This window comes from Triturus cristatus, chromosome 3_1 (assembly GCF_964204655.1).
Source record: "Triturus cristatus chromosome 3_1, aTriCri1.1, whole genome shotgun sequence".
Lineage (NCBI taxonomy): Eukaryota > Metazoa > Chordata > Amphibia > Caudata > Salamandridae > Triturus > Triturus cristatus.
In genome coordinates, this window is record NC_140583.1 from 95,012,976 (window position 1) to 95,301,333 (window position 288,358).

Genomic DNA, 288,358 nt, shown 5'->3' on the forward strand with positions numbered 1-288,358 from the left:
TGTCTTGTCCCACTGGTCCTGGTTGGTGCATACAGACCCTCATAGCCCTCCTTGTCGTTATATTCCAGGGTCTCCTGTTCCTTCTACGTCTGGCCTTTCTGTTCCTTCGGCCCTTGTCCACTGGGTCCAGATACCCCTGTTCCACATCCTCCTTGCTCTCCTGATCTTTCTCGCCCTCATACTAGTAGCCTGATTATGGCAACGGAGGAAATTCGTAGACAAGTGGATGGAGGGGGCAGAGACATCCTCATTCTCTTTGATCTCTCAGCAGCATTCAATACTGTGAATCACACAGTGTTAGTAAGACGACTGAGGGCAGTGGGGATTGGGGAATTGGCTCTGTACCTTCTTTCTTCATTTCTGGCCTCTAGGCAGCAAAGTATACATTGGGAAAATCTACAATCTGAATCATTCTGCATACCGTGTGGAGTGCCGCAGGGTTCTGCACTGTCACCCACACTGCTCAATGTATACGTTGCTTCACTTGCTTCACTAATCAGAGAGTATGGTTTTTCGTTGGTTTCTTATGCAGGTGACTCACAGATTGTCATCGCTGTATCCAAACAGTCTGAGGCCACCGCTGTCAATTTCCATACCTGCCTGACTCATATCATGAGCTGGATGAGTCTTAACTATTTCAAGATTAATACTGATAAGACCGAGGTGATGGAGTTTGGCAATGGGCCATCCATATGGAACCCTACATGGTGCCTCTGCAGGTCAATGTCCTGTTCTGTCTCATAAAGTTAAGAACCTTGGGGTTATCTTTGATGACCAGCTTAACTTTGCGGGCCAGATTAACAGTGTAACTTCCTCCTGCTTCTTCGTACTGAAGCTTCTTAGGAAGATATTTCCTTTTATCCCCCAAGATCTAAAGAAATCAGTAGTGGTTGCCCTTATCATCTCGCGGCTGGATTATTGCAATGCTCTTTTTATAGGCATTGATAAAGCCCAGAGGTTAAAACTACAATCGATACAAAACGCTGCTGCTCAGCTTTTGTTAAACATTCCTAGAGGACATTCCACTTCTGCTGCTATTAGGTCATTGCATTGGCTCCCGATCCAGCAAAGGATGGAGTTCAAAGCCCTATGCTTGGTCCAAGAAGGCACTATTTGGCAGAGGGGCTGCCGATTTTCAGAATCTTTTCTCCTGGTATATCCCCCCTAGAAACCTTAGATCTACTGACGCTGGTATCGTTTATATTCCTAAAATCTGTAAAGACAGATGGGGTGGCAGGAGTTTGTCATATTGTGCAGCCAAATTGTGGAATCAGCTGCCTAGCTCCTTGAGACTACTGTCTAATAGGCTACTTTTCAGGAAGGCACTAAAAACATAGCTGTTTCCATCTCTCTAAAAATTAGCCTTAGCCGCTATGATCCCCCTATCTCACTTCTTAGCACCAAGATGCCTTGGCATTAGAGCGCTCTACAAAACTATATCTTATCTTATCCTATCCTATCCTACTCAAGTGCTGTTTTTCATTGCCATGCTCCTCATTGTCTAATTGTACCTGGCCCCCTCTGGCACTGGTAACCATAGCCCTCCTAGATTAGGTCCTCCTGGGCCTGGTTCTTCAAGTCCTGGTGCTCGTGGCTCCCATTTATTGGTTCGCCTCTTGGCCCTTATTGTTCTACACTTCATCCTCCTCTTCCTCCTAATTCCTTCCCTACCCCCCCTCCACAATGGCTTTAGTCAAGTACAGCCTCCAAGCCTTTCACACAGATTCCAGATTTCTTTTCCTGATAACAGCACTGTCAAGTACAGACGTGAGGGTCCAGTAGAGACAGAGGGGCAGATTTACAAGGAACTGACACTTCTGCATAGATGCGTCAGTTTCCTTGTGTCAGTGCCAAATGTCTTTGAGCCACCAAGGATGCGCTGTATTTACAATACAGTGCAGAAACAACTGATGGGCAGAATGCAGAACAATGTCATACATTCACCCCAGTACAGAGATCTGGGCCTAAACCCATCATTTTTTCCTCCCCATGCCATTCCAGTTTAAACCCAGCTATATGCAAATCAGTCTTGACCCTGCACCCAATGGGAATAGTCCAGCACTAACTGCCAGGCCAGGTCTCTCCCTGGACATGGAAACAAGCATCCTAGGACCGGATTCGGGGTTTCACCCCTCATCACCCAGGACAGCTTGACTCCAGTGGCATGGAGAGCACAGGACCCACATCTAAACTGGGGTGGCATGGTGAGCAAAAGAATTATGGAATTAACCCAGATCTCTTGATTCGAGGTGGAATGTTTTGATTTGATCTGCATTCCGTCGATCAACTGTGTGTCTCTTGCTTTCTCGATCTAAGTGTGCCGGGTATGCCCAGACGTGGGTACTGGGCTCACTGTGCCACTGGATTCAGGCTATCCTGAAAGAGAGATCATTGCAAAATCTGGCCAAACTGATATATGTATCAAGAGCCTGAACAACGGATCATGCCAATTTAGTAGCAGACACCTTTACCAACATGGCCATGCAAAGCTATTTGAGCCTTTTATTGGCAAAGACTACAAAAATAACCTTTTAGGGACTATACTGTGGGCAGGTCCATGTGGGCGAAACCAAGAAATACATAACATTCAACCAGGTATGCCTGTTCTTCACTTACCGTAAAGAAATGCTAGGTCATGTCGTCTATGTACTTCTGGCCTTTGTTACGGAAAGAAAACAGTTCTGCTTCTGAACTTTCATGAAGCAAAAACGACAACATGCTCTAATGCCATCTTGTGTTTGTGCAGCAACGACAGCTTGCTTATTAGCAGATTAACAGAATTTATTAACAAAATGCATTGAAAATTACAGAACACTGGGCAATGAATAGAAACATATAATTGAGAATGTGCGCTTTCCTTCATATGGGACATTTTAACAGAACTTTTTAATCACAACCAATTATCTGCAGACCTGTAATCTTATATTGAATAGCTTTAATTGACCTGCAATTTTATATTGAATAATTTTAATTATCAATAAAAGCATTTTTTTTCTTTTAATCTGGAGCTCAAACCTTCATTGATTACACATTATGGTGGCATCTCTTACTTTGTATACACATTGAGCTGGTCATGTGTGCCTGGGTTCAGCTTTGGGTGAATTCAATGATTTGATTCTAGTGTTGAGTTTGCCTGTCATCTACAAAACTGGGCAATTAAGAAAATGCTACAGAAAATTAGGTGCGTCCGTTTTCAGGATGCTCATAAACTACCAGCTCCCATTTATTATTTTCAGTTTCTAAGAAGCATGTTATAAGTCTTTTAATTCATTTTACTGCCTGGTAAATGTGATTTTAGTATTATTTTCAAGAATATGTACTGTTCAAAACCCATGTTTACTTAAAAGGAAGCCTTGTTGTAGTCAGTAAAAGGATGTAGAAGAATTTTCTAATCATTGCCAGGAGATATTCACTGTACTTATTCCTCAATTGTCACTCCTGGGGCAAACACTGAGCTGAATATCCAATAATAAAAGAATGTTTTAATCCTATCAGTAGCGGAGCATCTTTTTCTGTTCTATGCACCAAATGAACTTCATCTCCCTTGTGGAAATCTGAGGCAGCAGTAAAGGGTGTATAACTTGGCAAAACTCAAAAATGTTAGTGTAATATTAGTGTAAATACATCCTGAATCTAATAGCTCAATTGGTATTTTGTTTCAGTTAAAAATTAAGAAAAGATGGTTTATAAAATACTTTTACTGTTAAAAACAGTTCACATTGCTACTTATAAGCTCAAAAATATTTTTACTCTGTACTTAACCAATTTTAAGATTAAAATGTTATCAACTTTTAAAATGGGATTGCGATTCTATACCGAGTCATTCTTTGGAAGGTGTATGTTGCAGCTTTAATTCCAAATAGGAAATTAGTAGGTGATGTATCACTGTTTGTGGTCGAAAAACATTAAAAACTTATGAACTTGGAGTTGGGGTTGTAAGCCATTCTTAATAGGTAAAGTGATCACAGAAATGTACTGAAATGAAAGAAAGAGAAAGGATACTGGGTCACTTTAAGACTGGCAAGAGACATCAGTGCAAAGTGTCTATTCACTAAACACTGCACCACATGAACTAAAGAAAGTCAGTTCTAAGGTAAAAAAATATTAAAGCAAAACATTTGAAAGTGGAAAGGTATTTATATTTTTCATTTTGTTTTTATATAAAAAAAAGTCCATATTCTTGTAAACAATGAAAGAGAATCATGTTGAAGAAACCAGCTAAACCTTCCAATATGTGTTTGTGACATTCAAAATAGTCAGGGCAGAAGTGTTTCTATAAAAACAGTCTTAAGATCAATGAAGTATGAGCAGACAGGTGAAAATAAGTTTAGGAGAAATAAGAAAAATGGAGAAAAAAGAAACAATTTAACCAAATAGATCAAGTTATGTTTTATATCAGTCACATTTTATGATAAATACATGATCACATTCTTAAATTTGCAACACCACTACCCTGCTGGACAACCTCGCCAACCTCGGACTCAAGCAACTGGTGAACACCCCCACCCACTACGCCGGCCACACACTTGACCCAGTCTTCTCCTCCAGCAACCACATCGCCTTCAGCCACTCCACCGGACTTCACTGGACTGACCACAGCTGCGTCCACTTCAGCTTCAGAAGGACCACGACCCACCACCACCCGCAACAGGCTCCTCGCAGGAGCTGGAACAAGATCACCACCGACCAGCTCACTACCTCCCTCAGCCAGAACCCGCCCGCCAGCACAACGGACCCCAACGAAGCAGCCAGCAACCTCACACAGTGGATCACCAACTGCGCAGACGACCTCGCACCACTGAAGACTCTTCACAGCAGACCCGGCAGCAGGAAAGCCTCCTGGTTCACCGACGAACTTACGAACTCCAAGAAGAACTGCCGCACCCTCGAGAAAGCCTGACGCATCAACCAGACCACAGACAACATGACAGCCCTGAAGCACGCCACCCGCAAACACCACCAGCTGATCCGCACCACCAAGAAGACAGCATTCAAAGAACGACTGGACAACAACGCCCACAACAGCAAGGAACTCTTCGGCATCGTCAAAGAGCTCTCCAACCCCAGCGCCGGGAACAACGACATCACTCCCTTGCAAGACCTCTGCGACTCACTTGCCTCGTTCTTCCACTGCAAGATCGCCGAGATACACAACAGTTTCGGCGCACCAACCACGCACCCAACCACTGAACCATCGCCCCCCACCACCACCCTCTGCGCCTGGACTCCAGTCAGCACCGAAGACACCACCCGCACGATGAACACCATCCACTCCGGATCCCCAACCGACCCCTGCCCCCACCACGTCTTCAACAAGGCCGACTCCATCATCGCACCCCAACTCCGGGACATCATCAACGCCTCCTTCAACACTGCCACCTTCCCGGAAAGCTGGAAGCACGCCGAGATCAGCGCCCTCCTGAAGAAACCCACAGCGGATCCCACCGACCTCAAGAACTTCCGCCCCATCTCGCTCCTCCCTTTTCCTGCCAAAGTCATCGAGAAGACCGTCAACAGACAGCTGGCCGCCTTCCTCGAGACAAATGGATCCCTTGACCACTCGCAGTCCGGCTTCCGAGCCAACCACAGCACCGAGACCGCCCTCATCGCAGCCACTGACGACATCAGATCCCTGCTCGACAACGGGGAAACAGCGGCCCTCATCCTCCTGGATCTCTCCGCAGCGTTCGACACTGTCTGCCACCGCACCCTAGTGCAGCGCTTCAGCAACATCGGAATCCAAGAGAAGGCACTGGAGTGGATCATCTCGTTCCTCGCCGGAAGAACCCAGAGAGTCCGCCTCCCCCTGTTCAGATCCAAGGCCACAGAAGTCATCTGCGGCGTACCACAGGGATCATCACTCAGCCCCACCCTCTTCAACGTCTACATGAGCCCCCTAGCAGCCATCGCACGCCAACACAACCTCAACATCATCACCTACGCTGACGACACCCAGCTGATCCTCTCCCTCACCAACGACCCAGCCACCGCCAGAACCAGCCTACACGAAGGGATGAGAGACGTCGCCGAGTGGATGAAGAACAGCCGCCTGAAACTGAACTCAGACAAGACGGAAGTCCTCATCCTGGGATCATCGCCCTCCACCTGGGACGACTCCTGGTGGCCTCCGGCCCTGGGCACCGCACCCAAGCCAACGGACCATGCACGCAACCTGGGCTTCATCCTAGACTCCTCCCTCATGATGAGCAGACAAGTCAACGCCGTCTCATCATCGTGCTTCAACACCCTGCGCATGCTCCGAAAGATCTTCCGATGGATCCCTACCGAAACCAGGAAGACGGTCACCCAGGCACTCGTCACCAGCCGACTGGACTACGGCAACTCCCTCTACGCCGGAACCACAGCCAAACTCCAGAAAAGACTCCAACACATCCAGAACGCCTCCGCACGACTCATCCTGGACATCCCCCGACACAACCACATCTCCGGCCACCTAAGAGACCTGCACTGGCTCCCCGTCAGCAAGAGGATCACGTTCAGACTCCTCCCCCACGCACACAAGGCCCCCCACGACCAAGACCCCAAGTACCTCAACAACCGCCTGACTTTCTACATGCCCACCCGCCAGCTGCAGTCGACCAGCCACGCCCTCGCCGCCGTCCCACGCATCCGCAGAGCCACCGCCAGAGGAAGATCCTTCTCGTACCTGGCAGCCACGACTTGGAACTCCCTCCCCATCCACCTTCGGCGAACCCAGGACCATCTCTCCTTCAGGAGGCTACTCAAGACCTGGCTTTTCGAGCAGTAGCGGACCCCTTCCCCCAGCGCCTTGAGACCCTACCGGGTGAGTAGCGCGCTATACAAATGTCATGATTGATTGATTGATATTACAATAACTCACAATTCATAAAAACATCACATGATATCACCATTATAAGCATTCGAAAAGTATGAAAAATTACACTATAAAAGACAAAATGGAATCACATTTAAATGTCAAAAACATAAACCTATCACAAATTATTCAATTTTGTTCTGTAGCAAATATTTTATATTTGGCACATGTTTCATACTTAGGGGCCGATTACAATGTCATGTAGAAACTTTTCGCCCAACTCCTCGTCAGATTCGGTTACGGCCGACTCGCAAACGTTGGTTCCGCACGACGGATTACGAGGCTTCCAAACACCGTTCGGAAGGACTCCCATTGACTTCTATGGGAGCCTGTGTTCTGACTGACAACACAGGCTCCTATGGGGAAAAGGGGTGTCTGTGGAAAACCTTGCCCCCTGTCGCGGGCACCCCATGGTGTTTGCCACACAGTGCATGGTTTTACAGGGGGGTCCCTTGGGTAACCCTTCAGCCCCCAACTGGAGATCCCAGGATGAAGGATGGCCTGCTAGGGGCTCCCAAAGTCAGTTTACGCCAGCCTTTTGTGTCAGACAGACCAAGTCGGAAAGGCTGTCAGAATCCGACATCGTAATCGGTCGGTCGGAAACGCTGTTCGTAGAGCTGTACAAATCAGCTCCGACTGGCTCGGATTCTCCGATTGCTGGTCAGAACCCATTCGGAATGACCGAATACTTCCCCTTCTGACCGCGAGCATCGTTGTCGGTAGGTTGGAATTGTGTCCGACCGAGTCGGGCGGATGGGTTCTGACACGGTCTAGGAGAACCCAGCTGTCAGTCAGAGGCTTTCCACACGACAGCATAATAGCCTCCTTAGTCGAGTTATTTGGAATTAATTTACAATGATAATCTAAGGGGATTTCATTTAAAAAGCAGAAGTTATCGAGACTAATATTTTAGCCTATAATATGCCATAAGTAATAGCAATGATGGTCTACTACTCTGTGTCTGATCTATAGGTCATACAATTAATTGTCATGAATACTTGATAATATATAGGGAAGAGAACATTAAAAAAGTGATTGACATTGCCATTTCTATAGGAAATGTGCCCATTTTTCAGGGTCCCCTTCTATTGTTCGCCATTTGCTGGACCCTATATTTTTGCTGGCTGTACAACTCTGTGTAGTTTACCCCTGCTAACCAATAATAAAGTACCTGTACTACCCCTTTCAATATGGTGAAATTGGCATGCCCCTAATTGGCATGTTTAACTGAACTATAAGTACCTACTATATGGTACATAGTGTAGCCAGGCCCTGTAAGTTCAATGTCACTAGTGGACTGCAGCATCCATTGTGCCACCCACTACAATGACAGTGCAAACATGACTGTAGCCTACCATTTTTAGCCTGGCTGTTGCAGTTTTAAACTGTAAATTCGATCTGTCAAAATAATCCCTTTCGACAGGTCAAAACCATCCTTTTAAATATTTATAAGTCACAGCTATGTAAGCCTGACAGCCCACAAGCATGGTATTTAAAAGTAGTGCATGTAAATGTTAAATGTTAAACATGTCTTTTCAGTGGAAAATCTCTAAAAGCTATTTTCACTGTTACATTTATTATTGGTGTCTCCAGCTATGAAAGTGCTACAAATTTAATTCTTGAGCTTTTTGAAATATGTATTAAAAGCCCAATCCATTGGTGAGGTCAGATTTCTAATAAAGATTTTGGAAAAGGTACTCTTATAAAGTTACCTTTTTAGGTCTCGCCTAGCGCTGCAGTGCGAAATCACTGCCATTGCTTTGCGAGGCATGCAGTATGCACTATAGTGGGGGAATCTCTGTTTAAGCTCCACCCACTATCCGCCTATCTTTTGGATTGGCTTAGATTGTAAATGCTGCCTTCTGATTGGTTTTTAGCTTGTTAGTCCCTCCTCCTGACGGTCATGTTCTGATTTGTATCCTTTCAGGGCTATCAGCCCCTTTACTTTAAAAACAATTTTGTTTCTGTGGCTCACCCCCTTCCCTTTTGCAGTCCATGACTTTTGGGGCCAGCCCCACCCACCCCCGCACTCCCGTTCATGCCTTTTTGCCCACCTGCACTCCCGTTTTAAATGCAATAGGACTCACGTAAATGCGAGTTCTATTGCATTGCAAATGCTTGTTTTTAAAGTAGTCCCTAGGTCTAACACCCTCCAAATGTCAGCAGCAGTTGCCTGTTTGTGGGCGGCAGCACGCGTCACTTCCGCCCCGCACGTGCCTCCCTGGAGCCCACACCTTTGTTTAAATATACATTTTACAGCAGCTGCCCGGCAGCATTGAAAGCGAAAACAGGCACAGCGTGCTCAATATAAACACAACACTTCCTGTTTGTCTAGACTTTTAACGCGCATGCGTACGGCATCGCGCAAATGATGAACATACTTGTTTTATATCTGACTTGCTTTTTTTTATGTGCAACGTGCTTTGTATACATTTGGCGCACTTTGCACACTTTCACTTTCAATGCAGCTGTGACACTTGCGACCGCTTGTTTCCTCTCACTATTGCGCACCCGCTGTCTCCTTGACAGACACACACACAGATTCTGTTGCACTCTCTCTCCCCCTCGCTCTCTGCGCCTTTCGCCCTGCGTCACTTTTGCTGCTACCTGTGGTTACATGCTCAGCTGGTCTGTGACCAAGCACGAGGACACACTGTAGCGCACAGCCTACCCCTCGAGGGTTGCACAGTGCATTCAGTGCAATATACTGGATAAATAGCTGAATCATGCTGTTGGGGCAGCATGTGTTGTGCAGTCCCGGCCGTGGCCCGTGCATTGCTGGTTGTGTAACAGAATGTGCTGCTGGTGCCTCTTAGCTGTCAGTTGGCATTCTGTGACTCCTCTCAGGGCAGCCCCTCTCAGGGGCTCCTCTCAGAGCAGACCCTCTCATGCTCTCTGCTCAGGGAGGCCCCTCTCAGCGGCCATTGTCCGGGGAGTCCCAGGCACTTACACTGCTCTGTCTGTGACGGGGCCGCAGGGACAGGCAGGGTCTTTGCTGGTCACACACGCCGTTCGGTATATGCATGAGGACAGAAAACTCAAATGATCAATAGGAAATTATATCAGATGATTTCACTGCTACTGATATGGAGAAACTATTTCGTGGGGTTCTGCGAGAATGGAAAAACACAGGAGCTGGGCACCTGTTAGTTTCTTTTGCTAATAACACGTATTCGTTATCTGAGGGGCTCAGATGGAAGCACATTGATGGGCACGATTCAGACAATAGAAAATAGCTGTTGTAAATGACAGTGAGAGACACAGACACATGCCGGAGGAATCTCAGTTTTGCAGTTGGTTTCCAAGTATGCGTTTCTCTTTAATCACAACTGTAGCACCATCCCCTCTCATTCTTTTCTTTCTTCCCCCTCTTTCTTGTTGTATTCTCTAGCTATTTCCATGTCTCACTCTTGTTTTCTCTCTCACGTCGTTATTTCTCATTCGATGTTTCCCTTGCTGCTTTTCGCTCTCTTATCTCTTTCGCACTCTCTTTCTCTCTCACTCGTGGTTCTGTTTACTATCCGCCTATTTAAGTCTTGCGCCCTCTCTCTTTCTCGCTTATTTCTGTCTCTCTTCCAGTCCTGCTGTTCTCTCTCTCTTGCTGTTCTCGCTCTCTCTTGCTCCCCTCTCTTCCATTCTCAATCTTTTCCCTCTTTCATTCTCACTCTTCTCTCTCTCTTTTATTCTTGCTTTTCTCTCTTTCATTCTTGCTCTCTTGCTCGTTTCTCTCCCTCTCATTTCTCTCTCTCTCTCTCTCTCTCTCTCTCTTTCAGTCTCCTGGCACTCACTTGATCTCTTTCACACACAGATGAGCGCCGTCACTAGCCCATGCCTTTGGCGGGCGAGTGAGGGGAGGGCCGTGCCCCAGCAGGCTGTAACCAGCAGTGACTCCACCGAGGGGCACCTCCTCTTTAGTAGCTGATATCGTCCAAGGCAGATTATTAGATTAATTATCTTGCAACAATGCAGTTTGTGTTTACTCTCATAAGTATTGCATAGTTATCGACATTGCCGCGCAGACCTTATTATGTTGCGTTTTATTCCTGAATTTAGGGAGGGGGGCTGCATATGAGTGATATGTAGCTATCATTGGGTCTAGATGCCCCACTCATAACTCGTTTGTGGAAACGATTAGTGCCCGCCACACTCCAGGTCACTGAAGACACTGCTTCCAGTCCAAGGCTTTTCTTTCACCTGCAGAGAACTGTCTGTTGAAAGTATGTTGGTCTAATTAAGCCAATGGGCGCTAACCGAGACTGCAGCCAGTCTGTCGCAATGAATGCTTTGGAGCACACCAACCTCAGCATTGTGACATGCACACCCTCAGTGCCGTGTTTACAATAATATCAACATCTCTTCATCTGGTGTCTCTCCCCGCCCTTTCCTCTCTACCCTTTTCTAGTTCCCGTATTAGATTTTATTATTGCACATTTTTTCACACTGGTGATGCATTTAATCAAGCACACCCTTAACAACCACACCTTGGGACACCCTACACGCAGGGGCGTAGCTACCATTGGTGTAGAAGGTGCAGTGGCACCAGGGTTCAGAGCCCTGAGGGGCTCACTGAACACAGATAATTGCTGTATGTTACTACCCCATCAGCAGTCAAAGGGACCATTGTCCTTGCTTGCGTCAGGGCCAATGGCAACCTCGATACGCTACTGCCTCCACGGAGGTTGGGTACATTCTTCACGTGCTGTAGGAGTGGCCTTAGCAGAGGTGGTACACTGCACCTTTAAGAAACATCTCTTCTCTTTCCCCTTCTTTTGAAGAAGCAGCCATCCCAACAGAACTTCGGACGCTTCTTCAATTCTCCCTTATTCTTGGAGGAAAATGAACACTACATCTCATTGGCAGAGAATGTCTCCCTGGGAGGAAGCAGTATTAAATATTTTTTAATTTTTTGTGTTTTGGATGTAGTCAGTGCATAGTTTGTAACATAAAAAATGCCCAAGGGGAGTGGCCACAGCTATTGTTAGGAACCTGATGCCTGTACTGCTGAATGTTGGAGTTGCTGAACGCCAAGGCTGCCTAGTTTTCGTACCACCTTATGACTCACCACCCTCACTGCATGTCTCTTCTCTCACTCTTGCCAGTTCATTTTCATCCCTGCTTTTTTCCCTCTGTCACTGTTGTGTTTTCTTTTATCGTTCTGCCTTTCTTTCACTGGGCCAGATTCTGATTAGGAAAAATATTGCAAGTCCATAAAATGACTGCGAGTGGGCTCCACTTACAACTACTGGCTCAAATTAAACACTGATGCAGACTTGCCTGTGAGCCTTGCTTTCAAGAGGTGAGGCGGTCCTTGAGTATGGTAACTGATTTGTATGGATGTCCCTTGGGGTATGATGAGTTTAGACACAGGAAGAACCACAATGTGACCTAGTCCTATTTTTTAGGTCGAGCATTCGAGACCTCTTGTATATACGTTTTGTATATATTTGTATGTGTATGCACTCTGTGGGCTCTGGAGACGAGCCCTAGGACTTGTCTGCTTCCGCTTAGGGACTTTTTTTTCTGTTCAACTGACTCTATTTAACTGTGTTGATAGAAAACGACCAGTAGAGGTCAGTAAAATACCAGAATCACTTTAGCATTCTCTAGATTCCAGTCCATAGAAATTGTCTTCCACGAGCACCCGTAGACAATAATATTTTTTTCAAATCTTGTATTTTCAGTGATATGACCACCGAAGGCCCTGATTTTTATATTAAAAACCGAGCTTTGGACTATATCATTTCCCGCTGAAAGGCAACATTTGTCTCCATGTGTTCCCATACCTGGTGTGTCACCAGTTTGGTGTTTACTTTCCCTTCATGTTAAAGAACAGTAGATGTATCAGCACCCAGGCTAATGTGCTGCATAGCTAAATACATATAAGGTCCCAAAGGCGAGACCGATTGCATTGCAAATGCTTGTTTACCTGGCTAGAGCCTCTGGAGGCATGAGTTCCAATTGCCAACTGGCAGCTGATTAGCCTCCTTGAGTAGGACAAAGGCTTGGGTACAGGGAGGGTGGTGTTTTTGTTCCTCTGGCTTGATGACCATCTGGACTGCGACAAGGAACACCATAAACTTCAAAGAAGCCTACCATGTCATAGACTTAAACACAAGCAGGGCTTTTCCTTGTTCCCTCAGTCAGGCAGGCATTGATTACAGTGGGAGAGCAGCTGTCACCAGAACTGGTTTTGAGTGACCATAGAGAAAAGTTTCTCATTTTCTTGGCCACACATCTGGCCCCAAGGCTCTGCACTATGAGAGAAGGATTTCACCATTATGGACAAAGGCAGAGATGGGCACTGTGGGATTGGGTACAGTAGGACACAAAGGAAGTGGTGCCACTTAGGGTAGGGTTGTCCCTGGGACTTTTATCCTGAAACTCAACCCAACCAAGACAGAATTCCTGTTACTTGCCAAGAACAACAAATAAGAAACAGTACAAACCTGTCTCAGTACATTGAACCTTGACAGCTTCAAACCCAAACTTCCACTGAATACCAACCTCACCCTCACGGAACACATTGCCAAAAAACAAAGATAGTCTGGTACCAGCTCTCTCGTCTAAAGAAAGTGAAACCATTTCTTCCAGAAATCAATTTCAGAAATGCTGCTCAAAGCCTGGTACTCTTGCATCTTCATATCCTTTCAGACTTCATACTGCCATCCCTTAGGGACATTCTGCACTCCGCAACATGTCTCATCCAGGTCCAGAAGAAATATGATTACATCACCCCCAGTCTGATGGAAATCCATTTCCTCACCTTGCCAGCCCACACCATCTTCAATACCAGCTGCATAACTTACAAAACATTTATGCCCAGCAACCCCAATTATTTTGCAGAAAAGCTCTCCTTCTCCGGTGATTCTCAGCACATCTGTAGCCAGGACACCATTAGACTGTAGTTGAGAAGTGTAAGGAAAAAAAATAAGGCTGCAGGCATTTTTCATCTTTGTAACCAGGAACTGGAACAACATCACCGTATCCATCAGAACTGCCCCAAAGCAGCTCCCATTTCAGAAAGAGTTGAAGATTCACCTCTACATCACAATGCCTAAATCGTCGATAACCCACCTACCGTTGTTATCACTCGATGAACGTATTCAATTCTTTGGCCCTGTGCAATGCTATGTTGCCTTTTGGCAGGGTTTGAATGATAGAAATTCCATACACATACATTTTGTATCTAATTGTGTAAGACATTCTCTATTATTTTACCATGTCTAATTACAAGATTTCATTCTTATTTTACTGCACACGTGCGTTAGTCAACCATTTTCCCCTACTGAAGACTAAATATCTCTCCTGCAAACAGTCTGAACTCATGTAAAATGAAGTGCATTTTGCAGTCTCACCCCAAATGTATTTCCACATCGCCAATCTCCTTCCTCACATGACCTTTGCCAGCACTTTGTGTCCCCCTCTTGTCTTGTTCCTGCTTTGCCCTCCTATTTAAATGACATATAATACCAGGGATTCTGTAATCCCTGTATCAGCTCCTGTCTCTAATTTCTTAATAATCGGCGACTTGTGCAAACCCATTTGATGATTATAAAGAAAAGACATCAGAACTTAACTGTAATAAGATATTGCAGTCAAGTTCTGGTGTCACAATGCCTGCTGCCAGAGCCAGCACCTGACAGAGCAGCTGGTTAAATATTTAAAGCAATGAAAATTAAAAGCTACTTTTCTTTCTTCTTCTCTATTTTTCCCACTTGCAGTGACTAGGAGAAAAACATGTTTATTTTTGGCATTTCATATATAATTATAGAAAAGTCAGAATCTCTCTGAATGTTTCTACACTTTTATTTTAAACTGATTCATATTGAATTGTTTCTAATATATTTTTCCAACAAATATCTAACAGGTTATTGATTTGTTTAATTTTCCATTAGAGGTTCTATTTTTATTCATCATGTTTGCATACATGTTCTGTTTTTCAAATGAGAGAACTATACACCAATGGTGTAAGTGTTTGTGGGAAAGAGGATAGTGTGAACCATGTACTATATCGGATACATTTCGGCTTTGGCTTAATTCCTCTATATGGTTATGGAACTCCTTGGTGACTTGCAATATCCATAAATGTATGGCAGGGAGAACTTTATCCCTTGTATAATCACATATTCATCAGACTTCATTAGTAATCATCTTTTAGTTATTTACAACATAAAACCCCTACACAAACCCATATGTTTCAACCACAGAAGGGCTTAACCCTTTCACTTAACTACCTTATGAAGGCCATTGACAGGCCTGTGCCCGTTCTGCATTACTGCACTTTACTCTTGCTGGGGGAACCAGGCATGCCATACTTTCATCTTGTTGGGGGCCACCACACACACCGCAATCTCTGTAGGGGACTGCGGCCGCCAGAAGGCTTCACATCAGGAGGCGCCACCATAATTTTCTCGCACCCGGGGTGCATAAAAACTGCCCAGGGCTGCCACGGCGTTGGTGCCCATTCTGTACGCCTGCACTTTACTCTTGCTGGGGAAACCAGGCATGCTGCACTTTCCACCCGCTGGGGGCCACCACGCACGCCGCACTTTCTGGAGGGCACTACAGCCCCCAGAAGACGGCGTGCCGAAGCACTTCGAGTAGACTGCTGAAAACACTTTACCCCAGTTGTCACAATCAGCTACCTCTGGGACTAAGTCTTTCTGCAAAACTAATGGTGAGGATCCTGTGTTTTTCCACAGGAGTAGAATTCGGAAATACCGCTTCCAGCTGGTCAAATTTCTCAGCAAGCCAATAAGGCATATCGTCCTTATTCTGGGGGCGCTTGCTCTTTACCGAATTAACAATGATGGGAATAATAGTAATCCCGGCCGGGCCAGCTGGCTGTGCCGCAACCCCAAGTGCCCCCACCTGGACATTGCGTGAGACGTATTGCACTAAAGCCCTAAGTACCGTAATCAAGGCGGTATGGAGCTGACGTAAGTCATCCGGTGGGGCTTGCAAATAACGTAGATGTGGTGTAAACCCGGCCAAGACTGGTAAAGTGGCCCCTGGAAAGGACAAGGGACCCAAACAAACTGGTGTAACCGTGTGGGGGAAGGCGCCATTGAACCAAATATGATGCTGCCAAGCAGAAATGGGAATTTCCTGCGTCCTATATGGCGTGTAATTAGCCGGGACTGCCGTAGGAGTGTATGTGTGAAACGTATTATCATCCGCATTCACCTCCTACAAAGTAACCCAAGAGTAAAATAGCTCATAGGGATGTGATGCATCGGCACTCACTACAAAGATAATAGACATCCCATCGTCAGGCACCCCGAACTGCGACTGGAGAGGTGCGCGACTATGCGCTGCAATAGCGACTTCAGCCATAAGGACACAGAGAAGAAAAACAATCTATATAAACAGTAGCACAAAAAGGGTATAAGATAAAATGAAACCTTTTTAATTGTCAAGCTTGAGAGAACCTTTACATTAACTATTTAGGTAGGTTTCAACCGTCACTTCCGTCAACCGGAAACAAGAGTGAGGGTATTGTGGACTAATATAAGCACTACTAAGGTGTCTCAATCATAAGACCAAAACGTTGGGTGCGCCATGTTGCGGGGATTCTGCTCATGCACCGAACTATGCACAGAAAACCAGGACCTCAGTGAATTCTGGTGTACCAAAAAACTCACCTCAGTACCCAGAACCCCTATCCGAATAGCATCAGTGTCTCATTCGCTCTACGTATCATTTCGAAGCTACCAATGATTAGACAACCCAAAACAAGCGACTTAGAGTACTCTCAGGAATGGTGGGGATCAGAAACACCTTTTCGTTATTATTCTCATATCAGTCCACAACAAGAGTAATCAGAGACACGGTAAAGTTTAAAATGTTTATTTTCAACTACGTGCTCTAAGGTGCAGTACTTTGGCTAATATAAGCAGACAAATGATTAAAAACAAAACCATCAGCATTGTTACAATACCATGGAAAATGAAGGGAGAAATCATATTACAAATGATAGTGGAAAACAAGTCCTATAGTACTTTGTGAACCACCCTCCCTTCGCTAGTAAACTAGTTTTATAAACTAATAGAAGGTCTCTAGGCTTGAATGGGGAACCCCAAACCTCAAAGCTCAGCTTAGGAGAATCACATCACAGGATCAGCTCTGCTCTCTGTGTCTGGAAAGGTTTTCTCCAAGTGTCTGAATCATGCATGCAAATGCCATATTAAAGGCACCCGAGTTTCAGATATTTGCAGCTGTGTGCGTGTTGTGTCTAGAGCATGGGCCGATCATCCTGAATTTAACAGCATACATTGTTATTTGACCTTGACGGCTTCTGCACACAGTGTTCAGACTAAGGTCATGATGCACGTCTAGGGATGTGAACAACAGACCGTTCTCATGTGAAGAAAAAGCAAGCAAGTAGTTTTACCTGTAATAACAGCTACCTGCAGTGTAGCGTTCAAAAGCAGCAAAGTAGCAAGATGGCGTTTTACATCTAAAGCGCTTATGCTAACATAGCAATGTGTGCCCATAGAACCCCGTCCTCACTACAGCTTAGCGCCAGGAGGTGCCACCATGATTTTCTCACGCCCGGAGTCGCATAAAAACAGCCCAGGGCTCCCACGGTGCGGGACACGCTGGCATGCCCGGGCCGTGCTCGGGCGAAACCCGGGCCAAGGGCGGGCCCGTCCGAGCCCGTCAGAGACCGAAGGCGGACGGGCTGGGCCACACTATTGACATTGCTTGATTTTGGGATTACCGCTACTGTTCTCATCTTAAGGTACTGTGAACTTAATTCAGCCGAATTAGAGTTTTCATAGCAGTTGGCCCAAAATTAGTAGACTTAAATCTGTAACAGGGCAGGGAGTTGTAGGGACACTGGCTGCTTTCTTATTGAGGGCTGAGTCGGCACTCATAAATGAGATAGAACTCACTGAGCGCAGACTATCCCTAGAGCCCCAAAGTTCCCAAAATCGATCAGTATCTACTGCCACTGTGCTACATACTATTACCGCAGATATTTCTCCTAATTTAAACATGCCGCACTCCATTGCCTCGGATCTTGAAATTACTAATGTTTCTAAAGGTATTGATAAGCCATCTAGGCCAAATGTAACCACCAGGGGCCAATAAGTAAAGATGAGTCATGGGAACAGTCTTGCACCACCATCCAAGAAAAGGAAGGGGCAGGGTACTCACAAACAAAGCCATCTTCCACAAAAGTCACTAGGATGCAAAATTATTTCAGCTGACAATGAGTCTAACCAGGGGCTGAATTCGGAATTAAAGGAGGGAACATTAACAGGAATACTTCAACTCAGGAGAAAGAAGTCTTTCTGTAAAAGCTAGAGTCAAGGTTATCAGACATCCTAGACCCCATAATGGAAAAGTTAATTCAATTTGAAGCCAGGTTAATCAATCTCGAAAAGCCTGTGACCAGCACCTCCTTATTTTCTTCCGACACGTGTCGATGCAGGGCTGAAGTTACATCCATTAATAATCAAGCTGAGAGCAATGAAGCAAATAGGGGCGTGTTTTTCTCTAAACCCCACTTAAGACCTCGTCATACTACACCTGAAACCAGTAACTTGACTAAGGATGACTTTCCATCCACTTCATCACTTAACATCAAAACCCCACTCGTGTCAGGTGGCGCGAGCCCTGACCTCACATGCTTCAAACGAGGCCCTCATCGTTAGGGATAACCACACTCAACCCGAGAGACCCCAGCCTAGAAGTACTCTGAGGGGTCAGTCCCTTGATCATAGGGTTTCTCCAAGCCCAAACAGTAATTTATATCTACCTCCAGAAGTAACCCTGTACATTGTACTGCTGGCAAATGTTCCTACTGTGTAGCCTAGTAATAAAGAGCACTGGTCAACTTTAATGAACAAATCCCTACATTTCCTAAGTGCAAGGACTCGGATAACTAATATGTTGGTTTTTTCAGAATTCAAGATAGCTAGTCGGATTGGCTGGGTTGGAAAGTCTAAAAAGTCACTACCTGAGGATTGCATTGTGCTATCATTGAGGTCAACAGATTTGGTACAGTCAATTGACCCATAAGGCCAAATGAGATAACTATTTTACCCCTGGGATTTTTCTACCAACCATATAGTCACTCATTGTATACTGCAGAGGAAGAGAGATTTATCCGAGCTAACCAGTTAACTTACGCTGTTCCAATCAGTAATCATTTTGACATTCTGAACACTTTAGAAAATATTGATTGATTGACTGTCCTCTCAGAGCTACTGCTTAAGATCTGCTGATGGGCGACAGGGGTACTCTGAGGATAAGGTGTTAAGGCAGGATAATAAAGTTCATCCTATTATAGTGCAGGAAAATTCTCTGTCATTTTTATCCTCGACCGAGGAGGAAGTCCAAGTAACCAACTTTACTCCCCAAGACCAAGCTATTCCCCTCAAATCATTTAATCCCCAGACTTTGGACCATGCACAGGCTTGTAAGGGTGAATGTGATCCCCATAATCTGATGGTAGCCAGACTCCCATGTACCTCTGTGAGTTCTAGCTTTAGCCCTATCGCCGGTAATATATCAGGCCTACGTTCTAAGATTAACAATCCTCGATGGTCTGACTTTATACTAAAGCATGATATTCTGTGCTTCCAGGAAACGTGGTCGAAGGAACCAATACATAATAATGGTTTTAAAACGTATAATACCCAAGCGGAGGGAGGTTTAAATTGCAGAGCCCGAGACTTACCTAGAAGCATTGTATTATCAACTAATTACATTGCATTTTAGCACTACCCATTGTATTGTACTGGCTAATCTATAGAACAACATTCCATCAGACAGACTTTTCAATGTGGTTAAGAAACTGGGTAATGATTTGAAATGACTGTGTAATGATAATGCTAAAGATAATATGCTAATACTAGTCGGTGATTTCAACTGTACTTTGTGCTCCTATGAGGATGGTAAAATATGTGGTTTTAATGTTGAAGAAGGGGCAACTAAAACTCATTTCTGCCACTCCAGTGCAGGGGAGCTGTTTAATGAATTGGTCTTTACTTTGGACCAAGGGTTTGCAAATGATCTAGGTGCTAGAGCCGCTCCTATACCCTAGAGGTTTAATGGCAGAGGCCTATGTTCAACAATAGACTATATATTATTGTCAAACACCCACGCACCTAGGTTGCACTCTTTTACAGCTGATGATAATTCCTTGAGTGACCACTTTCCCCTCTGTATATCGGTCGTTCTTCCAACTTGTAACCCAGCAAGGACTGAACAGGTCGACCAGGCACTAGCTAATGTAAAAATTGATAAAGTTAACGGATACACCCTACGTTGGGCCATGGTGGACCCCGATGTGGTTACAAAACAATTGATAACCAAAAGCAGAATGGCCTTTAACACTTGTCTGAGTGAGTCAGCTAATCCTGATAGTGTTTTATCTTCCTTCCAAGTAATAGCAGGTGTGGTGAGGGAAGTGCTATGTACACAAAATAGAAAAAAGATTGGCCCCCGACAGTGGTTCGACAAGAAGTGCACACAAGCCCATTCTATCTAGAAGCAAGAATTGCACATTTTTCCGAGAAATACTACGCACATTAGGCAGGCTAGAAGGGTCTATCAATTGGCCCTCATAGAAAGAAAAGATGCCTTGAGGAAAGAGGCGTGGGAAGCCCTTAACACAGCCTCACAGATGAAAGACAGGGCTGGGCTGCTTTCTGGAAAGCAGTATAAACACAATTTCTGTCAACGGGAGGGGGTCCCTCATTAGAAATTGCCATACCCAAGGAACAATGGATTGTACATTTTTCCTCGATGTACAACGGGCAGGAAATTGCTAACACTCAACATAGCAATACACAAGAAGACACTCCTATTACCCTAGACCTTTATTTCTCCCTAGAGGAAGTAAAAAAAGCACTGCTAGCAAGCTTAGGTGGCAAGGCTCCTGGGCCAGATGGGGTTTAAGTTCAATATTAATCTCTGGGGCCCAATTATCACACAAGTAATAAATGCAAGCTGTCAGGCCTCATTTCCATCAACCTGGGTGGAATCCATTATCGTTCCTATCGTTCCTATCTTTAAAACAGGGGACCGTCAGGATCCCTCTTGCTATAGGCCAATCTCGTTATTGGATTCTTTGGCCAAAGTTGTTGGGCGAATCATTTTGGAACGCCTACAGGATTGGGCAGAGGAAAACCAGATTCTATCTGATATCCAATACAGATTTCGTGAAGGATTAGGGACAATAGAGCAGAGCTTAAATGTAGCCATCTTTGTGGGGAAGTACACTAGGGTGAAGAAGAGCAGATTGTTTTTAGCCTTTGTTGACCTCACCGCGGCCTTCGACTCTGTGAGACATGGGAAACTTTGGGAGATTCTTGAAATTTTGGGGGTGGACTCTAATATCATCTTTTTTCTTATGCAGCTCTATAGTGGAGCGAAGTCACAAGTGCGATTTGGCCTGGGTGGAGAGCGTACTGCCCCCTTCCCCATTATGAGGGGGGTTAGGCAAGGCTGGGTCCTAGTCCCCTTCCTTTTAAACCTTTATATTAATGGCTTAGGGCAGGTGCTCCTCAAGGATGGTCGAGACTTCCTCTAAATAGATGGTCGCCCTATACCTGCTCTCCTCTATGCGGATGATGCAGTACTGATGTCCCGTAGGCAGATTGGTCCTAAATAGTTTTTCTAAATTTAGGAAGGACCTTGGTCTCAGTATTAATTTGACAAAGACTTTTATAATGAGATGTGGATGAGGAAATCAGAGGTCCAGGGACATGATTTTGGGTGGGCACTTAATAGCCCCCACCAAGAGTTTTTCTTACCTGGGTATTTTATTTAATCAGAATGATTCTTGGACCCAAGCTGACTCTACAAAAAACCTGGCGTTTATTAGAACAACAACAGCCTTGGCCACCTTTTCAAGAAAACTGGGCAGGAAACTGCCAGGAGAGCTTTTACAAATTTATAAAGCAAAATGCATTGTGACCGCAATGTGCGGAGCAGGGGTTTGGGGCTTTGCTGATACACACCTGATACAATTAGTGGGAAACAATTTTTTAAGGTATATACTGTCAGTCTCCACCAGTACCTCCACATACATTTGTCATGATGAGCTGGGTCTCCCATACATCCCCAACCTCATCAAACTGGAACCTTTTCTCCTTAGGCGTAGGATCTGGTCAAAAGATCAGACCAAGTTAAATAGGGAGATCTTACAAGACAGATTTGGAAGGGGCCCTAAAGATTCCATGGATTAAGTTTGTGAAAGAATTTATGAATGATCTAGGTCACCCAGAATTTTTCTCCAATCCTAGCTCAATCCAATTGATCACAAGAAAGAACTTAAGAAAGGAGGGTCTCCAACTTTTGGACATGTTAAGACTATCTGGGGAAATTTTGAAGCCAAGTGTTCAGCAGCATCAGATGGTTCTTACTACTTTTAGCTTGCAGCCATATTTAGTATTTGTTCCTGGCGGATACAATAGGCTGCTTTTAACCAGGTTTAGACTGGTGATTGTCTACAGATTCGCTTTCTTTCCAAAAATGAATAAATGGGGGCGTGAGTTACAATTATGTCCTTGTGATAACTGCTCGGTCCAAACTACCATTCACCTAGTTTTATTCTGTAAATACTATAAGGAGTTAAGAAAGGTGTGGTTAATTCCTCTTTTAAAAGCTTAGGGGCTGAGGCAATGTCGCCCGGCACTAATTAAGCTCCAGTTTTTAGAAAATTAGCATATAGCTTGGAGGATATCTATGTTCCTGAAAAAAGTGCTTTGTCACAGGAAGAGTTTAGTGATATAAGGAGGGAGATCGATGAAATGCTTTGTTATTTTAATATTTTCTGCTCCAAATAATTTAAACACACATTACATTTTAAGACATTTTTAACGATTAATGTATTTTTATTACTGTGCAATTTTTATGGATGTAAAAGCTTTGTATGTTTTATGTGCTTTTATGATTGCTAAAAAAGCAATCGAAATAAAGCTTTGCTTGACTTGACTTGACTTGGGCTGTGCCTCAGCCTCTAATGTTGGACTATTTAAATTAGACTTAACGCAAGAAGGGCTGGGTTTCTGGTGCCTCCCACAGTCTCATGGAGCAGGAGAAACAATGCCCAATTGTGAGGTTTGCAAATCACATTCTGGTACAAACTGTGCACCAACAAAATTCCATACTCCGCACAAACGGTAATTGGTGGATGTGCAATTCACACCCGCAGGTCGCACACCACTTGTAATTGTCCTTGAGTAATTTAGAGAGGTCATCCAGTGTAGAGAATTGTTTTATTTAATCCTGCCTCTCTAAAAATCCACAACAATAGGGTTGCCAGAATGTTCTTTTATATGATGACGTCTACTTAGGTTTTTGGACTTCAGTCCCTGGCTGGCCCCTTGCAGACCTCACTCAGGCTGCCCTAGTGATTTCACTGAGAAGGTTCTGCTGTAGGTTACTGACTCACTACAGGAGCTCAGATTACAAGCTGTATTTTCATCCTTTGCATTTCCTCTAGCCGCCCAGCAGAAGGTGGGACAACTGGTCAAACCTTTGATGTCACTTCAGTTTCCATGGCAGCGTAGCACTTCCTAACCTTGTTTGGGTCCAGGAGCCTGTAGCTTATCTCTAGGGCAGCAGAGAACACATCTTGTGTTTGTAAGAGCAGGGAAACTAGTAATGAGATGGCAAGATAACAAACAGGTTTGGGGTGGGATGAGGTGAGTTGGGGCATAGCCAAAAGTGTGGACGGGGCCGAGTTGAGGGCACACACACACGCACGCACTTACGCACACACACACGTGTCTTTAAAGGAGCTGCTCTTTTGTATAGGCCCCCACCCACCCGTCCGTGTGAGGAAGCTGGAAGTGAAATTTCATAGTCAAACACACGTTCCCCGCGGAGAGAATAGAGGCGCATGTTGACAATCTATAAATTGATCATTAAGGGCACATTTAAGCGGTCTTCGTAAACAGAATATTGAATACTCCTGCGACACTTTCATTCCTCCCAGCTCCGTGTTGATTAGAGCTTAAAGTGCAAAGGACTGATGCTTCTCATTGCACGAGGACGTCACAGCAGATACATCCAGCCCTCAGCAGTGCTCAACAAAGGTAAACAGTGCAATGAGACTTTAACAGAAGAAATGCGCCCGCAGGAAAGAGTCATTACAGACCCAATTCATTATTAGCTGTTCTTTTGTCGTGCTCAATGCACTGGGGGGACTGGGGTCCCCAAGGTGACGGAAAAAAGGTTCAAGGTGAGGTGGTGGGACGCAGCTCCCGCCCTTCGCGCAATACGCTCGATTAAAGGGCGTGAATAATGCTGCTTTCAGAAGAAAACACCAAATGTTCCTGATGCTGTTAACCAACACATCTGAGAGAGGGGAGTGCAAGAAATCTAATAAGAAGACTGAAAAAGGCGCATCTGTTTTGGACAGAACATTTTCCATCCTCTCAGATGCTCTAACATTAAAATAACTTGACTGTAACAACACAAAATGTTGTGTTGTCGTACTTTAATCTCTGTGACCGCGTAGGGAACAGGGCCCTACCCCTGTCTATCCTGGTATTGGCAAACCGCAAATGGTTAATGCGGTATGTAGGAGTGCTTTATATATCGTTCTAGCTATGAATGCACTGTGTACACGTTATTCTGCTTCACTACGCGGGTTCCATTTTGGAAGCAGTGGCCATCTTGTCATTGCCCTCACATAGGCTATAATGGAGCAAATACGGGCCTCACAGTACATGGGCTTTTCCTCTGACTTCTCTGTGACCTGGGCAGCTGGCTCTGCTGCCCCGGGTCAAACTGGTCTCACGAGCTCCCCTTCCTCCGTCCACCTGTGATTAGCATCAGGGCTTGACCCGTCATAAAACCCTTTCATTCTACACAAGCCCCTGGCTAATCTCTTTCACACCTGGCTGTTCCTGCTTTATGACTTGTTTCCCAAAACAGGAGATGCTCATGTTTATTGGGGGGTCTATTGATATCCGATGTGGGATCTGAACCTTGCTGTGTAAATCATTGTGGGCTGGCCGAACTGGAATGTGGGATGGCCATCATGACTCTGCCTTTTTCTTTGTAATGTACACTTGTTTATTACCGTATCATAAAACCTAGGAATGTATGCTTGAGGCAGGAAAAAGTGTATTTAAGATGAAGTCCGTTCCTATGATTTTCAGCAGTCTCCTGAGAACATACACGCTGTTGTACTTCTAGGATACCTGTAATTGGTCTGCAGCCAATAAAGATTCTTTGACTTCACCCAGAAGACTCTGTGTTTCTGTAGGTCTGGAACAGGGTGAACCCAGAAGTCATAGGGTGTGTCTAAAATACCCAGTACTTCAGTTTGGCGCCCAACGTGGGGCGATTTCAGCGGTACCAGTCCAAGCCAGAGGTTCGTGAGGAGCTTCGTGTGGAAATTCCGGAGGAAGGCCGCCACTTCATCGACCCCTGCATGTCGACGTGGTCCGAAAGTCTTTTCTGCGAGGTTCTCCGCGTCCCGACGGCTACGAAGGACTGCTGCCCTGATTAATCGACCTGTTTTGGACCCTTGACGAGTTTGAGAGAGCGAAACAATCGAGAGAGTCTTCTGGTGACGCCATTGATCAGCAATATTCAGTTAAGTATAAGTGGAGCGTCTCCCATTTGTTTTGGTATCCCTCGGGATCGTTTGAATTGGTAATTTGGAGTTTGCAAACGCCAAAGCCAGAGGACTCGTGTATTCACGAGACTATCGTAATCGATAATCCTTTGACGTTTGGATCTAGACTAGTGAGCGAAGATGCCTGGTTCTGGACTATTTGGTAGATTATTCTGTTTGGGTTGTGGAAAAGATTTCCAGCTGGAGGAATCATGCCCGGTTCCTCCGGTTGGAACTCCAACTTATGAGCTCTATGTAAAACATGGCGTAGGCCCCATTGCATATAATGAAGTATGGATCCACTACACTAGAAAAGACGGTGTTTTAAAATGGCCCCAAAATGGTAGTTTCGATACCGATATTTTAGATAATTTGGAAATTAAATTGTTTAAAAAGAAAGCCCGGCCGGCGATGTTTGACTCTTTCCGCTTATGGCGAAAGGAAGCCAAACAGAAGGAAATTAAGCTAGCGAAGAAGAATAAAAGAGAGAGAGGTATGACAGTAATGCAAGCAGCTGTACAATTCAAAGACAATGAGGAGGAGCAGATGAATGAGCAATTGCACAGGCAGCGTAAGTTAGGGATTGACAAATGTTACCCAGCCTTACCACACTCTAAGCAGAATGAGTTAGAAGAAAAGGAGAAAGATCCCCTGATGTCGCATTTGCTGAGTTCGCCACCCCCGTATGCTCAAAATGCCACGGTGCCTCCCCAGCTTGTGAATATGCCACCTCCAGTTAATATACTGCAAGCCTTGCCGCAACCGCCAGCTGCTTTGCAGCCGGCTCTTATCCATATAGCGCAGCCCTCTCAAGGGCCGCCAGTTGTGCTTCCAACTGCCCCCGCACTTCCTGCAACTTTGCCTAATTCAGCAGCTGCCTCCCCTGACACTCTTCTTTGCACCACTCCAGTACCTGTTTCTACATCCTCTTTTCTTCCCTCTGTTTTTCCCCCTGTTTTCGCCTCAGCTTCTCCTTCGGCGCGACAGCGCTTAGCTAATGTGGTTACTACATTAATGTCGCCTCTCTTTGAGTCATCTGGTACGACTCCTGGTTTACAGCGTAAGCAATTGCGTAGCCAATTGCCTAACCCTGATGAGAAAAAGGTAATAGATAGCATGGCGCGTAGGTGGATTGTTTTCCCTTCACTGTATGATGTGGAATCAGTTGTCAACGTTTTTCATCAGTGGGATGCCCCAAAACAGAGATATGTGTTTGAGAAAATGTGCGAGATTCTCTGTGAAGAATTGGAAGATAGTGGTAAAGACCCGAGCCCGCAGGAATTGTGTAGAGTGAGGTTTGATTTTGGAACTGGTATAATTGTGGACCGCGAGGTAGATAAAGCAGTTGCGGTTGTATTGTCCTTCAGGAATGATGATTGTCAACAGTCATTGTTTGAACAAGATGTCCTTGTGGGGAAAAAGGTAAAAGCGCGACAATACCCCATGAGAGAAGTTCCCCCGGTATGGAAGGAAGCAGTTGCAGCTGATGCCGGTGCCGGTATCGCTGCTGTGCCAGCGCATTTCCAGCGTGTTTGGGTACATGTTCCATGGAAGCGTTCTGAGGTGTTAGCGCTTAAGCAGACATTGCCTGATCCCCGTAAAAACCCTGCAGGATATTATAAAGAGTTGTCACAGACGGCAGGGTCATGCGTTATGAATCTGGCCGACATAGACATGTTGTTTGGTAATGTTGTTCCACAGCCCCTATGGGGATCAATTCGTAATGCAGTTCACGATGCAGAACTAGGTGCTACATGGGCTGACATCATTGCCGCTGACGCTAGACAGACTGGTGGCGCGAAACCTGAGCCTTTAATAGCAGAACTCCCTGGTAGAATCATCACATATATGAAGACAATAATGCCTGCGATGCGCGTAAATTGGGACAAGCTATCTGCATGTAAGCAGAAGAAAGATGAGACAGTGTCAGACTTCTTTACTAGGTTTGAAGAAACGTTTATTGACCACAGTGGGCAGGATATGAGTACTGAGGGTGGCCAACGGTTATTTGTGGATAAGTTTGTGCAGAATCTACTTCCTGACCTGTGTAAAAAGTTAAAAGATTCAGAAAGTTCTTGGGCTGTTTCTTCTTCAGCGCAAATACTGGCTACTGCACAGTATTATGAAAACAGAGATAAAGACGAGAAAGATAGAACAGAAAAGAAAACGAAGGAATTAAAGACAAAGGTCCTTTTACAGCAGGCCTATCCGCCACGTGGAGGTCAGAATAATTATAGGCAAACCCAAGGTGTCTATCACCAACCCCAACAATTTCAGAACAATCAGCAAATGAACGGGTATTATCAACTACGTGTCCCTGTAGGTCCCAACCAATGTTCATACTGCAAAGAGGAAGGTCATTTTAAATATAGTTGCCCTAAATTAATGCAGCGGAACGGTAATGCGTATGGCGCAAGAGGTAGGGGTGGTCAGCAAGCTCCTAGAGGCAGAGGGCGTGGCAGTGTTCCCCAGAACACGCGTCCTCTTCCGCCCCAAAGCGCCATTAATAGCTTTGATCAGCAAGCTAACGCGACTAGTAATACAGCCCAGTATTACAATAATGATTATTATGTAGAGGACGGCGATGCAGAAAATAATGATTACTAGGACAGCCGTAGACAGAGAGAGGGAGTTGTTTCAGTGCCAGTGGATCAGAGCGGACCGTATGTTGAGGTGACTACAGCAAATGTAACGGAGCCTTTTCTGCTAGACACTGGTGCTGCAAAGAGTTCGATCATGCATTCAAAACTCCCTGGCGCACCTTTGTCTGGCGATATAAATGTTTCAGTAGGTTTTTCTGGCGCCCCAGTTAGGAACCCGATTTCTAGTCCCATGTCACTTTCTATTGGACCTTGCGAGCTGAAAGCACCCCTGATCCTAACAACAGGTTGTGGTGAGAATTTGCTGGGATTAGATTTGTTGAAAAGATTGCACGCTACACTGTATTGTTCTCCTTCAGGAGTACAACTTACATTAGGCAAGAAAGTGATTTCCCCGATGCACTTGTCTAAAAATACAATGCCACCTGAATTGTCATCCCTTCCGGATGCCCTTTGGGCTACTGGTCCCAATGATGTGGGCCTCTTGGAGATACCGCCATACGTGGTGACTTTAAAGGCTAATGTCAGACTGCCACGTATTCCCCAGTACAAAATCTCTAATGAAGGCCAGAAAGCATTGTTAGACATTGTCAGCGACTTGATTAATAAGGGTGTGATTGAAGAGACAAGAGGCAACGTTTGCAATAGTCCGATTTTACCTGTCTTAAAACGAACGGACCCTTCACAGCCACCCGTTTACAGATTTGTGATTGATCTTAGAGAGGTCAATAAGATTGTTGTGCCACAGTTTCCGGTTGTCCCTGATATAACTGCCTTGTTAACGATGATTCCAGCTTCTGCTGCATGGTTCTCAGTGATCGATTTAAAGAATGCTTTCTTTAGCATCCCAATTGCAAAGGAGAGCAGAGACATTTTTGGCTTTAGTCTGGGAGGCCGAAGCTTCCGCTTCAAACGCGCTCCCCAGGGCTACTGTGAGAGTCCATCCATATACAGTCCAGCTTTGAAAGCACAGCTTGATGCACTTGTTTTACCTAGTGGCGCTATTCTGATTCAGTACGTGGACGATTTACTAATCGCCGCGGATACTGAAAAGATCTGTAAAGAAGCCACATTGTCATTGTTGCGCCATTTATCTGCTTTCCATCACAAAGTGTCTCTCTCTAAGCTGCAATATTGTCGACAAGAAGTGACCTACTTAGGTCATCTCTTATCGAAGGAGGGAAGGAAACTGACCCCAGAAAGAATTCAAGCCATTGCACAGTTGAGTGTGCCAAGAACGCAGAGAGAATTGCGTGCTTTCTTGGGCATTACCTCATACTGTAGGCACTGGATTCCTAGTTTTTCTTTGTTGGCAAAACCTTTGGTAGCATTAACATGCAAAGACACACCGAATCCTATCCCATGGTCTGAAGAGTGCCAGAAAAGTTTTGTGGAATTGCGCAATGCATTGTGTTCAGCACCTGTGTTGGGCACTCCTGACTATAGCAAGCCTTTTACATTGTATGTTCACGAGAAAGATGGATGTGCGTTGTCAGTGTTAACACAGCCTTTTGGCGACAGACCGCGCCCATGCGCATATTTTTCATCAACCTTGGACCCTGTAGCGAGGGCATTGCCAAGCTGTCTGAGAGCGACAGCTGCTGCAGCAATGTCTATCCGACAATCTGCTGGTTTGGTAATGGACAACACATTGATTGTTATGGTTCCACATGCTGTAGATACAGTATTAAATAGGACCAAGACACAACACTTGACTAGTGCGCGATTATCAGGCTATGAGCTCACACTGTTAGCAAATCACATACACATAAAGAGATGCAATACGCTGAATCCAGCTACGTTATTACCAATTCCAGGAGACTCAGATGAGATTGAGCAACATGACTGTCTGTTCAGAACAGAAGAAGAGACGAAAGGGAGAGTAGATCTAAAAGATACTCCCCTGACTGAGTGTGATGGTACTTTATGGGTGGATGGTTCGTGTTTTAAGCTCCCCAATGGTGACACGACTGCTGCATATGCTATCACGACTTTACACACGATCGTGGAAAGTGCACGAGTGCCACATAATTCGGCCCAAGCAGCAGAATTAATCGCCCTCACAAGAGCATGCGTGTTGTCTGAAGGAATGAGAGTGAATATATACACAGATAACCAGTACGCCTTTGGCGTGGCTCATAATTTTGGGCGACTGTGGAAAGAGCGTGGGTTCCTGACGTCGCATGGAGCTAAAATTCAGAATGGCAAGTTGGTGAATGATCTCCTTGAGTCACTGACCCTACCGTTGCAAGTTGCGATCATGAAATGCAGTGCGCACAGGAAAGTCACAGATGATGTTGGACGTGGGAATGCGTTTGCTGATGAGACCGCGAAAGAAACAGCACAGAATGTGAAGACTAGAATGTATGTTGCAGGCCCCGCAAGATGGGTTGATGATGTTGGGATGTGTGAGAACACAATAGAGAGTGTGAAGTCCCTTCAAGCTGAAGCCACAGAGAAAGAATTAAGCAAGTGGAGAGAAAGTATGGGTAAGTTGGATGAGAATGGTTGTTGGATTGTTCTGACAGAACATATGCGATGGTTGTTGCCTGACGCATATGTGCTTCCAGTGGTTACTATGGCACATGGAATGGCACATATCAGTACGAAAAGAATTTGTAAGTTGTTGGCTTCAGTATGGCAGAATGCTGGGATTCCCAAGTGTGCAGAGAATGTGGTCAAGAATTGCATGGTATGCTTGAAGTACAACCCTGGTAGGGGAACCCCAACTCCAGCTGGTCACTTTGCACCCCCATCATGTCCATTCGAAGTTTTGCAGCTGGACTTTATTCACATGGAAAGATGCAACAACCTGAAATATGTACTGGTGGTTGTTTGTGCTTTCTCAAAATGGATAGAGGCTTATCCTCTGAAAGATAACACTGCCCTATCCACAGCCAAAGCCCTTGTGAAGGAATTTTTCCCTAGGTTTGGAATGCCAAGAATGGTGTGGTGTGATAATGGGAGTGAGTTCGTGGGTAAAGTGATGAAGAATGTATGTGAAGGGCTAGGGATAAAGCAGAAGTTCCACGCTGCAAATCACCCCCAATCAGCTGGACTAGTAGAGCGCTACAACGGAGCCTTAAAGCTCAAGCTGGCGAAAATTCAGGCGAGCACCGGTCTTAAATGGCCTGACGCTCTGCCTTTAGCACTCCTGTCCACCAGAATGACCGTACACTCACGAGTGGGACTTAGTCCTTACGAAGTGGTTTTTGGTCGCCCGGCCAACGTATGGGGTGTACCGAGGCCTACGAAGTTTAGTGAGATTGAGCATCCAGTACTACTCGATTACCTGTATGATTTGACTGTTAAACTGCGTGTTTTGCACCAACAGGTACATGATACTCTTCCCCAAGCTTCTGAACCTCCTGGACACCCTATCAACCCTGGCTCGTGGGTTCTGATCCGAAATTTCCAGCGCAAGAGCAACGACGAGCCTCGCTGGATCGGCCCTCACCTTGTGCTTTTATCAACAAGATCAGCGGTGCGAGTAAAAGGGAAGAAGCACTGGATCCATGGCACCCACTGCAAAGTAGTCCCCTTGCCTCTGCCATATGACCAGTGGGTCCAGGAGGGTATCGCCGACTCTGAGGCAGACACTGTACCTCGTTTTATACCATTCAGTGACGCACGCATAAGAGGCACAGTTTCAGACCAAGAGAGTGACAATATTTTACAAGAAGCTGTGCCACTGTCAAATCGACTGGACACCATTGAGCCTGAACTTTTGTTCCAAGACCAAACAGCACCTGGCCGTCTCCGCTATAATTTGAGACCAAGGCCCATGGACAAATAAAGATTTCCTTACTATTTCCCTTATTGACATTATAGGCTCTCCCATCTGAAGGACTTTTTTTGATTTTTGTTTTTCGAACCACCATCCGGGTTCTGCCGCAGGGTCGCGGTGCCAAGACTTTGGGGTACAGGCCGAAGACGTTAGGTCAACGGTTCTGGTTGGTCTAGGGCGTTTCCCTGGACTGACAGGCGTACTCCTTAGCAGAAGAAACTCATCCGCCGCGAGCGGCCCGAGTAGAGGATGGAGTTTTTTAAGATGGAGAGACCGATTGAGGAAATGAACTTTAAAACAAGGATGTGTAGAATTGTAAAAAGTAAATGTTTTGTATTTTTGTGCCTATTTACACTGTTTAGTATAATAATGTTCATTGTAGGATTTGTGTTTTTCTCCGCTCAAAAGCCCATTGCACCCACTGAACAGCCTATACCTCTTTCTACCGCCTCCTCTCACTCTTTTCACCCTTTGCCTGAACACGAACAGACCAGACGATCAGAGTTTGTAAATAACTCGTTTATCCAGCTCTTGCACCAGCACCAACTAGTAATGAATACGACCAATTGCTGGGTGTGTGGGTTAATGCCACATACCATTAACAAGGGTATTCCCTATTTGGTGCTGCCATTTAGTTATAATGGATCATCATGGGCATTCCAGACCATGTTCCTCTATGCTCTAGGTGCTTACTCCCCGCGACAACCGCGTTCCATCAGGCCTGGTACAAATAATAAAGCCTTAGTGAGAGGAATTGCCGATATGAGTAGGGATATTGACGCATACTCATCCATTCCCAAAGAAGAGCTAAGACCTTATGTAGGATGGAACGCGACGGGGTATAGTATTAGTCTGGGTGAAAGACAGCGAAAAATCTCATCTCCAATCTGGGTCGTACCCCACATGGGTCGGTTCTGCTTACAGGGTAATGGTCAGAATCCTAGAGCTCAGCTGGGAAGAAGTGACTGTACTGAAACGTACAGTTTCCCGTCACAGTTTTCCCCTGCGTTTTTGACTGCCAAGGGTACATATTTCATCTGTAATGACCGAGCATATACATGGTTGCCCCCTGATTTCTCGGGCACATGTTATATTGCAAATCTGCTACCGCCTACATTTACTGCCGCCTCCGGCTATCACAAGACCAGAGTTGTGAGAGGCGTGATTAGTAAGGAGGACACTGCGGGTCAGGAAGCGGGAGACTTCTTCTTGGGTTTCCTGCCGTTTTGGGGGCCTATGGTCAATAGTAGGAACCTGAGACAGCTGACTCGTGTGGTTGAATCCACTGTCAATGTAACGGCTGGTGCCCTTGGTAATCTGTCAGCTGAGCTCCAAGCGGATCGCCTTATGACTTTGCAGAACCGCATGGTTCTAGACGTTATTCTTGCAGACCGCGGTGGGGTATGTAAGGTCATCCAATCCAGTTGCTGCATTTTCATACCAGATAACGCTCCAACAGTGTATCAGGCCATCTCCAAACTCCATAAAATATCTGAATCCATACACGTGGATAAAGGGGATTGGTCACTGGTGGGGTGGTTCTGGGAATTGATATCTGCCTGGGGTTGGAAAGTTCTGATGGTCATTGGAATGATCTTAGCCATTCTTTTCCTGTTCTGTCTGTGTATACAGTGTGCTCCTGCGATATGTGGCCTCTGTGCTACCTTATGTGTAAGGAAACCTGTATCGAGGGACGAGCTAAGTAATAGGATGATGCTACAGCAACATCTCCATGACTTCGTGAACATTGACCTAGACTCGGATTAAGATGAGTATAGTGATTGCCTATGTAAGGGCAAAAGGAGGGTCTGTCGTACTTTAATCTCTGTGACCGCGTAGGGAACAGGGCCCTACCCCTGTCTATCCTGGTATTGGCAAACCGCAAATGGTTAATGCGGTATGTACGAGTGCTTTATATATCGTTCTAGCTATGAATGCACTGTGTACACGTTATTCTGCTTCACTACGCGGGTTCCATTTTGGAAGCAGTGGCCATCTTGTCATTGCCCTCACATAGGCTATAATGGAGCAAATACGGGCCTCACAGTACATGGGCTTTTCCTCTGACTTCTCTGTGACCTGGGCAGCTGGCTCTGCTGCCCCGGGTCAAACTGGTCTCACGAGCTCCCCTTCCTCCGTCCACCTGTGATTAGCATCAGGGCTTGACCCGTCATAAAACCCTTTCATTCTACACAAGCCCCTGGCTAATCTCTTTCACACCTGGCTGTTCCTGCTTTATGACTTGTTTCCCAAAACAGGAGATGCTCATGTTTATTGGGGGGTCTATTGATATCCGATGTGGGATCTGAACCTTGCTGTGTAAATCTTTGTGGGCTGGCCGAACTGGAATGTGGGATGGCCATCATGACTCTGCCTTTTTCTTTGTAATGTACACTTGTTTATTACCGTATCATAAAACCTAGGAATGTATGCTTGAGGCAGGAAAAAGTGTATTTAAGATGAAGTCCGTTCCTATGATTTTCAGCAGTCTCCTGAGAACATACACGCTGTTGTACTTCTAGGATACCTGTAATTGGTCTGCAGCCAATAAACGATTCTTTGACTTCACCCAGAAGACTCTGTGTTTCTGTAGGTCTGGAACAGGGTGAACCCAGAAGTCATAGGGTGTGTGCCCCTGCACCGCTGGGTCTAAAATACCCAGTACTTCAGTGTATAGTAGTAGAAGGGCAGGCCTTCACAGAAAGCATTGTATTTTTGATTTCTCTAAAAGTTCTGCCATGAGGCATTAGGTAGCAGCAGCCAATGGAATGAGTTGTGCACATATATAGCTGCTTAGTAAACCCCACTGAAGCCCTTGCATTGCGTTGCGCCGCCTTGAATGAACCAATAGCGGTTGAAGACTTTCTCTCTGTTCAATGAATTATCTAATCATGGTTCCTATTAGATAGTGGGATATGTCTGACCCTGTCAATTATCTTTGCTGTGCATTATCCGTATGGATGTGTGGGCTGAAGTCGTTCTTGGGGGCATATTATCAAGGACGGCATTAAAATTATCGCCGGATTAGCGGCAGGAAACTGCTGCTAAAACGGCGATAATGGGCTTGATAATATGCTCTATGGAATTCCAATTGAAGCTCAGGTTAGATGTCCTTCTCATCTAACATGGGCTTCAATTGGAATTCCATAGAGCATATTATCAAGCCCATTATCGCCGTTTTAGCGGCAGTTTTCTTCCGCTAAAGCGGGGATAATTTTATCCCCTGGCTTGATAATATGCCCCTTTGTTTCTACCCAGTTCAACGCTCTGCCCAGCCTGTGGAATCTGTTCTTTTCAAAGGCTCCATTAGACTATTACATGGCGTTCGTGCAATGTTGTGCATGCGAGGCTGTGATATATTCAAGCCAACGTGCTCCGAGTGGTTTAGGAGTGGCAAAACTAAGCGACTTTGCTGCGGTTTCATACACATGTTGCTGCGAGTGAATGTGCCTAATGTGCTCTGTCGGTGCTGAAAGAAGTAGATTTCATCTGCTTTTGATATCTAAGTTGGTATAAGAATATCAACATAACGCTGAGGTGCCATGTTCTTATTTCTATTTGGCTTTGGTGCGGTTTTAGGCACACAATGATGCCACAGACAAAGGTTATCGCTGCTCGCTGTTTCTTAGCTGCGCTTTCTTCATGTCTAGCATTAACTCAGAGAAAGTTTGGGGTATATTTGCTAAAATTTTTTATAAAGCAACAGTGCAGCACACATGCAAAGCTGGAAAAGTTTGGAGAAATTAAACTTTTCTCCTCGATAACACCAATATAAAAATGGGATTGATGCAAAACCCGGTTCACTTTTTTTAAGTACTGTGGGGCATATTATCAAAGAATAGCGATAAACATCGCTAAGCGCACTTAGCGCGTTTCTGTTTATCGCCGTCTATCGCCGGATTACATCGCCGTATTAGCGGTGTATTATCAACGCTTTGCTAACAGGCGATGTATTTCCAGCAATAGAGTGCGTGAAATCCAGCTGCTTGCTGATAACGGAGTGTGGACCTAAACATACAATCCACCTCCCATTATTAGTATAGCTAAGTCAAATAAAAAGCAGACGTTAAATTCCAGCGATAAACACGGTTAGCGCGTATTTTTGTTATCGCTTCGCGGGTCTGCTGCAGGGTTGTAAATAGCGCAAAGCCCTGTCAGCGTGAATTGACATGGAGTTATGGACGGGAACACCTACTTTGCATGTCAATAGCGATATTGATCGCTGACATACAAAGTAGCAAGGAAACACGCGTTTTAGCTTGTTAGCGTGTCCTTGTTGATAGATTGATTAAAAAATTGCCGCTTTTTCGGCGTTATGTGCTGAAAAAGTGGCAAATACACCCTTGATAATATGCCCCTTAGGGTTTTCTATCAAAACCACGCGTGGTTGCATTGGAGCGCCCACATACCACCCTTGGGATGCCCCCTTCATTCTAAATAATGCAAAGTAGCGCTTTGTGGTGTTTTATGTTCCTTTCTGGCAACTTCCAGCAGAAAATAAGGGGCATATCAACAAGGGCTTTATCTCTGCTTTTTTGGCTTTAAAAGCCAAAAAAGGAGAGATAAAACCAGCGCCCTATCAACAACAGGGTGCTAACACGCAAATTTGCATGTTAGCACACTTTTACTCTACGCTTCCCCTTGCATCTCTAATGAGATGCAAAGGGGGCGTTCCAGAGTAAAATAATAGGAGAAATGTCGCTAAGCGACATTTCTCCTATTATCAAGAATGTCGCTAACCCTGTTAGAGACAAAAAAAGCAGCGCTAACCGCGGTTAAAGCTGCTTTTTTACATCTGGTATTTTTCTGACTTAGCCATGATATCCTATGGAAGGAGGATATCATGGCTAAGTTTGCCTGTCCCTATCAACAAGGTAACGTGAGATTATCGCTGGGTTTCCAGCGATAATCGAACGTTAGCCTATTAGCGTGAGGATTTTTATCGCTATTGAGATAAGCGTTGCTAATAGCACGGTATCTCAGCGATAAAAATTCAGTCTAGCCGGCGATAATTATCCTAGCGCTAAGTGCGCTTAGAGATAATTATCACCGGTTGTTGTTGATATGCTCCCAAGTTTTGTGCTGAAAAGTAAATTTTAGATCAACATTTTGCGCCAATTTGCTCGGGCGTAACACAGGCCCCTGCAGCCCTGGAGGCCCCTCACCATTCTGCAAGTGTCCAATTCAGCCCAAGATCAATGAATATCTATGAGACTCAGGGGCACCTCATCACATTCTGCAAGGGGGCCCCATCATTTTGGGTTAAGCCACAGACTCTTGACCTATAATCCTGGCTCTAAGAGCCGCTCACAGATACCAAATCAGGAACACCCATCATCGGCCTGTATGTCAGTACCAGGAAAACACCAATTTAAATATTTAGGTCGGAAATACACTATCTACAGGCTGAAGACTCATTCTGGACAACTACACACCTGGCACCCGGAAGCGATGGGAAATAACACAATTTATACTTCTATATATTTAGCAAGAAATGATTCATTATGATTGTGCTGGGAGCTCGGTCCTTTGATGCCAGTCCAGGAAGGCCAGAGGCAGGGCAACATTTATGGAGAACTGCTTTCCACATTTCTCAAAGAGGCTTTATAAAAGGCGTACAGGTGGAACAAGTAACCCGCGAGCTGGGAAGCTGAACCTTTGGCACAATATTCTTACTTGGGGATTAACTTTCATTTATGGCAAATGAATCGGCTGAGCAGGCACAGCCTACTGATGTGGGCTCTTCCACTGCATGCTAACGAGGGGGGCGGGGCCTCTCTGTGCACGTGGCACGGACATGTCGTTGTGTTACCTACCGGAAGTGACGTATTTAGTGTCACAGAGCATTCGTGCACAGAGAGAGAGAGAGGCTCGGCATGACTTGGCCTCATATGCAGTGGCGGATGGAGTGCAAGGCCACATCCTAAACTGCACTGAACGAGCAAACACAGATGTCACCATGGACCTTCAAGGATGGGTGTTTCAATGGAACTTAGATATGGAGTTAACTAAACATGAGTATATTTTACTAATCGATATCCTGCCTAGGAGATATCTGGAGCACAGTATATTGTGGTTGGCATTCTCACAGGCACCCCTCTCCTTCCTGTCCGCTATGCTCTTGTGTTTCATTCCTCACCCTCCCTCTCACTCTCTTGCTGTCTATATCATATGTGCCACGATAGCTATTTCCATTCCATACCCTCTCCCTCCGTATCCTTTGTTCTCTCCCTATTCTTCATGTCCCACTCTGTTTCCTCTCTCGTCCAGTCTATCATGTAGTCCGACTCTATGCCCTCCCTTCTCTCTCCCATCCTCAGATAAGTTATTGTGTCAGCTTAGCTCTATTATTCAGTAACATTCCTTTATGTATGTATCCATTTCTCCTCATTTATCAGTTTGTTCCTCACTCATTCTCCTGCTTTCCATCACTCTCTCTCTTCCTCTTGCTGCATCTTCCCTCAGTCTCCTCCTGTTCTCTCTACCCTTCTCACTCTCCTGCCCATCGGTTGTCCAGCGCTCGAGGTTGCAAATGACCTTATGTGAGGAGCAATCAGCTCATCCATTCCTATTTACTTTACATTCTGATACTTATCATTTAAATGCGAAACTCCAAGGGGCATACTTATGAGCCACTTGCCCTGCCGTAGCTCCACTTTTTGTACGCTCTGGCGGCGCTAATCACTAAATCATACTTATGAGGCCACATAAACCACAATCCCTGGCTTTGGATGGCCTCATAGCTATGGAGTAAGGCAGGGCAGCGCAGTGCAAATCGCTGCGTTGCCTGCATATGCTTTAGAAAGGCGTTCCATGGTTTTTGATGCTTTTCCTGATTTACAAAACTAAACAAACAAGGGGATGCGCGAAAACCTTACGCCACCCCAGGGGAGGCACAACGAGGATTTTTTTTTTATATCTCATTGTTTTTTTCTCTTTCCATGTGTGTTGCATTCTGGTGCAAATATAAAAAGAGTGAAAGCCTCCCAGAATTGTTTTTAATGCAGGAAGGTGCCCCTTCCTGCTCAAAAACATTCCTGCATGCAACGGAGGCACAGAAGTTGATGCCAGGCTGCCAAAACTGTGCCAGCGCAGGAGTAAAGGACAGGAATGCACCATATTGGATCAATACGATGACTCCCTGCCCTTTATCTTTGACTTAGGGCATCACAGCAAGGTGCCTTGCTGCGCTGCCCTACGCCAAATACCCGTACATGAGGCCCCGTTACCAGAATGTAATGGAAAACCGAATAAATCACCTCGACCATTGACTTGGTATCACTTACCCCTCTGTCCCTCAGATGTCTCAATCTTCCTTTCAGTTCTTTTTCCAGCTCCATTCACCCCAACCTCCACTTATTTCTCTCCTTTCTCATCTTTTACTATCTGTTTCTCTGTCTTATGCATTCATCAGTCTGTCTTTCCTGTTCATTATCAATCACCTGCCTCTCTCACCATGATGCACCTTCTCCGTGATCAGATCTCAGACACAGTGCTGTCTTCACGCATAGGCATGCTGGGCAGTTGCCTGGGGACCCCACGAACATAGGGCCCCATGCAGACCAGAATTTAACACTAATTTTCCATTAAACATTTTAATTCCTGTGAGTTGTTGCGTAGGCGGGGCCCAGCGCACTGCTTTGCCCGGGGACCTATCATGCTGTTAAGACAGCCCTGCTCAGACATAGATTGCAGGGTGGGGGGGCAGCTGAAAACACTGCCTTGCAACAGCCTCACAGTTCCATAAACACATACGTGGCAAATTGGTGGCAACGTGGAAACAGGCAGAGTTGGGTTTAGTAATGTGTTAAAGATCAGACATTCTCGTCTGTCAGATGTATTGATACAAGCATGTCATGTGCAAGTTGAACGGACAGAGACAGCTCGCGCTTGATTTTATAGTTAAATTGTTCTCTTAAAACGTAATGCAAATTGGCTTTGTATGAAGTGATGATAGACACAGAACTGCAATTCATGTATAGTTAAAATGTTTCTTTCATGTTCTTCCTGAACGGTAACAATTCTGCCATATATATTTTATAATTCCCATAACGCTGCCTGGGCACAGTGTCAAAGATGACATTACTTCATCTCAAGGGCAGGTCAGCAGCAGGTCAGGGATGCTGCCAAGTCTATGCCTGACCTTGGGGATGAGAACAATCCCACTGCACCGAGCAGAAGACACGGTACTTGGAGCATCTGTCCATCACCTGCCACTCCAGGCCAGCCCTGCTAAACAGCAGTACTGAAGGACAGGTGATCACTTGCCACAATTACACATAGATGCTGATTCTATTGTGGGATACATCTTTAAAGCTGGAGCATGACCACTGTCTGTTTACAGCATGTCATCTGGCATCTCTCTTGTGCAGTTTAGGTCCCAGGGGCTGCAGAGGGGGCCTTAGGGCCTCCCTTCATTCCTATTGTTATGTGCCCCGGGAGGTGGCGTATATATATATATATATATCTATATATCTATCTATATATATATATATATATATATATATATATATATATATATATATATATATATATATATATATATTTATCACTTTAAAAACCATAGGTTTCACACATGTTATAGTTAGGTGGATATTTCACTCGTAAAAAACCAATGAAATTCCCCCGTTATAGTTAGTTGAGATAACTATAACTCGAGCGCCCGCAATCCTCTGCTCATGACGTCACATATTACATCACTCATGACATGGTCAGTGGCATCACTCATGACTTCACTGATGACATCATCCTTGTGATAGAGTGGCGGTCACGCGAGTTATAGTTATCTCAACTAACTATAACGGGGGAATTTCATTGGTTTTTTACGAGTGAAATATCCACCTAACTATAACATGTGTGAAACCTATGTTTTTTTAAGTGAATTTGCAAGGTTTTTTAAATGCTAATTCCTAACTATAACGTGTGTGAAACCTATGGTTTTTTCAGTGAATTTGTATGGTTTTTTAAATGCTAAGTTATGTATCTATTATCATTTTTTTATATATTTATTTTTCAATAAACTACGTATTAAAATATATATATATTTTTTTATGGATTTTCACCGTGCGCGCACGGTGCGCGCACCCCCGTGATTTTTTTTCAAAAAAATTTAAATGTTTTTTTCTGCCTTCGGGGTCCTTCAGGGACCCCCTGACCAAGGCTAGGGGGTCAGGAACTCTCTACCCTGCCCCCTTTTCACGTTCGCCACCTTCCTTTTCCACTCTCGCACTGAAAACAAACAAAATGGCGGCCGACACTTCCTGATTTCGACCGATTAGAACGTTGACTGACATGTAACAACCAATCAGAATTACGCTCGCGCACGTTAGGGTGGGCGCACGGTGCGCGCACGGTGCGCGGCTATAGCTACGTATGTGCTTTTTACTGCAATTTTCTCTGGAACTACTGAACAGATTGACTCCATATATGCAAAAGGCACATCCCTGACCTGAGGACTACCTCTCTGCCAAATTTCAAGTAATTCTGTTCAGCCATTCGGGCTGTACCTTCGACTAAAGGTCCTATGGGAAAATGCATGGGGAAAACGCGTTTTGGGACCCCCCTTTTTTCTCGGCCCCCACTTGACAAATCACCCCGAGACTTTCAGGGTAGGAGCTGAGCGGAGCGCCCCATTAGTTTTTCAAAGGTATTAAAAATAGAATTTTCAGATTTCCTATGGAAACACGGTCCTAACTATAACTATCTACTGGTGACCGCCAGTAGATAATATATATATATCTATATTTTGTCCACAGATTGACAAAGCAAGAAAGCACGTCAACAAATCTATTTCTGCTTTCCTCAGAGACTATGGTATGGGTTCTATATACCACAACAACTTGCGTTACAACATGCAAGGCATTTATAGAGGAGACGGTGTACATTTCACTGATGAAGGCAACAGAGGCTTCTTTTTGAACTTTAGACTCTGCATCGGTACTTACTTGTAGGTACCACAAAAAAAACACTTCATAAACACAACGGCTCTTTTTAGAGCCCCCTAATATCTAAACACTTAAATTTGATTTTTACTTCTATTTTTGTTATTGTTTTCTTTCTGCCGTGCGTGTACGGTAAGCTTACCGTACGCGCACCCCGCGATTTAAAAAAAAATAAATTAAAATGTATTTTTCATACTTTTGGGACCATCTTGGACCCCCTGACAAACGCTAGGGGGTCTGCAACTCTCTTCGTTGCCCCCTTTTCACGTTCTCCACCTTTGTTTATCAGTGTGAGAAACACAAAATGGCGGCCGACACTTCCTGATTTCGACCGATTCGAATGTTTACAGTCATGTAACCACCAATCAGAATTAAGCTCGTGCACGGCAGCGTGCGCGTACGGTAAGCTTACCGTACGCACTCGGAGCGCGCTTATAGATATATATATTGATTTAAATGCTATTTTCTCAGAAAATACTGAACAGATTTACACCAGGCCTGCAAAAGGCACATCCCTGACCTGAGGACTACCTCTCTGCCAAATTTCAAGTAATTCTGTTCAGCCGTTCGGGCTGTAGCTTGGACTAAATGTCCTATGGAAAAATGCATGGGGAAAACGCGTTTTGGGACCCCCCCTTTTCCTCAGCCCCCGCTTGACGAATCCCCCCGAGACTTTTAGGGAAGGAGCGGAGCGGAGCGCCCCACCTATTTTAAAAATTTCGCGAGGATTCGTCAATCGGCGCCAAAGTTATTCAAAATAGAATGTTGCGGATTTCCTATGGAAACACGGTCCTAACTATAACTATCTACTGGCGACCGCCAGTAGATAATATATATATATATATATGTATATATATATATATATATATATATATATATATTTATATATGTTAACAATCTACCGTGACCAGGAACTACGGTTCGAAACGCGTAGGGAGGGTTACTTTGTGAAGATTAAAATAACATCCTAATCGTTGAGAGGAGTGCCGCGTTATCATTTATTTGTATTTGATATATTTATTACCTACTGGCGGTCGCCAGTAGGTAGTTATAGTTAGGACCACGTTTCCATAGGAAATCCTCAACATTCTATTTTGAATAACTTTGGCGCCGGTCGACGAATCCTCGCGAATTTTTCAAAATAGGTGGGGCGCTACGCTCCGCTCCTACCCTGAAAGTCTCGGGGGGATTCGTCAAGCGGGGGCTGAGATAAAAGGGGGGTCCCAAAACGCGTTTTTCCCATGCATTTTTCCATAGGACCTTTAGACAGGGCTACAGCCCGAACGGCTGAACAGAATTACTAGATATTTGGCAGAGAGGTAGTCCTCAGGTCAAGGAAGTGCCTTTTGTAGGTTTGGTGTAAATCTGTTCTGTAGATTCTGAGAAAATAGCCTTTAAATCAATATATATATCTGAGCCAGCTTACGGTGCGCTTACGGTACGCTTACCGTACGCGTACGGTGGCGTGCACGAGCGCGATTCTGATTTGCTCTTACATCTTAGTAAACATTCGAATCGGCCGAAACCAGGAAGCGGCGGCCGCCATTTTCTCTCTCGCACTGAGAGTTAGGTTGTAAAATAAAGCCAAAAAACATGTAAAGGGGCTGTTTAGACAGCTCCCACACACATAGCCATGTTGAGGGAGTCCCCAAAGACCCCCCAAGGCCAAAAATGCAATTTTTATTTTTTTGGTAATTTCGCCGATTACGCTTACCGTACGCGTACGGTAAAAAAATATAAAAAAACAAAAAACTACCCACACTCTCCCCACCCCGTGTGCAATTGGTGGCCGCAGTCCACCAATTGTGCATGGCTTATACGAGGTGTGATAAACTAAAATATTTTAAACAAAAATAATAAAAGAAAAAATTATCCACACTCTCTCCACCCCGTGTAAAAATGGTGCCCGAAGGGCACCATTTGTGCATGGCTTATAAAAATTACGAAAAATTAAAATATTACCTTTCAAAACGAAGTGCATCATATGTCCTCCATGTGCGCACGGTGCGCGAAGCGCATTGTGCGTACATGGCCCATCTAGCGTAACGTGGGCACGCGGTGCGTGTAGCGCACCGCGTGCCCACCGTGCGTGCACGGCACTAACTGCGTAAAGTGGGCGCGCAGTGCGCGAAGCGCACCGCGTGCTTACTGTGCGCGCACGTTGCGCGAAGCGCACCGTGCGTGCACGGAACGAACTGCGTTAAGTGGGCGCGCACGCCACGAATGGCGTAAAGTAACTTAGCATTTAAAAAACCTTGCAAATTCACTGAAAAAACCATAGGTTTCACACATGTTATAGTTAGCGGAAATTTTACTGATAAAAAACCAGTGAAATTCCCCCGTTATAGTTAGTGCAGGCAACTATAACTCACGCGACCGCAATCTTCTGCTGATGACATATGTGTCTTTATGAAAAAAAAATATTTGTAATATATGTATAGCTAAAAATGTATGGAAGAAGACATGGGCAAATAAGTGTCTAAATACAGTATTAGCATCAGCAGAGGATTGCGGGCGCGTGAGTTATAGTTGCCTGCACTAACTATAACGGGGGAATTTCACTGGTTTTTTATCAGTAAAATTTCCGCTAACTATAACATGTGTGAAACCTATGGTTTTTTCAGTGAATATATATATATATATATATATATATTCACTGAAAAAACCATAGGTTTCACACATGTTATAGTTAGCTGGACATTTCACTCGTAAAAAACCAATGAAATTCCCCCGTTATAGTTAGTGCAGGCAACTATAACTCACGCGACCGCAATCCTCTGCTGATGACGTCAGATCTTACATCACTGTATTTAGACACTTATTTACCCATGTCTTCTTCCATTAATCTTTAGCTATACATATATTACAAATATTTATTTTTCATAAAGACACATATGTCATCAGTGATGTAATATCTGACGTCATCAGCAGAGGATTGCGGTCGCGTGAGTTATAGTTGCCTGCACTAACTATAACGGGGGAATTTCATTGGTTTTTTACGAGTGAAATGTCCAGCTAACCATAACATGTGTGAAACCTATGGTCTTTTAAGTGAATTTGCAAGGTTTTTTAAATGCTAATTCGTAACTATAACCTGTGTGAAACCTATGGTTTTTTCAGTGAATTTGTACGGTTTTTTAAATGCTAAGTTATGTATTATTTTTTTTTTTTCAGGTTTTTCACCGTGCGCGCACAGTGCGCGTGCTGTGGGCGCTCGGTGCGCTTCGCGCTCTGAGCACCCAAGGTTCGCCGTGCGCCCACCCTGCGCGCACCTCGCGATTAAAAAACAAAAAAAAAAAAAATAGTTTTTTTCGCCCTTGGGGGACCTTCTGTGACCCCCTGACCAAGCCTAGGGGGTCAGGAACTGTCCACTCTGCCCGCTTTTCACGTTCTCCACCTTTTTTTGTCACCCACTCAGACTGCGAGAGACAAAATGGCGGCCGACACTTCCTGGTTTCGACCGATTCGAATGTTTACCGACATCTAACAACCAATCAGAATTGCGCTCGCGCACGGCAGGGTGCGCGCACCTTCCGCGCACGGTGCGCGCGTATAGATATTGATATGCTTTTAAATGCTATTTTCTCAGGAAATACTGAACAGATTTACACCAGATCTGCAAAAGGCACTTCCTTGACCTTATGGCTACCTCTCTGCCAAATTTCACGTAATTCTGTTCAGCCTTTCGGGCTGTAGCTGCGACTAAAGGTCCTATGGAAAAATACATGGGGAAAACGCATTTTGGGACCTCCCCTTTTTCTCGGCCCCCGCTTGACGAATCACCCCGAGACTTTCATGGTAGGAGCTGAACGGAGCGCCCCATTAGTTTTGAAAATTTTGCGAGGATTCGTCAACCGGCGCCAAAGTTATTCAAAATAGAATTTTGAGATTTCCTATGGAAACTAGGTTGTAACTATAACTATCTACTGGCGACCGCCAGTAGATAATATATATATATATTCTCAATCAAAAAGTCAATATCGTGCGCTCTCAGTTGCAAAAGACTCCACCAGATCAGATGATTCAAAAGGTGTTTTATTCACAACGCGTTTCGGTTGCAAAGCCTTGATCATGTGAATAATTGTGCATACACTGGTGTCTTGATAAAGCATTCGACTGTGGTCATAGAAAAAGGAGTTCATCAGTAGGCATATTGCAACAAAGGCAGACATCTTGGAACGGTCCAACTATGCATGTTTAGTACATAATCACAATACTTGTTGACCATTTGTTCGCGTGAAAACTTTCACAAAAAATTAAATTGTAAAATCTAATCGGCAACTTAGGTTATGTCTACAAATACAAAGTAATACCGGCAATAATTGTTTAATACGGTTTAAAATTCAATATCACGCATTTGATTGTCCCAGCTTGCCTTGACCGAATATGAGCTCATATTGCGTGGATAGGCATAATCAGCAAAAAACAAAATTGAATGAGCAATGCAATAATAGTGTGATAATATATTATAGGCTAATATTCCGGCACCTCGTGTACCTGCGCCTGGTTATACACGTTTAGTACGTCAACCCTGTACATGTCGATCATTTGTTCGCATGAAAATCTGCACAGCAATTGTTGTAAAATACAATCGGCAAATTTGATTGTGTCAACAAGTGCACAATTGTACCATAGCCAAGATACTACTATCTGAGTACATATCGAAAATACGATGTTCTAAAAGAGTTTGATAACCTCCTATTGTGCATGATACAATGAATGGGCAAGTGGCCAAAAATAATGCCACCCCATCCATCAAAATTGTTGATAGATGAATATCGTCCATTGTCTGTAAATGCAATGCAGTGCCTTAACGGACGTGTTGTCGCAAGTCCAATGTTAGTGCATAAACAATTACTGTTACAAAATGATGAAAAGCATGCCCACTGGGGACATTATTACTTCGCACCACAAAGACCGGAAGGCCATGAGAGGGCCACGCCCACGTCCACTGGGGTGGGTGTTAGACGGCGACCTCAGAGGAGCCCGGAAGGGGGTCCTGACTACCCTGAGTCCCACCCGTGTAGTATCGTAGCCGGGCACTGGCGGGAGATTCCCCAGGGGGAGGAATCTCGCAACTAGGATCGTACTTCTGGCACCACACGACACAGAGTGACCACACTGGGTATTCTCAGAAAACAAGCTTTATCAAATAGGTATCACTGCAAATATGTACAAGGTGAGCACGGGCTCAAGAGTCTCGGACAGGTAGGGGGTAGCGGGACAGTCTCTGGCAACGGTTCAAAGCAGGGACGTATCCGGCGCACAGCTCACAATCCTCGAGCTGGGGGATACGTGGTCGGAGTCGGGGTCCGGCGGGACCGTGAGCGTCTGGGGGAACCGCGAGTCACTCAGCGGGCTCAGGTACAGGTTCGGAGGTCTTACGATCTTCAAGGAGCCGCGAGTCACTCAGCAGGCTTAGGCACAGGTTCGGAGGTTTTACGATCTTCAAGGAGCCGCGAGTCACTCAGTAGGCTTCGGCACAAGTTCGGAGGTCTTACGATCTTCAAGGAGCCGCGAGTCACTCAGCAGGCCCAGGCACAAGTTCGGAGGTCTTACGATCTTCAGGAAGCCGCGAGTCACTCAGCAGGCTTAGGTTGGTTCAGTTCCAGGAGCCACGCACACGTCGGCAGGCTCTCGTTGTTCCAGCGTCGAATCTACCGGACAGTCTCAGAGCACCCCTTGTTATAGGTCGACCCCTCTTTGATGTCCGGAGTCTGTGCAGGCAGGGGTCTTGTCACCTGGGGGCCGCTTGTCGGGGTTTCCTGCTATTGTCTTTTGATCCTTTCAGGGCCGGGTCGGGAGGAGTCCCAGACACCCAGCAGGCACGGAGCCAGCCCGCAGGGAGGCCGGAGGGCCGATCGAAACCCATTGTCCCAGGGGAGTTCAGAGGTGCGATAGAAACTGCTCCTCCCTCTCTCATCCCCTGGAAGCGTGATGTCCTCCAGCCGGAGTGGCGCCTCGAGGCCCGGGTCGCGCTGGGGCCGGGCGGCCATCTTGTTGCATGGAGTGGGCACGCGGGCCCGGGGTGGCCGAAAGGAGAGAGGCCATGGACGGGGATGTCCGGGGTTGGTGCGGGTGTCCTGGTGGGAAGGGTCGGCTGGGCCGTGTGCTTGGGCTGCAGGTACCAGGTTTCGGTGGTGCGGGGGCACGGAGGGCCATTCTACGAGGCCGGGTCCAACACGCGTCCCCCCCAGCTGAAAGCCGGAGAGAACTGCCCATCACCTTGGGGGGTTCTCTTTGCTGAAGCGGAAGAACCGGGAGAGGCCGTCAGCGTTGGCGTGGTCCGTACCAGGGCGGTGTTCTACGGTGAAGTCCATTCCCTGGAGGGAGATTGACCACCGCAGTAGCTTGGGGTTTTCTCCTCGCATCTGCATGAGCCATCACAAGGGCCGATGGTCAGTTTGGACTCTGAAATGTGTGCCGAACAGGTAGGGTCGTAGTTTTTTGAGTGCCCAGACCACGGCAAAGGCTTCGCGCTCTATGGTGCTCCACCTCTGTTCTCGGGGCAGCAGCCGCCGACTGAGGAAGGCGACGGGCTGGTCTAGGCCTTGATCATTCACTTGGGACAGGACGGCCCCAATGCCATGCTCGGAGGCATCGGTCTGGACTATGAACTCCTTGGCGTAGTCGGGAGCCTGGAGGACGGGGGCAGTGCACATGGCCTTTTTTAGAGCATCGAAAGCTTCCTGGCAGGCAGCCGTCCACTGCACCTTCTTTGGCTGTTTTTTAGACGTGAGTTCAGTGAGAGGGCCGACAATGCTGCCATACCCCCGAATGAATCGGCGGTAGTAGCCTGTGAGTCCCAGAAAGGCTCGGACCTCCGTTTGGGTGATGGGTGGTTCCCATGCCAGGATGGCGTTGATCTTTGGCTGTAGAGGGGCGACCTGGCCACTCCCGACTTGGTGCCCCAGGTAGACTACGGATCCTTGCCCGATCTGGCACTTGCTGGCTTTTACTGTGAGGCCTGCCTGGCGCAGGGCGGTTAGCACTCTCCGGAGGTGCTGGAGGTGCTCACTCCACTCTGAACTGAAGACAGCGATGTCGTCCAGATAGGCCGCGCTGAACTGTTCTAGCCCGGCCAGGACCCTATTCACCAGTCTCTGGAAAGTGGCCGGGGCATTTTTCATCCCGAAGGGCATCACGCGGAAGCGGTAGTGCCCATCGGGGGAGGAGAAAGCAGACCGCTCCTTGGCCCCTTCGGTGAACGCAATCTGCCAGTATCCGCAGGTGAGGTCGAAAGTGCTGAGGAACCGGGCGGCCCCTAGTCGGTCAATGAGTTCGTCGGCTCGTGGAATGGGGTGGGCATCGGCTCGGGTAATGTCATTGAGCCCCCGGTAATCCACGCAGAACCGGAGCTCGGGGGCGACACCGGGGGCCGCTGCCTTCGGAACCAGGACCACGGGGCTGGCCCAGGGACTGTCAGAGGGCTCGATCACCCCCAGGGTCAACATCTTCGAGACTTCAGCTTGAATGCAGGACCGGACCCGGTCAGGAACCCGGTAGGCTCGGTGTCTCACCGGCGGGCTGTCCCCGGTGTCCACATCGTGAACACACCAGTTGGTGACCCGGGAGGTCAGGGAGAAGAGGTCGGAAAATTGTCTTAGGAGCTGGCGGCAGTCCGCTTGTTGCTGGGCAGTGAGGGCTGGGGAGAGGTTCACTCCCTCCACGGAGCCATCCTGCTCCTTGACACACAGGAGGTCCGGGAGGGGATCCGACTCATCTTCGGCCCCGTCATCGGTGGCCAGCAGGAGGCTCAGTTCTGTCCGCACGAAGTGAGGCTTGAGGCGGTTCACGTGCAGGACCCGGAGGGGATCCCGAGGCGACTGGACGTCCACCAAGTATGTGACTTGACTCTTCCTCTCAACCACTTTGTAGGGCCCAGTCCATCGGTCCTGGAGGGCGCCAGGCTTCACGGGGGCCATGACCCACACCTGCTGGCCCGGCTGGAACTCGACCAGAGTAGCATTCTGGTCGTACCAGCGCTTCATTTCTTCTTGACTCGCCTCCAGGTTGGCCTCGGCCAGTTCTCGGAACCTCCTGGTCTGGTTCCGGAGGGCCAGGACATATTGGAACACATCTCGGGGGGTGGTCTGGTGTGCTGCCTCCCACCCTTCCTTAACCAAACTGAGGGGACCTCGGACGGGGTGTCCATAGAGTAATTCAAACGGGCTGAACCCTAAGGACTTCTGGGGGACCTCCCGGTAAGCGAACAAGAGGCAGGGGAGCAGGACGTCCCATTTACGCCGGAGGGGCTCTTCTAGGCCAGCGATCATCCCTTTCAAAGTCCTATTAAACCTCTCTACTAGGCCGTTCCCTTGGGGATGGTACGGGGTGGTGAACTTATAGGACACCCCACATTGTTGCCACAGGGACGTCATATACTTTGATATAAAATTAGTGCCGCGATCGCTCACGACCTCGCGGGGGAAACCCACCCTGGAAAAGATCCCCATCAGGGCCCGGCCCACCACGGGCGCCGTAATGGTGCGTAGGGGAATAGCCTCCGGATAGCGGGTGGCGTGGTCTACTAGGACCAATATGAAACGGTGACCTTGGGAGGTGGGGGGGTCCAGTGGCCCCACGATGTCGATTCCGACTCGTTCGAAGGGGGTACTGACGACCGGTAAGGGTTGGAGGGGAGCCTTGCGCTTCCCCCCACTCTTCCCACTGGCCTGGCACGTGGGGCAGGACTTGCAGTGTGCCTCTACCGCTGCTTTCATCTTAGGCCAATAAAAATGGGTCACGAGACGGCTGTAGGTCTTGTCCTGACCCAGGTGGCCGGCGAGGGGGACGTCGTGGGCTAAGCCCAGGAGGAAATCTCGGAAGCGGAGGGGTACCACCAGTACCCGTCCGGATCCCAGCTCCACCGACTTCTGCTCACTATACAGGATGTTATTCTCCCAATAGATTCGGTGCGTTCCGGTCTGGTCACCTGCGGCTTGGCCCTCGGCCTGGCGCCGCAGCCCGACCAGGGAAGGACAAGTGGCTTGCTCCCGGCAAAATTCTTCCCGGGTGGGCCCGCCCTCGTGGCGCCAATGGGCCAACTCGGGTAGATCCCCCAACTCGGGGACCGGGGCGGGGTCGGATGGTGCGGGTTCGTCGCTGGCGACGGACCCTTCTGATGGGGGAACGGGAGGACCCTCGGCGGGGACGGTACTGGTTTCTTCGACCGGGGTGCTCTCGACTTCCCTCCGGGGAGTGAGTCGGGCTGTCATAGATCGGGTGGTGGCACACACCCACTCGGGGAGTCCCATCATTCCGAGGTGGACCTTGCGCTCTACGTGCTTCCAGGGAGAACTCTCCAGGTCGTTCCCTAGGAGGCAGTCGACCGGCTGGGAGGTTCTTACGGCCACCTTGAGTTTACCTATCACCCCTCCCCACTCAAATGGCACCAGGGCTACCTGACACATACTTTCCCTATTGTCTGCGGATATTACGGGGCAAAAGACATTGGGGAGGATCTGCTCCTCGGGGACTAGGTGCCTGAGGACACCGGTGATACTGGCCCCGGTGTCCCGCAGGGCCTCTACCTGGTGGCCATTGATCTTGACGAGCTGCCCATATTTCTGTGTGTTGGAGGGTAGGAGGCTACCAGGGATCATCTCCCTATCTCCCAGGGATACTAGGGCCATCGCTGCGGGTTCCCACTCCTCGGCTTCCTCAACCTCCTCCCCCAGGGCTACGTTGGCTATCTGTCTCGCAGGGGGGACTTGGGTGGCCATGGGACACTCTGGGTCATTGGCGTAGTGCCCGGGTTTCTGGCAACGGAAGCATGTGACGGTCACCCGGTGTCCCCGTCTCCCAGGGGGCCCGGTCATTGGTGGGGGGGCGCCGGGAAAGGTGGAGGTGGTGTCTTCGGGGGGCTAGGCTGGGACTCTCTCGGCCCTCCCTGGTTCCCTCCCCCTCTCTGGCAGGGTGGTCTCTGACTGGTTCGGGGGTACTCTCCTACCATGCCCCGGGAGACCCGGGTGTTGGTCCAGCGGTCGGCCTCCACAGCCAGCTTCCGGGGATCTGTGAGCTTGCTATCCAGCAGATGTTGACGTAGCTCTATGAAGCAGTTCGCAGCCAGATGTTCCCATAACATGAGATCAGTGGGTTCGGCAAGGGTGGTGACTTTGCTGCCCTTGATCCACCCATCGAAGGCCCGACTAAAAAAGTTTACATACTCCACCCAGGTGGTGCCCGGGATCTTCCTGCAGTCCCGGAACCGTTGGCGGTACATTTCTGGGGTGAGGCCGTATCTTGTGAGGAGAGCCTCTTTCATGTGGCTGTAGGAGGTCTGCAGGGAGAGGGGTAGGTCGAGCAGGGTGTCCCTTCCTTCGCTCAAAAACCGCCCCCACAACCCCGCCCCCCAGTCCTTCTGCGGGATCCGATGGGAGGTCATGGCGACCTCGTAGGCCCGAAACCATTGCTGAATGTCATCGTTTTTATAATATTCCTTGACCACATCCTTGGGGATGTGGACCTTCTGTTCCGCTGGGGGGGCCGTCTCTCGGTTTCCCGAGGGCCTCCCGTCCTCGTTTCGGGCCTTGAGCTCGAGTTCCTTTAAGCTGCGTTCGTGCTCCAGTTGGAGCTTCCTTCCTTCGTGCTCCCGTTGGAGCTTCTTTTCTTCCAGTTCGCCTTGTACGCGCATTTGCTCTACCGCTAGCTTTTTCTCCGCTAACTTCAATTCGCCCTCGATTTTGAGTTTGGCTAACTCGAGTTCATGACTGCGGCTTCTCTCTCTGTCCGCGAGTTCTTCCGGAGATAGGCTCCCGTCTGGTACGATGCCTCGCACCTGATTGCCGCTGCTTTCACTTGGGGGGGGTTCGGCTTCGTCGGGGCGCTCCCCCGTGCCTTCCGGGCGGGAGGCCCCGGTCTCCACCCAAGTTTTCAGTGCTTTCTGCAAATCTTCCTTAGTGTTGAGGCCAGTGGTAGCGATTTTAAGTTCTTTGCAAAATTGCTTTAGCTCTTTGTGTGTGTATTCTTCTAGATGCTCCACCTGGAACACTCTGTTGGCGTTGGTTTCTGCGGGGCTCATGGCGCTTTCTTCTGCCATCTTTGTTGGTCGTGCGTCCGATGTTCACTGTACGATCTCTAGGTGATGGGCCCGAATCCCGTCGCTTGCCACCAATGTTAGACGGCGACCTCAGAGGAGCCCGGAAGGGGGTCCTGACTACCCTGAGTCCCACCCGTGTAGTATCGTAGCCGGGCACTGGCGGGAGATTCCCCAGGGGGAGGAATCTCGCAACTAGGATCGTACTTCTGGCACCACACGACACAGAGTGACCACACTGGGTATTCTCAGAAAACAAGCTTTATCAAATAGGTATCACTGCAAATATGTACAAGGTGAGCACGGGCTCAAGAGTCTCGGACAGGTAGGGGGTAGCGGGACAGTCTCTGGCAACGGTTCAAAGCAGGGACGTATCCGGCGCACAGCTCACAATCCTCGAGCTGGGGGATACGTGGTCGGAGTCGGGGTCCGGTGGGACCGTGAGCGTCTGGGGGAACCGCGAGTCACTCAGCGGGCTCAGGTACAGGTTCGGAGGTCTTACGATCTTCAAGGAGCCGCGAGTCACTCAGCAGGCTTAGGCACAGGTTCGGAGGTTTTACGATCTTCAAGGAGCCGCGAGTCACTCAGCAGGCTTCGGCACAAGTTCGGAGGTCTTACGATCTTCAAGGAGCCGCGAGTCACTCAGCAGGCCCAGGCACAAGTTCGGAGGTCTTACGATCTTCAGGAAGCCGCGAGTCACTCAGCAGGCTTAGGTTGGTTCAGTTCCAGGAGCCACGCACACGTCGGCAGGCTCTCGTTGTTGCAGCGTCGAATCTACCGGACAGTCTCAGAGCACCCCTTGTTATAGGTCGACCCCTCTTTGATGTCCGGAGTCTGTGCAGGCAGGGGTCTTGTCACCTGGGGGCCGCTTGTCGGGGTTTCCTGCTATTGTCTTTTGATCCTTTCAGGGCCGGGTCGGGAGGAGTCCCAGACACCCAGCAGGCACGGAGCCAGCCCGCAGGGAGGCCGGAGGGCCGATCGAAACCCATTGTCCCAGGGGAGTTCAGAGGTGCGATAGAAACTGCTCCTCCCTCTCTCATCCCCTGGAAGCGTGATGTCCTCCAGCCGGAGTGGCGCCTCGAGGCCCGGGTCGCGCTGGGGCCGGGCGGCCATCTTGTTGCATGGAGTGGGCACGCGGGCCCGGGGTGGCCGAAAGGAGAGAGGCCATGGACGGGGATGTCCGGGGTTGGTGCGGGTGTCCTGGTGGGAAGGGTCGGCTGGGCCGTGTGCTTGGGCTGCAGGTACCAGGTTTCGGTGGTGCGGGGGCACGGAGGGCCATTCTACGAGGCCGGGTCCAACAGTGGGTATTTTAATAGACAGGTGTGCGATGAACTTTGCTTTCATTCATGAATACACACCACAGAGGAAGGGATAAAGGACTCCTGAAATGCGTCTGCCGTTGGATTGACATTGATGCCTGTTTTTTGATAGCTGCCTGCTTGCAAGTCACCATTAAATATGTGAGTTAACACGTGTCTGAGGCCACATTCCTTTGGGGCTACCTGTGTTTGTGGATATATCTATATCTATATATATATTGCACTCACTCACCATTACAGCGCTATGTGATCAAGGCCGCATGTCTGGCGGCCGAAACACGTCATTTGGACATTTGATGCTGGAATAAATCATCACTATCAACTTTGCCTACGGAGTCTGTTTCCTGTTGTTACGCCGTTCATGTGGATGGTTGCAGCTCTGGGATCCTTTTGTGATATATATATATATATATATATATATATATATATATATATATATATATATATATATATATATATATATATATATATATATATATATATATATATATATATATATATATATATATAATATATTATGTATTCTATTGAGTACACTGAGGACCTATACGATGATATTTCATTTAAAATATATATATATATTTTTTGTCACAATCTAATTAGTTTCATGATGATGACAGTGTTGTTTTGTTGTTCATATTTATGGCCCACTTGGGCTTAATCTGCTTTGGTTCTCTTTAACATGAAGATTAATCACTGCCTTGATTAGATACATTTCTATTGAAATTTTACTGTTCTAAGATGGCCACCACTGAACTGTAAAGACATGAGCTTTAAACTTTTTGTCCTTTTTCATTGTTTATTACACTTAATAAAATAGATGCTGTTTCTGCGTTAGCCACAGCGTGAGCAAGGCGAAAGCTGAAACGCGTTGCTGGTGCAGTCGGTATCATTCACTGCATTTCCAAAGTGTCCTGGCGTTCTTTATAGCTTGAAGAATTGTGGATCTTTATATATATATATATATATATATATATATATATATATATATATATATATATATAATGTCCATGTAACCTTTGGGTGTTTAAGTGAATATATCTATATATCTATGTATATACATACATAGATATATAGATATATTCACTTAAACACCCAAAGGTTACATGGACATTATAGAAATAGAATTAAAATTCATATTGTGAATATTTAAGTGAGTTTTATGATTTTTAATACATCATTTATTTTTCTATAGTGTTGTTACTAATTCAGAATTTTCTATTGTGTTATTGGGTTTATAGGGTACTAGGATGGGCAGGTATTTCAATTATTTATTAAAAATATAAATATATATATCTATATATATATATCCCAGTATGTGACCTTCCTTTCTCCCACTGTCAAGAAATGAGGCGCACACTGGCAAGTAAGTTTGAAAATGTAATAGTCACACGTATACTTTTGGCTGCATGCCTTCCTCAATGTCACATTACAATTCCAAACAATTTCATTTTTAAAACATAGACTACATCATAGAAAACCAGAGAGGACTTGCAGTTCATTAACATAAAAAGGGCCAAATCTAGTTAATCTTTCAGTTCCTATGACGGCCATGATGGAATGCCTCAATTCATTCATTCTCATGGACTTGAACACAGTGCAAATAAAGATAACATGTCGTTAATTCCTCATTCTACTGTGAAAAATATGTTATTGGTTGAGCGTTAATATACATGCATGCAATGCTCTACCAAGCGTGTCAATTAATTATAATTTCATTAATCAATTTCACTCCGGTTAAATATATGTCAGAACACCAATCCTGCCCTGTATGGGCTTTTTGCCAAATCTTGGCCTTAACGCTCATTTCAATCTCAATCTCAATCCAAGGAACAATTCTTTCAAACAATTCTGCCCTGAATGGGCTATCACAATTCATTGCTACCCTTTGCCAGAAAGGTTTTAATATACTTGTTTTATAATCTTGTTATTCTATATGGACCCAGAGTTCTTCCTCATTATTCAGTCCCTGTGGGGGCCTTTGTTTGCAACTCAATAATGTAGCGCGATTCAAGTTTCCTCAATTCTCTAGTTCTATCTCCCCCTCTTTCATTTTTGGAGACCTGGTCTAGACAGAAAAATGTCAACAGATTTGCATTCGAGTTGTGTTTCTCATCGAAATGCCATGCAACTGGATATGCTGCATCGTGGTTCTTGATTGCACGCATGTGCTCAAGAACTCTCTTTTTAGTGGGATGAATGGTGCTTCCCACATATCTTCTGTAGCATGGACACACCAAACAGTAAACTGTGTAATCAGAAATGCAATTCATCAGTTTACGTATGTTGCGCATCGTCTTCCTCCCTGGTATTGTGAATTCCTTGACCTTTTTCTATTCCTACACGCCTTACAGCTCATGCAGGGATAAATCCTGTGATCAAATCTTTTTTCTTTGAGGTCTTCGAAAAATAGCTCCTTACCAACTGATCTTTGAGTGCTGGACCTCTCCTATAAGTGATTAGGGGACTTTGTGAATGAGAGATCCTATAATGTGATCTGGTTTCAAAATCTTCCAATTAAGTCTAAATGTTTGAAAAATTTTGGTGGATCCTGTTGTGTACTCTGTTATCATTCTCACTCGCCCCTGGAGCAGAGACTTCTTTTTCCTCAGTATCTAATAGGAGATTCTGCCTTTCTACCTGCTTCATCTTATTGCTGGCATTAGTTAGGGTTTCTTTTCTGTATACTCTCTTGAAAAATCTACTATGTGCCTTCCTGCTTTCTTCCTGAAAATCCTCATCTGAAGAGCAGTTACACCTCAGCCTTATTAATTCCCCATAAGGGACTCCATTGATAACGCTTTTAGGATGGAAACTATTCGCGTGTAATACGCTGTTTCCCACTTTCGGCTTCCTATATAGTGTTGTTTAAATTTTATTGTTTCTCACATATACCATTAAGTCTAGGTTGGGCACTCTGGTCTTACTCATATATTCAGTGAATCTTAAATTTATATCACTGTAATTGAGCTCTTCTACATATGATTTGGCCTCATTTCAAGCCAGATTTCATTTTTCCCTGCCCAGGCCACGTGCTTCTCCCACCAGCCAACGAACAAATTTGCATAGCTGGGGGCCAAGCACGTGCCCATCGCAGTCCCCTGCTGTTGATGAAACAGTTCTCCTGCAAACAAATAAATGTTGTTGTGGAGGCAACATGTAATTAATTCCATTAACATGACATTATGTTGAAAATATTTCAAAAGTCTCTTTTTCAAAAAGAAATCTATTGCTTCCAGTCCTTTCTGATGTTGTATACTCAAGTACAGACTGGTTATATCCAAAGTCAGCAGCAACATATCAGGTTCCCATTCAATGTCGGCAATTATTCTCAGGAAGTCCTTCGTGTCTTTCACATAGGAGCTAAGATTCACTACTAATGGTTTCAAAAACCAATCAATATAAACTGTGTTCTCTAATAAGCTGATTTTATTTGAGCACATAAAAGGCCTGCCAGGTGGATTTATTGCACTTTTATGAACTTTGGGGAGATGATAAAATGTTGGTAACTCTGGTGTCTCACAGTAAATAAATTTAAAATCTTCTTCACCCAATATTCCTTTTTCCCTCCATTTATTGGCAAGTTCCTGAAAGTCTCATATGCTCTTTTCATAGTTTGAACGTGTTGTCACTGTGAAACAAGTTGTGTCCGAGAGTTGTCTTCTGGCTTCATTAAGGTAAGTTAACTTATCCATTATTACGATATTTCCTCGCTTGTCAGAGGAGTTTATTATTAAATTGTCATCCTCACTCAAACCCATTATCAATTTTCTTTGATGTGCTGTTAGGTTCTCTTTTGTCAAGTTAGGACCTCTTGTCTGTAATCTCTTCAGGTCCTCTATTACCAGGTCATGGAATGTATCTATTGTATCATGTGCCATCTGTGGGATGAACCGTGATTTCTTTCTGAGAGTACTTGCTGCTCCCTTTTGTGTGATTCCCATCTCTTCTAGGAAATCCACTATCTCAATCTGATCGCCCTGGCTGCTGCTCAGTTCAAGTTCCAATTCTCTCATTGCACGCACGGCATTCAATTCCATTTCTGTTAGTGAGTCATCCTGTTCTGAGGCATTGATATTCTCACTGTTTTTTGGGGTGTAGTGTATGTATCTTTAAGAGCTTTAATTTGCGTATAAACTTATATAGGTCTATACGTACGTTGGTATAGTCGAATTGTGTTTTAGGATAAAAAGTAAGGCCCAACTCCAAGACTTTGATTTCTTCCGGTGTGATGGGTCTGCTAGAAAGGTTGATCACTGTTTTGTTTTCTGGAGTTTGATCTAATTCCGTTTCGCCCCTCGTTTGCTCCTTGTTCTCCGTCCAACAGGTGAGGTGTCTTTTCCCCTTCCTTCCCCGTCCGGTTTTCCTTCCTTTTCACTATTTGTTCCCCTTCAGATGCTTCCACTTTCGATTCGGATGTTTCACGTGATGATGCCTCGCTTGTTTTCTGTTGCATCAATTGCTTCCTAGGGGCATCGTACTTTTTAGCAAAAGTTAGAATCCTTACGGACTCATAATCTGCTTCATCTTTTAAAAATTTGGTTTGCTTCCGATGTCTTATCACGCTCTCATAGTCTATTAGTCGTTTTTTCATTCGCTGTTGCAAAAAAATATATATATATATATTTTCCATTTCATCCAGCATTAATATTTATTCAAATGCTTGCATATTCCCTACAGCACGTCTACACGTTTCAGCTCAACACAAGCCTTGTTCACGACGTTGAACGAGAGTGTATGCAGCCATTTTAACAAACAAATCCTTTAAGTAAACCGAAAAGACAGGCCACTTTTCAATGTGTCAAATTCTAGAAACAAACGTGGCAGCCATCTTGTAACATGGTTTTCAATGGTTCCAATGTTCAGATAATCATAAAATCTTTAAATCAAATCAATTACAATCCCTTGATCGTAGCTCATTATCCACTAATCATAAATACAATTTAAACAATAAATAAATCAATTCACAAAAAATTAGTTATTTATAAATGATTCCACCGAGTTGTCTAAATGCAAAATGCACGATAATAATACGATCAGTAGACAGTAAATATCTAATTTAATGTACATTGGAAAAATGAATTATAGGGGCTACCATGTATTGTTGTATATACCGCATACATAAATATATATATATATATATATATATTAGATCCAATCCTGGTTTCCTGTGATCTGAAGCAGGCGCTGACACCGTGGGTTTTCAAGGAAAAAGATTTATTTCACAACAATGTAGCCCAGACGCGTTTCGGCGGAGCGAGTCCGCCTTGCTCGCTGTGTCCGACCCAGTTTTCGTAAGTCATTTATACAGTCTCTACACCTGACATTAATTAAGTGGTTGCTTAGAAACGGTGTAAACAATGATTAACATAGAGAAAACCACAACGGAAGAGAAGTCTTTCTTCCAAATAGCAATGTATATACAACCTCGCAAAATAAACGGTATAATTTGTTGACACCTTCATAATTAATAACACAATGCTTGACATAATCAGAATACATCAGAAATAATTTCTCATCGTTCATTTTGAGAAAACATGTAATGAATAAAAGAATGAGTGTTTGTAAAGAAAATAAAGCCCCAGTGGGCATACTTCTCCTGTATTCTGCTTTTTTATGACCCGATCTCTGTGCGAATGGTGATGCTAAATCTAAAGAATTTATACTTACTAATAGTACCTATGCTACAAAATACTTTTAAGTGATATTCCCCTAAATCAAGTGTTTTGAAATACAAATGAAGAAGAATGACTAACTAGGTCAGCACTTAAAGGATTGATCCTGGAATTTTTGAAGAGGCAGTTACTATCTTAAAGATGGACATTTAATGCTTCATCAGCATTAAGGCCATTTGGAATCTTGCTGTCCAACAAGATAATATATCTGGACTCAAGTCTCCTAAGTGCCAGTTGTCTGTTCCCACCCCTAATGTTTTTCTTAACACTGTCAACAACAAAGTATGTCAGATCTTCTGCTTTACCACTATGTGTGTTATTGATGTGACGGGCCACAGGGTAAGCTGGATCATTATTGTTGACTGCCCTGAGGTGTTGTAGAATTCTAATATGCACGGGGTGAATGGTACTACCCACATACATTTTGTTACAGGTACAACGTAGCACATATACTGCAAATTCTGTTTTGCAAGTATAATGCTCCCTGATCTCCAATGGGGTTTTCCATAAGGGAGTGGAGATTGAACTGGTGTTAACTCCATGCTTACAAGCTTTGCACTTCGTGCATTTGAAAAATCCATTTTGACACTTTAACCAACCAGTGCCCTTGGTTTGTGCAGGAGCATTACAGACTAGTTCATTTTTCATGGATTTAGCCCTCCTAAAAGTCAGTTGGGGGAGCTTGATACATGATGGTCCTATGACGGGGTCACAACTTACTATTGGCCAGTGCCTATATAGGATTTGTCTCAATTTCTGATGATATATATTATACCCTGTAATGAGCCTTGGCGTTTGTGACATAATTGGCCCAGACATTGATCGTTTTACTTCATTTTTAAATAGCAGCTCTTGTCTAGTAACTTTTGCACATTTTTGCTCCGCAGCTCGCAGAGTTTTTTCTTTATACCCTCTGTTGCTGAGTCTTTCAAACAAATTATTCGTCGAGACTACTAGACTCACTGTTGTACTGCAATTTCTTTTCATGCGCAAACACTCTGCATAAGGGATACTCTCAATCAATTTAACGGGATGAAAACTTTGTGCATGAAGGATGGCATTTCCTGATGTTATTTTTCTATGTGTACATGAATGTACTTTGTTGTTCATGGGGTATAGTTCTAGATCCAAATATACAATAGATTGCTTACTCATCGTGCCTGTAAATTTTAAATTTAACTCGTTGTCATTAATGGCAGTAATAAAATCATTAGCACTTTGTTCACTACCCCTCCACAGGATGAAAATATCATCGATGTATCGCTGATACAACATAACATTGTTAGTCATTTGAACATTATATGACCTCCTGAGTACCTGCTCCTCCCACCAGCCCATATGCAAATTCGCATAGCTGGGGGCGAAGCAGGTACCCATGGCTGTACCCTGTGTCTGTTTGTACAGCAATTTATCGAACATGAAAATATTGTTCTCTAAACACCATTCCATCATTTGCATTATCATGACAGTATGTTCATGAAACCTTATGTCCCTCGTGCTTAAATAGTGTTTGGCAGCTCTTAGACCATCCGAATGTCTTATGCTCGTGTACAAACTCTGTACATCCAGTGTAACCAATAAATAGTCTTCATGCCAGTTGCAGTCAAAAATCTTAGTTAAAAAATCTCCGGTGTCTCTGGTATATGCTGGCAAAGACTGTACGAAAGGCTGAAGAAAGAAATCAATGAATTTACTAGTGTTTTCAAATAGGCTTCCTATGGCGGATATGATTGGCCGCCCAGGCGGACATTCTGCATTCTTATGAATCTTAGGTAACAAGTAAAGTTGTGGTGTTACAGGGTAATCATTTTTCAGGTAATCCAACTCATTCCTTGTTATTAGCCCATTCCTTCTCCAATCGTACAGACTTGCATGGTATTTTTCTTTGATGCTAATGATGTTGGTAGCACTGATCCTTGTGTAGCAATTTTTGTCCGATAATTGGGTTAGCGCTTCTTTGTTGTACATTTCTAAGGGCCAGAGTACAATATTGCCCCCTTTGTCTGACCATCTTACGACAATATCGGAACGTTCCTTTATTTTGCACATTACCCCTGAATATTCTTTCGGTTATTTGTGCCTCCTTTTGTTGAAGGTATTGCTACTCTCAAGTGCCAGAGATTTGAGGTCCTTGATCATTCTCTCAGCAAAGATATCGATATATATATATATATTTTCTACAAGACGACCCACTCGAGAAATCATTGGGCGCTCTGAGGCGGTGCGTTCAAGAGACGGCAGGGTCAGGCCGTAATCAATTGTTGTAAAGTCTGTGCAATCGCCCAAAACACCAAGGAAGTACTGATGGCTAACAAACGTATGTGGAAAATCCAACAGCTAATCAATTGTAAGAGCCAATTTGTGATCTATATAATTGAATGCCCCTGCTCAATGAAATATGTGGGAAGTACAAAATGCGAATTGAAAAAGCGCATTTTGGAACATGTAAGGGCCACAATAAACACCGACAGGAGTAATGCGGTGGCCAAACACATGGAAAAGGAACACAAGGGAAATTGGAAAGATCTAAAATTCTATGCCATTGAAGCGGTGGGAACACACCCCAGAGGAGGAGACCGAGAAAAAGTGTTGAGGCAAAAGGAATCGAAACATATTTTGAACTTCAGAACCTTGACCCCGGATGGTCTAAATCAAGACGAAGAACTCCATTATCACCTATAAAACTGCTCAATAACATACTACCTACTTCAAGTTTAGTGCAATGAGTGACATTTTCCTTGACTGTCAATAATTTGTGTTTTTATATACGTTAATCTATTTTTGGGTGGAATTAGGGGCACTTTGGGAACAGTAAAAATCTATCTATATATATTTACACAGGACTGGTTCCATGTTTTGGACCCCTGGCGCTTCTATTATCCGGTGCGGAACCCAGCAGAGCCAAAGCCGTCATGAATTCGTCATCCAATTCCCTCCTGGAAATAATTGGCACGCACTCACGGGTTCTGAAATTAATATCCCAATTTGCTTTATTCAGCCTTAAGCATCCAAAACTTGAGGGACAACCAACGCGTTTCGCTATCAGCCGATAGCTTGGTGACGGTCAGTTTACCTGGTTCAAACCACCCAATAAAACACAGTGATGCATAGTCATGTGATGCAAGAGGTGATGTCATCATTTCCCATGGACTTACGGTCCTCGTAGTTTACACATACACATTGTTTTTTTTCACCAATTTCCTGTACATTTTCCAAAACACTGTCTTTGTGTCCTCATTTGCTTTGCTATCAAGACCTCTGTATGAACCATTCCCAACAATCAAGTTTTAAAACAACAGAAAGTGTGGCTGACATTCAAAAACAAACATGCATTAATTAGCGAGAATTCCACTCGTCTACAAATATGTATTACTGTCAGTGTTCAAATTCACACAAATGTGTGTTCTAAAACCAGGAAGTCTGTTACCCAGATTAAGTGGGCTGTAAATAATTTCTATTTGTTATTTATGTTCTTTTTCAGAGGTGATAGAGCTGTTATTTATACGCTCGGTGATTATATATTAGTAATGATTCCGCTCCATAAAGGAAGCAGTCGGAGCTCCGATTTTATGTGGCCATTACCTTATATGGTGTTCGGTGATAGTATGATTATACTTACACCGATAGTGAGCACAATTGTAATTATGTTGATACGCCCTCCAGTGGGCTTACCCGCACTTGTGTATTAAGGGACAAATTTTAATTTCAGGCTTAGTATGGCAAATGTGGTGTGTATACTACTGCTATTCATTCTGACATACGGATATCTGCACCCTTCCCACCTTCTGCAATTAGGGCAACTCTATACCACGGACACAGTACTCATATTGAGATCCTACAGATGAACATATAATTCCTCACTTTGATTCAGGCCCCATGGGGTGTAGGTCCTAAAGTTCAGAATTTGTCGTGACTCACGACGTCTCAAGTTTTTTTCGCGATCTCCTCCTCTCTCATGTGCAGAAATTGTCTCTAGAGCATAAAAACAGAGGGGCAGATTTATGTTGCACTTGCGCCTCATTTACGCCGCCGTTGCGTCACTTTTGTGACGCAGCAGCGGCGCAAATCCTGCGCCATGGTGCGGGGTATTTACAAACGTGACGCATCTCCGAGATGCGTCACGTTGTAAAGCCCTGCGCCACATGTAGGCGTTCCAGGGCAGGTGGGGGCGTTCCTGCGCAGGAACACCTCCTAAAAGTGTCTAAGTGAAATCTACAAGATTTCACTCAGTCACTTTTAGGCCCATGCTGCGTCAAAACCCTGCGCCTGCTTGAAGCAGGCGTAAGGATTGACGCAGCATTGTATAGATAGGGCCCCCCAGATCATTGCTGGAGCTGCGTCGCGCTTGCGACGCAACTCCAGCAATGCGCCACTTTTCGGCACAGATGCGTCACGCATCTGTGCCGTTTTTGCCCCATGGTGCACCGCATTATAAATGCGGCGCATCCATGGTGGCGCAGCTGTGGCGCATAATAACTGGCGCATCCCTGCTGATATGCAGGGATGCGCCAGTCGTCATAAATCTGCCCCAGAGTAATTTCCAGTCGCCTCCATGATGACTCTCCATATGTTTGGCAACGGCGTTGCTCCTATCCTTGTTTACCGTCGCTCTAACGTGTTCAAGGATTCTCTTTTTTAGTTCACACTTGGTGCTCCCAATGTACTTCAAAGAACACGGACATTCGATTACATAGACCACGAATTGGCTTTTACAAGTGATGAATTCTTTTATTTGCCATTTTTTATTGTTATCCGGTAGTGAGACCTCTGTCATGTTTTTGGCAATTTGGCAGACCTTAGATGAGGGGCACTTTTTGAATCCCTTCGTTGTAAGCCATTGTGTTCCCTTCTTTTCAGTACTGTTCTGATGGTGACTATGTACTAGTTTGTCTCGTAAGTTCTTGGCGCGACGGAACGTGATATTGGGGTGTTTCCCCATAATATCACTTACCACTGGGTCTAGTTGAAAGATCTTCCAATTTTTTCGTAGTATATACCCTATTTGTCTTGCTTCTTTAGAATGATCCAGAATTAGTCTCACAGGGGTTGATTGATTGGTCTCCGGGTTTTTTCCTTTATAGTTTGGGTCCAGGATGGTGAGTCTCTTCGTATCATTGGCACGCCTCCAGCATCTTTGGATAATACCTTTTTTGTATCCTCGGTGTTTGAATCTCATTGCCGAGTTTTTGCTGTGTTGTTTCCACTCATGCTGTTCCGAGCAAATGCTGCGTAGCCTCAAGAATTCTCCATAAGGAATGTTGTCCTTGACTGATATTTGGTGGAAGCTATTTGCATGTAGGGTTGAGTTAGTGGATGTTTCCTTTCTATGTAGTGTGGTTTCTAATTTGTTGTTAGCAACATAGATCTCTGTGTCAAGGAAAACAATTCTTTCAGTGCTGATATTGTATGTAAATCTGATTTTCGCATCCGTGGAGTTTAAGATTTTGAAATATTCCTCAAACTCTTGTGACGTACCGTCCCACCCTATCAACAAGTCGTCGATATATCTCAGCCACTTCATGATTTTTTCCATGTGTTTTTCATTGTTTGGATGCCACGCTACCTGTTGCTCCCACCATCCCATAGTGAGACAAGCATATCCTGGACTGAAGGGAAAACCCATTGCGCATCCCTTCATATGTAAATAGATTTCTTCTCCAAATAGAAACACATTTTGAGTAAGACACATTTGGATCATATCTATCAGCATCTGATTATGGTGTTTGAATTTGATGTCCCTTTCTTTTAGAAAGTAACTGCAAGCCATCAAACCAATATCATTCTCAATGTTCGTATACAGTGATATTACGTCCATCGTGATTAACATGTACGAAGGTTGCCAAGATAATTCCTGCAGGTGTCTCAGGAGATCGGTTGTGTCCTTCAGATATGAGTTTAGATTAAGCACAAAAGGCATCAAAAAATGGTCAATGTAGCTGGCTACAGGTTCCAACAGTGATCTCTTGGCGGACACTATCGGCCGGCCCGGTGGTTTATGGGGGTTTTTATGCACTTTGGGTAGGAAATATATTGTTGCAGTAATTGGATGTTCAGTGACCAAAAATTTCCTCTCATCCTCGTCAATCAAATTCTGTTTTTGCCATTGATCAATTTTTTTGTCTAGATTTTCTTTAAAAGTTTTTGTTGGATTCCTATCCAATTTGTTATAATATTCCTTATTTTTCAGTTGAGAGTGTGCTTCTGTTACATAGTCTGCGGTGTTTTGGATGACAATATTCCCACCCTTATCTGCCATTTTTATGGTTATTGTTTTGTCTTCCATTGGTGCTTTTAAAGCTATTCTTTCTTCTTTTTTCAAGTTGTCCTTGTATTTAGATCCCCTTATGTTGTACATTTCCTGTACCACTGCCTCCTGGAAGATGTCGATTTTATTGCCAGGTGGTAATTGGGGATAAAAACGTGAGGGTTGCTTTTTCCCACTGAGACCGGCTCCCCATTGTGGGCATGCTGTGGTTTCGCCAACCATGTCTGTTTCTTCCGTCACATCCAGATTAATCAAAGTCAGGAGGGCCGGCATGTCGGTAGTTTTTAAAGACGGTTCTTTTGTGTTTGATTCTATTCTCTTCTTTTGTTTTTCAACAAAGTTTGCCATTTCTTGATTTTCTTTAAAGATTTTTGCAAGTTTGATCTTTCTTTTTTTTTTTTTTTTTTTTTTGTCCTCATTGCTACCATGGTTCCAATGCCAAGCCAGATTAGCTTGCACATGACTGTCTCAGTTCATAAGAACTGGCAGGGATAAGGAAAACGAGATGGAAGGTACACAATATCCCTCAGCCATTGCAGTGTCAATCTTAGAAGGCGAAGAGGCAAGCGATTCCCATTTTATAAACCACCAAGGTGAGCCCGGGCTAGGACCAGGTAGAGACAAATCACATGGTGTAAACGGCAATGGGAGCACCATAATAGGATAATCATGGGACCCGGGGAAAAAAAAGAAAAAAAAAAAAAAAAAAAACCCCGGAAATCAGTGAACCCATGATAACAAATGCCAGAAAGCTCTCTTATTCTGATTGCCAGCTCTAACAAGGTCCATACGTGATGTAGACAAAACGGAGGTCTGCCATTCACTGAAGGAGGGTGGAGTCGGGTCTTTCCACTTCTTGCAGATCTCCCTTCTTGCCAACAGCACCGCGTAGAACACCAATTTTTTGGCTGCAAGTTGTACTCCTTCCAAGACCCCGAAAATCGCTAGAGATAAGTCAATATTAACATGGACCCCCAATGAAATGGTTAGAGTATTACTGATAGCTGCCCAGTATGGCTGTAAAGTGGGGCAGTCAAAAAACATATGGGTGTCCGAAGCAGCCAGAAGACCACACCTTGAGCACGCAATAGAGTTGCCCTCGGAGAATTTAGATAATCTAAGGGGAGAATAATATGCCCGATGCAAAGTAAACAAATGGTTCCTGCGTAGCCAAGATGGCTTCACTATGGTGTATAAAAGGTCGAATGATACTGACCAGAGTTCTTGTGCTTTGGGACCAGAAATTAAAGGGCTCCACAGCAGGTCCGGCAAATTAAAGACGCCATCCGTTTCTTCCAATAATAGTCGATACCACTGTGAAGTCTCTTTCTTACCCAAGGGGTTGTTAACCAGATTATTTATAAGTGGGCTACATCCTCCAAGTAGGAACCTATTTCTTCCGAGGGGTTGAGTTTTATAGGCCTGAGTCCAGCTATGCATTTGAAAGTATTTAAACCTTGAGAGGTTAGGGCCAATCTTAGCCTGCAGCTGTTCCCATGCAAGCAACTCCCCTTCAAAAAAGAGATCTCCCCAGACCTCTAGGCCTGCATCTCTTATAGGTGCCGCTAAGATATCTCCGAGCCACTCAGGGTTTTCAGGTAGCCCCCATAACGGAGTCTTATCACAATAGTAGCCTTGTTTAATAGATCTAGTGACTTCGGCCCACAACTTTGCCAAACCCTGTAATACTTTCAGTTTAATTTTTTTAAAGTACTTGGGGTTGCCAAATTTAAATAAAAAGGCAGATTGGCTAACTTTTTCCCCTTCTAGCATGGCTGAAAACATCCGCCCCACCCCGTAGTCATAAGGTAATTTTAACAACATACGGGAATGAGTTAACTGAAAAGCCCAAGCATATAGTTTCAAGTCAGGGGCAGCCAGGCCCCCTTTGTCCCTTCGCCTCCTAAGCTTTATCCAAGAAATCCTTGCCTGTTTATTATTCCAGATGAAAGATGTTATATCTGACTGTAACTTAACTAAACAAGAGAAATCAAAATGCAGGGGAATGGTAGAAAACAAAAAAGAAACTTTAGGAAGAATCGACATTTTAATTAAGTTAACCCTCCCAATTAGAGATAGTGGAATACAAGACCATGAAAGCAATAACCTGCGACACTCTTTAGCTACTGCTGTTAGGTTAACTTGAGCAATTTTCCCTATGTCCTTCCCAATATGTAAGCCCAAATACCTCATCGAAGAGCCTGCTTGTAGATCCCTAGCTTGCCCGTCATCATTCCAGACAAGCATCTCGGTTTTGGCATCATTTATTTCGTAACCGGAAACCTGGCCAAATAGATGGGCTAACTTTAACACCAAAGGGAGTGCGGTGGCAACATCCGAAGTAAGAATAAGCACATCATCGGCATAAAGGGCTACTTTCCTTTCCCAACCTTTATATGAGAAAGGTTTGATGTTGACCTCCTCCCTCAGTTGTTGCGCAAAGGGTTCGATGTAAAAATCGAACAGTAAGGGGGAAAGTGGGCAGCCCTGCCGAGTCCCCCTAGTAATAGTGACTGGGTCGGATAACTCTCCATTGACCAACAGACGTGCAACTGGGCTATGATATAAAGCTTATAACCCTGCGAAACCCAGCCCCCACGCCAAACTTAGCCAAGGCTTCCGACAGGTATGACCAATTGACTCTGTCAAAAGCCTTGGTCGCGTCCAACGTGAGGGCGGCCAAGGGGAGGGCACGGGCCGATGCTATATCTATGGCACCTATTAAATCGTAGGTTAGCTCATATAGTTGTCGCCCTTTAACAAAGCCCTTTTGGTCAGAGTGGAGGACCGAAGGCGCAATCACAGCCAACCTTGATGCTAAAATAGTGGTAAAGATCTTATAATCCACATTGAGTATTGAAATTGGCCTATAAGATCCACAAGCGGTCTTTGGCTTCCCTGGTTTCAGAATAAGTGTAATAGAGGCATTATCCCATGAGGCTGGGGGGAGCTGCCCTTCCAATAAGATTTGATTGAAAAGAATAGTGAGGAATGGGACTAATTCTATTTCAAGGGCTCTATAGATTTCTGCCGGCAAGCCATCCGGCCCAGCCGCCTTCCCCTTCTTACTGCTTTTAATGGCGGATCTTACCTCTTCCTCAGTGATGGCTTTATCTAAGAGAAGAGATTGATCGGCCGATAGCGAAGGAAGATTAATGTCTTTCAACCAGCCCTCAATAGAATCTATCGAGATCTCCTTATCCTCCTTATAGATCACCTGAAAGTAATCTCTGAAGGCACCCCTAATATCCTCATCAGAGTGTAAGGTATTGTTATCTACCATTATTGCGGCAATGTTATTCCGAACCAGATCCGTTTTGATCTTCCAAGCCAGTAGTTTCCCAGCGCCCTCGCTATATTCAAAGTGGGCCAACTTACTTGCTTCCCATCTTTGTTGAAGTCGAAGATTTAATATCGACCTCAGACTACCCTTCAAGGCTAGTAGTTGACTGTGAAGATTGGACGGATCTGATCCGGGAGCCACATAGTTGGTATCTATGTCTTGTTGTATTTGACATATCTGAGCTTCAATGGAGGTAACTTCTTCTCTATGTAGCTTCCTGCGGTATGAGACTTTCCCCATAATAACCCCTCTCAAGAAGGCTTTAAAGGAATCCCAAATTATTCTAGTCGTGGCTGAACCTCTATTGGAGTTCAAAAAATTCTGGGTTTCAGATTTAAGAAATGCGATATCCTCATGAGATGAAAGAAGAGAGCGGTCAAAAGACCAAGACGTGGAGCACTTCTTAATCGGTCTAGCCAGTTCCATTACTACGGCCGCATGGTCAGACAAATGTAATGGGAGGTAGCTGATAGCCTTTACGGAATCTACCAGTCTCAGACTTATTAGGATGAAATCAATTCTGGACTGGTGGTGGTATTTAAAATTCCGAAAAGAAACCCCTTGTTGTTGTCCCGACCTCATTCTCCAGATATCAACATAACCATATTGTTTCATAGCGCTTTGCAGCAAGGCCCTAGATTTGGAGAAGACGGCAGAACGATTATTAGCCGATTTATCCAGTAAAGGGTCCAATACGATGTTAAAATCGCCTGCCAGAATAATCGGATCAGGGAAGGAAAGCAGATGTGAAAAAATTGACTCAAGAGTAGAGGGGTCATCCTGATTCGGACCATAATATCCTACAATTGTGTTTAGCATACCAGACATAACCACTGACGCTATGGCCCATCTGCCACCTGGGTCAACCGCCTGTGATATCAGCCTAGCTTTGGCTCCCTTTTTAAATATAATTGAGACCCCTCTTGTGTTAGTTGTTTGGGTTGTTGAAACTGCAAAGTCTATCCACCCAAATTTCTTAAGAAAGGCAAGCATTTCGGCATGTGTTAAATGTGTCTCCTGGAGCACAATGACCTGCGTATCCAAGTCCCGTAAATATTGCATAATTCTATTAGCTCTGGGCTTGGTACGGAGGCCATTTACATTCCAAGAGACATACCCCACACTACCCATACTCAAACAAAAAAGCTAAGGAAGGCAAAGATTTCCATTGTTGCATTAATACTTGGCACAATATCTGCCAACCTCCATCTTCCATAATACTACTTCGAACAATGAGGAACATTTTAAAGTTTTGCCAACACCCCCCCCTTCTAACCCCGTGCATCCCCTGAAACCCCCCACCCCCCCCATGGAAAACCCTTGTGTTATCTAACCGGCCCATAGTCCGGAAGATAGCACCCCTTGAAACAAGCTCCCGTCAGAAAAACCCCCACCCATCCCCCAGAAGAAAATACATGCCAGAAAAGTATAAAACATAGAGAGGTGAAGTCCCCACCCAATATACAATAAGAACGAGGTCACCTAGACCTCTTTTAAACAATTAACTAAGCCAACCTAAACCTAGACCAAGAAGAAGAGAGAGATTTTAATCAATATGGATAAGTGGCAATGGCCTAAAGTGAGGTAAGGAGCGTAGATCTATGTATAATAGTGATACAACATCTGGTAGGCAGATTTGGAGGAACCCCCAACACTATCACAGAAAATACGCAATCTAATTGTGTTCTTTCCCTAATGTTATCAAAAGCTCATCAGCTGCCTGTACAGTTCTAATATTATACATCCGATTATTATGCATAACTTTGATGGCTGCCGGAAACGTGAGCTGAGCCGTTGCTCCGACCTTCCTAAAGGCATCCAGACGCCTCCCGAACTCCCACTGTTTTTCCAATGTTATTCTAGAGAGATCAGACCTAACTAAAAAAGTGTAGCCTGCCCCGGCGAGAGACTTTTGTTTTAATGCCAGGTTAAGAATCTGTTCCTTCAGTACATACGTGTGGAAATTAACGAGAATTTTACGCGGCTTTGATCTTTGGGGGTTACGCCGAAAGGGGTCCCTGTGGACTCGCTGTATGTCCATGGCTAACTCCTCCACAGAGTGCTCTAAGCCCAGGGAAACCTTTAACAGGCCCGAGATGAACTGCTTTATGTCTGGGCCCTCGGTTCCTTCTGGAATATTAAGAATTCGTATATTCCCCCGTCTGGCATTGTTTTCTAACGTCTCCAGCCTCTCGCTTAGGCTTTGTTCCTCACTGATAAGCTTCTTTATGTCATCCCTAGCAAGTTTGATCTTTCTAATATATTTATAAATGTCAATTCTAGTCTGTGCTAAATCCATTGATTGTATAGGACAAAAATTGATGCCATGTTTTAACAGGGATATTGTATCATTTGTTAGTCCGTGATTGGATAGATTCATTATTACCAGTTCTTCCCTATCTTCCGGGGTATCTGTCCAATCTATTTCAAGGTTTTCTGTTGCATACTTCTTGTTTTGGTACCTGTCTCCTCGGATCCACTTTTTTCTTTTTCCTCTCCTTGTTGTTTTTTTGCTTCTGATGTTGGTGTCCGCTGTACCCATTTTCGTCCTCTGCCTCTTCCTCTTGGGCCTTGAAATTGGTTTTGATTTTGCTCCCAGAGTCTTTGTTGTAGGACCAGTCTCATGTCCCCTAAAAAGTTTCTCGTGGTTAGTTCCTCACTTGTTTCTCCATCTATATCACTTGCTCCTGTTGACGTCAATGATGTAAGGCTCATGGAGCTTTGTGCTCCCATTTCTCCTTGTCCTTGTTTCTTAAAGATATCACATTTTTTGGCATATGTAAATATGCGTCCCTGCGCATAGTCCTCCTTGTCCCTCTGAAATTTGGACTGTTTTCTAGTTTTTACCACTTCCTCATGTTTGTCAACATACTTATCTAGATCTTCTTTTAATTTGGCCATTTCAGGGTTCATCTCCATTGTTGCCAATTCCTTTTCTAAGGTCGCTAGCTCATCTTTGATTTTCGTTAATGAGATTTCAATGTGTTTTACCAGAATGGCTATCAAGCCCAATGAGGAGTTTAACACGTAATCGCCCCCATTCCTGTAATAATTCATTGCTGGCATCTTGTTGGCTTGGCATTATGGATATTCTAAGTCCTCTTGGGACCCTCCGTACCTCCAAATATTTGTTTAAAGTCGTAAGTTTTCACCATTTATTGATTTCCTTTTTGCTCAACTTTTCCCACATCTTGAGTTTGCTCCGTACATCTGTCTTTTTGTTAGTATCTGAAATTTGTTCCTTTCGATTGGTGCCCTTTGATGATGTATCCTGGTTGAAGAAGGAGGCCAGGTGTTCGTTGCGTTTAGCATCACGTTTTTCCATCTTTTAATTCCCTCAATGAAGTTGGAGCTGTCAAACGTTCTGGCTATACCTATCGACGTCAAAACAATTGTATTGTTAACAGCGGTAGTATTTTTGTTGGGATTTATGAAACCGTCCGTTAGAAAGAAAACCCTGCTCCTGATTTGAAATGTCCTCTATATATATATATATATATATGAATATATATTCGCTTGAACAACCAAAGTTTAAAGGGATGTTATAGTTAGAATTTAAAAACCATAAAATTAACTGAGAAAATCAAAAGTTACAGGGACGTTTTAGTTAGGCTCTGATTTTGCACACACAATACCATAAAAATTCAGCAGTTATAGATACATGAGCTAACTATAACTACTTAAGACCTCATCACTCATAACATAGTCAGTGACATTACTGATGACATCTCAAGTTACATTACTGATGACATCACTGATGACATCATCAAGTGAGTGGATGTGATTTTAAGAGTTTTTGGGTGCTAAACATAAATACTAACCTACTACAAAAGTTAGATTAGTATTCTAGTTGTACTACTAATGAGTAATACTATCTGTAACATGTGTTATCTGAGTAGGTGTGTGACTGCTGCAAAGTCATCCTGTGCCCTGGGCGTCCCCCAACGTTTTGCTGACTAGTACTGGTGGTAACTTACTTTGGCTGACCCTGGGATCTGCCTAACCAGGCCCAGGTTCAGTGCTATTCTGGCTGAAAGAGACACTTAGAATACAGGGAAATTACCTACATACACTAGGGTACACTATGGGTTAGGATACCCTTGTGTTTGGCATGACCTCCCCTATAAGGTCTGAGTACATAATAAGCAGGGGGATTGATCTACCTTTAAGTCTGCAGTAAATAATTAAGCATGGTGGTTTAGAGGCCAGCAGCCCTTTCTGTACTTGCATGTGTGTACTGCTGAAGCCTGAGGACACTTTAAAAGCAGCCATCTGTTGCAGGACTGCTTTTAAATTGCAAATGGAGCCCAATCCCAGCTTTGGAGTTTGAGGCACAAATAAATTGATAAACTACAATGTTTGGGTTTATTAGGTATCATCAGGGTTTCCCCTAGATGCCTGGGGGAGGGTCAGGTATTTATAAGGAGGACCCTTATTAAATGAGTTTTATATGCCCTGGCGTCAGTGAAATTGCACATTTCACACCCTACATTGTGATAAAGTGCTGCACAAAATCAACATTTGTGCTAGGAGCACTGTGGGGTGAGGGTCTGCACTATTGTTACATATTCAGACCTCCTAAGGTCTCCCCTAGGTGTCCAAGGGGTGTGGGTACAGTAGATATAGGCAGGGTCATTATAAAATATGTTATATAGGCCTGGTGTTGGAAAAAGGGCCTAAGTCATTTTTCCCATTGCAAGTCCCCTGCCACATAGGTTGCCATGGAAATAAGTTATTATTAAACAATTCCAGCTGGGAGAATCATAAAAATGCCATTCAAAGACTTCCTAAACTGATATTGATAAACCCAATTTCTCCTAAAATGTACAGACAAGACGTTATAAGACTTTCTTGTCTGTTAGCCAAAATTCAGCCTCCCAGTGGTCTATCCTGATTGACCAGATTTTAAGTGGATTAGCCAGGCTCAATTGATGAGTTAATAAAGAGGCCCAGGGTTTAGCAAGCTCTTCTTAGAGGGCAGGGTTCTGCCCACACAGTAATGCCAGAGCAGGGGGAGGGGTTGTAAACAATATCCTTCAATGGGGGAGATAGGCAGAAGACACCAGTTTAATTTATACCTCTCCTCTTTAACCCATCCAGATGCTAGGTTTAAGGAAGGAATGAACACATGCAAGCAGGAGGGATTAAGGAGATTAGCAATCCTGGAGGTGTGTTTAGTCAGCTCTTCTCTTCCTGCTGGAAAATCAGCCATGATGAATTTTGGAGAAATTGTGCTCTCTGAGAGAAAATAGTGCCACACTTTGGAGGAGGTGGTCATACCCTGGGGTGTTGCCCTGCACCTCGTTGGACACGAGTCCTCTTGCTTGACCCAAAGAACTTGAAATAAGTATCTGAGAGGGGCAGAGCCTCTGTGATCTCAATCAATCAATCAGGGTGTTTAGAGCACGCAACTCACCCGTGAGGGTCTCAAGGTGCTGTGGGGGGTGTCGCTCCAGTTCAGACAGAGAGCCAGGTCTTGAGACTCTTCCTGAAGGTGTGCAGAGTAGGGGAGTGTCTGATCTTGACTGGTAGCTCGTTCCAGGCTCTGGCTGTAGTGTAGGAGAGGTTCTTCCACCCGCTATGGTTCTGCGGATGCGCCGGGTTTCTGCTAGGGCGAAGTCAGTGGACTAGATGTTCCTTTCGGGTACGTGGAAGGAGACTCTTTCATTGAGGTATTTGGGTCCGATTTTGTGGAGATCTGCTGCTTGAAACTTAAGAGAGAAGAAGCCTCCATACTGAGAAGTGTGATTTACAGCAACCAGGCCCAGCATTTGGAAGACTAAACCTATTGCCTAATCCAGAAGTACAGCCCTGTGGACTACCTTGCCTCAAAAGGATGAAAGAGTGGACTCCCTGCAAGCTACAGGTTAACAGAGCTCACCTGTAAAATCACCACCAAGAATCCTCATCCTGGAGTCCTACCAATGAATTTGTATAGGTTTTGTCCTAGTGCTTTGTGGGAACTGAAGTCCCAAACCTTCAAGAACCATCTTGAATCTTCCATAACCTTAGAGTTTTTGGATAATTTGGGACCCCTTGGGGAATTTTAGGAAGAAGGCCTATAGGTTTGGAGTAACCTGGAAAAAAGCTCCATAAGTGGACCGACTCGACCTGGCTAACCAAGCCAGCGGCCCCCAAACGTGAGCAGGCATGTGAACCAGATATAATAAACTGAATAAACAGACTTAAGGATGTTTTTCTACAGGACACCCTTCTGCGCCTGTGAAAGATAGACCTCTGTGATCAGAATGTCCAGCTCCTCCTGGGTGAGCCCCAGCTTCCTCTTCCTTGTACCCTTCTGAGTACCCCATTCTTGAGCTCTCTCTTCAGGCTTGCTATATCTGTAAAGTATTTTTGTTGTTTTGGCTAAATGTTAGTGCAGCTCCTTGAAGTTTTAAAGTTGAAGTTTGAAGTAGAGGGTGTGTTGCATCAATTTCTTTAGAAAATATGACCTCAAACAGGAAAAGGAGACTTGTGAAAAGCATCACTAAAATATTTTCTGGCAAAGCAGAGAAGCATCATCTTTAATAAATGTGTACCTAGGGCCCAGAAAGACATCAACCTTCACATTTATCCCTGAAAGTGGCCTGCAGAAAGTGGGAGGTCTCATCACAATAGGGATCTTAGCATTTGGGTACGTTAGGGTTTAACATCTTTTGGAAATATCATCATCTAACCTGACTAATGAGTTAGCGGCACACAAAAAAAGAAAACACAAGAGATTTGCTTTTTGCTTTTCACTCTTTACTTTCCTACCAGGGAAGAATTTTACTCTTACCCTTAATAGGAGTAAGGGTCTGATTACGACTCAGGTTATGTGGGATTGGACCACCACCCAGCACCACCAAAGCTCCCCGCCGGCTACCCATCAGACTATTTTTGTAGTCTGTCAGGCAGTCCTTTGGCATTCCCATGGCAGTGCCCTTAAAAAAGGCACAGCAATGGGAACGTCAAAGGCCGTTCCTGCACGGCATGGGCTGTTAAGTCCAGGCCATGCAGGAAAAGGGGGTGCATGCACATAGGAGTGCACACCATGTGCCCCCCTGGCCCTGGGGTGCAAGGGGGCCCTGTGCTTCCTACCCACCTCACTTCTCACGGTGGGCTCCTCTTGCAGTACAACCGCCACACTCGCAATGCGGCGGACGGACCACTGTTTTCAGCGGTCTACAACTGCCACCGTTCCTCCACCTCGGGCTCAACTGTCTCATGAACCACTGAACTTGAACTCAGGGCCTATGTTTTGAACCGTAGGCTGGTAGCAATATGCACGTAAGTGTAAGTAAAAAAATAATTTTTGCATTCAGAGTATTTGTGCTTGTATGTCTTACAGTTGCAAAAATCATTGAGACTCAGGCCCATTGCTTTAAAAACATTTAAGGTATAACAATCAGCCCTTCTGAGTTTGAAAATATTGGGATCAATTAATATGAGTGTGAGTCGATACAGGTACTTCTTTCCTTCCTTAATATTGTTAAGAAGTTGTTTTGACAACTGTCAGCTTCCATCCCACATTTAATGGGCCGCAATCAGTGCTTAATTTGAACCAGTGGTTTCCAGTTCTGAGCACCGGCAATGATGACACTCTGTCACATGATGACTCTGTCAGTCTAATTTAGAGATAGGCACAACGGCAATTGTTTAATAATTCAATATACATTAAAATGAATAATACCTGCCACCAAAGCCATTCTTATAGCTTTGGGTCCCTGAATCATCTGAACTGTCACACTTGTAGGAGGGTGATGGTTAGTAGTTGTATTGGAACTGGCACTGCACGCAGGGGCAGCGGAGGTGACCAGGGCCCTTGCACTTATTTTTTTACTGATGATTTGTACCCTTTTTACATTATTTATACTGCTGTAGTGTTTATGAAAAGTATGGTGTTTGTTAACAATAGGTTATCCATGATTGTACCCAGTTCTGAAGAGGTGCCAATTGAGAGTAAATTAGACGGCAAGAAGGAAGGATTTATTGAAATGTTTTCTGGGTGACCTCAGCCGTGGAGAGGTGCTAGCCCCTCAATTGATTTCAGAGATTGTTTTGATTTTGAAAGAGTGTATGGCAAGGCATATGTTGCAAAGGATTGTGGGTCGCACTGCAGCATATCACATCCTGTTGCTGCTGTCCCTACTTACAGAACTAGCAATGCCAGGAAAATGTTTTGTGTGAAACAAATGAGATTCTGTCCAGATGTCAGTGAGGAGGAGGAAGTACCGTAGAGCCTGTTTGACTGTCAATCCGATGCTTCCTTTAATAAGTCACCTACATAGTGTAGAAGGATCACTGACATAATATCGATTACCAAAATATCGAGTACTTAAAATATCGTTGCCAAATTATCGACTACAATATTATCGACTCACCATACTTATTTAAGAAAATACTAAAATATCGAGTACACAATATCGTCTTTACAAATTATCGTATATGATTATATCGAAGTTAAAAATATAGTTAACAACATTATCGTCTACTCTTAAATTACTATGTAAATGTTAAAATTATCGAAAACAAAAATATAGACAACCAAAATATAGTTAATTTCGCTATATCGACTATCTAAAAAAATATTTAGATAATATACTTTAAGCCCAACACATACATTAACATTGTAATACATAATAAAACACCTAAATAACATTAAAATTTTCCTTCTAACATATACATTTAAAAATAAACATTCCATAAACAATATGAATACATTTCACGACATAAATAATTTTATAATTATTATACATCCATTAAACCAAATTTAAAAATATATTTAAAGCATGTAATAATACAAATAAACAATTACTTACTACTAATAAGTTGCTAATTAGCGTTTTCCTTACAAGGAAACAAACAGCCAGTAGATAAAAAAAAATTCACGTGGACCAATGAGATGCTCACATTTCAAATTAAACCAATGAAATGAAGCAACTAATTAATTGCACACTATAAAACCACTACATTTCAACATCTCTTTCACACTACAAACTGAAAAGAAGAAATAAGACGAAACTCTACTCAACTATTTCCTGAAAGAAGAATTACAATCCTAAAGAAAATTTAACAACTACAGAAAGTAAGTTTTACTCTATTTATAAAGCAACGAATCTACAATTCTACAGCTGAAACTATTTCTATTAATGAATGTACTACACTTGATTTAATTACATTCATTTCTCCTCTATAGATACCTCCTAAAATTACCGAAATATTTTGGACACCCCCACAACTCTAATATTAATCAATGTAAGTATTGTTTTACTTTTTCCTACCGACCTACAACTATTAATTACAAAAAATTATTCTAAAAAATATTTTTTCCTTATTTCTCGCCTCTACAGAAAACCACTGAACCATCCAAAACTACCTTCTACGCAATCACCTACTGGACCAAACACATAAGTAAGTATATAAACCTCAATCATTAAACAGCCTAAAATACGCATCCAGAATGTTACTTTCCCCCTTAAAACAGTAGCACATTCAAAATAATGTATCCAACTATTAACAATATTTTTTTTTCTTATCAACAGATAATCTATCTCCAAGATTAAACTGAAAGCTTGAAGTCAGCTAATTAACATCTTTCAACACATCAAATTAAACATTGTAAGTATATTCACTAAAATGTAAATATATTTAAAATATCTATAACATTGTTTATATTTACAAAATATTTTTTCATCTCCCCTAGCATAATACAGAACAACATGACTGAAGGTGCAGAATTTATAACATCTCAAAAAAATAAAATGTTGTTATGTTATATGGGTTATGTATATACACAAGAAAAACAAAGTGGTCTGAAAATGTTTTGGAAATGTAGCAAATACTACTCAAACAAATGCTATGGTAGAGCTATTACAAAAGAAATCACTGTTCTTTCTGTAAAAGAACATAATCACCCCCCCAATATTACAGAGATAGAAGTTAGAAATGCTCTTGAAAACATTAAAGAAGCAAGTACTAGCACTGATAAACCCACCACCCAAATACTCAAAGAACAATTAATTAAAATACCACACCATGCATCAGCACAATTACCCCCAATTGATTGTTTAAAAAGAACTATAGCTAGACAAAAAAAACTAACTACCAAAACTTTACCTACCCCTAAAACATTTGAGACAGTAATTATTCCCCCAGAATTAAGCATAACTCACAGTAATGAACCATTTATTTTTTTTGACAACAAATCTCCTGATAAAAGAATAATTATGTTTGCTACTGCAAACAATTTAGTGAAATTACAACAATGTGACACTTGGATGATGGATGGAACTTTTAAAGTTTGTCCAAAACCATTTTACCAGCTGTACACAGTGCATGGATTGTACCACCATTCTAACATTCCATTCATCTATGCCCTCTTACCAAATAAACAGCAAACAACATACATAGAAATATTAACCAAAATTCAAGAAGAAACCAATAATTATTTCCCACAAAAAATAATTATTGATTTCGAATTAGCCATGATCAATTCAATACTAAAAAATTATCCACACACAGCAATCCAAGGTTGCTATTATCATTTTAACCAGAGTCTATGGAGACATCTGCAAAAGTCCACCCTAAGTGTACAATATGCTACAGATAGTACTTTTGCCTACCAGGTTAAAAAACTAATAGCACTAGCATACGTACCTGTAACAGATGTAGCAGAACACTATAATATTCTCATTGAAAGTCCCTATTACAAAAAGAACGAAGACAAATTAAGCCAACTTCTAGACTACTTTGAGGACACCTGGGTGGGAAGATTACATAGATCAGGACATAGAAGACAACCAAAGTTCCACATTCCTTGGTGGAATGTATACCTGAGTACCTTAAATAAACAATCCAAAACAAACAATAGTGTTGAAGGATGGCATAATGCCTTCCAAGCAACTACAAGCAGAGGGAAACCTACCCTACAAAAACTGCTGGAATCTCTACAAAAGAACAAAGCTACCAAGAATTACGGATGCAACAATCTGTGACTCAAATAGGTCCTAAATTAACAAAACAAACCAAACAAATGTTTGATCTACTACAAAGTCAAGTAAACCTATACCCATCAACAAGTGGACTAGACTACCTATCACTAATAGCCAAAAGCATTTTATAATTAACATACACACAGCTAATAAATGAAATAGGTCAATACAATAAACTATTGCAATCATAAATTAATACTATTTTTTCAGAAATAATATATAATTGTCAGAAACATTTCATTTTCTTAGAAGAAATATATATGTACAATTAAATATTAATTCTGTAAATGTAATATATATAACAATAAACTATAATAACATTTCCCACCCAAATGTTCACAAAATATAACTTACCATTGATGTACCCATACAAGATGAATTCCACCAAGTAAAAAGAAAAAATAAACACATCCAATGTAAATCCATCCTCGGCCAATCCAAAAACGTGAAACATTCAAAAATCCGAAAAAAAGGTCAAAATTGTAACAAACGCTCCAGGAAATCCGGGTTAAAAAAAACAGTGTGATAACTTTATTTGTTCCATTAACTAAAACACACTTTAAAAAAAAAAAAAAAAACGTCTCTCTTTTCATCATAATATCCAAACCCTCAAAAACCCGAAAACAATTTAAAAATCAAAATAAACGCTCCATGAAATCCCGTAAAAACTTAAAAAGTGTGTTAACAATATTAATTAAATCAAGTAACACACGCTTTAAAAAAAAAAAAACGCGTGTTGGTCTTCGAAAAACACATCGATCAACATTTACCTGAAAAACAGAAGAAAACATACCCACCCACACAATCACACCCAAATACATTTAATAAATACAATTACATCATTTAAAAACAACACATATTTAATCACAATATTTACTTCGAAAACTACGTCACTACCAGTAAACAAACAGACGTAACTAAATCATTACTAACACGTCAAAAACACCCAAAACATTTTAAATTATCTATCAATACACTATACACATCCTAACTACCCTAAACATAAGTATTTAATAACACTTAATACTTAAAACACCCCTTACCTTGCTCAACGCGAAGCAGCTTCCAACCGCGAGCTTCCTCATTCCAAAATGACCCAAAATAACATGAACAGGTTACAAAATAATCCCATTCAAATGAAAATCCCTGCTTAAATCAGTGTAAATAAATTGAACACATTATAATCATATAAAAATATCACATAAATGTATCAAAATTTTTTGAAAATTATTTTCTAATAAATAATACCTTTAAAAATTATATTCATAATAATTATAAAAACATTATTATTATGATTATAATACAGTAATTTATTTTCACAACTGTACAAACACTAAGAAAATGTTTATATTATTTAACATTTATTAACAAAATGTACATGTTACAAAAATTAGTTTTCATATAATTATAAAATATAAAAATTAATAATATTAACATTTCCTACAATAATATTATTAATAATCATTAAAAATACATTGCATAAAAACATAATTTTTATCATGTACTAATTATGTACAACAACAAAATCAAAATGAAACAATATTCTTCAGAAATTAAATATGCAATGATATTTTTTATGTATATAGCCAACCAAAACATTATTATATGAATACTGTAAGAATGTTTTTTTGCTAACAATGTTAAAAAGTAATAAATGTTATGTATGTTTTTTTGTTATTATCAATACTTCTGTTATGAAATGTAATAATATGAATACATTTTATTTTAATTTAAACATTTGAAAAAGACACAAATGAAAGCATATTTCCTGTATCTCTACTAATGTATACTCCATTCTGTAAATAAAAAAAAAAATCATCTGACTAGTTTCTTTAAAAAAAATAAAGATTATATAAAAAGATAAAATGTGTCATTGGATTTCCTAATTTATAACTCTCACATATATAATGTAGCTAATTTTTTTTTTTTTAAATGTAAAAATCACATTTTTTATCCTCAATTACATCCAAAAGCATACTTCATTAACACAATACATATACATTCAGCACACTAACCCTATACAAATTACTATTCCCATTTCACTTACATTAAAGTCAGGAAAACTGCTGGACACTAACCCTATATAATTTACTATTCCCACTCCAGTTAACATAAACTCAATAAAAGTGCTGGACAGTAACCCTATATAATTTACTATTCCCACTCCAGTTAACATAAAGTCAGGAAAGGTGCTGGACACTATCCCTAAATAATTTAATATTCCCACTCCAGATATCATAAACTCAGAGAAGATGCTGGACACTAACTGTATATAATTTACTATTCCCACTCCAGTTAACATTAAGTCAGGAAAGGTGCTGGACAGTAACCCTATATAATTTACTATTCCCACTGCAGTTAACATAAACTCATGAAAGGTGTTGGACAGTAGCCCTATATAATTTACTAATCCCACTCCAGTTAACATAAACTCAAGAAAGGTGCTGGACAATAACCCTATATAATTTACTATTCCCACTCCAGTTAACATAAATTCAGGAAATGTGCTGGAAAGTGACCCTATATAATTTACTATTCCCACTCCAGTTAACATAAATTCAAGAAAGGTGCTGGACAGTAACCGTATATAATTTAATATTCCCACTCCAGTTACCATAAAGTCAGGAAAGGTGCTGGACAGTAACCCTATATAATTTACTATTCCCACTCCAGTTAACATAAACTGAAGAAAGGTGCTGGACAGTAGCCCTATATAATTTACGATTCCCACTCCAGTTAACATAAACTCAAGAAAGGTGCTGGACAGTAACCCTATATAATTTACTATTCCCACTCCAGTTAACATAAAGTCCGGAAAGGTGCTGGACACTAACCCTAAATAATTTAATATTCCCACTCCAGATATCATAAACTCAGGGAAGATGCTGGACAGTAACTGTATATAATTTACTATTCCCACTCCAGTTAACATTAAGTCAGGACAAGTGCTGGACATTAACCCTATATAATTTACTATTCCCACTCCAGTTAACATAAACTCAAGAAAGGTGCTGGACAGTAACCCTATATAATTTACTATTCCCACTCCAGTTAACATAAACTCAAGAAAGGTGCTGGACAGTAACCCTATATAATTTACTATTCCCACTCCAGTTAACATAAAGTCAGGAAAGGTGCTGGACACTAACCCTAAATAATTTAATATTCCCACTCCAGATATCATAAACTCAGGGAAGATGCTGGACACTAACTGTATATAATTTACTATTCCCACTCCAGTTAACATTAAGTCAGGACAGTTGCTGGACATTAACCCTATATAATTTACTATTCCCACTCCAGTTAACATAAACTCAAGAAAGGTGCTGGACAGTAACCCTATATAATTTACTATTCCCACTCCAGTTAACATAAACTCAAGAAAGGTGCTGGACAGTAACCCTATATAATTTACTATTCCCACTCCAGTTAACATTAAGTCAGGAAAGGTGCTGGACAGTAACCCTATATAATTTAGTATTCCCACTCCAGTTAACATAAAGTCAGGAAAGATGCTGGACACTAACCCTAAATAATTTAATATTCCCACTCCAGATATCATAAACTCAGGGAAGATGCTGGACACTTAGGTGCCGATCACGATCCGGCAAAAAATGTCCCCGTGCGACTCGTATCCGGTCTTTTTACCGTACGAATCGTACAAGTGCCGTACGAACTGGCAATCACGATTCGCATGGTAAAAAGTCCATACGAACCGCACTGGGAATCATTTCCCACACGTCCTCGGGTCGGAAAATGTGTCCGACACGTCCTCGGACGATTTACCTTACAAACGTGAAAAGCCAAGTCCGACCGAGGAATCACGATCCATCCCGTGCGTCCGAGCGTACAACCGTATGGAAAAAAACACCGTCCGCACCGAACTCCTATGGCAACCATGGAGACATGTGCCCGCATACGCGCCCAACACTCCCCCCAGCCCCCGTACGTCCGACACGTACCCCCCGTGTATGTATACCCCCACCCGACTAGGTACACCCCAGTACGTTCCAGTCGTACCCCCACCCCAGTACGTGTCATACCCCTCGTCTACCGACACCCCAGTACGTTCGAGTCGTACCCCCACCCAAGTACGTGTCGTACCACCGTCAATGTACACCCCCCCACCCCAGTACGTGTCGTACCACCGTCTATGTACACCCCAGTAGGTTCCGGTCCTACCCCCACCCCAGTACGCGTCATACCCCCCGTCTACCTACACCCCAGTACGTTCCAGTCGTACCCCCACCCCAGTACGTGTCGTACCACCGTCAACCTACACCCCAGTACATTCCAGTCGTACCCCCACCCCAGTACGTATCCTACCCCCCGTCTACCGATACCCCAGTACGTTCGAGTCGTACCCCCACCCCAGTACGTGTCGTACCACCGTCAATGTACACCCCCCACCCCAGTACGTGTCGTACCCCCCGTGTACCCCCACCCCAGTACGTTCCAGTCGTACCCCCACCCCAGTACGTGTCGTACCACCGTCAAGCCAAACCCCAGTACATTCCAGTCGTACCCCCACCCCAGTACGTGTCATACCCCCGTCTACCTACACCCCAGTACGTTCCAGTCGTACCCCCACCCCAGTACGTGTCATATCCCTCGTCTACCGACACCCCAGTACGTTCGAGTCGTACCCCCACCCCAGTACGTGTCGTACCACCGTCAACCTACACCCCAGTACGTTCCAGTCGTACCCCCACCCCAGTACGTGTCGTACCCCCCGTGTACCCCCACCCCAGTACGTTCCAGTCGTACCCCCACCCCAGTACGTGTCATACCCCCGTCTACCGACACCCCAGTACGTTCGAGTCGTACCCCCACCCCAGTACGTGTCGTACCACCGTCAACCTACACCCCAGTACGTTCCAGTCGTACCCCCACCCCAGTACGTGTCGTACCCCCCGTGTACCCCCACCCCAGTACGTTCCAGTCATACCCCCACCCCAGTACGTGTCATACCCCCGTCTACCTACACCCCAGTACGTTCCAGTCGTACCCCCACCCCAGTACGTGTCATATCCCTCGTCTACCGACACCCCAGTACGTTCGAGTCGTACCCCCACCCCAGTACGTGTCGTACCACCGTCAACCTACACCCCAGTACGTTCCAGTCGCACCCCCACCCCAGTACGTGTCGTACCCCCCGTGTACCCCCACCCCAGTACGTTCCAGTCGTACCCCCACCCCAGTACGTGTCGTACCACCGTCAACCTACACCCCAGTACGTTCCAGTCGTACCCCCACCCCAGTACGTGTCATATCCCTCGTCTACCGACACCCCAGTACGTTCGAGTCGTACCCCCACCCCAGTACGTGTCGTACCACCGTCAATGTACACCCCCCCACCCCAGTACGTGTCGTACCACCGTCCATTGTACACCCCAGTAGGTTCCGGTCCCACCCCCAACACAACCTCCTAAGTACGGAGCGCACCCCAGGCCCCAACATCACCACCGCATGTACGACTCGTACCAAGTCACATACAAGGACAGCACCGTACAACCAAATGGCCCATGTACACACCGTACACATGCTCAAAACGCACGTACACAACCAGGACAAAACAAAACTACACAAGAACACACCATTCGAAAGGCACAAAGCCACGAAACATGGCCAACAACCACTAAAATAACACAATCACTGACCTGCAACTGCCAAAAACAAACAGAGGCCCAATACACCACCACTCCTTATAACACACCCACCCAAACTTCAAACACTGCCACACCCACCCATGGACCAATAAAAAGGGCCCACACACACAAACCATGAGCCTTTGCAACAGACTCACTGCTGCCAGACACCACAGAACCAGACTACAAGCTACACCACACCTTACACTTGCACACCTTTACACAACCACCCTCACAAACACCCTCTCATCACATTCACACACACACACAACCATCCACACCCCCCCCCAACATCCACACACCACCCGCACCCACACCATCCCCACCCACACCCCTCACCATGCCCACTACCAAGAATCCAAAGTTCAGTCACCGAGAGTTGGAGGTCCTTGTGGATCAAATCCTCAGAGTCGAGCCACAGATCTTTGGAACATTGGTCAGAAACACCAGCCAGGCTGCCAAAACAGCCATGTGGCAGACCATCGTCGATGCTGTGAATGCCGTTGCGGACACCAGGAGGACCAAGCAGGATTGCCAGAACAGGTGGTACGATCTGCGGAGGAGGGTCAGAGCCAAGAGGCAGGAGGAACTCGACCATGCCAACGCCACCGGAGGAGGGCCCTCCCGCAGACCCGTACAGTACCATCCCTGGGAGGAGAGGGTGATGGCCATACTGCCGGTGGAGGCAGTTGAAGGATTAGAAGGACTCCGAGACCCGGGTGAGTACACAAACAACGCACCTCACATGGGGGGAACTGCAACCACAACCAAAACTACTAACAGGCACGCAACTACCACAAGCCATCGCATGACTCAACCACACTCCATGAGCAGGCACATGCCACTGCTGCCACCATGCCCCATGCCCCCAGCTGGACAATGTCAAGTCACAGGCCACAGAAGACAACAACACATGACACGGTAACCCGGATGGCGGGAGGCTGGGCACCAACAATCACATAGTGCGACTCCAAAGCAGACAACAATGCCCTCTGCCCATATGGCCCAGGTCACAGCCAGACAAACAGTGTGTCCCAACACAGGAATGACTTGCCAGCAAATGGCGGACGCCTTGCATCAACACATGGGGGTGAAGGCACTGGTTTGCACATGACGGCAGCTAATGAACAGCCAACATTGTGAAAGAGTGGCAGCACACACCACCACAGCAGCAGCGCACAGACACACATCACACCAAATGGGTGCCTGGAGAGCAGAAACAAACTCACATCAACAAGCCAAGGGCCACTCAAAGATCTGCTAACAGTCTGTGCCCAGGAAGCTGGGCCGAGGTGACAGAGGGGGACACACAGAGGGAGGGAAAGGGGGACAGAGAAGGAGGGAGAGGGGGACAGAGAGGGAGGGAGACGGACAGAGGGAGGAGGCTGTCACACAGAGGGAGGGAGAGGGGGACAGAGAGGGAGGGAGAGGGGGACAGAGAAGGAGGGAGACACAGGGAGAGCAAAATAGTCCTTTGGTGTGTGGGAATGTCTGCTCGTAAGCAGGTGGACCGCGTGCATGTAGACATGGGTGGCCAGTGCAAGAACCCCCCCTCTTCATCAGGGCCAAACGCAGGGCCATGTCACAACCTGTACACGAGCACAAGGATAGCCACCTGCATCGTATAAGTGTGTGGATCCACTCCATGTGCACATGTACAGTGCTACAAGGAAGGCGCAAATGCATGGCTCGCCACACCTGCACACTCCACTGCTGACTGCAGTCACACTTGACGCAGCAAGTAAGACTGTGCCACACATAGTGAAAGGGGCCAAAGTGGTGCCCAAGGGACACACCCATGCACAAGTGCACTGTGAGTGGAATGCAAGACAGATCCTAATTCCAAGAGGAAAAGTGCCAACTTTGAAACTGATGAAACATGGATGTTTCATGGACCAAAATTAACATTGTCTCTCTCACACACAGGTCAACGTCGTGCTGCACCCCCCAACACTGGGGGGGAACACTCACAGGACCCGGATCTGCAGGAGACCGATCCCACCGGCAGCGACCACTCTCACCACTCTGCGGACGACCTCGACCGACCTGGCCCCTCTGGTGTCCAACCACCTGCAGCACCTGCGTCAGGTACAACCGTGCCAACCACCACCCCCACTCCTGCCACATCCCAGGAGACACCCAGGATCCCTGCCCCAACACCACAATGCAGCCAGGCTCGCCAGGAGGGACACGGTGTCCCGGGCACCCAGGAGGAGGCAGGCGACAACGCAAATGCCACCCCTCAGGGGTCCCGGAGACCCGATGTGCCCACAAGTGCAGGCCAGGCGCAAGTGGGCAGGGGTGGTGGGAGTGGAGGACGGCGGAGGCGCGAGCCTGACCAGTTGGCTGGGGATCCGGTATTTTCCCATGTCCGTAACATCCTGGACTCATACCGGCAGGACACCACGGGCATGGCCCAGGTTGTGTCCGTCCTCGAGGGGATCAAGGTCCAGCAGGCCCAGCAACATGCGGAGCTAATAGCCTGTCTACAGCTACACCAACGGAGGATGGAGGACAGACAGGCTGAGCAAGTGACGGCGTCCCAGGGGATTCACGCTGAACTCCGTCGGATGGCCGACACCATGGCCGACCCTCCCTGTGCCAGAAGGCGGAGAACATCACCACCCACAGGGAGGGATCATGAGGAGGAGGAGGAAACATCCGACGGAGCATCCCAGACGTCGTCACGGCCTGCTGCTGAGGTTCCCCGCAGGAAGCCGGGTCGTCCACGGAAAGGACCGTGAGGGTGGCTGCTACATCACCATCTCCCAGGACACCTGGCCTGGCACCTGGCCCACTGGAGCAACAGCATCACAGCATCAAGAGACATTCTCTGCCACATGGCCCTGCTGGTCACTGGCTGACCAATGTTGACAAAGACTGTGGCATGGACTCTGACGATTTCCAATGGCAAGGACACCAACTCCCCTACTGAACTTTGGATTCCCTAATCCCGGAAAGCCCCCCACTTTGTCCCACCCCCCCCCCTAATAAATCACACTATTAAGAGTAGATGCCTGCTGGTAGCATTATTACCTAACATGTGTCTTGTACAGTCTAAACATGCCTGAGTCATCTGTTCACTTCAACCATCCACACCCTGGGGCCTGAGTCTGGCACAGGACACATGGGTCACAGTTTATTAGGCAAGACAGACATGGAGCACCATACACACCCGTGATGTGCAGAACCAGCTGAGGGGGTGGCCGAACAACCGTGCTGACAGACACATTGAGTACAGCAACAGTCATGCGCAGAGGTCAGGGAACCTGGCCCGTGTCCTGGGGGGCACCCAGGTACGTGTAGACAGGTGGCAGAACCATGTCCTGCAAGCTTGAGTCCGGTGGATGCAGAGAATGGGGGCCTGGACAACGTTGGATGCATGGGGATGGCACATGTCACACTACCCACACAGTCATGGACATCATGCCCAATACACAGTCTCAGCACACACACACAGCTTGCATCTTGCCACTCGACGCATTGACACATAGCCACAATCAGGGGATACCATGCCAGACATGCTGGATGCACCGTGCCAACACACCAGCATTGACTGAGAAGAGGCACCTTGGAGGCATAGGGACACCTTTATTAGTCATGTATTCGGGATTGCAGAGGCAACTTGAAGTACACAGGAACACTTCATGTGGAGTAACATGTGGGTCCAACACTGGCACCCCCCTTCTGCAGCACAAATGCGTGATAGCCATGGTACTGGCACACAAGCGTCGGCCAACAGCTAAATACCCACAGCTGCACACGGAGACCCTAACATACACCACAGATCCGCTGATGTGGAAGTCCCACGCCATGTCAAGCAATTGTTAACCGTATGTGTCCGAGGGCAGTGTCACACACATTGATGGCATCATCACAATCCACTATCCCATCACTGATGACTGACAACCAGGCAGCACATCTATTCTGGTGTACCCAGCTGCATGTCGTGTCCCATGGGGATGCCCCATGTCTGCAGAGGAACCAAACCCCGACCGGGGCAGTGTGCACACATCGTGAACAACTGCCACACCCAATACACCCCTGATGCATCCCTTACCCCATGGAGACTTCCAAACGTGTCCGTGCCTGTAACGCTGAGTGAGCCCACGATGCCATGTCCATGAGGAATAGCAGTGCCACAACAATGCAACCAGCAGATGGCATGCGCAGGTACCTGGGGAAGAGAGACACACAAGAAGTCAGCCACAAAAAGCACAGCCACTTGCATGTGCATGTACTCGACACATGTTAGGATGACAACATGCTAGGTCACAATTATGAGTGGGGAAATACTGCCATCACTGCCACCATCACTCCAGTGACACACCCACACACACCTCTGACTCACGTGCCATACATGCAGGTGGACACACACATCACAACGCATGCCACACGGGGACCAAGGCGTGCACACTCAAGACACTGGTACTCACCACTAAGCAAAGAAGTCGCGTATGAGCCGAGTCCGGATGTCCTCTTGCGGCTCCACATCCTCCACATCACTAGCCCCATTGCCAAGGCCTTCGTCCTCCACGGGTGGATGGTCCTCGTCATGTTGATTCAGGATGAGTGGCACAGCTCTTTCAACTGCCATGTTGTGCAGCATGCAGCAGACCATGAAGATCTTGCAAACCTTCGCAGGGGCATATGGGAGTGCGCCGCCGGTCTTGTGGAGGCACCGGAATCGGCTCTTCAGCATGCCAAACGTCCTCTCTATCACACGCCTTGTCCGGCCATGGGCGGTGTTGTAGCGGAGCTGGGCCGGCGTGATGGGGTTGCGGAGAGGTGTCAGCAGCCAAGGCATGTTGGGATAGCCAGCGTCCCCTACATGGAAAGCACATGGTTATCGTTAGAACTGGCGAAGCGGTCGTGCTGGTAGGCTATACAGAATACAGGACAGACAGACTGTACCCACCAACAACACATGCCCGTTCGTTGCGCAGCTGCATCATCATATCAGGCATCCCGCTACGCCTCATGATGTAGGCATCGTGTGCTGATCCTGGAAAACGAGCACAGACATGTGAAATCACCATGTTGGACAGACACACCACAAGGGCATTGATGGAGTGGTAGTGCTTCCGATTGCGGTACGCCACCTCCCGTGCGTGTGGTGGTACCAAACCTACATGTGTCCCATCTATGGACCCAATGACATGGGGCATCCCTCCCAGGGCATAGAATCCACGCTTGACCTCTGTCATCTGTTCAGGGGTTGGGAACTTTATGAAGTCATCCAGGTGAATCAACATGGCCTCCAAGAAATCATGCAGCACACCGCTGAACATGCTCTGGGACATGCCACCAACATGAGCAATGGTATTTTGGAAGGTACCCGTGGCTAGAAAATGTAGGGCAGCCATTACCTTCAGCTGGGGTGTCAGTGCCGTAGGATACCTGTGCTGCGGTTGCAGGTGTGGTGCCAGTCTCGCTGTCAGCTCCAGAATCAACGGTTGGGTGAAGCGGTAGAGCCGGATCCTGTCATTCTCCTGCATGGCAGCCAAGTCTGGAATTATTCGGGCAACAGGCGGCGCTCTGCAGTAATTTGGAAGTGACAAGGAAGAGTGAGTGCACTACGACAACAACTCATGTCTACTGAGCACATGTAAATCTGGCAATACACACATGCTACATAGGGAGTCACATATGTGCTACATGCCCAGGACACGTATGGATGCAAGGTGACACTCCTTCCAAGACCCAGCTACACACGGAGATTGAGAACCTCCCCATGCCACGCCATGGGAATAGCTGTGTCCCAGTGCAAGTGAACAGCCCGACGCAAGACAGAAGTGACATACACCCACACATCAGCAGAAGTAGGATGCCGATTGTAGAGACTGGTAGCGGAACACCGGAGCCACAGGTCACATGACATTACACTAGGCCTGCCCACACACCTTGCCATGAAGGTGCACATGTCATGACTCACCACACATTCCTTGTGAGGATGCTGACATGGCCTTGTCACGCTACTCCGTGTCCCATGCATACATGTGCACCTCACATCCGATACCACATGTGGCATGGTGTGCGGAACAGTGTGCAATGACAATCTACACACAGACACATGTTGGTTGCTGCAACGGCTGCAGCTTTTGAGGGTGCTACAACATCAACCTGATGTAAATCCCGGACACATAAATGACATAGTCACATTGTGCACTGTGGGTAGTGACAAGTCAGGTGTCATGACCCCTGTACCGGGCATCATGGGACACTTCCGTGTGTTGGTGTCCGTGCCATGCCAGTGACGCTCACCCCAAGTGCGCAGTACGACATGCACACATGTCAAAGGAGTCAAGGGCATGCCTGGCACACATTGCACCCTCACACAGTACACCTGTACACATCTCATCATACATCTGGTGCCTCCTCCACTCAGGAGGCATGTTCCACATCACAGCCTGTCACACCTGTGCCCCACACATGTAGTAATGCACAGACGATGCCTTGATGTCCATTCCTGGACAAGTATGTCCATCCATGGACAAGTATGTCCGCCCTATTCCTACCTGTGTGTCGACTATCACCACAGTGATGTGTACAAACCGGCGTACTGCTGCTAAGAGGGCCTGTGTATGTTCCCCAATCACTGTGGGAGTGCTGCCGTATGTGTACCCATCGTGATGGCGAGCGTACAGGCATTTGTACGGTCCGTACCACAACGAGTACGCATACGCGTGCAGAACCATAGTGAGAGGGACGTACACTCGCATGTACGCTCACTATCACTATGGGTCTGCACGCGTATGCGTACACGTAGTGGTACGGACCGTACACTCGCATGTACGCTCACTATCACTATGGGTCTGCACGCGTATGCGTACACGTAGTGGTACGGACCGTACACTCGCATGTACGCTCACTATCACTATGGGTCTGCACGCGTATGCGTACACGTAGTGGTACGGACCGTACACTCGCATGTACGCTCACTATCACTATGGGTCTGCACGCGTATGCGTACACGTAGTGGTACGGACCGTACACTCGCATGTACGCTCACTATCACTATGGGTCTGTGTACCCGTAGTGATAGTGAGCGTACATGCGAGTGTACGGTCCGTACTACTACGTGTACGCATACGCGTGCAGACCCATAGTGATAGTGAGCGTACATGCGAGTGTACGGTCCGTACCACTACGTGTACGCATACGCGTGCAGACCCATAGTGATAGTGAGCGTACATGCGAGTGTACGGTCCGTACCACTACGTGTACGCATACGCGTGCAGACCCATAGTGGTTTTGAACGTAGGCATGCATGTACGGGCCGTTGCCATGCATTTGGGGTGCCCTAGGGCCCGGAAACGCACCGTACCTGTGTGTGATTCTCCTAATTACATAGGGGACAAGTATTAAGGCCTACATGCATGCTGGTTGTCATGGCGACCAGGTTCAAATTTCGATTTTGTTCTGGAAGGTGCACAGCAGAAGTCAGTTGGAATTCTTCTACTTTGTTGCAATGTGTTTGTGGGGCTGACATCATGCAGGAGGATGTAACCGATAGAGAACCCACAGACTGCTAGGTTTGAAGGGATTGGTGGAAACATAGGATGCAAATGTGAGTGACCAATCACTCTGTACTCCTGTGCATGAGACTGGGCAGAAGGCCACATATAAGGCAGCCAGGTCCCATGAGGGATTACTTGCCTGCACATCTTTGCATTTGTCGACCAAGCTGCTGCTACTGATTCCCTGGAACCATGTCAAGGGCTGTGGAGAGGACACAGCCATTCACCCTGGAGGAGAACATGGCTCTGCTGGATGTGATCCTCCCACAGTACCCCATGCTGTATGGGCGACCAGGGTATCAGGTGAGTGCATAGGCCACTGCCACAGACTGTCCCTATGTTGTGACTGTGTCTTCAGGCATTGTGTCCCGGTGTGACACACATGCCATGTACTGTTGGGGGGGGTACCAGGGGGGGGGTGCCTGATGTCTCCCAGCAGTGCCCTGAGACAGGAGGGGTGTGTGCAGAGTCCTCCCAGCAGTGCCCTGAGACAGGAGGTGTGTGTGCAGAGTCCTCCCAGCAGTGCCCTGAGACAGGAGGTGTGGGTGTGATGCACAGTGTGAGCCTTGATCATTGATTGTGACATTGCCATCATTCCACCTGAGTACCCACTATGGCACGTACTGCCTTTTCCCTCACCAGAGGATGATGTCCCTATGACAGAGGTGCAATGCGTTGGCTGCATTACATGCCATGTAGTAACCAGCTATTATGTTCACATATGTCCCTCTGTGACATGTGGCTGGTGTATTGATGTGGTGTCACTTGTTCTTCCTCACAGGTAGGCGCCACAGCCAAGGAGCAGATCTGGCTGACCGCCGTCAGTGCCGTGAGGCGTGTGGATGGTCGGAGGCGGAGCCTGTCCCAGGTGAGGAAACGCTGGCAGGATATCCGGTGCTGGACGCGGAGGATTGCACGGCTCCTGCTGGGGGACTCACCTGAGAGCCACAAGAACCGCGGCCGCCGCCGTCTGACCCACCTCCACAGGCGTGTGCTGCCGGTGGTCTTTCCAGACCTGGAGAGGCGCTTACAGGCGATGCAGCAGGCGGAAGGGGGTAGGTACATGTGCGTTTGTTGTGTGTCACCGGCATTTGTAAGGGCACAGTGGCATTAATTCACTGGCAGGGTTTAAAGGTGCTGTGCCCATCCAGTTTGCCCCAGTGTAGCGCTGCGCCCCTGCCACCCTTCCCCTCCTTGCAATGTGTTCCCTGGTCTGTGTGTAGTCACTCCTTCACAAGGTAATGTAGGCTGGCGCTTTGTCCACGAGAACAATGACTGTAGCATCATGGGTGGTGGTGGTGGGTAACAGGTTGTGGGACCTTGCCTGTGAACTGTCAAGTTCACTGCATGTGGGTTCCATGTCAGTTGGCACTGATGCTGGCTCCAGACATGGGAGTTGGTCTCTCATGTGTCATGCCTTACAGCGCGCATGTCCTATGTAGTGGCCTGTGACATGATGTGCATGAGTGTGCGCTACGCATAGTGCAGGGATGGTGACGTGTGTAGCAGTCATTCCCATTCAGTTGCATGTAGTTGCGTGCCCAATACTGTCCCCTGGGGCACCTTATCCTCAGTGTTGTTTGTGTCATCATCAACGTGGACACTCTCACTGTCTACAGCGTGGGTTGTGCTCTGTGCCATTGTCCCCTGTCACCATGTATATAGACGTGCTATTATGTACAGGTGTCCACTGTGCAGCCTGACCTGATTGTCCTTCTTCATACTCACAGTTGCCAGTGCCTGTGTGTCTTGTTATACTCATCTGAGGATGGGCACTGGTACCTCATTATTTGTACAGGCGCACCTTTGCTGTTTTGCGTCCAATCTTGCCTTTTGCCTGCCACTGTGTTTATCACCCAGACTATGAGATGTTGGTGCCACCTGTGTCTCAGCAATTAGCATCGTGTGGGGGTTGCTTGGGGCGGGCAATGCCTATGTGTCAAATCCTGATTCCTAATTGCTGGGTCTGGACAGTGTGTGATGTTACTGGACACACACGCAAGGTGCAGTGACCGAGTTATGTTGGGCATGTTTGCAGCATTACCTATGCAGCATGTGTCTCAAGTTCATGGATATTGTCCCTGGTCATAGGTATTTTCACATACGCTGTGTGGTGCAGAGGCAGTGCAGGATTGTCCCCAGGGCCTGGGTGCTATGTCAGACTCCGTTTCCTGTCATCAGCTATTGTCTCATGCTCTCCATGGTATTTCAGTGGCATGGTGGCTCAACCAACTGTGTTTCATGCCCTACATCGGTACCTTGTTTTGCAGATGTTAGGGATCTGCCTCTTCAGGCTATGCAATGTTGACTATGTAGATTGGACTCATGTGACAGATGTGTACAGGTGTCTGATTAATTTCTGTCTCTCCACCCTGCCCACAGCATCGTCGGGGGACACAGAGGGAGACATGGACACGGACCAGGCGGAGGGACCGAGCACCAGTGGCAGCCGTGACATCGGGGCTGGCACATCGAGTGGGACAGGGGCGGAGGATAGTGTGGCCGAGGACCTGTCGACTGGCACATCAGACTACGAAGCTGACAGGTCCGAGGAGGATGTCTCAGAGTTGGCGGAGGCTGCACCAGCAGCTGACAGTGGAACAACACCTGCCACCGCCCCCTCAGTTCCCACCAACCGCCTCCCACTTGCTCGTGTCCCTTCCCAGCGTGCCCGGTCACCGCATGTCTCCTTCCTGCCAGGCACCGCACCCCCTGCCCCTGTCTCCACTGCTGCCGCCAATGCTGAGTCTATGGACATCCAGCGGCAAATGCAGGTTGGTCAGGCTGCGATCCTGAATGTCCTCCATTCCCACGGGAAAACCCTCAGCAACATCGAGGCATTCTTGGAGGGCATTCATTCTTTGCAGGCTGACCAACGCAACTTGCTGAGGTCCCTAGACTCCACACTGACTGCAGCAGTGGGTCTCCTGCAGCGCGACCTCCCCCCACCTACCCCTGCCCCATCCACACTTCCCACTTCCATGCCTGTCCCACGTACACCCAGACGTCGGCATGCACCCACCACAACAGACACAGGCACCACACCAGCAGGGAAGGTCCACCGCACTCCTCCTGACACGCACACACAGGGTGAGATAGGCACACCCACTGGGTCGGGGGGCAAACGTGTGACACGCAGCCAGAGTGGGAGTCCGCATTCCACACAATCCACTCCCTCCAAATCCCCTCCCCTCAGCTCTCCTGGCCACATCTCCCCCAAGGACTCCTTCATGGCCGCTCTGTCCCTGAGCCCCACAGTTACGCCACCACGCAAGCGGTCAAGGAAGTCCTCGGTCAGGGTGGTTGAGTCTCCCCCCCTGTCTCCACCCTCCCCCGGTGGCGCTGCAACCCATCCCTCTGACCCCCCCCCCTCCTTGGGGCCTGAGGTCACTTCGGGTGCAGGGGAGTCCCTGGAGGACCTTGCTAAGGTGTGTAGTGCCATCCTGGCCTCCGCCTTTGGCCATGACACACCCCCTGTGGTTGAGTCCTCCATCCCTGCACCCACAACGCCGCCCCTTTGCCCTGATGTCCCTGCGGTGCCTGTTGCTTCCCCCCCCCCTGATGCCCTCACCAGTATGGAAGACGATGGCATTTGACTGTGCAGGCAAGGTAGGGGACACACATCCCACTGTGTCCCCCATGCAGCTGGGAATCATTGACTGCCCTATGGCCTTTGTTGACTTTGAACTGCCTTTGATCCACGGACATTGTGCTCATGCTGAATAAAGCTTATTTTTTTTTTCATCATCACACTCCTGCTATGGTGGTATTGGTGTTGGTGGGGCTGCTACATTGTTTTGGGTGGTGTTTCAGGCTTTGGGTGTGTGGGATTTGTAGTAGTGTTCTGCTCTTTGGGGCCACCCTAGGATCTGTGTGCCATCACAAGGTGTTGGCTAACTTCCTTAGGTCATGTCAGCAGTTACTGCATGGTTCAATTGTCCCAGGGTGTATTCCTTCCTCTGTGTACCCAGATTTCTTCCCTGCAGGGTGTTCCCAATGTTTAGCGCAGAGCTGTGTGTACATGAGCTGTGTGTGTGACGGAGCCCTTCTACTTTGGCCATGCATGCATGGCCATGTCTCCACCTGCAACAATCGTGGCATCCTTGGTGATCACTGTACTTGTGTGTGGAGTCAGTTGACATGAGTTCATGGGGACATGTTCCCTTGTAGGCAGTATGGATGTGGGTAATTGTGGCATCACACACATGTGTTACACCCCTCCTGGGTGTGGACACTGCTGGGAGGACTCTGCACCCACCCCTCCTGTCTCTGGGCACTGCTGGGAGGTCTCTGCACCCACCCCTCCTGGGTCTGGACACTGCTGGGAGGACTCTGCACACACCCCTCCTGTCTCTGGGCACTGCTGGGAGGACTCACCACCCACCCCTCCTGTCTCAGGGCACTGCTGGGAGGTCTCTGCACCCACCCCTCCTGGGTCTGGACACTGCTGGGAGGACTCTGCACACACCCCTCCTGTCTCTGGGCACTGCTGGGAGGACTCACCACCCACCCCTCCTGTCTCAGGGCACTGCTGGGAGGTCTCTGCACCCACCCCTCCTGTCTCAGGGCACTGCTGGGAGGACTCACCACCCACCCCTCCTGGGTCTGGACACTGCTGGGAGGACTCTGCACACACCCCTCCTGTCTCTGGGCACTGCTGGGAGGACTCACCACCCACCCCTCCTGTCTCAGGGCACTGCTGGGAGGTCTCTGCACCCACCCCTCCTGTCTCAGGGCACTGCTGGGAGGACTCACCACCCACCCCTCCTGGGTCTGGACACTGCTGGGAGGACTCTGCACACACCCCTCCTGTCTCAGGGCACTGCTGGGAGGACTCACCACCCACCCCTCCTGTCTCAGGGCACTGCTGGGAGGTCTCTGCACCCACCCCTCCTGGGTCTGGACACTGCTGGGAGGACTCTGCACACACCCCTCCTGTCTCTGGGCACTGCTGGGAGGACTCACCACCCACCCCTCCTGTCTCAGGGCACTGCTGGGAGGTCTCTGCACCCACCCCTCCTGGGTCTGGACACTGCTGGGAGGACTCTGCACACACCCCTCCTGGGTGTGGACACTGCTGGGAGGACTCACCACCCACCCCTCCTGTCTCAGGGCACTGCTGGGAGGTCTCTGCACCCACCCCTCCTGGGTCTGGACACTGCTGGGAGGACTCTGCACACACCCCTCCTGTCTCTGGGCACTGCTGGGAGGACTCACCACCCACCCCTCCTGTCTCAGGGCACTGCTGGGAGGTCTCTGCACCCACCCCTCCTGTCTCAGGGCACTGCTGGGAGGACTCACCACCCACCCCTCCTGGGTCTGGACACTGCTGGGAGGACTCTGCACACACCCCTCCTGTCTCTGGGCACTGCTGGGAGGACTCACCACCCACCCCTCCTGTCTCAGGGCACTGCTGGGAGGTCTCTGCACCCACCCCTCCTGTCTCAGGGCACTGCTGGGAGGACTCACCACCCACCCCTCCTGGGTCTGGACACTGCTGGGAGGACTCTGCACACACCCCTCCTGTCTCAGGGCACTGCTGGGAGGACTCACCACCCACCCCTCCTGTCTCAGGGCACTGCTGGGAGGTCTCTGCACCCACCCCTCCTGTCTCAGGGCACTGCTGGGAGGACTCACCACCCACCCCTCCTGGGTCTGGACACTGCTGGGAGGACTCTGCACACACCCCTCCTGGGTCTGGACACTGCTGGGAGGACTCTGCACACACCCCTCCTGTCTCAGGGCACTGCTGGGAGGACTCACCACCCACCCCTCCTGTCTCAGGGCACTGCTGGGAGGTCTCTGCACCCACCCCTCCTGTCTCAGGGCACTGCTGGGAGGACTCACCACCCACCCCTCCTGGGTCTGGACACTGCTGGGAGGACTCTGCACACACCCCTCCTGGGTCTGGACACTGCTGGGAGGACTCTGCACACACCCCTCCTGTCTCAGGGCACTGCTGGGAGGTCTCTGCACCCACCCCTCCTGTCTCTGGGCACTGCTGGGAGGTCTCTGCACCCACCCCTCCTGGGTCTGGACACTGCTGGGAGGACTCTGCACACACCCCTCCTGTCTCTGGGCACTGCTGGGAGGACTCACCACCCACCCCTCCTGTCTCAGGGCACTGCTGGGAGGTCTCTGCACCCACCCCTCCTGGGTCTGGACACTGCTGGGAGGACTCTGCACACACCCCTCCTGTCTCTGGGCACTGCTGGGAGGACTCTGCACACACACCTCCAATTTCTGGATATGTACGCTTGGGACATACACGGTGTGGGTGCGCTCCATGCATTCGAGGTGAGGGTTCGAGTCGTACTTACACTGGTGTGGTGGTGGTACGGTCCGTGAGTCCAGGAGTCGTACTTACACTGGTGGGGGTGGGGGTACGGTCCGTACGTCCGCGGGTGAGGGTTCGAGTCGTACTTACACTGTTGGCATGGGGGGTACGCTCCATGCATATAGGGTGTGGCTAGGGTCGTACTTACACTGTTGGGGTGGGGGTACGCTCCTTGCATACGCGGGTGGGGGTACGTGTCGTACTTACACTGTTGGGGTGGGGGTACGCTCCATGCATATAGGGTGTGGCTAGGGTCGTACTTACACTGTTGGCATGGGGGGTACGCTCCTTGCATACGCGGGTGGGGGTACGGGTCGTACTTACACTGTTGGGGTGGGGGTACGCTCCTTGCATACGCGGGTGAGGGTTCGAGTCGTACTTACACTGTTGGGGTGGGGGTACGCTCCTTGCATACGCGGGTGGGGGTACGGGTCGTACTTACACTGTTGGGGTGGGGGTACGCTCCTTGCATACGCGAGTGAGGGTTCGAGTCGTACTTACACTGTTGGGGTGGGGGTAGGCTCCTTGCATACGCGGGTGGGGGTACGGGTCGTACTTACACTGTTGGGGTGGGGGTATGGTCCCTGAGTCCGCTGTTGGGGGTCGGAGTCCTACTTACACTGGTGGGGGTACGGTCCGTAGGTCCGCGGGTGAGGGTTCGAGTCGTACTACACTGTTGGCATGGGGGGTACGCTCCATGCATATAGGGTGGGGGTAGGGTCCGTACATATCCATCCCCACGCTATGTGATGCTTGTGCGGGCCGTACCCAGGCCTTTGCCACGTGGGTACGATCCGTCCCGCCATTGTTGGGGTGACGTGTGTGTGGGCGTGGTACGACTCGTACCCACGCTCTTCAGGCGTGGGTACGGGATGTACCTGTCTGGTTGTGTTGTCGGTTCGCGTGGTGACGGACTTCCGTTGTGGCGGTCGCTGGCTTATCAGGACACGCCCCCACCCCCTCGTGGTGACCAGGGCATGGGAGTCAGGTATGTCCAGGCCATGTGTGACTTATGTGGTTGTTTAGTGGCCTGCCCTGGTCGTGCCACCCCCACCCCACCCCACTTTCCCCCCTCCCTTAGTTATTCTTACCTTCTGCGGCGTCTGCGTCGGTGCCTGTAGAGCAGGTGGACTGCTATGAGGGCAGGGATGACTCGTAGGTTCGGGTCCATGTCTGTCCGTCGCGTACTGGTACTCCTTGCTCGCGTCGTCCTGTCGCGTACGGGTCCTCCTTGATCGCGTCGTCCTGTCGGGTACGGGTCCTCCTTGGTCGCGTGGTCCTGTGTCCGTCGCGTACTGGTACTCCTTGGTGGCGTCGTCCTGTCGCGTACGGGTCCTCCTTGGTGGCGTCGTCCTGTGTGTCCGTCGCGTACTGGTCCTCCTTGTTCGCGTCGTCGTCTGTCCGTCGCGTACTGGTGGTCCTTGTTCGCGTCGTCCTGATTTCCCGGCAGTTTTTGGCTGCCGCAGAATCTTCACCGTGCGGGGTGACGTCGGTGCGAATCGTGATTCCTGGGTCGTGAATGGCTGGCTGCGTGCGTCCCGACGTCAGGTCGGCGCTTTCCCGGATCGCATTGGTAGGTGTTTTTTGTTCGGTCGGTCTTTTTTACGATTCGTACGGTAATGGTGTACCCGTGCGAATCGTAATTCCATGTTTGTATATTTACACGACCGGGTACGCGTCGGACGGAGAATATGCTCCGTCCGACGGTTCGTACCCGGTTTTTACCGGATTGTGATCGGCACCTAACTGTATATAATTTACTATTCCCACTCCAGTTAACATTAAGTCAGGAAAGGTGCTGGACAGTAACCCTATATAATTTAATATTCCCACTCCAGAAAGATCAAACTGAGAGAAGGTGCTGGTTATAAGATCACTTAAAATCTTAATGAGCTACATGTATTAACTATGAGATATAATTTATAAACTATTAAAAATTAAAAAACTATAGTTGCAATACCCACCCCTATCCCATAATCACCATAATTTAAAAAAAAATATGTACAATATCTTTTCCATCAACTATACAATTATTTAATTATATTTATATTTGTAAATTTTTGATTTCACAATATTTACAAATAATGTGAATTTTTGTATAATCTATATTTACACTATTATTTTTAAAAATTACTCCCCACCCTTCTCCCCTAATATACCCACATCCCACCCATAAACACTACATAAATATTGAAATTAGATTTTCCTATTAAAATTACATAATTCAATTTCGACATAAGGGGCCTCATGTAGGTAGCCAAATACAGGTGGGTAACGGCGGATTTTAGGTAAATATGCCGTTACCGACGGATATTCAAACAAGTGAGATGTAGGAGTCCAAAAACCACTTTTAGGTAAATATGAGGGGGTAAATACCGATTCATATTCACAGAATTCCTAAATACGGATTCAGAGTTACCGAATACATAATTAACGAATAGGTAAATATGAAGTGGTAAATATGAAGTGGTAAAAATGAAAATGACATGTAGGAGCACTAGGTAATTAAGAAATCCAAGACAATGGGTAAATAAGAGTAGGTAATTAACACGGATTGAAAGCAGGTGGTAACAATCAACAGTGCAGATAAGCAATCCCAAAATGCAACAGCGTGGACAACATGCCCGCTATGTACGTCATTGCAAGGCGCCTACATGTACAGGCAGCAGGACTGAGGGTTTGGCGACGGGAGGAACGCATCTACAGACAGCGCATCACACTATTCCAGCTGACTGATGCAGAGATACATGAGAGGTCCAAGCTACACCCCGAAACCATCATGGACTTAATCAGGGACCTGCACCCACTCCTGGACCAGCCAATAAGAAGGGCGCACGCCATACCCCCACATGTGCAGGTACTCTGCAGCCCACATGTGTTGGCATCCGGCGGTTATCAGGTGGTGACAGCTGCGGTGGGTGGTGTATCCCAGAGTTGGCTGTCCCGTTCCTTCTTGAATTTCCTGGATGCCATGATGCAGAGAATGCACCACTACATCAGCTTCCACAACACACAGGCTGCACTGCAGTAAACAAAAACAGACATTTCTCACATGGCACAGTTCCCCCATTTCATTGGCTGCATTTATGGTACACACATCCCAATCTGTCCACCAGCTGACACAGAGCACATCTACAGGATCAGGAAGTCCACCCACTCCATCAATGTGCATACCGAATTGAGTGATTTTGTGAATGGTCCTGTGGGTGGCATAACCAAAAGGTGGGCGTATGCTATTTACAACGAAGTCTGCAAGTTGTCGCACAGTGAGGCGGCTTCCAGATTGAGAGCTATTGACCAAGCAAACATGGAGAAGGCCTTAGCCGTTATAGATAAAAGCTTTAGCACACTCTCTTCTATGATCCATACATGAGACAATAGGCACATGCAAGTACACGGCGCATGCTATGTACAAGCCCAGATTCTGGCGTGCGTCCTACGAGGTATCCCAGTGCCTGTGATTACACCTTCTTTCACTCTGCTTGCAAACGCTATTCATTTAATGTTGAATAATGAAGCTTGCTGCTGGATGTGAGTGGGAATCCAGTACATAACTGTCTCGCATTAAGTTGTCTGCTGCAATACTGTTCTTTTTCCACCCCCGCATGTGCGGCGGGATGTTTCCATCTGGCCTTCGATTCCAACCTTGAAAGCAGAGTTCAACAAGTTGAGCCGAATAGAGAGCCATTGTCCCACAAAGAAGTGCCTTTGACTTCCTCTAGTGAAACATTTGTCCTTCACGTTGCTCATACGCGCAATGAGATACAGGCGCCTCTGAATACTGACCTCCCCCTGCATTTGGGCTCTTTGATCCAAACTATTATCAATGCCTCGTCCACCACCGGCCTGGCTCATTTTTTTAAACATGTGGGCTCGGGTCTCGTGACCTCTTCCCAAACTATTTTTGGTGTAATACCGGCATTTGTTCATTCACTGTTCTAGATCATCTTTGGAGGTGTCCCGCTGCTCCTGGCGCTAGTGGCAGGTGTGCTGCTTTTCCTTTCCATATTCCGGAATGGCTACTCCTTCTATGCCACACGAGCACCTGTCCCGTCTGCATCTTCTTCGTGATCGGATGCTTGACTTCTATGGTACTTTGCCATTGGCGACTTTGAGTCTGGCTTATGGATTATCCTTCAGGTATTCCAACTTCACCTGCGTACAACCTGTATTACACTGCCTGGATTGTCCCTTTGAATGGCCTCTGGATTTGTGCTTGACCAACATAGTGTCTCAGGTGCCGGATTTCGATCGACTAATGAGGCCCTTAGTGTCTCACGAGTTGGCCTGTTCTGGTGTCCGGATCATGGCGTGTGGTGCGGCGCATGGTATCCTGGGTAATTGGGACATCTCAGCGGCAGCCTCCGACTTCTTGTCCATGAGCTATTTGGAGGAACATTCCGGGTGCCCTCTGATTGTGCTAGAGGCTCCGTTGGTTGGAGAACACGTATGTTCCTTTTCTTTACTTAATTGGATGGCTGAGACTTTTAGTGGCCCTGCAAACGAATTTTTGTTGGAAGCCGTGGCCACATATGCTGCCTATACATTCATGGATTAACTGGATTGTCGTCCATTGCGCCTGTACTACTGGACAGCACCCTGGCGCAACATTTATTTCTTTTATTTCTCTTTTTTCTCTTCCTGATGGTCGGCTTGAGTTTTTTACTATACTTGCATTGTGTTTTTTTGAATTTTATGCTGCAATTAATTGGACTTTAGGACTTTGGCGCTGCATTGGTTACGCCTTGTTCTGCTCTGACGAAACTGAACTCTGCGTTCTCTCTTTTCTTGCCTATTACATATTGCTTCGCTCAAGGGGGCGTGTAGTGAGTTCTCCCTGAATACGTGCATACATTGTTCAGTTGGCATAACCACGTTGAATGTTATGTAGCCATATTTTTGTCTTTGCACACGACACTGGGTTTACATGTTCTGTCTTGAATAAACTGCTTACTCGAGACTTCCTTCAGACGAGTGCATTCTGTTGTTTCCATCCCAAGCTCTGCGCAGCGACCTTGGTCTGTACATGCTGTGACACACAGTCTGGAATTTTACACAATGCATGTGTTCCACTCTAGGTTGTTCGACCCACTCTTTAGCCATGACACACGCGCAGCTGCAAATACCTGAAAGTTGTTGCTTTTCATGTCACAGACATCCGGTTTATTATTCAGACTGAAGACGAGCCTTCCTGCGAGACGGCTCCTGATGCTCCTGAGATGTGATTTCACTGAGCTTATTTTTGAGGTATGGGGTCCCCTTTTCAAGCCTAAGAGACCTTCTATTATAACATCATTATGATATTAGCTACTTAGTTAAGGGAAGGTGGTATTTTCCTTTGTATTTTAGGAATCGCTAAATACCACCTTGGTATTTTCCGAATAGCTAAATACCACCTCGGTATTTACCGATTGGGTAAATACCACCTGGGTATTTACCGATTGGGTAAATACCACCTGGGTATTTACCGATTAGGTGAATTCCGATTCGTGATTACCTAATGTTACCGAATAGGTAACTGTTACCGAATTGTTACCTACATATAACTTACAGATTCTAATGTACCGATTAGGTATGGCTGGGTATTTAAGAACAGGTAAAATTTATTTACCTACATTAGTCCCAAAATGTTCACATATTACAATTATTCCCAATTAAATATTTATTTATTACTCTATAATTTTGTAACAATCATTAAAATACAATCCACACCCTTACACCCTTAAAACCCAAATTCCCTACCATGAAACAAAAAAATAATGTCGAAATTATTTTGAAAATATTTTTTAAACATTGTCAAAATGAAATTAAAATTTTAACATGTCTAATTCTTTAGTAATAATATTTATAACTTATTATCCAATTTTAGAGTAATCTTTTTAATACACTCCCCACCCTTATACACTAATAACCTTACATCCCACTCCTAAAACAAAATTAATATTTCATTAGAATTTGAAAATATACAATTTCGTAATTTTATAGAAATTTTTAAATTGCGAAATCTAAAAATTTACAAATTTTTACATTATTATCTGATTTTACTATAAAATTTTTAAAACACTCCCCACCCTTATCCCCTAATAACCCCACATCCCGCTCCTAAAAAATATATATAATATAATTTTAAATTTCAAAATTATAAATATTTAATTTATAATTTTCTTTACAATTTCCTATTCATAATTATTTATTATGTAATATTTTAAATTTTTATCTGATTTTACACTAATCTTTGTAATACACTCCCCACCCTTATACACTAATAACCATACATCCCACTCATAAATAAAAAAAAATATTTCATTAGATTTTTACAAAATCTACTTTATAATTTTTATAGAAATGTTTAAATTTCGAAATCTTAAATATTACAAAATTTTACATTTTTATCTGATTTTACTATAACATTTTTAAAACACTCCTCACCCTTATCCCCTAATAACCCAACATCCCGCACCTAAAAAATATATATAATTTTTTTTTGAATTTCTAAATTATAAATATTTAATTTGGAATTTTCTTTACAATTTACTATTCATAATTATTTTTTATGTAATATTTATAAATTATTATCTGATTTTACACTAATCTTTTTAATACACACCCCACCCTTATACACTAATAACCATACATCCCACTCATAAAAAAAAAATTATATTTCATTTTAATTTTTAAATATTTAATTTCGAATTTGTATAGAAATTGTTAAATTTCGAAATCTAAAATATTCCTAATTTTTACATTATTATCTGATTTTACTATAACATTTTTAAAACACTCCCCACCCTTATCCCCTAATAACCCAACATCCCGCTCCTAAAAAATTTATATAATTTCTTTATTTTTTCTAAATTACTAATATTTAATTTAGAAATTTCATTACAATTTACTATTCATAATTATTTATTATTTAATAATTTTAAATTATTATCTGATTTTACACTAATATTTTTAAAACACTCCCCACCATTATCCCCTAATAACCATACATCCCACTCATAAAAAAAAAATAATATTCCATTTTAATTTTAAAATATTTTATTTCGAATTTGTATAGAAATTGTTAAATTTCGAAATCTAAAATATTCCTAATTTTTACATTATTATCTGATTTTACTATAACATTTTTAAAACACTCCCCACCCTTATCCCCTAATAACCCAACATCCCGCTCCTAAAAAATTTATATAATTTCTTTATTTTTTCTAAATTACTAATATTTAATTTAGAAATTTCATTACAATTTACTATTCATAATTATTTATTATTTAATAATTTTAAATTATTATCTGATTTTACACTAATATTTTTAAAACACTCCCCACCCTTATCCCCTAATAACCCAACATCCCGCTCCTAAAACATATCATACAATAAATTACTTAACACTATTAATTATATTTTAAACAATAATAAAGTATTTATACAAATATGATTAAACAATTTACTTATTCAATATACATGAAATACACATTTTAAACAATATATATATTATATTTCGATATTTCTCACAAAACTATTCAATCGATATTATCTTCAGACGATATTACTACATCGATATTTCATACTTCGATATTTTACTAAACACTTAAAACACGATATTACTTACCTCGATATTCTACACTTCGATATTAATGTTATCTCGATATTTTACCTTCGATATTCTTGTTGTTCGATATTATTTTTTCGATATTATGTCCATTTACCAGTGTAGAAATGATGGATTCAAGTAGAAGTTTATTGGTAAGTTACAAGTTAGTACAAGATCGAGATTCCAAGTAAATAAGTTAACCAGGCTAATTCAAGATCCCACCAGGAGCTGCATCTTCGCTGCTCAGCCTACCCTCTCTAACTGTCATTCCTCCAGTCCACCAGGCACACCAACATTCCACACAGTCATCACGCATTCTAACATTCCATACACACATACTCATGCATACTGGCTGAGCAGCAGGAAATGTAAGTACAACACATCCTCTTCCCTTGAGAAATCAAAAGAACTAAAAATAGAACAAGCCTATATGAGAGTAGCACCAATATGCAGAGGGTTTGTTAAAACATAGCATCCAAAAGAATATCTAAGGTGAAGAAAAGATGCAAGATGAAGAGAGACATTGAAGCTGCAGAAAGATAGATTCATGTTGCAGAAGAACAGAGGGAAGAAGAATGAGTGAAAGTATACAGCAAGGAAAAGAGTGCAAATGAGAAAATACAAGTATGACATAGCACATCCCCTTCCCTTGAAGAAAATCCAGAAAGTGGAATAAAAAAAAAAAACTGCAAATATGGGATAAAGAGAAAAAACATTTGGCAATTCACATGGAAATAAGAATTTCAGATGGAAAAATAAGAATAGGAGGAAGGCTATCCTCCAAACAACCGTATTAAATTCAGTTATAGCATTGGAAGAAAAGTTGATACCAATAAGGTATATAACCCAAACGAGTCACATATAGCATGGAAAAATTGTGCAGGGTTGGGAGAAAAGTTGATACCGATAAGGTATGTAACCCAAACTAGTCACCCATTTCAACACACCACGCACTACTAAAGAGGGCAAAGTGTAGAACTTGGAGAATGGAGGACACCCGCGGAGTGTAAATTCCAAACCAATCACACTGTTCTACACGCCATAACCATATAAGGAATACTATGGCAAACTTAATGCATTTACTCAAATGCGTACAAAACAAACAATTATAGGGTACACTGCCCATTGCGCACCAAAAACAAGGAAAATATATATAAAATATATAGGGAACACGGCCCATTGCGCACCATAAGTTTTAGAAAAGGATACACTGCCCATTGCGCTCCAAAAATATATAATGTATGGGAAACACAGCCCAATGCACACTATAAATTTAAGAAAAAGGGTACACTGCCCATTGCGCACTACATGTTACAATACTTGGCTAAACCACCAATTGCGCAAGTATGCAGAGAAAAAACAAAACAAATATATAGGTGTAAAGGAAAGGTAACTCACACTGCTAGGTAGAACAAATATACCGGAAATTATACGGGTAATGCAAGTGTAAAAAGGATAAACAACCCAAACTGCTAGGTAGAGCAAACATACCAGTTCATACAAGTGTAAAAAAGGTAATCAACCCACACTGCTAGGCAAACAATCTATACTAAAGTTAGGCACAAATGCTGTTTAAGGAGAAATCAGTGTAAAAAGGTGTGCGCACCACCCACGCTGAATGATAAAAACAAGTGTATAGAGACCGGCTCTAATACACAACTACCCTAAAGGAAACATCTAAGCTTAGTGCCTTGAAGATATCTAGATGGCAAAATCATTAACCTATAAAGCTCACACTAAATGCATACCACGTAAGCAACAACTCCATTAAAATATGAGTAAAAGATAGAATAACACAGTGTGAATAACAGATTACTTAGTGTACTAAATAAGATAAGAACTGTGGTACACCTCCCCTTACACACACTTCTCAAACACTTTAGAATGTCATTAGAAACAATACATAAGCCATTACAAGCATATTAAATCGTAGTTCAAAACTCATAGCAGATGACAATCTATAAGAAAGGAAGAACAAACGCTGGTGAGCGAACTCTCTCACCCGAAAAGGCTCGAACTGTCCCACGCCGATTTAAGTCCAATTCGCCTCATCTAGACATTTCCGGTGAGTAGCGTGGCTTGACTTCAAAACATCAGTGTTCTCAGAAACTGTCAATATGCTGGATTGAACGTGGACAGCCCAACGAGAGCACAGCACACAAATACTAATCTTGAATGAAAACGAGGAGCAGCGGAGCATGACTATGACGTTGACAGCAATCCCCAAAGGAGCAGCGGAGCATGACTATGACGCTGACAGCAATCCCCAAAGATGATTCCTCGGTGTCGAGTGAAGTCAACAGTCAATATATAACTTTATTGACACGCTCAGAAGAGCAAACGTGGTTGGCATGCATCACGTTTTGTGCTGGAGTTTTCTAGACAGGATGAAGCACGCCAAACTAAAGATGGCGGCACGCACCGGTGACGCCGTGCAGGATGGCTCCCGGCACCTCCGTGCTACAGTGCGTAATGCATTGGAGCTCTGGCAACCATCACACGTCATAGGGGAAGTACCGCAACTTCACTGGACACAGGAACGCGGTAAGGCTGCACGCGCAATGTCCACACACAAGGCGAGCGCGCGATGTAGTGATTTGAACTGGTCGATGAACTGTCACATGTAGGGAAAACGGCTGGGGCCCACAATAAAATTCAAAAATTGGGCTTACCTTCATCTGTCCATAATCTCATGCCTTCGGTACAGGAAACAAAGATAAAAACAAAATAATACCGTACAGTGCAGTTGTCGCTTCACCCAAAGCGTCGCGTTAATCACGCTTTAAACAAAGTGCTCGCTGTGCAGATCTCGCCTCACCCAAAGCGTCACTTTAAATACTCCTCACAACCGTGTCTTCTGTTGAAAATAGTTGATCAAAACATTGCCATGTGTTCTTCTCTTCACCACTGTCCCCGAACGTCTTTGAATGTTCAATAGAGTAGCCAAATGAGAAAATATGCCAGACCTTGATGTCTGCTGGTCAGCGCTATGTTTGTTTCTTCTGGAATTTAAAGCCACAAGGAATGTGAAGCGCCCTGGGTAGGCTGTCCAGATGGTGAAGGACACTGGTGGGATTTACGAGGGCGTTCTTTTCCTTGATATTTAAGTTTCTTTTCTTTGAGTAGTTTCTTGAATACAGTTCGATAAAAATGTAAATATCTTCACCTTCGGTAGTCTTGCCACGCAGGGTTTCTTCCAGATCGTCGCCAATGTAGAAATGATGGATTGTAGTCACGAGGTAAGTTCAAGTAGAAGTTTATTGGTAAGTTACAAGTTAGTACAAGATCGAGATTCCAAGTAAATAAGTTAACCAGGCTAATTCAAGATCCCACCAGGAGCTGCATCTTCGCTGCTCAGCCTACCCTCTCTAACTGTCATTCCTCCAGTCCACCAGGCACACCAACATTCCACACAGTCATCACGCATTCTAACATTCCATACACACATACTCATGCATACTGGCTGAGCAGCAGGAAATGTAAGTACAACACATAGCCCATCAGCCTCACGTCCCAGCCCGATGAGGTGCCCCTTCTCCTACTCATCCAGGGGTACTCTTAGTTCTTTGCCACGATGGCCTTTCTCTAGCCCTCCCTGCATGGCCTCGGTAACCTTTCCCATGTCAGCTCAAAGTGCTGTAGCACAAGCTGCTATAATGACTCAAATTAGATTAAGTGTACATGTAACATGTTCAATAGTTTAGTATGGGCTATTCTTCAGCCTCAATATTTGAACTCCACATAGCTAACAAAGTTTAGCTGCTGATATTCTAATGAACACTTTTTCTTCTTCTTTGCCCGTGGTTTAGATATAACTCCAAACTTGGTAAATGCAGGAAATTGGGTTACTGGTTGAGGTGGGGTTGCGTTGCGCTGCTTCAGTTCCGATGAGGTGCTGCAAAGCTGTGTTAAGTTTGTGATGCTCTGCATTGGTTCTGGTAGAGATGACAGCTGGCTGGCACAACCCCTTTAGTCCCACTTTCAATGGTCCAGAACTGGAGGGTCACTACTTGGGGGAGGGGGTGAGGGTTAGGACTCACAGCATGTAAAATCCAGGTGCAGGGACCTAGATGGTTGGAGCCTTTTCTGTCCCTGCCAACTAGCCAACTAGCCCTTGGAGTCACTCTGATGGCCCTGGGTTCAAGATGCAGGTCCAGACCTTCTCATTCAGGCCGTAGGACAGAAGAGCAGCAGAACAGAAGACCAACTGAAAAGCAGACCAGCAGGGCAGCAGACCAACTGAGCAGAAGAACAGCAGGGCAGCAGGATAGTCCTCTTGCAGTGGCACAGCAGTCCTTCTTCTGAGTCTTCTACAGGTCTACAATTGTACTTAAGAATTGGGTCTGAGTGTCCATTATTTATATCGGATGCCCACACTGGAGTGGGAGAGTCTTCTGGGGAGTGGCAGTGACTGGAATTTCATGCTTTCCTGCCCTAGCCCCAGCTTGCTTCAGGGCACAAAAGACTAGTGTGAAACCCTTTGTGAGTGCGCTGAGGCAGGGCCTTTGTGATTTCTAAGCGTGGTAGGTGACAGTTGTTACCCCTATCAAGTCTGAGATGGCCCACCCTGCAAACAAATGAGTGACGAGCGACGAGCGCAAAACCTTGATATCAGGACAGAGGACCATTGGTGGATGGTGCTTGCATCACAGACGTACTATAAAGGATCACAAGTCATCTGTGACTCTTGTCGTTGCTGACTAGCCTCTCAGGCTTTTTCAGACCATCTGTGAGTGCTGCAGTTTACAGAACTAAACAGTGTCTTTGGCAAACACTCGGGTGGCACAATCAAGTTAAAGGATTTAACTTGTTTTATAGAATACATTGACTACCAGAGGAAGACATGCCCACTGGGAGGTTAAATCTTCAATTTCAATTTCTCATTTCTGCTAACATTAACCTCTTGCTTGTGCTTTATTGCCCTCAGAGTGTGGCATGGGTCATCATCAAGCGGTGACAAGTAATGAGGTTCTGCAGCAAAGGGATATCGGAAACATGCTGGTCATAGTGCCATCCTAGGACACATCTCAGCTACGTCATCCTCTCAGGGTAGTTCAATTTCTCCTAATGAGTGATCCATACAGTGATGTAGGTTCACAGCTGTGAATCACCTGACATGTTGGAGTGCCCATGCTATTTCTAGAATCTAGGCCCGCTTACCTGAAACCAGACTGCGCTGTGGGACTGATGTGATTCCACCAGTCTCTCACAAAGCTGCTCCCATGGCCTCCAATCTCCAAACCAGTGGGAAAAGCCCAATAGTTGAAGGAAATAAGGGATGGAAGGAACACATGGACACCACATGATTACTTCTTCCTTTACCTTCACTGGAATTAGAATTGGGAACCACAGGAGACAGAATTTATTCTACAAACACATGTGGTCCACCCAGAGACTTAGCGTGCACCTTCAGATAATTTCTTTCTACCAGTTGCCAGTTCTTTCACAGCCAGCTTAGTCGTTGTTCTTAGGCATGTAGGAGCTTCTCTAGGAATATACTAGTTCCAACAAAATGTTGTTCTTCACTGTTAAATCTGTTCCTTCATAGAGCTGTAGATCACAATCTCATATTTTATTTAGGTTCAATCAAAAATCCTTTGTTTCCTTCATATTTTGTTAATCAAACAAGTTTTTATAGCCTCATTCTTCTCTTTATAATCTAAGAATGTATGTTTTTTTCTCCACTTGATCTCAACAAACTCTGCTCTTTTTCTATTTCAGGTTGGTCACATCGGCTGATTACCGGCAGACAGTATTGTCGGATTCCAAACACTAGGCAGCTAACTCAACATGGGGAATAGGTACGTTCAGTACTTCATTTGCACTAGTGGTCGCTGGTGAGGAAAACTAGGACTTATTTTTTTATCATCTGACTATGATCCAAAGGAAGACAGAGCAAAATACAATGGGGAAAAAAAGGAAGAGAATTACAAAAGAACTGTGATAAAGGGGAAAAGAGGAATGGAAAAGAACCGAAAAGACTGAGTTGAAGTGTCTGGTCGTTTACATAGCATGAGGTGGAACAAAGACTTTGCTGCCTTGGAATTCCATTCCGTGATCTTTAAAAGGATTCTGAGCCTCAACACTTAGGAGCAGATTTACAAGCCCCTTGAGCCACTTATGTGTCATTTTTAAAATATGAAAAATAACGCAAAAGTGGAGCAAGAGGCTTGTAAATCTGCCCCTTAGTCTTTTAGAAATAAAGGGGCAGATTTATGTTCCCTGGCGCATCCCTGCAAATCAGCATGAATGCTCCAGGGAAGAAGCGTCACGCAAGTTTGCCCTTGCGCCACTGCAGATGCGCCGCATTTACAATGCGGTGCATCGTGGCACAAGGACAAGCAGATGCGTGACGTATCTGCCGGCGTAAGGTTGGCACAGTGCTGAAGTTGTGTCGCAAGCGCGACGCAACTTCAGCACTGTTCCAACCTACCCCATACCTAACATGGTGCGTCAAGCCTTACGCCTGCTTCAAGCAGGTGCAGGGTTTTGACGCATCAGCGTTGGGAAAGTGACTCAGTGAAATCTTATAGATTTCACTGAGTCACTTTTCAGGGGCGTTCTTGCGACGGAACGCCCCCCCTGCGTGGAAACGCCCATATGAAACCTGACGCAGGTTTCATGTGGCGCAGGGCTTTACACCGTGACGCATCTCCATAGATGCGTCACGATGTAAATAGGGCGCAACGTGACGCAGGGTTTACGCCGCCACTGCGTCACAAAAGTGACGCAACGGCGGCGTAAAAGTGGCGCAACTGCAACATAGATCTGCCCCTAAGTACTGGGTAAGTTTCCAGTAGGACTCTTTAGGACACGTCCTCTCTTCTCAAAACCCTAGATTCCAGCAATCAGCACTTGAATTAAGTAGGACCATGCCCAAGATAGCTGCAACATCACAGACATCCGAGATCTCTCTAAAATAGCATACAAATTTAGAATTCAAACCAATTAGATTGGCTGCAGCCCAAGGAGAGTTGCTGAGAACCAATAGTGGTACCATTGGAAGCAATATATGTCATATTAGATAGGGGCAACAATGAGGGCATTGATTTCAGACAATTGATAATCAAAAGGGAAATGGGAACCACATGAAATATTGGAATTGGTCACAGGGCAAACGAGGGTGTTGAACATTTGGAGAAATTGTGGCCACACATGAGCCAAAAAAAGACAGGCTGTACTGCCTCTTGGGAGATAGGTTGACACAAGTGAGCCAACAGATGGAATGAGTTGTAACACTGAGTGCCCTGAGAGCACCGAGGATTCAACCTCTACGATTGCCAGAATGCACGCATTGATCTTAGAAGTTTCTGCTGGTGATGGCCCTCACATCCTTTTATCTGTTAACCGGGACATTGTAAGCTCCCTGGCCTCGTCCACTCGTCAGGGAACCAGCAGCCATCTGGCTGCATCTGTTTGACAGGGCATCTGCAGTCTCCTGCTTTTTCCTCTGAGTCCAGATCTGTCTCCTATCGCATATTAATGTTTCGCTTGTGTGCACTGCTCTCAACCTGTGTACCTGCTGCTTGCTTCTTCATTTCCACATTCCTTGCTGCCAAAACTTCCATCTTAATGTTCAGGAGTTCCCCACTGTCCTGGGTTCCTTCCCCCGTTAGCAAGTGTCAATGGTAGTGGAAGCATATTCCTTTGTAAACTTTGTTCATTTAGTGAGGAACTCTTTTCCAACCACTGCCAAATCTGATTATGTAGTTTTCTTTTTTTGTTTATTTTATTTCTGCCAATTGGTATATTTGTTCTTTTTCTAATATAATGTGTTATGTTTATGAAGTCATGGCATCTTGTACTATTATACTATGTTCAAATATGGTTTGTGAAAAGAATGTAGGTTTATGGTGCTCAACAGTCACAATAAAATAAATAGACATACTATTGATGGGCATATTCCAGCCTGTTATAGCTTGCCTACTTTGAGTAAAAAACTTTCCCACGTCCCCTGGATGTCTTACTTGTGGTTGATGGAGTACACTTCATTGAACATTATAGAAAAAATATGCCTTGGCCATTCATGACTTTGATGGCAGCAATGGGATGCATGTCTGGCCTGCTAGATTCTTCACTCCCTCATTATCATCACCATCAGCAGTAGTAGCACTTTTATGGAGCACTTCAACCTTCAAGGGCATCAAAGTGGCCCCCTCATGTGCCCTGATCCCTGACTCTTGACCTCATGTGCCAGTTTGTCCTTCTCTATCACATCAATGTCTCAGACATCATGTTGTTCCCTCCATACACTCTGGCCCCTTTCCTTCCTCTTTACCATCCGCTCCCCAGTTACCTCTGCTTGTCTGATCGCACTGGGAATCCTGATTGCTCTACCTCTTGGATGGGTCCCCTACTGGAGCCTGTAAAAATAAATGCAGATGCCCACTTTTTTGTAGCTGGCTGCCAGTGCTACCAAATGCCAGTGACACTGAATGCCAAGGCAGCCTATTCTTGACTCCAGCTCCATTTTACTCTTTCAGGATTTTGCCTATCTCTGCTTACTCCCATTGTCATTTTTTTACATTCTTTCTTTTCCTTCCTCTCTCTCCCTTTTCTGCCCTTCCCTATCTTGCTCTGGGTCAAAGTTAGATGATGAAAAATAAGCCCTGGTTATCAAAAATAGTGCTGGTGCCCACCACCTACAGCCACTGACACAGATGAAGTGCTACCAGCGTCCCATGGTCTACATGTTTTTATCTGTGATTGCTTGCCAAGCCTCCCAATGGGTTCTCTCTTTTTTCTATCACATACCATAGTGTCTTTTCTCTGACTCCCATTTTCTAGGATCCAGTAGTGGCCAGTATCTTTGACGAGTGACAGGGTGAGGGGGAGGCGGTTGGGAGGAGGGAGGATGACACAAAAAACAAAAAGAAAAACTTACCTGCCTCTACACTAGATTGCCACATCGTGCTCTTTTGAGCTCTTCTTCTCGGCAGTACAGGCTCCACTGGCCAATCCTGACGCAGCTCTCATGCTGCTGGTGTCAGCATGAATTCAGCGTCAGGATTGGCCTGAGCGCTGTGAATTTGCACTACCAGTTAGACTGGGAGCCTGTGCCTGCTGTCTCCAACCTGGCAAAGCAATTCGGGTTGGAGACAGCTTCAGTGCGCATGGTGGTTTTTGGCCGGCCAAACCATCATGCTCATTGATACCAGTGCAAAATACTTCCTCTCTTACCTATATCCCACTTGGCCCCGCCACAAAAACACAGCCGCTAGAAAAAAATAAAATGATAATAGACCTAGTATATCATCGTTTTATTTTTTATCTTTAAGGTTTTTGGCGTGGGATGGGGGATAAGAGGGGTAACGGTCCTTCGTCATAGCGGATCCCGGCCTTTGTCCTCTTTTATAATATTTTAACTTTTCTCTCTCTCTCTTTCACTGTCTCCTTGTCTCTTTCATGTTGCTTGCTCTCCATTTAAACTTCCTATATCCAAAAATCACTATTTCGGTTCCGTCTCACAGCCTGTCCTTTTAAAAAAACAAAAGGGGCTTATTTATGAGCCCTTGCGTCACTTTTACACCGCCGGTGCGCCTCTTTTTGTGATACACCAGCGGAGTAGAAAATGTGCCTTGTTGCACCATATTTACAAATTGACGCTTCTAGATAGATGCGTTACTTTGTAAACCCCTGCGCCACATTGTACCTGCGCCAGGTATAATGTATGAGGAGGGTGTTCTGACGCAAGAAAGGGTCATAGAAGTGACGCGTGAAATTTATGAGATTTCACTGCGCCACTTCTCGGACACAGATGCGTAAATATCTTACGCCTGCCTCACAGCAGGCATAAGACTGACGCAGCCACATTGAAATGACCCATTGCTGGAGTTGCGTTGTGACACACTCCAGCAATGCGTAATTTTTGCACCTACAGATTCATCAGAAATAGTGACGTATCTGTAACTCCTTGCGACATGATGCAGCATTCTATAAATATGACGCATCATTGATGTCCCAAGAAGGGCGCTATGAAAAGTGACGCATCGCTGTTTTCTGGCAGCGATGCGTCACTTTTCATAAATGAGGCCCAATGTTTCTAGCAGTTACCCATAACGTTATCTAATTTTATTACAAGTGAAGTTGTGAGCCCTTGAGAAATGTCTTTAGCTTTAAGCCACATGTATTAGGAAAAACAATATAAGCTCAAGTTGTACTTCTAGCCTCAATGAATAGTTTTAATTAAAATACTTATCTGTACATCGCGAGGGTTTTGGGCATGCTGTACTTGTGGCTATTTCTGCCAATCTCTTGAAAAGCTCTCATCTATAAAGATTTCTGATCGAAACTAATGCAACTGAATGTTGAAAAAAAATCTTTTCTAAGAGAAATATGAATCCGGAAGGATGAAAACGCACCGAAGGGCGACATTTGTGCCATGGTTACATGAGGGTGAAATGTTGCTGCCCCTAACGCGCACATAATTCAATGCAATTACTATATTAGTGATATAATCCGACCTAATTTAACTCATAAATTAATTACACAACGAGTAAAATTACTTCCATCCATTTCAGCGGCAGAAATTCGCGGCCAAATTATCTCAAAGTGTTCTTAATAAAATCAGACCGGATCACAGCTCTTACAGGATTTACTGTGCAGGGCAGACTCCATGAAACGAGCCAAGCAATGTGTATTGATATATTCAACATGGTCGAGGGTTTTCAAAGGGCAATGCATCCACAACAAAGGTGAATAATCCTGTTAACCCTTTCGCTGCGGCGGGAATTCCGCCGCAGCGCTGGGGGGTGCAGGGGGGCAGCGCGGTGGCGCTGTGCTCATGACGGAGTCGCTCCGTCATGAGCCACGGTTGAGCTGTGCTCATGACGGAACGGTTCCGTCATGACTCCGCCCATTTGCGTTGTCCCCCCGCACAGGCGGGGAAACAGCGCCGCGTAGGCGGAGCGGCCGCCAACGGCCGTGACATGACGGAACCGTTCCGTCATGAGCACACGGCAACCGTGGCTCATGACGGAGCGGCTCCGTCATGAGCGGGGAAGGGGTTAAAACCATGATACCCGTGGCCGACCTTGTTTCTAACCACTTGTTAGACCTTGTTGAAAGAGCAACAAGGAAACGGGTGCATCTGCTCTGGCCTCCGCACCTTTGTTTGCCTGTTTGTTTAATGAACAGCAGTGGTTTCTCCTAAGGGCGGTGGGCGTCACCCCCCCTTCCCTCCCCTGCTCACTGCGGCGGGGCTAAACGTGAAAAACAAAATGGCAATAAATTCATTGCCATTTTATTTTTTACGTTTAGCATGCAGCATGTGCCCGCCTGCCTCTAGCGGAGGAGGACTGAAGCAGGGCTGACCGGATGCTCCAAAGTGCGTATGTCACTTTGGCCAGCTGTCTTGTGCTGGCCAAAGTCACATGCGCACTTTGAAGCGCTCCACCCAGCTATCTTAGACAGCTGGGTGAAGACCAAGCACAGGCCTCAACGGCCTGAATGGGAGACCACCCAGGACGTTCCATCCAATCCTTGTGTTGCTCTTATGTTGGTGAGAGTAGCACCAGGATTGGTTAGTGGGATTTCCTGGAGGCTTGAGCTGTAGAGCCGAAAGAAGAGGGGGAGAGGAGGATTTTGAACGGGCAGCAGGCAAGGTAAGTGTCTTTATTTTTTATTATTTGCCACTTGCCATGCCTGCATGCACGCACCAACCGACCACTTAGTTGCCGGCCCCACCAATGCATAAACTTGCTTGGCACCGCAGTTCATTAATAAAATACATAACCCAAAAGCATAATATAAGACATTATAAAGCTGCCAGTAATCTGTGCCTTCAATCTGACCATGAATCCATCTTTAATCAAGTGGCTTCTTGTTTTTAGGCTGCTTGGAAAGCCATTCCATCGTCCCTCTTATGCATAGATTGGTTTTGATCCTATGCACCACACTGTACAGTCCAAAGTTACATTTGTTATAGTTTTAATCTTCTGTGTGTGGCTACAACATAGTCTTGGAGGACAGTTTATCAGCTTTGAAGGTATTGCACCAGGGCTGGACTGGGAACAGCAACCAGCCCTGGCAGCACTGGGGGCGGGGGCGTAGCCATGAAGCACCGCTCCCTCTTGTCTTACATGGGGACGATACTGCAGCGCTGCTGCAAAACCATCCCCCTATCAAAAAAAGCACCCGCAGCCACAAAACCGGCCCCCTCCCCTCCGGCACACCAGGGAAATGCCCGGTGCCCGCTATGGCCAGTCCGGCCCTGTATTGCACAAGTACGGTAGAGTCCTAAAAAAGTAGGGGATCCTGCATTACACATGGATAGTGCCGCAAATGGGTCCTGCCCAATCTAGAACACCCAGATTTTTTGCTTTTTGATCACCTGGTTTTGGACATAAATTGTTTGTAGTGCTCCCTGCCTTAGTGTCGTTTAAATACTTCATTTTGGGTGAAGACCATACAAGCAACACCAAATAGAAAACACATTGTGAAATTGATCAAATATATACATACCCACTATTTTCAGATAAAATTTGTATATCGGGTAAAATCTGTGCGTAAGGTCACTTCTAAGAATGAAACACAGTTTTATAACAGAGCTTCATATAGGATAAAAAAAATCTTGAAAAACCATGTGTGCTTGTTAACTAGATAAAAAATGTACAATTGCAGCTCTCATAATTATAGTCTATTCCTGTACTCAGTGTTTAGCTTCTGACATTTTCGTGAGTATCCTGGCACGAATAGGGCAAATTGCTCTTAAGAATTTGGGTATAGAAAAGACCACACATGACCCAATATCTGATCTGCAGATGTGAAGAGCTTGTTTATGGAGTTGTATTCCTAGAAGTCTACACAGGCCTACTATCCAATGTCTCCATTGTTTGGTGTATACTGGGCACAAAAAGAGCAGGTGGGCATCTGTCTCCTACACTGCTCTACAGACAAGCTGCACTACTCTCTGGTAGAGACCTCTATTTACAGGTGAAAGATGAGAGTGGCACAATACCCAGCCAAACATCTGGTGAATTGCAGGTTGATCTTATCCAAGTAGGAGAACCTAGCCTGGCAGTTCCGGCTGGACTGTTCCCATGGGGAACAGGGTCAAGACTGATTTGCATATGGCTGGGACCAAACTGGAATGGCGTGGTGAGGAAAACAACGATGGATTAAACCCAGATCTGTGACTAGGGGTGAATGTTTGAGAATGTTCAACATTCCGTCTATCATCTTTTTGTGCTGCATTTTCACCTTAAGTGGGAATGGTATACCCAGACATGGGTCCCGTGGTCGCTACGCCACCGGTTTCAATCTAGCCCGGCTGATGAGGAGTGATGCCCCGAAACCGGTCCCAGGGTGCTTGTTTTCCGGTCCAGGTAGGAGCTGGCCTGGCAGTTCAGGCTGGACTGTTTCCATTGGGAACAGGGTCATGGCTGATTTGCATATGGCTGGGTCCAAACTGGAATGGTGTGGCAAGCAAAATAACAATGGATTAAACCCAGATCTGTGAATGGGGGTGAATGTTTGATAATGTTCAACATTCCGTCCATCATCTTTTTGTGTTCCATTTGTGGCACAGCAAGAAGTTGGATCGACCACTGCTTAGTGGATGTCAATACCTTTCTCCACTTGTTTGTCCAGAAGGTGTCTCTGACTCCTTTTACAGAAGTGGAGATGCGCTCTGGGCATTGCCAAAGATCGGAAGACCCAAACAATAGTGTGGAAGAGTCCTGAAAAGTATGAGATTCTGCATCCCACATGGATAGTGCTGCAAATATGCCCTGCCCATTTTGAACGCCCGGATTATTTGCTTTTTGATCACTCGGTTTTGTACCTATATTGTTGGTAGGTCTCCATACCTGAGTCTCACTTCAAATATTTCATGGTAAATAGAACGGTGCATGTTCATAGCTAGTGTCTGCCTTGTAAGATAAGATCGCTGTGATGCAGCTAGGGTAAAGGCCATTGGGCTGGTTACACATAAACATGAGTACACAGGTGCGTACTGGCTGCAGGTGAGAGACTACCATCATATGCAGCATGGTAGCTGAACACAGGTAAACTGCATGTGACAGTTGTAAACTGCCCATTTGACCTGCCAAAGAACCCCTTTTAACAGGCCTAAATCTTTTCTAAAATAGGAATAGGTCACACCTAAATTGTCATTGTCACCCATAAAAGCAGGATGCATGATATTTATACGTAGGAAATGTGAGCATGTCCTTAAAGTGAATTATCTCTAAAAGGACTTTTACTGTAGTGAAGCTGGATGCTGCCATGGGGAATCATTGGACTAAATTGCTGTATTCATTAAATACTAAATTCGGGCTGGTACCAGCTTGAAAAATATTTCTAACACTCTCTTGATCTAAAATTTAAAGTTCTCTGTAATTGGACATTGGATTTTACATTGTTATTATTTTAGAAATCACACTTTTAGAAAGTTGGCATTTTCCTGCCTAAAGTTTCTGGAAATTTCCAGCTGCCTGGGCTGGTGTTGGCTCTCCCACTGGAAAATGTGTTTTAGAGTCAGGCAGTGCACAAAAGGTTCTGGGTGTAGATGGAAGTCGGTCTTCCTCACGGGATCACTGGGGAGGAGTTAGGCCCTGCGGTGAATTATACTTCAAAGGGGCTTTGCCTATGACAACAGCCTTTTTTTTCACTAATCAGAACAGAGTTAAACCCAAGGTAGAGGAAACAACTGATAAGACCCGTTTTTGGGCCCAGAAAAAGGGATCTACCCTCCCACCGGCTGGACCAGTCATAAAAGTGGCAACACCATGGAGAGCTGGCAGGGCACGCCCCTTATTGAGATAAGGACTCTGCCTACAGCTGACCCCTAGTACCAGTGGGTCTCTCCAATGCAAGTGAGGCTGCCCCCTTAGACTCTCTGAGGACCAGTTGGGGGAAGACCTGGACATCTGTGCCCCAGCAGGAGGAGTGGAGCACAAGGAGCCTGGAACATGAGAAAGATGGTGTAGGGAGCTAGTGAAACAAGCTTCCTGCAAAGTACACAATCTGGCGGACAGAAGACCTGCTATACATGCTCTAGGTCGCTAGGGCTTGCCACCAGGAGCAAAACAAGTCCAGGATCATCAAATTGACCCAACGGGGCCCGTGCTATAAGCCTGCAAAGTTGCCCTATTTTACATGCTTGAAATCAAGCGACAAAGTGTGTGGGTCTCTGCCACATGTTTAATGGCCGTGGAGGGCCAAGCCCCCATGGGACAATGCAACACTCAGAAGAAAATTATGCCAAGGGAAGCGGGCAAAGTTTGGGTCCCCTCCCGTATTTTCCCCGGGGGCACCCCTCTGCTCGGGGACCAACGCAAGAAAGCCTCAAGACCCTGTACCTCATCCCCAGGCCCCTACAAATGAGGACAACAGTCTCTCGAGTGGCAGAGATGGGAAAGCACTGTGGGGGCCGGGACCCCATCCCATGTCAGTAAGTCCTATGAGTTGCCTATGTCTGGAGGGAAGGCACACCCTGCTTATCTGCACCTCCTGCCCGCTCTCCATACAGCAGGAGGAATTCCAGCTCCACTCTGGCCTGTCAGGGGCGGAGCGGGCTAGCATATCTCTCATCTGATGCTGGCCGAGTGCAGGGAGCCAGAGGGCCCGTGGGGGCTGTGAGGCACCAAATGCGGCCCCCGATGAAAACAGAAGGCTTGGGATGCCCGAGTGGGAAGAAGGAACACTTCTACCCCCAAAAGAATAACTAGAATGAGACTCCCGGTGAAGGCCACACTCTGAAGAGGAGAACCGGCGGCTGAAGCCACTAGAATAAATGCATAGCTCCCAGCTGGGATTGTACCATAATGCCCTCTGGGACTTGTTTTGTATATGTCACTCTTCCTATATTAGCCCCAGGAGGACAGGGACACCAGCAACATGACATTTTCAGGGCTGCAGAGCACTTTAACCTTATGTCTCACATGCCAGAGGAAACAAGACTTGGGGAAGCTTTCGGCTTTATTTATAGCACTTCTAAGGATGGACCATTTCTTTTCCAACCTGGGAGTGTGATGACCGCTTGTGTTTTGTTTTATGGTTACATCTTCCATGGCTTAAAGGAGTTTAGGAGAGGCTCAGACACAGGTAATGTAAATGTTAAAAGCTTTATTGGCAATAATGAGTTTATTTAAAAACGTTTATTGAGTTTAGTAATATGATGATGATTTTTAACACATGGTTATTTGCCTTTTCTTGGGGTAACCCCTTGTCAAAGTCAAAAGATTAGCCTTATATATTGATGTGGTGACCCTGAGAAAGCCAGAAGAATTGCCTTATATTATTATTGCGATGCCTGCTTGACAAAACCAATAGGCTTGCTTAATATATTGATGTGGTGGCCATTGACAAAGCCAATAGGCCAGTTTTATTTTAAGCGACATTTTTGTGATGTTCTATCTGGTATAGGTGGGGGGAAGCAGTACTGTGTATTTTGGGGGTCATGGCCCATTTGGGGTCAAATGGATTTTCAGAATGTCACCAAAGGTACTTACATCAGTCTGATATGTATATTTGTAAATTAATGAATAACACACATTTAGTGCTGTTTGTGTGATAATTGTACTTTTTAAAAAAGCACTAACTAACTGTACAATCATCTATTAAGTGTTATTAGTGTATGCCAGCGAATAGTGATCACTAGCCCACACCACCTACCATGAGTAGGCAGTGGACTGCTCTGCTTCACTACCATGAGAGAGGTAATTACTATAATGAGGTGCTTGGTTACCAGAAAGGGGAAATTGTGGACTTATTGGTTGCCCAGGAATCACACCCTGTCCAACTAATAACCACATTTCATACAAATAGGTCATTTCTGGACCCTTAACAGCATTCAAGGTTTCCTAACTCTGGTATACTTGTGTATGAGTGGGCAACACGCAAGTTGAATATGTGTCGTAAAGGTAAATAGCTTTCAGTAGAACAGGATCCCTTGATCATAATGCTGGTGCTATATGAGTATAGAGGTCGATATTGCCTCATCTGGGAGGTTATTGGGTTTAGTTGAGATATTATGTGACATTTGTATGGCTGTATGGAAGTGGTGGATGTAGTCATTAAGGGTGGGTTCTCACCAAGCTCTCGATACAAAATAATAGTATAAGTGGAGTAGGATTCTGGGAGAAGGGGCACTGAAATATGGTAGTCAAGCAAATAGGTTATTTCCATGAAGTGTATCGAATCTGTTCATTATAAGATTTTAAAATGTATTGTATTTTACTGTACACATTTTGAAACTTGGAGCCTCTTTATAGACTAAGTAAAATTCTGGTGCCTAAAATAATTTTTAAATAAATCTGAGCTATACTCACTTGCTCTTCAGGAGAAGGGTAAGACAGTTGTATTTACTAAGTGGCCACAATTGACTCACTGATTAATATGTGTAGTTATATCATTTTACAGCCCTAAACCTATCAGGGTTGAAAGGTTTCTCCCTGTATATTGCAGGAGGTTTGTATGGGACATATGTATAGTCTAGTGTCCACTGATGCTAAGAGGTGCTATCTTACAGCATGGAATGACAAGAACTAATTAAGTAGGCTGCAAAACAGATTGTGATTTGCGGTGGAGAAAGATATTGTAGTATATTTATACTTATAAATGCCAATTGAGAGTTTGAATGTATACATTTGATAAACCTGAGACTCACTGCAATTGTGTTAGGCTATAGAATTTGCAAAGCGTTAGTTTTCATTCTTGTAATATTATGTTTTCATATATTGTATGACTTATATAACCTTAAATAAAAGAGGCCATTGACCGGGTTGCCACACTGGTCACACAAGTTGCTCATAGACACAAACTCTCAGCAGGGTGGCTTAATGATGAACATTTTATCTTGTAAAAGGCTTGAGTGCCTCTGGTACAAATACTATGACCAGCTGTCAGGCCAATTACAAGACAGAGCTAAAAGCATACCATCAGGTTATTTCTCAGGTGTAGGACGCATACTATTCACAGAAGATTACAGCTGCTAATTGCTCTTCGCATAAAATCTTTCAGACTGTAAAATTGCTCACTACATTAGCTGCTGTCTCAAGTTCTTCTTTGCCCTCGGAAGAGAGTTGCAATACACTAGCTTCCTTTTTTGGTAGAAAAAGTAGAAAAAATCTATACCTCCTCTCCCACAGAGGCTAGGTGTCATCCACAGCTGGAGCTGTGGTCTGATCTGTCAAATACTAGTGATAAATTACAGCAATTTTGGCCATTCTCCTCTACAGATCTGGCTGCTTTCTGCTCTATGGTCAAATCTGGCTCTCCTGTTGATCCAATCTCTGCCACCATCTTGGATTGGAGCTGCAAGATCACTCAAACTGTGGTGCGCAAAGTACTCAATCTCTCTTTGTCAGTTCGCCACATCCTCCAACAATGGAAACATGCCATGGTGGTTCCTTTGTTGAAAAAAACATTGGCTCCATCTAGGCCTGAAAAGTACCTGTTCATTTCTCTGATGCCTCAATTCAGTAAGTTAGCAGAATAGCACGTAGATAGACAACTATCCAGTTTTTGGAAGAATAATAAGCTCCAACACAGAACCCAATCAGTCTTCCGTCCCTCGCACAGCACAGAGTCCACTTTGCTACTTCCCTCTGAATTGGCAAGACAAATTAGGGTTGCGGGCATTACGATGGCCATTCCTATGGTTGGTCTCAGTGCTGCGTTCAACACGTTTCCCACAATATTTTGGTCAAGTGGCTGTGGAACTGCGGTATTTGTGGCATCAAACTACATTGGCTGTTCTATTTCTTGCAGGAGCTCACTTTTCTGGTGTCACAAAAACAATGTAATTCATCATGGCCCTTTCTGCATCAAGATTTGCCTCAGGGCACGTCATTGAATTCATCTCTTTTAACCCCTTCGCCGCGGCACGAATTTTGCTGCGGCGCTGGGGGGGGTTCGGGGTGAGCAGGGCGCCGCCATGCTCTTGACGGAACCACTCCGTCATGAGCCACGGGCGCGCTGTGCTCATGACGGAGTGGTTCCGTCACGACTCCGCCCACTTGCATTGTTCGCCCGCACAGGCGGGGAATCAGTGCCGCGTGGGCGGAGCGGCCGCAACGGCCGCAGCATGACGGAATCACTCCGTCATGAGCACACGGCGCCCGTGGCTCATGACGGAGTGGTTCCGTCCTGAGCAGGCAAGGGGTTAAATGTTTATGCCAGCCCTTTGGTTGAGAACATTGAGCAATATGGTTTCACCATTATTTTATACGCTGATGACACTCAACTTGTCATCACTCTATCCCACAACAATGAGCGTATGGCCTCCTCTCTCTGGGCGTGCCTGACAAATGTTGCCACTTGGATGCAACTTAACTGTAGAAAGTTGAATGCTGAGAAGACGTAGGTTCTGGTCCTGGACAAGCATCTCGATATTTGGTCCAACATGGGTTCGCCAGATATTTGGGCTCTTTACCATCTCCTATGCCCAAGGTTAAGAACCTGGGCATCTGGTTTGATGAGAAGCTTTTCTTTGATGCCCAGATTAATGTCCTTGCAGGGAAGTCTTACGGGATAATGAGATCCCTGAAAAAAATGCTTAACCTCCTTCCAGAATTCGTCCAGAAAACAGTAGTCCAGGCCCTGGTTATATCCAGACTGGACCACCGCAATGTTCATTATCTGGGTATCACTCCATCACAACTTAATAGGCTTCCACATGTTCAGAGTACAGCTGCTCGAACCCTGTTGGAACTCCAGAGGTGAGATTTTATTAGCACCACATTAAAGAAATTACACTGGCTGCAAGTAAAACCGAGAATCACATTTAAGGCTTGCTGTTATTGCTATAAGACATTGTCCTGCCAAGGCCATGCCTAATTACAATATATGCGTACTCCCTATATTCCAGTGAAAACTCTTAGTAAGTTACTGCTAAACTGGCTTATGCTCCTACGGTAAAAAAGGCAGAATTGGCAGTTGGGGTTTTAGTCACCTAACTACCAAAATCTGGAACTCACTACCACATGGACTTTGGCCAGCTTCCTCTGAATCGATCTACAGAAAAAAACTGAAAACTGTTTTTTTTTGGGTCCGGCTTAGCACTCTTGTCTATTAGTCACTCTTTATCATATTCAGCATCCTAGCACTGGGACACTTCCTGAGAAGAAGACATGCACTCTCTATATGGCATTATCATTATTATTATTTTTAAAATACAATGCAATGATGGGCGAAACATCTGAGTAGTTCTTAGCACTGGTAATTACTCTGCATCACATTCCATTCTATCATGCCCTTCTAGATAAAGACAAACCATTTGCAAATTAGACTTGGTCATGCTCTAATAGAAACAGTCCAGGACAACTACAAGAAACTGCAGACTGGTTTCTGCCTTGTTGGGCTCATCACAGCGGTGAACCTTGGGTCACATAACGCAGTGACTCATGTCGTGTTATACCACCCGGGACCAATTGATGTGAGCACCTAATTCAATTAAACAAGTTGCCCTGGAGGTAATCTGGGGAGAGGATGTAGTCTTACGGCTAGAGCAGTCGACCGCGAAGCTGGGGACCGGGTTTGAGTCTCAGCAATGACGCTCAACATCCTGTGATTCTGGGCAAATCACTTTATCTCCTGTGCCTAACAAAAATGAATGTGTCCATCTGTAACAAAACTGGTGCTCATTCAATGCGCTCTGTTACCTGATGTCTCAGTCCTGAATGCTGATTTGACCATATCTCTCAATAATAATGGTAACATCTTATTCAAGCCTCCGACCTGAATCTTAATCGCTTTGACAGAATCTTTATGAAGATAAAAAATTCACTGAATAACTCTAATTCTAGTCTACATCATATGAGTTTACCCACAACTGCTGAACATTCTGTTCCCTCCCACTTTGTTTCTTCCCCCTCCACCTCCCCTTCACTCACTATGAACCAGTCTGTTACATCCCCCGACACGGTGGATGAGTGTAATACATACAAACCCAACCCTGTTATCCTGGACTATTTTACCCAAAGCAGCCGTAACACCAATTTTAGTGCTTCTCCTACTCTGCACCCAATGTACCCCAGTACCTCACCTGTTAACCCCTACCTTCCTATCTCCTCTCCATTGTTTTCCCCATCTCACAGGTTACACTCACCATGCCCTCCACCTATCCGCCTCAAGGGTTTTCTCTTCAACCTCTTTCACCGAGTCTAGACATCAGCTATGCTGATCCTCCCCCCTTAGTGGATAATATGACTGAACTCAAGCGGATTACGATGGTGATTTAATACCTTCCAAATCCTCTCTACCTAGGGGGCTCCATACAATATCTAACTCTAGGCTGGATGCTGGTTATGTTAGCCTCCCTTTATTTGAAGAGAAAATGGCTGACCTTAAGCGTGATCTCCTTACTGTCAAAGATAACCTGCAGACACTCTTACACTTCTCCCTGATGATGGAGAATTTTTGCAAACTCTAATCCTCCTTCGGGTTTGATCTACCTACTCTTCCATCTAATGTTAAACACTATGGGGAGGATAGGTCTTTTCTCATTATCTCACACAGCCCACTCTGGAATACTTGGCCTCTTCCTAACCACCCTTCCAGGCCCCTTAGGTTCTTGCCTCAGCTGTCAGGATGATGACACACATGCACTTCTTCTTTCGTACAATAGCTCTAGGCGAGGCTCCTCTGACTCACCAGTCAATATCCCAACTATCTCATCCGACCCTGGTAGAGAACCAATTGTTAACCTCAGATATGTGAATAGTGATAACCTACTTCAGATCACCACGTCTCACCTAGAAGCAGTCACTACCTACTTGCATCTCAAATCGATGCTTCTCAACTACAGTTCAGCAGTGAAACATGCAGCGGATATCTCGAAACTCATCATCACTCAACAATTGGACCTCCTGATCATTACTGAAACTTGGATAAATTGCTCCTCCTCCCCAATGCTCGACAACTTAATCCCTCCTGATTACGACATTATCAGATGTGATAGACCGATTAAAACTGGAGGGAGCATTGCTTGCATCCATCTCTACAGCCTCAGATGGAAACAGGCTGCAAATGTGCTGATGCACTCATATGAGCACCTAGTCAACGAAATCTGGAACAATGGCAAGATTGTCTGTGTGCTCCACACAATATATCATTCACCTGGTGACAATCTGCTCTTCATAGAGCAAATTATGGAGTCCATTTCTTCATTTTCAGACCCTCACGCTAGTCATAGCTTCCTCTTCGATTTTAACCTTCACTGGAACAACACAAATGATCCCTTAGTATGCTCTTCTAAGGCTTTCCTCTCCGACCTCAACTTCATCCAGTCCTGCAAAGGACCCACCCACAATCAGGGCATTACCCTTGATCGTATCATAACTATAGACAACACCATAAATTTTGCTGACATTATAACCTGTGATTGGTCGGATCATCACCAAATCTCCTTTCACATCTTGGAAAAGGTCCTGCTCAGAAAAGGACAACCACTTTACACTAAACAGCTGGTTTGCAATCTGAGAGACATGAACATCAATAATATAACTACCATCAGCAAGAATCTACTTCAGCCTCCCCTTAACGTGACTAACATGGTCGACCTTACGGATCACTACATCAACTCCATGTCAAGAATTTTCAACTCTATTGCTCCAAGCAACTCAAAAGAATTGATCAAACAATCCAAACCCTAGTTCAATGGATCTTTAAAATGAGGAACGTCACAAATTTAGGATATCTGAGAGACTATGGAGAATTTCTCCCTCTACTACAAGCCTCAGTCAGTTAAGGAGGATGAGAAGCGCATACAACAAACAAATTCACAGTGCGAAATCTGATCATTTCAGGGCCCAGCTTGACAGCGCTAAAAACAGACCAAAGAAACTATTTGAAATCATCAACAACAAGCTACTCGCTCTACAAATCATATATCAGCACTCAGGACCTCTTGCCCCAGTTAGAAGGGCTTCTCAGCTCACTTCTCAGAAAAGCGTTACAACAAACAATTGATGGACGGAATGCTGACAATGCAGACATTCTCCCCCAGTCAAGAGATCTGGGTTAAATCCATCGTTCTTTTGCCCACTACACCACCCCAGTTTAGACATGGCCATATGCAAATCAGTCTTGACCCTGTGCCTCATGGGAACAGTCCAGCCCGAACTGCCAAGCCATGTCTTCCCTGGACCGGAATCAAGCATCCTAGGACCGGTTTCTGGCTATCAGCCGTCATCAGCCAGGATAGCTTGACTCCAGTGGCGTAGTGAGCACGGGTCCCACGTCTGGGAATACCCATCCCACTTAGGGCGAAAAGCGTTACAACAAACAATTGATGGACGGAATGCTGACAATGCAGACATTCTCCCCCAGTCAAGAGATCTGGGTTAAATCCATCGTTCTTTTGCCCACTACACCACCCCAGTTTAGACATGGCCATATGCAAATCAGTCTTGACCCTGTGCCTCATGGGAACAGTCCAGCCCGAACTGCCAAGCCATGTCTTCCCTGGACCGGAATCAAGCATCCTAGGACCGGTTTCTGGCTATCAGCCGTCATCAGCCAGGATAGCTTGACTCCAGTGGCGTAGTGAGCACGGGTCTCTTGACTGGGGGAGAATGTCTGCATTGTCAGTATTCCGTCCATCATTTGTTTGTTGTAACGCTTTTCGCCCTAAGTAGGATGGGTATTCCCAGACGTGGGACCCGTGCTCACTACGCCACTGGAGTCAAGCTATCCTGGCTGATGACGGCTGATAGCCAGAAACCGGTCCTAGGATGCTTGATTCCGGTCCAGGGAAGACATGGCTTGGCAGTTCGGGCTGGACTGTTCCCATGAGGCACAGGGTCAAGACTGATTTGCATATGGCCATGTCTAAACTGGGGTGGCGTAGTGGGCAAAAGAACGATGGATTTAACCCAGATCTCTTGACTGGGGGAGAATGTCTGCATTGTCAGCATTCCGTCCATCATTTGTTTGTTGTAACACTTCTCAGAAAAGGCAAGAAAAATTTAACTTGGGCTGCAACGTGCCACACAAAACCGAGGTCTTTGAGCGTCCTTGTATCTGCGGTACCTATGACAGCAAGTGCACCTTCCTACCCCACAGTCTGCACTCCTAAAAACAACGCTTCTTGGAATTCTTTCCTGCTCCCAGATGATGCTGACCTGGCACTTTCTTTGGCGTCTCTAAAACCCTCCAATCACTTCAACAAGCCTCTACCGCTAAGCTTCTGAAAGATCTCAATTCAGCCATTCTTCCACTTTGGGCCTGGATCATTCAAGCTTCTCTCTTGCAGGGGAGGATTCCTGATTGCCTCAAGATGGGGCAAGTCATTCCCATTCCTAAGAAGCCTAATGCCGACTGAAAAATCACAAGCATCATGACTTTAGCTAAATTGCTCAAGAAATGTGCTCGCACACAGCTCTGCAACCAAATCGAGAAATTTCAGCACCTTGACCTTTACCAGTCAGGTGTCAGAGCGGGGCACAGTACGGAAACAGCTCTAACTCACATTGCTGATGATGCCTTGAGACCTCTTAAACAGAATGTTTTCTTTGAACCTCTCTTCGACATTCTGCTCTTACATTCATTACCATGTGTATGCTGATGACACTCTACTGTATTTGAAGAGCCCCTCTCCAGATGACATTAAAAAACTCTAAATGGTGCGCTTCTGAAAACTCAACAATGGCTAACATATAATCACCTGCCGTTAAATACCCTAAAAATAGAATTGCTTCTGATTGCCCCCTGCAACCATTCAACACTTACCCAAGACTGGATCAAACAACTTTCTGCACTCAACTGCACCCCTCATGTTGTTGAATCTGCTAGATCTTTAGGTATCACCCTGGACAAATACCTAAATATCCAAGATCACATCAGTGCCACTATTAGGGGAGTCAATCATCAGCTCAACTCGCTAAGGAAAATCAAGTCATTCTTACCTCCTGAGGACATCCAGTCAGCAGTCCAATCCCTAGTTATCACATGCTTGGGATATGGTTTGGTGACCCTAGCTGGCCTACCTAAAGCTAGATTGGCTCCACTTAGAGCCACTCTCAACGCTTCTGCCAGACTTATCACAGGCTCCAGAAAACATGACCATATCACTTCTGACTTAATTCGGCTTGAAGAAAGGATCCATTTCAAGATAGCTTGCCTGATGCACAGAGCTATTCATTACAACACCCCCGTTTTCCTGGCAAAACAACTGGAGCTTTCTGGCTCGAGTCGGAACTTTAGAAGCTCTGATACTCTACTTTTGAAACCCCCTAAATTCAATGAGAAAAGAACATACAACCGTGTTTTCTCTGGTCTTGCTCCAAGAATTTGGAATGCCATTCCTCCCGAGATCAGATCCAACCCATCGACTGCCTCATTAAAAAAGCATGTCAAGTGGCTACTCCTGAATGACCATCAACAGCAATAGCCGGGATGCCATCTTCAATCTACTATATAATACCCATACAATATATAGGGTAGCACTATTAAAGAAAGAGAATGTGAAAAAAGAAGAGAGAAACGGGGGCACAACAAAGTTGTGGACGAAAACCCTCACTCACCCGAGGGTGACATGCTTCATCATAGGGTTCCTCCAACACACAGGGACCGCAAGGTATCCCGTGTCGGCTACAACTTACCCAAAAGGGAAGGAGCAGGAGTGCAAAGCACGTGTTGGATCTACCAACTCAATAGGGCAAGGAGGGGCAGAGTGCAAAAAATACATAAAAAAGTGTATTTAAACTATCTACATAGGGGCAACAACTTTATTCTTCCATCCTACGTGATAGAATTTTCATCCACAACTTTGTTGTGCCCCCGTTTCTCTCTTCTTTTTTCACATTCTCTTTCTTTAATAGTGCTACCCTATATATTGTGTGGGTATTATGAACGGAAGTAATATAGGATAGAATCTTCTATATTGTAGCATAGTCCTTCCTTAGACCCTCTTGTGTGTGATATACCTTCCATCTACTTTCATCGCTTGCTTGACAGTCTTTTATACCTTTTGCTCAAAATGTGTTATGTTTCTCTTGACAGGTCCTTTTTGATGTTCTGCTTGCTGGAACTTTTCTTAGTCACTTCTTGTGTTCTATTTTGTTTTGTACTCATGTTTTTACCTCACGCCACGTACCTTCCTTTGTACAGCGTTCTGATACCCGGTTGGGTCATGTTGGTGCTTTATAAAACTTTTCAAATAAATCTCGTGAGTCATGCACTACTGCAGTAGTTTGTGCACCTGGGACCACAGTTATCTTTATGCACCTTTGAACCCTACAATCCACTGCCTTCAACACCACCATCAAAATACATTGATCCTTGATCAAGCTGCAATGGCCCATGGAGATTTTTCCTTACCTAGGATTCATCATATCTCTAAATGTGTGGTACCAATCAACTGAAATAAAGCAGCTGCTCCTCACTGGAAAATATGAATAACTGTTATGCTGTTGTTGCTACAGCAACCTGCTGAGGGATATTGGACCAAGGGCCAATCTATTTGTCTGGTTGAGGGGGTATAGACAAAGGCACCCAAAGGTATTATTGCACTGTGTATAGAGCAATAATTATATAAAGAAAACCATATTGAAAATTCGAAGTTGGTAATTCATTGGGTTTACAATGCTATGGAGTGTAAACTGTGACTGGCAGTGGATTTGAGTTTAATCTCGCTCACAGTCAGAAGGAGTATGCTTTATATGTCGATTGAGCATTGCAGGTTGGGTCTTTACATTAACCTGGAGAGAATTTCTGAGGGATACTGCAGCACAAGAGAATGTTTGACCTTGAATATGGGAAGATATGATCTTCCGGACAGATAAAGGAAGCTTTTACTTTGAAGTCTTTTCTGATATTGTAAATTAGTGAGGATTCTATAACTGAATGTATTTGTAAACCAGGCATCAAATATCAGAATTTTTAACCAGGTAGCAAATATTGAACTATAAACCAAGCAAAACAAGTAGTACTTCATTATGGTCTGATTGGGGAGCCAGTGTAGGTTTTCAAATTGAGAGCGATGTGGCCATGTTTTTCATTGGGTGATAACAGTCAGTCTATGTAATTTAGAACCATTTCAATGAGATACAGAGGACTGTGGTAATTCAGCCAAGCCAGCATTTACTGAGTTGAGCACAGAGACCAAGTTTTGCGTACTAGTGTTTAGATGGTTAAGGTCTTTAAAGGGGTGCATAGGATACTTATCAGTTTTAACTTTTGTGTTAGTGGTTCAAGTGGGTGAAAAGGTGAAGTTGAAAGTAAAACTGAGTGAGGATATTGATTGACAGATGGACAGAGAATACATTTAGGGCCTCATGTAGGTAGCCAAATACCGGTCGGTAACGACCGATTTTCGGTAATTATACCGTTACCGACCGGTATTTTGGCTTTTGAGATGTAGGGGGAGAATTTCTGTATTCGGAATTTACCGAATCGGTAAAATTACCGATTCGGTGATTTTACTGATTCGGTAAATTCCGAATACAGAAATGAGATGTAGGGGGACTGTGTGGTGTGTGTGGGGATTCGTTATTTACCACCAACTAATAGTTGGTGGTAAATGACGAATATGTGTGTAAATGCAATATTTTGCCCGTAGATGTGTGCAATGTGGCAGACACACATGCCCTCAGGGCATGTATGTGTGCCACATGTGCACACATGGCCGAATCAGGGGTGCAACAGGGTGTCAATGTGACACCCTGCCACCCTTGCATGTGCTCCCCCATTACCGAATCGGTATTTACCGATTCGGTAATGAGGCATACCTTCCCATCAATGGGAAGGTATGCCTCATTACCGAATCGGTAAATACCGATTCGGTAATTACCGAATTTTTCTGAATCGGTAATATTTACCGACCAATTACCTACATAGCATTTACCACTTCATAAATACCGAATCGGTATGATTCGGTATTTATGAAGTGGTAAATGCCAGCCCACCTACATAAGGCCCTTAATCTTTTCAATGGTGAGTGGTCAAAATTGTTTTTATGTAACTCTATTTTTTTAGACTGTGTATTGTTTTTTGTACCATTCAGATGTAAAGGTTTGTTATGTAAGATGTGAAAGAGGAGTTTTTATATACATACATTTGTCACCCATATACTGATGGATTAAGCCACTCTTCATATTTAATACAGTAATCATAAGCTTGAGCTTAAGGTTAAATATGTGGTTGCCAATATAGGCATGAGACTGTTATTTGTTGGCGATATATATATCGATGTCGCCCCATAGACATTAATTTGGGGCCGTCTTATACATTTTCCCTTCCCATCAGGGATTCTTGGAAAATCAAGTTTGCAATATAGCTCCCTTCCGGTCTGTTTACTACCTAACTAGAATCGGAAGTGGTCCATAAGAATACTGGGCTCTTGTGGAACATTATTACATATTTTTGACTTGGTGAGTGCTTGGCTCACAAACACTGGCCATCAATGGAGACATGTTAGTGTTGCTTGGTGGTGATTTATACACTGATGTCGCCTGATAGCCATTAACTTGGGGCCGCTTATATTACTTTCCCTTTACTTCAGTGATCCTTGGCAAATCAAGCTCGCAATATAGCTCCCCTTCGTTTTGCACATTACCTAATTGGGATCGTTAATGGTTTTCAAAAATACTGGGCTTTTGTGAAGGAATACTATTAGATAATTTTGGCTAGGATGCTAATATATTTTATAAAAGCAATCAAATACATGCATGATTTGTTACTTTACACATATAGTGAATACACAATAAGGACTGCTTTGCTTTATTTAAACAGAGAGGACGTAATTTGGTCCCATTGCGAACCATCTCTATGGACAAGGAAGTTTTAAAACTTGATAAACGCGTATCATTGGCGATGGGTTTATAAACATTTGATGAAAATACTCATATTAGGTAAGATTTGATCGTATACCAGGGATGCAATATTAATCAACTGGCTTATGGACTTTACTGTTATTTTGGTTGTTACAGATACATTTTTACAACATTTGTACTCAACATGTATGTATATTGATTCACTTGCAGAATTGATGAAGCAAGTTTTGATATCATTAGGAGGAATCTACAGTCTAATCAAAACAATAACCATTTGAGGTGAGATATAGGCTCCACACTAATTAGAATATTTATCTTAGAATATGGTCTTAGTATTTGGTTTGATCAATTTTTTAATTGACTCTATTGCTTTGGATGATCATCCAAAACTTTTGCACGTCACAACCATTCGGTGTCTTTTACTCCTTATAATGGATTTCATCAGGGGGTGGCTGATACTCTTAATAGAGGTCTTTTTCTCTTTGGCACGGGTGTTCCCACACAATATCATTTCCCTCTTTCATCTCGATGGTCAATGAGATTGTAATGCTTTATGGCATATTTTTATATGATTAAGAATAGTATGTTGATCCTTTTATGTAACATTTGCAGCCTTGAAAAAGCCCTGCGGGCGAAACGCGCGTCTTTGATATCATTAGGAGGAATCTACAGTCTAATCAAAACAATAACCATTTGAGCCTTGAAAAAGCCCTGCAGGCGAAACGCGCGTCGGCTGCTGTGTTGAAATTGGAATTATAATTGGAAATAAATATTGAATACAACATTCAAATGAAGAACCAGACATTGATTTACAGTCTTACGCGAACTATATAATTGGATGAATATGATCTATCAAGTGGAAAACTGTGATATTACTGTGACTTTGTGGTGTGCTACGTTGCCTATAAAGTGGATTCAAATCTTTGGACTAATGTTAGACGCAAAGAACTATTTAATACTTTAAGTGGATGAGTATTTGGCTCTGTTTTAGCACCCAATATTGTTGTTTGAAAATATATTGCTGGAAACCTATTCTACAGATGTACAAATAATGATGTGCAGATCGTTTCAGCATATCCCCTCATTTTCTATTTTGTACAGGTCAGTTAGGTGTGTCTGCATACTTATCTGCATTTTGATGGCTCTTCCTGAGCTGGTGTAGTGAAGATCGTTATCTATATATGTACAATGCTAAGTTAGCACACAACATTGTAGTCACATGTTATTAAATTGAGAAATGCTTGCTCGACTTTGCTTCACATGAGAACTGTCTGTTGTTCACATCCCAAACAGTGAGCTGCGACCTTGGTCTGTACACAGTGTAAAGAAACAGTCTGGGTCGCTAGACGGTGCATGTTGTTGAGTTCAGGTTGATCGGCCCACTAGTTTAGCCATAACACGCACGCAGCTGCAAATACCTGAAAGTCGAGTGCTTTTAATATTGCAGTGTTACATGTTTTCATTACATTCAGAAGAAGAGCTTTCCCAGGAGCAGAGCATAGCTGATCCTGTGATGTGAACTCACTGAGCTGATCTTTACGGTATGGGGTTCCCCATTCAAGCCTAGAGACCTTTTACTAGTATAATAATAATACTATTAGTTTGCTAGAGAAAGGAAGGTGGCTTAGATCCACTGTCATTTTAGTATGATTACTCCTTTCATTTTCTATGGTATTGTAATTATACTGATGGTTTTGATTTTAATCGTTTGTCTGCTTATGTTAGCCAAACTGCTGCATCTTAGGACACGATGTTTATAAAATAAACTCTTTAAACTTTAACCGTGTCTCTGTTTATTCTGTTGTAGACTGGTGTGAGAATAATTACGAAAAGGTATTTCTGATTCCCACCACTCCTGAGAAATATACTAAGTCACTTGTTCTGGGTTGTCTATACATTGGGACCACCGAGCTAAACCTCGGATAACGAATGGGACACTGATGCTGGCCGGATAAGGGGTTCTGGGTTCTGAGGTGAGTTTTTGGTGCACCACAATTCACTTAGGACCTGGGTTTCTGCGCATAGTTCTGTGCATAAGCAGAATCCCTGCAACATGGCACACCTAACGTTTGGTCTATTGATTTGAAACACCTTAGTAGTGCTTTTATTAGTCCACAACGCCCTCACTCTGGTTTCCGGATAACGGGAGTGACGGCTTAACCTACCTGTGTTTCGACTAATAGGTTCTTTCAAGTTTGATCATTAAAAAGGTTATTTTTTCTGAACCCTAGTGCTACAGTTGATATCATTGATACTCTTTAGTGTGTCCTGATGGCGGTTTACATAGCCGCGCATAGCCGTGCACCTCTGTGCCGTCATTTGACGACGTATGGGGTGCCGGATGATGGGATGGCTGTAATTTTTGTGGTAAGCGCTGATGCGTCATACCCATATGAGTTGTTTTACTCATGGGTGACTTTGACGATGATACGTTTCACACCTACACTGCCACACAGCTGCCTGCGGATCTTTACCCCATGTAGGACACAAGAAATTCCAATCTCTGCCTGGCAGCATACTATTTGGTTTAATGGCGCCCTTCCCCATACGGTTTCACCGGCGAGAATGGGCCCGTTGTCTATTGCAGGGGCCACATGGCCGGTGCTAGCTGGCTTTACGCCTCATCCCCGCTATCTCACGGTGGGGGTGGCTGAGTTGCGTGTACTACACACTGCCCTGATTACAGTCCATAGGGCTTTGGTGCAGTACGTGTCGCACAACATGCAGGTGGGGGCACCTGCTGTTGCAGGACAACCTACGGATCACCACGCAGTGGTCATTAGTCCTGTTATGGTTAATTCGGTTGTCGGCAAGCGCCCCCAAAGTAAAGATGAATTTCCTTATTGGCTTGCTGAGAAATTTGACCAGTTGGAAGCGGTTTTTCCAAATACATCTCCTGTGGAGAAACACAGGATCCTCACCATTACTTTGCCTAAAGACCTGGTCGCGGATATGGCCGATTGTGACAACTGGGGTAAGGTCTTTGCCGCGACCTATTCGAAGTACTATGGCACTCCGTCTATGTCTGTGCTACCATCCGTCATCAAAAAGGTTCAGGAGAATCATGGTGTGGAGGCTGCTATTGAATTGGGAATGAGGCTTGTCGACAGCTTCGATGTGGTATGCTCCATGGTAATGGGCTACCTCAAAGGAGATGCCATGCAGTTCCAAGTTGCAAATATGATGGACCGCGTGGATGACCTCGACAAGCCCAAAGAGTTCGCTAAAGTAATTGCGAAGGCATATAGGACCGTGGGTCGTAGTGCCTTGGGTGTAAAACCAACTGTGATCATTCCTGATATAGTACAGCAAACTAAGGTGAGCTCGTCTACGAAAGACGAACACCCCAACTTTCCTAAACAAAGTTGGAGAGCTAAGAAACAGGGAAAACAGCAACAGAAACAGGGGTCACGTCCTGCCTCACCGGTACAGTCGTCTACCAAACGCACATATGATCTGCGCGATCGCTCTCTTATTAAGTCACCTGATAGATTTCAGGTTTCTGAACAATGCTCTCCTCGTTCTTCACAGGAAACATCGGCTTCACAATCCGGTGGCGGAGACCGTGGGAAAGGAAGGGGTGCTCAGAGTCGTGAGCAGCCCCGCCAGTCGGATGGCAAAGGCAAGCAGGACTAATCTGCACGTCAAAGACCCCCGTTTCAGAAGAAGAAAGTTGCTGCCCTGACAGCGAGGTATGCCTCAGATGGTACGGACGCAGCTTCAGAACCTGACATGGGCGCTAACGCTGCTAGACAGCGCGGCGGAAGTTACAGTAGTGCGACAAGCACTGCGTCCATATCTGGTGGCGACAGCAACTGATATATTCGTGAATATTGAAACTGCAGACACTCGGGTGTCTCCCCCTGATAGACTGTATAATATAGTCATTCAAATTGAAGGTGACATACAACGTACAATTCAAGGTTTTTTTGGGGGGATAATCTGACCACTTCCTATGATATTCTATTGTCGGAGGCAGATTGGCCCCCGGCTTTCATTTTAGATGCTCCTAGAGGGGAGGAGGTAATCCTCCCGTCCTTTGCGCACACAGTGCCGAAGGTCCAAGCTAAAAAGTACGCCGCGGAATGGGCTCAGGTGCTAGCACCTGCGTTATATCGAAATCAGGTTGGCTGGGATAAATTGTCGCCCGGCCATGAGATTGCGTTGCGGACTACGCCCCAACCTCAACCCCAATACCCCATGTGTCGCGAAGCTAAACCTCACGTCGTGTCGATCCTTGAACAATTGGAATATCAAGGAGTAATCGAAACATGTGTGTCACCTATGAATAATCCTTTGTTCACTGTGACGAAGCCTGACGGGTCGTACTGCTTTGTATTGGATTACCGGCACCTAAACTCGCATCGCCGGACCTGTGCAGTACAAAACACCCACAGTTCAGCTCTCGTCGATAGTCTCGTGAGAAAGAGGTTTAAAACCACACTTGACATTTCCAATGGCTTTTACAGCCATAATCTGTCCTCTCTTAGTAATGAGTGGACGGCGTTCACCTCGGGTGGCAAACAAAAACAATTCAAAAGGTTACCAATGGGCTATAAGAACAGCCCTGGAGTCTTTGCCGCTCGCGTGGTCTCTCTCTTAGAGGGTGTAGACCCTGATGCGTACTCGTATGTGGATGACATTTATCTCACAGATGACGAGTTGGACCCGCATCTCCGTCGCGTTGATCGCATTATTGTTTTGTTGCAGACTTCGGTTACAAATTCAACTTTGCGAAGTCTCACATTACGGAATATACAGTGTTTTTCTTGGGGTACGAACTCAACAATGAAGGTCGAGGATTGGCTCCGCACTTTCTAGAGAAGTGCGCATGCCTCCGTGCTCCTACGTCACTTAAGAAATTACAATCTCTGCTGGGTTTTCTGAATTTCGGTCGAACTTACATCCCGGATTATGCCCAGCGTATCAAGCCGCTTTATGCCTTGGTACAACCTACTTTTTCTAAATCTTGTTGGCTGCCAGAGCATTCAGCTATATTGCAGTCATTGCAAGCTGATCTTCTTGCTTCTAAATACTTACTGACGCGTGATAATCACACTAACCTGGTCATAAGAATTGTGCCTGGCGCAGTGGGTTTCACGTACTTAACGTTCAATGAGGGCGACACCGTCCCCATTGCTTACAAATCTCACTTGTACACTTCGGCTGAACTGCGGTTTTCCGCTGTAGAGAAAGTTCTGACGGCAGTGCAGATGGCGATTCTGAAAGAACGAGCGCTGTCACAAGGTAAACGCATGTTGGTGGTAACACCCTATCCTGCCCTTGAGGCGGTGACAAAAGCAAGAGTACCGAATTCTAAAGCTTTGCATCCAAGGTGAATACAATGGGCCACTTCCTTGACATCGCCGACGTCACATATATCTTTGACACGGCACTTCAGACTCAGGAGTTTTTGCAGTATGAATTCGTTCATCCAGCTCCTCAGTCCTTGCACCCGCTCGAGGATTACCATTGTGTCATATACACTGATGGTTCTGCGCAACCGGCAACTGGATCAAAGCACGCCTATTTAGCAGCTTGCGCAATTGTGGTCGGTACTTTCGTAAATTGAGAATTCCAGTCCGATGTCGTGCATACGCAGTCATTGGGTGATTGTACCGCGCAGTTGGCGGAGCTTCGTGCTCTGGTGCTAGCGCTAGAGTTTGCTGATCCCCGAGTCACTACCCTTATAGTGAGTGACTCCTTTTATTGTGTTCAATCTTACAACGACAATCTACATTTTTGGTCTCAGAATGACTACCATGATTCCCAAGGTAGCACGATTAAGCATAAACTGCTTTGGGTTCGAGTGGCAGATCTTAAAGAACGTCTGCCTCTCGTGAATGTAATTCACACTCTTGGTCACCAACGAGTTGGTGTCCATGCTGTCGGCAACAGCCTAGCTGACGAGGCAGCAAAAACAGCAGTGGCGACATACTTAGTAGCAGCAGTTACAAGATCCAAAAGTAAGATCGATGATGACATTTTGGCAGCTATTGCTGCTACAGAGCAGGGAACGAAGCCACCGAGAGGTTTCCCTGCTCGTTACCATTATCGCTTAAGTCCTGATAAAGTCCCATTAGTGAGGATTAATGACGTTGGTGACAGATTGATTCCCAACGCGGACTGCAGACCTTCTTTGATATTAGCGGCTCACAAGGGCATGGCGTCCGCGCATGCCGGCGTTGCAGTTACTGTATCTCTGTTACAACAAAGTTACTGCTGGTGCGGTTTGTATAAACAGGCCAGAGCTTATGTTCTTAATTGTGACATTTGCCAGCAGATTAAACCTTCAACTGTGGCGCACCCACCACAAACTCAGTTGTACATATCTAATAAACCAATGGGTTGTGTTTATTTAGATCATTGCAGTCCTTTTACCTCTGATACTGCGTACAAATACATCTTGGTTGCAGTTGATTCGTGCACACGTTTTCTGTGGGTGTGGCCACAAAGGAGTGCTGATTCTCGCACTGTCATAAAAGATTTGCCTGTCTTTGTTGGGAGTTTTGCATGTCGTACCTTTCATTCTGATCAGGGCCCGGCGTTCGCCTCTAAGGCGAACAAAGAGGCCATGAGAAATTTGGGGGTCCAAGTCAAATTTTCGTCTCCATACCGGCCTGAGGGTAATAGTGTAGTGGAGCAAATGAACCGTGACTTAAAGCAATCTTTGACAGCCAGAGTTTTGGGTACTGGCCGGAACTGGCTAGCCCACTTGTATGACGTACAACGTGCACTTAATAATCTCCCTAGAAAGTCTCTGGGTGGGCGGACCCCATACATGATGCTCTTTGGTGTACGAATATTTGTCCCACCCCTTGATGCTCTAGACATGGCGGCGTCAGCCGCACCTTTTGACGCAGATGAACACTGTGCTATATTGCAGAATCTTCAAGAAGCCAGAGACAGTCTAGCGAAGGAACACGTACCCTCCTCATCTGATGCTGAACTTCAGATTCCGGTAGTCGGCTGGCTACCTAGAGTTGGTGATCTGGTCTGTGAGAAGGTGGAAAACAAGAAGGAGTTCGGCCCCTCTTATTGTGCACCGGTTCCAGTGCTTGGAGTACAGGGTACTAGAACAGTCATTTTACCTCCACTTCCTGGTCGAAAGGATAACAGGTACATCTCGATTGACAATGTCAAACTACAGCGAGTGGCCGATTCTTCTTAGTATGACTCCGGCAGTTTCTTGCCCTTCGATGCTGAGAAATTCTATTGTGGCCCGAGCTTCTAACGCAGTGCCTGATGTTGCCGTCGAGATGCAAACTGTTACTGGTCCCTTGTTGCCACCAACATCTAGTGGTATGCTTGAAGAGGTTGAGTATGCTTATCCTGCGGATGTTACCTTACCTGTTTTACAATCCACCACAGTTGCCCACTCACAAGACTCTTTTGATTCTCGTTCAATGACTTCCATTGCCCCGTCTAAAGTTTCGATTTTTGTGGCCTGGTTCAAAAGACATTTTTTAATTCCCCCTTGGACTTACATATGGCTGGTGCTCATATGTGTTTTTTTGCTTATGTCCATTGGCTTTGTGGTAGTGTTTTTTAGACTTATCAATGGACACTATCTGAAGGAAAGATCAACAATTCGACTAATTAATGGAACTTTGGCCCCCCACTCCTCATCACACATTATGAAGAGGGACCAGACTTTTGTGAACATTACTGCCTGGCCTGTACGTGATGGGATCGCTTGGGATGCCGTAAAATTTCAAATTCATGGCACCACTGAAGTAATTAATGTGCCAAATGTGTTTCGTGTTTCTATGGGTGATGTCGTTAAGCAGAACATCCATTCAGATGACTGGGATGTTCAGGCCATAGAAGCACTGTTTTCTGATTTGAAATATTATGCTGCATTTGATGCTGAGGATTTGTATTTAGATACTGCTTATTATGATGAGCAATTTTGTTATCAACATTATGGCACGCAATTCCTACACAAAGCAAATACGTTTAGAAATTTTGTAAATTATACACAATGGGAACACTGCCCCACCCCTAGGATGGGCAGCTCTGCCACGTTGGTGGAAAAATTCACCTATTTTTCTGATTTTAGTGTGTCAAATCCGGCCTCCTTTTATTTTAAAGTTGCGCCTGAGTCTGCTTCTAAAGTTAGACTGACACACACCAAATTGTTGTATTCCAAGTCCTTTATGGACGAGTTGGCAATTGGCGGGTATGATCTGTGGAAAGCTACTGTCGATCTTAAATCGGTTTGGGGCTCCAAACGATGGTAAGTACAGGGAACAGAAGCTTTGCATCGTGCCTGTCTCATCCCGAATCACATGTTATTTTTAAATTCGTCCATTTTTCAGACCACCTGTTTTGGATTGGCTACTTCAAAAAGATTGAATTCTCCCTCCGTTCCGGGTCTGGCTGCTTATCCCAATTGGGGTAATCATACGGATCTATCCCTTGCTATGTTGCAGACACAGGTTTCCAACACGTCCTTCAATATTTCTGAATTGAATCCGGAAGGGTGGTTGGTGTGGCAAACGAGTTCAGACTCCTGTCAACATCAGTTTCTGGATGTAAAGCAGGGGTATACACAGGTTCATGTAGACCCCCGTTTTGAATCTTCTCACACTGTAACTACCTACTCAGTAGGGAAGTTATGCCAGTCTTGGCTGCAACATTCCACTTTAGCGTCTGTTAAACTACATTTAGCACGATTAAATGACAAAATAGATTTGAATGATTTTGTGAAGGGTCCTGCTGTTAGCAGGCCCAAACGATGGGTGTATGCTGTTGATAACGAAGTTTGGAAGTTATCACAAATTGAGGCTGCATCCAGATTACGTGCTATTGATCAAGCCAATATGGAAAAGGTGTTGGCTGTAATAGATAATAGTATTAACACCCTCTCTTCTAGAATTTATACCTTAGATAATATTGTATCATCTGTGGTAGACATTGTGCAGGATGATTTGTCTGTATTGTATCATGGTCAAAATCAATTGCGTTCTATTATGCAGTTTGCATGGACGTTGCAAACGTTAAAGGCAGGGAAAGTCCCTTGGGATTACATGAACACTTCATCTTTGTTCCTTCCTTTTAATTTAACTGTGAAACAACAGTTCATGTCCATGAAAGATGCTACATATTCCTTACTGCACATTGAAAAGTTAGAACCTTTGCCTTTCTCTGTTGCTGAATTGAATTCTGCTGTGTAGCTTGTACATGGGTTGATCACGTTACCGTTCCCCCTGTTTAAGTTCAGTTCGTGCATGAAACATTATGCTCTAGGCAGATATGAACAACTCGGTACTGCCTTCCTGCACGAAGTTTGGTCACTCCCATTCACGTATAGATGTGTGAGGGACGGCAAGGAGGTTTACTTGAAAGGTGAAGAGTGCACTTCCACTCCAGATCATTCTGTTGTGTGTAGGCACATTCAATTGCATGGTGCATGTAATGTGCACGCCCCTAATTTAGCTTGCGCCCTGAAAGGGATTCCTGTGCCAGTTATAACTCCATCTTTTACGCTGCTTGCTAACGGTAGTTATTTGCTATTAAATAATGAAGCTTACTGAGGGATGTTAGTGTGAATTCCCTACATAGTGACTGTATCACAGAGAGTAGTTTGCTGTAATAACGTCCTTTTCCCACCCCCGCATGGCCGGCTCGATGTATCCATCTGGCCTTCCATTCCAACCTCGAAAGCAGAGTTCAACAAGATGAGCAGAATAAGAGCTCTATTGTCTCAAAAAGAAGTCGCGTTGACATCATCCCGGGAAACATTTGTCCTTCACATAGCAAACACCCGCACTGAGGTGCAAGCGCTTTTGAATACTGATCTCCCCCTTCATTTTGGGACCCTGATTTAGACTATCGTTAATGCCTCGTCAACAAGTGGCATGGCTCATTTTTTTTAAATTGTGGGCTCCGGCCTTGTGACCTCCTTTCAAACTATTTTTGGTGTGATCCCGGCTTTTTTTCATTCTATTTTTTCCAGCGTCTTCGGAGGTCTCCCTTTACTACTCGCCCACATAGCTGGAATACTTTTGTTGGTCTGCGCCCTGCGCTATGGAGGCACAACTTGCGTCACACGACAACATGTCCCGGCTGCTCCATCTTAGTAACCGGATGCTTGAATACTATGGCACTTTACCACTGGCAACGCTAAGCATAGCCTATGGATTGTCCTTCCGGTTTCCCTACTTTACTTGTGTGCAGCCCGTCTTTCATTGCCTAGATTGTCCGCTCCAATGGGCTCTGGATTTGTGTCTGTCGAACTCGGTGTCTCCTGCCCCGGATTATGATCGGCTGATGAGCCCCTTAGTGGCTCATGAGTTGGACTGTTCTGGCGTCGGGATTATGGCCTGTGAAGCAGCACATGGAGTCCTTGGGAATTGGGACATCGGAACGGCTGCGATTGACTTCTTAGCGAGAAGTTATCTTGAAGAACACGCCAGTTGTCCTCGTCTGGTGCTGGAGGCTCCGGTGGTAGAGGATCATGTATGTTCCTTCTCCGTCCTGAACTGGATGGCAGATAATTTTGCGGAACGTTCCAATGATTTTCTCTTGGAAGCTGTTGCAACTTATTGTGCTTATACATTTATGGATTGACTTTGCACTTTCGTTTCGTCCTACATCGATTAATGAGTTTTTTTTATCGTTCATATGGGTTTTTTCACTCCTTTTAAATTTTTTTCTTCTTTATTTTTTTCTTCGAACTTTTTCACTTACCTTATATGGACTTATAGTTCATGCCCTTGGTTCTGTTCTATCAAACTTGAACTCAGTGTTCTCTGCAAGTGCGCCCCTACTGGTTAGTGGTTCGATCAAGGGGGGATGTAGTGAATATCGTTATCTATATATGTACAATGCTAAGTTTGCAAAACCCCGTTAGATGTTAGAAAGCCATCTTGCCGCTTTTGCTGCTTTTGCACACGACACTGTAGTCACATGTTATTAAATTGAGAAATGCTTGCTCGACTTTGCTTCACATGAGAACTGTCTGTTGTTCACATCCCAAACAGTGAGCTGCGACCTTGGTCTGTACACAGTGTAAAGAAACAGTCTGGGTCGCTAGACGGTGCATGTTGTTGAGTTCAGGTTGACCGGCCCACTAGTTTAGCCATAACACGCACGCAGCTGCAAATACCTGAAAGTCGAGTGCTTTTAATATTTCAGTGTTACATGTTTTCATTACATTCGGAAGAAGAGCTTTACCAGGAGCAGAGCATAGCTGATCCTGTGATGTGAACTCACTGAGCTGATCTTTACGGTATGGGGTTCCCCATTCAAGCCTAGAGACCTTTTACTAGTATTATAATACTACTATTAGTTTGCTAGAGAAAGGAAGGTGGCTTAGATCCACTGTCATTTTAGTATGATTACTCCTTTCATTTTCTATGGTATTGTAACTATGCAGATGATTTTGATTTTAATCGTTTGTCTGCTTATGTTAGCCAAACTGCTGCATCTTAGGACACGAGGTTTATAAAATAAACTCTTTAAACTTTTACAGTGTCTCTGTTTATTCTGTTGTGGACTGGTATGAGAATATTTACGAAAAGGTATTTCTGATTCCCACCACTCCTGAGAAATATACTAAGTCGCTTGTTCTGGGTTGTCTATACATTGGGACCGCCGAGCTAAACCTCGGATAACGAATGTGACACTGATGCTGGCCGGATAAGGGGTTCTGGGTTCTGAGGTGAGTTTTTGGTGCACCACAATTCACTGAGGGCCTGGGTTCCTGCGCATAGTTCTGTGCATTAGCAGGATCCCTGCAACACTGGAAGGGAGGGGGGCGCTGACACTTACAACTGAATAGGCAGTGTCCTGTTTCTCACACAAAGGGCTGATTATCCCCCTGGGGCCAGGGCTTGGAAGAAAGGACGTGGTCGCACTTTGAAGTCACCCCCACTTCAAAGGCACAACTGGGTATAAGTACTGGGTCTCTGACCTTACCAAGACAGGACACTACAGGATCTGTAAAAAACTATGCCACAAAGAAGGGCTGCTAAGCTGCTACAAAGACTGCCCCTCTGTTGTACTGCTGCTCTTGAATAACTACGTTTCTGTTCTGATATGCTGCCTATTGCCAGCTGCTTGCCAACCTCTACCCTGCTCAACAAAACGACTGGACCCATCTCACTTGTACCCAGAGTGCCGCCAAGGTCTGGCTGGCTTGCCCCTTGTTCTGAAGTCTCAGGTACATCAAAGACTTCCTGCAACCCTTCAAAAGTTGTTCGTGAGCTACCAGTAGTTCCAAATCATCTTCAGAGTAGCTCGCAGCCTTAAGTTAATTTTTAACTAAGCACAGGGACACATTTTCTTCCTTTACTGTTCAGAGAAGGCTGTGCTTACTTTACATTATTATCATCAGACTGCAGAAAGCAGAGCCTGATAATGAGCTGTGCTGGAGTGAGGATATTGATTGACAGATGGACAGAGAATACATTTAGGGCCTCATGTAGGAAGCCTAATACCGGTCGGTAACGGACGATTTTCGGTAAATATACCGTTACCGACCGGTATTTAGGCTTTTGAGATGTAGGGGGATCATTTCATGATTCGGTATTTACCGAATCGGTAAAATTAACGAATCGGTAATTTTACCGATTCGGTAAATACCGAATCATGAAATGAGATGTAGGGGGAGTGTGTGGTGGGTGTGGGGATTCGTTATTTACCACCAACTAAAGGTTGGTGGTAAATGACGAATAGGTGTGAAAAAGCATTTTTGTGCACGTTTAAGTGTGCAATGTGGCAGACATACATGCCCTTAGGGCGCCACATGTGCACACATGGCCGAATCAGGGGTGCAACAGGGTGTCAATGTGACACCCTGCCACCCTTGCATGTGCTCCCCCCATTACCGAATCGGTATTTACCGATTCGGTAATGAGGCATACCTTCCCATCAATGGGAAGGTATGCCTCATTACCGAATCGGTAAATACCGATTCGGTAATTACCGAATTTCTACGAATCGGTAATTTTTACCGATTGAATACCTACATAGCATTTACCACTTCATAAATACCGCATCGGTATGATTCGGTATTTATGAAGTGGTAAATGCCAGGCCACCTACATGAGGCCCTTAATCTTTTTAATGGTGAGGGGCCAAGTTTGTTTTTATGTAACTCTATTTTTTGAGACTGTGTATTATTTTGTGTTCCATCCAGATGTAAAGGTTTGTTATGTAAGATGTGAACGAGGAGTTTTTAGATACCTACATTTGTCACCCATATACTGATGGGTTGAGCCACTCTTCATATTTAATACAGTAATAGCTTGAGCTAAAGGTTAAATATGTGGTTGCTTATCGTGAGCCTGGAGGAACATAACGACCCATCAGAGCTTATGATCTCACAACATTTATATCAATAAATGAAACACTGAAAAGTGCAATGTAAATAAATAATTATGGGCCAGGCTGAGTCACAGAGGTGAAGAACTGAAGCACTAAAGTGAGAATATGCCCCATGCAGTTTTGTAATTCAAACCAAACCATCTACCTTTCCAGTGAACGCCATCCCCGCAGGATCACAAACCACAGCATTCAAAGCATGAAATTATTGAAAAAATCACTGCTAACTCCAAAGTTGATAAAAAGTAATGCAACTAAAATTGTATTTGACTACAGAAGAGTAGAACTTCTAGTGGCAGGAAGCATACTCGTAACTAATAATGGAACAGACTCAAAAGAGATTGTTGACGGGTGTCTTCGATTTGCAAAATGTTGGCCTCCCCCCAGCTACACCACTTTGAGCTCGGTATGGATCCTTATGAGCCTGGGGCAAATCAATGCTTCAGAAAGGCATTTTAAAATACCTCCTCTCTAAAACGCCTCTGAATGGCCGTGGAACAGGGAACGGTACAGATCAGCACTTATCAATCAGGAAGTGATCATGCATGAAATTGTATAAACACGTAATGGGTAAAAATTTTATTTGGCTACGGGAAATGCTGTGTAAAGTAATCAGACTTTTAGAACCAGAAACGATATTGGCAAATAATATTTGCAGAGACCTAAAAGAAATCGTTGCTCAGTGTGTAAGATCTACGAACCATAACTTCTTTTCCTCTAAATAACTTTGAACTCTTTATATGTATCAGGCGCCTGGAGCCAACCAGGGCTTCTGGGAGGTGTGTGAACCTGGTGAGAAATACTGCGCAGCGCTATCTGACACAAACAAAAAAGAAGGATCCACTTAATCTTCTCTGAATAGCCGTAGAACAGAGAGATATACTTTAGAACTTGTCAAGCAGGCAGTTATGATACATAAAACAGAATGGAACTGAAATTGTATTTGAGGACTGCAACATTGTGTGGAGAAATATTGAGACGACTCGTGCCGGAATACGACTGGGACATCATATTGGCACACACTTGAAAGAAATAGTTGCTGGAGAGTTGGCAGTATTTTTCTCAAGTAATGGTGTCTGCATTTGAATTCTATTTCTTAGCCCTGTCTTCATTGCCTCAAGTGTCCAACCAGAAACCTGTCACGGTGGCCTGCGGCTTTGAACATCCTTCAATCCAAAAAGGAATATTTGTTTCTATAGAGACCAGAAACAATCTTCCATCAAGGCCCTCTATTGGTATCTTCAATAAAAAGTGATAGTCTTATATGTTAAAAATAGGCCCAGCCAATTAAGTCTTTGGATAGCGACCGAAAATCTGTTCTTTGCATCTTTAACAAAAAATTCAGAATGATGTTCACTAACACCTTTTCATTGCAGCAAACAATGACCATATCAAGACAGAAAGAGGTAGTCAGCATTTTTTGTCTCAATTTTATCTTTCCCCTTTATTCTCAGTACCTGATTAAGGGCCTCATGAAGATGTCGGTCGGAAGGTCATCCGATAGCTCGTTGGTCGCGGTCTGCCCAACTTTTGAGACATCGGTCCGACTGCTGTATTACGATACGGGCGGTACAACTGATGCCTGCAGGGGTAATTTGCTCTGCCTCTGACCGGCTCAAGAAGCCAATCGGGTGGCAGGTGGATCGTAACCCCCAAAATTGAGGGAGTGCGTGCTCAGGCACCGCTGTGGGAATTATTATACAACTTTCCGACAGCCTTTTTTTGTCTGTTCTGCCGCCATGAAAAGGTTGGCAGTAAGGGTATTTTCAGACCCCTAGCAGGGCCCATGTCGGCCGTGCCCTTCTGATATGAGCTCTGGGGTGCACCTGTGGTGCCCCTCTAAACATATGTGACCTGGGCGCTCACTCTGCACTGTGATGTCATTTCAGATGCCATCAGTGATGTTATTAATAATATCATAGAACATATCATGAGTGATATAATATGTGATGTCATATTTGATGTTCCAAAAGTGTATGTTTTCTATTGCGGCTTTTGCTGTAGCCCGCAGGACATGGCTCAATAGGAGAAACACACTTTCCGACTGCTGTGAAGGCAGTCACATCCAAATCATGGTAGCGGGACCACCGATTCCTTGTCAGGCAGTCCTTCTGACAGGCATCGTAATGAGGCCCAAAGTTGGGTCAATTAATTGTGATATCTGCAGGAGCGCCTTTTACCACACATAAAACAATTAAGACTTGTGCGATGAGCATTGGACCATGCTAATTTTCCACTGGTAAGAGAAGCAGATAAAACATGTCAATATGTCCAAAAGAAAGACAGTTCTATGACATTGACATGAGCAAAGGAAAGATACAATCGAACATTTGAAAATCATGGAGAGACCCAAATGCTCCAAGACCGGGACGAGCTCAAGAATAGGGAAGTAAGCCTCTGAAACAGTAGAAGGAAATTGAAATAGACAAGAAAGCCATCCAATCAAGATCATGAGATGAACTGAATGCTCAGTAAATGTTAAAACATTGCTTACAATGCAGTGTGCTACAGACAGCTGAAGCATAAGCAGGTTTAAAAACCTTTGATGCCTATTGAATTACCAGGAGACTCAACGCTAGAAGTACCGATTCTATGTCAAGACATGGTGGCTCTTCATTACTACTTATCAGCAGCAAAGACACAAATACAATAAAATTTTTGTGAACAAAACTATAGCTCTTGGAGCACTAGTAACCATAAATAACATGCAACAAGCAATGGAGACACACCCCAGTGCATAACATTCTTGAGCATACGTTTCTCTTCTCCTTTTCTTTGATGCTCATCATTGAGATAAGTTAAGTCCTCTGAAAATGCCTTTTGGGTTTTTGCATGTAGGGACATAGCTTTTGCATTGAGTAGGTTTTCAGGGACAACTTGCATTTAAAAGAAAGGAGTACTCTTTAGTGTGAGTCGTTTGCAGGTGTTCGCTTTGGTGTTTTCAAATCAGCAGAACCCACAGGGTTGGAAGATTTCCTGGATTCTGATGTGGGCTGCAACGCGTGCCATAAAGCAATGGGTGTGGCTGTATCCAATATCTCGAAGGAACTGGGCCAGCTGTCCTCTTCTGATAGCCAGCAAGTAATCACAGCAAAAAAGAAGACTACTGATAGCGGTTTCAGTGGCCCATCCTTATCCCCGACGCAGTGGCGGGATATCCTCTGCTTTGTGGTGCAGGCTGCTAGAGGAAGCTGATAGTTGAATCTTTCCCTAGAGTGACGTGTACAAGGCACCTGGCTCCAATAACGGGAGTGAGTCGTGTGGTGTAGTTTGAGATCCGCCATCAGCCCGAGCCCAAGAAGGTTCACCACAAGGTAGCTAAGCCTTTGTGGACACCACAGTGTGCCTGCTGTCTGACACACAAATTATGTCTGATTAGATATTAAAGGATAAACAACATCTCATTAGTGATCTGATTGATATAGAGTGTGAAATAAATCGATTACAGAAGTATTCATAATGGCAATAGGGGAGAGGGTGTCCTTGGAGAGAGAAAAAGTTGCCATAAGATTCCCAGGAAGTTGGAATTGGATGAATATGATTTCCCCGTGCCAGAAGCTTCAAGCTTGTCAGGGGCTAGTCCATGGGTACTGCAGTGTGCTGGTCAGTTTTGGAAGCCATGGAACCCAAAACATTACCCCAAAACAGATATCGTAGCATGTGTCATGGCCGAAGAGCCTTATTGAGAGGGGACCCAGGCAGAACCAGGTGTATAAAGGTTCTGATAATGGTAAACAGCCATTAAAGCAAAGTCCTAACCATGCTGTGCCAGGCAGGTAAGTATCTGTGCCTTTACCACACACGCTTTTACCACACAAGTAAGTATTTCTTTTTTTAAATAACATTAATGTTATGAAATAAAAAAAAAAAAAGGTTTAGGTATCGGTAGTAGTATAGGGAGATAAGCATAATTTTAAGGTTTAGGGCCGAGTACCTTTAAATGTAACTAAGAATAGTTTTATGATTTAGAGCTGAACAGTGGTAAGGATACGATAGGGTAGGATAAGATAGGATAGGAAAGTCATTTTTAAAGCGCTCGAATGCCACGGCGTCTTGGCTCTAGGTGTGTACGAAGGGAGACTGCGCAGTAAATCGATGATTTGATTTAATTGGGGGGAAACAGCCAAGATTTCAGCGTTTTCCTAAAAAGTTGCCGGTTAGGTTGAAGTCTCATAGCAGAAGGCAGTTGGTTCCATAACTTGGCTGCACAGTGTGATAGACTCCGACCCCCCCATCTTGCTCTCTGAAATTTCAGAGTTTGAATAAGGCCCATTTTTGTAGATAAAAGAGTTCTGGTGGTGGTGTACCATGAGAACACTTATTGGATCTCCACCGAACCGCCTCAATAAAGTGCCTTGTGCACCAGTCAGAGGGCCTTAAATTCCATTCGTTGCTGGATAGGGAGCCAATGAAGTGAACTTATACCCGCCAAGATGGAATGGCCTTTGGGAATATTTAGTAACAATCGTGCAGCAGCGTTTTGCAGTGATTGTAATTTCATCCTCTGTAACTCGTCGATGCCTATAAAAAGAGCATTGCAGTAGTCTAATTTTGAAAGAAAAAGAGCTACTACTACCTTTCTCGGAAGCATCTGCGGGATGAAAGGGAAATTCTTCTGTAAGGACTTCAATAAGAAGAACCAGGAGGAAGTCAGACGATTGACCTGGCCCACGAAATTGATCTGATCATCAAAGATCACTCCTAGGTTCTTGACCTTAGCAGTAGAGCAAGGGCATTCACCTGCCTCTGCCGGCCACTTAGATTGAATCCACAGGGATTGGCCCTTGCTGAACTCCAGTGCCTCCGTCTTATCGGTGCTTATCTTGAGGAAGTTTTGACTCATCCAGCTCATAATTAATTAGGGGTGGGTGCCAAATCCCGTTCCGCTCGCGGAACTTGCGAAATGTTGTCATTTTCGTGTTCTGCGTGGAACGCGAGAATGTCGAAACTTCCGCTATCCGCAGCGGAACGGAATTCAGGTGGCCATGAATTCACCAAGAGTCCTGATTTAATAAAAAATAAAAGTCCTGCTACAAGGTACAGGTAGGCAGTGCCAGTCACTGTTATGTTTTTCTTTATTGTGCGTGGATATTGTTTCCATGCTTCAGCCAGATCACTTCAATTTGAGAATGTGGTTGGATGGCGAGCGTGAGCGCCCTGCAGGACTGGAGCATGAATTATTTAATATCCGGATGGCCACTGTGGCAGTGAGGCTCGGTAGTCTCGGGGGATTTATCTGTTTACCGGTGCAGGAAGTGGAAGACACCTTTGGGCCATTACTACGAGTATTACCATACCCTTCCAGTGAAAGAACATCAAAATCTATTCTGACAATACAGAAATCCCTAATTTACTGAGTTTCCTATCAAAATGTTTCAAATCTTGCGAATGCAATGTGAGGAGGGTCAGTCTATCGCAGAGGCACTGGTGATATTAAAACGGTGCTTTTTGATGCCGGGGCTAGCCCGCCGTGAAAGCCAGGTGTTGACATTTATGGCACATATGCGCCCTACATTTCTAAAACATGCCTTGCGGTAAAGGGCTTCATATGCCAACAAAACCCGTGGCATGCACCCGCAAATTAAAGAGACACTGGCAAGGTAATCTTTGATGGAATGTCTCTGGAACTAATGCACCTCGCGCATTTCCTTTTTACAGAAAAATGCTTTTTCCGAGGCACTACCATTAAGAACTCAACAGGCCAAGATAAGCAGGAGGCGAATCAAATAAACATGGGTAACAAATGTAGCTCGCACACATTTGAAGTTTGCGCTTCAAACAGTGACCTTTAAATATGGCGGCCGAAAGTGAAATAGCCTGTACGTCCGTCAGTATATTTGTAAAGCAAGACACGGTGACCAGGTTGATTTTATTCTCACGCAAACACAGTAGCGCCACTTTACAGGCGATACTTTAGACGGATGCAGCAAACTCTCCGCGAGCAGGAGAAATTTAGTGTGCTCGTGGAGATTTCTTGCCGTTTTGTGGAATTTTGCGAAAGGCAACTTCGCAAATTCCACCCACCCCTACTCATAATCTCTGTCAAACAGGCATAAAAGCGACTGGCAACGGTCTCTGGTTGTTTGGACACAGATATTACGAGCTGAGAGTCGTCAGCATACGAGACCAGGGTAAAGCCATGCTTTCTGATGAGTCTGGCCAAAGGAGTAACATATATGTTAAATAGCGTCAGAGACAGGGCTGAACCCTGTGGTACTCTGCACGGGAGATGAAATGTGTCAGATCGTAGACTGTCCCATTGTCTGTTCTGCTCCAGTGCTGCTAGGAAGGAGGAGAGAAGGGCCAGAGCTGTATCCTCAATTCCCACGTCCTTCAGCCGCTGCACTAACACCGTGTGGTTCATGGTGTTGAATGCTGCGGATAGGTCTAAGAGGATAGGAACAGCTCTGCCCCCTCCATCCATCACTCTGCGAACCTCTACAGTTGCCATGATCAGGGCTGTCTCTGTGGAATGGCATGACTGAAAACCATGCTGGGTAGAGTCAAGCTAATTATTGGAGTCAAGATATTGAGTTAAATCCTGGTTGACAGATTTTTCGAGAATTTTAGCTGCTACCGGCAGCCCTGAAATTGGACGATAGTTTTTGGTCTCAGTGGGGTCGAGGGGCGGCTTTTTAAGGATTGGCCTAATACATGCTTTTTTCCACAAGGATAGATCCCAGACTCTAAGACTTGGTTTAGAAGGGGGGTTAGATGTGCACCAATCTTCCCAGAGACTAAGGGACAGATGTAGGTAAATTCAATTTTGCGAGTCCTTAATAGCGATTTTTACCGAATCGCTATTAAGGACTCGCAAAATTGAATGTAGGTTGGAATCGCAAAAAATATTTGTGATTCCTTATGATTCCTTAATTGCGAATCGCAAATTGAGATTCGCCATCAAGAAATCCCATCCCATTCATTCCTATGGGCCAAGAGGCCCATAGGAATGAATAGGATTTGCGCCCACAATTTGCGAGTCACCAAGAGGCACTGGCAAATTGTGGGCGCAATTTCAGGGGTGCAAGGGTTCCAAAAGGACACCCTGTTACACCCCTGAAATGTGCATGTGTGCACATGTGGCACACATACATGCCCTAAGGGCATGTATGTGTGCTACATGGCACTTTGTGAAAAGCCAAAAAGTGCTTTTTGAAATAAAATCGCAAAATACCACCAACTTGAAGTTGGGGGTATTTTGCGATTCCCTAAGGCAAAATCGCAATTTGCGATGCCTACCAGCATAGCATTTAGGGAATGGCAAATTGCGATTCTCTAAATGCTTAAGCAAAATAAGGAATCGCAATTTTGTGATTCCTTATTTTCCGAGTAGGTTTAAACTTACCTACATTGCAAGCAGCCAAATAGCGATCTGTGAATTTCAGCGTTTGTACTCACTATTTGGCTTACTACATCTGGTCCTAAGTGCATAGTGGCAAGGGGACAGAGATCGTTTGGAGAACCTTATTTTGTAGATAGGAGGAGGTTGTTCACATCCTCCTGAGAGAGCGACCGGAAGCTAGTTAGCTGGAAAAGAGCTACCTTTTCCTCTGATGATGGCCTCTTACAACCATCCATGACGCAGGACGTGTTAAGGAGATCATTGTAGATCAATTGCACCTTGGTTTGGAAGAAAATAGCCAATTTCTAACCGAAGGCTTAAAGGTAGGTAAGGGAAATTTTAGGATTTAAGGGTGGGCAGTGGTAATGAGAGGCAAGGGTAATTTTAGGGTTTGGGGTAGGTAATGATAAAAGGATGTGGGGTGTATTTAGGGTTTAGTGTTAATCAGTGATAAAGGGTGGTAAGGGTAATTTCAGTGTTTGTAGTGATAAAGGGAGGTAAGGGTAAATTTATAGTTAGAGGTGGGTAGCGGTAAAGGGAGGTAAAGTTAATGTTAGGGTTTAGGGATCAGTAGTGTTAAAGGTAGGTATGGATAATTGTAGGTTTAAAGGGTGGGTTCTGGTAAAGGAAGTTTAGGAGTGAATTAAAAACACAGGAAGTTTGGGGAGTTTTCTTCAGAACGAAGAACAAATTTAATTAAATATTAAATTTAAATTAAGTATTTGAATGTAAATACAAGTACAAGTGTGTTAAATAAATGTTTAATATATATTTAGTTATATTAAGGTGAAAATGTAAGTTAAATTGTAACATTTTAAACAAAAAAAAACACTGAAATTCACCCGTCACCACTGTGACCTCATTAATAATGTTGTTTCAGATGCCATCAGTGATGTTATCATCAATATCTTAGAACATGTCATATGAGCAATATAATATGTGAGGTCATAGGTGAGGTCATAATGAGTGCATGGCAAGTGTGCAAGTTATAGTTACTCAATTTAACAATAACTGGTGAATTTTTAGATTGAAGTTTTGCACTTTAACTTACAGATTCACCTAACTATATTGTCATTTTAACCTTTGGTTAGTTCAGTGATTTTACAAGGTGTTGTTTTAATGTAAAATAAGATATGTTTACCATAACTAACTATAACATCATTTTAGCCTGTGTGTTTTTTTCAGTGAATTTCTAGAGTTTTTTAAATGTAAGTAAAAGGTTATTACCATTCCCATCTCCCTATAGGCAGTCAATCCCCTGACTCTCATGGCATTTGGCAGCGATGTCATCATTGATGCAATTTAAGATGTCATCAGTGATGTCCTGAATGATGTCATAAAATAAGTCATAAGTGATGTGTTATGTGAGGTCATAAGCAGTGCATGGTGGGGGTGCAAGCTATAGTTAGCGCTGCTAGCTATAGCTGGTGAATTTCTGTGTGTTTTTTAGTTCAAAACATTAATGTTATCACTGAGAAATTCACCTAACTATAATGTTACTTTACCGTTTGGCTTTTTCAGTTGATTTTAAGTTTTAAAAAAAGCTTTTGAAAGTAAATTAATTATCTTATTAGTGTATCTAGGGTATAATAACTAAAATAATATATCCTGTGTGTTGACATTATTTTGAAAGAGAATGGCTTTTGTATTGTAATATAACAGGAAAGAGTCCACAGAGTGTAAAATGTTTCTATAAAATTATGTCAGAGTAATACAAACAATATTTGTGTTGAGTGCCCAACTTCTCAGTTCTTTTAAGTCTCATAACGAGACATCTTCTCAGCAAGTTTATTAAAATTCTAATACCACCCTTCTCACAGCCTTTCTATCTGTTTTTACATTAAGGTTGTAATTATACGTCAGAAAGAGAGTGTTGGAAATGGCCCTTTTTACAGGGTTATCCCCAAACTTTTTGCTTCTTCCTCCTTTATTTTCCCTGACCCGTGGTTGTTGGCAATAGGACTCTGGGCACTTTACCACTGCTGATCAGTGCTAAAGTGCATATGCTCTCCCTATGTTAAATTGATATACTGATTAGTGACTCCATGATTGGGTTATTTGATTTACCTGTCAGACCCTAGTACCTGCACCATGTGTACCCAGGGTTTGTAAGTCAAATGCTGCTGGTGGGCTTGCAGCACTGGTTGTGCTACCCACAGAAGCAGACTGTAAAAGTGTATCTCAGGTCTGCCATTGCAGACCCTGTGTGCAGTCTCTGACTGCCATGCTGACTGACCAAGTGCACCCACTTGCCAGTCCCTAAACCTTCCCTTTTCTTCATATCAGACACCCCTATGATAGGCCCAAGGGCAGGGTGCATTGTAAGTATAAGGTAGGACATGCCCTAGTGTGTGTGGCATGTCTTAATAGTGAAGTACAGACATTTTCGTTTTTCACTATTGCAAGGCTACCTGTTCTCCATCGGCCAGAATGGGCAGTTTGATTATTACATCCTATAATCCTAACTGACTCAGGGAACATGGTAGAAATTCGAGTTTAGTATGGCTGAACTCAGAATGATAAAATACATCTTTTGGTGAAGTTGGTTTTAACATTCTGTGTTTGAAAATACCACTTTTAGAAAGTTGGTATTTTCTTGCTTAACTGTCCAAGCCTGCCTCTGCTAGGCTGTGTATTCCTTGTCTGGAGTTTGAGTGACAGGGGCTGGGAAATTCACGGAGACAGGGTGAGTCAGCACAGGGCTGAATAGAGAGATCTCCATGTAGATGGGTGGGAGGAGTTGCACCTGGGTCCTGAATAGGGCTGTGCTTTCCCTCCACAGTGCTGGCTCCACCTCCTGTGGTGCGTTTGATGTCTCTTCCCTGCACTCTGAAAGGAAAGAAGGAGTCCTGTAAACAAAGTGCTCCAGGACTGACCAGAACCGGTTTGGACAAGGCAAAGGCCAAGGCCCCTCTGCCTCCAGAGGACAAAGGATTTTGGGGTATAAGTAATGGGACCCTGATCCCAAGAAATTAGATCATCCTGGAATCAAGAAGGAACCTCTGCCAAGGAGAAAGCTGGAAGACTGAAGAGGAAGGACTGTCCTGCTGTGTGTTTGTGGGCTGACCTGCAGTTGCTTTGCTGCCAAGGAGAGGGGAAGGACTTTTCTGTGGCTGCGTCCCCTTGCTTGAATAGATCTCCAAGGGCCTGAGGAGAGCTGGCCTCCTGTTAGGAAGTCCGAGGAACAAAAGGATTTCACCCCCAGCTTCCCCCTGAACTCTGCTGAGTGAGTTCTGCCCTTCCTAGAGCGCTTGATCTAATTGTGGGGCCTCTGGAAGTTGTGCCTGCTGTTTGGGGAGCTGGATAAGAAGAAAAGAAGTAGATCTGCAAGTTTCACGCATCGCTCGCTTGCGGAGCGCATCGTCGACAGTGCCCCAAAATTCCTGTCGCCGCGAAGATCGTCGCAGTACCTGTTGCCGCTGCAAGAGCCGAGGCATCGTTCGCTTGCGGAGCGCATCGCCCCGGTGCGGGAAGATTCCTGTCGCTGCAAGTATCGTCGAAGAGCCTGTCGTCGCTGGGTGAGATCGTCACACCGCTTGCTTTTGGACCGCATCACGTCGCTGCGAACATCGGCGCAGAGCCATTTCAGCGAGGGGCCGCGATAGGAGATCGACGCTGCACATCGCCGCCACACCTGAGATCATCGCTGCCCCAAAGATCGTCGCATCGTACCTGTGCAAGACGCTTCCTACCGAACCTGCTCACCGGAATCCATACAAGATATCGCATCGCTCCCCATACAGACCGGATTCGTCGCAACACGCCCGCTGCGTGCAGCGCGGCTGTCGCATCGCCTCCCCAGGGTCTCAGGAGTGACGCATGGCTTGTTTTTCACCGCTGCAGCTTCCATTTGGAACTTTTGTCGCATCTACAGGTAGTTTGGGCTAAACGCAACGCAACTGTGGGTTATTTTGATGCAAACCCTAGAAATTTTTAAAAATTATATTCTTGAACTGTGTATGTTGGATTTTTGTCGTTTTGGTCTTGTTTAGTTTAGATTAAATACTTTTATTTTTCTAAACTGTTGTGGAGTCCATTTGTGGTGTTTTCACTATGTTACTGTGAGTGTTGGTACAAAAAGTTTACACATTGCCTTTGATAAGCCTGTCTGCTCGTGCCAAGCTACCAAGCGGGTGAGCAGGGGTTATCAAAAGAGTGTATCCCCCTTACCCTGACTAGAAGCAAGGGTCCCTATTTGGACAGTGGTACCTACCTCTGCCAACTAGAGACCCCCAGATCTAACATTGGTGGTCAGCGGTGAGGATTTGAACTTGTATTTGTACTTGACCCACAGTAATTAGTGTACATCACTAGTTTAGTGCAGACCCAACGCCACCACATACTGTGTTTTGTTTTGGTTCTATTTTTGATCTGATCCTTGAGTAATCCATGCATTATGTCTCAGAAGGGAAAACCAGCAAGTTATGTTGCAGAACTGGAGTTTGATATTTAAATGTTAAGTGATTACAAAGTAGGTCAACTCAAGAGGTTCTGCATGTGCTTTGGATGTCCGATGGAGACCAGCTCCAGGAAGGAGGAGCTACGGAAGGAGTTAAGGGCCTGGTGGGAGGCCAAAGAGGCTGGAGAGAAAGATGGTGCAAAGGTGGATGAGGATGCACAAGGGGATGGTTTCAGGTCACAGGATCTGCCTGTGTCCAGAGCAGCCTCCAGGGCTGGCAGCAACCAATCCGCTAGAAGTTTTTTCCCAGAGGAGTTGGAGGAAAAACAAAGGGTTAGAGATCATGAGTTAGAAGTCATGAGTCTTGAGATGAAGCTGATGGAAATAGAAGCCCAGAACAAAGCAGAGGAGAGCGAGAAGATGTATGCCTTGGAAGAATTGAAATTGACCTTGGCACATGAATTAGGAAAGAGGGAGATTGGGGCCATGAGTATCTCAGCTGAAGAAGAAAAATGGGTAGCTCAAGAAGTGAGCTTTGCTGAGTTGGAGGTGGAGTCCAGCTCAGATGGTGGCAGCAAGATTATAGTTTCTAGTGCTGAGAGAAAGGTACACGAACCCAGAGATGTGGCACCTGACTTGAAGCAGGGGGTTGACATACACCAGGGGGTTCAGGTTTATGATGTAGTTCCAGGGGGTGCAGTGTCCCTGAAGTATATTGGGGAACTGACACAGGGGACCATATTCCTAGTGGTGGGAGGGACACTCTACTGACCCTAGATGAGAGGTACAGGGAGAGGGGTTCCCCCATGGTAGAAACCTTGGTGTGTGAGTGTGAAGACCGCCCAGAAGAGTGTGAGTTGCGTGACAGAGACAGTCAGATACTGTCTTGCCAGTCTCAGGAGAGTGGGGTGGGGTACTTGTGTGAGGCACTGGAGGGTGAGGCAAAAGGTAGCTTGGTTAATAACCGTGGGGGGCTGTGTGATTCATTTGTTGGAGAGCATATTTTAAGTCCCTGTTTTCCAGAGCTATGCCAACACCCGGTGGAGTGTGAGTTCTCTGGTTCCAGGGAGCTTGCATTGGAGGCAGACCTCTGGTTGGATGCCAGAGGGTCTGAAGAGGCATTGGCGAGTGATCCCAAAGGGAGTGGCGCAGATATCTTCCAGACCTGTGAGGAGGAAGAGGTTCAGTGTAGCCCAGTTAGGTCCCAGTGTAGTGGGAGGGGTGTAGGGGCTCACGTCCTATCTCAGTGGAGATGGAGTTAATGTGGGACTGTGGGTCCAAGGTGCCCGAAACCCAGTCTCGGGCCTGGAGGGTTCCTTAAGGGAACACCAGGTTGGGGGCCTAGACAGTGCTAGTAGGCCATTTGAGGAGGATCTCCTAGTGCCAGGAGAACCTGGAGCCTCTGTAAACAGAGCTCCAGTGGTTCTGGTGTCTGGCGGTACCGCTCCAGTTGGGAGGGTGCAGAAGTCCAGACTGAGGGGTGAGAGAGGGATGTGTTCCCCAGTGGGAGCACCAGTGGGTCAGGGACCAGCCAGAAGGGCTGAGTCCCCTAGGAGTGACCATGGTGACACCACTTCTGTCCTGGGGGATCTTCGCGCACTGTCAGGTGAACAGGGGCCGGGAGATCTGCACCAGGCAGACTGTCACGAGACACATAAGTCATGTGTCACCCTCGGGGAGGTACTGTGTGAGTCCCCAGAAGTCCTGGTGTGCCAGGCAAGTGTTCAACCGCAGGGTTTAGTCCCTGGGTTGGGAGGCCAGGTTCAGGATCTGCCTGAACTGGAGGGAAAGACATCTGTAACCAGTGTCCTGACCGCTTTGGCTTCCAGGAGTACCACTCTATTTGGGGGGGTGCAGCCCTCTGGAAGGGGGTGCAGAGAGAGGGAGTCCTCGCCTCTGACTCCGGTGTAACCCAAGGGTTTAGACCCTAGGTTGGGAGACCAGTTGCTGGAGAGAGGTCCTGAACTGGTAGGCGAGTTGTGTGTTCTGAGGGTGACTCTCTGGGGAGACGAGGACGGGACCCCAGAAGGAGAGGTAGGGGGAGGAGAGCCTCGCCTGTGACCTCTGGTCAGCCTGAGGGTACAGACCCTGGGCTGGCGGGCCAGTGTCAGGATGCCATACCCGACTGGGCAGTTGGGAGAGTGGAAGAGAGGTGCCAGGCACATGGGGCTACTGCCCCCCACTTTCTGATGCCACAGGAGTTAGAGAGGCCTGAAAGGCATGAGGCCTGGGTCTCATCCCTGACCACTGTCAGTGACCCCTGTGGCTGGTTGTCCTGGGGGACAGGGTTGCCCCTGGAAGGGGGACAGAAGTCACACCCTAGGGGTGGACTGGGCCACACTGTTGTGTTGGCCATGTGGGTACTATCTACCAGAGTGGACACATCTGTGAGTGAAGTCCTGGTGCGCCGGGCAAGTGTTCAACCTGGGTTGGGGGAGCCAGGTGCAGGTGTTGCCTGACCTGGAGGGCGGGACATCTGTAAGCAGTGTCTCCACCAGTTTGTCTTTCAGGTGTACCACTCTGAGTGGGAGGGTGCAGAATTCTGGAAGGGGGTGCAGATAAGCCTGCCTGCTCGTGCCAAGCTACCAAGGGAGTGAGCAGGGATTATCTAAAGAGTGTATCCCCCTTACCCTGACTAGAAGCAAGTGTTACCTACCTCTGCCAACTAGAGACCCCCAGATCTAACAGAGAGTAATCAGTTTTCTCCATATTTTATAGCATTAGGTCTCACTATGTAAATCTTTTTTTAAGGCATTTTATTGCTCTAGGGAGAGCCTCGCAATCCACTCGTGGGACAGTTGTGAGATTGTAGAGTTTTACATTTTCTTATACAATAATCTATAGAGTTCTTATTCATGTGTTCAGTTATTGTTGAATGGTAATATAAAATAAGGAAGTTATTTAGATGCGTTTGTTATATTTAATTAAATTTTTAGAAACTGGTAACCATCACATAACACTCACTGGTGTTGAACACACAATCCCCTGCATGGACTCCGAGAGGGAGGTCCTTCCTTTTTGACTCTTGCGAAGCACCCTAGAGATCGCACATTTGGAATTAAGTTAATAACAGTGTTTTCTTGTTAAGCTGAACAAAAGAAGACATTAGAGGTTTTGATTAAATTAGAGAAAATAATTATTACATTTTTGAATCAATATATGATGCAATATTATTTGTATGGTTCAGTGAAACGCTCGTGAGAGTCTCATGAGAGAACCAGGAGAGAAAACACACCCCACGGAAGAGTTGTGCTCGGTTGACATGGATGTCTTTATTTTCAAAAGGTAGAATCTAACCGTTTGGTATATATACCTATTTGAGTTTGCTGTGGATAGGCCTTGTTGCTGTGCTCTGTATACCTTTTGTTTAGGCTTAGAAGAATGTCTTTCTCAGATTCTGGTGAGTGGCCTTGTGCTGTGGCACCAGCTTAGCCACCTTAGCCTGCCAAAGAGTCATGGCGTGGTAATTGGTTGACATGAGGCCAGGCAGCAAAAATGTCACTGCAATTTATGTCTTCTGCAAACTTTACAAGAAGGAGTTCAGCCAGGGTAATGGAAACAAAGAATGCAGCATGAGAACTAGAGGCCTGTAGAGGCACCTCAGGACTGTGTATCCGCAAAGATGTGCTCTGACAGAGTTAGTTTGTGCTATGTGCTAGACAACTCTTGAGGGGCTTTCACCTCATTTGGACCCGGAGATACTGTGCCTGCTGACGTAGTGAGTGCTGAAGCAGATAACAACCATACTTATCTTAATAAAGCACCTTTTAGCTGCGTATGCAAGTAGAGCAGTTATTATTTATACAATTTTTGCCTTTGGTTTCTGAGGAGAATGCCCCCCTCAAGTAGTATATTTTAGTTCTGACCCTATTATTAAATTTAAAAAGATAACAAAATGTAAAACAATTTAAAGAAAACACAAAGAAATTAAAGTTGTAACAATGTTAACAAAAATGGCTCTGTTCAGAGCTACCCTAGAGTTTCACTATCTAGTTGTTTGTAGTATGTTTCCCTTTTTTCCCTTCTTAATAACTCTCGCAAGAGTCACAGAAGAGCCAGGTAGCCTCTTGCGTGACCGTACCAAAATTTTAAATTCACCCAGTAGAAAATCGAATACTGTTTATCATGTAACTGTGCACCATAGAGACAGCAGTTGGTCACAACCTAACCTACGTTTATAACTGCCAAACATCTACAAATTACATTTAAAATGTTGCCACCCTCCCATTTTTTCTTTCCTCACATAGCTCTATCCTGGAGATTACTCAAGCTGCTGAGCACTCCCCGTGTGAACGAGACCTCCATACGATACCATGGTTCACCTTTGGACATTCGAACACAACTTAATCAACTGAGTTAGAGAATATGACATTTATTGTGGTATTAACAAAAAACTTAAATTTCCAACCCTGGATGTAACTTTGATTAGTCATAGATGTATGAAGTGCCAACAATTGTTACCAGTTGTTGAGAGCATTTTGGAATGTTAGCACCCACACCTGATCATAGGGCACTACGGTAAGAATTACCTAGGACTAATCAAGGGGTTGTGCTTAAAATTGTGGGATTAACAAAAGTCTTCGTTTTGTCAAACCTGGACATAACTTAGATGAGTCATAGAAGTATGATGTGCCATCAATTGTTACCAATTTTTGAGAGCATTTTGGATTGTGAGCACCCAGACCTGATGATAGTGCACTGCAGTGGGAATGACCTAGGCACAATCACAGGGGTTGCGCTTGAAATCTAAATGAAGGAGACCTTTTCAAGATGCCTCTGCATATTCTAGCATATGTCAAAGGCAAAAATGGCAATGGTCCCAAGATTTTTGACCTAAGATTGAGAAATCCCAGAAGCCAATAAACAGGTTCTGAATTTCTTTTGACCATGGCATGGGCTCGATTTATAATAACAATATTTGTTTTTATATTCCAGCTGTCTATAGTTGAGATGGAGTGCACTTCACTGCAGAAGTGAACAGGAACTTCCTTAATAACATCAGGGAATGCATCCAGTACTATGTGTAACTAAATACTATATACTATAAACACAAAAGCTCTTGTCAGAGCCACCCTATTTCTTCATAATATTATTCCTTCATGTTATAACTCCTTTTTTGGAGAGGGAAACTGACACCGCAAGACTGTCATAAGAGTAAGAGCACCCAAGAATCTGCCTCCACCCGCATATTTGTATGATTCTAGTGAGTGTCTGGTGAGCTCAAACACTTAGGGGCATATTTATGAAATTGGTGTCGCAGCTGGCCCGTGTCAATAGGAAAGGGCAGGAATGCACCATATTTATCCAATATGGCCTGTTCCAGACCTTTCCCCTTGTGCTGCTGTAGCTTGGCAGTCTAGCACCGACACAGACACACTTGCACGATGCTGAAAGAGTGGCTGTGTAATAGGCAGGATTGTTTGTGTGCAGGAAGGAGCACTACTCTCTTAGATGACAGATGTGCAAACTAGGGTGTGATAAGGGACTGCTTCCTCCTTTCAGACCTCTCTCTCTCAGATGACAGGCACTGTATAGGAGGTCGTGGGGAGGGATTGTTTTCTCCTTTCGAACTTCTCTTTTGAATAACAGGTATGCATAGTAAGGTGAGTGCAGGAATTGGCTTCTCCGCTGAGACCCCTCTCTTGTATGATGGGTATGCATAGTAGGGTGTGGGGGAGGATTAGCCTTTCCGCTCAGACCTCTCTTTCAGCTAAAAGGTATGCATTACAGTAGTGTGTATGGGATGTGACTGGCCTCTCCTCTAAGACCTATCTCTCATATGACAGGTGCACATAGTGGTGGGTGGAGAGGGATTCGCTTCTCCTTTTACATCTGTCTCTTACAATAGAGGTGTGCATTGTAGTATGTGTGCATAGACCGCCCTCTCCTTCAAGACATCTTTCTCAGATGACAGATAAGCATAGTAGGGTGTGTGGATGGACTCACCTCTCCTTTGAGATCTCTATTTCAGATGGCAGGTGTGCATAGTAGGGTTTATGGGGAATGACTGGCCTCTCCCTTGAGACCTCTCTCTCAGTTGATGGGTGTAGGAAGTAGGGTGTATGGATGGACTGGCCTCTACTTTGCGACCTCTCTCTCAGATGATGTGTGTGTGCAGTAAGGTGTATGGAGGGACTGGCTTCTACTTCAAAACTTCTCCCTTAGATTTTGGGTGTGCACAGTAGTGAGTTGGGAGGGACTGGCCTCTCTCTCAAATGATGGGTGTGAGTACTATGGTGTGTAGTTAGACTGGCCTCTCTTTCAAGAACTCTCTCTCAGATGACGGATGTGCATCTAGGGTGTGAGGATGGACTGCCCTCTCTTTTCAAACATCTCTCTCGGATGACAGGTTTGCATAGTAGGGTGTGGGGAGGGACTATCCTCTCCTTTCAAACCTCTCTCTTTAATGTCAGGTATGCATAGTAGTATGATGGAAGGAACTGGCCTCTCACCGGAGACCCCTCTTTTGGATGATGGATGTGCATAGTAGGGGAGGGCCGGCATCTCTACTCAGACCTATTTCTCAGATGAACGGTGTGTGCAGTAGGGTGTGTAGATGGGCTGGCTTCTCCTTTCAGACCTCTCTATGGAAAGCGACTGGCCTTTCCTTTGAGACCTTTTTCTGTAATGACAGGTGCACACAGTAATGAGTGGAAATGGAGTGGGCTCTCCTTTGACATCTGTCTCCAAATCACTGGTGCATAATAGGGTGTGTGCATTGATATCCCTCTCCTTTGAGACATCTCTCTTAAATGATGGGTGTGCTTAATAGGGTGTCTGATTGGACTGGCCTCTCCTTTCAAACCTCTCTCTCGGATGGCAAGTATGCATAGTAGGGTTTGTGTAGGGACTGCCCTCTCCAGTGAAACCCCTCTCTTGGATTAATGGGTGTACATGGGGGGAGCCTTAACTCTGCTACCAAATCTTCCCAATCCTATGGGCCCAAATAGTAGACTCTGATAAACACCATCTCTACTAAGACTCTCTCCTGTAGTAAAAAGTGCATACCAGAGTGCATTCAAAGATCACTGTATACAAGAGTGTATTCAAAGATCACTTACTGGAGGTAACAGCAGGGGTGTTAGTCCCCAAGAACATCCCTGCATATCAATGACCCCTCCTGTTACCTCCAGTAATTCTCACCTTGCAGGATTGTTGGGAGGTTGTCGAAGGCCATGCCCCTTTCTCCACCACTCTGCAAACACACCTCCTGGTCCGCTTTAGGCCTGAGGTCCCATGCAATTTCATAGGGATTTTAGACACAGCTACAGCCTGAACCACTGAACGGAACTACACCAAATTTAGCAGAAAGGTAGATGTTGGTCCAGAAAGCAACATTTTTGTAAATTGACCACCAATTCCCTAGGGATAAATTTACATAATCATGGGGGATCTCATGGACCTCTCTCCATATGCTCTCTTGAGCTCCGAGGACTACCACCTCCCCGGGGATTTTGTCAAAAAAAGAGAGGCAGGTCATGGAGACTCCCTTTAATGGGCTTTTTGGAGCACCGGGGACCACCACCTCCCTGGAGCTTTGAAGCAAAAAAGAGCAGATGGCCAGGCTGAACCCCCACACCCCAAAGGGACCACTATATCCCTTGTGTCAGCTAATTAAAAAGGGGAAACTCATGTTTTACCAGGCATGTCATTACCCGCATTTTTTCCAATGCAAATCTTTTCACAACGCACGGCTTTACACCGTAAACCATTACAACACATTCCCCAAAGTAACGCCCCAGTGGAGTTAGAATAGTAAATTGTGTTGCAATAGGAAATGCATTGTAATGGATTGCGTTGTAAAATCCTGCATTGTAAAAGATTTTGCAGAGTAAAAACGGAGGGATAATAGAACGCGTTGTAAAAGAATGTGGGGTAAAGTGTCCTATTCATTAAAAAGATGTGGGAGAAGGGCCCCTCCTGTTACTACCTGTAAGTCCCACACAGCAGAAATGCTGAGAGCTCATCGAAGGCCCTGTCCTCCTTCACCACCACTCTGTAAACACACCTCCTGGTGTACTAATGGCTGGGGAATGAAGTCCCCTTGGAGACTGAGGGTCCTTCTGGCAAGAACTCCTCCTGTTACCTTTAGTAATTCCCACACAGCTGATTGCAGCGAGCTCGTTGGAGGCCCTGCCCCCTTTCTCCACCACTCTGCAAACACGCCTCCTGACACACTCCTGGTTGGGGGATGAAGTCCCATTGGATGCTGAGAATCTTTGGGAGTCAAGAATCCGTCCTGTTACTACCAGTATGTCCCCACACAGCAGGATTGATAGGATTTCATCAAAGGCCCGGCTCTATTTCAATACCATTCTGCAAACGTGCCTCCTGATGATAAGTATCCTTGGGGACCAAGGACCCCTCTTGTTACCTCCAGTAAGTCTCACATAGCGGGATTGCCAAGAGATCACCGGAGGCCTGCCTCCTTTCTCTATCACTCTGCTAACGCACCTCCTGGTGCACTACTGGTTGGAGGGTGCATTCCCCTTGGACCCTTGGATGCTGAGGGTCCTTGCGGCCAAGAACTCCTCCCGTTACCTCCAGTAATTCTCATGCAGTGTGATTGCTGAGAGATCCTCCGAACCCCACCCCATTTCTCTACCACTCTGCAAACGCTCCTCCTGACACACTACTGGCTGAGGGTTGAAGTACCCTTGATGCTGAGCATCCTTGGGGGCCAAGAACCCCTCCTATTACCTCCAGTAAGTCTCATACAGTGGGATTGCCAAGTGATCGCAAGAGGCCCGCCCCCTTTCTCTTCCACTCTGCAAAAGTGCCTCCTGGTGCACTACTGGTTGGGGAATGAATTCCCCTTGGAGCCTTGGATGCTGAGAGTCCTTGCGGCCAGGAACTCCTCCTGGTACCTCCAGTAAGGCCCATGCAGCGGGATTGTTGATAGCTCCTCAGAACCCTGCCCCATTTCTCCACCACTGTGCAAACACTCCTCCTGGCACACAACTAGTTGGGGGATGAAGTCCCCTTGGATGCTGGGGGTCCTTGGAGGGCCAATAACCCCTTCTGTTACCTTCAGGAAGTCCCAGGCAGCAGGATTGATGAAAGCTTATCGGAGGCTCCATCCCCATTCTCCACAACTCTGCAAACACACTTCCTGACACACTACTGGTTGGGGGATGAAGTCCCATTGGATGCTGAGAGTCCTTGGCAGCCAAGAGCCCCTCCTGTCACCACCAGTATGTCCCTCACAGAGGGATTAATGGGATTACATCAGAGGGCCGGCTCTATTTCAATACCATTCTTCAAAAGCACCTCCTGGTGCACCACTGGTTGGGGGATGAAATACCCTTGGGGTGAAAAACCCCTCCTGTTACCTCCTGTAAGTCTCACACAGCGGGATTGCCAAGAGATCATCAGAGGCCCGCCCCTTTCTCTTCCACTCTGCAAAGGCTTCTCCTGGTGCACTACTGGCTGGGGGAAGAATTCCCCTTGGAGCCATGGATGCTGAGGGTCCTTACAGCCGAGAACTCGTCCTGTTACCTCCAGTAAGACCCATGCAGCGGGGATTGCTGATAGCTCCTCAGAACCCTACCTCATTTCTCCACCACTCTGCAAACACTCCTCCTGGCACACTACTAGTTGGGGGATGAAGTCCCCTTGGATGCTGGAGGTCCTTGGGGGGCCAAGAACCCCTCCTGTTACCTTCAGGAAGTTCCACACAGCAGGATTGATGGGAGCTTATCGGAGGCTCCGCCCCCTTTCTCCACCACTCTGCAAACGTGCCTGCTGGCACACTACTGGTTGGGGAGTGAAGTCTCCTTGGATGCTGAGGGTCCTTGGGGGTCAAGAACCCCTACTGTTACCTTCAGTAACTACCACACAGCTGGTTTGCTGAGAGCTCATAATAGGCCCTGTCCACTTTCTCCACTATTGTGCATATGCTCTTCCTAGAAAACTTTTGGTTGCAGGAAGAAGTCCCCTCGAATGCTGTGGGTCCTTGGGGCCATGGACGTCTCCTGTTACCTCCAGTAAGTCCCACACAGCGGGATTGCTGAGAGCTCGTCTCAGTCTCTGCCACCTTTCGCCACCACTCTGCAACATGCCTCCTGGCACACTGCCAGTTGGGGGATGAGCTCCCCTTGGATGCTGAGAGTTCTTTGGAGCCAAGAACCCCTCCTGTTACCTCAAGTAAGTCTCAAACAGTGGGATTGGTAAGGGGCCCACCCTCTTTCGCCATCACTCTGTAACTACTTCTCCTGGCACACTGCTAGTTAGGGGATGAAGTCCCCTTGGATACCCAGGGTCCTTGGGGGCAAGCACCCATCCTGTTGCCTCCAGTAAGTCCCATAGAGCTGAATTGCTGAAATCTCATCAGAGGCCACATTCCCTTTCTCCATTACTCTGCAAATGTGCCTCCTGGTGCAATACTGGTAGGGGGATGAAGTCCTCTTGGATGAAGAGGATCCTTGGGGGCCAAGAACCTCTCCTGTTACTCCCAGTAAGTGTCAAACAGCAGGATTGCAGGATTGCTGAAAGGTTGTCAGAGGCCCTGCCCCCTTTGTCCAGCACTCTGCAGACACACCTAGTGTCACACTATTTGTTAGTAGATGAAGTCCCCTTAGATGCTGAGTATTGTTGGGGGCCAAGAACCCCTCCTGTTACCACTATTAATTTCCACACACTGGGATTGCTAAGAGCTGGTTGAAGGCCCGATCCCCTTTTTCCACTACTCTGTAAATACTCCTCCTAGTGCACTACTGTTTGGGAGATGAAGTCCCCTTGGATGCTGAGAGTCCTTGGGCACCAAGAACCCCTCATGTTATCATCAGTAAGTCCCACACAGCGGGAGTGCTGAGAGGTTGTTCGAGGTCCATCACTGTACAGACCCATACAGCCACTCACAGATCCATAAATCTACTCACAAGCCTACTCAAGCACCCACACAGCTACTCAAACACCCACTCAGAGACCTATATAGCCACTCACACACCCACTCAAACCCATACAGCCACTCACAAACCTACTCACACATCCTCACAGCTACTCAAACACCTACTGAAACACCTATTCACAGACCCATACACTCACTAACACACCCAGTCACAGACCTACACAGGTACTCACACCCACTCACAGACCCACACAGGCACTCACACACCCACTCATAGGACCATACAGCCACACTCCTACTCTAAGACCCATACAACCACTCACAAACCCATACAGCCACTCACAAACCCACCCACACACCCACATAGCCACTCACACATCACTCAGACACCCGCATAACCACTCACACACCAAGTCACAGACCCATACAGCAACTCACACACCCAGTCACAGATTCACACAGGCACTCACATGCCCACTTACAGACCCATACTGTCACTCATACACCCACTCACTGACCCATATAGCCCTTCACACAGCCACTCACAGATCCATACAAGCACTCACACACTCACTCAGAGACCTATACAGCCATTCCTACACACGCTATATAAAACATTCTAAATAGAAGTTGATATATTTAATTTTACAGGAATAAAAGTAATAAAGTGCCTAGACGCAAGATACCCCAAAGTGCCTTTGATGTGGGGGGTTACCTCAAAGTAGCTCTCTGAGGTGGACAGGTTCCCCTTTGAGCCCAGTCCTGACTTCCAGGCTATCTATTAAGGGAAAATCATTCCTTTGTGTGGGGACAGTGTTAGCCCCTCCCTTCCATCCTGCCCAGGATGTTTGTACAAAGCATAAGCAAAGTGAGAGATGGGGTTGACAATTTAGACAGCAAACTGCCAGAGCATTCTACTTTTTCAAACCGCAGGAAAAACATCACCACTCTGGTCCAAATTGCAAAGGAGATATGTGACATTGCAATTGTGCAGGCACAAGAAAGTTTTTCTTTCACTAAACATTTGGTGAGTGCCACATTATTGCAAACTGAAGAGTTTAAAAAATATGATGAATCCTTCCCGGAGCGTGCTCTGACTGAGGCTGTGGAAGCTTATCCTATGGTCAAAAAAGAGCAGCTGAGAACTGAGTTGGTCTGTACTGTACACAATGTACCGGAAGGCCACAAGTGCCTTGACTTTGCTAGCTTTACTACATAAACTTCATATGAAAAAGTCACTTACAGAGACAGTGACTTTACTAAAAATTGTCATTACCACTCCTATAACAACATCTGAGTCTGAACGATGTTTTTCAGCCTTAAAGAGGATTAAGACATTCCTGAGGAACACCATGCTGGAGGAAAGACTCAATGCTTTGGCAATGCTCTCTGTAGAGAGCAAGCTAGTTCAAAAAATCCTGGACTTTAACATTAAAGTTATTGACAAGTTTGCTGCTCTTAAAGAGAGACGTCCTGATTTCATTTACAAAAAGTAAACAATGTTGAATGCTGCTACTTTGCGACCAGTTCAGTTGTTTGTTAAATAAAAAACATCTGTGAGTGAGATACTCAGAAATGCATTGTATCTCGAAGTCTGTTATGAAGCTCTGTGGTTATACTGAATAAGCAGCTACCTATGTCATATTGTGGTAAATAATTTAATTACCGGGACTTAATTTGATACGGAAACATAATAAAAATAGCTCAGTAAAATAAGAGGCAGAATCCGTGGTATTAGAGGTTCGGAATGGGCTTTATTCCAATGGACGATTCGAATCGTTGACTCCAAGTTCCATCACCACGGAGGTTCAGGAAGTGGAGTACGTACTTTATCGATAAGTAAACACTTTTATACAATAGGCATTACAGTGAAGCAAATGCAGGAGGCGTAACAATTGACAGTGAAGATAAAAGATACATGCGTAGCAAAAGTAGGCGTAACTGGGTGTAACTAAAGAACGTCATCAGGTGTGACGTCATAATGGGGTGGTTCCATGAAGGAATTTCGCAATGTCAGCAGAAATACTTGGCAGAAATGCGCGCACAGCAGCATGACGTGTGATTGACGTGCAACTAGGGGGTGAAGGGGACTTGACATTTAGCTCTACATGTGGCGACAGATGTCTGGAGGGTCAAGTCAACCTAATCCCAAATCATATCTAACATCCTATGTTTAAAGAACTATGTTATCCAAAAGAGAGGTCTCTTAGAGTAGAATCTTATTCTATACTGACTATACTGACTGTTAGTGCGTGTACAAGCGTCTAAGTGTCTACACTAGATGCGAGGGCAGAAGTCTTCCATAATAATAGGGCTATGAATTACTTGCATAAAGACAGAGAAGCCGGGCCTTTGCTCGGTAGCTGGAAGAATGTTTACTTAAACTACTAGACAGGAATGCATAGGGCAGGGAGCGGAGCAGATAATTTCGAAGGTGAAATACAGTTTTTGGCAGGCAACAGGCTGATGTCAGGCATCGTGAGCCGCGCAGAGAATGAGACAAAGTTCATGGTCACAGATGCAGGCTCAGACTGGAGCTTTCAGAGGCAGAAGGCAAGAAAAGCTTGATGACAGAATCAGGGCCTATTTGCCTGGACTGTAAAATGGCATAAGTGAACCATATAAAGCCGGTGGCCTTTCATACTTAGGAATGGAATATCCAGCCTATTCATGGCGGATCTGAAAGAGGACATGTTGACGGTGGACGCACATGTGTTTGCGTCTTCATAACTGGAACTGGAGGGAACATACATGTACTTGTGATTTATACATGAAACCGTTGGGGTCCAAGATAGGGGACATAACTGATCAGAAAAATCCATATTTCCACATTCCCTCCTTGTCCCCTACTTGCCCGTTAAGAGATATCAATCTTCATCAATCCGTTGATCTGTTCATATAACATCATTTGTTCTTCTTTTTTCTTCTGGGATGAATGAAATCCTGGTGGTGGAATACACGATGTGGCACACAGACCACAAATCGCTGGTCCACATTGTAGGCATAAGCAGCAACTGAATAGTATGAGAAAGCCAATACCTAGGAAGGATAGGACCCTCCATCCAAAGGTAGATAATACACTCCAAAACCAACCGGACCAAGTCCAGGTGCCTGGATTCTGGTGTATCTGGCTTACAATCTTGTGAAGGCGAGTTATGGCTTTATACACAGATGGCGAATTTTCTGGTATGAAAATGCAACAACTTGATCCGATGACCCTACAAGCTCCGCCCCTATCGGCCAGGATGACGTCAAGGACAAGACGATTTTGAAGCACAACAATCCGCATAGCAGACTGCTCTTCTGTTAAATTGCCTAAGGCGGAAATAGTTTCGTTCACTACTGCTTCAAGGGTTCTAGTTAATCTACGTATCAGCTTACTATTAGTAACGGTACCTATATAGGGAAAAAGACCTTTATTGAAATCTGTGTATTTTTCCCATGCTGTTTCAGTGTAATCGACTATTGGGAGATCTCTCCTTTCTCTATTGTGTACTAAATGAGTATTTCTGTGATAATCAGGAGGAGCTAGGAAAACAGGTGGCAAAAGGAATCCGATGTAGCAGGTACCATCCCAATCTAGAGGTAAACGTACATATGCCGTCTGACCACATATGAAATAGGAATGGCGGGAAGCTCTAAATGTAGACTTGCCTTGATTACTAAATTCTATTACAGTGGTGCATCTACTATGGCCCATATGTATGGAACCATTCTTTCTTACACATAATTCACCTTTTACTGGGAATATTGACATAGCGGGCAAAATTGGAGTAGCTTCGGATTCGACATTTAGGATCATAAGATTAAGTGTAAAATTACCTAATCCATACACTTCATTTTCTAGATCAGTTCCTGTTCTTTTGGGAAGTCCCTCCTTGTTAGGGTAGCAGACTTTAAGTAAAACTAAGTTCAAATTTCCCCATACCCCGTTGTCTTGATAAACTGCAGAATTCGAATCTAGGGAATTAATTAAACTAAACCATGCTCCACAGGAGCCGTTGTGTGTGAACAAGTATGGAAAGAGAGGTAGAATTCCTTTATAATTCTGATAGGGAGGGAGTCGGCCACATATCCAACAATTTGTAGCATTGTTAACCTGATGGGAATGATGTAACATACTAATAAACGTGTTATTGCGCAGCGCAAATCTATAAGACAACTCATGCGGAGGTAATTCACTAAAAGAATGTTCAGCAGTAATATTATAAACATGTCTAGAAATAGGATAATATATGTGCAACAATATACTTGCAGTAATTATTAAAAGACTTAAGAAAAACAAAATTAATAACGTCACTGTGCAATGACTACGCAGTGATTTACAGTACGCATGTCGTTTCAACATTTTTCGGGTTTTTTCTCTATTCAGGTCTAAGGGATACATGTCAGAGACAAATTCAACCGCTTCACCTTGGAGAGGACTTAAACAATCAAATTGCCTGACTGGTTAGACCTGAGCTTTAGTTTGTATTGTTCGTGATTACTTGATTCAACCAAAGGAAGTTTTGAGTCAATGGGTGAAAACGCACGAGGTGTGGTATTTACATCCGATGGTAGTCCATGAAATTTCTTGATATGACTTGAATGTACCCAGCCTTTCCTGCCTTCGATCTTCACGGCTGTCCTTGTGGTGAGCAATACGAGCTGAGGCGACCTCCACCTAGGATCCAGCTGAGACTTCCGATCAAAGTTCCTCACTAAGACCAGGTCCCCCGGGACTACGTCATGGGGTTTCACCTCAGTGTTGTCGGGAAAAGCTGCAGCTACCTGTGAACGACAAGATTGTAGTGCAGACATCAAGGAAGCCAAGTAATTTGTCAGCATATTACAGTCAATATCAGTTATTTTGCGTGGTATAGGCGTCCCCCACATATTTGGTGGTCTGCCAAAGATCACCTCATACGGGGATAGCCCTGTTCGAGAGTGTGCTACCATTCTCATGTAAAAGAGTGCAACTGGTAACGCTACTACCCAGTCGACACCTTTCTCCCTGCATATTTTGGACAATCTAATTTTCAGGGTCTGATTATGTCTTTCCACGAGACCTGCTGCCTCGGGGTGTCGGACACAGTGGAATTTCCACTGATAGCCTAACAAAAGTGAAACGTGTTTCATTAGTTCGGATGAAAACGGCTGGCCGTTATCTGAGTAGACAACACGTGGTAAACCGTATCGTGGGAAGAATTCTCGAACCAACTGTTTGGCAGTAGTCGGGGCAGTGTAATCTGAAACCGGGTATGCCTCTGTCCAACGGGAAAGAGCACAGACAACTACGAGAACATATTTGAATCCTCGACATCGTTCCATCTGGATATAATCCATCTGGAGGACTTCAAAAGGGTGATCAGGAGGCTGAAATCCACCCTGTTCTACGGGAATGCTTTTTCCTGGGTTAAACTGACAACAGATCATACAGGTACGGACCTTTTGTTTAGCTGCTGCTCGTAAATGTTTGTTGAACCAAATGTGTTGAATGCTGTCTAGCATAGCTTTTTCTCCTAGATGCGCTGGACTATGTACAGTGTTAATAATGACTTGGACCATTGAATCAGGGAGGAACCACACAGATTTTTCCTTCGTCATCCATCCTTGATCCGTTTGGATCCCTCCTAATTCAGTCCATTTCCCTATTTCGTCTGGTGGAGCGTGTGTCTGTATGTCAATTACGTCAAGAGCGGGATCTTTAACCGTCATACAATGTGTTGGCGTCGGGACTATTGTCTTTGTCATGTCGGATGTTTGAGTTTGAGCAGTCTGTTTAGCTGTTCTGTCAGCTAGATCATTGCCTTGAGAAATGATATCAGTAACTTTCGTATGAGCTTTACATTTCATAATTGATATTGCAGTGGGTAGGTGTATTGCATCTAATAAGGCATGAATGAGGGGTCCGTGCTGAATGTGGGCACCGTGAGAAGTTAAATAACCTCTCTCTCGCCACAGCACGCCGAAGTCATGTACAACTCCGAATGCATAACGTGAATCAGTGTATATGTTGACTTTTTTATTTGTGGCTTGAATACAGGCTTGTGTCAGAGCGACGAGCTCTGCGGCTTGAGCTGACAAGGTATTTATGCAATTTGTTTCAATGATTTCAGTGTCTGTTGTGACTGCGTAAGCGGCCACTAACTCTCCTGTACTTGTTCTCATACATGAACCATCTACATACAACGTCAGGTCTGGGTCTGACAATGGGACATCTGTCAAGTCTTGTCTGGGTTTCGTCGTGATTGTAATAACTTCAATACAATTATGAGCTAGTGGGTCTGTTCCGCTTACAGGTAAAAGTGTGGCAGGATTCAATGTATTACAACGTCTTATTTCTATATGTGGCTGAAACAATGTTAATTCGTAACCAGTGAGTCGTGCTATAGTCAAGTGTTGTGTTTGCGTTCGATTCACAAGAACCTCTACTGTATGTGGTACTTGAACTGTCAATGGATGTCCTAACACTATGGCATCGCTTTGTCTGATTGCTAAAGCTGTTGCTGCCACTGATTTTAGGCATGCAGGCAAGGCCTGAGCTACGGGATCTAGTGTACTAGAAAAATAAGCACATGGTTTGTGTGATCCTGCTTGTTCCTGTGTGAGTACTGACAGGGCAGTACCTTCGCGCTCTGTAACAAAGAGTGTAAACTGTTTATTGTAACATGGTGTTGCTAAAACCGGTGCTTGGCATAAGGCTTTCTTTAGGCTTTCAAAAGCTTGTGCATGTTCCTGAGTCCAAGGGAGAACAGTCGATCAGGCTGCCTCCTGTGTTGTCAATTGAATGAGTGGTTTTGCTAGAAATGCATACTGAGGGATCCACTGCCTACAATATGAAGTGAGGCCTATGAAAGCCCGCACCTCCTTCTGTGTCTTGGGTATTGGCATATTAGCTATTAACTGAATGCGGTCGGGTGTAAGCTGCCTTCCCTCCTTGGACAGCGAGTGTCCAAGATAAACAACTCGCTGGACACAGAATTGCAGCTTGGAAGGGGACACCTTGTGCCCCTTTTCGGCTAAAAATTGTAAAACTGTCAATGATGCTTTCTCACATTCAGGTTCGCTTCTAGCGGTGATCAGCAGATCATCGACATATTGAAGCAGGGCAGTGTTTACTGGCATGTGGATACTGTCGAGTTCTCGTTTCAGTGCTTGGCTATAGATGCTGGGGCTTTCTGTAAATCCTTGAGGTGCGCGTGTGAATTTAAAGCTACGTCCATTTAAACTAAATCCGAACAAGTATTGGCTTTCCGGATCTATAGGGACGCTGAAAAAGGCATTCTTGAGATCAATTACAGTGAAGAATGTTGCCTCGGAATCAATAGCTGTCAGTAATGACGAGATATCTGGGACCACAGGGAATTGTGGCACAATGCATTTGTTCAATTCGCGCAGATCAATAACCAATCGATATACTGGCGGGGCTTTTGGATCTGTTCGTTTAAGAATCGGAATTATCGGGGAATTACATACATTGGAGTCTGTTTCCACAACCACTCCTTGGGCAATGAGCTCGTCAATGATTTGTAGTAAAGCCACTACAGCATCTGGTGGTAACTTGTATTGTCGCATTCGTGGTAGTACCACTCCTGCCTTTAGCGTAACTCGATATGGTGTAATATTCATGCAACCAACATCAGTAGGGCCTTGTGCCCATAAATGTGTAGGTAAAGTCTGCAGTCGGGGATCCATGTCTCGAGACACATAGTGACCTTTGAAATCACGTAAAAACAATCTTACTCCTTCCGGAGAACAACATATTATAGCTCCTAGAGCTTTCAGTGTTTTTATACCTAACAAGTTTTCTGGACATGATTTGGTAAGCAATAAATCTGTAGTTCTGGTCAAGGGTCCTATCGTAAGTGGAAGAGGCTGTGATACTTCATTAACAATAGGTTTTCCTGAAAAACCAAGGGAAATATTCTGTAAGCCTGAGAGGGGTGCCCCTGGAACTTCACTACGTTTTATGGTTGTTCGACTTGCCCCTGTATCAAGTAAAAATTTTCTATCTTGGCCTAATAATTCACTATGTACATAAGGTCCTTCTTGGTCTACAGGGACCTCGATAAGGGGTAAGTCAACTTCCCTCTCTAGGCTGCTTCATGCGTATCGTTGATAGTCAGGATAGTCGTACTGTGCGGTCTGGTACAGCTGTCGTGTCGTGGTTTGTGTGGCAGCAACAGGCAGCGCTGGTGCAGCTGGCACAAACTGTATAGACTGTTGTGGAGCTGGCATGGACTGTGCATGCTGCGGGGCTCCTTGTTCATTCTGATCCTGTCTAGGTGGCCGTGGTCTTTCCTGTGTTTTACCTGTGGCAATATTACGCTTCAGGACTGGGCAATCGTGTATGTAATGACCTGGTTGTTTACAATAGTTGCATGTCCCTTTTACAGGTCCTGCTGAATCACTGGACTGTGTCGTACCCTTTTTATGACCTTCAGCTGGAACTGTCTGGGAGACTAGCATTTTCATTTTTGTGTCTTTCATGCGTCTTTGTTCATGTTCTTGTTCCTCTCTAATTCTATTGTGATGATACTGTAACATTTGTAACATTTGTGATGGGGTGTTACCTTGCCAGGTACTCTCGAATTTTAATACTCTATTCTTCACTTGGGGCAAGGAATTTTCAACTAATTTTGTCACAAACAGATGTGGATATGATTCGCTACTTGCCTTTATGCCACTATTTATACCAAAACATTTTTCAAATCGGGCATAGAAATCACTAGTGTCTTCATCTTGCTTTTGTTTACAGGCTGAGATTGCACCCCAGTCTTCCTTTTTCGTAGTTAATAAACGTGGCAGTACCTGTACTAGTAAACCTGGTAGCGCTTTAGTTTTATCCCCAAGCCCTGAACCTGGACCTCGAGCTTTTTCTTTGTTTTCTAATGCTGTCCAGTCTATCTTTTGGTCTCCCACCTCCCACTCTTTTTCCTTAAGTTTTTCATAAATGCCAGCAGGCATTAATACCTTTAATATGGTCATAATGTCGGGATAGGTATACTCTCCCATGAGTAACATGTCTTTAATTTCACGGTGAAAACCCGCTGGGTCTTTGTCATGACTGGGTACCACTTTCTTCATTTCTAACAATTCTATTTTTGATATGGGTGTATATACAAATACACGTTTAAACTGATTGTCCTCGCCCTTTATTGGGTGTACTTCTCGTAAGGGATTCTGTCTGTCCATGTAATACGTCGTTCTTTCCTTAATGGGCAGTGAGACATGTTCTGGGCATACAGAAAGAATGTACTGCTTTCTTGATTCTAGTATTTCTCTAATTAACTTAGCACCTGAACCTCTCCATCTATTCGTGAGTAGTTCAGTCAATATATCAGGTAAGGGACCAGGATCTGAATGTTGGCTTTTATATAGTATAAGAAGTTGTTGAATCATATAAATCCCAGCTAAACGCTGTTCATCTGGGGTGAGGTTCAGAAATGTGTGTGCTACTGTATCATCACCATATTTTCCGGGACTGTCAACCCAATGAACGGCTGACCTGGCTAATTCTTGTTCATCCATAGAATCGGGTAAATGGTAACCCCTTCGTTCTCGGAGTAATTTGTCAGCGGCTTGGAACGAATGCTCGGGTGACCTTATATTTATTATAGGTGTTTGGAAATTCCTGTTATTATCTGGACATATCGGACGTATCGGGTCAGTAGAACATCTAATACTATTACAGGATCTTCCTCTACCTACATAGGCTATGGTTTCTGACTGTCCTGTGGGCAGTCCTGATCCTTCCTCCTCCTCGTTTTGTTCAAACTGGTCTACCGCTAATCTCTCTTCGTGTAGGCGTTCTATTTCTTTACGGATCTTTCGACACATGGCTATTATACATTTTTGCCTATCATGTCTCCCTTCTGATATATTCTGGCTCCATCTGGTAAGAGTTTCCATTGTTTCCGGATCTACCCCCGGTCGGTCTTGATTTCTGATCACACAATTTATGAGGAAACGTAACAGTTCCCCCTGTATCTCCACTTTCTGGTATTCCATAGCTCTGTTAATACATTCAGAATCTCGCCCTGTTTGGACAAAATGGTATATATTATCTAGATGCATAGTCATTCCTGGTAACTTCCCTAAATACACCGCAGCTCGTCTGATACGTAATGATGCCAGGATCATTTCGTCCTCTTTGCCGGGCACAGGGTCATATCTACAATCTACAAGAAGTTCCTTAAGCGTGCGGGAATTTATGAGTTTGGGGGTACGTGGATGCGCTGATTCTTGAAAAGTAAGTTTATTTATTCTGGGTGGCGTAGAAAAAGTGTTAATAGCACCTCCGGTAGCCCCGTCTGGGGTATCGGGCGTGAAAGGATTCGTTGAACGTGATACAGCAACTATAGGTGTGGACACAGCTGTAGAAGTAGCTGTAGGGACAGATGTGGAAACAGATGTGCTTGCCGGAACTTGTGTCAGGATCTGTTGCTGTAGAGATACAGATACAGGATCTTGGCGTTGAACTTCCCCGGCAGACGGTCTATGTGGGGCGGTGTTAGCATACTCGGGAGCTGCGTCATCTAAATATGAGGAAAGAAAAACATCTTCTGCGGTTCTAGGATGCCCCTTAGGATGCACTTTTATTGGAAATAATGGGGGTGGCAAGTCTTTTGGTATCTCCGGAGTAGCCTTAGGTAATCCTTCGGCCAGAAGGGGATACATACCATTCATAAGGGCATTTCTTTGTCTGTCTACTTGTTCTGATTTCACTCGTGTACCTTCTTCAATTAATAAATTTTCTCGGACTTTATTTGAATTCTCCTTATTTTTCTCCTCCTGTCGGAGTGCTTTTTCTGTACGTCTATGAGATTCTTTGCGCCATAACTCAACGGCGTCTTTCTGTGACTGTCTAGCTTTCCTTTTCCATAACTCTTCCTCTACTTTCATGATGCACTCTGCATCCCAGGTCCCCGCTGCGGGCCACCTCTGACTTTCTGGTAATTCCTTGGTGTAGTCTACCCATAAATCAAGAAATAATATAGCGTCTAAGCCGTGTTTATGATACATGAAGTACCCTGGAGTGTCCCTAGGAGGAATAGGAACAGCTTCTTCGAGTACCCCTTTTCTAGTTGTGATCTGTCTTAATTTCGAAAAGAGCGGCATATTGAGAACTGATCTGATACTGGATTTTGAACAAACTTAATACAATAAACACAATAATGAACAGTCATTTATACCACAATATGCAGGACGTATTAACACATTTAACATTTAACATATAAATGAGCAACAATGATGATGACGATCTAAGGAAACTTAATCACTTAAACATAATACTCGGCATTTAACTGAAATATTCGGACTTTATATACTTGATATACTAGATATACTGCTAAACAGTACAGATACACTGCTAAAACAGTGCAGACCGGATTTGTGTACCCAAACCCGTCTTGACCGGCACAGGTTATGTGCACGTCAGAACGCCTCCCCAGTAATGGTACTCACCGGGTAGCTCGGAACGGAAGGCCTCGGAACGGAACTGAACTGGACTGGACTGGACTCGACTCGAAAACTTCGGAACATCGGAAACCTCGGAACTTCGGAACTTCGGAACTTGGTGGGCCTCTGTATACCTCGGATCTTGCTCTCTCAGCTAGGCTCTGGTCGGGATACTTCGCACTTCTCACCGCCTCGTCTGGGTGTTGATCGCAGCCTCAGTCGCCCCCGCTTGACCGGAGGGAGATACAGGAAATCCTGCTGGTACGCGTTGTTGTCCGTCCAGCTGTGGCAGGAGACCAGGCCTGCAACGCACCGCCGGCGCGTGAGATGAGAAAGTGTCCCTATTCGGGCGCCATTCATGTGGTAAATAATTTAATTACCGGGACTTAATTTGATACGGAAACATAATAAAAATAGCTCAGTAAAATAAGAGGCAGAATCCGTGGTATTAGAGGTTCGGAATGGGCTTTATTCCAATGGACGATTCGAATCGTTGACTCCAAGTTCCATCACCACGGAGGTTCAGGAAGTGGAGTACGTACTTTATCGATAAGTAAACACTTTTATACAATAGGCATTACAGTGAAGCAAATGCAGGAGGCGTAACAATTGACAGTGAAGATAAAAGATACATGCGTAGCAAAAGTAGGCGTAACTGGGTGTAACTAAAGAACGTCATCAGGTGTGACGTCATAATGGGGTGGTTCCATGAAGGAATTTCGCAATGTCAGCAGAAATACTTGGCAGAAATGCGCGCACAGCAGCATGACGTGTGATTGACGTGCAACTAGGGGGTGAAGGGGACTTGACATTTAGCTCTACATGTGGCGACAGATGTCTGGAGGGTCAAGTCAACCTAATCCCAAATCATATCTAACATCCTATGTTTAAAGAACTATGTTATCCAAAAGAGAGGTCTCTTAGAGTAGAATCTTATTCTATACTGACTATACTGACTGTTAGTGCGTGTACAAGCGTCTAAGTGTCTACACTAGATGCGAGGGCAGAAGTCTTCCATAATAATAGGGCTATGAATTACTTGCATAAAGACAGAGAAGCCGGGCCTTTGCTCGGTAGCTGGAAGAATGTTTACTTAAACTACTAGACAGGAATGCATAGGGCAGGGAGCGGAGCAGATAATTTCGAAGGTGAAATACAGTTTTTGGCAGGCAACAGGCTGATGTCAGGCATCGTGAGCCGCGCAGAGAATGAGACAAAGTTCATGGTCACAGATGCAGGCTCAGACTGGAGCTTTCAGAGGCAGAAGGCAAGAAAAGCTTGATGACAGAATCAGGGCCTATTTGCCTGGACTGTAAAATGGCATAAGTGAACCATATAAAGCCGGTGGCCTTTCATACTTAGGAATGGAATATCCAGCCTATTCATGGCGGATCTGAAAGAGGACATGTTGACGGTGGACGCACATGTGTTTGCGTCTTCATAACTGGAACTGGAGGGAACATACATGTACTTGTGATTTATACATGAAACCGTTGGGGTCCAAGATAGGGGACATAACTGATCAGAAAAATCCATATTTCCACAATATGACATCTCTTTATTAATGTAATAACTGCACTTTCACAATTGCTTTATTAACCTTCCTGCTTTCTCAAATTTGCTTGAAAATGCACCATTTTCTTCTCTTTTTTCAAATTTTTCTCGGGGGGAGAACCCCCCCGAATCCCAGATATGGTGGTTCGGGCTCGCTCGCTACGCTCACTCGCAACGTTGCAGTATGACAATCATTTTACGATCCACCACTTTCAAATGTCACCAGCCGCCCCTGCCCGAGAGGGAGACTCATGATAAACAACCATCCAAGTCAGTCACACCTTGGTATGAAGATTGCATTTTCTAAACTATACAAATGGACTCAGCCCTATACTCCTCAATCCTGCAATTCACCATATCCATCCAATTCACTTCCTTGAGTTTGGCAATCTGAAAGGTTTGTTTCAAGGTTGTATTCAGCCTTTCAACCATGGCTTTAGACTCAGGATGGTACAAAGCACATTTCTTGTGCCTAATCCTTCTTGCCCCAAAAAACTATTTCATGGCTTTAGAAGTAAAGATCCTTTATCTGTCAAGATTTGCTTTGGATTGCCCTGCCGAGCAAACACCTCAGTCATGAACTACAATCCTGACGGTGTAGTAATCTTTGCAGTAATCATAACCTCTGGCCACCTAGAGAGAGTGTCAATACTAATGAGTATCTGGCAGTGGATCCACAACGTACAGGTCCCATTATATCAAATGCAACTTCCTCCCACACATCCTTAGGTATCTCTCTGCAGACCATGGGTGGAGTCCTGATCTTCAGAGTTTTATCTGCCAATTTGCACTCAGCACATTCCCTGACTATTCACTCCACTTCTAAATCCATTCCTGACCACCAGTAAATGGCCCTCTCCTTAGTCTTACAAATGCCCTGATATCCTTCATGGGCCAACTGTATGAGATGCCCCCTACACCCTGAGGGAGGTATCAACTTGCAACCTCTTAATAGAACAACATTGGCGATAGCCAACTCACCTGAAACCTTAGCAAGTCCCTTGAATATTTCATCCAGAGACCATCTGTCCATCCTAAACACCACACCATCCTGTACACCTCTCAACACCTCATCTCTCTCCAACTCACTCAACTCACTCAACCATTCATTTTACAGTAACACAATCTCCTGTAACAACACACACCTTGACATCTTCTTCCATCCATCATGCTTCTGCCACATACTCTGAGTCTTGTACATCACTATGTAGCTTTGATAAACAGTCCACCGATTGCTTCTCCAAACCCGGAATGTACTTCACAACAAATTATAAATCCTGTAGTCGAACTATCCACTTATGTATGCGAGAGGACACACAATCTAGGACTTTCTTGCTAAAGATCTACTACAGATGTTTATGATGTGACTGCACAACAAAACGCACACCCCACCAAAAATTGTTCACATTTCTTGAGCCTCAAGAATACAGATAGCTCCTCCTTCTCAATAGTGGAATACAGTGTTTCCGCTCCTTTAAGAGACCTAGATGCGAATGCAGTGGTAACCTCCTTCCCAACCTGCACCTGTTTAAGGATACAGCCAATGCCTTTGCCACTGGTATCAGTAATTGCACTGTTGACCTGGTTGAAAATCCTAAAGAGACTGCGCAGAAGATACCGCCCCCTTGATATCATCAAACTCTTCCTGACAAGAAACTGTCCAGTCAGGCGCAATCCCCTTCTTAAGTAATCCTCTGATGGCACAAGATCGCTTAGCAAAATTGGGAACATAAAGAGCATAAAAGTCAGCCATCTCTAAGAAAGCTTGCACCTCATCTTTTTTTGTAGGATGCACAATTTGCACTATGGTATTGACTAATTCTTCCTTAGGCTTGACTCCTTCTCTGCTAATTATGTGTCCTAAATAGGATATTTCCAAACAGCAAATTGACAGCCTCCGCTCCTGAGAGTAATTCCCTTGGAACGAAAAATGTTTAAAACCTTCCTGACTTTGAATACGTGTTCCTCCAATGAATCTGTAAAAATTAGAGCATGTCCTGGACATATCTATACCAGAAATGTCCCCTGACATATTGGTCATAATTTGAAGGGAAAGCACCGAAGCACACACTCTCTTGGTTCCGTGAGTTCTTTAATGAGTAAAAAATGTAGTCCATGAACAAGTAAGTCAAATTCCTCTGTTTATTCGTTACAAACTCTCTTGGTTCCGTGAGTTCCTTAATGAGTAAAAGATGTAGTCCATGAACAAGTCAAATTACTCTGTTTATTCGTCACAAACTGTGCATGGCATGAACATTTTCACCATAGAAGCTGACACATATTTAATCAGCAGGACTTTTTCAAGGCTAAAGAAATGTCCACATACCAACCTTTGGACGAAACGTGTCGGCTGCCTCTATGGTGAAAATATTCAATCCATGCATAGAAACTAGTTACAAATAAACAGAGGTATCTCACATACTTGTTCATGGACTACATCTTTTACTTATCAAGGAACTCACGGAACCAGGAGAGTGTGTGCTTCTGTGCTTTCCCATCAACTTATAACCAATTTGTTAGGGGAAGTTTCTGGTGAAGATTTTTCCAGGATATGTTCTTATTCTATTACTTATCAGGCAATTCATGGAACCAGGCGAGTGTGTGCTTCAGTGCTTTCCCTTCAAGTTGCCCAGATTGTCATTCAGTACGGCAATCCTCACCCTAGGTAGCTAGGTGTTTTCCCCATCTGAGCACTACTAGAAGGGCTTCCTTTTATCCTTGGTCGCGATATTTGGAACTTACTCATCATGGGTGTACATTATTAGCTCTCCTGAAATGTTTTGAATTTGATGTGCAAGCATCTTGCATAGCCATCTTTCGGTTAGTTATAAATTGCTCGTAAGACTCTGGAATACTGATGAAGCTGAACATAGAGCAAACAGCAACCTGCTAAATCTATAAACCCTAAATGGTGTTATGAATGCCGTTAGGTCTTTTGAGTCATCACACAATTCCACATGTAGAAAGGCTGAACTAGGATCTAATGTGATGTAATGCCTAGAACTTTCTAGTACACTGATCATTACCATTATGGTTGCAGGTTGGCACACAACCAAATGTCCCCAGAGCTTTTAGATGCAATCACTACTGGCACACCCCATGGAGAGGCTTCCACAGTTTCTAAGATTCCTACTTGGAATTTCTTCAATTCTGTTTCATCTGCTCCTTGTAGACTAAATGGAATATTCCTTACCTTACAAGAGACAGACACAGCATTTTCGTTTAAGCGTATGCAATGCTTGTATCTTTTAATGCATCCTACCTTAGTAGAGAACACATCAGGATATTCCTTCATAAGTAGTTCACCAAAGGTTTCCACTTTTTTTATTTCGACTTGTGGATTTGCGTTTGAATCGAGATAAATTTCTAACAGCTTTGATGGTGCCAACTCAATACTGTATCCCCCTTCACAGCTACATACACCTTCCAAATGTTCTAATTTCCTCGAAATGTGATGGTAGCCTCAAAATATCCTATCAAATCATTAGGCTTTCCCCCATAGCTGTAAGGAGTTACAGCAGGATCACTTAATTCAACTTTCCCATCAAAATATTTAGAGCAATCAGACAAATTAACCCCAGAGTCCGACTGCTCGTGACCAAGTTGTCATGAAGAATAAAATCAGGTTCATCACATAGTCCCACTACACTAACTTTGTTTTTAGACTTCTCACTGCACTTGCAACATTTTGCATAATGTCCTTTTTTTCCCACATAAATTACAAACACTGTGTCATGCAGGACATTCTTTGGAATTGGCCAAATGATGCACACCTAAAACATAACTTACTCTTCCCTCCTTCTGATCTCCTTTATATTTTCTTTCCTGGCTATGGAATTCACAGGAGAGAAACTTTCATTAGATGTTTTCAATTCATGAACACACGACATGGAATGTTCAGCCTGTTTAGCAATCACCAAAACTTTTGAAAGTTTAGGATTATTTTTTGACTAAGGTTCTTCTCAAATTTTTCACAATTACATTCTAACATGAACTGGTCACATACACGTTCCTCTACCTTGTCACCTAAGTTACATGCGACTGCAAGACTCCCAACCTCACTGCCACTGGGTCAAGGCCACAGAACCCTTTTGGACCACCGCCCTTAAGTATAAAGACCCGCCCCTTCAGACTCCCTCGACCACGACAACCAGAAATTCTCTAGCTGGATCTCTTTGGCTACCGACACCATCGCCCCCTGAAGAACTCCATCAACAACAGACTCCCTAAAAAGACCATCTGGCTCACCCCAGAGCTACAGACCCTCAAGCAACACTGCAGGAAATTAGAGAGGCACTAGCATTTCAGCAAGACCTCCACCAACCTCTACGCCTACAGATCTGCCCGCCACAACTACCATCACCATCTCAGAGAGACCAAAAAAGAAGTCCTCAGCACCCGCATCGAGGCAGCGCCAATTGCACCAAGGAGTTGTTCAGCATCATCACAGAATTTCCCTGCCCCTCTACCACCAATAACACGATCCTCCCCTCCGAAGCACTCTGTGATGACCTGGCAGACTACTTTCACTGCAAAATTGCTGTCATTTATTACAACTTTGAGCCCAACCCACCGGTCTCAACCAGCTCAACACCCTTGCTTGCCCCTCTCACCACCCTAGGACCATCGACTGGAATCAGCTCTCCACAGAAGATACCATCTCTCTGATCTCCCACCGACCTCTGCCCGCATCACATCTACAAACTAGGAAGAGAAGTCATCGCATGTAAAACCCCTCACCGAACTCCTCAATACTACCAACACCACAGCCATCATACCCAAGGGCTGGAAGCATGCAGAGGTCAAGCCTCACCTGTAGAAACCCTATGCAAACCCCAAGGATCTTTCCTCAGCCCCACCCTATTCAACATCTACATGACACCACTGGCAGACATCGCCTGCACCCGCACACTCAACAACATCTCCTACGCTGATGACATCCAGCTCTCCCCATCCCTCACAGAAGACACCGGCTCTACAAGGGCCAACTTCCAACACACCATGACAAACATCGCCACCTGTATGTAGACCAACTGCCTCAAGTTCTACTCGGATAAGACAGAGGTCATCATCTTCCGAAATAAGCCCTCGCCATGGGACGACACATGGTGGCCCTCTGTGCTTGGCCCCTCACCCACCCCACCAAAAAAGCACGCAACCTCTGAATCATCCTGGACTCTCACTTGACCATTACACAACAGAATTAACTCTGTCTCCTCCTCCTGCTTTCTCACCCTCAGCATTCTCCACAAGATCTTCTGACGGATCTCTGTCTTCTCCAGGAAGACAGTAACCTAGGCCCTCATCACCATCTGACTTGGCTACAGTAATGCACTTTATGCCGGAACCACAAAATAACTCCTGAACTGCCTCCAGACCATCCAGTACTCAGCGACACACCTCATCCTGACCTCCCCAAGAAGCACCAGCATCACCCCCCCACCTTAGAGCTCTCCACTGCCTGCCTGTCCAAGAAAGATACCTCTTCAAGCTCCTCACTTCCGCTTACAAAGCACTCCACAAGTCCAGAGCTGCCAACATCGAAAGACCGCCTTACATTCCACCGACCGACCAGGAAACTCTGATCCTCTGACCTTGCATTGGCCCTCATGCCCCGCTTTCACTTCACTATGTTGCATGGTACACGCACAAAAAAAAGTGTGGTAGAACCCAAGAGATAACTAATCACAACTGCAATGCAAAATAAATGCAACTAAAACACTTTCTACAAAGTAACATTTTGGAATTATAATTCCCCACTGGTACTCGAAAAAGTATCCGAGAGCCGCCTAAGGGATTTATGTACAAGAGTTAAAGTAAGACACTTGAAGTCATGTTTCTTTGTTAAGCTTCTAATCACTACTAGTTCCTCCTCTCTGCTGATGGAATGAAGAAGGAAGATATGTCACGTCATGTCCTGAAGGATCCTGTGCCACAAGCAGATCTGGAGGCAGGAAGGTAGAAAATCTCAATTCATATGTGTGTTGAGGCAGCCAAACTTTTGGAAGAAGTGGTTGTGCGATTAGCAAGGCCCGTATGCTCGCAAGGAGCAAGATCCGTCTAGTTCACGGGGCCAAAGTGCGCCACAAGAAATGATGGTGCATAAGCAGTGACAGTGTTACGGTAGACAATCAGCAAACAAGCCTCAGGTGTACACCAGAAAAGTCTCAGGTGCACAGCTGAAGATGACTAAAACAGATAAGGGGTTCTTCCCATGCAACAGCCAAGTCAATGTAGCAGCATGAGAAAAGTCTCACGCACATGACTGGGAGCCCAAAATTGTAGTGGACTGAAGATTTCTCCAATAATAAAGAAGTACCTTGAAATAGTATCACAGCATTGGAAAAAGGTTTATTCTTTATAGGAATCAGCTGGTACCGTTGAGCGTTGAAGTGTTCAAGCTTCTATCAGGTTGGCTCCCAGGGTTCAAACCAGATCGTTACCAGATGAGGAATTCTCTAAGGCAAGACAAACATCAGGAACAGCAGACTGTGAATCAGGGTTGAAACATTGGTACTTTATTTAGCAAAACAAGCTCCAACCTCAGCTAAAATCAGTTCACAGCACCAGCTCCACTTGTGTGTTGCAACCATCCATAATCAAACCGAACCATTCCATAATAGAACAGGAGAACAGCATTCAAAGAATTAATAGTAACTAAGGAATATAACACTAGGAAAAACCAACATTCAGATATCATAATTGGGTTATCATATTACAATTAATAAGTGATAACCTTTGTTTGGGAGCAGCTAAAAAGGTCATGTTTGGTGTCTCAGGAATTGTAATTTAAAACCCTCTATAACAGTAAAGTCAGATTTTAAATCACAATTTTGAAAACGCCTCTTTTAGTAAGTTGCCATTTTCTTATCCTTACCATTTTGTACGTGCAACCTGTATCCTGGGCAACACAACTAGTTATAGATGGCAGTTGGCCTTTGTGTATTCCTCCCAGACAGTATCACAATAAGTGGTCTGTGCATTGGCAGGAAGGGTCAGAACTGTCACCTGTCACACTTGCACTTCAAAAGACACTGCTCAGCTCATACACAAATGACTTCACATTAGCCTATTGTGCCTACAGATGAACAGCAACCAGGTCAGGGCGGCAGGATATTCCAGATACTTCTGAAGGGGGAAACCGCTAGGAGTTTCTCCGCTTCAAAATGGGTACCAGCTATAAAAAGGGGACCATCAGGCCCATTCTTCAGAACACTCCTGGGCCTGTGGAAACTAGAGAAGAAGGACTGTCCTGCTGCCAGAGCACTACCATGCTGCTTGAGGCCAGGCCTGTCCTGGTGCCTGAGAAGGAAGACTATAGCTGAACCCTTCATCCCAGAGTGAAGTAACATCAATGTTCAGCTGGCTGACCTCCTGTTCTGAGCTAAAGAGACACAACAAGAACCAAAGTCCTCTCTGTAACTGCCCAGCAGACCTGCTGCAGCTGGACCTGCCTGAGCCCTGACATGCTCAGCTGGAGTGAGTTCCTGATGCCCAAGAGGTTATTTTCCGGGTTCTTGACCCTTGGTGTTACATAAGTAGAGCTCATCTTTGAAGAAATTGAGAAATAATGAAGTTTGGGGTCCTTTGCAACCGCGAGTGGGCCAGTTTGCTCCAAGATCTTGCTGACCAATAGCACAAAGCTCAGAGGAACCCAACTATTCGCTCTACGGTGACTGTCGACGATGTAAGATCTCAACTTCACGCTACAGCATCGACAGACTGCGGTGACCGTCACAGTGAATCTCCAGCAATGATTGTTCATGACACCTGACAGGTTCTCTGTGCTAAAGAGATTACATTATCCAGTTTCGAGCTAGCTCTTTGTACTACATCAATGACCATCCCTGCTCCTCGCAGCCTTCACCACTACAAATGGAACTCTTTGTGCTGGTCTTCATTAGGTAACTTTTAGCAGGACTAATCTGGTCCCTGTATGTGGCCCATATTCCATTACTTCAGCCTGAATTTGTGACTTTCACCTGGTCCCGCATGACCAAATAGCTGGGAGTGGTGCTTAATGCTTTTATGTGCTATACTTACCTAAAACCTTTAAAATTGCTTATCTTCAATTCTACTAATTAGGTTTTTATTGTCTTGGTGTCAAATATTTTAATACATTTCCTCAATTTTTCTAGATTAGTTTAGGATTTTAATTGTGTTGTGTTGTTCACTGTATTACTATTTGTGTGCTGCATAAATAGTTTACACATTGCCTCTATGTTGAGCCTGTCTCCTTTTGGCCAAGCTACCAGAGAGTTAGGCACAGGTTCATTTAAACAACGCAAATTCTCACAATTAGGCTTCGTAAAGGATGTGTCAAATGGTGGTACGCCTCACACATTCACAAGTGACTTTGATTCGGACTTCAGAATAAATCAAATGAATGCCTCATTTCTAAAATTCTTAGGGGCAGATTTATGTTGCACTTGCGCCACTTTTGCGCCGCCGTTGCGTCACTTTTGTGACGCAGCAGCGGCGCAAATCCTGCGCCATGGTGCGGGGTATTTACAACGTGACGCATCTGGGAGATGCGTTACAACAAACAATTGATGGACGGAATGCTGACAATGCAGACATTCTCCCCCAGTCATCTGGGAGATGCGTCACGTTGTAAAGCCCTGCGCCACATGTAGGCGTTCCAGGGCAGGTGGGGGCGTTCCGGCGCAGGAACGCCTCCTAAAAGTGGCTGAGTGAAATCTACAAGATTTCACTCAGTCACTTTTAGGCCCATGCTGCGTCAAAACCCTGCGCCTGCTTGAAGCAGGCGTAAGGATTGACGCAGCATTGTACAGATAGGGCCCCCCAGAACATTGCTGGAGCTGCATCGCGCTTGCGATGCAACTCCAGTAATGCGCCACTTTTACGGCACAGATGCGTCACGCATCTGTGCCGTTTTTGCCCCATGGTGCGCCGCATTATAAATGCGGCGCATCCATAGTGGCGCAGCTGTGGCGCATAATAATTGGCGCATCCCTGCTGATATGCAGGGATGCGCCAGTTAACATAAATCTGCCCCTTAATTTTAAAATGTAGCAACCTGTATACTAAGCCCGGTCATAAAACTCCGCAAAGGAGGGGAGTTTTTTTTTTGGTCAGCAACCTCGAAATGTCCTTTTGCATGCATGCGGGAGTGACTTGCTTGGCGCTCACGATCAGTCATGAGATTTTTAGGACCGCTCGTAGGTGCCATAAGATTTGCTAGCCAGCCGCATGCTCCGCAATATTTTGCTTTCGTCAACACATCATTCGGGCACGCCAGCTACTTCCGGTGCAATCTGTGGAAGATTCTCTCCTCAAGAAGCATCAAAATCTTCCCGAAATTACTTATTGGATTGAAAAACCTCCTCAAATTGACATTTGGCATTGTGTTTTTTGTGCAAGGAGTCCCTTTTTTAAAAACTTTTTTTCCAACTCCAAGGAAGTGCCCCAGAGTCTCCAACTTCCTGTTCCTGTCCAGGAAGCGCCTCCCAGTGCTTTGTCCACCTCCTGGTCACTTTTCATTTGGATGTGGACCTGGAAGGAATATTTTTTGTGTCTGCTGTATATCCCATTGGATTTAAGGACTTTGTATTTGAAATTTCAGTAAGTTGAAAAACTGGTGTTGTTTGTTTGATTGGGGACATGCACCTGGATTTATTTGTACTTTTAACTGATTTTTAAAACTTATTGTGGTGCGTGGGCTGTTGTTTTATTAGGGGCCTTGTGATTTCTGTGTGTTTCAGTTTTTTCTTTTGTAAAGGAAAAATGTTGCTGAATTTACATTTTCTCCATTTTTTTTAATCCATTTGTGTCCTAGTCTGCCAATTGGGTGCATGAAACAAATGTTTCTGTGGTGTCTGTTGAATTAGAAACATCATTTGGGACATGGATGGATTTGGATTGAAATACAAAATGTGTATTCTTTTTGTCGTATTTCATGTTTTTTTCCCTGCAAACAGTGTATAGGACTAGGTGGAGCATTTGAAAGATTTATGTTGTTGTAAACATATTTTTATACGCCCTGTTACTTTTTCTTTTGGCATAGCTGAATTAATGTTGTGTTCTCTTTTTTACCATGCCTCCTTTGTCTGGCCAAGGTGTCTGGTGTGTGTGTTCTTGCCATAGGCCACCATTTGCCTTTGTTCCACATGCCATTTGAACACTGGCCAGGGGCCATTTTGTATAGTCAGCGGACTGTCCATAGGCCTGCATGTGCTCTTTGTTTTATAGGCCTCCTGACTCTTGTTGTGACCATGTGGCTGGCAGCCATTTTGTGCATTCAGCTAGTGTGCTTTTGCATACACCTGCTTGACTTCTTTTGTTGTGGCCATGCCTTCTTGCTGGTGATTTTTGTTATGACTATGTAGCTGGTGGCCATTTTGTATAGGCAGCCAGTGTGCTTTTTGCTATAAGCCTCCATGAGGTCGTTGTTTTCTAGGCCTCCTGCTTCTTGTTGTGACCATGTGACTGGCGGCCATTTTTGCATTTGTTTTTTGCTTGTGCATGCCTCTTTGCTGGTTGTTTCTGTGTTGCCTCAGGGATGAAACAGCTTTTAAGGCCACGGATATATTTGGATTGAAATGCAAAATGTGGGTTTTCTGTGGTCATTCACTTTTTTTTGTTCATGCAAACAGTGGATATGTGGGGTAATGCCTTTGGAGGAAGTGTGTTGTTGTAAACACGTTTAGCCCTGTTAATTTTCTTTTTTGGTATTGCTGAATTAATGCTGTTTTCTCTGATTTACCTTGACTCCTTTGTCTGGCCAGTGTGTGTGTGTGTGTGTGTGTGCGTGTGTTCGTGTGTGTGTTTTTTTACATAGGCTACCATTTGCCTTTGTTCAACATGCCATGTGGCCAGGGGCCATTTTTTATACAGTGAGTGTCCATGAGCCTGCATGTATTCTTTGTTTCCCAGGCCTCGCCCTCCTACCTCTTGTTGTGATCATGTGACTGGCAGCTATTTTGTGTTACCACTAGCCAGCAAGTGTGCTTTCCCCATAGGCCTGCATGTTTTCTCTTGTAATCATGTGGTCGGTGACCATCTTGTATAGGCAGCCATTGTGGTTTGCCTATAGTTCTGTATGTCTTCTCTTTGTACCTAATGCCTTCCTGCTCAGTGTTGTTGTTGTTGATGACAATGTGGCACTGGCTGTCACCTGTTTTGTGCGTCCAGCCAGTGTGGCCATTTGCCATAGGATGCATGGATGGTGAGCAATGAGAGAATAGTTTAATAACTTAATTTTTTTATTTTAACTTTTCCATTTTTGTTATTATTTGGTAAATTATATGTTTTAATTTTTCCATTTAAAAAAAATTATTACATTTTTTATTTTGTTGGTTCGTATCATTTTCCACTACACCTGGCATCAATCAACCCCACGTCTGCTATAGGTGTACAACAGCATTCATTGTCCAGGGATTATTCCTTCCATTGTCATTTGTCAGCTGCACCTCCCTGAGTGCCACATCACCCATGAGTGACGTCTCATGACAGACAAAAAGCAAACAGTTTCATTTGTATATTGTTGTTGATTTTGCTCTCTGTTTTCCTATCTGAGTGGCCATCCAGTCACCATGAAAGTTTACGTTGGTGTGGTTTTCCGTTTTCCAAATAAATACACTGTATTGTTAATTATTCATGATAACAGCTACCAGTGGCCACACTAAATAATATTGGGTTTGTTTGTACTACTAATTGAACTGCCAAAATGCCCATGTTTCACTGATGTCCTTCTTGCTTCTTTTGTTTTAGAAGCACAACAGACATCACCTACAGTACTGCCAGAAAGAAGGCCTGTGCACGTTGCGATGTCAATCAATCAATCAAAGACATTTATAAAGCGCACTACTCACCCGGAGGGTCTCAAGGCGCAAGGGGGGGGGGGGGGTGCCGTTACTGCTCGAACAGCCAGGTCTTGAGCTTCTTCTTGAAGGAGAGGTGGTCTTGGGTCAGGCGCAGGTCGGTCGGGAGGGAGTTCCAGGTCTTGGCGGCCAGGTAGGAGAAGGACCTTCCTCCTGTTGTCGCTCTTCGGATGCGGTGGACGGCGGCGAGGGCGTGGCTGGTTGATCGGAGATGGCGTTTGGGAGCGTAGAAGTTGAGGCGGTTGTTGAGGTAGCTCGGTCCTTGGTCGTGTAGGGCTTTGTGTGCGTAGGTGAGGAGACGGAAGGTGATTCTCTTGTTGACGGGGAGCCAGTGCAGGTCTCTCAGATGTCCGGAGATGTGGCTGCGTCGGGGGATGTCGAGGATGAGTCTGGCTGAGGCGTTCTGGATCCGCTGGAGTCTCTTCTGGAGCTTGGCGGTAGTTCCGGCGTAGAGGGCGTTGCCGTAGTCCAGACGGCTGGTGACGAGGGCCTGGGTGACCATCTTCCTGGTCTCGGTGGGGATCCACCGGAAGATCTTCCGTAGCATGCGCAGGATGTTGAAGCACGACGAGGAGACGGCGTTGACTTGTCTGGTCATGGAGAGGGAGGAGTCCAGAATGAAGCCTAGGTTGCGTGCGTGGTCTGTCGGTTTGGGTGCGGTGCCCAGGGCGGGTGGCCACCAGGAGTCGTCCCAGGCGGAGGGCGAGAAGCCCAGGATGAGGACTTCCGTCTTGTCAGAGTTCAGTTTCAGGCGGCTGGTCGTCATCCACTCGGCTACGTCTTTCATCCCTTCGTGAAGGTTGGCTCTGGCGGCGGCGGGGTCGTTGGTCAGGGAGAGGATCAGCTGGGTGTCGTCAGCGTAGGAGATGATGTTGAGGTTGTGTTGGCGTGCGATGTCCGCGAGGGGGCTCATGTAGACGTTGAAGAGGGTGGGGCTGAGCGAGGATCCTTGAGGGACGCCGCAGATGACTTCGGTTGCCTCTGACTTGTACGGTGGTAGGCGGACTCTCTGTGTTCTTCCGTCGAGGAAGGAGATGATCCATTCCAGTGCCTTCTCCTGGACTCCGACGTTGCTGAGGCGCTGCACTAGGGTGCGGTGGCAGACGGTGTTGAATGCCGCGGAGAGGTCTAGGAGGATGAGGGCCGCTGTTTCTCCGTTGTCCAGCAGGGCTCGGATGTCATCGGTGGCAGCGATGAGGGCGGTCTCGGTGCTGTGGTTGGCTCGGAAGCCATTCTGTGAGGGGTCGAGGGATCCATTCGTCTCGAGGAAGGCGGCCAGCTGTTTGTTGACGGTCTTCTCGATGACTTTGGCTGGAAACGGGAGGAGCGAGATGGGGCGGTAATTCTTGAGTTCGGTGGGGTCCGATGTTGGTTTCTTTAGTAGAGCGCTGAGTTCGGCGTGCTTCCAGCTCTCAGGGAAGGTGGCGGTGTCGAAGGAGGTGTTGATGATGTCCCGCAGGTGGGGTGCGATCGGAGATCCGGAGTGGATAGAGTTCATAGTGCGGATGGTGTCTTCTGTGTTGATCGGGGTCCAGGCGCTGAGGGTGGTGGTGGGAGGCGTTGGTGCGGTCGTGGGGAGCGTTGTGTGTGTGCTGAAGCTGTTGTGTATGTCAGAGATCTTGTTGTGGAAGTAGGAGGCGAGGGAGTTGCAGAGGTCTTGCGATGGGGTGATGTCGTTGTTTCCGGCGTTGGGGTTGGAGAGCTCTTTCACGATGTTGAAGAGTTCCTTTCAGTTGTGTGCGTTGTTGTCCAGACGGTCCTTGAATGCTGTTTTCTTGGTGGCGTGGATCAGTTGATGGTGCTTCCGGGTGGCGAGCTTGAAGGTGGTCATGTTGTCCGGTGTTGGCTCCCTTCTCCAGGCTTTCTCGAGGGCTCGGCAGTTCTTCTTGGAGCTCTTGAGTTCGTTGGTGAACCATGGGGCCTTCTTGCTGCCAGGTCTGCTGGGCGGGGTTCTCAGTGGGGCGAGTTCGTCCGCGCAGTTGTTGATCCACTTCGTGAGGTTGTCGGCGGCCTGGCTGGGGTTCGCTGAGCTGGCGGGAGGGTGCTGGCTCAGGGAAGCGGCGAGCTGGTCGGCTGTGATCTTGTTCCAGCTTCTTCGAGCGACCTGTTGCTGGTGGTGGTGGGTCATGTTCTTTTTGAAGCTGAAGTGGACGCAGCTGTGGTCCGTCCAGTGGAGTCCAGTGGCGTGGCTGAAGGCGATGTCTTTGCTGGATGAGAAGACGGCGTCGAGTGTGTGTCCGGCGAGGTGGGTGGGGGTGGACACCAGCTGCTTGAGTCCGAGGTTGGCGAGGTTGTCAAGCAGGGTGGTGGTGTTGCGGTTGTTGTTGTTCTCCAGGTGGAAGTTGAGGTCCCCGAGGAGGATGTAGTCAGCGGAGGGGAGGGCGTGCGGGCTGATGAAGTCTGCGATGTCTTCGCTGAATGGTGTGCGTGGTCCCGGTGGTCGGTAGATCAGGGTGCCTCTGAGGGTGGTCTTGGGGTCGGTGTGGATCTGGAAGTGTAGGTGATCGGCGGTTGTCAGGGTGTCGTCAGTGTTGGTCGTGATGCGGATGGTGTTCCTGGTGGATGATGGCGATGCCTCCTCCTCTGGTCTGGTTGGTGCGGTCCCTCCGGATGATCTTGTATCCCTCTGGGATGGCGATGTCGGGCGCTGAGGAGGCGTTCATCCAGGTTTCCGTGAGGAAGGCAACGTCAGGAGATGTGGTGTCGAGGAGGTTCCAGAGTTGGACGGCGTGTCTGTGGGTGGAGCGGGTGTTGAGCAGGATGCACTTGAGGTGATTGCTGCTGGTGTTCGGCTTGGCGGGTGCTGGTGCAGGGCAGGTCCGGATGCAGGTGAACTTGCAGGCGTGGCAGCTGAAGGGTCCGTGGGTGCGTCTCGGGGTGGCTCGGTAGCATCCCGGGATTCGGCCGGTGTTGAGTGCGTTGAGGGTGGCGGCGTCGTAGGTCCGGCGGGAGGGCGGGCGTCTGCGGGGGCCAGGGGGTCTTGCGCTGGGCGCGGTCCAGGCGCGGACGGGCGCAGACGGGCTTACCATTGGCGCACCTTCGGCGCTCAATCGGTGCTCCCGCTGCGCGCGTCCGCTGCGCGGGCGCTGAGGGGGCGTCATAAGTGAGGAGCCTGGGAGGGCGGGTCAGCTGGGTGGCGGGGTCGGCGAATGGGATGGAGGTGGGCGGGGCTGCAGGGAGTCAGCGGCGGGAGCTCTGGGCGGCGGCCTCAGCCCGGGGGCAGGCGAGATCGGCGAGGCGGCAGGAGGGGAGATCCAGGCGGCTCAGCAGCGGCTGGGTCGCTTAAGTGCTGGAGGAGGTCACGGGAGGCGTGGGAGGCGGGAGGGGTGATCCGGGCGGCCCAGCGGCGGCTGGGTCGCAGAGGGTGCTGGCAGGCGAGCGGGCTACTGGAACTGGCAGGCACCTGGAGCAGCGGCTGGCAGGAGGGGTGACCTGGCCTTGACAAAGGCGCAGTGGTCACTCCTGGCTCTTCCCCCGCTGGCCCCTTAAGTGAGGAGCCTGGGAGGGCGGGTCAGCTGGGTGGCGGGGTCGGCGAATGGGATGGAGGTGGGCGGGGCCGCAGGGAGTCAGCGGCGGGACCTCTGGGTGGCGGCCTCAGCTCGGGTGCAGGCGAGACAGGCGAGGCGGCAGGAGGGGAGATCCAGGCGGCCCAGCGGCGGCTGGGTCGCTCAAGTGCTGGAGGAGGTCGCGGGAGGCGTGGGAGGCGGGAGGGGTGATCCGGGCGGCCCAGCGGTGGCTGGGTCGCAGAGGGTGCTGGCAGGCGAGCGGGCTACTGGAACTGGCAGGCAGCTGGAGCAGCGGCTGGCAGGAGGGGTGACCTGGCCTTGACAAAGGCGCAGTGGTCACTCCTGGCTCTTCCCCCGCTGGCCCCTTAAGTGAGGAGCCTGGGAGGGCGGGTCAGCTGGGTGGCGGGGTCGGCGAATGGGATGGAGGTGGGCGGGGCCGCAGGGAGTCAGCGGCGGGAGCTCTGGGCGGCGGCCTCAGCCCGGGGGCAGGCGAGACAGGCGAGGCGGCAGGAGGGGTGGTCCGGGCGGCCCAGCGGCGGCTGGGTCGCAGAGGGTGCTGGCAGGCGAGCGGGCTACTGGAACTGGCAGGCAGCTGGAGCAGCGGCTGGCAGGAGGGGTGACCTGGCCTTGACAAAGGCGCAGTGACCCACATACCACAGACATCTCTTCAACTTGTGAAGCTAAGTGCCACTGCTAACTGACAGCTTCAAGATGGCCCCAAAGAAAGGTGCTACCAAGAAAGTAGCCAGTGAGAAGAAGGAGCTCACCATCACCACTGGTATGTTGCCCTAGATCTTTTTAGGAAAATAAACTGTGCCTGCCGCACCATCCTCTGGGGAGCAAGCTGGGGGCAGCACCCTCCACATCAGGGGACCCACCCCAATTTAGGCCCAAGCCCATGTCTGTCACAGAGGCAGCCATTCGACGCGGACAAGCAGTGATGTTGAAATTGACTTATTACAAAGTGGTACGCGATCGTTGCAGGAAACTCCGAGAAGTGGACAACAACAAACGGCCACAAACACCAATAGTAGTTCCTCCCAAAGTAGGAGCAGTTCAAGAGATGGAGCTTCAAGCTGAGATAGTAGAGCAATTTGCTTTTTCAGAAAATTAATTGTGTTCCAGATCTCCAGCTAGAAAAAGGCGGGTTTGTGTTGCGTCATCTTCTTCTTCAAGCCCCCCCTTCTGATGATATGGACATCACTTGGATCCTGCCTAAGTCTGAGAGTGAGACACGCCAAGCGACAAGGCTAGGGAAAAGGAAGGTTCCAGAAAGCCTTGGAGCTATAGAGGCAGATGTAGAAGAGGAGGATGACGATGAGACCAGCGTCATTAATGTTAGCCCAGCACCAGTGGAGACTGACGTTACCCCATCCCAACTTCCTAGGGTGATGTGGCAGTGGCACCACAGTTTCAACCACTGTCAGCTGCCATATTTGCAAAGTCATGACAACGACCTACATCCACAATCACCTCAGTAGAAGTAGGCACTGCAGAGAGTCAAACGTCAAAACTCCCACCTACCACCAGTTCATCCGATGTTGGCAGTGGCACCATTGTCAGAAAGTTAAGCTCCCCAGTTAGGATCTTCTTTTTTGTTAGCCAGAAGGAGGTGAAAATTGCCATATACTTCCTTTGCAGAGCAAGTGTTAGTCAGGGAAAGCATGGTACAAACTATGGTGCCAGGGGCCAAACAACCCATTTGAGAAAGCGGCATACGATCCGTTGTGAGGCGCATTTAGTGGGCAAAAAACTGCAAGTGTTGTTAGTAGAGAGGGTGAAAGCCGTCTGAACAGGGAATCTGAATACAATCCGATCATGGTGGAAGGTGAAGAAGAGAAAGACATCTTCATTACTCAAAGCAATAGTATAGCACACATCAGCAACATTGCAATGGCACAAGACTCAGGTCAAAACACCAAGGCAACAGAGGACAGTGACTACCCCACTGAAAAGCACATTGAACCTACCATTGCCTGCTCTCAAGAAGTCATCTGCATGAGTGGCATCAGGAACAAAAACAATTCTGGCTACTATTCCTACCATGTTTAGGCCCGAGGGGCAGTATGAATGCATCCAACCAATGACACGTTTGTAGAATGCAAAGCTGGCTAAAATGTTAGCGCTGAACCTCCTCCCTTTTTCTTTTGTGGAAGGGGTGGGTTTTCTTGAATTTGTGGCAGCCATCTGCCTAAAATGGAAAGTTCTATTTTGCCAGAGTTGCTGTACCAGCGCTACACCTCGATGAGCTGGAACTGTTTGGTCAAGCTTTACATCAGAGTGCTGTTCACTGTAGCCACCTGACAGACATGGGGACCCGTTGCCAAGCTACTGATTACATGTGCATCACTGCACAAAGGATCTTTTTTGTGGGGGCTAGAGAAAAAATATCTGCAGGTGTTGACACTGCCGAGATTTTTAATGCTGCTCAGAAGCATGTAACAGTAACCATGTTCGTCATGGAGAAATCCCATACAGCTGCAAACATTTTGGAAGACTTTAACAAAAAGGTATTTTAATGGCTGTGACCAAGAGGGCTTAAGATTAGATCTGTTGCCACGGACAATAGCATTAAAATAGTTAAAGCTATGGCCGATGGTGGATATTTCAGGGTCCTGTGTTTGGCGCACTGCATCAACATCATAGCACAAGACTTTCTCTAAAAAGAAGACCAAGTAAGCAACTTACTGTCCACCTGCAGAAGAATTTGTACTAATATCAGCCATTTATTTAAAGCCCGGAAACAGCTGAGGATCATTCAGCATGATAATAGAATGCCAGTTAAAGCACTCATACAGGAGGTGCCAACACAATGCAACTAAACCTATTTCATGCTTGAATGCTTGTTGTAGTACAAACCTATCAATGAATATGCCATGCAAAGAGGGGATGCAATTGTGACAGGCATGGTCATTCAGATGGTCCAATGGAGCCTAGTCAATTGCCTGACAGAGATGCTGCTTTATTTTGAGGTGTTCATACGGTGAGTCAGCAAAGAGGATAGTACCATGGGCCAAGCTATCCCATTGCTGCACATGTAACAGGAACAGCTAAAAGAGGTGTCTGCAATATACACAGGTGTGGAGGAAAAAAAAGATGCGTATGACTTGGTGGAGCGCTTAGTAATTCACTTGTCTGCTAATACAAGGGTGCACCGACATGGATAGCTGCGCAAGGCAGTGAGCTAGAAAAGGAAGGGCAGGGAATTAGAGGCCAACTACTCCCCTGCACAAGTCCTGCGGGGCAGCCTTCAAGTTCCGAGCCTGAGGGCAGAGCTGTTGGGTCACAGCAGCCAAAACCAACAACAAAAACACCATCAACAACAAGACCAGGAGCATCAGCACCAAAATCTGCAACTGAGTGGTTTGTCCTGGTAGGGATTAAGCCCAGTGCAGAGGCGAAGGCAAAAGAGGTCGAGCAAGGTGCAGCACCAGCAATGACCATTGAGCGAATGGTCCAGGCCTATCTTGATTACGCAACAGAGGTCTACCTTGATCAAAGCCCATTGGTGTATTGGTATGGGAAGTGGCGCCAATGGCCAGGGCTCAGCAGTCTGGCAATAAACTATCTGGCTTGCCCAGTAGCCAGTTTCTGCTGAGCATGTTTTTAGTGCTGCTGTTGTCACAGTGAAAAGGACCAGTCTCTTGCCCTAAAACGTAGTGAGGTGAACCACCAGATTACACCATACCTCAAGTACCACAGGAGGAAGATGAGGGGCACTCTGGTCAAGAAAGTAGTGTGTTAAAAGACCTACTTCTGGGCAAACCACCAGAGTTTGAAGATGAGCTCTATTTCCCTGTATAATACTAGGCCCGGGCCAACAACTAGAACACTTTCTCTCTCAGTCTCTAGTCTATCGCTGATCTGCTTTCTTTCTTCCTTTGACGACAAAAATAATTAAATAAATAAAGATCTATTTTAAAAATTAGGGTCTCTAGTTGGCAATGGTTTGCACCTTTATCCAAGTCGGGAAACTTCTTTCTAGTCAGGTTAAGGGGGATACACTTCTAAAATAACCCTTGCTCACCCCCTTGGCAGCTTGGCACAAGCAGACAGGCTTATCTCACAGGCAGTTTTTAAAGCAATTGTGCACACATACCGTAATACCATGAAAACACTGCAAATGGACACAATACCAGTTTAGAAAAATATGTAATCTTTTATCTTAACCAAACAAGACCAAAACGACAAAAATCCACAGTACAGTGAATAAAAGGTAGTCCTTAGAAGGCAAAAATAGTTTTGTCCATAGCAAACTATAGATGCAACACTTTCAACAAGAAATTAGCTTGAATGCATCAAAATCATAAACAAAAACAGCCGTTGGGAAGGCGATGCGTTGGTTCCTTACTGCCACGCAGTGGAGGTGATGCGTTGGCTTCTTTCTGAAGGGAAGGTGACGCATCGGTTTCTTACTGTGTGGGTAGGTGATGCGTCGGTTTCATACTTCGGCCCCGGCATTGATGTAGGCGTGGCACCCCGGTGCGATGTGTGGGTATTGGTGATGCGTCGGTTCTCAAAGCAACGGCGCTAAATTGATCTCTCCAGTCGCAGTCCCATGATGCATTGGTTCCTGCAGCCACACAGCAGGACCTGTGTTGCGATAGGTGCGGCGATCTCAGACTTCGGAGATCGGTGTATGGGATTTGGTGTGCGGAAAATACTCCAGCCGCGGGCAGGCACCGCGTCGGTTTCTTCAGCGGCTCAGTGGCGATGCTTCGGAAACAGGTGCGGATGCAACGTGCTTCTTGAAAATGCGTCTCTTTTCCAGCTCTCAACAGCACAAACAATCTCCAGAGTCCAAACTCAGCAACAGGAACCTCTTGGCAGGTCAGAACTCTGAGGAAGGAAGTTCAGGGGAGCTGGTGATGTAGTATTTGTGGCCCTGAGACTTCAGATCAGGAGGCTAGCTCTACTTCAAGCCCTTGGAGATCTTCTTCAAGCAGGATACACAGCACACTGCAAAGTCTTTATCCTCTCCTTGGCAGAAATAGTCACGGCAGGCCAACCCCAGACAACACACAGCAAAGGGACAGTGCTTTTCCTTCAGATTTCCTAGCTCTTCTCCTTAGCCGATGTTCCTCTTGAGTACAGAAGTAATCTAAAGTTCAGGGGTCTGGGCCCCAGTATTTATACAGCATTTTCCTTTGTTCACTTGTGGCAGAGCGGCTCTGTGCTCAGTCAGAACCAGTTCTGTCCTCTCCGGTCCAACTTCCCAGCAGGAGCTAGAGACAGCATTGTATAAGGCAGAACAGGCTCATTCTGGTGAAAGGAAATCTCCTCCCCCTACTCTAAATGCAGCCCAGGTCTATTCAGGAAAAGCAGGACAAATGCAGCCCTGACTCATCCAGGAAAGGCAGGACAAATGTCAATCCCCCCAGTGGCTGTCTACAATGAACGCATATCCCCAGCCCCTGTCACTCCAAAGCCAGACAGTCAATCCACAAACCAGAAGAGGCACACAGGATAGCTAAGCAAGAAAATACCTACTTTTTAAAAGTGGTATTTTCAAACACACAATATAAAAATCATCTTTCCTAAAAGATGCATTTTTATATTCTAGGTTCAAGCATACTAAACTCCAACTTTCTATATGGTCCAAATAGAAAGTTATACTTATAGAATGTTAAAAATAAGCTCCCGTTCTATCCTATAGGACAGATAGCCTTTAAATAGTGAAAAGCGAAATACACTGTATTTCACTATCAGGACATGTCACACCCATTAGTACATGTCCTACCTTTCACATACACTGCACCCTGCCCACAGGGGTGACTTGTGCCTACCCTAGGGGTGACTCACATGTAATAAAAGGGAAGGTTAGGGCTTTGCAAGTGGGAGCACTTCCAGATCAACATGGCAGTAGAGACTGCGCACAGACACTGAAATGGCATGTCTGAGTTCCTTTTGAAAGGCTGCTTGTGTCAGTGGCACAAGCAGTGCTGCAGTCCCTCTAGCAGCATTTGATTTACAAGCCCTGGTCACACACAGTGCATGGTACTAGGGACTTAGTAGGAAGTCAAACAAGCCAATCATGGAAACACCAATCTATATTCACTATTTACAGAGGGAGCACTTGCACTTTGGCACTGATCAGCAGTGGCAAAGTAGATGAAGCATCTAGACCAGCAAAAACAAAGTCCAGGACACAGCAAACACACTGGAGGCAGAGGCAAAAATACAGGGGAAAACTACGCCAAGCATGCCAGGTCTAACAATATAGTGTGGGGAACATTATTATTCACTTGAATTTGTTTGTGTCTGCTTGACAAATTAATCCCCACCGTCTTACTCTTAGACACATTTTATTGGCGGATTGGAGTTGCAACTATGTACAGAGAAGAAGGACCGCCCCCATTGTGACATTATAATACGATGTACACTGGCCATTTTTGCTTCGTGAACAAATTGATCTGCATTCTGCAATGTGCAATGAATCAACCACAGTGAGCACACCAGAAGTACAGGTAAATTGCATGCATTGCACGCTGAGAGATTGTTGTTTGCTGTGAAACTTGTAATGTGCGTTGAGAGATGCTTCATGTGGTGGTAGGCAGTCTGACACTGGTTGTTTGTTTATCTGTAACTATTAAGCTTAAAATGTGTTTGTGAGGATTTGCAATCTTGGTGGTCTATCGACGGCTGATCAATTTTCCTCTGAATGATTTTTTTTTTCTTCACCTTTGAGAGATAGCAGGATTCCTTCACTGGGTACAAACTGCTTTGTTTTATTGTTTACTGCTTTCTACTCCTCAAAGAGTCAGACCCGACCAGTCCCTTAGATAACACAAATACAAATCTAGTCTACACAAAAATGACTTAATGTTTCTCTTCTTGTTGCAACTAACCCTGGGCGTAGTTCGCGAAGTAGCACTTCGCGAAGCTACGCAAAGTGCTCTTCGCACTACGCGAGCTATGCGTAGGACTTAATGAACTGCGTAGTACCCTGTTCGCACTGTGCAAGAAGTCGTTTTCAATGATTGCACAGTGTGGACAAACAACCGGCACTGTGCAATCATTGAAAACTGCATCTTGCACAGTGCGAACTGTAGTTTTCTGCTGCTCAAGTAGATTTTTACTTGAGCGGCAGCTTTCTCAACGCGGACTGGTACTTTCTCATCGCGAGCGATTGCGAGCATACGCGACCACTCGCAATGAGAAACCTGACCTCCTCGCATTGAGAATATCGCCAGGAGGTTTATTTTCCATGCTCGCGATCGCCAACTTGATGTTGCTGATCGCAAACGAGGAAAAAGTCTCGCCGGGATGTCATTTTGCTTGCTCGCGGTCGCCAACTTGACGTTGAGGACCGCGAGCAAGCAAAAAATTACCGCTGCGCTGCGCAACACTATGCTACGCGTGTTCGCACTGTGCTACGTGCAATTTGCGTAGTGCGAACTAGCGCAAACTTCGCAAACTACGCGAGCCCAGGCTTAGTTGCAACAACAAAATTGTACTACAGACCAATCTATTTCATTTGAGTCGGGACTCAGGACACAATTGGTACGAAGTTGGACACTATACTCGTGGTCAGACTCAGGAGGATTAGAAATGATGGAATGACTCAGGGTGTGGGCATGTCTACTTTGAGAACTGCCACCAGAAGATGGAAGTTTTCAAATTCACTGAAACCAACCGATTTGTTGATGACTTTGAAGTGGCCTAAAGGTAAACAATAGACCCACACAACTCTGTGTAGTGGTGGTGGGTGGTGAGTGACAGCTGTGCATTGACTTTGCTTGATTGGGAAAATGCTATCTTGCTGGGGGTGTGTGTGCCCAGTGCTGTCTGGCTCAAATTCGAAGCTAAGTGGTGGTTGAGTGGGGGGCCTGTGATTGAAGGTAACTGGAAACAGACACTTAGCCATGCTGACTCTGATGCACTACTTATGCAGATTAACATTTTTCTACTTGATTCTTCAATCTCATATTTGTTTTTAAATGTACATGCCCTCTTATTCTGTTCCATTCTGGAAAAATAATATAACATACTCACGCTTACCTTACCGAACAGCATCCGCCAGGCATCTAAGATTGACGGACAGTCCAAGAAGAGGAATGCAAATGAAACTCCCAATTTGGCAATACAGTATAATTTTTTCTCTTTAATCATTCATACTGTATGCGGTGTTTATGTTTACTTGACTCCTAGATATTTTAATTGTATTTATTTGCCATCTTTCAAAGCTCAGTACCACAGAATATAATGTTACTTGGGTCTCTCTGGGGGCAGACAGACTATATGATTTGGTTTACCTGCACTTCTTATCATTCCTCCATTTTGTTTTTCTCTCATAACAGATTTATGTTGGTCAGCTGCCAAGATGAATGTTGTTTTTGTGCTGTGTTTGTCTTTGTCAAACCTTTCCCTCAAATCCCCCTTCCCATCCTCTGATCAAATCCCTAACCCTCTTCCCCTGGGTAGTGTGATTTATTGAGATGTGATTAACTTAAATTTACACCATTCATTGATTACACACTTTGTGGGGCAGATGTGGTGAAAGCAACACCAACTCAGTGCAGGGCGAGGATCTTCTTCAGCTCTAAGTATAGCCCACACTGGCAATACTATATTTAGATTAGCTACCCATGCACATTATTCAATATTTTTTAAGAGGTATATAATTGCTAGCATCATCCTTTAGGCACTGTATTGCGTCAAAGGTTATGCTTGTCCACTTCGTAGCTCGAGTCAACTTCATTTTGTAACTTTTACTAGCTCACTATTATGATTATTTTAATTTAGCATTGCTTATCATATTTTTTCTATTGTCTCTCTTCTTCTTGTATACTAGTAGTCTAGTCTCTAGTCACTGTCTCATTTTTGTTTGGAAAGCTTGCATATAATAACAGCATTAACACCATTTTTATTTCAATGTAATTAGTTCCCTGCGATGAATATTCCTTAATCTACAGTTTGAGTTTGACTAGGAAAGAGTGGGACCTCGTTCATGGATCTGGTGCTTTCACTGTTCGACTAGTGAGATTGCACGCTGCTACTGCTACCACCACCATGGCATCTTGAGAAACCATGCAGCCATCGCTTCATCTGATCAGGTAAGAGAAGAATTGTGGGTGATTCATTGTTGAACTGCAATAATCTATATACAATGGAAATTCACACACCCACCCCTTCTAAGTCCTTAGGGGTTAATATAGTTTCATACTGCAGAGACTAGGAGGAGAGAGTAGTAGGAGAAGTGAGGGTACCACATAGCTAATTTGTTGTTAGACTATCAGCAGATTTTTTAAACTGGCTGCGGACCTGTGACAAAAGCAGCAGTGAGTAGTAAAACAGTAACCCCCAAAAAAAGATTTAACTCATATTTACAACTATAAAAATGTATTTCCCTGACAAATATAAATAAACTCACAACTGGCCCACCCCTCTCCCTAACCCCAACCAATGTCCAAAGTAAAAGTCCAAACATGAAATTGCCCATAGAAAAATAAGAAAATCCCCAAAATGCCCCAACTCCCACATTCACACCCTCTCCCCAACAAGTTCCACCCACCGAAAAAGGGGCAAAAAATGCCTAGCAGTGAGCTAAGAGATTCCTAATGTGCCTCTCCAAAGTGTCCAGACGCTCCTCCTGCCTGACTTCCAGGAGTGCCAGCCTCTGTAGAATGCAGCGCTGAAATGTTCTAAAATACAGGGGAGCAGCAGTGATGGAATGGCGGCGGGTGGTTGCCTTATGACCGCAGTGAGGGACTGCCCGAGGCACTGGGGCCTGGCTTCAGCCCAGAGCATTTGTAGCTGCAGCTGCTGCTGGCTCCTGTTCCTCCTCGGCCACCAGCCACTGACATTTGGCCTGCTGACCTCCAGCTTCATCTGATGGGTTCTGGCTGCTACCACCTGCCTGTTGGGTTGTGTCGGATTGGCAGAAGCAGCTAAATGAAGAAAGAAAAAGACAAATTGTAAACAATACTCTTAGCAAAACACATCAAATTATATAGTGGCACAGTAGCAGTACATTTGCTGGTATCCTTGGCCCATTCGATTTTGATCTGATTAGAGATTCAGGCATTATGCAATATGGAGTATACAAGTATTCTTTTCTTGCTTGTTGAGCTAAATTAATTTAGGCATACCAGCTCAGCTTGTGCCGTAGACAGACATACATGTGTCGTGTTACTTTGCTACTGTCTGCAGGTGGGTTAGCTGTATAAGACAATGACCTCTTTTCCTATTATAGGCATGCTCTGTTAAATGCATCAATTTCAGCCTGACTTCAAGGCAGATGAATATGAATAGTTACTATGAATGATATATGTCACGTGAGGTACTACAAGCTATAAAGCAGAAAATTATGAAGACAGACATCCTCCTGTCTGCCCATGGGAAAAGCAATGCAGGGAAAGGATTAAGGAACACAATATTGTAATTGGCACGTTCATCACAGACTACCTCAGCCACAAAATGCAAAGTCACCTACTCTTTGGTACCACTTTTCTCCCTTGTCTCACCCTCCATCACCACATTTGACATTACTTGTTTCCAACAAAATAGATTTGCTTGGCAGTAAGGAAAATATTTATTAACTTCGTCTAATGCAGTTAAGTTAGAGGAAATAGGCCGGATATGTAGACTTTTCACTGAGAATGTACATCACCAACCAGTGCCTAAGCTATTGCTAGTAGTTAGTCACTTTGCTTGGCAATTGTTGAAAGGGAAAAATATGAACTGACGTAATCTGTTATGGAAGCAATAATTAAATATATCACTTGGCCCGAGGAAAGTGGCGCATGCAAAGAATGTTTTTTCAAATTTTATAGAAGGCTGGGGCAAAACAAGGAAGTTAGGAAAGGAGTTATTTATTCACTAGGAAGTGGATGAGTGGGCACTGGGAGTGAATGGAAACACAACTATTTATTTTTAGGTCTCGCCTGATCCAGCGCTTGCGCTGATCTGGCCGAGACATTTTGTATACAGGCTTTTCAAAGTGCTGCCGTGGCCTAACGCTACAGTGCACGTGAACGTGCACGCGCGCAGCGCCATGTGTCTTTCCTCCGATCGTGATCGCCATCGCGATCACTTTCACTTTCGCGGCCGCGTTGCCAAAGCTTGTTATTAACTGTACCTTTCGTCGGGGTTATTCTCTCACTCCCGCCGCAGGCTTCCAGGAACTTCCCCTTTACAACAAGAACCAACACGGAGAACAGCGCCCTAGATCATCCCATGTCCGGCAGAAAACGCGTGACAGTTGACACCAAGAATTGAACAATTTACATCTTTCTGGAATTTTTAACCATCGTTTGCATGTTTCCCCCCTTCAGAAATACATCGCTACTTGAGTTCTGTAGTTCCAGCAACAGCGGGTTTGTAAACACAAATCCCATGACACCGTTCTGTGTAAAAAGCGCCTCACAGTGCCAAGCTGTATGATGTGTGCCCCGCTTCCTTCCTAGGTGCCGGGCGGTGCGTTCTGATGCCCACGGCCCCTCCGACCCTCACCCAGGCTCTTGAGGGACCTCCCCGGTAGAGATTTCATCTCCACTTCGCGCTCACCCCCCCTAAATTTGCATCGTGAGCGAGTCTTCTCTGCTCAGAAAATCAAACATTGCCTGATCAAAGGTGACGCAAAAGCCCTACAGACCCTTGAAAAACGGGGCGTGACGGCTCCGGCATTCTCCCCGACACTGCCGACGTCTATTCGCCTGTAGGACCCACCTCAGGATCTTCCGGCAGTTTTTACATCACAAACTTGGCCCAGGGGCACTGCAGCGCTTTACAGCTGAACCAGACTATGTTACACAAGTTTATTTTTTGTTTTTAAGCACAGAAAGATTTCACTATTGCCCAGAATCACAGGATGTTGAGCTGCCGCCGGGATTTGAGCCTAGGGGTCATCGTCGACACTGTCGACTCGACAGTGCTAGCCACAATGCCACACCTCCTACCAGAGTTTAAAGTGCCATTTACTCTGTTAATCCATACTTGACATGACTGAAGAGATGAGGAGCTCTGCTCCCACGAAGGAGTCAATGGACCGCTTGGATTGCTACCACAAAAGCTAGACACTCATTGTTACAACAAGCAATAGATCATTTCACTTGGCAGATTCAACCAACAATTTAGTTAAGTTATCTGAAGGACCTTTTTCCTGAATAATGGCAGATGTCTTGTGCTGATTTCCATCTCTCTTTGAGCAGCACGACATAGATCAGAATAGCATCCGAAGTCCTTCTGGTGGCTGATGAAAGGTTATCTGCTGAGAATATTGGCGACAACACGTTGTAGAAGTAATATTTACATGATAAGTAAGCGCTTTGCCAAATTATTAGCAAGCAAAACACCCCAAAGCCCAGGTATTAAAACGAAGTACATTAAATACTCGTGTAGCAAGAATGCGTACTAAGTAAAAAATACTGGTGCTCCTAGTAGATGGGTTAACTATCTTCCAGGGAGCACTTTGGATAATGTTCTGATCCTGACATGGAGTATAAATATTAAAAATACCCAATAGTCACCCTGCTTTCACTTTAGTTTGGTGCGCCACTGGTATGAGTTAAATATGAACAAATTACTTAGATAAATTAAGGGGAGTGTTACTACCCCAAACCCTTACACTACATACTATGTCGACATGTTGCTGTCCTTCCTCATGGCCCATTAAGTGTCGTGGGCTTTGTTCAGTGTAGTGACCAGGGTCAAGGGGCGCAATCACGCACGATGAGGCAATCTCATATGTGGACCAGGGTGGGCTCATGGCTCCACTTCCCTAGCACCCCTTGACCCAGGTCACTACAGTCAGGACTCATTGTTAATAATGTTTCCTAATGCGTTTTAATGTCACTATTTAGTCAATAGTGTCAGGTCTGTCATTCGTCAATTGTCACAACAGATGACAACATACAAACATCAATAGGTGAGGCTGGCCTACTTGCCTGCACCCCAGATGGAGCGGCATTTACAGGTGCCCTCCTAGCTGTATAGTAATTTTTAACAGGGTATATGGGCTGGTGGGACACGTCCGTGTAGTCACACTCACTCCAAGGGTTACTTTAGCCAATAGTGCCACCAAACACCTGACCTGGATGCGACCCGTTGATGAAGCATGACACCAATAGCTTGTGCGAGGGTTCAAAAGAAAAACATTGAATATTCTTTCAGGAGAACAAAGCTACAATAATACCATTATAAGTAGGATGGAGGGAAACCTATTGAGAAGTCAACTCTAGATAAGGGGATAATATCCCGTGTTTCCAAACACATACATTTCTCGCTTGTTTCCCCACATATCAGTGTGAATTGTGGTTATAAACTCCCCCACCCTGCCCCTCCTCTGTGCCACGTCACCGCCCCACTAACACGCCCAACACGATCCGCGGCTGTATATATATATATATATATATACTGAAAAGCAACTTTGCTGAGCCAGCTCTTCCTATTAGTTCAAACATTTGTTTGAAGAGACCTGCTCTAGCAGCCCCACTGCAAAGTTTCCTCACTCAGTCACAGCCCTCCTGATTTCTAAAAGCGGGGACAGTGAGGCGCACTCCCTTTGATGTGTGCACTCGGTATTTCCATTGTATCTAGGCTGAGAGGCGCTACCTTTGAAGTGCAAACATTTGCTTTCTGAATGGAACTGAGATGCCGTGTCCTGGAAGCACGCGCTCTGGTTTCCCAAAATAGTACCAGCTCGATGAGCAGCGAGACTTCCAGTTATGTAGACAGTTGTTTCGCATTATGATGTAATTAAGTTGTTGGAAACAGGCCAGACTGGTACCCATTTTAAAAAAGCCCTCGGCGGATGGATCCATACTCAGCAAATCCAGGCCTGTTTCACTTTTACCAGCTTTGTTGAAGGTGTTAGAGAAGCTTATTAATGGAGCTATCCAAATATTTAGAACCAGGTCAGTTGTTGCACCAATCCAAATCAGGCTCATTCCTTGTTTCAGTACTGAGTCTGTCTTAGTGGAGGTAATGGATTCCATCAAACTGGCTGTGGAACAAGGGAAATCAACCGTGTTGACATTACTTGATTTATCTGCAGCTTTTGGTATAGGGTCCAACTCCATCCTTCTCCAACGCTTGTAAAAAATAGGAGTCTGTCTTCGCGCTGGCCTGGATTAGCTCTTTTCTTGCGGACAGAGGTCAATCTGTTTAGATGCTTCCTTTTGCATCTGACCCTAAACACATCATGTTTGGAGTCCCACAGAGCTCCGCCTTGAGCCCAGCTCTTTTTAATATCTACATGACATAAGTACAGCAACACTTGAAACCGGAATTTATTTAATGGATCTTTAATCTACATATACTTACTTCCTTTATGCATCTATGTACCTTCCATGTACTTGGATCTATATATTTATTACTTTTCTGCTAATTCAGCATATCCAATGCACTACCCAGTTTCTCACCCTATACCTCTCTCAAGATATCTTCTACCTCAACTCTCTGACTCATCTCAAACCACTACCACTCAGTACTACATAATTGCACATCACATAATTACTCTCTACTTAATGCAAGATAAATACACTCCACGCAATACCACTCTGTGCCACATAATAACACAACACATAATTACACTGTACTCAATGCAACATAAATACACACCTTTCACTCAAGTTTGGGCTAAATAAAAAAAACAACAAAAAACAACAATTGCAATGCAATAGGTCTCCCATTACTGAATATTTGAGCTGCTATTGGTGTTGCATTATTATTAGCAATGCCAACAGCTCAAACTTTAATAATGCGAGACCTATTGCATTGAAAATGCTTGTTTGCATTGCCATGACATTTGTAAAGGGGCCTACCCTACACATTAACTGAGGCAGACGCACATTGCACAGCAAACAATACAGTGCCGCCGATGTAGCCATGTAGCCGATAGGACACCCATGGCTGTCACTGGTGGAATGCCATGGGTAGGGACTCGGAGGGAGGCGATTGACGATGATGGGTGGGTACTAGGAAGGATACATAATATAAGTTGCACTAGAAAACTACTGTGAGTCACTGGAGTACTTCAAAATCCACCTCAACACTTTGAATCAAAAATCGTGATAAAAAAAACATTCTAAGCAAGTAAAGCAGGTGAGAAGAACGCCACTATAGTGGCATCCATTGTTTACTTTTCTTCCAAGGGATTTTTCTATTCATCATTGCATTGTTCTTCTAGTATTTTTATTCTTCACCCTTGGCTTTGCTACTCAGTCACCATTTTAGTTTTACATTGTCTCCATCCAGTCTTCACCTATTAATACCACCAATCCATCCATCCATCCATCCATCCATTCAAACATGGCTCTCATTCTCAACAAACTTTTCACCAGCATACATTTGTCATTTTACTACCCATGCATCCTTTGACCCATCAAACCCACAGAGGAATCCTTTTACCTGTACACTTTCACCCACCCAGGCAGGCATCCTTTCACCTTACATCCATCCTTCGCCTACCCATGCCTCCTATCAGCCACCTTTAGTATATGCATCCTTTCACCCATGCATCCTTCTCCTTTAGTCATTACATTTCACACGTCCTTCCTCCTTCCATCCTTCTTTTCCTTTTCCATCAATCCATCAAGGACTGACGCTTCATGAAACTTCTCTGCGGAGTTGTAGATAGAATAGGCCACTATTTACTCAAATCCCACTGTATATGCTGAGTAAACAGGGGTGTGTTCAACTGTTTGCAAGTCGCAACAGTACACCCTTGCAGTGAGTATATAATTAAGCGTCAATCAGCAAGAAATATAACTTACCACTGCCCGCCACTGCCGCTGGCTCATTCCTACCCCTGTTGCATCTGCTACCTGGCTGGCGCCGTCATCACCGCTTCTCCCGGCACTGGTGGCCTGTGTGGCCAGAAAAAACATTATACATATCTTAGATGCCAGATACGCTTCCCTTATTTATTTATTTTTATAGCAAAAGTGAAAATACACCGCACATATCACTACGATTCGAATACAGACAGTATCTTCTATCTAAAACATCAGATTGGGCATTTTGATTGTGGCAATTTTTGAAAAGCCTCTCAAGAAGACAACCTGTAAAGGACTGGAGTGGCTAGAGATATTGATGAATCTGAGTTTTTGAAGAGAAATAACAGTGGACAACTGGACATAAGATCTTGTTTGGCAAATGCAATGGGGCCGTCCTCCTCATACTTCCTTCCAGCCATGGTGCACAGTAAGCAGTTAACTAGCAACTGCTGCTAATAATACTATGTCTAGCTAAGAAGAAGAAGACACAACTTTGGGGTGTCGAACTAGACCATGGCCACTCCCTCGTTTTACTGATTGAGCATGAGAAAGTAGAATAAAGCCATCTCATCTAAACAAACTTTCATGGAATACCTTACTTGGCATGCAATCTGCACAGCTGAGTAGTAGTACATGACCATGACAAATGGGTTCTCTGAGTCTTAGAGTACCACCACTAGGCCGTTCACAAAATATGTAAGGGGAGAGGGATAGCTGGCTGACAAAGCAGAGGAAAGAAAACTACAGACAGACTAGTACAGACGGAGACAGTTTGAGGTAAATACAGACACTAGGAATATAGAAAAAAAGTAAATCGGATAATGCAGGGATAACAAGAATTGTTGGATAGATCAAAGATGATTTGGGAAAATAATAAAATTAGGAAATGGGTGGAAGTAAATCATTCAAAATAAGGAGTGGTGAAAGTTAGGATAATATATATTAATATTAACAACAGGAGGACTTACTGGGGCCAGCAGAGCCATCAACCGAGGAGCGTTCTTTGCACTGGGAGGCACCTCCAACTCCTTCACCGGCCACGGACGACCTCTTGCCCCTGGATGCTGTTGCAAGACATAAAGAGACAAAAATGATTGGTGAGAAATAAATAATCTCTCCAAAAAGATTTTTGACAGGAAAAGACAGTTGCAATAACATTAAACTTTCCTAAATCAGATCAGCTAGTAGTTGACCAGTATTGTAGACTGTTCTATTTATTCCACATTTCCTAAACCTACCTAGCCCACCTATTCCAAAGACTTACTAATAAACTGCAACAAATGATGTTTACTTTTAAGTTCCAATCTCATTTGCAATCATTCTCAACCCCCTTTGATGGGCCAATTCACTAAGGCTGCATTTCGTCTTCAAATGCATAGACGGACGCATGCATACACCAAATTGGTTGGTTGCTTCTCACTGTACAAGCTAGAAACAAAGTTCTAAGAACTGAAGTGAGAGGATGCGTGCCGCTAAAATTACTAATGCTGACTACCACTATCTTAGTGACAGGACAAAGGAGTCTCTAGTGTGCATTACTTAAGTTCTTACATAATCAGCTCAAGTGAGCACAAACATGATTAGGTAGTGCGGATCACCTGTCTAGAATAACGGTCACATAATTTAAGATTTGTAAATGGCCCGTACTCGCATGTGAGCAGCATGCTTGGTTTGTGGGAAAAAAATATTAGGAATAACATAGAACACAAAAGTAATCATAATATTAATAATTAGCTACTCACCCAGCCCAGCGACCAAAGGTGCATCAGCTGATTATGGTTGCGCCGAACACCAGAACAGCGCTACACTGCCCGGCGCACAATCGGCAAGTGCTGTTGGTGCTCATGGAGTCCTTACCCAGACCAAGGCCTGCTGCCTGCTGCCAGGGTGGAGTGGAGGTGGCGCTGGAAAAAAAAATTGTGCTGCCACCTGCACTTCAGAAAACAAGGCCTGGGGCTGCACCCCTTCTGGGCGCTGCCTTTCACAAGGAAGGCGGCTCCTTGTTGCCTGCTTTTTTGGGGCACCCGTCCCTGCCATGATGCTGAGGGGGCAGAAGAAATGAAATGTAAAAAGTATAAAAACACAGGAATAAGAAGGAAGGAAGTACAAAAATTAGGGAACTAAAGAGATAAAAAAAAGTGCAAAACTCTCCAAAAACACAGAAAAAGGTAGAAGAAATTGCACAATACACACTTCAAAAGGCAAAGGGTAAGATAATAAATAAAAAAGATCAGAATTTTTTTTTAGGAATCAAGGATTGAAAAGATTTAGGAAGGATCATGAACAGTAAGAAATAAGATGGCTGTGCCAATGCGCGACCGTGTGGTGAGTTTTAGGGGTGGGCGGAATTTGCATAGTCGCACTGCGCAAAGTTCCGCAAAACGGCAAAAAATCTCCGCGAGCTCGCGGAATTGTTTGTGCCGCCATAAGAATTGTTGTCTCCAGTGACCATGTGTCTGTAACTTTGCCACGCGCCGAAAGGCGCCGGGGTCCCTTGAGTGAGCTGTCCATCATAATTGGTAAAGGGCGGGAAGACATTTCATACCGCTAGTGTGTGTGGGGCGGGGCTACTTCTATGCGGGTTCACATGCCTCTTGTTTATAAAAGGTCAGAGACCGATCAGAGCAGCAGATGAGGAGAGAGAACCCCCTGGTCACAGGAACTACACGGGGATTGCGCTCGTGAAAGTCATGGATGCAAAGACCACCATCATGCATCACAGTTACTAACTAAATAAATGCAGCGTGCGCCCTGCGAGCAGCGCTGCGCATCATGCTCGTCAGCCCAGGCACTGCGCTGGACGCTCGGGTGACCACACCATCTAGACAAACCCTTGTAATGGCTGTTTAAAGACGCGCTGTGATGCGGCAGGACAATGTCACTTGTTCCACGAACCCGCCTGGCTGGCAGTGACAGGTTGATGGGCAGCAGCTGTGCGACTCTCACTTTTCCAGCAGATCTAAGAATAAATTAAGCCCACCTTCAAGCCGTTGTAATAAAATAGAAGAAAAACCTGGGCCAGCTGCCAGGGAGATCAGAGCCTTGCAGGCGGGACAGACAGGCAGGAAAAGGGCGGGAAATTACCCAGTCGAACCGCCTGCCTTCGGGCCCATTCACCCCCGCCGTGTGCGCCTGGGCAAAGATAGCACCTCACTGCAGTGGCATCCCACAGAGGTGTACCATCCAGGCCCCAGTGATGGCATACACCTCTCCATCTGTACCATGGTGTCACCCCTGGCACAGGAGTATCTCTCTGACTGCACCCTGACACCGCACCTGCTGCCAGTAACTCACTATGTGCCGGTACACTGACATTACCCCTCTGTGCCTGTACCCTGACACCACACCTGATGCCAGTATGTCTCTATTGCCGGTACACTGACTGTCGTTACACTGACATTACCCCTCTGTGCCTGTACCCTGACACCACACCTGATGCCAGTATGTCTCTATTGCCGGTACACTGACTGTCGGTACACTGACATTACCCCTCTGTGACTCTCTGTTACCGGTACACTAACTGTCGGTACACAGACATTACCCCTGTGTGCCTGTACTCTGATACCACACCTGCTGCCAGTAAGTCTCTGTCTGTTGCCGGTACACTGACATTATTCCTCTGTGCTGTCTCCACGGAGCGAGAGATCACTCGGTTCTCGACCTCCTCCTCTGATCAGTTGCCTGACCGCTCAGATCCCTGGATCTCCCCCTGCACTTCATTGCTTCATCCCACTTCTGGTGGGATGCCCCTGTGGGGACTTTGCGGTGATCCACCCAAGGCACGTGTGTGTTCCCTCCATGGATCGACTGGGCTGACACTTAAGTGATCAGCTGCATTAAATCCAGTACGGTTCTCTTCAGGCTGCAGTAAGCTAAGCTAACCTCATGCCCACAAATTCCGCTATGCAGCGAATCGCGGAATTTTCGGCAATTCCGCGGTCCGTGCGGAATTGACGAAATTTCACAAATTCCGCGAGCGGAACAGAATTTACTGCTCACCCTTAGTGAGTTTATGCAATATTTCCACCCAAACACGAAATCCGCATTGCTGTATGCCTGAAACGTACTTGTGAATGAGCAGGACAAGGAACAGCACCCGGTCGCTCAACTCCACATAGTGCAGCAGAGTTTTTTTGCGGCCTTCGCGGAGTTCGAGTAGCGCCGCTACGTGAACTCCGCCCACTCTTACTGCAGATACACTGTAACCCTTTACACTTATCTGCAACAATATTTTGTTTTTCGAAATTCTGATCACATATTTGCTGATCAAACTTTCGATCATGGTTATGATTCACAAAACCCTTCTAACTGGGTAAATATTGAGTCGTGCTCAGAGGTGTTTTTTGGTATGTTATTGTGATTGCAAAATCGTTTTGAGATGGAGGTCTGGCTGTCGCATTCCACGGTTCTTACTCACTGGGTGAGCTGTGCTGCTAGGCGTAATGGACAAATTCGAATAATTTAAATTCACATCATTTAGTGTTCTTCTATTCAGGACTAACAGTTCATTTGGAGCGCAGCATCTAAACAAAATAAATATTTACAGTTTTGTTTACATTGATGTGACTTGAACTACGGCCCTAATCTTTCTTTAGCAATAATTTCAAATAACTGTAATGGGAGGGGAGGATGTGTCGACTTTGGGGAACCAGGGTCAAGATGTACGAAGCATTTTACTGTTGCCAAATGGCACACTGGGACGTTTGCAACAAGTAAAATGCATTTTGCCATGTACAAAAGGAAAAATGTGATTCAGGGCGACATGTATCAAACACTTTTGCATTCGCAAACGTTACAAATCAGTCATTTTACCCTTTTTAGGTCTCGCCTGACCCAGCGCATGCGCTGGACTGGCGAGACTTATTGAGAGGGCTCCAAAAAGTGCTACCAGGCCAGCCTAGAGCTACAGTGCATGTGCGCGGGCGCGCGGGCCGCGCTTTACCGCCATTACTTTCACTTTCGCGGCCGCACGGCCGCTTTGCATAGCCAATAGGTCTCACTTTTGGGACCTTATAAGTATTTAGTTATGCAACCGTTGCATGGTTAAACACTTATAAGGTCCCAAATGCGAGACCTATTGGCTATGCCAATGCTTGTTGAGATTGAAGGCTGTCTGTCCCATCCACGGTTTTACATACTGGGTGAACTGCTCTGCTCAGTGTAATGGACAATTTCCAATAATTCAAATTCACGTCATTTAGAGTCATTTTATTCAGGACTAATAGTGCATGTAGAGTGCAGCATCCACACAAAATAAGTATTTACAGCATTGTTTACAATTATGCTACTTAAACTCCGTCCCTAATTGTGCGTCAGCAACTTTGCCCGTTTACACATTCAAAATAGCCTTTCAAGATGTTTGTAGGGCTCTGTAGTTGTAGTTTTAGGTACTCACAAAAATTACATTCACCTAAAATTGCGACTACAAATAGGGAATTGCAATTTTCGATGCCCTTTGTACATGTACTAAGCATTATCCAATTGGAAACTCTGCATTTAGGAAATGCTATTACCATCAACTCCTAGTCAATGGTAACCATGTGCAAATTTTGGCATGTTCAGAGCATGCCTTCCTAATTCCGAATATCACTGGTATGTATGATTGTTCATAATTTACCGGACTCCATCGAGGAGGTGGTAACCCATTTGCAAAGGGGAAGGGGGATCCCACCCCCTTTGTGAATGTGGGTGAAAATATTTTTGGGGAGAAGGCAGTGGTTCCACGGACCACTACCTACTTTTAACCCCTTCAGTGCCACGCCCTTTCCCCGCCCTGTGCCGGCCGTTACATTAGCGGGCGGGGTTCATGACGAGCTGGACTCGTCATGGGCACAGTGCAACTGCGGCCCATGACGAGTCCAGCTCGTCATGGGCACTGACGAGGTTAAAAAATGGAAAAAAAACATTTCATTTTTAATTTGCAATGCAGCCCATTTTCATTTAAGGAAAATGAGCTGCATTGCAAAAAATATATATTGCTTTATTTAAAAAGCAATCACAGACATGGTAGTCTGCTGTCCTCAGCAGGCCAACATCCCTGTGATAGTAGCCATTCCCATTGGGTCCCAAATTGCGACCTGCCTCATGAATATTGATGAAGCTGCTCATTTGCGACCCATTGAGAATAGCAAACAGTGTCTGAGACACAGTTGTACATAGCTTTTTGCGATTTCCGAATTGCAAATTGCAAAAATTCGCAATTAGATCATTGCAAACGGACCTTTTTCTACATATGGTCCCAGTTTTGAATCTCGGCTTTGGCTTAACACCCTGTGATTCTGGACAAATCGCTTAAGCTCCCCCGACTACAAAAAAAGAGTCCTTGTTTTATAAAGCTGGTGCTCATGTAAAGCGCTCCAATGGCTTCAGGTCATGATCGCGCTATCTACAATGCATTTTTAAAAAAACTGATCCTTTCCCTACCAATGAAGTTGCTGCAATTGTTGTGGAATTTCATTATTTTGCTGAATGTATTTCTGTAAAGCTCTGCAAGGCCCTTACTTACCACTCTGATTTGTAATCTAAAATACTGCTTCCTCACAAAGAAGAATTATTTTGGACCGTAAAATCCATTTATCACTTTGGTATTTCCAATTTCATGCAGTACTGTTTTTATCATTTTTAACACTGTTAATGCAGCACTAGCTGCAGGTCATGGGCAGCCACTCAGCTTTCGGGACAGGCAATTTGTGGCAATGACGATTAGGCCTGTGTATCTTGGTCCTGTACATGTAGAGGGAGAGGGGAGAGCAAGAGTTCACCAGAGTTCACACTCCACATTGTTTATGACCCCCTACAAGTTCCTACCAGTGGTGGCCCAACACAAAATTATCGAAGCCTGTGCAGAATGTGGTGAGGAGCCCCTGAAACTTCCATGCCTTATAGATATCAATAGACTTTAGACTGCATGGTGGGGACCCACTGCACTACAGAGGCTGCAAGACCTTTGTTACGTCCCTGCTTACCAGCAAGAACAGAACTGCACCCCGGAAATCAAACATGCAAAGCCACCCACGCTGGTTCTAATTTAAAAAAATATATATTTAGGGCCAAACATTTCAACGTTTTGTGTCACCCAAGTGCCATACAAGGAACTCAAAACCTATATTCAGATTTACCAAGCCATGCCAGGCCACCCTGCATGGCATGGTAAATCCAGGGTAATGCAAGGGAGTGTACATCATGTTTTGTGTTCCACAGCATCGTGGAGGAATTACATGGGTGGAGTGTGGGTGTTCCCACTCACCCACCCATTTATTCTGACACATTCCCAGATTTACCAACACTGGTAGACTTGGTTTTGCGTTGCACAGCGACGCCTTGCATGGGGCAGTGTGACACAAAACGTTGATAAATTTGAACCTCAGTATAGCATAGTGCATTGATATAGTGGGAGCTTACGTCCAAGCAGTTTACTGAAAAGTAAATAAAGCATGTTAATAGCAGCAACATATAGAACACAATTATGAAGCTTTGTGTTGGTCATGTCTTGAGTTTGTTATCTATGTGGAGAGCATGCATGTGTTTTTAAATTTTGTTTTGGCCAAATATTTGCCACTTCGGGTCAGCGGTTAGATGGCAAGATCTTTGGATGACATTGAACACAGGCGAGATAGAGTCCAAAACTCACCCATCTGTGTCTTTGGCCTCCAACCAGAGTGATAGGGCTGTGCTTTGATTCTTCACGGATACTTTTCTGGGTGGATGTGGATGGTGTCTTAGGTTTAGCTCCAGTTCAGAGAGGTTTTATGGTCGCTTACAAAGTCATCCATGGCAATGGTGATCCTCTTTTTATGACTTATTTGGAACTATTAGGTAAATGGAGTTTGACACCTCACAGGGTTGCTTTGACTTTTTCCTGCAGACAAAGTGACTTCTGTCTCTTGACTTTTTGAATGATATCAGCTACCCCCTGACTCTTTCATACTCTTACAACAAGTTCAATTTTCACATTTGGGATCCCTACTATCTAGTGGTATGACTGGAAGCTGCTCCAAATGCTGTTAATTCAGAGTTTCTCTTGCATGTAGCACACACAATCATGTGAATATCATATGGTGCACACCCCCTTCATTGTGCATGTACTCCTAGCAAAATTCCTCTCATTTGCAACCTGTTTATCTTGCTTTCAATACATTCTTACATAAGGCCTTCAGTCTTGTTGTTTCACAATATTTTTTTGCTGGCTTCCTCACGCTTGCCGCTTACTGCATATTGGATACATAGTATGATGAAACTAGCTATGTGCATGGTGTCACTGCCTCTTTGCATCGTAATATGTCAATCGGATTCCTTTCCAAATTCCTCATTGTTATTGAGACGGTCGGAAAGTAATCCAAACGGGCATTCCAACTGGCTGTCTGCCAGTTTGAATGTCGCCAGTAATCTCAAGGATGGTTCTTTCCCCCCAAAGGATTACAATGTCGGGTTTTGGCAGCCGTTCCGTGCCAGCCTTTTCGACATGCAAATGCTTTAGGAACTCGACTTTCGGGGCCCCCAGCAGGGCCCCCTTGGGTGCATGGCCTCCAGTTGGTGGCCCAGAGGGCACATATGGCCCCCCTGTTGACCTGAAGGTGCCTGCCACGGGATGCAGGGATGAACTGCACCTCCTATTTTGCAATGGGAGCATGCATTCCGGCCTGAATACATGCTCCCATTGTTAAGTATAGGGATGCGACGAACAGTGTTCGGTCGCATCCTAATTATTCGGACGGGACCGCCGACCGGGTGTTGGTCAGTCCCATGACAGAGACACTGTTGGGAGGAGGCACTCCAGCTGACCCCAGAGGTCTATGCAGGCTGAGGATTCCTCACGTAGCAAGCTAACATCTTGTGAGGGGTGTCCAGTTCGTGACCAAGACGGGATCCTTCATTCTCTCCCTCCAGTTAATAGGGTTGGATTGTCCCTTGGCGGGATTCTTGGCTCCACACCTACACACACTCTATGTACACAAGTAGGGTATGCATAGTTGGAGTACGCTCGATTACTGCGTTCATTGTATATGCCTGCATAAATACATTGTTTTAAGCCCTTCGCTGCTAGGCCTCCCCCCCCTGTACTAAGCCTTTTTTTGGCTATTTGGGGTAGTTCGCGATTAGGCCCCTGTAACCTTTTTACCACATAAGGTATCCATGCCAAATTTGCGTCCTTTTTTTCCAACATCATGGGGATTCTAAAGGTACCCAGGGTTTGTGGATTTCCTTGGAGGGGCCCCAGAAATTTGCCACAATACATCTACATTTTGTTCTTTTTGGGAGAAATGGGTAAAAAGGGCTACAGATGAAAGCATCTGTTTTTTTCCCTGCAAATGGTATCAAAAAATGGGTTGTGGTGCTGAAATCACCATTGTCCCAGCCTTCAGGGACAAGCAGACTTTTGATAGAAAACAAAATATTTTACACAGTTTTGGCATTTTTCTGGGACATTGCCTATTTTTGCTATTTTTTGTGCTTTCAACCTCTTTCCAGTTAATGGTAGAAATGGGTATGCAAGTAATAATGGATCCTGAAGAGCTATACATTTAAGAGAAGTAGACACAATTCTGAATTCAAAAAGGGGTCATTTGTGTAGACCCTTCAAGTTTTCTTCATAGAAACTAACCATTGAATATAGGAAAAATTGAAAATTAGTTGAAAAAAACCAGCCATTTGTGTGAACATTTTCACCTGTAATTTCTTCTAATTATGACAGATGTTTGAAAGCAATATACTGTTACATCCGCTAAACTTTCTGGGTGCGGGGATATATAGGGGCAGATCTATATTGGAGATGCGCCACTTTTACGCCGCCGTTGCGTCACTTTTGTGACGCAGCGGCGGTGTAAACCCTGCGCCACGTTGCGCCATATTTACATCGTGACGCATCTATGGAGATGCGTCACGATGTAAAGCCCTGCGCCACGTAAAACCTGCGTCAGGTTAAACGTGGGCGTGTCGACAGAGGGGGGGGCGTTCCGTCGCAGGAACGCCCCTGAAAAGTGACTAAGAGTGTATAAGATTTGACTGAGTCACTTTCCCAACGCTGATGCGCCAAAACCCTGCACCTGCTTGAAGCAGGCGTAAGGCTTGACGCACCATGTTAGGGATAGGGTAGGTTGGAACAGTGCTGGAGTTGCGTCGCGCTTGCGACGCAACTGAAGCACTGCGCCAACCTTACGCCATCGGATGCGTCAAGCATCTGTTTATTCCTGCGCCATGATGCCCCGCATTGTAAATGCGGCGCATCATGTGTGGCGCAAGGGTGAACTTGCGTGACGCATCATTCCTGGCGCATCCTTGCTGATTTGCAGGGATGCGCCAGGAAACATAAATCTGCCCCGGGTACATAGCAATTAATTTGGGAAAATATATACATGGAAAAATCGGTATGAGAGACACCTATGTATTTCTGAAATTGGAACAAACTATTGAGTTTAAGAAACAGTAGATATTTGCACATTTCCAAAATTGTGAGTAACCAAGCTAACATGAGAATTATAGGTCATTTTTCAAAATGATTTCTTTATTACACATTGTCTTTCATTTGGAAGGCAGAAATGCATCAAAAGTCAATAGGTAATAACAGTTGCTCTACAATTTTGTGTTACCCTAAGTCTCCCAATAAAAATGTGGGTAGGCCCCGTGCCCGCGACAGGAAATGGCTACAAACGCAACGTGGACACACCTTATTTTTACAGTGAAAACTGACCCTTTTTTTGCAAAGTGCCTAGCTGTAGATTTGAACCCTAGCTCTGCCGTCACCTAGTGAAACCTAGCAAAACTATACATTTTTGAAAACTAGACACCCAGGGGAATCCAGGATGGGGTGTCTTGACTGTCTCTCACCAGGTTCTATAACCCAGAATCCCTTGCAAACCTAACTATTTGTACAAAAAACCAAAACATATTTGTCTCACATTTCTGTGGTGGAAAGTTCTGGAATCTGCGTGGATCCAAAAAAGTCCACCCAAACGTGTTCCCCAAAGTCTTTCGAGAAAAATGGTACCTCACTTGTGTGGGTAGGTCTAGTGCCCGCGACAGGAAACGTCCCGAAACGCAACATGGACACACCACCTTTTCACAGTGAAAACGGACCCTTTTTTTGCAAAGTGCATAGCTGTCGATTTTGAACTCTAACTCTGCCAGCACCTAGGGAAACCTAGCAAACTTATTAATTTTTGAAAACTAGACACCCAGGAGAATCCAGGATGGGGTGACTTGACTAGCTCTCAACAGGGTATGTTACCCAGAATCCCTTGCAAACCTAATAATTTTTCCTCAAATTTCTGTGGTGGAAAATTCTGGAAACTGTGTGGATCCACAAAATTCCACCCACCCCGGATTTCCTGAATCCATTCCGAGAAAAATGGTACCTCACTTGTGTGGGTGAGTCAAGTACCCACGACAGGCAAGGGCCCAAAACCAATTGAGGCAACATCAAAATTACCTAACACAAAACAACCTGGTTTTGCATTGGGGTCCAGTGAGTTTTGGACCCGGGCTTAGAGGCCATCTAGGTAAACCTACCAAACCCACACATTTCTGAAAACTAGACATCCGGGGGAGTCCAGCAAGGTATGGCTTGCGTGGGTCCCCCAACATTTCCCTACCCAGAATGTAAATGTCAAGAGCGCACTGTCACCAGACGGCCACCTTGCGGTGTCGCCTTTTGCGGTTTCCTGGCGCTGATACTAATACCGTTGTGGAACCCCTCCTGGCTTTCCCTGTGAAGTGTCCACTCCTGGGCACCCCCAGGGTGAAGCCAGGCATCCTTAGCGCTGTTGGGGCCGGTGTGGAGGCTAAGCAAGCTATTGCCCAGAGTTGCAGTGTTCGGCCCGTGATTAGAAGAGGCACCGAGGCGAGAATAGACAGGTCTGAGGAAATTGAGCCCGAGCCCCGCCGAGGCGGGAATCGAACCCTGGTCCCTGGCCAGAACTCTGCTTCAGGGTCTGCCGCTCTAACCATTGAGCCACCCTCCCCTGCAAACCTCAAATTTTGTTGAAAAAAAACAATTTTTTCTCACATTTCTATATGAGAAAGTTGTAGGATCACTGGGCTGACACAAATTTCCTACTACCCGCTGTTCCTCCAGGTCTCCCGATAAAAATGGTACCTCACATGTGTGGGTAGGCATAGTGGCTGCAACAGGAAATGGCCCAAATCGCACTGTGGAGACTTCAAAATTACCCATAACAAACCTACCTGGTTTTGGGGGTGGCACCTGGTATTTTGGCCCGGGCTCGCCGCAATCTAGGGAAGCCTACCAAACACACACATTTCTGAAAACTAGACAGGAGTCCAACGAGGTATGGCTTGCGTGGATCCCCAACGTTTCCCTACCCAGAATCCTCTACAAACCTCAAATTTAGCTGAAAAAAACAAATTTTCCACATATTTTTTGCGTGGAATCACCGTGACGTCATAAATGTCCAACCCTACAGCATTCACCTTGGTGTCGCGAGTAAAATGATACCTCATTTGTGTGTGTGTCCAATGCAGAATTGGCTAAAAATGCATTTTTAAAAAATGGTGCGCTTGGAATTGTCGGTGCTATAACCTAAAACCCTATGTTTTTGGCTCTTCCCGGTCACAGGCCCTTGCCCTACCCAAACAAGTGAGGTATCATTTTACCCTGGAGACTGAGGGGAACGCTGTGGGGTAGGATATTTGTGCCGGCACAGTGATTCCACCCAAAAATATGTGTAAAATGTGTTTTTTTCAGCTAACTTTGAGGTTTGCAGGGCATTCTGGATAGGGAAACATTGGGGGATCCACACAAACCATACCTCGCTGGATTCCCACGGGTGTCTAGTTTTCAGAAATGTGTGGGTTTGGTAGTTTCCCGAGATAGCCGCTGAGCCGAGGACCAAAAACCCAGGTGACCCCACTTCCAAAACCAGGTTGATTTGTGATAGGTCATTTTGATGTCTCCTCAATAAGTTTTGGGGCCTTGCTTGTCGCGGGTACTTGACCCACCCATACGAGTGAGGTATCATTTTTATCAGGAGACCTGGGGGAACGATGGGTGGTAGGAATTTTGTGGATCCACGTAGATTCCAGAACTTTCCCAGACAGAAATTTGAGAAAAAATATCTTTTTTCAGCTAAATTTGAGGTTTGAAGGAGATTCTGGGTAGGAAAATGTTGGGGGACCCACGCAAGTCATACCTCACTGGACTCCCCCCGGTGTCTAGTTTTCAGAAATGTGTGGGATTGGCAGTTTCCCAAGATGGCTGGAATTTTTGCGGGCAGGGGGTGGGGGCATTAGCATGCCCCGGGGAGGCAGAAAGGCTGTTATTGTGCGGGGATTGCTACGGGCATTCAAATGCCCATTTTGGGCGGCCCTCACCCTAAAAACAATGCGCAAAAGAAAATCCCTGGCGTTTAGTGGGCTTTCTGCCTCCCCGGGGGGCAGAAAGATTGTTTTTGCGGCAGTGGGTGGGACTTACGGTGGCATTGTGAGCTAGATGGTCTATAGGCCAACATATCCTGCTGGGGTGTCCAGAATCAGTCTGGGCACCAAGCCACTACTTTATGTTGTCCAAACAATGCGCAGATCCAATGGATTGGTAGGAACTACACCATAGTATTGGACCAAAATTTGAGTAAAAAATATTGAGGCACACAAATATAAAAAACTAATAATATCGTGATACACAAATATCGGGATGCAGGAATATCATTGACAAGAATATCGATTTTCGAACATAAGTAATATCGATTTAAAAAATATAAATGATAATATCATTTACAAAAATATTGGTGTAAAGAATATCCTTTTTTAAATATCTTTATGTATTTTAGTATATGTGTCAATTGTATATGATATAAACTGTTTGTGTAAGTATTGTTAATGTTTTTAGATATAGTTTGTAAATTCTTAGTTGTTTTTAAATTGAATTGTATTGTATATTGTAGTTTTCAGTGTAGTAGAGGGTTAAGGGGTTTGTATGGGTACAAGGTGGAAAGTAAATTAATTATAATTAATCAATGAATAATTTTAAATTAATATTGATTATTTAATTGATAGTTAATTATGTCAATTGTGTAACTAATGTATTTTTAAGATATGTTTTAGGTTTGGATGTGGGGTTTATGGGGGTACAGGGTGGGAAGTAAATGAATTACAATAAATGTATAATTATTTGTAATTTTTTTTTATTGGTCAGAGGGTTCCATTTAATACCCTGTGCTAGCTTAAAAATGGGAGCATTTAGGGAGTATCCGCCCCCCTTAGAAGGTCCTGGAATTTATTGCCTCACTGCTCTATTCCTAGGATAACTGTAGTCACAATAGCATAGTGTGAAGTAATTTGTGTGTTAGCTGAGGCAGGAGCTTTGAATTCAAGAACAGCTGTGCACAGCTCCACCCTCCAATCCTGCCTTGGATGGTCCATCGTGCTAACATCCAGGCCCTGCAGTGTGTGGCTGTCTGAGAGGAATACACAAAGACCAACAACCAACTACACCAATTCATGTGAGCCAGAAAACAGAATGGAGGCACCAAATGGTTAAGACAAGAAAATGCCAACTTTGTAAAAGTAACAAGACAAAAATGGTTACCCGAACCTTTACATTACTTCCAGCATATTTTTTAATGCTGGAAAGATCAACAAACCTGAATTTTGTTTAATCCGGTTTTTATTTACCCGTATTGTTTTATCAAAAATTCATTTATTTTCTGAAAGTTTATACAGAGAAAGACATGTAATCATATCAATAAAGAAATACATCTGTTATTCAAAAAGATTTCTTTTAATAGCTGACTTCACAAAGTAAGCAATACACATTTAAACATTACACGCAATGACACCAAACAAAAACTACTACCAACAAAAGACAGAGAAAACAAGACTTTTAGTTTACACTTACTATTCACAATGTATAATTCATTAATTTTCATAATCATCTTATTACAATCAAAGGGAACAATAATAAACAGAGGGGGGAAAACCCATAAGACTCCCTCAAACTATGTGAGTGTTTATTTAAGATTCCTCGATGATAAGAATGCCAACGCGTTTCGAGTCCTAGTCCTAACGATTCAAGGACTCTCATCAGGGCTTCTGAATGTCTAGATTTGCACTGGGCTTCATTCTGGGTGCAATTATGGTTTTCTAAAACAATAATAAACAGAATCCTGTTATTAAATGGGCTCCCTGAACTCTTTTTTTTTTTACAACGGTATCTTTTACTGTCTAAATTTAAAGAAATGTACCTGGCATGAAGTAATCATAAAGTCTCCAAGAGACCACTCTATGTTGGAGACCAGCGGAAGTGCTCTTTGGACCCTGTCTGGGTAAAGTACAGCTCGATTGCAGTGTGCTTTAAAATCTCTGCAAAATAAATTGGGATACCTCCATTGTTTCCACACTTCACTAACCACAAGTAAAAAAATGGTTTTGGAATGTTTCGTTGTTGCGAATACACATACCGTTCGACAGCAGCTGCTCACACAGCCTTTTCGGGTAACCATTTTTGTCTTGTTGAATTTACGGCCCTACCCGACCCTTGTCCCAGTGGACCTGACTCCCTTGTTGATTATTAACTTTGCAAAAGTGGCATTTTCAGAACTGTGACTTAAAATCCGATTTTAACATTAAAGAGGATTTGTATTACAATTCATCAGACATCAAACATGAGTTCTCTATCTGTTCTCAAATAAAACTCAGCACTTATTAAATGTAATGAGGTAACCCTGTGTAATCCTATAGGAGAGGTAGGCCTTACAACACTGAAAAACAAATTAGTGACTTTTCCACTACCAGGACATTTAAACCTAAAGGTACATTTTGAAATTTTTAAATACAATGCACTCTTCCCCACGGGCTGTTTACGGCTGACCTTATCAGTGAATTATATATAGTTAAATGGGAGTTTTAGGCTTAGCAAAGGGGTGATATTCCTACATTCAGTTGGCAGGTTAAAGTTGCATACCAGTGTAGTGAAGATCGTTATCTATATATGTACAATGCTAAGTTAGCGCAACTGCGTTAGATGTTATAAAGCCATCTTGCCGCTTTTGCTGCTTTTGCACACGACACTGTAGTCACATGTTATTAAATTGAGAAATGCTTGCTCGACTTTGCTTCACATGAGAACTGTCTGTTGTTCACATCCCAAACAGTGAGCAGCGACCTTGGTCTGTACATAGTGTAAAGAAACAGTCTGGGTCGCTAGACGGTGCATGTTGTTGGGTTCAGGTTGATCGGCCCACTATTTAGCCATAACACGCACGCAGCTGCAAATACCTGAAAGTCGGGTGCTTTTAATATTGCAGTGTTACATGTTTTCATTACATTCGGAAGAAGAGCTTTCCCAGGAGCAGAGCCTAGCTGATCCTGTGATGTGATCTCACTGAGCTGATCTTTACGGTATGGGGTTCCCCATTCAAGCCTAGAGACCTTTTACTAGTCTAATAATAATAATATTAGTTGCTAACGAAAGAAAGGTGGCTGAGATCCACTGTCATTTTAGTATGATTACTCCTTTCATTTTCTATGGTATTGTAACTATGCTGATGGTTTTGATTTTAATCATTTGTCTGCTTATGTTAGCCAAAGTACTGCATCTTAGGACACGAGGTTTATAAAATAAACTCTTTAAACTTTACTGTCTCTCTGTTTATTCAGTTGTGGACTGATATGAGAATAATTATGAACAGGTATTTCTGATTCCCCCCATTCCTGAGAAATACACTAAGTCGCTTGTTCTGGGTTGTCTATACATTGGGACCGCCGAGCTAAACCTCGGATAACGAATGGGACACTGATGCTGGTCGGATAAGGGGTTCTGGGTTCTGAGGTGAGTTTTTGGTACACCAGAATTCACTGAGGTCCTGGTTTCCTGTGCATAGTTCTGTGCATAAGCAGAATCCCTGCAACACCAGGCTGCAGTGCCAGGCCTGAGGCATGTTTTAAAGGGCTACTTATGTGGGTGGCACAATAAGTGCTGCAGGCCCACTAGAAGCATTTAAATTACCATGGCTGGGTGCAAGTAGTACCATTTCATTAGGGACTTAGAAATTAAATGTGCCAAATGAGTGTAAGCCAATTTTACAAACTTTAAAGGCAAGAGCGCAATTACTTTAGCACTGGTCAGAAGTGGTGTAGTGCACAGAGACCTAAGGCCAACAAAAACTAGTCCAGCAAAACAGGAGGAGTGAAGGTAAAAGATTGGAGGTTGACCCTGAAAGAGAGGGCCAGGTCCAACAGTTATGAACCATAGCAAAAGGAAATGGAGCAAAAACACATCCACAATAAGTAATATTGTGCTAAATAGCTATGGTACTATAAAATGACCTGACAGTGTATCAGAGTACACAAATATCACCTGACAGAAACATTGTATCCTAACACCTGTAGTTTTACAAATATATTTTTTTATTGGAGTTAATAATAGAAAATCTACAGCCAGCGAAATCAGGACCAGCACAGGCCCCAACTCACCAAGTTAATCGATGCTCTGAGGGCTTTTCAAACCTCTGCTCTATGCTTCACGACAAGAAAAATGGGCTGTCATTGGTGAGATGCCAGTGGCTCCTTCCGCTGAGAGAGCAGTCTGCTGTAGCCTTACTGCTCCCCAACCCACAGCCTCTAGGTGCTCCCTACGACTTGCTGAACGCCTTCCCAAAGGCTTCCTCAGTGGGTGCATGAACTGTACCCACCAGCTAGGCCGCCCCCGTCTAGAGCATCCCCGAAAGCCTTCTTGCCTATGAGCCTGTCTCTTTAATAAGTTGCAAATGTACAGGCAATTACGTTCTATTATTTGCATGGCGTCATGTCTCATGCAAATGAGGGCACATCAATCCCATGGCTTAGACACACAATGTGTGCCTGCTTCTGGTGCAATAGCATGCTTTGCAAGCATGTAACGGCCCTTCTTTTACCTGGCAGTGCACATGGCTGCCAGAAGCTGCAGTTTGTCATTTGCACGCTCTCCTTCTCGCTCGAGACAGTCCGACCCAAGCCTGACAAAAATCAGGAGACAGGTGAATGAATAAGATGAATCTATTCCCTGTCTTGCAAACTTTGAAGATGAAGACATTACACGTGCTACGAAAACGATTCCCTGCAGGAAGTCAGAACTGAGTCAACATGAATCTGTTTATCGTGGAAGTAGGGTCTGCGTCGACTGTAATTCTGTTTAAACATAGGGATGCTGACAAGTGAAAGCGACAACCACGCATCGGCATTACACTTTCAATACCACGAACTTACAAGAAGAGACGACATCTCAGCATGATTCTTTTGCTTTTTCACGGAGAACCGATCAGACTCCAGCGCACTGATCCGTCATTCGGGAGCGGGGGGGAGTCAGCCGTGCATTTCAATTAAAGATGGACTGACAGGCACGTTCGCCGTGGAGACAGGGCGCGTGGCGCGCGGAGGGAGAGCATGCGCGCGCAGCTCTCATTGTGATAGTGCAATGATTTCTCTGTCGACCATCTGGGACAAGCGGCCGGTGGCGCTGAGTGACCGGAAGCACCACTGGGCACGCTCCAGGACTGGGGTCTTCTCAGTGTAAATTGGGCATACATTACAGGCTGCTTTGGTGGCATGGTGCTCGGTGCAATTTGTAGCAGAAAAATTGGAACCTGTGCGACGTTTGACTGCTAGTATTTTAAATTTAGGACCTGGTACAAATGTACCGAAAAAAGTCTAGGTATATGCAAATAGCTTTAGTGTGATGTCTATCACACCCAGTAATTACCGGGCAATTACCAGGCTATGTGAATCTCACTCTGTTAAATTTAAGCAGGTGCACCCTAGTGAAATTTAACAGGTGGAATGGGTCCAAAGTACAGATGGGGACATCAGTTCAATTTGTCCACCTAAGGAAATATCACAAGTTTTCTGGAACTCAAGGAAACAGGAGTAGTTCCAGGACTGCGCCTACAGCCAATTGTTCTCCTCGATGAACCCCTACAACAATACAGCCACCATCAGTCCATCAATCAATCAGGGGTTTGTAAAGCGCGCTACTCACCCGTGAGGGTCTCAAGGCGCAGGGGGGGAGGGGTGCAGCTCCGGATTAGTCAAAGTGCCAGGTCTTGAGGCACTTCCTGAAGGTGTGCAGAGTGGGGGACTGTCTGATGTTTGTTGGGAGCTCGTTCCAGGTCTTTGCTGCGACGTAGGAGAAGGCTCCTCCGCCTGTTCTGGTTCTGCGGATGCGTGGGGTCTCTGCCAGGGCAAGATCAGTGGAGCGGAGGCTCCTTTTGGGTACATGGAAGGAGACTCTTTCGTTGAGCTATTTGGGTCCGATGTTGTGGAGGGATTTGTAGGAATGGGTGAGTAGCTTGAAGGTCACTCTCTTCTCGATGGGGAGCCAGTGGAGGTCTCGTCAGTGGCGGATCACATAGGGCGTGCTGCGGGAGGTGGGGTGGAGGGTAGTAAACTCGAACATAAGACGGAACAGAGAAAAGTAATTGTTACGTTCCTCCGTTCCGTTGTATGTTCGAGTTTACTACCCCTCCACCCTTCCTGTCCCCCACCCCACCTCACCGCCCTGCAGCACACCCTATGCAAGCCGCCACTGGGTCTCGTACATGTGGGTCATGTGCTCGTGTCGTGGGGTTCCGAAGACCTGTCTGGCTGCGGCGTTCTGGATGGTTTGGAGCCAGTGTACCAGGGTTTTGTTGATTCTGGCATAGAGGGTATTGCTGTAGTCCAATCTGATGGTTGTGAGTGCGTGGGTGAGGGTCTTTCTGTATTTGGGGGAGATCCACTTGAAGGTCTTGTGAAGGTTGCAGAGAGAGTTGAAACAGGTGGAGGTAACGGCGTTGATCTGGCGGGTCTAGGTGAGGGAGGCGTCTAGAATGATGCCGAGGTTCCAGGCGTGGTCCGTCGGAGTGGGTGGGTTTCTGAGGTCAGGGGGCAACCAGGAGCTGTCCCACACAGTGGGGGAGGGTCCGAGGATGAGGACCTCTGTCTTCTCCATGACCACTCGTGCCAAGAAGTGCCAGCTTGCTGCAGGCAAACATGCCTAAAATTCTGTACCACCATGTGCCTTTCATTAGGCATCACTAGCTGGTTCAGCAACCCAATACATCCATACTCAGTGGGTATGATATAAGAAAGATCTGTTGCCATCTTTGTTGTCTGGAGAATGGAGGTTTCTAGCGTATCATTGATTTATTTTTTACATTGCGCTCGAACATACCAATTTGGCACTACTTTTCCGGGACTGTAGTGCCAGAACTTTACCAGGACAGATGTGCTAGAACTTCACCACTTGTGGCGAATGTAGTACTTTCAGCACTAGCCAATGTTGCACAGGACTTTGTGCACTTACCTAGAGACAAGTGGACAAGCACAAAGAGTACTGACTACATGACTTTGATGGAATCACGCACACGGCGCATGATGTGAAGGCTAAGCTGAATGGTGTGGGCTGCAGCCCAGTCTTTACAGGTGGGCTTGGTGGTGGCTGACAGTGGGACCAAAATTATTTCCACGCTTAACCTAGCTACGATTCCACACATATCATGTTTTGCCAATATCTTCAGTCTTGATGGGTGCTTCTTGAAGCATGTGGCATCACTGACATGGTGGCTTGTGCTGACAAGATATGCACACAGTATAGACTTTCTACTTCGTACAAAAAGTCCTGAAATCCTACCAATAAAGCACAATCTCTCGTATTACCAAATGAATGCTGAGGTTCCCACCTGCTTGGTGGCATGGATTACTCAATAGCAGCACATCATTGAAAAGCTTAATGGCACATAGTTTTTTTTTTTTAATTCTTTTTATTAAGATTTATATACAACAAATATGACATCAAAAAGAAAGAAGGGAAGGGGAAAGAAATAAAGTAAAATCACCGCCTTTTGCTTGCGTCGTTGCCAAATTATGAATTACATTTTTATATAGTTACAAACGTAGTCCATCTTGTGGTATTATAGACATTGCGGTATATCCTTATCCCGTAGCACATTACATACATATAGTTATATCACCTTGCAGTCACATATCGTCCGACTAAATTTACACATGTTACTGGTAACACATCTTTAGTGAAGCTGTGCCCGGGCCAACATAGCTATCCGATGTCGCCATCTACAGAACTGAGCCAACTGGTGTATGGACCCCAGATATCTTTGGGGCATGAACGGGTCAGCATAGGTTCCCAGTAATGTGACAGTTGGTCTCTGCAGTATATGATGTCCCACACCCACGCCTTCACAGTTGGGGAGATGCCTTTTTCCAGTGGATTGCCAGCTATCTTTTTACCGGGAGCAGCAGTAGCGCCGTTAGCTTTCTTTGCTGCCATCGGGGTGCTATGTACATATCCCAACAGGGCCACTAACGGGGTTTTTGACAGCGTTTGTTCGGTTATATGAGACATATTACTAACCAGAAGGCGGCTATGGGTCGGCATTCCCAAGCTCAGTGTAAAAAGTTACCTGGGGGGATCCGCATCTCCAGCATCGTGTGTCAGGGTGTAGTCCCATGCGATGTAGTTGTGTCAGGGTGCAATAAATGCAGTGCAAATATTTAAAGTGGATGAGCCTGAGGCGGTAGTTGGGAGAGAGCTGCTCCAGTTGATTACGGCAGAAGACCCATTGCTGGTCTGTGATGGCTATTCCCATGTCCGCCTCCCAAGCAGTGCGTGACTACAGGACAGTAATTGGGGACTCTCTTTGAGTGATGGTGTACAGTCTTGTGACTAATTTGCAGGCCGAGGTGACTATAATAATATGTTCCAGTGTTGGCAACGACGGGGGGGCCCTCAGGAAATGTACTGTATCTTGCCCTGCATGCTGCTCTTATGTGGTAGTACAATAGCATGTCTAGAGCCGAGTATTGTGGTGAGCTGCACATTTGCTGAAGTGTAAGGAACATTCCGTCAGGGAACAAATAACCCCCGGTTATGATTTTGTGCGTTTGTGTTTTGATTCTTGCAGCATTTTCCAGTAGTGGTGGGAGCAGTGGGTTCCCAGCTACAGGCATAGCAGGTGCATATAGTACCGTTTGTTTTGCTCTCTTACAAAGTCCCCTCCAGACCCATCCCAGTGTTTCTGAAGTGTCGATTTCGCGACTGAGGTGCGTGTAGTTTTGATAGAAGGCTGTGTTAAAGGGGCACGTTGGGTGTTGCCAGCAGTGTAAGAATTGGGCCAGGGCGCAGTAAGCATACATCTCGAAATCTGGAGCGCCAAATCCTTCCCACTTAGCGCACCAGTTCTCTAGTCACAGGCGCAAAATTCACCTCAGGATCTGTAAGATATAAAGTAATGTCATAAGCGTACATTGACACAATCAGACCTCTGGAGGTGAATCCAATTTCACGATTTATGTGGTGTTGTCTAAGTCTAACTGCTAGTGGTTCTGTGGCTCTGGAGAATAACAGGGGTGAAAGTGGGCAGCCCTGACGGGTGCCCTGTGTTATTTGTATTAGTTCTGATATTAGCCCGTTTACTTTAACTCTCGCAGTAGGAGAAGTGTACATTAATCAGATTTGCTGAATAAAAATAGGGCTAAGACCCAGCCGATTTAGGAGTGCAAAGAGGGATTTCCATTCTAAAAATTCAAACGCCTTTGTGGCATCTAACAGAGTGGCAGACGCGTGAGGGGCCAAGTAGTGAAGAAGAGCGAATATTGTGCGCAGGTTATGGGAAGTAGAGCGGCCCGCAATAAAACTCGATTGGTCTGGCCGCGCAATTAACAGGAGTAATGGTTGTAATCTGTTGGCTAGGAGTTTAGCAAATATTTTAGCGTCCAGATTTATTAGTGAAAGTGGGCGGTATGAGTTGCATTTTGTGGGGTTTTTGTCTGGCTTCAGTAACGTTATTATGGTCAATTTTCGTATTGATTGCTGTAGTATACCGGTCTGCTGGGCCTCCTGATACACCTTCAGTAGCCTTGGAGCCAGTAGGTCCGCATATTCTTTGTAAGATTTAGCAGTTAGACCGTCTGCACCGGGGGCCTTGTCTGCTGGCAGACTATAGATCACTTGTCGGATGTCATCTGCCGAGAAAGGGACATTCAAATATTCCCGGTGTGCCCTGCCCAGCCACAGTAGCTCCAGCGAGTCCAGGTATCCCATTGTTTCAGAGTCGGCTGGATCGGTTTGGGTGGTGTATAGTTGTGAGTAAAACGTTTTCATGGACTGCAGGACTTCTGGTGGCGAACGGGACGGGGGTGCATCTGGGTTGTGAAGTTCAGCAATAAAAGCTGAGCCACTGAGTGGTTTTAGGAGTCCTGCCAGTGTCTTCCCTGGCCTATCTCCCTCTCCATATCTGCGCGCCTGCACGTATTTTTGCAAGAATTTAGTTTCCCTCTCTGCCTCTTCCTGGAATTACATCAGTTTGACTCGTATACGAGCTAACAGCGTGGGTGATTGGGCCTGCAAGTTTTGGCATTCTAGGGCACTGATTTCACACTCAAGCCTTGTCAGCGTAGATCATATATCTTTGATTACCCCTGACTGTAATGCTATGCAAGCCCCCTGGACAACCACCTTAAAGGCCTCCTAGGTAGTTCCCACTGAGTCCAACGTTCCCTCATGATGTTCAAAGTATTCTTCTATTTTGTTGTGGATCTCTTCTCAAAACACTGAGTCAAGAAGTGCATTTGGTGGGAAGCGCCACGTAAATGGTTGAATATAGGGCTTCGGGACTCGAAGCTGAATCAGAATGGGAGCGTGATCTGAGAGTGTCCGTGGGTAGTGTGAGACCTCCCCAACCCATGTATGCAGGTCTTTAGAGGTTAACCAAAAGTCCAGTCTGGACCACGAGCTATGTTGCTGGGTTATACAGGTGCCCTCTCGGACGGTTGGATGTAGTGCACGCCAACAGTCTGTTAAGTGGTAATCTTCTATGATATCCCGGAGTGCAGCTGCCGCATGTAGATGGTGTGTGTGAGATATGCCCACTCTGTCTTCTTGTGTCGATAGTACTACGTTAAAATCGCCCCCCGCCCCCACAGTTTCGCTGCATTTCCCATTGACTGAATCCCATGCCATACTTGGTTAAAAATTTCAGGAATGTCAGTGTTAGGACCGTATGTGTTAGCAGTTATGACTTAATGGCACATAGTTAACAGCAATTGAGTGTGTGTTTGTTTACAAGGTGTGAATACCTTTTTTGGGTGAGTTTCTCCTGATTTTGGGCTCAGTGAGATTTTGTCATTGATGTGCCTGCTGAAGACAAACATGACAAACTTGCACCTGGAAGAAATTGGGCATGCAGCCAGGGAGATCAAGGGCCTTTCTGACAAAATTACTGTTTGCTTCAAGGCTGAAGCATGGATATGCAACATTGAGGGCAGTCACTAACATTTGCTGACCACCTTTCTGGACCTATACTTCACAAATGTCTGCCTTTCTCACTCAGACTGTGGAGTGCTGCCAGCAGACAGGGGCCTAGCTGACAGTGGTGCTGCCGGTGCAATGCACCAGGGCCCAGAGGTGTGAGGGGGCCCAAGTACAGCAGATCCCTGAGCCCTGGAAGGACACCTAAATCATTAAACTGGAGTTACAAACATGAAGAAGAATTAAAGAAGACTTTACAATTTGTTTTTAGCTTGTCACATTTTCTGTGCTTTCAAAGACAGAGTTCAAATGTTAGACTAGTCGACTAACCATTTGCTCCTTATTTTAACATGGTGGCTTGTGTTTACTTTTGTTTTTTGCTTACAGGAATTTTTGTAAAGTGAACTATGGGACAATCTTGCTGGTGTGAAAGGAAAGGCTGTATATTGTTGTTTCCTTCTAACAGCAACATTTATATACCTATAAATAATCAGTACAACTATGTTAAAATAAATAAATATTTAGAAAAGCAAAACTGATGCGCTTTTCTCCTAATTCTGAAGTTCAATTAAAACAAAGATTTTAATAGATAGAATCAAAACAACTCATTCACTTTACTTGGTTCTTCACAAATGGTGATGCATATATGACTTATTAGTTTGTGGCCAGAGAGAACTTCGTTTGGGGCATACAATCAGTGCCTGTACCTGTTGAAGCACCTTGTCTTCCTCCCGCCGCCGCACTCGCCAGCTTCGCGGCCGCTGTGTGGTGGAAGACTCTATCTCCCAGGGTGCCTAGCGCTAAAGGCGGAACCCGACGTGACACCCAACGCACCTGGTGGCGCTACAAATTGCAGCTCAGTCCCGGTGGAGCGGGCGCCCTTATTAGTTTGTGGCCAGAGAGAACTTCGTTTTGGGCATACAATCAGTGCCTGTACCTGTTGAAGCACCTTGTCTTCCTCCCGCCGCCGCACTCGCCAGCTTCGCGGCCGCTGTGTGGTGGAAGACTCTATCTCCCAGGGTGCCTAGCGCTAAAGGCGGAACCCGACGTGACACCCAACGCACCTGGTGGCGCTACAAATTGCAGCTCAGTCCCCGCGTCGCGGGCAGCGCCGGGCTAAGCCCGGGCAAAGGGCGGGCCGTTGTGAGGCCGTTAGGAGGTCATAGGCGGTCGGGTCGGGCCACCCCCCTTGATTGCTTAGTGGACACGCACTTGCAAGTATTTCCCTTTTTAATGGACTCAGTCAGTCATGAGCTTCTATTGATTGTTTTGAAGTCGCTTGTTTACAGGTCATACTTTTAAGTGTAGTAACTATTGGTTACTGATCTTCCTTCAAAAACTCCTAACTTGTTGATGTATAATCTTTAAATTTATTGCATTAGTGTATTAGTATTTATCCTGTTTCCTTGGGATTACTTTGTGATACCAACTACATTGTAATTGTTTAATGATCTAATCAGTGTTTATGATGGCAAAGGCGAAAGTAACGATGGACAATTACTTGGTCAAAAGGGTCAGCATGATAAATAACGAAAGACGTAAGTCCCTTGGGAAGGTGACTCCGGAAGATAATTTAGAGTTATGTATAGATGATGGTGCCCACGGGTCAGCTATAGGGAATTCTTTAACTGAAGCTACCTTAGTGGGGAACTCGTCTCATTGCATTGTGGACAACGAGGTCAATATTCTAAGCCAAGATATATTGGAGTCCCAGAGTGAGCTTGAACTTCCTCCTTCTCCTCCGAAAAGAGCAGTTAGAAAATGTAGAAAGTCTCAACTTAAGAAGGGTAGTGCACACCATAAACCACTGCCAGATCAACCTCGGAGGACCGCTGTGGTTCATGCTAAAACACAGACCCGTAATGAAGCTGAGAGCTCTACTCTCGCTGAGGCTATAGCCAAAATTTTGGAGGAAAAACTGGTGCTCATGATTAAGCCTCTTGTAGATAAAATTGAAACCCTGTCAATAGAGGTATCGAGGCTGGGTGGTCTTTTGGACGGAATGAAACAGCATATTATTCCGCCTAAGGTACCATTGAAACCTGTTCATACTGCCCCGGATCCTCCTCTAGAGGGGGGAACTTTAACTGGCTGCATGACAACACTGCAACCAGTTGGTGGTGGTATTCGAACCAACATAGATCCATCTAGTAGCAAGGGTCCTACAGCTATAGCACAAAAACCAATTTGTGCCAATCTTCCACCAGCCTGCGAACCATATGTGGTTATTTTGTCTAATGTCCCTCCACTTGTCCCTGGTACTCCTAAATCTTCGGATGAATCGCATGATTCACTTAAGAGGAAATCAGTTGCCTGGCTAAATAAAAACTGTGGTTTCCCCACGAATTTCTCGAACCAAATATTGTCCACTAGACGAGTTGCCTGGTTAGGTAATACAAGGAAAACATGTAAGGGGGATTGTGTCATAATAAACTTCAGACATCCCCAGCATGTGGCAACTACACTCCTAAGGGCAGCTTCCCTTGCATCAGGAGGAAATGCTGTACGTGTACACCCTTTGGGCTTTTTCTACAGACACCCAGACAGATCATTACAAAAAACAACTGAGGGTAGTCCCATTTGTATTAATAATAATTCATTACAATTTGAAATCCCTATGGCAAATAGATATGCAGTGTTGAGGGACCTAAATGAAAATGATTGACTCCCAGAGGTTGACAAAAATAAGAGCTTAGTCTCATTGCTGGTTACTCACCCTTTAGAGACTTTTAACGGTAGCGGAATCCCTGGTTTTAAAAATACGGTGGCACTGGGGTTTCCTTCCAACCTACTGGATGAGCAGTCACAGACAGATGGGTCCTCTGGAAATAAGCGGGGAGTGCAAGTAGAAGCTGGGCTAGATATCGTTCCAAAGATAATTACAGCACAGGCAAAGACATTAGGTAATAAAATTGTCATTGATGAATATACAATGGTACTAGATAACTTGCCAGTGTCTAATAATACTAGTGATGACATTGGATTAAGGGAATTTTCTCCAAAGATAACTGAGAATTTTAATGTCAGCCTATTGTCTTGGAACATTGCTGGCCTCTCTAGGAACCTGATGGATGTGGCAGTATGTTCTTTTTTTGAAAAACATGATATAATTGCCCTTCAGGAAACCTGGATGGTAGAACCCCCTCACAGAGTAGGATATAAAACCTTTGGCTCTAAAGCGATGCCATCCAATAGGGGAAGGGCATCTGGGGGGTTGGTTATCTGGGTTAAAGTTTCCCTAGAAATAGAGGTTAGTCAGCTGTCTATTCCTTGCCCGGACTTGTTAGGACTAAAAATTGTGACCAGTAACAAAAGTGGTATTTATTTACTAAACATATATAATAGACCATATCCATCAAATAGAGAATCCAAGGTGATAGAAATCCTGGATTCCACCCTAGATGGATTGGGAGATAATGCTCGTTTTTTAATCTGCAGAGATTTTAACTGTAAATACGAACCTATCCAGGTTCTTGATAGTCTATTTGATGAACAAGATACTGCTAGTGGCATCATGCCCCTGGAGGCCATAAGTTATGCTAAAAGTACAACAGCCGCCACACAGATCCTACAGATGACTGTGTCACATGATCTAAGATCATGTAATGGTCGCTTCCCTTCAGATACTCCATCAGCTCTCACTTACTTCAAGGGAAGTATTAGGTCACATATTGACTTCGTAATGGCCTCTCGAAATTTATGGAGATCATTAATTGATTTTAAGGTTGACCCCAGAATGGAGAGTGATCACTTACCCCTCCAATTATGGTTAGACCCTGCTCTCTTCCTTCTAAGATTACCTGTAGAAGGCCCATTAAACTCCCCGATTGGAGACACACAGATTTCTAATAATAGACGTGCCATAAGATGGTCTTACATTGCGGGTAAAAAAGAAGCGCTGGCCAACATTTATAATAAATTCAGTGAAATCATAGGGTCTCCCCAAATACCATCTTTAGGCACCCGGGGAGTTCTTGATTTACATTTGAAGTTGGTCGACGCATTATCCCTCCTTCTGAGTAAGGTTTATAAAAAAGAAGGGAATAAAACTATGGATCAGGTCGAACTAGAAAATCAATGGTATAACCAAGATTGTAGGGTTGCTAAATCACAATTGATCCGCGCAGTAAAAAATGGGAGCCAATGTGACATAAAAAATGCAAGACTGATTTACAAAAACACCCTGAATCAAGCTAAAAAAGTATGGGATACTAATCTATGGGATGACTTACTGAGTGCAGCTAAGTTACATGACCAAAGTACGTTCTGGAATCTAATTACTAAGGGAAACAAAAAGGGTAGATCACCCAAGGATATTTTTCTGGACGAACTGACCTGGTGTGATCACTTTTCTAAACTTTATACGATTAGTAAGGATGATTTGTCCCTAGTTAATGTAGACGTTAATCCAGTTAGTAGTACTGTACCACTACATTTTACTTTAGAAGAAACAGTTCAGGCATTATTAGCTGTAAAAATAGGTAAGGCCCCTGGCCCTGACAAAATTCCTGGCGACTTATTGAAACACGATGTCAAAGTGTGGGGGCCGTACATTAACTTTTTAAGTAACTCAATTGTGGCTGGTACACCAATTCCAGAATCATGGAAAGGGGCAGAAATTATAACAATTTTTAAAAAAGGTAATCGCCATGATCCTAGCAACTACCGCCCCATTAGTTTAATCGATGTTTTACAAAAAATCTTTGCCAGACATATTTTAAATAGGATTTTAATTTGGATTGAGGAGACAAAACTATTGTCCAAATACCAAGCCGGCTTTAGATCTAAAATAAGTACAGTCGACCAGGTGTTTAGATTTATGTGTATTTGTTGGAAATACATAAAGATCAGACAGGGTAGTCTTTACGTTGCATTTATAGATTTAAGGGCTGCTTTTGATCTCGTTCCCCGGAAGTTGCTGTGGTCCACACTAAAGAAGCTAGACATCCCTGGCGAGCTACTTAATGAACTCATCAAACTTCATACAGGGAACTATGCAAAAATCAGATGGGGAAAAGCTGGAGAATTATCTAAAGCGATTCCTGTAGATAGAGGGGTGCGTCAAGGATGCTTATTAGCACCCACACTGTTCTCATTGTATGTTAATGATATCCCAACATACCTGAGGAACTGTGCCCACGACTCCCCAAAGTTAGTTGGTGAATTAATTACCTCCTTACTTTTTGCCGACGATACTATCCTTATCTCCCAGACCCCGAGAGGCTTGCAAAATTTGGTTAATACTTTCCATAATTATAACGTGGAAAAGGGGCTAGAAATTAACCCAATGAAAACAAAATACATGGCCATAAACCCAACCAAAACGTTTAGGAAAAACTTGCTCTTAGAGAACCGCATACTGGAAAAGGTAGAAAGCTTTAACTACTTGGGTTTGATATTAGATAACAAGTTGACCTGGCAAGGCCAGCAGAATAAAAGCTTACTGTCCCTTAAACAGAACTCTTTCCCTATCCTAAAGGTGCACGGAGCAAGTAGCTCCAAAGCCATTACACCAGCACTGGAGGTTTTTAAAGCCAAGGCTCAATCAGCAGCCCTTTATGGTGCCGAGATATGGGGATACAGTAATTCTACCAAATTTGCGTTGATAGAAAATAAATTTGTGCGTAGTCTACTTAAAATACCGACTCGTACTCCAGTTGTCCCCTTGTTTTTAGACATCAATCTCAAAAGAACAGAGCACTTAGCTTCATTAAGACCATTATTGTACTGGATTAGGATATGGTCAACCCCTGAGCTGATAGACTATAAGGATGGGTTGATCGAACTAATTAAATTGGACATGTATTTGAAAACCCCATGGCTGAAATATATTTGCACGTCGTTTAAGAGATTAGGGCTTCTTAATTTTTGGGAGGAGCCCCATAATTTGACTCAGTTTTCCCAAAAACTCCTCAAGGATACCTTTTGGTCCCATGTTAATGGTGAACTAACTCTGGGCTCTCGTATTGGTACTTTGACCCAGAATTTTTTAAACGTAAAAGATTCACCTAATTTCGAGGAATTTATGGATGAGATTGCTCCTCCCTTAGCAAAATCTCTTTATCTACAATTTAGGTATGGGGTTTTATTGATAAACTCCTACACATGTAGGTGGGCAGGGGAAAATGGAACGGATACGTGTACTATGTGTCCCCTTGGGGCTAGGGAAGATATTCCCCACATTCTTTTTTTCTGTCCGGCTTACAAGAAACCAAGGACTTCTTGGATCAAACCCCTTTGTAGGAATATGGGGGTTGAGTCATACAAAGTAGTGGAGCGCATATTAAAATCTAACTCCTCCCAAGTAATGGTATATGGCATAAGTAGATATTTATTCAATGTGTACTTTATTAGGAAACGTTGCGGTTATAAACTGTAATCGCAGAAAGAGGAACTATGGACTACTCTAGCTACCAGATCATCCTCAAGTCTACCTCACTTTTAGTATTACTTATTATAAGAATTCTGGCTTTTAGCTAATTTAATGTGTTATTTATATTTTATTTGGTATTGCTTAATCATGGATGTTAGAATGGGGAACCTCTGGTTGGCACAGGTAGGTACTTGTGACAAGCAGCGGTCCCTTCTTCTATTCAGGGCGAGGGAATTACCCCTTCAGAACAACCCCTGCTCACCCTATAGGTAGTGTGGCGCGAGCAGTCAGGGCTAGACTTCAGGGCGCTAGTCAGTTAAGCATTTACGATCACACACAGTAAACCACAATGATCCCCCACAAACGGACACCAGGCGTAAGTTGTATCAAAAATACGGATGCTTTATATAAAAGATTCTTTGTTACGCAGGCATGTACAAGACCATCAATAACGGTTACGAAATGGAAGCCACAAGATGATAATTAGGTACTGTTCTTGTCTTTGGTAACTTATTCGATCACGAGCACTTCACAGGGCTCGGTTGAGTCGGTCCAGTCACGATGATGCGCAGGGCACCCAGGGTACAGTGATACGGGGAAATCAGAACGTTGCGGACCCCGAGTCCGATAGAGAGTTCACTGTACCTGGGAACGTGCGATGTGCTTGGACGAGTCTTCAGGAGAGATGCAGGTTCTGCACCTCGTGGGTCTTCCGGATCAAGAATTCAGCGGGCGGCCTTCGGTAGACAGGTGCGGCCCAGGGCCTCCGACACGGACTGTGCGGGGGGTCACTGCGGAGGGCGGCACGGTCAGACTCAGGCTGGGAGGTGAAGCGGGGCGGCCGGATACGTTACGACGTACGGGCGGCCGTCCGAGGCTGGATTTCACTTCCCCACTAGAAATCCGGCGGGAGGGCGGAAGGGCACCAAGCGCGCTCCAGTAGCAGGCAGGTGACAGGGAAGCGGGACGGCCAGACTCGTGGGTCCAGAGCGACTCAGGTAGAGCGGGGCTCTCGGCGAGTGGAGGCGGCCAGGCTTCTGGGTGTCACGGCCCTAGGAGGGATGCGAAGGTGCGCAGGGCACTCCGGCGGGAGAAAGCACACGGCTCGAATTCTCAGACGAGCGGAGACACGGTGAACCCACTGGTCCTGGGGTTCAGTTCAGGGGGCAAGCTCTTCTTCCAAGCCCTTGGAGATAGTTGAAGAACAAAGTGCAAAAGTCTCTTTCAGTCTTTTTCCTCTCCTTTCTTAGCAAGGCACCTACTGCAGGCCAGTCCCTCAGGTCAGGGAAAGTTACTCCTCCTTCAGCTTCTTCCAGGTCCTTCTAGTCAGGCAGAGTTCCTTCGTGGTTCAATCTGGATCTGATCTCTTAGGAGCCAGGCTCCTACTTTTATACAGGGATTCTTTTGTTCTTTAGCGCCAGGGGGCCGGGGCCTGGCTCAGTCCAGTTTTGGAGCACTCTGTTGTGGTGACTCGGCTTGTTCCTTTCAGCAGCAGGGCAGAGACATCAGCCGCTCCACAGGGGGCGGCGCCGGCTTTGTGGTGGCAGAGCACAGGTCTATTCAAGAGTCAGGGTGCACTCCTCCCACCCATCCTGGTGTAATCTCTCTACCCACCACCTGGCAGCCAACCTGTCTCCTGGAATCCCCCAGCCCTGCTCCTGTACTGTTGCTAGGCAGAACACACACACACAGCAGAGGCGGACTGAGATGGTTAGGCACGCAAAGGCTAACTTTCTAAAAGTAGCATTTGCAAACCCAGGATATTAAAATAACCTTTACTAAAAGACGTATTTTATTATCCTGAGTTCAGGCATACTAAACATGACTTTCTACCATGCTCTCTGAGTCCACTGGGGTCACAGCGTGTAGCGATCCCAGCAGCCCATCCTGGCCTATGGAGAGCAGGTAGCCTTCAATAGTGAAAAACGAAAAGGGCTGTAATTCACTATTAAGACATGCCACACCATCAGGGCATGTCCTACCTTATACCTACAATGCACCCTGCGCTCAGGCCTACCAGAGGGGTGACTAACATGTAGTTAAGGGAAGGTTTAGGGACTGGTAAGTGGGGACACTTGCTCAGTCAGCGCGACGGTACCAGACCGCGCGCAGGGTCTGCAGTGGCGGACCCTAGACACATTTTACCCCGCTGCTTCGGTGGGTGGCACAACCAGTGCTGCAAGCCCACTAGCAGCATTTGGATATACAAGCCCTTGGCACCCCTGGTGCACTCTACTAGGGGCTGATAGTAAACCCAATAAACCAAACGTGGAAGTCAATTCACATAATACATTTTACCATAGGGAGCACTTGCACTGTGGCACTGGATGGCAGTGGCACAGTGCCCTGAGCAGCTAACACCAACACAAAACACATTGAGGCACGGACAAAAATGGAAGGGTGACCCACGCCAATGGTGCCAGGTCTAACACGTGTCCCCTCCAGCTGAAAAGTGGGGAGAACTACCCTACCCCAGGGAGTTCTGCATCACTAAGGCGGAAAAACCTGGACAGACCGTCAGCATTGGCGTGATCTGTGCCAGGGCGATGCTCCACCGTAAAGTCCATACCCTGTAGGGAGATGGACCACCTCAACAGTTTTGGGTTCTCACCCCTCATTTGCATCAACCATCTGAGGGGCCTGTGGTCGGTCTGAACCCGGAAGTGAGACCCAAACAAGTAGGGTCTTAGCTTCTTCAGCGCCCAGACCACAGCAAATGCTTCTCGTTCTATCGCACTCCACCTTTGTTCCCGGGGAAGTAGCCTCCTGCTAATAAAGGCTACGGGTTGGTCAAAGCCCTCCTCAGTGATCTGTGAGAGAACAGCCCCTACACCATGCTCTGATGCATCCGTCTGCACCAGGAACTCTTTGGAGAAGTCAGGAGCCAAGAGCACGGGCGCCGTGCACATGGCAGTTTTCAGGGTGTCGAAGGCTTTCTGACAGGTGTCAGTCCATATCACTTTTCTGGGCTGCTTCTTCGAAGTCAGCTCTGTCAAGGGGGCAACGATGCTGCCATACCCCTTGACAAACCTCCTGTAGTACCCGGTGAGTCCTAAAAAGGCCCTCACCTCCGTCTGGGTCTTTGGGGGCTCCCAAGCCAGGATGGTTTCCACTTTGGGTTGGAGGGGCGCCACCTGGCCGCTCCCCACTTGGTGTCCCAAATACACCACTGAACCCTGCCCGATCTGACACTTGCTTGCCTTGATCGTGAGGCCTGCCTTGCGCAGCGCCATCAACACTTCCCAGAGATGTTGCAGGTGTTCTTCCCATGTGCCGCTGAACACTGCGATGTCATCCAGGTAGGCGGCGCTGAACTCGGTCAGCCCAGCCAACACCTGGTTGACCAACCTCTGGAAGGTGGCAGGGGCATTCTTCATCCCAAAGGGCATCACCCGGAACTGGTAATGCCCATCTGGTGTAGAGAATGCGGACCTCTCTTTGGCCCCATCAGTCAAGGCGATCTGCCAGTACCCAGACGTTAAATCAAACGTGCTGAGGTACCGTGCAGCCCCTAACCGATCGATGAGCTCATCAGCTCTGGGGATGGGGTGCGCGTCAGTCTTCGTGACTGAGTTGAGTCCTCGGTAGTCCACACAGAACCGGAGTTCGGGCGTGGCACCCGGCGCTGCAGCCTTTGGGACCAAGACCACTGGGCTGGCCCAAGGACTGCTGGAGGACTCAACCACCCCTAGGGCAAGCATCTTCGAGACCTCCTCTTTGATGCAGGCCCTGACCCTGTCAGTTACCCGGTAGGCCTTGTGCTTCACAGGTAAGCTGTCTCCCGTATCCACGTCATGGACGCACCAATTTGTGATACCGGGAACCAGGGAGAACAGGTCAGGAAACTGCCCCAGCAGCTGGCGGCAGTCACCCTGTTGCTCAGGGGTCAGGGTGGGTGAGAGGTTTACCCCATCCACTGACCCGTCTCGCTCTGAGGCTACCAAGAGGTCAGGAAGAGGCTCGGACTCCTCTTCCGTCCCATCATCGGTGGCCAAGAGCATGCCCACTTCGGACCTCTCCAAGTGGGGCTTCAGTCGATTGACATGTAGGACCCTTAAGGGGTTCCTCGGAGACCGCAAGTCCACCAAGTAGGTGACAGAACTCTTGCGCTCCACAATCTCAAAGGGTCCTGTCCACTTGTCCTGGAGTGCACAAGGCTCCACAGGGGCCAGGACCCACACTTTTTGGCCAGGTTGAAGCTCAACCAGAGTGGCATTCTGGTCGTACCACCGCTTCATTTCCTCCTGGCTGGCTTCCAGGTTTGCCTCAGCAAGTTGCCTGAAACGCCTAGTCTGGTTCCGGAAGGCCAGCATGTAACTGTATACATTCTGGGGAGGTTTCCTGGGAGATTGCTCCCAGCCTTCCTTGACCAGACTAAGAGGTCCTCGTACTGGGTGGCCGTACAAAAGCTCAAAGGGACTGAACCCTAGAGACTTCTGTGGCACCTCGCGGTACGCAAAGAGAAGGCATGGTAAGAGGACGTCCCACTTACGCCTCATGGGTTCCTCGAGACCCATAATCATGCCCTTCAGGGTTCGGTTGAAGCGCTCAACCAACCCGTTTCCTTGGGGATGGTAAGGTGTGGTGAACTTGTAGGTTACACCACACTCTTGCCAAAGGGACTTCATATATTTCGATATGAAGTTGGTCCCCCTGTCAGACACCACCTCTAGAGGGAATCCTACTCGTGAGAAAATTCCCATCAGTGCCCGTCCCACCACGGGGGCCGTCACTGTCCTCAGAGGGATGGCTTCAGGGTACCGGGTGGCATGGTCCACCAAGACCAGGATAAACCTGTTGCCCATGGCTGTCTTGGGGTCCAGTGGCCCCACAATGTCAATCCCCACCCGCTGGAATGGGGTACTGACCACAGGGAAAGGTTGGAGTGGAGCTCTCAGCTTCCTTCCACTCTTGCCACTTGCTTGGCAAGTCTGGCATGTCCTGCAGTGAGTGTCAGAACTCCTGCGCATTTGGGGCCAATAAAAGTGGGTGACAAGCCTTTCAAAGGTCTTGTCCTGCCCCAAATGTCCTGCTAACGGTACGTCGTGAGCCAGCCCCAGTAGGAAGGCTCTGAACCTCTGGGGTACCACCAGCGCACGGGCTGACCCAGGTTCAGCAACCTTAGGCTCGGAGTATAGGAGGTCGTTCTCCCAGTAGATCAAGTGAGTTCCGGACTGATCACCATTGGCCTGGGCTGCAGCCTGCTGCCGCATACCCTCTAGAGAGGGGCACTCTTTCTGCTCCCTGCAGAATTCCTCCCTGGTGGGGCCTCCTTCTTGCTGCCAATGGGTCAGCTCAGGCAGGTCCCCCAGTTCGGCTATCTGTTCCCCGGTAGGCTCCAGGGCATCCCCCTCAAGGTCTGCTTCCTCCTGGGCCGTGGGAACGTCAGGAGCCGGATTCCCGTGCCTCCCTTGCCCTCTCTCTAAGGCCGGTTCCTGGGCCTCTCCCTCAGGCTCCAGGGTTCCTTCAACACCCCTACTGGCTGCCATCGACCGGGTGGTCACGCACGCCCAATCAGGCAAGCCCACCATCCGCAGGTGAGTTGTCTTCTCCACCTTTTCCCAAGGGGAGCTCTCCAAATCGTTACCTAGGAGACAATCAACAGGCATGGCCTCTCTCACAGCCACTTGCAGAGTACCAGAGACCCCCCCCCACTCAAAGGGAACCTGAGCCATTGGACACTGACTCTCTGTGTTGTCAGCGTTGACAACACGGCAGAATGCGTGCGGGACAACCTGCTCTTGAGACACCAGGTGTTGCTTGACAGCAGTCACACTGGCTCCTGTATCTCTAAGAGCTCCCACCCTCTTGCCATTTATGGTCACCCACTGCCCATACTTTTGAGTATTGGGGGGCAGCTGGGCCTCAGCGACCATCTCACTGTCTCCTAATGAGACTAGGGTCATCTGTACGGGATCCCCCGCCCCTTGGACATCTATCTCCCTCCCCAAGGCTACACTATTCACCTGCTTGGGGGGTGGAGCACCAGAGGGTGCTGGTTTACCATACAGGGGGCACTTGGGATCCACGGAAATGTGCCCCAGGTTGTTACACTTGTAACATCGGAGGGGCCCTCTTTGAACAGGGTTACCTGTCGGGGCCCCGGTCTGCTTCGGGGGTGGGGGTGGCTGAGAACCTTTCCCTTGGTTCCCTTGGGAATTACTTTGGGGCCCTCTGTAGAACTCCCTCTGTTTACCCTTGTCCCCCCCACTCTTCTGCTGGGGACCCTGAACACCCTTGGCGGGGCCTCCTACGGGACCCTTGTGGACCCTGGTGCTGATCCAGCGGTCCGCCTCCTCAGCAAGCTTCCTCGGGTTGGACAGCTTGCTATCGATCAGGTGTTGGCGTAGCTCAGGAAAACAATTATCCGACAAGTGCTCCCATGCAATTAAATCAAACAGCCCTTGGTAATCATTCACTTTGCTACCCTTCACCCAACCATCCAGCGCTCTGCAAAAAAAGGTCACATATTCTACATAAGTGGTACCAGGTTTCTTGGTGCAATCCCTAAATCTCTGTCTGTACAGTTCAGGAGTTAACCCATACCTTGTCATAAGAGCCTCCTTCATGTGTGGATAGGATGTGTGGACATCAGAGGGGAGGTCTAGCAGTGTGTCCCGCCCCTCACTTAGGAACCTTCCCCACAACCCCGCTCCCCAATCCTTCTCAGGGACCCGGTGGGAGGACATGGCTACTTCATAGGCCCTAAACCACTGCCCAATATCATCCTGCTTATAATATTCTTTGACTACATCTTTAGGAATGTGCACCCTTGACTCTGTCGAATTGCTGCCACCAGAGGGTGAGTTGTCTAAACTCCTGGCCTTGAGATCCAACTCCCTCATTTTTACCTCATGCTCCATGGCCAGTTTCTGCCTTTCTCTCTCCATTTGCAGTTTTGCCATCTCCACCTCGTGTGCTCGTGCGGCACTCCTGTCGGCCAACTCCTCTGGCGACAGGCTTCTGCTAGGCTCAAACACACCTTCGGGGGGTATCACCTCCCGGGCATTCTCTGGGAACTTTGATTCGTGCCAGGCTCTCAGTGCGGTCACGTACTGATCCTTGGTGCTTAGTCCACTTTGCTTTATTCTGTACTTGGAGAGATATCCCTTCAGGACATCATTTGTGCACTTCCTCAGTGCCTCGGGCTCCCAATCGATGTCATCTATTCCAGAGAATACAGAGGGCGCTCCGCCTCCGTTGACTGAGCTAGGCATGGTTTCTTAAGGTGGAGATTCTTCTTTAGCACAACTGTCAATCAATCTGTGGCTGCGTTATAGGTCTGCTCTACGTGGTGATCACTAATTCACTGTATGTAAATCATAAATGCAAATTCGAAATCCCACCGCTGCCACCAATGTTAGAATGGGGAACCTCTGGTTGGCACAGGTAGGTACTTGTGACAAGCAGCGGTCCCTTCTTCTATTCAGGGCGAGGGAATTACCCCTTCAGAACAACCCCTGCTCACCCTATAGGTAGTGTGGCGCGAGCAGTCAGGGCTAGACTTCAGGGCGCTAGTCAGTTAAGCATTTACGATCACACACAGTAAACCACAATGATCCCCCACAAACGGACACCAGGCGTAAGTTGTATCAAAAATACGGATGCTTTATATAAAAGATTCTTTGTTACGCAGGCATGTACAAGACCATCAATAACGGTTACGAAATGGAAGCCACAAGATGATAATTAGGTACTGTTCTTGTCTTTGGTAACTTATTCGATCACGAGCACTTCACAGGGCTCGGTTGAGTCGGTCCAGTCACGATGATGCGCAGGGCACCCAGGGTACAGTGATACGGGGAAATCAGAACGTTGTGGACCCCGAGTCCGATAGAGAGTTCACTGTACCTGGGAACGTGCGATGTGCTTGGACGAGTCTTCAGGAGAGATGCAGGTTCTGCACCTCGTGGGTCTTCCGGATCAAGAATTCAGCGGGCGGCCTTCGGTAGACAGGTGCGGCCCAGGGCCTCCGACACGGACTGTGCGGGGGGTCACTGCGGAGGGCGGCACGGTCAGACTCAGGCTGGGAGGTGAAGCGGGGCGGCCGGATACGTTACGACGTACGGGCGGCCGTCCGAGGCTGGATTTCACTTCCCCACTAGAAATCCGGCGGGAGGGCGGAAGGGCACCAAGCGCGCTCCAGTAGCAGGCAGGTGACAGGGAAGCGGGACGGCCAGACTCGTGGGTCCAGAGCGACTCAGGTAGAGCGGGGCTCTCGGCGAGTGGAGGCGGCCAGGCTTCTGGGTGTCACGGCCCTAGGAGGGATGCGAAGGTGCGCAGGGCACTCCGGCGGGAGAAAGCACACGGCTCGAATTCTCAGACGAGCGGAGACACGGTGAACCCACTGGTCCTGGGGTTCAGTTCAGGGGGCAAGCTCTTCTTCCAAGCCCTTGGAGATAGTTGAAGAACAAAGTGCAAAAGTCTCTTTCAGTCTTTTTCCTCTCCTTTCTTAGCAAGGCACCTACTGCAGGCCAGTCCCTCAGGTCAGGGAAAGTTACTCCTCCTTCAGCTTCTTCCAGGTCCTTCTAGTCAGGCAGAGTTCCTTCGTGGTTCAATCTGGATCTGATCTCTTAGGAGCCAGGCTCCTACTTTTATACAGGGATTCTTTTGTTCTTTAGCGCCAGGGGGCCGGGGCCTGGCTCAGTCCAGTTTTGGAGCACTCTGTTGTGGTGACTCGGCTTGTTCCTTTCAGCAGCAGGGCAGAGACATCAGCCGCTCCACAGGGGGCGGCGCCGGCTTTGTGGTGGCAGAGCACAGGTCTATTCAAGAGTCAGGGTGCACTCCTCCCACCCATCCTGGTGTAATCTCTCTACCCACCACCTGGCAGCCAACCTGTCTCCTGGAATCCCCCAGCCCTGCTCCTGTACTGTTGCTAGGCAGAACACACACACACAGCAGAGGCGGACTGAGATGGTTAGGCACGCAAAGGCTAACTTTCTAAAAGTAGCATTTGCAAACCCAGGATATTAAAATAACCTTTACTAAAAGACGTATTTTATTATCCTGAGTTCAGGCATACTAAACATGACTTTCTACCATGCTCTCTGAGTCCACTGGGGTCACAGCGTGTAGCGATCCCAGCAGCCCATCCTGGCCTATGGAGAGCAGGTAGCCTTCAATAGTGAAAAACGAAAAGGGCTGTAATTCACTATTAAGACATGCCACACCATCAGGGCATGTCCTACCTTATACCTACAATGCACCCTGCGCTCAGGCCTACCAGAGGGGTGACTAACATGTAGTTAAGGGAAGGTTTAGGGACTGGTAAGTGGGGACACTTGCTCAGTCAGCGCGACGGTACCAGACCGCGCGCAGGGTCTGCAGTGGCGGACCCTAGACACATTTTACCCCGCTGCTTCGGTGGGTGGCACAACCAGTGCTGCAAGCCCACTAGCAGCATTTGGATATACAAGCCCTTGGCACCCCTGGTGCACTCTACTAGGGGCTGATAGTAAACCCAATAAACCAAACGTGGAAGTCAATTCACATAATACATTTTACCATAGGGAGCACTTGCACTGTGGCACTGGATGGCAGTGGCACAGTGCCCTGAGCAGCTAACACCAACACAAAACACATTGAGGCACGGACAAAAATGGAAGGGTGACCCACGCCAATGGTGCCAGGTCTAACAATGGACAAATATCCACCTTTATCAATTGTATGTAATTTGTTTATCATGGACTTATGTATTGTGTTTTATGTGTTGACTTTTATGGCTATTGTTAGCCGAAATAAAGTATTGACTGACTGACTGACTGACAAATATTTGCTGAAACCAAAATTACACACACTATCTTTTATGCACTAAATAGTTGTATTAGTAAAACTGTAGTCTGTGCAAATTTAGTGGTCATATCAAGGGAAAATGTGCTGCCTGTTACTGACAGTGGCTACCACACCATGATGGTAATATATTTTTGACAGTGTGCTACTAAATCCAGCATCAGCTGCATAGTACACTGGTACTACTCTCCTGCTAAATGAGCATGGCACATTTAAAACACGTGATCGGTGCATGATGCTTGTATTTTTCAGAATCCTAGTGGCTTCACTGCCTAGAAGGCCCACAGGAGGTCTTACAGCCCTAGGAGCTTGCTGTTAGATCTGTTTGATTCCCTCAGCTGCAGGAGTCAGACTTTTAGCAGCAGAATCTACTGAAACACCTGTTGGGCCACTGCAAAGGTCTCATTGCATACATATAGAATGGCCAAGCACTGTGCATACTCACATTTGTAAATACATAGTGCACCATTCGACTCTGACTACCTGATGCCGGCAGAGGTCACAGAAAATGTTATGGGTATGCTGCTGGATGGTTCCTGAAGACAAGACAGTCACAGTAATCACTGATGGGTGAAGGGCAACCTATGGCTGTTAGTAAAAGAACATAGACTTATTTAGGATAGAGTCCCTGAACTGAGAAAATAAATGATTGGAGTGTTTTTCTATTTTGGGCTAAACAAATGCACGGGTAACTTCTTGGTGTTAGTAATGCACAATTATTCTTATTAAAACCAGAAGTATGCATATTTGGCCTTCAGAGATCTGTGAAAACTTGCCAGAATATCAGAAATTCAAGATGTTGCTCCCCAGAGTGAGATACTGATTGACGGGGAACTCGATTAACTGCTATACACAGCACTGTGGTAGAAATGGGTGAGCAAGCAAAGGGAGAGCCGAGTTCAAGGGACTACCTTGGCTCGAAAGGCCCACGCACAAGCTTAACAATGAGAACATTTCGTAGGAAAATCACAGATATTATTTAAAAACATAATAAAATGTCTTGAACATTCAAAAACGTATACTTCTTTGACAAGCATTTCACCTTAGTGCCTCAGATAATACCACTGCACTGAGAGGCGTTTACTAAAAGTGATAGTTTTTAAACATTAATATTCTTGCCCCCACTCCAATGATAATACCATTAGAGAACTACAAGGCAAGTTAGTTATCATGTGTACCCATTATGTGGGCTATATTCTTACTTTACACGGAGCAACATTATAGTCCATTAAGTCTAACATAGGAGAGATTTTTGTACAGCACACATCCTCATATATTACAAAGGTTTGTCATATGCAGTGATGAAAAAAATAAGAGGAATGATATAATACAAGAATTGCCTTGAATCGCACAATTTGTTCTTGTGGTCAAGCCAGGCTTGATCCCAGGTTTTCTGGTTTCACCCTATTTAATTCAGCCACTAGATTTGTGTCCTTTTCTCGCTCCTGTTTGACATCAAAGTTAAATGGTTTGTGTTAGAAATGGGGGTCTCTAGTTGGCAGTGGTACGTACCTTTGTCCAAATAGGGGCCCTTGCTTTTAGTCAGGGAAAGGGGGATACACAGCCTAGATAACCTCTGCTCACCCCCTTGGTGGCTTGGCACGAGCAGACAGGCTTAACCCAAAGGAAATATTTAAAGTATTTGTACCCAGAACACACAGTAATACAGTGATAACACCACAAATGGACACCGCACTAGTTTAGAAAAATAAAGTGTCTAAACTTAACACGACCAAAGCGACAAAAATCCAACAAAAAGGTTTTAGCAACTGAGTCCATAGAAAACTATGGATGCGTGACTTCTTGCAAAGTACCGGTCGTTGCGACAAAATTAACCAAGCCAAACAGCCGCAGCGATGGGAAGCGTCAAAAAACAAAGAGATGCATCGATTCCCGAGATCTTCGTGGATGCAATGCGACAGTTCCGCTGGGCACATGGGAGTGGTGCGTCGGGTCCGGGCTGTAGGGGGAAGCGATGCATCGATTCTGAGACGACTCTGATCTGCGAGTGATGAGTCGGGGAAAACTTGCCGCACAGGGGTGATGCGTGGAAATACGGTACGCATCGACGAACGATGCGGTGGCAGCTAGCGGCGTTGCGTCAGTTTCTACAGCCGCAATCCCTTGATGCGTCGATTCTTACGGCGGCGACAGGCACTGCGTCGGTTTCAGCAGCGGCGCGGTGGTGTGGGGAGATTTTTGCACCACGGCGTTGCATTGGAAAAACTGTTGCAAGAAGACCGAAGTGTCAATTTTCTTGTTGTTGCGTTGTTTTCCAGCTCCCAGCAGCAGAAACAAACTCCAGAGGCCCCACACAGTCACAGACACTTTTTGGCCGGTCATAACTCCCAGCAACTCCTGAGACTTCAAAACAGGAGGCAAGCTCTACTCAAGCCCTTGGATACTTTCCTCAAGCAGGGGACACATCACACAGCAAAGTCCTTCCTCCTTTCTTGGCAGAAACAGCAACTGCAGGCCAACCCCAGACACACAACAAGGGCAGTTTTTCCTGCTATTCTCCTTGGTTCCTCATGATACCAGAAGTAGTCTAACGTTCTGGGGTCCGAGACCCTCTTTTTATAGAGTAAATGTCTTTGTTCTCTGAAGGCAGAGGGTGTCTGTGCCCAGCCAAAACAAGTTTTGTCCTCTCTGGTGCACATGCCCAGCATGAGGTGGAGACAGCATTGTGGAATGCATACCTGGCCCATTCAGGTGAAAGGAAATCTCCTCCCCTACTGCATGCAAGGTCAATTCAGCCCAGCCCTGACTCATGAGGCTCTGCGCCTCCCCAGCCACTGACACTCCAAACCCAGACAGTCAATCCACATCCTAGCAGAGGCACACTAGATGTCTAAGCAATAAAATAACTACTTTCTAAAAGTGGTATTTTCAAACACAGAATGTAAAAATTACCCTCACTAAAAGATGCATTTTAACATTCTGAGTTCAGGCATACTAAACTTTACATTCCTACCATATTACCAGGGGTAGTTATGTTTATAAGTAGTTATAAACAAACTTCCCATTCTATCATATGAGAACAGATAGCCTTGCAATATTGAAAAACAAAATTGGCAGTAGTTCACTGTCAGGACATGCCACACACATCAGGGTATGTCCTACCGTTCACATACACTGCACCTTGCCCAAATGGGTACATATTGCCTTCCTTAGGGGTGACTAACATGTGAAAAAAGGGAAGGTTAGGGCCTGGCAATTCGGTGCACTTGCCAAGTCAACATGGCAGTTACCAACTGTGCACAGACACTGCAGTGGCTGGTCTGAGTTACCTTTTCACAGCTACCCATGTGGGTGGCACAATCAGTGCTGCAGGCCTACTAGTAGCATTTGATTTACCAGCCCTGGCACACTTAGAGCACTTTTCTAGGGACCTACCAGTAAATCAAATATGACAATCAGGGAGAACCAAATTGTGAAACAACTATTTACACAGGGAGCACTTGCACTTTGACACTGATCAGCAGTGGCAAAGTGCCCAAAGCATCCAAGCCAGCAAAACGAAATCCAGCACAGCATCAAAAATACAGGATGTAGAGGCAAAAAGTCAGGGGAAACCACGCTAAAGATGCCAAGTCAAACAGTTTGTCTTTCATAGTTGGTGCAAGAGGTTAGAGGGTAGCAGGGCTCGAGGGATCAAGAAGAACTCAAGCTGAACCAGAGTCTAGCATCTGGCTCGATTCTTCAGTGGTTCACCCACCTCTATTCTTTATTCTGGGTATTCTGTGACTAAAATAAGCTTAGATGCTGCTGCCAGTTTGATACTTTTTTTGAATGTGAGGATATCTTATCTTGCACAGCTGATGACTATCTTATACCTGTGCTGTGTGTGAAGGAAACTTAAATTGCTCCCAAATTCTGCACATTATTTGTACATGTTTGCCATGGTTGGACCGCTTGAACGCTTGACCGGTCCCTTGGGGGCATGCAGAGGTGGCTACGGAGAACCTCTGTCCCTCCCTTACACCGCTGCTGCTTTTGCTACAGGGGGCCAATATTCCAGCACTACTTCAAAACCGGCCCTCAGCACCAATAACGGCCCCCACGGGCCAAAAAAAGGCCACCCACCGTTGCGGCCCAACTGGGAAATGCATGGTGCCCACTACGGCCAGTCCGGCCCTGGTGTTTATACACAGGCTTAAACTGCTGAAGCAAATGCTGTGCTCGTTCTGTGCAAGCAAGGGAAGCTTGCATTGTTTCTGACTAGATTGGTATGCATTCTATGGGTGTGAGAGAAGCATGTACTCCTGCCCAACGCTGTACCTGTTTTATGTGTGAAAATCTTGCAATGCATTTGATTACAGTCTGCACTCAAACATATCATGATGTCTGAAATTCTTCTTGTTTGTTGTATCTAAGGGAGGCATTATATGGTGCTGCCACGCTTGTTAAATGTCTTAAAAGGAATCCTGCAGTGGCCCTGCAATACCACACTCATTCCCTGTCTCTGAAAGAAGAATGCACTGGCTGTGCAGTGACACATTTGTTCCATGCCTTTGCATTAAGCAGTACAACATTAGTTCCATGTCTTGAAAAGAGGCTTGCACTGGCGTTGCAGTGCCACATTTGTTCCATGTCTTTGAAGGCAGCTTGCATTGACTAGGCCTTGCAGTAGCACACATATTCAATGATTTTAAAGGAACCTTGCTCTGGCTGGCACTGTAGTACCAAAACTGTTACATGCCCCTGAAGGAAACTTGCACTGGTCCTGCAGCACCACACTTGTTCAGTGTCTTTCAAGGAAAATTGCGATGCTCTTGACCAGTGCTAAATGTCTAATGCATCTGAGGCAAGGACTCCCTGTCTCATTTTCTATGTTTTTTAGTCTTAACAAAAGACTTTTAGCTGTCTCACCATCCTCATATTTAAACAAATGTCCTAAATAATGTTGCTTTGAGAAATTGGGATTTCAGTTATTCATCAGACAGAGGGTAATTCAAATATTGGTGCAATTCTACAGAACAGCATACATACAATTGGACAGTGGATGAGACCTCTTCTGCCACTGGGTTATTTGCCAATGTTCGGCTCTGCCTTGTAGACAACCACTGGTCTTTAGGTTGCCGGGTAGTTTGTGTAACAGTATTGTGCCTACTTAGTCTCTGTTACTCTGCATCAAGAGGAGCCCAACCTCCGGAGATATTTCCTTTCAGTTCATCCCCAGCAGCTCATGAAAATTTAGAACACTGCTAATTTAGTATTGAAAATGCCAGGATCTTTTCTGCCATTGCTACTGGACCAAAACACCAAGCATGACTGCTGCATGCTTCAAAACTAAGCCACCATACTGAAACTGCAGTCAGCATAATCTGCATACATTTCTTACTGTTCCAAGACAGCAGACCATTGTGAAGCTTCACTTTTAAATTTTTTTGTTTTGAGCAGATTTAGTTGGATTTTGGATTTCTTTTGTTTTTATTGATGTATTTTACCCTAAGCCTGTAGTATAAAGAAAACAACATCCCTGCTTTTTAGAAAGCAAGTGGGACATTTTTGATGACAAGACTCTTCCCTGAAAAAATCCTCAAACATCAGACTCACATAGTAAGCAAGAATAGTCAAGGTGTGGCTAATATTCATCACTCCCGCACCCCCAAGGATGACATTTCATCCCTCTTAGAACCTAGGAGGTTGTCTAACAGCCCCAACGTAGGCTGGAAAGGTGTTGTAAGCAATGTCAGATCCCTCCCTAAACATGCTACAGAGGTGTGGGATCTTCTTACTACCGATAACCCTGACTTAGGGTTCCTGACTGAGACATGGCTTAAGCCCAACTCGACTCCCGCCATCAACCTTGCCTTGCCAGTCGGCTATAGGTTTTTAAGAATGGGTAGACAAACAAAAGTGGGGGGTGGGACTGCTATAATTTACAAAGATGGTATTTCAGTCTCTACACTTGAGCAACGATGCAACGGTAACATTAAAATACTAGTCTTCCGCATTTACTTTCTCCCGCAACTTACCTGGAAAGGTGCCCTAGTGCATCGGCCCTCTGGCAGACTTCTCTCTCCAGCTTATGGAAATATTAGCTCCCCATGTAAACTCGACCAATAAATTCTTACTGCTAGGTGACTTCAACGTGCACAGTAAATGCACCACTAACCCTGACACTTCGCAGCTCTTAGCAGACCTTGCTCTCCTAGGATTAACCAAGCTTAATAACAGCTCAACACACTCCGCTGGCCACACACTTGATATCATCTTTACCAACGCTTATAGCATCTCATCCGAACCCCCTCGGCCACTGACATGGTAAGATCATGCTTCTATTGAATTCACTATTCAAGGCCCCATGGTGGTTGCTGCTGCTTTCCAGGCTGCTTTTCCGGGCACCCTGGGAAGCTGAACCCTCTAACATGTAGGAAGGCTTAGCCAAGTTCAATTCTGCTGTCAAAAGTGCCATTGATCTGCTTGTGCCCCTCAAACCATTACCTAACTCAGCCAGGTGCCCTCAGACAGCCTGGTTCTCCCCTGAGCTCCGTGCTGAAAAACTGCATTGTAAAAATCTGCAGAGACGTTCAAATCAAATCAGGTGTTTGTTAAACGCGACTACTCACCCGTAAGGGTCTCAAGGCGCTGTGGGGTGTGGGGGGGGTTTGCAGGTTCCAGTCCATCAAGGAGGGGGTCTATCGAAGAGCCAGGTTTTGAGGTTTCTTGCGAAGATGGGGAGCGATGTTATCTGTCTGAGGTGGAGCGGAAGGTCGTTCCAGGCTCTGGCCGCGCGGAAGGAGAAGGAGCGGCCTCCCGATCTGGTCTTTATGGTGCGGGGGACCACGGCGTAGGAGAGCTGGGCTGATCGTAGGATCCTTTGGGGTGCGTGGAATTTGAGTCGGCTATTCAGGTATGCTGGTCCGGTGTCGTGGAGGGCCTTGTGAGCATGAGTTAGCATCTTGAGGGTGACTCTAGCTTCGATGGTGAGCCAGTGGAGTGTGCGCAGGTGCTGGGAGATGTGGCAGTGTCTTGGCAAGTTAAGGACCAGTCTTGCGGCGGCGTTTGGATGTTCTGTAGCTTGCGGGTGAGGTTTTTGTTTATTCCGGCATAGAGTGCGTTGCCGTAGTCGAGCCTGCTGGTGACCAGGGTGTGAGTGACGGTCTTTCTGTGTTCAAGGGGGATCCATTTGAAGGTCTTACGTAGGAGGTGGAGGGTGTGGAAGCAGGAGGACGAGATGGAGTTGATCTGGCGGACCATTTTGAGCTCTGAGTCCAGGATGATTCCCAGGTTGTGTGCGTGGTCCGTGGGGGTGGGCGGGCTTCCGAGCGCGGGGGCCACCAGGTGTCGTGCCAGGCATCTGGGTTTGGGCCCATGATGAGTACTTCGTTTTGTTGGTGTTTAGTTGTAGGCAGCTGTTTTTCATCCATTTGGCGATGGCTTCCATGCCTTCTCGAAAGTTGTGTCTGGTGGTGTTGGGTTCGTTGGATAGGGAGAGGATGAGTTGGGTGTCGTCTGCGTATGACACAGTGTTGAGTCCGTAGGTTCTGACGATGGAGGCGAGCGGAGCCATGTAGATGTTGAAGAGCGTAGGGCTGAGGGAGGACCCCTGGGGGACTCCGCAGGTGGTAGGTGTAGGGTCCGAGAGGAAAGGGGGGAGTCTGACCCGCTGCGTTCTGCCGGTGAGGAAGGAGCAGATCCAGTCAAGGGCCTTGTCTTGGATCCCTGCATTGTGGAGTCTGCGTATTAGGGTGCGGTGAGAGACTGTGTCGATCACCGCTGAGAGGTCGAGGAGAATGAGCGCTGCTGTTTCTCCTTTGTCCAGTAAGGTACGGGTGTCGTCTGTTGCGGCGAGGAGGGCAGTTTCCATACTGTGGTTTTTTCTAAAGCCGGATTGGGAGGAGTCGAGGATGTTGTGCTCTTTGATGAATGTGGCGAGTTGGCTGTTGATGGCTTTCTGGATGACTTTCGCTGGGAACGGGAGCAGGGAGATGGGTCTGTAGTTTTTGAGGTCGGTGGGGTCCGCCGAGGGTTTCTTCAGGAGGGGGTTGATCTCAGCGTGTTTCCAGTCGTCAGGGAACGAGGCGGTTGCCAGGGAGAGGTTGATGGTGTGGCAGAGCATGGGTGCGATGGTGTCGGCGGCTCTGTTGAAAATGTGGTGTGGGCAGCGGTCCGTGGGGGGCCCGGAGTGTATTGACTTCATAGTCTTCAGTGTGTTTACAGTGGTGAGGGCTGTCTAGTTGTCGATTGCTGGCTCAGGATGTCAGGGGTGGTTGGTGAGGGTTCAGTGTGTTGGTTGTCTTCGTCAAAGTTGTCGTAGGTGCTCTTGGTTTTGTGGTGGAAAAATGTGCTGAGTTTGTTGCAGAGGTCTTGTGAGGGAGGGATGTCAGTGGACTCACTGGTGGGTTGGGCGAATTCCTTGATGATGTTGAAGAGTTCTTTGCTGTTGTATGCATGAGTGGAGATTCTGTCTTCAATCGCTTTTTTCCTCGTTTTTCTGATGAGTTGGTGGTGAGCGTTGGTGGCAGCTCTGAAGTTGTTTTGGGCTTCTGTGGATTTAGTGTTCCTCCAGGCCTTTTTGAGGCGGTGGCAAGTTCGTCTGGACTCTCGAAGTTCGTTGGTGAAACATCTAGCTTTCTTGGCATGGGTGTTGTTGTTTTTCTTGAGGGGGCTATGGTGTAGGTGCTGTCGGAGATCCATCTGTGCATGGTTCGGGCTGAGGTGTTGGCCTCGTCGTTTTCTGCGATGGTTGGGGTGGAGTTGCTGAGTGATGAGGTTATCTGGTCGTTGGTGATTCTGGTCCAGTTTCTTCGTGGGAGCAGGTGCTGGTGTCTGTGGATGGTGGGTGTTCTGAAGGTGAAGTGGACGCATCGATGGTCAGTCCATGGGAGTTCAGTGGTGTGGCTGAAGGTGAGGGAGTTTCCTGTTGTGAAGAGGGGGTCGAGGGTGTGTCCTGCTGAGTGCGTGGGTTCGGTCACGATCTGGTGGAGTCCAATGTTGTGGAGGTTGTCCAGGAGGGACGTCGTGCTGGGGTCCAGTTGGTTGTCGAGGTGGAAGTTGAGGTCTCCCAGTAGGGTGTAGTTAGTGGACACGATGGCATGCGGGGAGATGATGTCCGTGATGGAGTTGGCGAAAAGTCCGCGGGGTCCAGGGGTTCGGTAGATGAGGGTTCCTCAGAAGGTGGAGGTAGGGCTGGCCAGTATCTTGAAGTGAAGGTGTTCCATCAGGTCTGTGGGCTCGTCGGGGAGTGTGCTCAGGTGGAGGGTGGATTTGTGGGCAATGGCGATTCCTCCTCCTGGGTGGGTGGGGCGGTCCTTCCTGGTGATCTTGCATCCTTGGGGAATGGCAATGGCAATGCCTGGTCCCGAGGTGGTGTTGGTCCAGGTTTCGGTAAAGAATGCTACGTCTGGGGTAGTGCTGTCGAGGAGGTTGGCGTAGGTCCCAGGAGGCAAGGGGCAAAGACAGTTTTAAGGGCGCCCTCTCCACCTACCAGAAAAATATAAAGGGTGTGCGGAAAGCTTTTATTGCCTTGCAGTTAGCTGAGGCAGAGAATGCCCCCAAAACCTTATTCAGATACTTAAATCCTTCACTAGTCCTAAGGCCTGTGACAATCCTGAGACTCTCTCCCAAGCTCTCTGTGATGATATTGCCCAGTATTTCTCGCAGAAAATGTAACTTATCTATCATAAGATTTCCCTTTCCGGGATCCAGCCGCGTTTGACACGGTATCCCACCATATCTTACTCAGGAGATTGGAGGAGATTGGACTCAGTGGACCTGCTTTTCAGTGAATGACGAGTTTCCTGTCCTCCTGCTGCCAGACTGTCAATCTTTTGGTCCTTTTTGGCCGAAGTCATTGGAACTGACCAAGGGAGTTCCCCAGGGCTCATGTTTGAGCCTTACTCTGTTTAACATCTATATTGCTCCCTTGGTCAACCTTCTCAGATACTGTGTCTTTATGCCTATTTCATATGCTGATGACACCCAATTCCTCTTCACATTCGAAAAAATCCGCCGTGTTGGCTCAGTCCACTTTCTCTGTGTTAATGACAGTTATCGCAAATTGGATGAAAAGCAATTTTCTCCAACACAATGCAGGGAAGACGGAGATTATGCACTTCGGAGATGCACCTTTGTTGTCGTCACCAGGCTGGTGGCCGGTAGCCCTTGACTCCCCCCCTTGCCCCAAGGCCCTTGTTGAAAATGTGGGCATTCGCCTTGATCACTCCTTGTCCTTGAAGGAACATGCTGCCCACACTGCCGGCTCCTGCTTTTAAGTGTTGGGCTTGTTACGACGAGTTTTCCCTCTCCTTCTCGTAAAACGCTAATTCAGACTATGGTAATGAGCCGGCTAGACTACTGCAACACTCTCCTGGTCTCAGCCAATGAGTCCTCTCTTAGCAGATTGCAGGTGGTCCAGAATACTGCCGCGCGCCTTGTTATGAATGCCCCGCCGAGAACTGCCTCCCTTCTTCTTCTTCAACAGCTCCATTGGCTTCCAATCCGCAAGCGTGTTAAATTCAATGTTTGCTGCATCGTCCACAAGGCCTTGCATAACAAAGGTCCTCTCTACATCGCCATGAAATTCAAGCCTTATGCCCCTACCAGGACCCTCAGGTCAGGCAACAAATTGCTTCTCTTAGTCCCCTGGGTCAGGAAAACTAGGCTAGGTGGGAAATCCTTATCCTACCTTGCTCCTCTCTGCTAGAACCAGCTCCCCACTCACCTGAGACAATGCCCTGACTATCTGCGCTTCAGGTAACTTCTTTAATAATGTCTGTCCGCCTGTCTAGCGGCACAGTCCATAGCGCAGAGATACCCCTTTGGGGGTGATTCAGGCTCTATATAAAACCTATAAATAAATAAAAATAAGTATTAGGAGATTAGATAACATTAGGGAACATTCAGGTTTCAGTGTAAACTACCTCAACCGTTTTGAATTGTACTAGTGGACCAATGCACCAGATACTCAACCTGTGCCTTCTATGCGACCATGTAACCAAAGTCCATCCTTCCTAGTAAGATGTGTACCTGTGTATTGGCAGTGTATTAGCAGTGTATTTGTGTGAGTCCATTATAAAAAACATATTTAGTGAGTGCATTGTGAGGGGTGTGAATGTGAGAATGCAGGATTGACATTGTCTTTTGTGAGTGCGGGGTAAGTAGTCTACAGGTTGAAAGTTATACCTGCCTGAGTGGATAGGGAGGCATATGCCTGTGCGAATGCAGCATAAGGGATGTGCTTTTGTGAGGGTAGCAGTGTGAATATATGGATCTGCAGGCTGTCTCCTTGTGTGCATGCACTTCACAATGGCCAAACCTATTGACTTTGTGAATACTTTTTAGGGATATGGCTATGACTGGCAGTGCAGAGAGTGCGAATACAATAGCGTGTGTATGAGAATGAGTGAGGTTTGATACAGCAGATGCAAACTCTGTCAAGGGAGACTGAGAAGTGTCAGGGGCAGCTGACAGACTGAGAGGTTAAACCTAATGAGGAGGCCCAGTTACTTTTCTTGCATGAAATTCCATGGTAACCTAGCTACACCACTGCAGGCAGATGCTATGGAATGCTACAAATGATGCTGGATCACTAGTTGGAAGATGATGTGGAATCTGCAAGTGCTGATGGGCAGATACCTTCCTGTGGGATGCTGCTTCAGGGGGATTGAAGGGCAGGTGCTGCCTCTGGTATACTTGCAAGTTGTTTTGTGCTGAGGATCAATGTAATCCATGTCTCAACAAGGGTCAATGCCTACGAGCTTAGAACATGCATGTCTCAATGACTAGTGTAAAATGCATGCTTGGGAAGCCACTGCTGTACTGAAAGAATAAAAGTCAGATGTGGACTCCCCAGTATTACACCAAGAGGTGAAAATGCTCAGGTTCCCAGCATCCAGGCAGAGCAGATGCATAGTACAGCTGGGTGGAGAGTGACTGACAAAAGGACTTGCTGTTCACCCGACACTGCAGACAATCTCACCATCCTTAAGATAAACAAGCAACTAATACCTTATAGTATTGCATTTATGCCCCTTTCAGATGCTGATGAGTGTCACATACATGTTTGCTGTATAGCAGGTATTAGACCTGACAGCCTTAGGGTGTTCTTCCTTCCAGCTTTTTGCCTTCCTCCTCCACTCTTTCTGATCTTGATTTTGCTGGTATTAGGGATCTGTGCACTTTACCACTGCTAGCTCTGTGCACTGTACCACAGCTAGCTAGTGTTAAAGCACTTGTGCTTTTTCCCATAAACATAGTAATATTGACATACTCAATTTACTTTTAAGTTCCTTGTAAAATGGTACTTCCTGTATCCAGGGCCATAAATAAAATGCTACTAGTGAGCTTTCAGCACTGATTGTGTCACCCACTTAAGTAGCCCTTAACCATGTCTCAGAGCTGCCACTGCACAGCCTGTGTGTGCAGTTCACACAGTCATGTGGTCTGGCAAAACAAACCTTTTGCCAGGTACAAACATTTCCTTTTTATACATATACGTCACTCCTAAATTAGCCTTGGACAACCAAGAGGGTAGGGTATGTACTTTAAATGTGTACATACATGTCCTGGTAGTGAGAAACACTTACATTCATTTTCCACTACTGCAAAGCCTATCTCTTCCATAGGATAACATTGGGATCACCTTATTATATTTTATAAGTGTAATTTCCTACTGCGAAGAGTTCGATTTTGCGAGTTTGGTGTCTCTGGAATAACAATTTAAAATCACAATTTATGGTGAAGTTGGATTTTGAATTACAATTCTGAAAATGCCACTTTTAGAAAGTTGCCATTTTCTAACTTTAGTCATTTGGTACCTGTTTCCTGTCTCCGATCACATGTCAAGGTGGCGGCAGTTGGGCTTAGTGTATTGCCCCCAGACAGCCACACACAATGGGTGCTTAGGTGTGACTTGATGGCCATCATGGCAGGATGGGCGGGAGGAGCGTGTCCGAGCCTTACTTACACCTGAATAGCTTGTGTCTTGTCCCCACACACAGGGCTGCATACCCCCTATAATGAGTCTGGAGCCAGGGCAGGAAGTGAAGACCTCTATGCACTTCAAAGGCCTGTCTTTGAAGTCCACCCCACTCTAACGGCACAACTGGGTATAAGTACTGGAACTCTGACAACTTTTAGTACACTTCCAGACCTGTGGTTAATCTGCCAGGTAGAAGGTCTGCTGTGCTGCTGAAGGACCCCTACTATGCTGGACTGCTGCTCTGCTGGACTCCTTTGCTGTGCTAACTTCTGGCCTGTTGCCCCCCTGCCTGGATGGGAAGGCGTGGACCTGCAGCACTTGACCCCATGACCCAGAATGACTCCAAGGGCTATTTGGATTGCCTCCTAATCTGAAGTCTCAGGGACATAAAAGACTTCCAACCAACCTGCTTCTGCATCAATACTCTGCCATCTGTGAGTCTTCCCTGCTAAATGGTGCCAACCCAGTCCTGGACCTTTGGAAGTGGGCCTAAGATGTATCTCCAGTGAAACCGATTCATCCTCTGCTGAAAGACACATCTCAGAGCAGAAGCAACAGCTCTCCTCGGCTGTGTGGCGCATGTTCAAGCAGAATCACTGCATTGCTGCTGTTCAGTAGATAAGATCTGTCACAAAAGACTTGCATCGCCACAGCCTCCCACATCTGGGCCTGATGCATTACCTTCAGGACCGCCGCTGCACAATGCTTTAAAGCTCTGCTCATCCCTTATCGACAGCAGCTTTGACGATGACACCTGATCTCCGCATCACAGTTTCAGAGCTCATCAGAACCAACACATCACCTCCGCTGCCCCTCGCATACTCAACACCAGACTTCACATTGCAAGCCCCATCATCAGGATCCTTGACGTCAACACTTCAGGACCTGACACAGCAGCGTCACTGCACTTTGGGACCGACGCATCCACTCGGCTGCACGATTCATCTTCGACAGAGATCGACACAAGCGCTCCACAACCACACAACCAGGATTAATATTCTTTGGTACAGCTGGCCTAACTAGGTCCCTGTATTCGGTCAGCACTCCATTGCAGTTGGCCTAAACTTTTCCCTTTGTCTTCGTCCAGAGTAACCAGATATCCCAAAAAGTGCTTTTTTGCTTTTTGGGGCTATTTTTACCTGAAAATCTTGACATTCAGTATCTCAAGTTCTACATATTGAATTTTTGCTGTTTTGGTCTTTAAGCTCTATCAGCCTCATGCATCAAGCCAAAATCCAGTCGGTAAAATACCGAATCGCAAATAACACCCGTTAGCGATTATAAAAAACCGAATCCCAATGCATCAACCAAAACGGTGACCAAATAACGAATCGCTAAATGAAATCCGGTAAAATACCGAATCGCAATTAACCAACATGCAAAAATACCGATTAGCTAAATACCGAATTAGCAATCACCGAAATCACTAATAGCTCCCGGCAAGTGCCAATGGCTAATAACGAATCGCTACCCAATGCAACAACAGTCGCAAATACCGAAAATCCCAAAAATCGATATTTTGCATGAGCTAAATAAGGGGAATCAGAACCTGGAGGTAAAGTTAAAAAAAAAAATTTGTGAATAAAAAAAAATGATCCTACAGGTGCAACTGATTGTGGTGATCACCAACCCCTTAAATGTGGCCAAGGAGACCCTGTTGGCTACCACAAAATGGCAGCCCTCTACGTGCTTGTAAGGAGGATGCGTATCAATGCGGCAGGACAGCGCAGGAGAAGGGTCCAGGAGAGAGTTTTCAGACTGCGCATCACCTTGCTCGGCCAGAATGAGGACGAGGTGTACGAGAAGTATCGACTCAATCGTGCCATGATCATGCGCCTCATTGCAGACCTGGAACCATTACTGCAGCACCAGACACACCGGACCAATACAATCCCTGCGCACGTCCAGGTCCTATGCAGCCTGCACCTACTGGCCTCAGGAAGTTTCCAGGGGGTAATTGCGGTAGCCGGAGGCGTATCGCAAAGCGCACTCTCACGCTTCTTCCAGAAATTCCTAGATGCCATGCTGACAATGCTACACTCCCACATCAGCTTCCCCACAACCCCACAGCAGTTGGACTGCAACAAACAGGCATTCTACCAGGTGGCACAATTCCCCCCTGTAATTGGATGCATCGACTGTACGCATATCGCCATATGTCCACCGGCAGCAAATGAGTACATATTCCGTAACCGCAAGTCATACCACTCAATCAACGTGCAGGTTGTGTGCGATGCCAATCACATCATAACGGACCTAGTGGCACAATTCCCAGGGAGCACACACGACTCCTACATATTCCGCAACAGTGGAATCCACAGGCGTCTACTCAACGGAGAATTTGGAGAGGGACTCCTGCTTGGTACGTACAAATCCCGCTTCCCAACATGAACACCACACATGTATGAACTTCACCATTGCTAAGTCTTTGCTTCTATCTTCTAGGTGACAGTGCTTACGCCCTGCGTGATTTCATACTCACCCCATACATCAATCCAGCAACCCCACAGGAGCAACGCTACAACGCAGCACACATTAGCACCAGGAATGTAATAGAGAGGACATTTGGGATTCTGAAGAGTCGCTTTCGAATCCTACACAAGACTGGCGGCGCCATGCTATACAAACCTGAAACCTGCTGCCGGATTATTGCCGTATGTGCAATGCTGCACAACATTGCGACCAGAAGGGGGATACCCATAGAGGTGGACAGGAATGGGGACCACCGGGATGACCAACCACCCGCCCAACACCGACAGGCACACGTCCCTAACACAGCAGAGGGCCATAGGAGGCGGACATACATCATGCAACATCATTTCTGAATCAGGTGAGAATTATACATAACTAATTTGTTGGGGGTGCCACTGTTTAATGCACAGTAGCACTGTGGTATGTGCAACAAAACAAGCAATGGAAAAAATGCACCACATGTAAGAAGTTAAAACAAATGTGCGTTAAAGTCACGGCTGTGCAGACTCAGGAAGGGGAGGACCATGGTTGCCCCACCACGGTCAGGTAGGCCTGTAATTCTGTCTAGTGGCGCTTGCCACGTACACCAAGCCTCCGCTCAGGTGTCTCCGACGCCTCACCACGCCCTGTCCCCGTGGAGGCCCGCGAACTGCGGCGCCTGGTGCTGGCCTCTGCCACTGACACACTGCTGACACTCGAGGCAGCCTCACTGCCATCTTCCCCTCCCAATGCACCAGCACTGAATGTGCCGCTCTGTAGGTGTTCGACAGCAGCGGTCATCTGCCCTAGTGCCTTTGCTACATCCCCGCAAAAGTGCCCAAGGTCCACCTGCAAGGACACAGAGCGGCGTGCCAACACTGCGGTGCTGTTGCTGAGACGTGTGATTGCCTTTGTAGAGGCAGCGGACCGCAACAACTGCTGACGGTGCCTCCTCCTCTCGCACTCAAGGCCCTCCCTCATAGCACGGGTGAGCTCTTGGATGTCCTCCCTGAGGTGCCCATTGCCCTCTGCCACCACAGTGGACATGTCCCTAACCGCCGCACTCATGGCACGCATTTCCCGAGCAAGGCGCACGATATTCGAGCTAATTGTTGCCATGTGTCGTCCCTGCAGGCGCTGTACACGTAGCATCCTCTCCTCGATGGCAGAAGTGTGTGGGATATCAAGGTCACCTGAGGAGACAGAACTTGGCCGAGCCCTGCGCCGCTCTTGGAGTCTGGCGCGTCCAGGTGGTGCAGCAGGCGGTGTGATGGTGCGCAGACCTTGTCCCAATTGTGTGGAGGGTGTTTCCATCAACTGCAAGGGCGCTACTTGGGACCTGCGCCTCTGCGCTTTAGTGGCTGGTGTTGCTGCAGCTGGTGTGGATGGTGCAGGTGCTGGTGTGGCTGGTGCTGGTGGTGCTGGTGCTGGTGGTGCTGGTGCTGGTGCTGGTGGGGTGGCAGGTGGAGGTGATGGATGAGCATCCTGCGCTGTCTCCATGTCAGAATCCACCGGTGTCTCAGATATGATCAGCTGGCCGCTGTCGTCCGATTCCCCAGGAGATGCATCTGTGTGTGAAACAGTGCATGGTTAGTGGGATAGTTACACCTCCGTAGTGTTGTACACGTACATGTCCCTCTGTGATCCACTAAATAAACAGTCTACATCCCTGTTCAACTGATGTGGTGATCCGTAATTGTATTTACGCCTGTACATGCACACTGGGCTGACGAGACTACAACTCCCATGATGCACTAGTGTTAAGAGTAAAACTGTGTGGCCCAAAGCTGCATACACACTGAGGTCCTGCTGGGGGCATGGGAATGGATTTACACTATGCTGGGTATGGGCACAGGCATGCATCTTACCTTGGGCACTTGTGGCTGCGCCGGACGTGTCCATCTGGGTCACTCCCACGACGGCTTCCCGCTCGATCGTCCCTTCCACCAGGTCCTCCAGGGCAGTGTTGGATTGTACTGTTGAAGGTCCGCCTCCGGTCCTGCTCGCCTCCCGGAGCCTCTCCGCAATCCTCTCCTTGGCACGCTCCCGCACGTCGTACCACCTTTTCTTGAGATCGTCGATGCTGCGGGGTGTTACACCAACTGCATTCACCCTCTCCCGGATGCGCAGCCATATGCGCCGCTTCTCCTGCTCAGGCACCTTGAGGGACAGCTTACCGAAAAGGCGATCGTGCTTGCTGCTGACTCCCTCTATAAGGTACTCCAGCTCCCTGTCAGAGAACTTGCGCTTGCGCTTGCGTGCTGACTCAGCGCTGGATGGCACTTCCTTCTCCATGTTGAATAGGTTTTGGGTTTTGCACAGTCGGTGTGGCTTCACTCTGCACAGGCAGGCTTCACTCACAGCTCCTGTTTGCTCCTCTGTCGAGGCAATGAGGGTGGGGCTGCAGTATTTCCTGGTTGGTGATGTCATCTGCACGTTCCCGGAGCGACGCGGTCAATTGCGATTTCGCTAATACCGAATTCGCTAATTGCTAATTCGGTATTACCGAACTCGCAAATAGCTAATCGGAGTTTGCATGCCCCGCTATTGATTATTCGGTAAATATAGCGATTTTTTAAGGAATCGCTAAAATTTACCGAATCTGTTGATGCATGCTCAATAGCGATTCCTTAATAACGATTCCTTATTTCTCGCTATTAAGGAATCGCTTTTGGTTTGGTTGATGCATGTGCCCCTATGTTACTAACCTGACGTGCAATCTTTTTGTGTAGTGTTTTTACTGTTTTACTGTTTGACGTGTTGCACAATTACTTTACACATTGCCTCTAAGTTAAGCCTGAATGTTCTGTGGCAAGCTACCAGAGGATGAGAACAGGTTCAATTAGGCTTTGCCTACTTCCTACCCTGACAAAGATTGTGGTTGCTGCTTGATTTGGGCTCATACCTCAGTCAACCACCAACCCAATTTCTAACAGCGGCTACCACAATTATTGAAAGGCTGACTAAGAAAATAACTGCCTAGCTATGTCCTGACTCCAGTGTGTGTAATTTCTTTTCACATGTAGATTACAGTTTGGGAGCTAACCATATTCATGTCAGATATGCGTATGTAATGCAGACACCTCCCACCAACACTTTCCCTGAGATGGAAACCACCAACACCTATCATGCGCGGTGTGTTTGGTATTAGGGAAACTCAGTCAGAGTACTATTATCCAGCACAATGTGCCTACAGAATGAACACTGGGGTCCCTCTTTAGGTCTTGGGATGTCCCTAAAGGCTACTCGGTGTTGCAGCTGATTGCTCCAAGTTCTTTTTTTCAGGAGTGGCGTCATTTCAGCCATCAAGCCTGACCAAGGTAGACTCTGGCGAGGTATAAAAAGTGAGACTGTTCAACTGTGATGATCTACAGTTTCTCCAGGAACTGCAGCACACATACAAGGCCGCTCTCTTAGGGGCATATCAGCAACAACCGGCGATAATTATCGCTAAGCGCACTTAGCGCTAGGATAATTATCGCCAGCTAGCGTGGATTTTTATCGCTGAGATAGCGTGCTGTTAGCAACGCTTATCTCAAAAGCGATAAAAATCCTAGCGCTAACTGCCTAACGTGAGATTATCGCTGGAAACCCAGCGATAATCTCACGAAATGTGGTGTTAGCTTGTTGATAGGGCCTCACATACTTAGCCATGATATCCACCTTCCATAGAATATCATGGCTAAGTCAGTACTGAAGCAGGCGTAAGGAAAGTAGCGATAACAGGGGTTATCGCTACTTTTCTTGCCGCTATGCTTCATAGCGTGGGTCTTGATGATAGGAGAAATGTCGCTTAGCGACATTTCTCCTGTCATGTCAGGTCAGGAACGCCCACTTTGCATCTCATTAGAGATCCAAAGCTGGGCGTTAGGAATTCCTACGCTAACGCAAGTTTTCACGCATTAGCGTGAGCTTGCTAATTAGGAGAATAAAATTATCGCCGCTTTTCGGCCGAAAACAGCCACAACAGCGGCGATAATTCTATCTTAGAGTCTACACTTCATTGTCACAAATGACAGTTTCTGGTGCTGTTCTGGATGAGTGTTTTTTGGGGAGACTCTTATAACAGGTTTCATGTATTGGGTATCATCCCATTGCAAGTAAATAGAAGAATAGTGTCTCTGGCTTGAAAGTACATAAAGCGAATAATTCTTACTTTTGTGGGTACTTTTTAAGCTGCGGTGTCAATGTTCTGTGCACTCTTTTAAATGATGATGTCGATAGCCTCTCTGCCTTCTCAGGGAAACCCAGGATGGAGGCAGTTGCATTAAGACATCCCTTTTGGGCCTTCTACTTTACTCTCGTCTCAAGTACTGTGGTTTCTTGTAGTTTGATGAGCATTGAGTCTCAGACATGTTGGTAGTGAATGTTCTAACAGCATCCTCGATCATCCTAGTCCTCCCTGCAACATCTACTGAGACAGTGTCAGTCTTCTGTGCCAATGCAAACCAGGAGTCTCTAACAGCCTCCATCTGATCACAAGGATTCAGGTATTGATTAAGCAGTTTGGCCTTTCATTGCTGAACCAGGCACCCCAATCAATGTTCTCCTCAGTTCAGAGGTACGCTGCAATATAATTTTAGGACTCAACAGAGAAGGGGAAGGATTCAAGGACAAGTCATGTCTTTCAGATTGCATTGCTTCATAAGGTTCCACATTGCACATAGACAGCAGTTCAAATGGGGAGATTCAAAGGTATGGAATACTGGGCTGTGGAGGCTGGGACTGAGGAACAGGAGAAGGGCCTTCCAGGGCAGACATAGAGTTAGGCCAATCAGAGTGCCAGGATTACAAAGCTAGATAGTTCTGGAGTGCTATAAGAAAAGCCATTGATAGGAACTTCACAACGTTCATGGTTGTATGGTTCTAGCTTGCACTTAGTTTTTTCACAGTACAGTGCCGACACCTTAGTTGTTGTGTACTCCTTCCATCTGTTCCATTTCCTTGCTCTTGAGCTGCGTTACCATATTTGGTTTCCCTCCAGCATTCACTTTATTGTGTGCTACACTGTAGGATAGTGCATCTTTCTGTGTGTCCTGCTTCTGCCTTGGTCTTACCAGCACTTGTGCGTTCTGGTGCTCCGAGCCTGTAAACTTCTCCAGAGACTTTCTGGTGTCATTAACAGTGGTATTCACTGTAGTATCAGGGAAGGCCTTGAAGGGCCATTTGAATTGTGTGGGGCTTGGTATTGAACAGTAATGAAGGCTTTAAGATCCATTTTAAATCTACGTATCTGGGATCTATAGCGAGAGAAATCCACCCTAAGCAATGCTCAAACTAGTGTCTATGTAGGGAAGAGCGGTGCTTTCCTCTTTCTATCCCAAACCCCCATATTCCTCGTGGGAGAGTATGTTTGCTGCGGCGAAACATTGTTTAAGGCCCAGCTAACTAGTCTCCTCTCAAGTCTGCATTGATCTTGTGCTCTGGATCCAACACCAGTGATGTGAATGTCCTCACTGCCCTGATCCCACTGCCAACCACACAACGGTCATAATATTGGTTCACACTAGACCCGGGGAAAGGGGAATGGAACAAGAGAGAGAAACAAAGATGTGAGATGTCTTTACACTGTTTGTTCATATAGCTGTGCTGAATCAGCATGACTATCCAAAGACAAGAGATAGTTCTCTGCAATTTTATCATTCTAATTCCTGTTCTATACTCCTAATAGGAAATAAGATATTTCTTGTCACACTCTCTGGGGCAGATTTATGTTTCCTGGCGCATCCCTGCAAATCAGCAAGGATGCGCCAGGAATGATGCGTCACGCAAGTTTACCCTTGCGCCACACATGATGCGCCGCATTTACAATGCGGCGCATCATGGCGCAGGAATAAACAGATGCGTGACGCATCCGATGGCGTAAGGTTGGCGCAGTGCTTCAGTTGCGTCGCAAGCGCGACGCAACTCCAGCACTGTTCCAACCTACCCTATCCCTAACATGGTGCGTCAAGCCTTACACCTGCTTCAAGCAGGCGCAGGGTTTTGGCGCATCAGCGTTGGGAAAGTGACTCAGTCAATTCTTATAGATTTGACTGAGTCACTTTTCAGGGGCGTTCCTGCGATGGAACGCCCCCCCCCTCTGTCGACACGCCCACATAAAACCTGACGCAGGTTTTACGTGGCGCAGGGCTTTACATCGTGACGCATCTCCATAGATGCGTCACGATGTAAATATGGCGCAATGTGGCACAGGGTTTACACCGCCGCTGCGTCACAAAAGTGACGCAACGGCGGCGTAAAAGTGGCGCATCTCCAATATAGATCTGCCCCTCTGTATTTCTGACTCTGAATGAAACTCTATGTAATTAGAGGTGCAAAATAAATATAACCTCTATTATATTTGCATAAGATGAAAAAAGACTTTAAAACTTTTGACTTCTGCTAACTACCTTTGGTATTTTGCAAATATAGGCTCTGCATCTCGTCTCACAATCAGCCACTCTATGATTGACAGCAGTGATGTGAGCTTCAGCTCACAAATCCCAGCAGAGCAGAGAGCCTCGCATTTTAAAATGGAATTCCTCAAAGGATCCCTTAAATCCCACATCAAACCACCCTTTCCGTGTGTGACCTTATGCCTTATCTAAAGAAATCCATTCTGTGCAGTAGTTTTTAGGTTCCATTGCCATAGACCGTAAATGGCATATAGCAGTGTTCTCTCCTTCATCTTTTGTCTAAATTAAACAGTCTGTCTCTGGCCACCTCAGAAACCTCCTGTGATTCATTTTACAAAACCAGGAATATACTATGAAATTATATACATTAAATACAAATACACGAAAAACATTTCCCACATACTGGGAAGACAAAATCAACACAACATAACGTGTACTTGTAAAGCACACGTTCACCCAGAAGCTTATCTTGGCACTGATTAACAGATGTTTATTGTTACCCAACTCAATGGTACCCACTTTATCGACCTTAGAAGGATGAAAGGCTGAGTGGACTCGCTGGGATTTGAACCTGTGACCATGAGGTCGAACACAGGCCCCTACAGTGGACGCATTTGTCCACATTAGTACACATTAATCCATTAAGCCAACAGACATGGCATACACACTGCTTTCAACAAACAAGATTCTCTAAACTGTTCCAAGAAACCAAAGCAAATGGGTGGCAAAGTGGGGGGAATATCCTTACCATTTAGGAACCAGACAACTAACAAGTAACACAATTTAAAAAATAGAGATAAAAGTGAGAGAGCCTGTGGGAAGGCTTCCAAAAGAAGGCACCAGGTACTGAAGGATTAAAGTCCTTATTAATATTTTGGCAGATGAGATATTCAACCACAAATGCAGCACATATCCTTTCCAGCATATTACAGGGGCAGCGTAGTGCATCAGAGTTTTTTCCGCTTGTGAATGATAAGTTGGCGAGCGTGAGCTGCCACTCGGGTAGAATTCCTAACCGAGCGTCAGGAAGATCGGCGCTAATGGCAGTTCGCACTACACTCTGCCACATGCGAACCTCCGCAGATTTTTTGGGTCACTGCACTGTGATTAGAGCGCATTATTCAAAATGGGTGCCGCCCAATAGGTGACCAGGGGGCGGTCAAATGAATAGGGTAAAAAGAAGGCAGAAAGCTCTCCTGAAACACGGAAGAAACAACTGACCTCGTCAGTGATACCCATCCACACACACCAGAATACGGCAGTTGCAGATGTAAAGGCAGTGGGGAAGGGAAATGAGTAGGCTACACAGAAAGGTACCCACGGAATAGTAACCAAGGTAGAAGAGCTGCTCATACAGTGACCTTGGGATGTCTCACGGCAGGTGCTCAGGTGAGCAGGTGACAGCACGCTAAGACAGCCAGAATAAAAGAGATGCTCACACAGTGTCCTTGGTATGCCACACAGCAGGGGCACTGAGGAGCAGGCGAGTGGTCAGCAAAGGTACAGGCAAAGCTGAACAGCACTTGTAGCCTGGGCCAGGCCTGAAGGCCGCCCATGGGGTCGGTAGCAGGAGAAGCCTCGAACCGTAAACACTGGGGTACCTGCGGGATGGACCACCACGCAAGATTAGTGCTGTCGGCTAGAAAGGAAACAAAACAAGTGAGACAATATCACTAAGAGATGTTAATTATGGCAAAAGACATGGGTCGCGAATCACCGACCATATTGCTGTGAAATGTTTGTTCCATGTTTTTTGTCTATCTTATGAAATAAAACTGTGGCCGGGTTACATCATAAGCCTGTGTCCTTTATATGTATGAAGAGAAGGGAGTGTAAAGGATGGGGCCATGGAATGAAGGGGGAGAGCGAACTCACAGGCTTGGGAGGGGCAGAACTATGCCCAGATCTGGGCATTATGGCCAAAGGCACCTCTGATACCGTATATAGGATCTTAGCCAAACCCTACATAAGGAAATAAGTACTCATAGTCTCTTCTTTCTACACCTCTGTCCTACATGATCAAGCAGTTCTCCAAAATGTCATTATGCAGAAGGGATGTAACCAGACACTCCTAACCTGATTCTAAAATGAAATTTATCGTCTACGCATCCCCATGAATCATATCACCAGACTTTTTGGGAAACGTCCTGAATTCTCAATGCTTTTTAAAAACATTGATCTGTTCGTGGAGCCCGTCAGTGTTCTGAGTTGTGTAAAATTTACCATAGCTAGTAATTACCAAGTTCAACAAAGCCCTCGCCCTTTGTTAAATTTTGGCAGGTCAAACCATGGAGAATTTAAAAGGGGGAAAGTACTTTGGGGGCAGATTTATGAGCCACTTGCGCCACTTTTGCGTCACTTTTCCCATGTTAAAAGTGATGCAAAAGTGGCGTAAGGGGCTCATAAATCTACCCTCTGGTATTTATCAGGACATGCAGATTTTGGAACATAAGAAGCAAAATATACATGCTGTTCTCCAAAAACGTAGAACAGATATGAATTATCGCACCTGGTAAATTCCAGACTACAAGGATTTGTATTCTATGCCTCCGAACCTCTCATAATCTCATAATATTATTACGAACATTCCAAAACATGAATTGCAGTTTTTAATTAAAGTTAGGTATAGCACGCAAAGCCTGTGATAGATGGAGCGCTGTCTTGCCATGCTCAAGCTCTACAGTAGACATTTTACTGATGCCAGTCTGCCTTGATTTCAGGTTCATCTGATACCCCTTCATCCTGACAAACTGTCCCTTAATATGAGAATGTGGTTGATTATGGAAACAGCTATCTCTAGTTGCAGTTAAAAATTAGGTTTTTTTGTCTCAATAGCACACATTTTCTCAACACCTTATTTCCCCACCTGACTTTTTAAAATGCAGCCCGTTTTCCTTAAAGATCTGCGAATCGGACCATTTGCAACCAGAAAAGAACCTATGTACATGTGGCCCCTTAGTTCCTGAATTAGTCATTGGCGGGTGGTCCACCATCTGCCAAAGGGCTGATGGTAATAACCTCCGCTGCCTTGCCTTCCATCATATTTAGAGATCTCTGCCTGCCTGCCAGAGATCTCTATTCCTTCACAGGAGCCGCCACTATGGAGAATATTCTGGATAGCAGCAGGGCGGTGTGGCCGGATGGCGGGGATTTCGTCAGCCGACGACGAAGGAAAATTAATTATTTATTTAATTTTCCCTCGTGGTCGTCTGTTGAATCCCCTCCAACTCCACCCCATTGCTCTTACCTGCATGGGCCACTCCCACCTCTGAAGACAGTGAAAGGTTGCTGAGTGGAATCACGTTTAGTGTGGCAGGTCAGTAATCTTTGTTGTTTTGCAAAAACGAATTTCTAAAGATTTTTGTGGAGGTCCAGTGCAGGAAAAAAAACTACTTCATACCATCTGCTCTCAAAAAGGCAGAGGATCGGAAGTAATTAGGACCGGCAGTCCGAACTCCATCTGCCCATCGATGTAAGGTTCTACCAGCGGGGGCACCTCCAGTGGAAAAAGGACAGTCAACCCGACTCTAATAGGGTGAGCAACCATGAGTTCTGCAGACCGGGTACTCTGGCAAACTAAATAAGCACCAAGGCCACTGCCATCTAGACCAGCGAACCAGTGCTAACATGTTGCTCTCACTCCCTAGGAAATGGTAAAATTGGCTTACACCTGATTGGCTTGTTTAATTTACGAATTATTAGTCCTTATTAAAGTGATTTGCGCTAGAAGGCATGCCTTCCTGCTCAAAAGCAATCCTGACCATAAGACAGGTACTCTTGCACTATGGTGCAGTGTGCCCGTGTTGGACCTAGGCAGCACACACAGTGCGCCAGTGCAAGGACAGAGCAGAAATGCTCCATATCTTTGTAAATATGGAGCATTTCTGCTCTCTCTCTTTTGCTCAATGCAGCACAGCACATTCCCCCTGCCGGGCCGCATTGCATGAAACAATAGTAAATGTACCCCAGGATTTGCACTCATTTTTAGACTAACATCTATTAAAGTTGAGTGCAATGTATTTGCTTTCCCAAATGGTACTTGTAGCAGCGCACTGCATCACTTGTGATAATATCATCTGCGAAAACAGGTACGCTTCCTGTGTCTGCTATTACACGTTTTTAACTCTGATGTCCAAATCAGCTCCAAAAACACACAAAAACACCCTTCACAAATTCTGTTTATATTGGTATGTGGCTTTGCCTGTGTTTATTGATCAGGTGTAAATGACAGTGTAACTTTACCAGAAATGGCTAGCTACTCAGTCCCAGAATTACAAACCTGTCACACATTGCAGCACAGCACCCAAAGTTGCTGCACTGCGTAACATGACAGGGAGAGGGCAGCAGAGCGCCACATCTACAGTAACATGGCACTACCTTACTCTCTCCCTCGCTCTGGGTCACTATCAGACTGATGAGCGCCCCACACTCACACCTTTGCACCATAGTACATAGGTGTCTAAGTAAGCCTACGTAAGTCTTGGCACTGGAAGGGTACCCACCAGTACAAAATACTATACTTAGACTAACTTTAAAGAGCTGATGACGTTTGATGTGTGCTGTACAGTGCAGCACGAATTGGACACTTTATCCCACACACTTTTCCTCTGCATGCCATTATCCGGCAGTTTTTACACCGCAAAATATTTTACAGCGCAGGGCTTTACAACGCAATCCATTACAACACATTCCCCATTACAACGCAATTTACTATTGTAACTCAATGGGGGCGTTGCTTTGGGGAATGCGTTGTAATAGTTTGCGGTGTAAAGCCCTGCCTTGTAAAAGATTTTGCGGTGTAAAGCCCTGCCTTGTAAAAGATTTTGTGGTGTAAAAACTGTGGGATAATGGCATGCGGTGTAACACATGCAGAGTAAAGGATATTTTCCGTGCAGCACACATGCAAAGCGGGAAAGGTTATAAAAATATTTCTCATTGTTAAAAGCCTACTTTCAAATTGTGTTACTTTTTGGCACAAAACCCTGTCTAATATTGTTAGTAGATAGAGTTTTGCATCAAAACCATGGGTGCCTCCATGGGATTGCCCATGTACCACCCATGAATTGCTCCCTTGCTCCAGGGAAGCACAAAGCATCGCTTTGCGCTCGTTTGCATCACAATTTTCTTACAAACCAAGGTAAAAAACAATTTGCGTTGGTTTGTTAATCCTAAATAGGATTTTGCATCGGGTCTGTTAAAAAAGTAACATAAAACCGATGGAAAAGCTTTAGAAATATGGGGGCAGATTTATGACGACTGGCGCATCCCTGCATATCAGCAGGGATGCGCCAGTTATTATGCGCCACTGCTGCGCCACCATGGATGCGCCGCATTTATAATGTGGCGCACCATGGGGCAAAAACGGCACAGATGCGTGACGCATCTGTGCCGAAAAGTGGCGCATTGCTGGAGTTGCGTCGCAAGCGCGACGCAGCTCCAGCAATAATCTGGGAGGCCCTATCTGTACAATGCTGCGTCAATCCTTACGCCTGCTTCAAGCAGGCGCAGGATTTTGACGCAGCATGGGCCTAAAAGTGACTGAGTGAAATCTTGTAGATTTCACTCAGCCACTTTTAGGAGGCGTTCCTGCGCCGGAACGCCCCCACCTGCCCTGGAACGCCTACATGTGGCGCAGGACTTTACAACGTGACGCATCTGGGAGATGCGTCACGTTTGTAAATACCCCGCACCATGGCGCAGGATTTGCGCCGCTGCTGCGTCACAAAAGTGACGCAACGGCGGCGTAAATGAGGCGCAAGTGCAACATAAATCTGCCCCATGGTTCTCAGTGCTGGAACTGAGGTCACAGAAGAAAGGAAACAAGTTGTACAATGTCTACGATACAGGATATCAATTTGCAATCCAAGTTGGTGCCGCGGCAGGATTCATCCATCGCAAAACTCGTTTCACATGTTGTGCTGTGCCTTCCAGTGCACAGCCTTTTCTGTTGAGCACTGAAGTCAGCAGCACAAGCAGTAAATTTCTAACCCATTTTCCAAATCTGTCCTTAAGTCATTTTCTTTTTTTTTTATACCTAGCTCTGGAGTTGCTTCGATTGCTCACGCTATGCTTTACAGATCTTTTAAAGTCATTGATGGAGAAAGAATTGGAGAGACATTTTAGCGAGTGAGTGCGCTGCATTAAGAAGGCTCCGAAGTGTGAAATTGGCAGATCCATCTGGGGCAGACAGAGCGCGGACGGATTCCACCCTGAGCCAAAAGCAAGTGTTTTAAAGAAATTCGCTGCCTAAAGGAAATTTGGCATAGTAGTGCCTTTATTTTACTTCTGCACCAATTACAATATCCCAACTTTGAAAATGTCATGATCAACGAGCTGGAAACTTTTATTTTAAAGTTGGCACCTACTCCAGTTACAAGTGCAATATGGGATTGTGCTATGCAGAGGATGGGAAAGAACAGTGGGCAGCTTCTCAAAGAATTATTAGATGCCATTGATGCTGGGATAACTCCCCTGCATGGCTTTGTGGATCCAGTGTCCTTCTTGACATCTTGAACGGTGTCACCAGTACTGCTGGAAGGTTGTGGAGGGCTGGTTTGATGAAGAGAGGTACTAGTATCAGTGTCTAAGCTGGCATGTTCTACACAACCTACAATATCCACAGAGGTCACTTCCTTTAACCAAAATATGTGATCAAAGCATGATCCATGCACCCAGATTTACTGTCTGCTTGGTTGCCAGTAAAAGCTAGTTGAAGTAAGAGAACAATTCACAGTCTAGAAGAAACCCAGAGAATCACAACAGAGGATAGACTGCTGGATGCAATGTTCTGCAGTGTCAAGCCTTCCAAAGGGAAGGTGTCTTGTGGTTATGGAGGGCTCAGACAGGGAAAATCAACATTTTACATGTTCATGTTTAAAGTTGACATCTTTCGTAAACGTTGACTCTTGACACACATTTGCATGAACTCACATATAGGATAATATTCTCTGAAATCTATTTGCTTACATTTAGACTTCTATGTAGGCATATTATCTGGGCCATGAAAATTATGCAGTAGGCTTAAGTTCACTGTGCAAAATGTTGATGCTTGTTGTTGTCTGCTCGGGACAGCCCTGCAACGGTAGAATCAAGAATGACATCCTAGGGGGGAGGAGCCAAGATGGCGACCGGAGCAGACGCTTGAGCGCAGGGCTCCGCCGGCCCTTGGCCTCGGACTATTATCCTGATTCCTATCCTCGCCGATTTTCGAGGTGCAACGTGCGCGACGATGCGCTGACCGCGCCGCCGCTTTCCCGGAGTCTGAGCCCGCCCGGATGCCGGAGTTCTTGGGGCCTTTGTTTTCCGCGCTGGACCCCTGCTCTATTGTGGCCTTGGCCGGCCCCCTGGAAGCTCCGCAGTAACTGGACCCGCCGGCGCAAACCTGAGCCCCGCGGCCCCGATCCCGCCTCACACCACGGACTGTCGCCAGATGAGCCGGGGGAGTGACGCCCGGACACCTCCTTCACCTTTCACCTGACGGGCTGGAGCTATAGGGTAAGCCCCGGTGTGGCGGGTCTCCTGCCCCGCTCTGTGGAAGGCTGCAGACCCCCTTCTTCTATTGCCAAGTCGGCTGCAAAGAGAGTCCGAGGGAGGGGAAGCGACTGTTGGCTTTCACCTGTTGCGGCGTAGACCTGCGGGGAATTGCCTCCTTGTTAGAACCCCCCCCCGGCCACTGTACCGTCCAGCGGTAAAACATGGCGTTGATTGCCTGCTCGCTGCTGGGGGGTGATGCTCCGGTCTCGCCCGCTGCCCGCTGCGCCCTCCCTCTACCAGACTCCAGCTCCACAGTGCCGTCCCGGATTGCTGCCGATGTGGGGGCGCAGCTCCCGCTGACATGCGGCTCCGTTCTGGCTGCCTTGCGGGATTTTCATCTGCAATTGTGTGTTGGCTTGCAAACGCTGAGTGAGCGGTTCGACTCCATACTGTCGGCTGCGGGTCGTGAGCGCCCCGTTTGTCATCAACAAGACGTGGGTCTGCCAGTGCTTCTGTCCTTCTGCGGGGACGCAACGACTGTGCATAACCGTGCTACACTGGTGTCTGCATTAGGCTTTCCCGGCACCCAGGATCAATCGATCTCCTGCTCCATTGTGGACACTTTGTTTCCCCGTCCATTGCTGCCTGCTTTGTTGTTGCCTGCCTCACCGCGTCCGCAAGAGTATCCAGCTGAGCGACACCTGACGTCCTCGAGGAACCGTTCACGGTGGCCTACGGCTTCTTTTATGTGGAACTCCTGTACTTTACAGGCCAGGTCTGGATTTTCTATGGTGCACAAGGGGACCTCAATAGATGATCGGCGGCCATTTTGTGACTCTACTTCTCCAGCTTCTCCCAAGCGGCCATATTGTCTTTGTCTGCACGGGCTGCGGGGCCTTTATGTGGGGACTAGTCTAATCTTAAGCCCGCGATCGGGCCAGGGCTAGATTGATTTCTATCATCATGGTTTCTCGGATGGGCTAGACTGGGACTGGAACTGCTTGCATATGTTGTGCGCACTCGTCGCGATTTATCTGCCTTCACTTATATTGTTGTGACACGTTATCCTCACACGACCGCCTCTGGGTGTAGTGGGTTCTCAGTGTGTGGAGGCGTAGCTGACCGGTGGTTTCGGGCGCTCCGAGGTTACGTGGGCTCCTCCCCGCTTTCTTCTTTGTTTTCTTATTATCTTTACTCTATTCCTACTTTCTCTCTTGTCTATATTTCGGGTTCATTGGGCGACAGGCACTATGCTGGGGGGGGGGTAGGCCGTAGCCTCCGCATTGGTGTAGGGTGGGGGGGTAATTTACTGTTTCTTTTTAGTTCTATGGGCCTTTTTCTTCTATGTCTCTGCGCTATGCTTGTTTCGATTCGGGGTCCGGGGGTGGGGTGGACTGAGTGGGGGCGGCTTTGGAGGGGTGCGTATTTACTCATGTGACTATCCTGTTATATAACTGCATCGCCTCACTGTCTGAGATTTTCTATGGCCGTTTTAATGCTGCTGCTGCTCTCCCGTGTGGTGGAGCCATCTCGCGGACTCGAATCTCCTTGGTTCTATCCTCTACTGACTTTTTCCTCGATAAAATTATTTTGAAAACCTTAAAATTAACCTTCACTTCTCCTTCCCCTGGTGTCAAAGATCTCTCCAGTGTATAACTCCTGAAACGTTGCTAATTTTGACCATTGATGCACAGGGGATGTAATGTTTGTCTTAGTGCTTAACCGTATTGTGGCCGGCCTGATGGTTGTAGGCCCGTATTTGTTCTGTTAATATGCACAAATAAAGGTTTTTAAAAAAAAAAAAAAAAAAAAAGAATGACATCCTAGGGGGCATGGCTAGCAGCAAAGCGTGATGGCCGCTGCTTAGATAGGCTCCGAGATCACCGCGGCACCCCCACCGATCCGAGCAATAATCAGCTCCATCAACCGTGACGAGTGGCCTGGATTTCAACGTCGGACACCCTGGGGCACCCTTAGAGCCCTTGCTGGGGTCTGGGAGGTCCACTGCGAGGACTCTGCATCGTGTTTCGGAGACGCGGCCTGGGACAGCGTGTGCATCCGGGACCTCGAGTGAACCTGAGAGCTGGCACTAGAGGGCGCAGGATATCGGCACCAGCGAAGCAACGGAGGGGCGCCTATGTACTAAGTGCGCCTGCAGAACAGATGGGGCTGACGAGCTCAGTGCTCCAAGGCAGGACTTAATTGAATACAGCCCCCAGGATCCATGTGGACAGAAGGAAACTGTTGAAGGACGGCGGTGCTGGGCCTGATCCCGTCTCAGGGCTTCACGCAACATCGGTGCTGCGGGGCTCCTGCTCGGAGCCGGCGGCGAGGGACGTGTGCTCCCTCCGTGGAAAATGAGGTGAGGCACCACCCTGGCCGCTACTGTGCACAGACACCAATATATTTCAGCGGAACCACACTGGGAGTGTGCCCAGCAATGTATCAGCGGAGCGGCGCGGTCGCGCTGAGTCTGCCATAACAGAAAAGTGCCTCCAGCCCCAGAGATACCGCTAACACAC